Below are 288,358 nucleotides of genomic sequence, written 5' to 3' on the forward strand. Positions count from 1 at the left end.
TGAGGGAGAAAGCAACCTAGATTTGATCATACATTCTCCTATCAAAAGAAACCCACTATTATAGATAGTGTGCTAGGTCATGCAATACTTCTCTCTCAGGCAGTCCTTGTTCACACTCTGACTAGAAGGCCATTCCTGTTAGTCTCAAGATACTGGAATGGTCTTTAGCTTCCACAATGTATTGTACTGGGGTGATGAAGGGTGAAATCCTGGCCCTACTGAAGCAAAATTCCCATTGACTTCGGGGGGGCAAAGTTTTCATCCAGAGTGCCTTTTTTTGGACTAATTTTAAATTACACCTTTATGTTGCTAACATATGTTGCATTCTAACATGCCAAGACCTTAGGGCTTGACCCTGCATCACTCAGTTCAGCGGGAGTTTTACAATTGACTTCAACATGTTAGAATCTGATCTTTGGACCTTCCAACATGTATAGACAGTCAAAAAACAAACCTGATGCAGCCACTGTTTTTACTAGCTTTAAAGTGATTCTTTATTCTGAGTAATATTAGCCTAACATGAAAATCAAGTATCTTTTAAACCAATGCATATTCCAAATTTTGTCTGAAGACTGCTCCAAGGGGTATCACTCACCCCAGCTGAACTCCTTTTATCAGGTCAGAGCATTCTATTCTAGTATGTTTTCTGCTATTCTGACTCCTTCTTTCTGTCTGCATTAGAAAAAGAGTATGCTACAGGTGCAGAAATGCACCTGGTAGCATGAAATTATCTATGAAATTTGGGAGGAAATACTCAGTGCTATAAAAGAGATTATTGGGTAGGATTCATGGCAATCCCGGTACTTCTGTGCATTAAACAACACAGAAGTGATATCTGGACCTTCCTCTACAACCTGGAATTAAAGCAGCACTAATGACAGCTAAAAATATATGAAGACATTGGAACAATGAGACAAATTCCTCTGTTACAGAATGGATATTTCCTCATAAATATGTCATCACCACAAGCATTTAAGAAGGTATCTTACCAACTGGTTGAAGTGGGATCCTGATCTGGTGTCTGTCTGAGAACAGGGGTCAGCTAACTCCTGGATGGCAAGTGGCAAGGTAAGATGCTGTGGGATTGGACAAAGCAAAACCCTGACTGAAGTCTCCCAGAACCTGGCCTCAGATACCAATTATGTGAAAAGACACCTAGTTTTGGCGCAGATTGCAATTCAGCCTCATATCAAAGTTGTGTTAGGATTTGATTTATACTGAGGCCCATTAGATCTCATCAGAGGGGTTCCCCCCCCTGAATTATGTTGACTTTTGATTAAAAAAAATGTAAACCACCAAAAATTGAATTTTTGGCCAGTTGAAGATTCTTGAGTTTCCAGTTACAAGTCAAACTTTATTTAAGGAAAGCATACACTTCAACATTTTTATTTAGTCAAACCCCCAATTTTCTGTCAAAAAAAATTGTTAGAAATTTTCAATCCGCCTCACCCTACACTGATTTTCTGAAAATTTGAGGAAATTAAACCATTTTCAGCCTGTTCAACCCTGAACCAACTATGAAATATGACTGCTATTGTATAGCACTGGTTTAAGGTTCCATTGTTCAACTGAGGGAATGTTTTAGTAGAACATCAAAACAAAGACAAGAATGTGATAGTCAATGAGGTTCTATTTAAAAAAGAGACCCTTTATTAGAAAAACCTATAACAACTTCAATCCATCCATTCAACTGCAAACACACTTTTCTCCCGGTTGGAAAAATAGCTAACTATGGCAAAATAAAAGTGAATTCCTGATTATTTCTTTCAAAACACTAACATCTATAGAAGCCAAAACCAAGACTAAAATGATACCCAGCAACTCTCATCAGTCTTTTAATCATACGGAGTACATCTACTACATGGTATGATCCCCATATCAGATGGCTGTAGAATATAACCTAATTACTTGGGATGAATGGTTCTCTCACTGAGGACCTCTTGTCCAAATGGAACCTCACAAAAGGTACAGAAACGAGCTGATCATGGCATTTCCTGTTGCTTCCAATTAGATGCCTTTGCCTTTTGACGAAGACTCTAACAGAAATTTCCTCCAAGACTTTTATACAAATCTCTAGAAGCTGCATTTCAACTAACATGTTATTGTTATGGGAAGAAGTACAAACTGTTTACCCCATCATGCATTATTTCTATTATTCCTGTCCCACTACTCCCAGAACAATATCTCCTTTCTTCTCACCTTGCACCAATCTAGGGGCTTGGGAATTTGTTTTTGTGTTTTGTTTATATTTGCTCATTTTGTTTTAATGGCCTGCTGCGCCATTGCATGGCTACATTAATTATGGCATGAAAGGATTTTTTTTCCTGCAGATGGATAAAACCACCACGGGAGAAAAAGGAAATAATTTAAAGTAGGCCTGAGGCAGGTGTGTAAAGATTGTAGAAGACAAAGGGCAAGAAGCTGCAGGCAGCTGATGGAAGATCATTGCACTAGGACATAGGGTCCCAGGTAGGACCTAAATCCATTTGTGGTTAAAGGGCCATGAGAAAGAATTTGCAATATGCCTTATAGAAGCAAGACACGTGAGTGTCAATCAAGAGTAACTCCACTGAAGTCAGAGCAGTTATACTGGTACAAATGAGTAAACAAGGCACACCATTTTGCAGCCAAGTAACATCACTTGCCAAAGACCACTTTGTGCTTTGCCTCTCTCTACAAAGCAGATTCTAATATTCTTCCTCATACTGGGTAGTAGCTCTTCTCAAGTAGTCCCACCGAAATCAATGGGCTATTCATGAGGAAGGATACTTCTCAAATCTCAGTGTGAGTAAGGGTATCACATCTGGCCCTAGATGAGCACTTACAAGAGCTGTCTTTGCGTTTCTTTATTATTTGTTTGTTCCAAGGGATACCTGACACTTTTTAGCTGGGGGGCAGGCTGTTCTTTCTTGCTACCCTAATTATTTCTCAAATTACATATTGACTCAGTCATGACGGAATGGAGCTCACCAGTCACCTCCAAACATGTTCTAGAGGAATTCGTTCTCTAGGAACGAATAGGTAAGCTACTCTCTATTCTCACTGATTCATTGGTGTCCTGCTGGGCTTGCCAATAAGGCAGACACTGCCAGCTGGAGCTAATGGGGTGATAGTTTATGTAATAAAAATGCTATTTTAAAAACTGGAATGAGGCCCATCAACTCATTTTACATCAGCCATCAAAACCACACAGCTTTTTTTTATAAGTCTTTGTCCTTCTAGGATCAGATGCTCAGCAGAGCTGAGGAGCGGGGATGAGGGAAAATGGCACTAAGTCACCTTCAACTGCTGAAAATTTAAACAGCCCAGTGTTATTCATAACAGCCTAAGAGGTGCTCTAGATTCTGCTGTTGAAACAATCCCACGGGGACTGTTGTGCTGGCAAAGTATCAGCTATCTAGCTGTGCCCTACCTCTTACCTGCCCCCGACACAGCCCCTATGCCAGAGAGGGTTTGTGTGGTGTAAAACTGACTGCAGCTCTACCTCAGCTGACAATTCCACTCCCTGGGAGAAACCTTCAGCAACGCTGTCAGCACTGATTTAAGGTTCTATTGATCCATTCCAGGGACACACAGGAAACCACAGTAAGGGATGAAGATCAAGCCCCAATTTTGTCATGTTAATGTTCCTGATACTTGGAAACATCAGACTCATTTATTCATGTAAATTGCTCTGGCTCTGACTCACTGCCCATTAGAAAAAAACAACCTGGCTTACTAAATCTTAGTAAACATACCAGGGCTGCTTCTTCTCTGTGCTCATTAAACTCACTTATGGCACAGAATAGTCAGCCCTCAGTGTCCCGTTTTAAATGTGGCTTTTCTCTCACTCCAACGCACATCACATGTTTCAGTCATGCAGAGCACGAATTCTGAATGTCTTAGATAGTTTTCCACTATATTTTAAGCCATTATGCATGGGAGGAGGTGACATCTATCAGTCTCAAGCTTTCACATGACATCTGAAGCGAGCGCAGACTTGTTAAATATGAGGAGCCACCTAACTCTACTAGATGAGTAACTTCATAATAATTATTAGAACAAACACCTATTAAGACCTCGAAGTGCCTTTTTAACGCAGTGCTTCGTAGATATGAGAGAGGCGGCTCATAGCATATGAGCCAAATTAATGCACAATCTTCATCTCCAATAAAGATAGCAATAGTTTGGGCTTTGAACTGTGATTTTACTAATATGCAATGTGAAAAATAAACCTAGTGAGCATGCCCACAAAGCACACTGATTTAGGTCTGTATTTAATGTTGTATAGTTGTTCCTGTCTCTATTCTATTACACTGAGTAATCACTTTATCATCTTAATGCTCCAATCCTGGCCTTAGCATGGCTCTTGAGCTTGTTTTCAACTACATTTTAATTCTCCATAACCAAGTAGATGCCTCCCGATGGATATGTTAGAAAATGGATACCCTAACTTCATCTTTTCATGCAAATTCATTTCTGGGACCGAATATTGCCAAACATTAGCAATCTGATGTCTTTGCCACTGAAAGGAGGAAAAAACCTTTGGAATATAATTGATTTTCTAAAACAAAAGGCTCAAGAGCTTGTTTCATGATGTCTGTTTGCATTATAATGTTTGAGTTTTCATTAAAAGATCATTCATCACATGCTGGCACCTGAAGATTCAAGGTCTGATTTGTACAATTGAATGTACAAGGTGTGTTGTACAGTAGGGAGGAGCTCTCCAAGGGGCAATCTTCCTTCTCTGGAAGAGTTGTTACCCATTGGCCATGGGTACATCCTATTAGATGCCATGCAACTCCTGGGAGCCAAGGTTGCTCAGCACTTCACAGGTCTGGATCCACTTTGAATGGCAGGTATGATAATATGCAATGCATTTGCCCCATATTCACTGAGTCCCCAGCGAAATGGGGCAACTCCAATTAGCAAGATCTACTCAGGCTCTGATCACCACCAATCAGAGGGCACGAGGCCAACTACTTAGCTTTGCCCCAGACTGAACAACAAAGAAAACCCAATATTTTTAACTTTCGATGTAAATATATCCCCTTGGAACTACAAATCCAGGAACCTGGTTGACAGGACACTTCTCAAGGTTGTTGCGATCTTCAGAGTTCAGCTACCTATGTAGCCATGTGTCCAAAAGGCAGTGCTTCTCTGGGATAAAAGCAAGAATCATGACCATCAAAACACAATGAAACAGCATTTGAATCATGTGTTTGTACCAAAGTTACAAGACATGCAAAATGCCAGATTGATGCACCAAATGACAGTAACACAACAGACTCTTGGTAAATTGTTTCAATATTAAATGCTTAGATAGATACTTTTCATTCCAGGATCTCGAAGCATTCTGAAAATCTGGTTAAGTATTTGCATTTCATAGATGAGGACACTAGGCACGGAGGGTGAAATTCTGTGCTGTACCTCCAAGAGATGCAGCACAGAACTCTCAGACCAAGCAGAATGGGGGCTAAGGTGGCTTTAAGCCACATTTACATCTCCTGAATTCTGAGCTACTCAGGAAGCCAGATCAGCCCCTGACATAATTTAAACAACACAGGATGGCCAAGTTACAGCCTCACTAGGTGGGTGTCTGGATGGGAATCAGGAATGCCCTGAAGTGCTATGTACATGTCTTTTACCTGTTCTTTGAGCCCTGCCCTCAGTACACCCCACATCAGAGCTTACAAAGAACCTTCCATACATCCTCTTAGGGTGGCTTTATGCAGTGCTGGGTGAATTCTCTCTCTACAAGGCATGGAAGCTTTTCCAGTGTACAGGCCAAGCAAAGAGAACACACACATACAGATAGTCTAAGAACCATTGCAGCAGCCAGAGTGACCGGGGTGATTACATCACACCAGGCATTGTGCAGTGAAGTTCCGAGATCGGATTCAGTCCTATGAATCCATGAATCTCTGAGGTGGCCCCACAGGCAGTGTCAGGTAGGATCAGGGCATGCACCCCTTCATGCATTAATGGAGAGTGTGAGAACATGGTTTTCTGGGGTGCTTTTGTCCATCCTGCTTTTGGACATAGTGAGCAACTGAAGGGAGGCGACATCTTTGCAAGATTGTGACATTTTGCACAAAGTCAAACCACTTTATGCTCAGGATTTGGTGTTGACTGCGCATGTGCAATGCCTCTAGGTTTTCCAAGTCTGCCTGTAGGAGGGTTCAGGTTTCTGGTCCATATGGCAATTTGATAGATCCTGAACTTTGTCTCAATGCAAAGACATTTTTGCCCATAGGCAAGACCTGGACTTCATGTAGGAAGAGGCAAGACATCTGGTTTGCTATGATTATTTGAACTCTGCTTGCAGCCTAGGTAGATGAACTCATCAACGCTCTTCATGGTACTTGATGCTACCTGCACTGGGGGCTTTGCTGGCCCAGCTCCAAAGCTCTGGATCTTGGTCTTCTGCCATGAGATATTCAAACCCATAGTACAGGAGACCTCTTGGAGACCTTGGAGGGGGGTGGGGGCCTGAAATTCTCTGACTTCCCCATAAGTAAGGTGATATGATCAGCAAACACTTCTTGACCGACCCTGGTTCTGGCATGTGGAGCAGCAAGTACTAATATCCAGTGGATAGCTCAGCAGAACAGTGCCAGGGCAAGAATGCATCCCTACTACACACCCGAGGTTGTGCAGGAATGTGGTGAGGTTGTGCAGAATCCATCCCGGAGACAGGAAATGACTTTTCAAATGTGTCACAGTGAGATAGTGTCAGAGAAAGGAATAGAATCCATGATACCAGCTTCCTAATCCTTTGTTCTAACCACCAGACCATGCTTCCTTAAATGCCTCATTTTCTCTGCTGCCTCCTGTATACTGAAAATCTGTGATCATTAGTGGTGATGAGTAAACAGAAAATGGTTGGGAGCTCAGTTAGATACTTCTCTGAACTTCCCTCTTCTGAAAGACAGCTAAACCTCAAACCTCAGAGAAGAGAAATTCTTCCATGTACAGAACACCCACCAGAAACAGGTTGATCAGCTCAGCCTAAAAGATGCCCAAGCATCATACTCGTAAATAGATGCTTCTTAGAGGAACGGAAACTTGAAGGGCCCTAATTAAAAACTGAATGTGGAGAAATACCCTGTGACTAGCTCAATGAATAGTGCAAGGTCTAACCTCAGTAGCTTGGTCGATGCGACTCAGCATCACTTCTACTCATGGGATAAAGCAGTGTCATGGACTAGAAACTAGCTCAGGGGTCGGCAACCTTTCAGAAGTGCTGTGCTGAGTCTTCATTTAGTCACTCTAATTTAAGGTTTCGCGTGCCAGTAATACATTTTAACATTTTTAAAAGGTCTCTTTCTATAAGTCTATAATATACAACTAAACTATTGTTGTAAGTAAAGTAAATAAGGTTTTTAAAATGTTTAAGAAGCATCATTTAAAATTAAATTAAAATGCAGAGCCCCCCGGACCAGTGGCCAGGACCCAGGCAGTGGGAGTTCCACTGAAAATCAGCTTGCGTGCTGCCTTCGGCACCCATGCCATAGGTTGACTACCCCTGAACTAGCTAAAAGATAGACACTAAACAGTAGGAATAAGTATCCAATTTTCTGCATTGTAAGAGCTCAACTATGGTGCCTTAAGTTTCTGTACCAAGCCCTAGAGTAGGATATGAACTGATAGTCTTCTCAGCTTAGAGGCAGGATTGCTAAGCACCAAGCCTTGCCATACTATCCTTCTATAATGGCTGACTGCAGCATCTATAGCTATGTAACGCTTATGATTTTATTTCATACACTGCAATTTTTATATTACTAGAGGTTAGCTGTTTGGCTGCAGGCAGCTGCCGTTTTGCAATCAGCTCCATGAAGACTGCTGAAGGCACACACACTGCATGTGCTCTCTCAGAGGTCCCCTTCTACCTTGTTTTGCTCTGGTCAGTTTCAAACAGAAATCACGAAGGATGAGAGGTATTGGCTTGCTGTTCGCTTACAGAGTGATGAAGCAAAAAGTGAGTTTCCTGTGACTGGGAGGCCAATCCTATCAAGGGAGTATAAAGCTTGTTTGCCATTACACAATTTACCTCATGGCACCAAAGGAACAAATAATCTTTAAAGCCGACACAGAAGCTGCTATACCTCCGTGGTAGAGAGTTGGCAATATATATTCAAACAGGAGAACATAATGACACAGATAAGGCAGCCAGTTCCTGCCCCTAAAGCGTTGGATTTGTCCCCATATCTGCAATCAGCTAGAAGCAGCTGGTAGAAATGGAATGCCTTCAAAGGCAGCATCTCAGCAATGTGCCTACTGGGTTTATGAAGAGCCAGCCAAGGAGTGCTCTGAGGTGGAGCAGCGAGAGAAAAACAACAGAAGGCCTTGCTTACGCATCAGGGCAAAGAGCGCGCCTTGGGAGCTGAGAAGTAGGGAATGTCCTATTCACTTCCTTTCTGCTCATAATGCACTGCGGGGGAGCTACAGTGTGGCGGCAGAGTGAGGGGCAGCAGTGGATGGGAATAGCAGCGGGCAGGCTGAACTGCTTCACAGCTACTCTTATAAACGTTTTCCCCATTCTACTTCATTCTCCATAGGTTCTTACACCGACCATCTCATGATGGTACCAGAGCACCTTTGTGTTGTGCACTAAGCAATGTGACGAACAGCTGTCACGTGTAGACCTAGTGGTTTGGTGACTGTCCCAAATAATTGCAAAAAGAATTTGGTTTGGGTCAAACTGAATCTGACATTTTTCAGGGACTCAAAAAAGTCTGTGTTGGGTCTATCCTAGAGTGGAGAATTGAACCTCAGTTTGCTTCATCCCAAGTGAGTGCTGTAATCACTGGGGATTATGGGAGGGGAGGAGGAAGCAGCAGCAGCAGCACCACTACCACCTTCTCTTCCTCCTCTTCTGGCCATTTTATGAATGGTCAAAAGTAATCATGTCAATTTCATGAATAGTTTTAGATTGACCCAAGCTGCATTTTTCATCAAATAAGCAATTAGTCCAGCTCTAGTTACATGTGGTTCATTCTCTCTCTCATCCAGGGGGACAGAATCAGAGAGCAAATACCATATGTGAGTGACACTGGCAGGAGAGTCACATGTCAAATTTGGGACCAGTCCTACAAGATACTGAACAATCCCTGAGTGATGGAGGGGGCTTGCCACCTCAGCTCTGCACCTAGGACTTCAGACAGGTTTGTACACGTGGACTAGCCTGTCCCACCACTTATGACACCACAGCTACACCTCTGTTTTTAGCTCCCTAGCTCAACTGGCGCTAGCATGGGTATGGCTGCCTGAGCTGGAAGTTAGACATACCTGCTGAGTATATGCTGCTGCAGCGTGGGGTAGATCATTCCCAAACCCTCTTACTACCCTCCTGGGTATGTGTGTATTGATAAACTTCCCCAATGCCGCAGCTGCATTCGCACCACACCCCATAACTCAATGGGCTGCCAGCCCATCTGTAACCAAAAGAATTCAAGGGCACATCAAGAAATTTAACTTGGGCTTTTGGGATAAAACCTATTTCATTTGCATAAATCCTTAAGGCCTGAGCCTCAGTCACTCTGCTGGCCATGCGGAAGTGATCTTGTTGGAAAATGCAGCGTAAACTGCATAGATCCTTCTCTGAAAATAAGTCCAGAGATAGATAAGGCCAGTGAGGAAGCCCTGGATAGATTATTCTCATTCCACTGAACTCCAGACCTCTCCCAAGGCTGGCAGTACATCCACCCCAAATACTGTTCATCTCAAACATTCCCAGACCCATCTTGCTAAAGCTCCCCCACGCTTCCCACTTTCACAATCCTCTTCTTCAAACTTCCTTCCTCCTGCACCGTCCCCACCATCCTCTCCTGCTCATAGGCTTCCTTCTTTTCCTTACTTGCACGCATGGTGGTCATCTTGACAATCAAGATTCCAAGTTACCAAATGCAAGTCAAGAACTACTTGGAACAGAAAGAGCATTAGGAAGGCAATAGCAGATCTAGCCCCTCATGAAACCCCTGGGGAAAGGGATTAACTGGACGTTATTTTATAAAAATCTGAGAAATTCATACAGTTAAATTGTTAAAGGTATCCTGGGAAATGGAAAACTGAAAAACTGCTCAGGACAAGATGTGAGCTGTGAAAATCCTAATCTATAACCCAAACAGGAGATTTGAAGGTGAGCTCTCTAGGCCTAACTAACTGCGAATAGAGCGGAAAATGTTGGCAACATGGTTTTAAAGCTTCTCTTACTAAAATGATGTATTGAAGCTACACCAGTTGCCACATGTACAGTATCGACATTCTGTCCTTCCCCAAACTCTTTAATTGACTAGATATTTAAACAAGAGAGGAGAAAACAGGTAATTGAAAAGTTCCCCGCTGTGTTCTTGATTATGGCTTTGCCACAAACAAAATGAAACCCACATGCTAAAGAACAGGTTTTACATAAGACTTCATTCAGGCTTGGATTAATACTTTAGTGGTGTTGAGTCAGACTGTGCAGATACCCAGACAGTCGGGATGCAGCCAATAAATCTCTGAATTATTTCACTTATACAATGCCAGGCTCTGTGTGGTCCAGTAAAACTGCTAGGGGAAGTGTTCTGAAAAAATGAAACATTTTGATAACGTCAACAATTTTTCATCCAAAACATTGCTTTGAAAAAAGGCAATTATTTTTGCCAAATAAACAAACAAATAATTTCCTTTGAAACACGTCTACCTGCTCTACTTTTGAAGATCTAACCTTGACTGTGGGTGCTGAGCACTGGAGCTCATTGAAAATCTTACCATATATTTGAAAGCCTTTTGTTTGGCTGAGATTTCAATGGCTCAAGCATTGGGACTTCCACCGTTTCTCTTAGAAGACTACGATGTGGCATTCGCTGTTGAAAGGATAGCAGAATAGCCACTCCTCAGAGTGAACATTGTGCTGATAGAGACAGATGAGCTCATTGAAGTATACTAAAGAGGTTGGAGGTGGAGAAATCAGCAAATGCCAGGGTCCCAGTGAGCTTAGCTAATGGGTTTAAGTGTATACTGGGGAAGAACCAAAGGAGTTGTTTTTAAATTAATAAATAACACCTAGCTCTTTTATAGTCCTTGTTATCCAAACACTCAAAGCACTTGGCAAAGGAAGGAGATATCCTTATCCCCATTTTACAGATGAGGAAACTGAGTCACTGAGCAAGGCACTGACTTACCCAAGGCCATTTAGCAGCAGAGCAAGTAATAGAACCCATATCTCCTGAGTCCCAGACAAGTGGTCTATGCATTAGAACACACTGCCTCCCAAAAATTCTATCCGCAGTCAGGTGAACTATGACTCAAAACCATATTCCTCTAATAAACTTGCCCCTGCATTATTTTGGAGGGGAAGGGTTGAAAATGAGTCTGCCAGCTATGCTGAAAATTTTGCTGATGTGGTTTACAAACATCCCTGCATGCCATTTCCCCTTCATGCAGAGTCAGCTACAGCAAAGCACAGCCCTCTATTTGCAGGGTCCCATTGTGTTGTATGGCTAGATTGCCATGATTATGATGATTAGCACAAAAGAAGGTGTAAGAGAATAGAAGGAAATCTTATAAACGGTAAAAAGAGGATGTTGGTCCTTGATGTTCTCTATAGCAGGGAGCTTCTTAGTCCAACCAACCTGTTTTGGTTTTCCTAAATTAGATGATCACTGGAAATGTTTTTTCTCCACTTATTCTTTTCACAAACATAATCCTTCTGCTGCCAAAGACCACAACCCTGGTAGGGGGCAAAGTTTCTAGGACTACCTCTTGAAAATAAATAAAATGACTTAAGCCCCTACCCAGAGCTGTGCTCCTATTTCTGTCTCTGGGAAATGAAATTACACTTTCCTGGTCCCACTCATAACCCTGAGGTCCTTTGGGACCATGGGACACAAGAAAACTTTTATTTGGGGAAAGAGGGGAACACAGGCAAAGGAAACATGAAAATTCCCTATCTAAATATATATTCATATTCGAACTAGAGCAATCCAAAATTAACACATTAGGAGTTTGATCAATCCTTCCCTGTCAGCAGCAATAAACACTGAGCTGATGGAGAAGCCCGTGTCACCAGAAACCTCACCCACCAAAAACCCCACTCACAGGTCAAGTCAAGGTGAGTGGTCTGCTCTGGCCCTGAAATAACTGCTCAGCCAAGTCTCAGCCACTCTGGGATGCAGCCATCCGTTCCAATGTGCAGTTCAGTAGTTCAACTCTGCTTGCACTAGCTCATGGATCAGGGCACTGTGAAATCAGCGCAAACTCCACCACCGACAGATCGGTTGATCTTCACCAGGGAGTTAGCTCTGCTATTTCATTACTGAGCTAATCCAGTCTATGTGCAGTCATCTCTCCTCCACTGCCAGTCCAGTCAGGCCTCTCCGTGGAGTCATTGCTGCTTTACTGATACTGCTGGTTTGGTCTTGAAGAAAACTGTATCACTACTGGCACCTCCTCCCTCAGATTCCTCCACATAGGAATGATGATCTCCAGATTGAGAACTCCAGGACAAGAATGGGTCTGCAGAACAGAGTACTTTCTGCCTCCCTCTTTCTGCTGGATCCAGGCTTCATTACCCACATAAATGCCATTTCTAATCCACTCATGGTGACCCCTCTCCCAAGGCAAATCCTGCACAGTGCTTGTGCCCTTTCATTAGACAGTGAGAATAATTATTATCTACTTTACACATCAAAACTTAAGCAGATACCAACCAAAACAACCAAACTTAGAAAGTGAAATTGTGGGTAAACAAGATATAAACAAAGCTGGTTGAGCTGGCTTTTTCACTTCTTCCTAACAGCGGGAACAGAGTTCCGTTCTTCATCTCCTCCGGGCATGGGTCTTACAAGAACATGGAAGTGAACTTAGTGATCATGAAAGTGGAAAACAAATAGCTCTACTTGTAGCATAGTCCAAGCTGTGTAAGCATCACACACACAGTTTAGCCTTAATTTTTACCTGCAATGACCCCTCAAGTCCAAGCAGCATAGAGATCCCAAGTTCCTTTTGTGGGTTTTTATCCCTCTCCTGCCGTGTGCTCTGATCTGCAAACTCAGCTGATGGGAGGAATTCACTTGCATGACTCGTCTTCACAGGCAAGTGGCAGGGGACAGCAGAACAAACAAACCCCTTTGTCTTCTTTAACACCCCACAATACTCCATCTGGTGTCAAAAGACCTTTCCTACTGGGAAGGGCATAACATCTTCTGTTGGAGATCAGCCCTTCACACTAATTAATGTCACTCTCCTGTTGGTGATTTACAGTCACAGAAGTTCACAGTATAAATGATCAAATATTACCTTACAATACGGGATATAGATGTTATGATATTAATACATGTGCCACCCACAAGCATTCAAAAAAGTATAAATACTAATACTAATACACAGGTGATCCCGATTGACTCCAGCACTGTATTTATCAAAGTTCAAATGACACATGGGGACCTAGGCATGAGCTGGCACCTGGTCTGCCAGTATCACAGTGGCATGTTTGTCCAGAAAATCAGCTGAAGCAAGCCCAGAAATTCAATCAAGAGGGTGTTGGTAATAAATCACTTGTGGTTTTCAATGCAGCAGAACATAAGGAAGGAGTTATGCTCTTTATTGTAAATGGCCCGTTTGGTGCAACAGAAATAACACTTTCTTCACAGGACTGCAGAATGGGAAACTTGCTGCTTTACTTAACTGCATCATAGAAACTGAATGGGGGAAAACTCACCCTAACAAAACAGCAAGTAAGGGAGGGTTAGAACATGGCTCTGTCCGCTAGTACGCTGATAAACCTCTTAACCCCATGATGACCACTTTACCACAGTCTTGAATTATATGAACAGCTGTTTTCAATTACATGGTTGCTTAGAGGGGAGAAAGGATGATTGTGCTTAAGACACATGACGGGGGGCCAGGGGTTGCCTAATTATTCCTGGCTTGGACTGTCCATGTAAGTCACTTAGGCCAAGATTTAGAAAGTTGGGTGCCTAAATTTAAGCATCCAAATTCCTGTTTAGATACCTCATTAAATGGTCTGATTTAATAGGAGCCAGATGCTCAGAACCTCAGAAGATGAGGGTAATAATATTTTCCAACCATTCAAGGGCATAGTGAGCTCTAACTCATAAATGTTTGCAAAGAACTTAAAGAGCCATATTTGGATGGCTGAATAGAAAAGCAAAGCATTGCTATATTTTCTTCAGTTTAGAATACTACATATTGTGTATTGTCATCATGACATGAATGTTGGCTATAAATATTGAATAATCATAATTATATAGAGATGTGCTCCTGCTGGTCTCCACTCTGTCACTGCATTACCTCTCTGGTTTAGAAGAAATTTTGTAACTGCCCTGCCTCAGTTTCCCTATCTGTAAAATAGGGTTAATAATTAACCCTAGTTAATTGGATTAATTAACATTGGTACAGCACTTCATTGATAAAAAGAGTTGTGAGAGAATTGTGATTACTCCATTTATTCAACACACTTATTAGATCCATAATGGATAGAAATGAAACACATTTACAAGAAGCCTCTGGAAAATATGTGCCTACTAAGTTAGAGGACATGTTGAATAGGAGTTAATGCTGAACTCTGCACCATTCTTCTAGTCCACTCCGGAGCCACGTGCAGCAATTCAGAAGTTAATATGCGGTTCCTTGTATAGGCATCGACTCTGGGGCTAGAGTGACAGACGTCAATTTTCCAATGTGCTGGGGGGTGTTCACTGTTCAATCCCTGGCTCTGCCACAGGTTCTGCCCCCACTCCACCCCTTCCCACCCCCTCTCTTGAGCCTGCCATGCCCTCGCTCCTCCCCCCTTCAAGCCTCCTGCATGCCACAAAACAGCTGATTGGAAGGTGCCGGGAGGGAGCGGAAGGTGCTGGGATCTGCCAGCGTGTGGGAGGCACTCGGAGTGGGGGTAGTTGATGGGGGGGCTACTGACGTATTACTGTGGCTCTTTGGCAATGTACATTGGTAAATTCTGGCTCCTTCTGAGGCTCAGGTTGGCCACCCCTGCTCTAGTCCTACAGGCCATGAGAGGCAGGTTCTAAATCAACCAGACAGGCTTCACATGCTGCAAACCTCAGGTAATGTGGCTAGATGCAGAAATCTAATAAAACCTGCAGAAGAAAAGGAGCCGTTCTGTGGCAAGACACGTTCAGGGGTGGTGGGTTTGCCGTTGCGGAGGCATTCTTAGTAACTACCTGCAGAAATCTTCATTTTGAAGTGTAAACCCAAGGTCAAAAAATACAAACTGGCCTCTTTACAGCTCTCTTCTTTCTTCCTTCTGTAGAGCCAAATCCCTACGCCAGTACATACAGTGAGTAACCAGGCTGTGAGCAGAGGAGTTTTATGAGGGAAAGCAATCCTACACCTTGCTTGTAGAGCTACTCTGGGCCTCTACTTAGAAGATTTCATCCTGCAACTCAGTACCACGCCTCCCATCATGGCAGATAGCCACCCTGCTCCTGCACTGGATTCACCCATCTCCCTTGATAACGCAACCAGTGGTCATGCCCTGCCCCTAAAATCCCCCACCCTACTAGAGGGGTGGAAGCAGGGGAAAGAAAAAGAGAGAGAATGCAGATCCCCTAAATACGCTCCCTAAAACCTTTCACTTTGCACAGAGCAAAACGTGTTGCACCTGCAGTCGCAGAAGTTGAAGGAACTGAAGTTTTCTATCCCTGAGTTATCTATCCCTGCTGCTGCTGTTTTGCTTTGCACAGCACAGAGCAGGAAAGCAAAGTCATTAGCCATTTGTTCCAAAATGCTGATTTCTTTTGATACAGTCTCTTACTAGATGAAAGCAAAGGTGCCAGGCAGTTTCTTGCAGCTAAGAGTCTGAACATCTGCTGGGCAATGCTGTCAACAGCATCCCCTAAGCCAAAGATAGAAGCTTCACGCCGTGCAGAAGTCCCAGCATGTCACTCATGCTGAGGTTCAGAGTGATAAAGCTGCTGTGAGAAGGCCCAATTAATTAACACTTCGTCATCAAAGGAATTCTCTGCCCAGGACAAGATGGTTCTCAAGATTAGAAGAGTCAAGGGGAAAGTCAAGGATGGAGTTATTTTGCTGCTCCAAATGAGGAATACAGAGAAATTTAGTGTCATTATGAGAGTTAAAGACAGAAGGTGAGATACCCAGCAACCCCGCTGTTCTATCCTCCAATCCCGCAATGTTCTGAAGTAACGAATCCCACCCCAGGCCAATAGAAGCTTTTCATTTATTTAGTAAATAACAATCACTGTAAAGGGAAAGAGGAAGGTGGCTTTATCATTGCTAAGATTATAAATTCCTATAGGATATGTGCTGCCATGTCAACATGAACAAATACATGGAAAACAGATACCAAAGTGAGGCACTTTAACTGGTGGAACTGAGGAATGCTTAGGATGTAATCCACTGTTCTATTATTATTGATTATTTTATTCATGTTACCTTCCTTTGCTCTTCCCCACCAGTGTTCTGGATTTTCTAATAGCCATCAGTCACCACATGGGTGGATGAGAAGTTGTGATAACCTTAGAAATGCTGCTATAGTAAGAGTCAGGAAAGAATCTCAAGGTTCGTCACTATCTGTCCATACATATGCAGAAGAAACATGTCACCTTTAATCTTGATAATATAATTCACCTGAGACTAGACCAATCCACACAGGCGGTCCATTTCCTAGACACTACTGTGCTAATAAGCGATGATCACATAAACACCGCCCTATACCGGAAACCCACTGACCGCTATACTTACCTACATGCCTCCAGCTTCCATCCAGGATACACCACATGATCCATTGTCTACAGCCAAGCTCTAAGATACAACCGCATTTGCTCCAATCCCTCAGAGATAAACACTTACAAGATATCTATCAAGCATTCTTAAAACTACAATACCCACCTGCTGAAGTGAAAAAACAGATTGACAGAGCCAGAAGAGTACCTAGAAGCCACCTACTACAGGACAGGCCCAACAAAGAAAATAACAGAATGCCACTAGCCAACACCTACAGCCCCCAACTAAAACCTCTCCAGAGCATCATCAAAGATCTACAACCTATCCTGAAAGACGATCCCTCACTCCTTGCTTATAGACAGCCTTCCAACCTGAAGCAAATAGTCACCAGCAACCGCACACCATACAACATAAACACTAACCCAGGAACCTATCCTTGCAACAAAGCCTGATGCCAGCTCTTCCACATATCTATTCAAGTCACACCATCATAGGACCTAATCACATCAGCCACACCATCAGGGGCTCGTTCACCTGCACATCTACCAATGTGATATATGCCATCATGTGCCAGCAATGCCCCTCTGCCATGTACATTGGCCAAACCGGACAGTGTCTATGCAAAAGAATAAATGCACACAAATCTGACATCAGGAATCATAACATTCAAAAACCAGTGGGAGAACACTTCAACCTCTCTAACCACTCAGTGACAGACTTGAAGGTGGCAATTTTGCAACAAAAAAACTTCAAAAACAGACTCCAAATAGAGACTGCTGAACTCGAATTAATATGCAAATTAGATATAATTAACTTAGGTTCAAACAGAGACTGGGAATAGTTGGGTCATAACAAAGGGAAATAGATTCAATTAGTGTAAAGTTCTCCTCACCCCTTCTATAGCCATCTCAATTATCACTTCAAAGGTTTTTTTTGCTCCTGCTGATGATAGCTCATCTCAATTGATTGGCCTCTTCCAGTTGGTATGCATACTTCCACCTTTTCATGTTCTCTGTATGTATAAATATCTCCTGTCTGTGTGTTCCATTCTATGCATCCAAAGAAGTGAGCTGTAGCCCACGAAAGCTTATGCTGAAATAAATTTGTTAGTCTCTAAGGTGCCACAAGTACTCCTGTTCTAAGTGAATATATTTTCCAACAAGGTTTCCCTGATTCCACTTGAAGTAGGGTGACCAGATGTCCCGATTTTATAGGAACAGTCCTGATTTTGGGGTCTTTTTTCCTAAGCCCCTATAGCCCCCCACCCTCTGTCCTGATTTTTCACACTTGCTATCTGGTCACCCTAACTTGAAGTGACCTGACTCTACATAAATAATTTTTTGGGTCATGTTGACAGATTAGTCTGTAGTACAACCACCTTTGATGCAAAGAAATTTGGGCTGATTTGCTTATGCACATGTATCTTCAGTACAGGACCGCTTGTTTTTTTAAATAGATCTACTCCCAAAAGACAATCTCCAGACCCGTTTTTATTTAAACTATATAGAACTTCTACAGCTAATCTCTGATTACCATTTTTACAGCACTTTGCAAATATAAAAAGTTATATCTGTGCTAGGCAATTCATACCCACACAACACAAGGCATTTGGGTTGCTTTTCTCTGTACTTTTGCAGCCTTCTTCCAACGGTAGTGAGAATTCTACTAATTCAAATAAGTAGATAAAGCAACTGCGTGGGGATCATTAGGATCCACTTTGTTACTGTGATTTTTTTTTTCTACAGTGACTTGGATCCTGCCAGTCCTTACCAAATGTACGCCAGGAAGTGCAAGGCTGTTGCACTGCATTGCAGTTTTGAGCAGGATCTATGTATCAGTGCAAGAAAGGATAAGGGTCTTAGCACCGGGCTGTACTAAGTCTGACACCTCTTGCATGTTCACTCCCCTACTCTCAAAAGCTCAAGGTAAAAATTAATCAGGTTGGGGGTGGCAAATGAAGACCCATTGACTTACATGCTATCCTCAACGTGCAGATGAACTGCTTGGCTATATGCTCCCTTCCTTGAGCTTATTGCTGTTATTAGGCAGACATACATTAATCACCCAGTCTCAGCTCTTATTAAGGCAGGATGGGATTCCCTGTGGTCCTTGCTCTCTTCTCAGTACTTTTTGCTTATGTGAGCCACACTCCGTGTCTGCACTGTGTGGGATAAAGCCCAGTGAACGTACTGTATCACTACAGAAAATTTATTTCTGCCCTGCTCATTTCAGAAGTTCACTTTGTCCTCTGTTCTTAAGCAGAAAGTGCTTGCTTACAAAGTAGTGCTATATAGGGTGCATCGTGTCAAACAGCATTGCCATGATCCATGGCTATGTGGAAGCAATTAAAGTGTGGGAGGGGGGCTGGTCCTGAGTCCCTACTAGCTATTTCTAAGCACATTGACTCTACCAAGTATTTGTAAAAGAGCCCAGTTGTAATTCCGAACACTCTTTGCCTAAGCAAAGGAGAAGAGAGGCAAGAAATCAGCTTGCCATAAAGATCCCTGAAGGTCTAAGTGGAGTTATCTGTTGTGGATGGAGAGAATGAAAATGTAGCTGCCTCCCCAAGGAGTGAGTTACTCTCAAGAGAAGCAGTCCAGCTGCTGTTCAAACGAATGATGTCAGGTTGCAATATCTCAGACACGCTGAGAGCACATCATAGAATATGTCAACACAAGGGGGTGGGACGGAAGGGGAGGAAAGTGTGTTCTTAACTCAGGTTAGCTCTGCCACATTAGCTAACGTGGGTTAAAATAGCAGTGAAGGCCAGCAAGTCAGCTTTTAATCTGGGTTAGCAGCTTCACTTAAAGCCCACAGAGGAGCCTGGGGTTGAACTCAAGCAGCTAACCTGCATGAAAAGCTGAGTTGCTGCATCTTCACAGCTATTTTAACTCTGTTCGCAAACAGCTGTTAGCCAACCCGAATTGATAACACACTTCTCTTTGCAGTGGGTTTACCCCTCACACAATGAAAGCTCAGGAGAGAAAACTGGCAATAAGAATTGGAATTATGAGCAAGCCCTTTGCCAACAGAGATCGTCCAAACAATCTTTTTGCTGCATTTAATGATAGACTTGTCAGTATTTATCTGAAAGAAGGTGAAGTTAGGAAGGCCCAGCTTAGAGATCTGTCTGCAGCATCACTCCAAGTTACAGCAGCAAAGCTGTCTTTCTGCTAGCAAGAAACTATTAAATCTCGATTTATCCCATGGTAGAGTCCCTGGTTTTAAAAACACAGCAATGACTCACAGGGCTGATTTTAGAAGGATTGAATCAAATACAAGCTTGGATGGGAATATCCAAACTGGGGAAAAGGTTACACACATAATGGGACCCCAACTGTCCTATTCTCCAGCTCCTACAGATGAATTGAGACATGCAGAGGGTTTAGCTATCTAATATTCTCTTTCCACTAGTCTCTCTGTTTCCTTCTAATCAGTCTCTTTCCTGCCACATTTTTTCATCTCGTTTCCTCCCCATCTGCCCACCTTTGGTTCTTTTCAAGTCTGGCTTAATCTGCTGATATAAGCACAGAGCCAAAAACTGCAGGGTTCATCCGGGCTCTGACATTCACTCCTTTTAGTAACTTTGGCCAAGTCACTGAACTCTCTGTTTCATTCTATAAAATATTTTTATAGTGTCTCACAAGGCACTCAGCTACCTTGAAGACACTCAGCTACCATAGTGATCAACATGATGCGAGAAGCTGCATGGAACAGAACAGACAGGTATATTGAAAGATAAGTGGTTACAAGATACTTCTGGTTTTTAAAGTGCTATATGCAGTTAGTGCGCCATACTATTATTAGCAATAACCAATAATGAGGGCTAAATAGTGTCTCTAGCCCAAACAAAATGAAGTCAAGGAGGATGGCCAAATGCAATGATTATAGCTGGTCTAGATATCATCAATATTTATCACTGCCACAGAATTATCATCTCCTACAAACCTTGGTTAGGGTTATACCAAATTGCAAGGCAACTAAGAATACAGATTTCACTGATTTGAGAATTGTACTAATGAAGATGCTCCATGTAGCATAGAGTAACACTTTGAGACAGGAGGAGGTCACATGGCCCCTCTAGGTTCATCCATCTACCATACCATCTAAGAAAACTTTAAAACAGTTTATTCAACAACATGCAAAACTGTAATGATGTAGCTGCTGTAATTCTGGGTTACAGATGCTCCACTGGAACCACTTCTACCTCTGATTAGCAGATGAGCCTGACAACTGAAGTGCTCTCTGCATCAAAAGGCTGTAGAGTTTAATTAAATTTGACTTGAATTTTGAGCCAGTTCCCATAGCACATTCCAATGGCAATGGAGGATTAAATAATTTATAGTCTGAAGAATCGAACCAAAGAGCAATCTCCCCTTATCTACTGATTACTTCAGATATTAAAGATGATCTCATGGATGGGTACAACATGTCTCTAGCATCTTAGCCAACTCATTTCTTACTTTTAATACCAGTACAAGCTCTCTGATAACACTAGTCTTTACATGGGATCTCCACGGGAAGTATGCAGGTATTCAGACCTGTATTCAAAATGTTGTTCAGCCAGAAGGTGCGAGTTGCCTACTTAACAATAGTGCACAGATAAGTAAATTTAGCCTTTTAGGAAACACTCCTATCATAATACAATGAAATAAAGTTTCACTTTTGGTAACTATGTGCTTAGACCCAACACGTTGCTGTGAGATAACTGTGTTTGTTTAGACTAGTGCAGGTCCGAACTCACACTACATAAATCCTCCACATTTTATAAGGGCTACTTTGACTAGGGATTTAGGAACAACATACATCACAGTCTTCTACTAGAGATTGTAAAGTGATCCTCAAATTGATTTTGATTATAACTAGCAAATGATGACTATTTTCCTTTCTGGGAACCAAAGTTGCCCCAAATGTTGGTAGTTAAAGGGGACTCAAGAAGAGAGTAAAGAAAAAAGAACTGATGTATTTAGCAAGGATGATGAAACTTGGGAGTTTCACAAGAAACATGGCAAAGAAAAGAGCATACAAGATTCCTTCTCTGGCCATGACAATAGGGACATGGAAACAATTTCTAACCATTGCTAACATGGGTTCACCCCCACTGCTTTTAGGAGTGTTGGGATCCCTAGTGGAGAGGCTATGCCATGGACTGCCAGCAAACGATCTCTACTCCCCGCGTTGCTGACACCAGTAGAGCCAAACTGGTTTTAGTACAGTGGAAAAATTTTCCCTAGTGCAGATAAAGTTTCTGAGGTTGAGTATCTAGAATATTCTACATAGCCCATACTGACCACAATTCTTCTAGAACATAAAGAAAAATAAAGTTACACCAGTCTTAGGAAGCTGTGGCATAGGAATAATTACAGCCCCTTTGATGTTTTCCTATTATAATTTTTTTGATATAAATGCCTAGGCAAGATCAGATTCCAAGAGGCTGATCAGGATTCAAAAGGCTAGATTAGACTACATATGTAGCCAAAATAAACTGCTGCCATATCAAATTAACAGCTGTTTAAGTATCCCCAAACCACTAGGTTTAACGCCTTTCCCTAATCAAACACAAAACAAAAAAACAAATCTTTAAACATTCATTGTTCCCCTGCTGGCAGGTAAGGTTTTCAGGGGATAAAAGTCACAATTAGTGCCTGGAGAATTTAAGTGCCCTAATATACCTTAGTCTATAATTGGCTTTTTCTAACCGCTTAAGGGAGATAAGGTTGATGCCCAATGCATATTGAAATCCACTAATTGCAAGGTTGAATGATTTTCATGCTTAATTCAGAGGTAACAAGCCCGTGTTTACATATTCATCTTAATGACAGGTTTGCAGAGAGCTTTAATGGTCACACCATCATTGTCAATACTTATCTCCCAGGGCTATGTAGAAAAGAAATGGAATTCACTGACTTTTAATGAGGTACTTAAGTATTTACATAGGAAGATTCACCTTGAGTCCTAGCAGTTCTCTTCTCATTCGCGTGCAGGGTTATGCTGCAATGGAAAAAATAATCATAGAAGGGATTTTCCTATTCACAAGCTTTATGATGTTTCATTTAGCACCGTATATGAAGCTCCTACCTGTCACCTGGGCAAAGGAACAAGATAGGAGCTTATATAAGAACAAAGTGAAAAATACAGAGCAGAACAGAAGTGCGAGAGAACACAACTCTGCATTAATGAATATGTTGCTGCATTCACACCAAATTACTCCTTGCCCTGTAGCAGCGGTAAGGTCAAAGACAGATGCTAATAGCTAGGTGTTTCTTCTGCACACTGAGGAGCACACTTCAACCCACAGGAACTCAGACAGGCCTATTCACAACTTTTGTTTTTTTAACCTGAAGCTCTTAAGAGTAAAAGAGTGGACCTGCAACAAGCTTCAGAATTATTGCTGCCCAGCGTGAAGGACTACACCTAGCACTCAGCACTACCTGCACCAGGCACACGTACACCATTGTGCATGCTCCAGAGAACTGCAGGATGCAGGCCATTGTCCAAGGCAACATGGTGCAGTACATAAATCCCTGGATTTTGTCCTAGCATTCCTTCCCAGTTCTGGACCTTAGCGTCCAAAATATGGGTACTAGCATGAGTTTCCCTAAGCTTAATTGCCAGCTTAGGTCTGATATACTGCCACCAATCAGGAATTTTCCAGGGCCTGATGCCCTCTGGTCCTCCCAAAACCTTCCCTGGGGACCCCAAGAACCCAGATCCCTTGGTTTCTTAAAACAAGGAGAAATAAGCCTTTCTCCCACCTCTCCCCCTCCCAGAATTTCCCTCCCTGGGCTATTCTGAGAGATACTGATCCAGCCTCTTAAATAACCATACAGAGAAGCATCTCCCTTCTCTCTCACAAAGAGGCAAACAGATTCAAGGAAAACAGAGAGAGATTCTATCTCTCCCTCCTCCCGTCTCCCCCACCAGTCCTGTTATCCCAATCCCCTGGGATAAAACAAGGGAAACAAGAAAAAAATCAATCAGGTTCTCTAAAAAGAAATCTTTTAATAAAAGAAAGAAAAAGTAAAGAATTATCTCTGTAACTTCAAGATGTAAATATACAGGGTCCTATAGCTTACAGACACCAGAGAGAGACTTTCCCCCTAGTACCAATACAAATCAATATATTCCCAGCAACTACACATATAAAAGTTAACCAGCCAGATCCACAAATGCAAATAGAATAAATCAATTAAAAAGCCTAAACCACCTGGTTTTTACCTTCTATTTGAAAAGAAACCTAGAGAGCCTGTAGTAATGTCTGGTCTCTCTCAGACCCCCCGAGAGAAGAACAAAGAAGTCACACCCAAACTTCCCTCCACCCAAATTTAAAAGTATCTTGTCTTCGGATTGGTCTTCTGGTCAGGTGTCCAGTTTCCTGCTTGTAACCCTTTACAGGTAGAAGAGACATTAACCCTTAACACTCTGTTTATGACAACTCAGCACTACCTACACCAGGCACCCATACACCATTGTGCATGCCCCAGAGAACTGCAGGATGCAGGCCATTGTCCAAGGCAACATGGTGCAGTACATAAATCCCAGGATTTATGCATTAGGTGATCTGGGATTCATCCCCAATAACCCACTGTTTGCTCTTGGACAAGTTGCTTATTTCCTCAGTTCTTTAGATGTCCCATCTAGAAAAATGAGTTAATGATATTTATCGACCTTTTGGAAGTACATTGAGAGCCATCGATGAAAAGTATCACTCTGGTCAGACTAAACACAGAGCTGCTTATCAGAGTCTAAAATGTCCTCTATCTTTTTTTCCCTTTGGAAGAGGGGAGGGGAGCGGAGAGGAGCGGCACTTTCTAGCCAAAAAAATCAGAATGGAAAAAGAGAGAACTCAAGGGCAAGGAACCAAAATGAATTGGTCAGGAACTTCACAATGGCAGACCAGCTCTAACAAGCTATTTCTGTCTTGCTGGGAGCCCCACAGACAAATTTGATGACGTATCCTGAGGCCACAGTCTTACCAAATGAAAGCTAATGATGAATGATGACCGCTGGCCAAGCAGCTGATATTTTCCCCCAGCCACTATATTTCATCACACAGTGTTTAATATCCCAGTATCCTGCTAACACAGATGTTGACATTTTCCTTAGGTGCAATTAAATTCTCCTGGAAAGAGCAAATCTACCACGCAGACAGCAATTTGAACTGGAGCTTTGAGCTTGTGCAGGTGAAACATTTTCCTTTAATGGCAAAATTGGTTGCTTTAAGCTTCTTCACTTTTGCATCAAAAAACAGTAGCCCTCCCATACGTACACACACACACACACACACAGAGCTTTACTGTGTGACATGACATGCCAAATACAGTTCCTGTTTTTAACTTAAAGTCATGCATTTTATTTATCCTTTACCCTTTCATTTGAATAAATAAGAATTTAGGCACCCAACCAGATTTTGGACTTTTATAATACAAAAGTGAAGGGAAAGGACTAGTAGAGATCAAGATGGAACCTGCATAAGGGCCAGATTATCCCACATCTGCATACTTTGGGGTCCTATATCTTTTTTGTGAAGCATCCAGGATGCTGGCCACTATCAGAGGCAGGTGACTTGACTAGCTGGACCTTGGGACTGATCTAATATAACCATTTTTATGCTCCTTTGGAGGCAGTGGGTGTATGAAGCCGATTTAATACAAAGAGAATAAAAGTACCATTTCCCTAATATATCACAGCAAGTCTACTAGTTATTGTGAGTGAAGAGCTAAATCAGGCACAGTTCAGAATTAGGAACTGGGAATCAAAGCAACGCCTTCTGAGCACAACACTGCGTCTGTATTTAGAGCCATATAAGCCACCCGGAACCCAATGGGACCTAATAACAAGTGTCAAGTTCGGGTCAGGTCTGAAAACAACCCAAGCGCTCAGGCTTGGGTCAGGTTTGGTTGGCTCTGATCACCGCCTCCTGCCCACAGGGTCGCAGCACCTCTTGCCCCGCAGCACTCAGTGCAGCGGCCAGCAGGAGCGGGACATGCAGCTGTTGCCATGCCAGCAGGAAGTGGCCAGAGATGGATCCCGGGCACAGGATGTGGGAAGGCCCCCGCCAGGCCAAACCCCAACCAAAAGGCAGTAGTGCTGACACAGGTTCAGGGGAAGGTGTCAGGTTTGGGTTGGGTCTGAAAACGACGCAGCACTCTTATAGATTCATAGACTCTAGGACTGGAAGGGACCTCGAGAGGTCATCGAGTCCAGTCCCCTGCCCTCATGGTAGGACCAAATACTGTCTAGACCATCCCTGATAGACATTTATCTAACCTACTCTTAAATATCTCCAGAGATGGAGATTCCACAACCTCCCTAGGCAATTTATTCCAGTGTTTAACTACCCTGACAGTTAGGAACTTTTTCTTAATGTCCAACCTAAATCTCCCTTGCTGCAGTTTAAGCCCATTGCTTCTTGTTCTATCCTTAGAGGCTAAGATGAACAAGTTTTCTCTCTCCTCCTGATGACACCCTTTTAGATACCTGAAAACTGCTATCATGTTGTCATAAACAGATAGCTAAGGGTTAATGTCTCTTTCACCTGAAGCACCTGACCAGAGGACCAATCAGGAAACCGGATTTTTTCAACTTTGGGTGGAGGGAACTGAGTGTTTTTGTCTTTGTTTTCTGGCTGCCTGCCTGCTCTGAGCTTTGGAGAAGTAGTTCTACTTTCTAGTCTTCTGTTTCTAAGTGTAAGGACAAAGAGATCAGATAGTAAGTTCTATGGTTTCTTTTCTTTGGTATTTGCATGAATATAAGTGCTGGAGTGCTTTGATTTGTATTCTTTTGGAATAAGGCTGTTTATTCAATATTCTTTTAAGAAATTGCCCTGTATTGTGTCATCTTAATACAGAGAGACTATTTGTATTTTTTCTTTCTTTTTTATATAAAGCTTTCTTTTAAGACCTGTTGGAGTTTTTCTTTACTGCAGGGAAATTGAGTCTGTACTCACCAGGGAATTGGTGGGAGGAAGAAATCAGGGGAGATCTGTGTGTGTTAAAGTGGCTAGCCTGATTTTGCATTCCCTCTGGGTGAAGAGGAAAGTACTTTTTGTTTCCAGGATTGGGAACAGAGAGGGAGATTCACTCTGTGTAGTTTCACAGAGCTTGTGTCTGTGTATCTCTCCAGGAGCATCTGGAGGGGGGAAGGGAAAAAGGATTATTTCCCTTTGTTGTGAGACTCAAGGGATTTGGGTCTTGGGGTCCCCAGGGAAGGTTTTTCAGAGGGACCAGAGTGCCCCAAAACACTCTAATTTTTTGGGTGGTGGCAGCAGGTACCAGGTCCAAGCTGGTAACTAAGCTTGGAGGTTTTCATGCTAACCCCCATATTTTGGACGCTAAGGTCCAAATCTGGGACTAAGGTTATTACACATGTCCCCTCTCAGTCTTCTCTTTTCCAAACTAAACAAACACAATTCCTTCAGCCTTCCTTCATAGGTCATGTTCTCAAGACCTTTAATCATTCTTGTTGCTCTTCTCTGGACCCTCTCCAATTTCTCCACATCTTTCTTGAAATGCGGTGCCCAGAACTGGACACAATACTCCAGTTGAGGCCTGACCAGCGCAGAGTAGAGCGGAAGCATGACTTCTCGTGTCTTGTTTACAACACACCTGTTAATGCTTCCCAGAATCACGTTTGCTTTTTTTGCAACGGTGTCACACTATTGACTCATATTTAGCTTGTGGTCCACTATGACCCCTAGATCTCTTTCTGCCATACTCCTTCCTAGACAGTGTCTTCCCATTCTGTATGTGTGAAACCGATTGTTCCTTCCTAAGTGGAGCACTTTGCATTTGTCTTTATTGAACTTCATCCGGTTTACCTCAGACCATTTCTCCAATTTGTCCAGATCATTTTGAATTTTGACCCTGTCCTCCAAAGCAGTTGCAATCCCTCCCAGTTTGGTATCATCTGCAAACTTAATAAGCGTACTTTCTATGCCAACATCTAAGTCGTTGAGATGAAGATATTGAACAGAGCCTGTCCCAAAACGGACCCCTGCGGAATCCCACTTGTTATACCTTTCCAGCAGGATTGGGAGCCATTAATAACTACTCTGAGTACGGTTATCCAGCCAGTTATGCACCCACCTTATAGTAGCCCCATCTAAATTGTATTTGCCTAGTTTATCGATAAGGATATCATGCGAGACCGTATCAAATGCCTTACTAAAGTCTAGGTATACCACATCCACTGCTTCTCCCTTATCCACAAGGCACGTTATCCTATCAAAGAAAGCTATCAGATTGGTTTGACAGGATTTGTTCTTTACAATTCTATTATCTATCACCTTACCACCTTCCAAGTGTTTGCAGATGATTTCTTTAATTACTTGCTCCATTATCTTCTCTGGCACAGAAGTTAAACTAACTGGTCTGTAGTTTCCTGGGTTGTTTTTATTTCTCTTTTTATAGATGGGCACTATATTTGCCCTTTTCCAGTCTTCTGGAATCTCTCCCGTCTCCCATGACTTTCCAAAGATAATAGCTCGAGGCTCAGATACCTCCTCTATTAACTCCTTGAGTATTCTAGGATGCATTTCATCAGGCCCTGGTGACTTGCAGGCATCTAGCTTTTCTAAGTGATTTTTAACTTGCTCTTTTTTTATTTTATCTTCTAAACCTACCCCCTTCCCATAAGCATTCACTACGTTAGACATTCCTTCAGACTTCTCAGTGAAGATCGAAACAAAGAAGTCATTAAGCATCTCTGCCATTTCCAAGTTTCCCGTTACTGTTTCTCCCTCCTCGCTGAGCAGTGGGCCTACCCTGCCCTTGGTCTTCCTCTTGCTTCTAATGTATTGATAAAAAGTCTTCTTGTTCCCCTTTATTCCCATAGCTAGTTTGAGCTCATTTTGTGCCTTTGCCTTTCTAATCTTGCCCCTGCATTCCTGTGTTATTTGCCTATATTCATCCTTTGTAATCTGACCTAGTTTCCATTTTTTATATGACTCCTTTTTATTTTGTAGGTCATGCAATATCTTGTGGTTAAGCCAAGGTGGTCTTTTGCCACATTTTCTATCTTTCCTACCCATTGGAATAGCTTGCTTTTGGGCCCTTAATACTGTCCCTTTGAAAAACTGCCAATTCTCCTCAGTTGTTTTTCCCCTCAGTCTTGATTCCCATGGGACCTTACGTATCAGCTCTCTGAGCTTACCAAAACCAGCCTTCCTGAAATCCATTGTCTCTATTTTGCTGTACTCCCTTCTACCCTTCCTTAGAATTGCAAACTCTATGATTTCATGATCACTTTCACCCAAGCTTCCTTCTACTTTCAAATTCTCAACGAGTTCCTCCCTATTAGTTAAAATCAAGTCTAGAACAGCTTCCCCTCTAGTAGCTTTTTCAACCTTCTGAAATAAAAAGTTGTCTGCTATGCAGTCCAGGAACTTATTGGATAGTCTGTGCCCCGCGGTGTTATTTTCCCAACATATATCTGGATAGTTGAAGTCCCCCATCACCACCAAATCTTGGGCTTTGGATGATTTTGTTAGTTGTTTAAAAAAAGCCTCATCCACCTCTTCCACCTGGTTAGGTGGCCTGTAGTAGACTCCTAGCACAACATCACCCTTGTTTTTTACCGCTTTTATCCTAACCCAGAGACTCTCAACTCTTCCATCTCCTATGTCCATCTCCATCTCAGTCCAAGTGTGTACATTTTTAATATATAAGGCAACACCTCCTCCCTTTTTCCCCTGTCTATCCTTTCTTAGCAAACTATACCCATTCACACCAACATTCCAATTATGTGTATTATCCCACCAAGTTTCAGAGATGCCAACAATGTCATAGTTGCATTTATTTATTAGCACTTCCAGTTCTTCCTGCTTATTACCTATACTTCTTGCATTTGTATATAGGCATCTAAGATACTGGTTTGATCTTGGGTCAGTTCATGTCTGGGTCCAGCTTTAAAATTAGACCCGAGCAGACCTCTGCCTGTGAGCATGTGCAATGCTCGGAGGAGGCTGACACAGACGGCACACTTTCCAGGAAGCTGATCTTTACAGACGGAATCGCAGCGCAAAGCATGACATCGGCAGTAAGCCATCTCCTCAGAGCAGCCTCTCCAGCGACAACCAGCCCTTTGACGTGGAGGGAACTGTAAAAAGGGCCATGTCATGCTGATAAACTTTGTTCCAACAAAAGATCTGACTGTTGAAAGACATGAGTTGCAATAACCACGTTACCTACGTTTGTAAAACATACAGCTGCACCAATAGCAGGTGTTTTGTGCATTCCTGCTTCACTCCCATTCCTCACCAGCCATGACTTGAGGTCAAAGTTCATCACTCTGCAATAAGAGTCCGATGAACCAAAGACCCTCTCTAGGCAGTGCAAAACTGCTGCTATGGCACTACAAGTCACTGGAAGCAGAGGTGGGTACATCGTGGTCTCTGACTGCTGCGTCTTCCTCTTTACATTGGAGTAGCACTTTTTAGCCCAGAGTGGTAGGTGCTGTACAATGCCACAGTGAGAGACAGGCGCCATTGCAAACAGACTCTAAACAGACAAAACAGTCAAAGAATGGGAGGATAAACAGGTTGAGAGAGGCAAAGTGAGTTGTCCAGGGTCACACATCAGGTCAGTGGCAGAGACAGGAGACACCTGACTATAGCTAAGCAATTTAATTAATTAATTTATTTTTCAAAACCTCTTTTCACTGAAAAATGCAGGATTTGTGCTGATCAAAACATTTTGCAAATTTGGCTCAATTGCCACTAATTGTTTTGCTTGGGGGGAAAAATGGAAATATCAAAATGGTTCATTCTGGTATTTAAGACTGAATATTTTGACATTTCCTTTTGGAAAAATGTTTCATTTCAGAATTTCCCCTTCATTTTATCACCTCAAACTCTAAATGAAGCATTTTGTTTCAGGGCCACCAAAATTGTACCAGTGAACCTGAACTGAAACTTTTTGGGGGGGTTCACCAAAATTTTAAAAATATTTTCATTTTGGATTGACACCAAACTATTTTCATTTATTTCATTTTATTTTGGACATGCCCAGGAACCAAAGATGCAGTTATTTGCATTGCCCTACTCCTGACGTGACCGGTGCCCTCCTGGCTGGAGCACTTCATTTCAAATTCAGGCCTGCTACCTTGCCAGAACGCTACAGAGGAGGAAAGCAAGGGATAGACGGGGCCAAGGAGAAGAGGCAGATATCAACATTTCTTTAATCTACTTTGCAGTAGTCTAGATGGCTCTTTTCCAGACCAGACAAGGAAGTCAGGACTCAGGGCACTGGAGTGTTATACAAACCCTAAAATACACTGCTAACAAGTGTCTTGATTTGTTATTTTGAAAATATGATCATGCTGGGGCGAAGGGGTAAATTCTGCCTTAGAACGTGAACACCTTCTCAGTCTGTGGCTCAGCTGCCTGGTCAGTGTTGAAAAAAAATTGGCAGAGGGCACTAGAGGAAAGCTTGCATTTACCATAGCTCTTGTATGCAGACTCCACAGCAAGCACTTCTGATTACTGCAGAGGGGGGGAAGAAATCAGAACAAATATCAACTTTATGACTTAGTTCTGCAGGCTGCTGAGTCCCTCCCAGGAGATCCATGGGAGCTGAGAGCACTCGCAGAAATGCTCAGAACCTTGCAGGATCAGGTTCACAAGGTACAATACTTAGGGCCTGAGATAAAAAATGTTTGGTCCATTTTATGAGCTGATTCCCACGCTAATCCTTCTGTTTGTCTCTTCAGAGCCAAGATGCCAACCACTTCCCAGACCAGAATAGCAAGCCAAAGGCCTAATGAGTCTCTGCTATATGTGTTCAAGTCAAGTTTTGTTTGTTTATTCTAACTGAAATGTAACACAAGATGGAGAATACGTCTGAAAACCAAACTTCCTGGGGCTTTGGTTATGTTCACTCACAATGCATTAAAAATTGAAAAGAGCGGCTGCCCAGGGGCTCTTGTACTCTTTGCAGCCCTGTGTAGGTAACTGAAAAGTGGATATAGAAGAAGTGGTTATGTACTGTTCATACAAACATGCAAAGCTGGAGTTGCACAGAAATGCCTGAAGAAAGGACTGCAACATACAAGAACTGTTTTTAAAATGTCCCTATCTCCTCTTATCCCACATGTGCAAGAAACTTAGAATTCCACAGCTCTCCTTTTCGGGGATGTGGGCATACAGTTTTTGTATGATGTTCACTATATCAGTTTAGAAACCTAACCTACGTAAATAGATTGACCTTGGGTCTCATGTGTAAAGAAATAATTAACCTATTTAAGGAACCCTGATCTTCACCTGGCGATAATCAACAGAGTCCCATTGAAGTCACCAGAGCGACACTGACACCAGCTGAGGAACTGCTCCATTGTCTTTTGAAAGCACACCTCCTGCAAGGTGAGTCTTCACAGCCCTGGGTGACACTTAAAATTGACGTTGGCCTGGCTACATCAGTTAGGGATGTGAAAAATTTTGTGCCCTGAGCGCCATAGTTATGTCATCCTAATTCTTCCTTCAGCCTGGCTGCCACCTCTTGGAAAGGTGGATTAACCAGATCAACAGAACAAACCCATCTGTCGACATAGGAAGTGTATATGCTTCAGCAGCACAGCGGCAACACTGTAGCTGTGCCACTGTCATGTAGGCCTGGCCTCAGCTGTCTTTAGTTCTCAGACTGAGTTTCTTCCTGGCTTTTCAGGCCTTTCAGTTTTAGTCAACTTTCACTTGTCCATTTATTTGTTTTTTCTCCCAGCTTCATTTTGCTTCACTTCATTTGTCCCATTTGAATGTATAGTCTCACATGTCCTGTCTTTTCAGACACTTCTGTTCTTGCTTTTGGATGTTTACACTACATTCCCTATTGTTTCCTTTTGCCGTGTTAGTTGTCTGTATTTCTGGATGAGACGTAAAACGGGGTTCTGACACATAGGTGCTGACTTCCCCTCTTTCCCCTGGGTGCTTGACCCACCACTGTCCCTGGTCCCGCCCCATTCCACACCTTCCATGAGGCCACACCTCTGCCCTACCCCTTCTCACCCTTCCCCAAAGCTCCGCCCCCTCCCTGCCCCTATTCCAACTCCTTCCCCAAATTCGCGCCCCGGCCCCACCTCTTCCCTACCTCCTCCCCTGAGCACACCACATTCCCACTCCCCCACCATCCCTCCGGGAGCTTGCTAACGCCGCGGCTGGGTGGGAAGCGCTGGGAAGTAGGCGGAGAAGCGGGAATGCGGCGAGCTCAGGGGGGAGGAGGTGGGGTGGTAGGGATGGGAGACTGGCTGCCAGTGAGTGCAGAGCACTCCATCCCCGGAGCACCCACAGAGTTAACGCCTATGTTCTGACCTATTGCAGTTATCACTGAAGTTCCCGCAGCACTTCATGCAAGAGTTAACCCTGGTGTCCTTGCCAAATTCCAGCTTGGCTAATTGCAGTCTGCCAAACTAAATTCCATTTGTAGTTTCAACTGTATAGGGTTCAACTTCACTTCCCATCAAACTGTAACATAGCAATGATGCAAGCTATTGAATAACTGCCAATTTGCACCCAAGAAGTGGCTGCATTTCATTTGCAGGTAGAAGGGCTGAAGTCAAAATGAGTTGTACTTCTTGTGCAAGAGCTGAACTTGACCCAAGATTTGTAAAGCCCTGTGAGGAAAGGTTACTTATAGAGCCAAGATTATGACTAAATCACTTTTTATTTTCCATTTCTTTGCATTTTTTCAGGAGACAGCAGACTGTCTCCAGGGCAAACACCTCATACCTGCTGTGAGGATTTCTAGTCTATGTCTGTAGACATCCTGCAGCAGTAAAAGTTTAATTTTTATAACACCTGAACTAAATTTGACTTGACAGTGTCCCTTTCATATATAGTAATACTTATTACCAGTTATTATTTTATAATCCCCAAAAGTGTGATAGACCTATGATATTAAATATCTCAAGAGGCATTTTTCAAGCAGAAATGGCATGTTTAGACTGTTAAGCCTGTCAAAGCCATTCAAAGCAAGCTCTGGTCTGCATAAAATGAGAGCTTCCAAACAACAATTAAAAACCAAAAACAGTCACTTTTTTCAAAACAGACTAACTGTTGATGGACCTGTAACAGGGCGCACTCACTGCACGCCAGGACCCCCTGGTCTTGTCCATACCTGCAGTTTTTTTCCTCTCACAGTGCCCCCTCTTGGCTCCTGTGTTTGTCGGGTGGGTCTTTGATGACTCAGTCCTCCAGCCGAGTTATACACAGTCCATGTGAGAAACAAAACAAACCCCTTCCAGAGTATATAGCCCAACCAGGCCTATCTCAAAGCTCTCAGTATCATCCTGCAGCTCTCCTCAGGTTCAATCCTTTACTAGTCCAACAGGGCCCATCACAGTCCCCTTCAGCGTTGCTGCAGCCCACCCTGGGCTCAGTCCTCAGCCAGTATGTCCATCAGGGCACATCATGGTACCCTCAGTTGGAGTCTGGCTAGTTTGCAAAGGTTCCTGCTCTGTGGAGAAGCACCCCCTGGGTTTCTTCCCTGGTGACTCTTTGCCTTCCCTGGAGTCCTCAGGGACCCCAACTCTCCAGCTGAGCCACTCCTCTTGAACTCAGTTCATGGTCCCCAGCTCACCTGCTGAGTCAGTCTCATTTCAGCCCCCTTCCCGGGTGTATCAAAGTCCAACAGTCAGCCCCTTCCCTGGGCCTGTTTCAGTGCCCTTTCTCAGGGCTTGGCCTCTTCCCCAGTGACTAAGGGGGGACCTGGGCTTGCCCACTACTCTGGGCCACAACCCAGGGACCCTCTAAGTAGCAGCCACATGCCACATTCATCTAACTAACTTAATTTCCCTGGGCCACTTCCCTGCAGTCCTTACCTCTTTCAAGTCCCAGCAGCACAGCCAGGAGCCCCTTCCTTGCTCCCCCAGTCCTTGCCAGAAAACTGAATTTTTTCTGGCCCTGCAGCTCCCTTTATTCATGCCTGCTGGGCCCTGTTTAAATGCTTTCCATGCAGTCTCTTTCCGATTGGTTGTATCCCACGCAGTTGCTCTAGGCAGGTTGGAGGAGTCTTCTCTTCTGCTCTTTCTGGGATGGGGCATGGTAGGACCACAAGGCTTTCAGCAGGAAGCCTCGGGGCTTCATATACCCCATCACAGAGTCCCAAAAACTTCCCTTTAAAAAAAACAGAATATTTATTACTGGGGGTGGGATAAGGTAAGGGAATATCACATTTCATATTTATTTTTCTATTTAATAGATTATCATCATCTGCAGTGGGGGTGGCACTATGACATGGAAACATTTATTCTGAGAAAGATCATTGATTTCTTTATTACTCCAATTCCCCTCCTCAATCAATAAACTTCCTGGCTTTTTTCCAAAGTTAAATTAGTGCAGATGTGGCTACTGAACCAACCATTCATTTAAATCATATTTAGAACAGATCACTAGCTGGTGTAAATCAGCATAGCTCCACTGATGTCAATCGAGTTACTTTAGATCAAACAAGAATCTTGCAGCTAACGTCCATCAGTTTTATAATGTTTATCAATATCATATCCAACAATCCACCACTAGGCTTTCAGGTGATTTTGTCAAAGTCACTGCCTAGGCAGCCATCTCAGTGGGCTAGAACAGACGAAGTCAGAGACAGAGCAGGAGTTTAGCAAAAGGGATTAAAACGGCAGTAAACAACTTAATGACAATGTTATGAGTTCTTGATTGCCCATCTCTAGCATCAAACAGTAATGAGCCACCACTACCACCCGGTGGTTAGATACCAAAAATAGAAATAAGAGCAATTTGTAACTGTCATTTATTTATCAAAAGGTTTGGAATAAGCTATTTCAAATTTACCAAATGTCTACCATAAAGATCAAGGGCTTGATGCAGCTCTCATAGAAATAAATGGGAATTTTGCTACTGATTTCAGCTGGAATAAAACCAGGGCCTCTCATGGTGACAAACTGGTGGTTGTGCTTTTAGGGCAAGGTTTCTCAAACAGGGGTCCCCGCTTCTGTAGGGAAAGCCCCTGGCGGGCCGGGCCGGTGTGTTACCTTCCCCGTCCTAAGGTCTGGCCGATCGCGACTCCCACTGGCCGCGGATTGCTGACCCAGGCCAATGGGGGCTGCTGGAAGCCGCGGTCAGGACGTCTCTAGACCTGTGCCACTTCCAGCAGCTCCCATTGGCCCGGATTACAGCGGTAAGATACCACTGTAATCAATCAGGCCTTTGATGAAGTGTTACCCAACTCTCAATTATGTTGAAGGAAAATTCATGAGTTATCAATGAGAAAAATAGACTTTGTGCGCAATAGTTCTAATTTTCCACTGCACCTTGGGTAGCCATTAGGCTACACAGTGAGCACAAAATGGACATAAAATGCAACCATATGATTTTATAACAATTTACCCCCATTTTGCCCGGGTGCAAGGCAAAAGAGAACCAGGCCCAGTATGATTACATCCCTCACATTCATGGACAAATCCAGATGGTTTCCTCCATGTTTAAATAACCTGATTCTCACGGCACACAACTATTCTTGAAAACTTGAATGTCACCAACTGGGAGAGATGGTGGGTTCCCTGATGTCAGACAGTGAGGGATTGTGCTTTTAAAATTTTAATGCATCTTGATTAACATTTCAGATAATAGCTTCATTTATACACATACAGTTATGGCATTTTCTTTAATGAGAATCAGATTTAGTGGGTCTTAGCCCAATTCTCAATGGACAGCTGTTCACATCACAAACACCCCCACAACTGATGTTAATTGGCATACTCAGAGGTTAAAAGCCTACTGTTAATATTTAAGCTTCCATGACTCAGTCCCCACTTATTTGCAGCGTTTGGCTTGTGTATATACCTCCGTGCCTAGCTGAACTTCGTGCAGGCTCAGCACAAGGTCTATGTATCTAAAAATGTACCCTGGATGCCCTCAAAATAAGGCCTGAGTGGGTTATCCATGGTGCACCTTCTCCTGCACAGGAATGAAAGCAGCACTGCCAGTTCCCTTGGTTATTTCAAATACTGATTTACTGCAAAATGCTTTTATCCTCATTATATTTTTCTTTCTGTAGAGCTGTTCTGTTATCAGCTAGTAGATGCACCACTATGCTGCTGGTGTGAACATTGCAAAAGTCCTTAGATACATGTTAAAGGTGTTATACAAAATAAGTCAAGGGAAATTCATCAGAATTCCAATAGGCGTTGCTAAACCAAAGAACGTACCAAGTTCTGCACATGCTTTCTGGTCATCACAAAAGAAGATATAAAATGCCTTATTAAAGAAATATCACTGGCACCAAGACAACAGTGCCATTTTGCTAATGCAGAGACAAAGCGAAATGGGGCATTTTTAAAGCAATGGACAGAGTTCCTCTGCCAACCGTCTCTTCCACTGATGTTTTCATTATGCAGAATGTCTGGTACTTAATGAAATCATTTTGTGCCATGAATGCTGGTAGAGTGCAACAGCTCCCCCATTATAATTCTTATTTATATTACCATAGCATGTAGCAGCCCTAGTGATGGATCAGGACCTCATTGTCCTTTTGCTCTAACTATAAGAAAAGTCACAACAAATGAGCACAGACAGGCAGGAGAGTACAAAGAAACAAGAAGAAAATATTGGTCTGCATGACAGCAGTCTGTCAAGTTTCACGTGGGCTTCACTGCAAAGCAGGGATTTGAAGGGGGAAAATGTACAGGGAGCTTCTCCCAAGTGTGATGGACAGCATGGGAGAAAGCATAAAAGTGCTTGCTTGAAAATGTAACAAGTGCGTGATGGAGGTTGGCATCATGGGCCAGTTGGAAGTGGGAGTTGACCTCTCAATAGCGAATGAGAGATGAGAGGTAGGCTGGGGATTGGCTGTGAAAGGCCTTGAAGACAAGTAGCTTATGTCTGATGTGCTAAAGAAAGGGAAGGCAGTGGAGGGATGCAAAGAGAGGAGTGACACAGTCAGAGCGACAGGTCAGAAAAATTACTGCTAGAGCAGCATTCTGAATAGGTAAGAGTGGTGCAAGACTGCATTCGTCAAGGCCAGAAAGAAGATGTTGTTATAATTGGAATGAGGCAATCCAAGAGAGACTAGACTTATTGGGCCAGTTTCAGGAAAGCTGTAAAGTTCACCTTCCCCCCTTAGCAAAGCCCTTTCCTCATGAGAAGAGTTCCAGCTTTTGTCTTGTCATGGAAGGGGAGGCAGCTTTAATATCTGCCAGTGCCCTCTAGAAACTCAGCTGGAGGGAGCTCTAAAATGAGGTGGTGGCAGAGCACACTTTCCATCTGCAAATCCTGTAGTCCTTACTCACAGAAACCTTCATTAAAGTCAATAAGCCAAATCCCAAGAGGTGCTGAGCGCTTGCAACTCAATTAACTTCAGGGTGAGTTGCAAGCCCTCAGCACCTCTCTGGATTTGGCTGATTGACTTGATTGAAGGCTTCTGTGAGAACAGACTGAAGGATTTGGAATATGGATGGAACACTAACATAGGTGCTGAGTAGTTTCAACCCCCAATGGTTTATAATAGCACCCTCTGAGGACTGGGTCCATTGACAATAATCATCAAAATACTACTCTCAAGGGTTCCAGAATCTGAATCAAAGAGTCTTTAATGAAAGTTACTCTTGCTCTTTTTCTCAGATAACCAAGGAAATAAAAAACATTGGTAATCAACGGCCTGGAGCTCAAGTTCTCCCCAGAGCTCAGGGAAAATCAGACCTCAAATATTTGTGGCAAGATCTTCAGCTGGGATGAATCAGAACAGCTCCATTGAAGCCAATGGTGCTACATCAATTTATGCCAGCTGGAGATCTGGCCTATCAAGTTGTATTCCAAAGCTAGAACCTATGTTTTCTGAATAAATTCTAACTTTAGGCCCATGCTCCCTTTCCTAGTTAGGCTCACAAAATTGTACAACCCTTCCTAAATGTGGCAGAGTTATTGTGTTTGCTTTAGTTCTAAATATGAAATCAATGTGTGGTGATAAACCCAGCCAAGAATTCTTTATGCCATAATTTCTAAAATGAGTCATAGCAACAAATTAATATCACAGCAGAAAAGACGGTTACTCACCTTTGTAACTGTTGTTCTTCGAGATGTGTTGCTCACATCCATTCCAGTTAGGTGTGCGCGCCGCGCGTGCACGCTCGTCGGAAACTTTTTACCCTAGCAACTCCAGTGGGCCGGCAGGTCGCCCCCTGGAGTGGCGCCGCCATGGCGCCCAATATATATCCCTGCCGGCCCACCCGCTCCTCGGTTCCTTCTTGCCGGCTACTCCGACAGTGGGGAAGGAGGGCGGGTGTGGAATGGATGTGAGCAACACATCTCGAAGAACAACAGTTACAAAGGTGAGTAACCGTCTTTTCTTCTTCGAGTGATTGCTCACATCCATTCCAGTTAGGTGAATCCCAAGCCATACCTAGGCGGTGGGGTCGGAGCGAGAAGTCGCGGCATGGAGCACTGCAGATCCGAAGGCCGCATCCTCTCTTGACTGCTGGACCAGGGCGTAGTGGGAAGCAAAGGTGTGGACCGATGACCAGGTCGCTGCCCGACAGATTTCCTGGATGGGCACACGGGCGAGGAAAGCCAGCGACGACGCCTGCGCCCTGGTAGAATGCGCAGTCACACGGCCCGTAGGGACATGGGCCAAGTCATAGCAGGTCCTGATGCAGGACGTTACCCAAGAGGACAACCTCTGGGAGGAGATAGGAAGCCCTTTCATGCGGTCCGCTACTGCCACGAAAAGCTGGGGGGATTTGCGGAAGGGCTTGGTCCTCTCCACGTAGAATGCGAGAGCCCTACGGACATCAAGCGAGTGGAGCTGCTGCTCCCTGCCTGAGGAGTGAGGTTTCGGGAAAAAAAACCGGGAGGAATATCTCTTGGTTGACGTGGAAGGCTGAGACCACCTTGGGGAGAAAAGCAGGGTGTGGTCTCAGCTGCACCTTGTCCTTGTGGAAGACCGTATATGGGGGGTCTACCACAAGAGCCCGGAGTTCCGACACCCGTCTAGCTGAGGTGATAGCTACTAGAAAGGCCGTCTTCCAAGAGAGGTAAAGCAGGGAGCAAGTAGCTAACGGCTCAAAGGGGGGCCCCATGAGCCAGGACAACACGAGGTTAAGATCCCAGGTTGGAGCAGGGGGACGGACGTTAGGGTATAAACGTTCCAGCCCCTTAAGGAATCTAGACACCGTCGGGTGAGAAAAAACAGAGCGACCATCCGCACCCGGGTGAAAGGTGGAGATAGCTGCTAGGTGGACTCGCAACGACGATATGGCCAGACCTTGCCCTTTGAGGGACCAAATGTAGTCTAAGATGTCGGCTACCGAAACTCCAATAGGGCGGAGATTTCTCTCCACGCACCAACAGGAGAAGCGCTTCCATTTGGCCAAATATGTCGCTCTTGTGGACGGCTTCCTGCTGCCCAAGAGCACCTCCCTCACCGGCGTGGAACAGCGCAGCTCAGAGCCAGTCAGCCACGCAGGAGCCACGCTGCTAGGTGCAGCGACTGCAGGTCCGGGTGACAGAGGGTCCCGTGCTCCTGGGTAATCAGGTCCGGATGAAGGGGCAGGGGAACTGGGTCGGCTATGGTCAGGTCCAGCAGCATGGAGTACCAGTGCTGTCTGGGCCATGCCGGGGCTACCATGATCACGTGAGCCCTGTCCCTGCGCACCTTCAGAAGGACCCTGTGGACCAAAGGGAATGGGGGAAACGCATAGTACAGGTGGGTCGACCACTGGATGAGGAAGGCATCCGCTATCGACCCGGGCTCCCTGCCCTGAAAGGAGCAGAACGCTTGGCACTTCCTGTTTCCCTTGGACGCGAAGAGGTCCACACGGGGATAACCCCACCTCCGGAAGATGGAGAGGGCGACGTCTGGGCGAAGGGACCACTCGTGTGACAGGAAGGATCTGCTCAATCGATCCGCCAGCGTGTTCCGTACTCCGGGGAGGAAGGAAGCCATGAGGTGAATGGAGTGGGCTACACAAAAGTCCCAGAGTCGTATCGCCTCATGGCACAGGGAGGAGGATCTGGTGCCGCCCTGCTTGTTGATATAATACATGGTCGTCGTGTTGTCGGTGAACACCGCGACACAGCGACCCTGAAGCTGATGACAGAACGTTTGACAAGCAAGACGGACCGCTCTCAACTCCCGCATGTTGATGTGTAGCCCCACCTCCTCCTGGGACCATAGGCCCTGCGTCCTCAGGGTCCCTAGGTGGGCCCCCCAGCCGAGATCTGAGGCATCCGTTGTTAGGGACACCGAGGGCTGAGATGGGTGGAAGGGGAGACCCGCACATAACACTGCCTGGTCTAGCCACCAGCCGAGAGAATCTAAGACCCTCTGGGGGATTGTGATTAACATATCTAGCGGCTGTCTTGTCGGCCTGTAATGACTGATGAGCCACAACTGGAGAGGCCTCATGCGGAGCCGAGCGTAATCGGTCACAAAAGTACAAGCCGCCATGTGGCCTAACAGGGTTAGACATGTCCTCACTGACGTTAAGGGGGCTGTCCGCAGCCGTTGCACGATCGCCGACAAGGCCTGGAACCGCTGCAATGGCAGCAAGGCCCTGCCTACAGTGGCATCCAGGACGGCCCCGATGAATTCCACCCTTTGTGTGGGAACCAGGGTGGACTTGTCTGTGTTTACCAAGAGGCCCAGAGTGGCGAACATGTCGGTGATCACGCGGACATGGCTGCAGACTTGTTGTTCCGACGTGCCCCGAATCAACCAATCGTCCAGATACGGAAACACGTGGATACGACTGCGCCGAAGCTGCGCCACCACAACTGCCATGCATTTCGTAAACACCCTCGGGGCCGTGGACAAGCCAAATGGGAGGACTGCAAATTGATAATGAAGAGACCCCACAACGAAGCGAAGGAAACGTCTGTGACGTGGCCAGATGGCAATGTGAAAATACGCGTCCTGCATGTCGAGGGCGGCGTACCAGTCTCCCGGATCCAGGGATGGGATAATGGTCCCCAAGGATACCATGCGGAACTTCAACTTCACCAGGTACTTGTTGAGCTCTCGCAGGTCGAGGATAGGCCTGAGGCCCCCCTTGGCCTTGGGGATCAGGAATTAGCGGGAATAAAACCCCTTGCCTTTCTCGTTCTCCGGCACCGCCTCTATAGCTCCTTTGCCGAGGAGCGTCTGCACCTCCTGCCGAAGGAATTGCTCGTGAGAGGGGTCCCTGAAGAGGGACGAGGAAGGGGGGCGGGGAGGAGGAAATGAAACAAACTGCAGGCGGTATCCCGACTGCACCGTGCGTAAGACCCAGCGGTCTGATGTTATTAGGGACCACGCTGGGAGGAAAAACGAAAGGCGGTTGGAAAACGGGGGGGAAGGATCCATTGGGGAAACTGTTACTGCGCCCTCGGGCGCACCTTCAAAATGAAGGCTTAGGTCCAGGCGGGGGCTTAGAGGAGCCTTGGTTCTGCCCCCCTTGGTTCCCCGAGTACCTGCGCCTTCCGTTCCTGCCGCGGCGCCTGTTAAGGTCCTGCCGCTGGCGGAACTGGGAATACGGCCTGCGCTGTTGTTGTTGTTGTTGCGGCCGGAAGGGTCTGCGTTGCGTCACTGGTGTGTGCATCCCGAGTGACCGCATGATAACTCGGTTGTCTTTCAGACTCTTGAGTCTGGGGTCTGTCTTGTCCGAGAATAAGCCTTGGCCTTCGAAAGGAAGGTCCTGTATAGTGTGCTGGAGCTCCGGCGGAAGGCCAGAAACCTGCAGCCAGGAGAGGCGACGCATTGTTACCCCCGACGCGAGGGTACGGGCAGCCGAGTCCGCAGCGTCCAAAGAGGCTTGCAAGGACGTGCGCGCGACCTTCTTGCCTTCCTCCAAGATGGCCGTAAACTCTTGGCGAGCATCTTGTGGCAGCAGCTCCTTGAATTTATCTGCTGCCACCCAGGAGTTGAAGGCGTATCTGCTCAGCAGGGCCTGCTGGTTGGAGACCCTGAGCTGCAGCGCCCCAGCCGAGTACACCTTACGGCCGAGGAGGTCCATCCGCCTGGCCTCCCTGGATTTGGGGGCTGGAGCCTCCTGGCCGTGACGCTCTTTATCGTTTACTGATTGGACCACCAGGGAACACGGAGTCGGGTGCACGTGGAGGTACTCGTAGCCCTTAGAAGGAGCCATGTACTTCCTCTCGACGCCCTTCGCAGTGGGAGGAATGGAGGCCGGAGACTGCCAGATGGTGTTGGCGTTGGCCTGGATGGTTCGTACGAACGGCAGGGCGACTCTGGTGGGAGCGTCTGCCGAGAGGATGGTCACAATTGGATCCTCTATCTCCGAGACCTCCTCGGCTTGCAGACTCAGATTTTGAGCTACTCGCCTGAGGAGGTCCTGGTGCGCCCTGAGGTCCAGCGGGGGGGGGCTGTTGGAGGAGGTCCCAGCCACCGCTTCATCCGGGGAGGAGGATGAGGAGACCCCCGGCAAGAGAGTGTCTAACGGCGGGTCTCCTTCGGCCCTCGCCTCTACCTCAGGAGCCAAAGCGGAGTCTTGATGCTTGGACCCTTCCTCCCCATCCGGGGAGGGAGGGGGGCGAGACAACGAGGCTTCAGGTGCCCTGCGCTCCGCAGTCGCCGGCCTAGCAGGGAGCTGTTGGGGGCCCTGGGCCTGATGATATGCCCAGGGTGTCCAGAATCCCCATTGTTGCGGGCCTTGGTCCTGCTGTGGCGGATCGCTGAACAGCGCCGCCTGCCGGTCGGTGCCCAGCGCATACCCACTGTCCGTTAGCGAAGATACGGACGGCTGTCTAGAGGGCCATGGCGGGGCGGACCCTGGATGGTAAGGGTCTGCGCGGGCCGGCACGGACGATCTTCTCGGTGCCGGGGACCGGTGCCGGGAGTCATATCGGTGCCGGGACCGGGACCGGGACCGGGTTCTGTCATGGTGCCGGGATCTGGACCGGTACCGGGCGCCGCTTCGGTGCCGGGATCGGGACCTGCCACCAGCTCGGTGCCGGGAGGTCGACCGGGACTGGGACCTGCCACCAGCTCGGTGCCGGGAGGTCGACCGGTGCGGCGAATGATGTCTGGATCGGCTCCTGGAATCGCGGTGCCGGTATCGGCGGCTGGAGACCGACCGCGATCGTCTTGATGTCGACCGGCGCCGCGAGTGCGACCGGTACCGCTGAGGGGAGCGGTGCCGGGACTGCGAGCGGCGGCGGGATCTGGAGCGACCGTGGCGTCGGGACCTGGATCGAGAACGTGAGTCCCGAGACGGTGCCGACATCATAGGCTTGCCTCTGGACACGACCCGCACCGGAGGTACCGGGGGTGGCAGCTGAGTGGGCTCAGTCATGGCTATGAGGTCCCGTGCTGAGGCGAAGGTCTCTGGTGTGGATGGCACCACTATCTCAACCCCAGATGTCATGGGGGAGCTTGGCGGCACCGGACTCGACGGACCCGCCGGGCCCGGAGTCGACGGTGCCGGCGGCGCCGCGGCCGATGTTGTGGCCGGGCGCTCCAGTCGGGTCTGCCTGGCCGGAGTAATAGACTTCGACGGCCTAGGCTCTGTCCCCGGTGCCGGAGAAGGTCGGTGCCGGGGAGTCTTCTCGGTGCCGGTGCGATCCGGTGCCGGCGCCGAGATCACGGCCTGCGAAGCCGCCGGGTCAAGTGCCGCCTCCATAAGGAGAGTCCGGAGCCTTTGATCCCTCTCCTTCTTTGTCCTTGGCTTAAAAGCCTTGCAGATGCGGCACTTGTCGGATCTGTGCGATTCCCCCAGGCACTTCAGGCACGCGTCATGGGGATCGCTGGTAGGCATGGGCTTCTTGCAGGCCGCACACTTCTTGAAGCCCGGCGAACCAGGCATGAGCCTGGTGCCGGGTGCCGGGAAGGGCTAAGCCCCCGGCGAAGAACTATTTACAAACTACTTAACTACTACTATCTACACTTAACAATCTAATTAACAACTACAATAGTGCTAGAGATAACGATAGAGAACAAGGAGAGCTAGGGACGTGGAGGACAGCTATGCCGCGCTCCACAGTTCCAACGACCGACACGGCGGTAAGAAGGAACTGAGGAGCGGGTGGGCCGGCAGGGATATATATTGGGCGCCATGGCGGCGCCACTCCAGGGGGCGACCTGCCGGCCCACTGGAGTTGCTAGGGTAAAAAGTTTCCGACGAGCGCGCACACCTAACTGGAATGGATGTGAGCAATCACTCGAAGAAGAACCAGAGCAGTCACAGTGAATGTGAGTTGGCTGGCGTGACTAGTGACTGAAGCAATGCTAAGAAGGAGGAAGGGAGCAAAAGGATGTTTCATCACTTGAAGTCCTTAAAAATGCATGAAAGAGTAGGGGTAGAGTTAAGGTTCTTGCCAAGATCCAGACTTTGGAATCTGTGCTAGTCATGCTTCATGCAAAGCACTGTTCCTCATATGCATCAGGGGGGACATCCTCAGCTCTTGTAGAGTATGTACAAACAGCCTGTTCCTTTGCAGAGTACCTGCAAGCAACATTCACCAGGCTCATAGCCCTAAACTCAGATCCTACCAGAGAAACTAAGGAACAACTAACTTTCAAATACTTTGTTTTAATTTATCTGCAGATAATTTTAGTCTACCCATCTATTTGGTAGTGCCACATGAAACTCAGTTTCAATTTGCAAGGATGTATTCTAATTGGACATACTAGGTATATTTAGAAGAATTAGCAGGTGCTTTTAGCCTGAGTGTACAGCAGCTCAACAGATGCAACACATACCTGGAGAATGTTTTCACCAAGGGTTTTCTACCTGCTGGACCTGAAACGTTTGCAGCAGAGCACGTGCGTTCTATCCGATGGGAGTATCTGGAACATTCAGCATCAGTCATGTAGGGGGAATGGATCACAAGCTTTGGTTCCTGGGATATAAATGCAATGGAAAATTAAAGAGGAGAAAGGTCTGTACAATACCCTGTGCACTGAAAACCAGTGCAAACAAACACTAAAAAAAATTAGCACGTACCATTTCCAATGCCCAAAACTTTCCAGAGTTTTGCTGGTTACCTCTCTGTGTATCATAGAAAGGAAGCCAGACCGTCCACGGGGAAACCCAGTGTGACAGGAAATGCAATGTCAACATTTAAAATACAACACATTGAGATCCAATGTCTCTTTGTATATTGCATTAGGAAGGGATGTGTTCATTACACTTTGTATTGTTTGCAAGCATATACTGGGTCTGGTCAATCGGAGTCTACTGTGAATTCTCAGTCATACAGTCTTGTAGCTTGCTGCGGCATATAGCAGTGATATCTGCTCCACCCCCTCCTTAATGCCCTAGACAAATCTTTTCAATATGTAGAATCAAGTGCCAAGAATATTCTTTGATATTATCTTCATTTAAGAGGTTTTGGTGGTTGGTTGGTTTTTCAATATGGGCAGAAGCATATTTTGTCCAAGATTCCTTCTTTGAGGCTCATTTTCAATCTTCTCCAAAACCTAGTTATCAGAGAAGTAACATATTTCAGAAGTTGGCTTTGGGTAGTAACATGCTGAGTTTAATCTATGACTGAAGCTCAAGTAGATGAAAATGCAAACCGGACAGTTCTTTATCCATTAAAAGAATCTCAGCAATTATCATCTGCTCTGCAAAACAAGACACTAGTGTGACAGTGGACTCCACAAAAGGTATCTCTTTATGACTGCCATTGCCATTACAAGACTCAGGGTCATTATAGACCCTATTCTCTCATTCCTTAGACCATCTTTGGGAGATGCTTTCCTGCAGGAGAGAAGGACTTTACTGCTGTCTAGCATTGTCCTCAGCTGTAGAAGGAGCACTGAAGCTTCGGATGAGACCAGGGCTGCTTCTAGCAGCCAGAGCACTAGGGAATAGTATACAGTCACATCTTGAGAGGGAGCTAGAAGGTGGCCTAAAATTAAAAAGATGTTGAAAAGCCTCTTGTTCCCCACCCATCCCAGTTCATCCAGCCTGCATCACTGGTTCCCAGGTGCAGTACAGCGAGGAAGAACCTACACTTTGAGCACACAAGCTCCCACAGCAAAGTAAATAAATCAGAAGCACAGAAACAATGGGCCCTGAGAGCTGCCCAGTGCCATCATTTTCTATTGCCAGCAGTGGAAGCTGAGGATGTTCACCACTTCCAGAACTGGGCCCAACTGTTGCCAGTTTTTATTGAGTTCCAGCACAACCGAGGTTACAAACCCCTGGGTCCTGCACTGTGGTGGCAGTGGCACATAGGACAAAATCCCAAAGGTGGGATCATTTGACACTGAATCCCAGTTTTGAAAGACTGGTTTTTAAAGCTGTTGTTATTACACCAACATAAACAACTGCTGTTTACGACAACTTTGCTTATCATCTTGGGAGACAAGGAGGCTGCTTGCCTTGAAGCAGTGTTGCCTTCACAGGCACTAAAGAAAATGAGAAATCGGAGAGGGTGGGGATGATATTTAGCAGGGAAAAGTAATAAAAACATCTGCCAATTCCACACAAAACTTCCTTTGGACCCATGTGTTCATCCCAGCTGAAGGAACCAAAATGGTTTATGAAAATTTAAACAGCTCATTTTTCCTAGCTCAGAAGTGCAACGCTAGCAACAGTGCGCGGTGCATGGGACAGCAGATAATCTAGGGGGTGAAAAGCACATTGCAAAACAAGAAAAGAGTCTCAGAACTTTTTGTTATCCAGATTTATCTGAGTATTCATATGGCCTTCATCAAAGCAGTACCTGTGGGCCAGTGCAGTTTCACCTGCCATTTCTTTGCACGTTGTACTGTTGTGAAACTAAGTATGGCCAGGGGATTAACAACTACCCCAAAAACTGCAGCAGCAATAGATTCTAAGGGCCTAAGGCTCAGAGATATTAAGCATCTGTCACCCTATTAACTTCAGCTGGAACCACGTGTGCTCAATCCATTTCTGAAATCAGGCCCCAGGGACCTGAACCAAAGCCTATTGAATTCAACAGAAAGACTCCCACTGATTTCATTGAGTTTTGAATCAAGCCCCAAAGCAGGTTGTTGGAGTATTAAATACCTGTTCTCAGTGATTAATCAAACAAATGGAACTTAAGTGGGGGAAAGTTTCTGAAAAAAAATCCAGCTTTTAGGCAAACAAAGTGGGAAATTCTTCCTTCCCCATGGCTAATCCACAGCTGTGCCATACCCTTCACTCTGTTCCGAGGGCACAATGCATCCTAGCCCCAAAGCACTGGGTGGATCTGTACACAGTTCAGGGGCACGGGGTCCTTCTCTTCTGCCACCCGATCCTAATTGAGGGAGAGAAATATCCCAGCCTTGGCTACTGCAATGTGCCTGCCAGACCAGAGAGATGTTGCCTCCTGCCCCCAAAAGTCAGGCCAACGGTTCTACCTAAGGCCTAGCCCGTGCAAGACCTAGTTCTGCCACAATGACAGATTTTTCTCTCTATAAAAACATCATCAGTACAAAGTCTGACACTTCATGACCCTGCAGTTTGAGGAATCAGCCAATTATACCCTTGGAGAAGGAAGATTCCCAGCGTGACCCAACCCTTGAGTCTAATTCTGGAATCCTGAGAAAGGAGACTTTAAAGCCATGACATTTTGAAGAGCTATTTCAGGTGATTTTAGAGGAGGGGTGGGCAAACTTTTTGGCCCGAGGGCCACATGAGGTTTCCAAAATTGTATGGAGAGCTGGTTAGCGGAGGCTGTGCCTCCCCAAACAGCTAGGCATGGCCTGGCCCCTATCTAACTCCCTGATGCCCCCCCAGGACTCCTGCTCCATCCAATCCCCCCATTCCCTGTCCCCTGACAGCCCCTGGAACCCCTGCTCCTGACTGCCCCCTGCCACCCCATTCAATCCCTCCTCTCATTCCCGACTGACCCTCCCCCAGGACTCCTGCCCCATCCAACCACCCCCTTCTCCTTGACACCTCCAAACCCCTTCCCCTGACTGCCCCCCACCACCCCATCCAACCCCTCCTCTCATTCCTGACTGCCCCCCCAGGACCCTTGCCCCCATTCAAATCCCTGTTCTCCATCCTCTGACCACCCTGATCCCTAACCACACCCCTGGCCCCTGACCACCACCCCTTCTCTGCCCTCTATCCAACCTCCCTTGCTCCCTGCCCCCTTACTGCACTGCCTGGAGCACCAGTGGCTGGCAGCGCTACAGCCAAACCACCCGGATGGAGCCAGCTCTTTCGTCGCCACCGCGCATCACAGAGCACTGGGTCAGGCCGGGCTCTGCAGCCTGAGCTGCCCCAAGAGCTCACAGCCTTGCCACCCAGAGCACTGCACTGGTGGCGGAGCGAGCTGAGGCTGTGGAGGAGGGGCCGGGGGCTAGTCTCCCAGGGCAGGTGCTCAGGGGCTGGGCAGGAGGGTCTCTCAGGCTGTAGTTTGCCCACCTCTGTTTTAGAGGTTTTAATGTTTCCCTCTGAGTTCTGTACTTTTGGACTTAGGGCAACTAAGATTCTGGCTATACAGTTGGAAGGATATAAAATGGACCTAGTAGGATTTCTATTCCAATAGTATATAAAGCTACCCTTCATGATTCACACTATGATCAAGCACTCATTTGGGATGATTTGCAAAACTCCCTGTTCCACCCAGGAGCCAAACGCACGTCAATAAAGCTTTACCTCACGTCCCCACACCATCACGTACGCTCTTGCATATTTATACGTGCACACACACACTATATGAATGCTCAGCATATTTGTTAGCTTTCCCCTGGATTTGTAAAGCAATCCCGCAGCTCCCACCCTGCAATTTGATGGGTGAGTTTAAATCTTCCCTTCAGATCACTCTCTGCAATCTTGTGGTATTGCTTTAGGCCAACCGCTAGCAAATTTTATGTTGTTTCGACATCAGCCCTGCTGCTAGTATCTCATATTACTTTGTTTATCCACTAAAAGGGTTTATCTTCTTTCAACTATGCAAGCTTATTCTTATTTGCAGATACTGTACTTCTTCCACTCTAAAATGGACATTTCCTGGAAGATTCTGAATCTCTTCATGGATCTGGTTTTTTAGATGTGTTAGAACTCAAGGAACTTTATATTATAGTTAGTATGTAAAGCTAGACAGATGGATGTTGATGAAAGGAAGGAAGAAACAAATCCTGTCCAGATGCCAGCACCACAAGAGCCAGACCTGCAGCTACTCAGCCACAAGATCAAGCAGCCCACCCCGTGGCCCCCTGAAGAGCTCTGCTCTGCATGGCTGGCATTTAGTTCTAAAGGGGAAAGATGCCAATTCAGCCCTAGCTTTGTGGCCATTTCACTTTGTTTTAATTTCCTACAGTGGCAGCCTATCCATTGAAGATTGACAGAAAGCAGTAAAAGTTAACTGAACGTAGCAAGACTTTTAATCTTCTAGCTACCCATACAGATTTGGGAATTAGAAGAGCTTGCTGCAGAGAGCTTGGAAGAAATGTTCATGCAAGTGGGCCTCTGGTCTATTATCCAATCTCTTAAAAAAACAACAACACTACTACAGGAGCACACATATACCCTGGCAGATAGAAGATGAGTGAATTCATCCATTTAAATCTTCCATCTATGTACACAGGAGCAGATTTAACTCAGGGAAAGTTATGCTTTGATGGATGCATAAAATCCATAACATCTACTGCAGTGGCAAAAAATGAATAATTCTGTGTACATATGCAGTCTTGACTTTGGAGATAACAAAATGCAGCCCACTTCTCCGATCACAAAATAATGTAATCTCGGCCCAAGCTGCAAACCTGAAAGGATCCAGATAAATAGCTTTTTCTGATCTCACAGAGATGGAAACTCTTGTACCCACGGAGTTAATCAGGAATAGCTGTTCCAGAAGAGCTCCCTGTTAGACATGCCCTTCGCACTTCTGTAGAGCGTTTTCATCCCTATGTCTCACAACTTCTTATAAAGAAGTTAAGTATCAGTATCCGCATTTTACAGAGAGGTGAAAGGACTTGCCCAGGGTCACAAACAACAGGCCCATGGGAGAGCCCAGAACAGAACTAAGGTCTCCTGAGTCCTGGTCCAGTGTTCCATCCACTGAGTTGCCCAGTGCAGTACCAGATCAGATCTCACACTGCAGTGCAACAATGATGAACTGACATATGAAGCATGGCCAGGCTGTCTCGCTTCTATCTACAGTCAAGTCCACAAAGAGCTCAAAGACCTTCTGCTGGTAAAACACTTCATGCAGTTTATTTATAGTGGTCTTTTCCACCACCTTTACAGGCTGTGCACCCTCATCTCAACCATACCAGGGAGCCCTCAGCTCCAGAGCCAAGGAGGAAGGGCTCTCTCGTGGTTCTGCCTCACTCTCTCTTCCCCTCTTTTGGGCTTCCTTCCTGTGCCTTCTGTACCATCTGGACTAATTAGTTAATTAGCCTTGTCACTCTCTCCAGCACAGCCCAATCTATCAAGCGGGCACTGGTCCCATAGTAAGGTGTGCTCTGGGGCAACTCACTGGAGTTGCAGTGATCAGAGGGCTAGCTCAGTTGCCACTGCCTAGCCCTCAGTCACTGCAACATAAGAATCAGGTCCATTGTATGATTGATGAGCACTTGCAGCTCCCATCGAGCAGAGGACCAGAGCATTATTTTATATTTGATATCATTAAATAAAATTAATAATATAGAAAAAGCTTTCTCCTGGGATCAGAGCAGTTCTTACTGATAAACCTTTAGCTCCACATGCAAGGTCTGTAGCAGATGATTTCTGCCATTATTCTCTGTTGTACTGCAGTGAATAGGAACTGCTGAATATGCTTTAATGGGAAAGAGATCTTTCTTTATGAAAAAAAATACACAGGTCCAGATCTTTCTAATTTGCCCATATAATTACCATAATGGCACATGTTATCATGCCAGCTTCCAGCACATTTTTGTGCCCACAGGCCCCGATCCTAGAAAGACATATGTACCTTTATAACAATTGTAAATAGTCCCATTGACTTCAAAAGGGACTGCTCACAGAGCATTAAGTTAAGCATGTGCACAAGTCTTTGCAAGATTGGGCCCATGTTCAGCAAAACGCAGGTCATAGTCTAATACTTTGATAATTTCACAATGTGGGATCTAAAATCTTGTAAATGTTTATGCAAAACATTTACTGGGTTTTATATCCACAATAATAATCTCACAAAGCATTAGAGTAAAATATCCATCAGTTCCACATGCGGCAGCTCAGTATACAACTGGGCATACTTCTCACCCAGTAGAAGGATATATTTGGCCTAAAAATAATTAATTCTAAGAGATGATTCCAAGAGCTGTTTTCATTTCACTGCAGGAAGACTCACTAGGATCCTTTGAACTTTCAAAAAATTATGGTATTATAACTAGGTGCTGTTCAACATCTTGAAGTTGTCACATTTCACCAAACAGAATATAAAACAGCATCAGAAATGTTTCCAGCTCCAGCTTTTTTTGATGCTACTCCTCAGACATTTGAAAGGGACTCTTTGAATAGTCATTTTGGTGATGGACAAACTTGAAAAGGTGCCATTCAGATAAACATCCAGAAATTTGGCTGTTGTTTCCAAAAGCCTTTGGTTTTAAGCATTCATGAATAGCATCTCTCTGTCTCTGTCTAGATTTCTAGGGACTCCTGCTTTGAGCCAAGTCTGAAATAGACTAAGCCTCTTTCATGAGCTACAGGTATTTTATTTACTGCAATAGCCTACACCAGGAAGTGCAAGAGAACATTTAAAAGAAATTAATATAACTGGATTGTTTTGGGATTCCCAAACTGAATTCCAAAATAAAGGCTCTGTGCAAACATTAACATTTTCACTGATGTGGTTCTTCCATTCCCACTATACATATGATATTAACATGTGATGTGTTTGTAACTGAAGATGCTAATAAATTACTAATGCAAAGCAATAGCAGAGTTGAGTTGGGCAAAACCTACAAATCAATTTCTGTTTCCTTTCAGATTCCACTCTCATATTTAATTATATGTACTTGGACTATAAATGTCTTATCATGCTCTTTCTGAGACTCTGCAGGGATCCTGTTTTTCTGACATGATGATATGTTATGCACTATTGTGACTGTTTATGTTGTGAAATAGTGTAAAAATAACATAAAAATTTAAAAATTGAAATGAACATTTCATTTAGAAATGTTTCCAAAATGAAAAAAAAAAGTATTCAGAAAATATTTGTTTTCATGGAAAATTTAGTCAAAATCTATATGATTTTGTAAAAAATCTGTTCTGTCTGAGCAGCCTTTTTTTTTTTAATGGAAAATTGTTCTGACAAAAATTTCCAACCAGCTCTAATTGTGAATTGTTTGCTCGGTTCTAATCAGAAATCATACTGAGTATTGAATAATGCAAGAATACCTTTTGGGGAGTATGTTTTCGGCTACAAATGATCCCAGCAGTTAAAGAACAAGGTGGAAAGCTACTGTAACAGCATGTTCCACTCTACTATCATTTTCGTGGGAACATTATTTTAATGTAGATTTAACTAAATGGAAGGATAAACAAAAATAGATCTGTGACTATGGTTTTTTATTTCAAAAGGGCTAATTTTAAAAAATTAAGGAAATTAGGTAGGGAAGTGGATTGAACTGAAGAACTTGGGGGTCTAAAGGTGGAGGATGCCTGAAATTACTTCGAGTCAAAGTTGTAGAAACTATCAGAAGCCTGCATCCCAAGAAAGGGGAAAAATATTCATAGGGAGGATTTGTAGACTACGCTGGATGAGCAAGCATCTCAGAGAGGTGATTAAGAAAAAGCAGAAAGCCTACAAGGAGTAGGTGGAAGGGATCAGCAAGGAAAGCTACCTTATTGAGATCAGAACATGTAGGGATAAAGTGAGAAAGGCCAAAAGCCATGTAGAGTTGGACCTTGCAAAGGAAATTAAAACCAATAATAAAAGGTTCTATAGCCATATACATAAGAAGAAAACAAAGAAAGAAGTGGGACCACTAAACACCAAGGATGGAGGGGAGCTTTAGGATAATCTAGGCATGGCCCAATATCTAAACAAATACTTTGCCTCAGTCTTTAATGAGGACTTTAAGGATAATGGAAGGATGACAAATGGGAATGAGGATATGGAGTTAGATATTACCACATCCAAGGTAGAAGCCAAACTCAAACAGCTTAATTGGACTAAATCGAGGGGGCCCAGATAATCTTCATCCAGTAATATTGAAGGAACTGGCCCATGAAATTGCAAGCCCATTAGCAAGAATTTTTAATGAATTTTTAAACTCGGGGGTTGTAGCGTATGACTGGAGAATTGCTAACATAGTTCCTATCTTTAAGAAAGCGGAAAAAGGTGATTCGGGCAACTATAGGCCTGTTAGTTTGACATCTGTAGTATGCATGGTCTTGGAAAAAATTTCAAAGGAGAAAGTAGTTAAGGACATTGAGGTTAATGGTAACTGGGACAAATTACAACATGGTTTTACAAAAGGTAGATTGTGCCAAATCAATCTGATCTCCTTCTTTGAGAAGGTAATACATTTTTTTCAGACAAAGGAAATGCAGTGGAGCTAGTTTAACTTGATTTCAGTAAGGCATTTGATATGGTTCCAGATGAGGAATTATTAGCTAAATTGGAAAAGATGGGGATCAATATGAAAATTGAAAGGTGCATAAGGAACTGTTAAAGGGGAGACTACAACGGGTCATACAGAAAGGTGAACTGTCAGGCTGGAAGGAGGTTACTAGTGGAGTTCCTCAGGGATCGGTTTGGGGACCAATCTTATTTAATCTTTTTATTACTGACCTTGGCACAAAAAGTGGGAATGTGCTAATAAAGTTTGTGGATGACACAAAGCTGGGAAGTATTGCCAATACAGAGAAAGACCAGGATATCATACAGGAAGATCTGGATGTATAAAGTGGAATAATAGTAATAGGATGAAGTTCAATAGTGAAAAGTGGAAGGTCCAGCATTTAGGGGATTAATAACAAGAATATAAGATGGGGACACATCAGTTGGAAGTAACAGGGGAGGAGAAGGACCTCAGAGTATTGGTTGATCACAGGACGACTATGAGTCACCAACGTATATGTCTGTGAAAAAAGCTAATGCGGTCTTGGGATGCATCAGGTGAGGCATTTCCAGTAGAGATAAGGAGGTGTTAGTACCATTATACAAGGCAATGGTGAGACCTTATCTGTGCAGTTCTGGTCTCCCATGTTTAAGAAGGATGAATTCAAACTGGAACAGGTACAGAGAAGGGCTACTAGGATGATCCAAGGAATGGAAAACCTGTCTTATGAAAGGAGACTCAAACAGCTTGGCTTATTTAGCCTAACCAAAAGAAGGCTGAGGGAAGATAAGATTGCTCTCTACAAATATATCAGAGGGATAAATACCAGGGAAGGAGAGGAATTATTTACCCTCAGTATCAATGTGTACACAAGAACAAATGGATATAAACTGACCATCAGGAAATTAGACAAAGGTTTCTAACCATCAGAGGAGTGAAGATCTGGAATAGCCTTCAAAGGGGAGTAGTGGGGGCAAAAGACATATCTGGCTTCAAGACTAAGCTTGATAAGTTTATGGAGGGAATGGTATAATGGGATAGCTTAATTTTGGCAATTAATAGGTCTTTGACTATTAGTGGTAAATATGCCCAATGGCTTGTGATGGGATGTTGGATGGGGTGAGATCTGAGTTACTAAAGAGAATTCTTTCCTGGGTGTCTGGCTGGTGAGTCTTGCCCACAATCTCAGGGTTTAGCTGATTGTCATATTGGCACCAGGAAGGAATTTTCCTCCAGGGCAGATTGGCAGAGGCACTGGGGGGGTTTCGCCTTCCTCTACAGTGTGGGGCACGGGTCACTTGCTGGAAGATTCTCTGCATCTTGAAGTCTTTAAACTATGATTTGAGGACTTCAATGGCTCAGTCACAGGTTTGATACAGGAGTGGGTGAGATTCCGTAGCATGCGTTGTGCAGGAGGTCAGACTAGATGATCATAATGGTCCCTTCTGACCTTAAAGTCTATGATTCTATGAACTGTGAAATGACTTCCAAACTGGCACACCAGCCCTGTGGAGCCACTACTGATTATCTCATTGTACTACAAGGAGCTGAGGGTCTTAATGATTCTCAAATGAGCATTCTTGGGATTTCCTGTCGACCTTTACCCAACAAATAGAATATTACACAATTTGTAATCTCCATTTAGAAACAACCCCTCCGTTTATTACAATGGAAAAGGCTCACCAAGTATTAACAATCCTCAACAGTACAGATGGATGACTAGTATGAGTGTTACATACATACGTTCTTACAATAGCACCAGAGAGGCAGCACTTCTGATGGGGGTCAGTACTTCCTCTGGGAGTCAGAACTAGGCTGTTGTTAACGCAGTAGGGCTTTGTCGCCCAGCAGCGAGAGAGGGAGGAAGAGGCACATCAGCCCTAAGACTGTGGGTAGGCTGAGGTCGCATAATACGTAGGCAGACTAGGAGTGAGGGGTACATTCCCCAACTCAGTAAAGTACTTCTAAGTGGAGTACTGCAGTGTAGGGTACTCCATTCCTTGAGGTCTGTCGCCTTTGTGCTCATCCATGCTGTCTAGGCCCTCCCCATATGGGTGGAGGTATGGAGCAGCGCTGCCATGAGGCAATCTGCTCCTGCAGCTCCCAGTGTGCCAGTGGCGGATGCCCACTGAGATCCTCCTTCCTTCCGGGTACACTTCATGGCCTCCAGCCCCATGCAAGGCCTCTTCTGGATAGCACAAGGCATGGTGGAACAATGGTCCTGATTCCTTCCTGCCCCTGTTGATGCGTACCATGAAAGTGAACAGAGGGATAAATCCTTTTTTCACTAAACAAAGGGACTATGACAGGCCTTTGCAATGGCGATGCAAAGGATCAGGGGAGGCTTCTTCCAAAGCCTCTTACACACCCACCTGCAGTCCGGGAGAATCTGGACCTTTGAGAGGCAAAGCATAGACGCAACCACTGCTGGGGATATGTCCCCCCAATCTTTTAATATCCCGCTGATAATCCCGTTTATCAGCAGGTCACTTTCTGGGATCATCTGGCTCTACCAGATTTAATCAATTCCCTACCATAGCAGGGGCCTCAGGCACAGTGGGACCTCAGTCCCTCCTCTCCTCTGCCCATGGCACATACTAGTCCAGGGGTAGGCAACCTATGGCACACGTGCCGATCCGGGGGGGCCTGTGCATTTTAATTTAATTTAATTTTAAATGAAGTTTCTTAAAAATTGTAAAATCCTTATTTACTTTACATACAATAATAATTTAGTTATAAATTATAGACATAGAAAGAGACCTTCTAAAAACATTAAAATGTATTACCGGCACGCAAAAACTTAAATTAGAGTAAATAAATGAAGACTCAGCACACCACTTCTGAAAGTTTGCCGACCCCTGTACTAGTCTATTCTCCTGTGGGCTGCAGTACTTAGGTTTAATTTCAGTTGTTGGCTATTGTGTGTTAGGGATGGATAGGAAGTCAGATTAGCTGATTAGGTGATTCCTTCTGGCCTTAAACACTAGGACTCTAAGGAAGTTACACGTCTTGGCCATTTTCACTCCAGCTTTATTCACGTGGTTGAACCTCTGAGGCAAAGTCCTAATTCTCATTTCTGCAAACCCTCTGCTAATGTGGGGAAACCCTCAGTAACTGGGAAAATGCTGTCACCATGAAACAAATTAGGGAGCAGTCAAAAATTAGCAAACAAGTGCAGGATTTCTAAATGCATCTGTTTTATGAATTTTCCTGCCTCCTACAACGTAGCCACCTTTAATTCTAACCGGTCTGAGGCCACATCAGCTATTTGGAGTCACCTACACCATTTCACAGCTGAGGACACAGAACTGCTCTTCTGTAATATGATACTCTACAGCCTGCAATAGAATTCATGTGGGAAGAGACAGATGACAATATCCAGAAATCCTGAGTCATCTTATATTGTATCCTTTTAGATAAGGATGTTAAATTCATACCTGATATCGCTCGATTGACTGCAGTGGACTTGCACCAACCTGGCCTCATATGATCGATCAAGACCCACTTTCATAAATTCAGGAAAGACAAAACCAGCATTAATGTATTTTCCAAAGACATGACCAGCTCCCTTGAATCTGTTTCCATGACTTACTTCCATTTCTGACTTTGGCAATATTTACTGCCATATCTCCATAATGATTTCAGTGTTGAAATGCTCAGAGCCCCCACCTCAGCTCCAGCCTTTGATTCTTTATGCTGAATTAGTCACAATTTCAGATGGAGAAACTTGTTAGTGGAAGTCTGCTGCATTGCTAATGCATGTAGAGCACTCAGGAGATGGTTTGGCAACTGAGAGGGAGAGAAAAGAAATAAAGAGAAAGACAGCAGGGTCACCACACACAGGCCATGTCTACATCTAAAATTTTGCAGCGCTGGTTGTTACAGCTGTATTAGTACAGCTGTATAGGGCCAGCGCTGCAGAGTGGCCACACTTACAGCAACCAGCGCTGCAAGTGGTGTTAGATGTGGCCACACTGCAGCGCTGTTGGGCAGCTTCAAGGGGGGTTCGGGGAACGCGAGAGCAAACCGGGAAAGGAGACCAGCTTCGCCGCGGTTTGCTCTCGCGTTCCCCGAACCACCCTGCAAACCGCAGGGAAGACCTGCTTGCTCGGGGTTCGGGGAACGTGAGAGCAAACCGGGGAAGGAGACCAGCTTCGCCGCGGTTTGCTCTCGCGTTCCCCGAACCACCCTGCAAACCGCAGGGAAGGAGACCTGCTTGCTTGGGGGTTCGGGGAACGCGAGAGCAAACCGCGGCGAAGCTGGTCTCCTTTCCCGGTTTGCTCTCGCGTTCCCCGAACCACCCTGCAAACCGCAGGGAAGACCTGCTTGCTCGGGGTTCGGGGAACGCGAGAGCAAACCGGGGAAGGAGACCAGCTTCGCCACGGTTTGCTCTCGCGTTCCCCGAACCACCCAGCAAACCTCAGGGAAGGAGACCTGCTTGCTCGGGGTTCGGGGAACGCGAGAGCAAGCCGGGGAAGGAGACCAGCTTGATTACCAGAGGCTTCCTCAGGTATGCTGGGATACCTGCTTATTCCACGGAGGTCAAGAAAAGCGCTGGTAAGTGTCTATACTTGATTACCAGCGCTGGATCACCAGCGCTGGATCCTCTACACCCGAGACAAAACGGGAGTACGGCCAGCGCTGCAAACAGGGAGTTGCAGCGCTGGTGGTGCCCTGCAGATGTGTACACCTCCTAAGTTGCAGCGCTGTAACTCCCTCACCAGCGCTGCAACTTTCTGATGTAGACAAGCCCATAGAAAAAAAACAATTATTCAGCTGTCAGCCAAGAAACATCTTGGAACAATCACATGGAAATATCCTGAGAGATGACAGGCATAGAAGGCTTTTAATTTTTATGACTTATTATAGAGTATGTAGTAATCTACCTGGTTTAAAAAGAGTGGGAATTTCACAAGTGTTGGTCTAACGAAATTAATAGGAATTTTATCTTTGACTTCAGTGGAAGTAGCGTTAACTTGACACCAACAAATTACTTTCCTTTTAAGCCTCCCACATAGTCTATTAGGGTTTTTGTAAACCTATTTTTTCCTTGTTAAAGTAGCTGATCTTTCCTCAGAGCTTCTACCACAAAGAAAGTGTCTGGGACCACTTGCATTAAATAAGAGATTTTTTTTTCAGATGTTGCTCAACATATAGCCAGTCCATCACTACTACAAAAATGAAGTACGAGAAAAACAGGATCCGCCACATGATAATGAAAATTACTTTAACAAAAAGAAAATTGTTAAACTAAATTAATCCCTGATTCAGTTCCATTGAGTCACACCAATGATGAATTTTGGCCCAACTCAATCATCATGTATAATAGAAACAGTTCAAATGTCTTAGCAAGACTCTGTGGGAATGCATCTGCCCTTCATGTGAATTACACATCCTCTCAGTACACTTGGATCACTCCAAATCCATGCAGTGGGTATAGTTTTCAGTGGTGTCCATTCGTATATATGTGGGAGTATCAGTAAGAATACAATTAGGAATGTCTCTAAACCCCTGCTGTATTCGTTTTGATGGAATAAATAGGCCCAAAGACACAAAGGCGTTAACATGACCCTGTCACTACCCAACATTAATGAGTTTTAAGCAAGGTTCAGGATTTGGTATACATGGACCTTAGTACTATGGCAAACACCCCATTAAAAAACTTTTTAACGTTTTATTAACGATACAGAAAAGAAGGAAAAACAATTAAAGCATCTGACATGTAAAGTGCTTTTATTATGTTCCTTTTCTCCTTAGCTGCAGAGAGTTTTTAGAAGGAAACCTCCCCTATTTGGCAATGTTTTAGATGGCAAAAACTGGCCTTTCCAGGGAAAAGAAAAAGTAGTTGAGATGAGCTGGAGCTGTTGTATGGGGAGATTTTGGCAAACCAGTAAAGTGTCTAAAACCACTATTGCTTATTGCTAAAAGTAGCAATACTATTGCTAGTAGTTAAATTAGCAAGCTGTACTGAACCACTCTTGCTTATTGCTAAAAGTAGCCAAGTCAGCAGGCCATAAATTGGTCATGCTGTGGCCTCAGCGTAACCAAGGCAGGAGGGGAGAGGGTTTTGGGTGCTAGAAGCAGGGCAGCTTGACCTTTCTGCTAAGAATGTTGAAATTGCTGATCCATGTATTTTAGAAAAACAGGAAGTGTGTCTATATGTGCCCCCAGGAAGGTTTGTCAAGGTCCCAAGACATGGACACTCGGGGGGGTAGGAACATATCTGGTAAATTGATGACCATAAGGAAATCTCTGGCTTGATCTTTAAAAAGTGCTTGCTTAGCAAGTTTTCTATCATAATGTTACTAATGTATAAATAAGGGGGAGAAGTTTGAGGTAACTGGACTTCTCAGAAGGGGCTCTTCAGGGACGCTTCCTCTGGATACATCTTGGGGTCCCCACTGGCAGATGGAAGTTTGACCAGCAGAAGCCTGTCCCGGTGCCACTCAAAGGCCACACTCAGCTCCAGTAATTATCGAGAGTTGGGGGTGTTTTACTAACCTGTTGCAGACGTGTGTAAGTGCTTGAGACTAAATAAAGTTTAGCTTTAAGTGAAAGCACTTTTGTGTTGTCCTGTTTGTGCCAGCCATCTATCGGTCGGACGGTCGTGTCTCTCCTGATTTATTCCCTGACACCACCTCGCACAGAGTAAAAGTTACCAAGAGCCCTGGGTTGAAAGAACCCTGGGTAACACTGTCTTTGCTACTACTGTTGTTAAAGACCGGTCCCATTTCCTAAAAGACAAAACAAAGCAAACACATAGGAGGGGAGAGAAAAGAACAGCAAAGGAAGAAATTGTAGCTTCTGTCTCTGGTGTTGACACTCACTTCTGGAAAACCACACAGGCACAGCATACAGTAATATCAGCCACTCCAAGACCTGGCAAACTTGAGCATCAAGCTGTTTAGAGCACTGCTTTTAGCTGCCTCTTTCGGATCACAGGCTTACAGCAGTGGTGCTAAACCACACTCTTTTTAAACAGAAGGCAAAGGGAAAGGAACTGGAAAGGGAAAATATAAGCTGGGGAAGGAAAATGAAAGACGGGAAGAAAAGAGTGACAAAGTCTCACATCCCACTCAGAGGGTATTTGGGATTTAGCCAAACCCGGTGATGGTGATGATGTCTCTGGCCTCTCACGACATCTTTTGGGTTCAGGACAAGGGTGGCCCAGTGATATCAGAATGCATCCTGAGGTCCCAGGAGATGGTGTGGGTGGTGCTCATGATGATGAAGCTTGCTTCTTCCTATTCTCCCATCTTTCAAGCAGACAGCATTTTTGGTTGGTTGTTTTTGTGTCTACCTCAAAAAAGTATTTTGTTTAAGGACTCCAAAAGGTGAGTGATGGGTGGAATAGCCCATCCCCTCATTATTTTGCCCACCAATTAGACCTAATTTTCAACACATCAGTTTTGGTCCACTGATTTCCAGTCCCACACTTCTCTTGTTTATCAGGCATGTTTTTAACACAGCCCTTGATTTATATCAAGAGGCCTTTTTTGTTTGGATTCAGTCAGTCTGTCTGCCTTTTGCACCTTTTCCCATTAACATTTGTAGTTATAGGTTATTGTGACATTTTATGAACTTTCACTCACTTCTTAAAATTGAGCTCACATTTAGGGTAAATTTGCAGGCCTGGTTATTGCAACTGTCCCTAGCCCATAAAGTATGACTTTAGAATATCATTAGATGATGCTCATAATTAGTTGGTAAATTGTAGAGTAAGTCAAAGACACAATCTGGTATGCTCCAAGGACACACAACATGACATTCTATTACCATAAGACTGTGAATCAGTTAATTAGAATGGTTTCAAAAATTGTCCTAGTACCTGTTAATGTCACATATTCCCATGCATCAGAAGAGTTAGCACCATCTGTCATCTATCTAGGTACTTACATGGCTCTCATTTTCAGTAATGTGTCGAGGCACATGTGTATTAGTCAGCCTTGAGAACTTTTCAGAATTGCCTTAAATAGTTAAATAAATTTATCTCGGTACTGTTGTACTTCCCAACACTTGATAAATTGGAATATCTAGGGGATACTGCAACTGCTGGCAGGCAGCCTTCTCTAGCTATCTAATTTAAAACCAGAATGATTTTAAAGCTAAGCACTAGAGCCGACCACACTATTTTCAACAAAATGTATATTCGTCAAAATATCCTGCTTTGTGGAGATGTATCACTTTCAACGGGAAAGTTTCTGAGGCTCAGAGTCAACTCTGTGGTAACTTTGCACTCGAGAGAGATGGAACCAAATCGAAAACCTGACCTTTTTGACCTGAAAACAGATGTTTCACCACAATTCCGTTTCATGAAAAAGTCTGAAGGGTTGTTTGTGAGATTTTTTTCCCATTCCCATCCAGAACAAAAACAAATTTCTAATGGTCAAAAGTTATGAAATGGAATAGTCCTCCTCTGGCCAGCTCTAGGAAGTACTGGGCAAACGGAGGCCCTGATTTGGCAATGCAATCCTGCTAGCACTGCAGCCTACAGATTTCTACAGAATCCTGCAGATTTCAAGGGCACTTTTACAAATGTTCTCAAATAAATAGGTCTTTATGGTTTCTAAGGAAATTTCAAAGCACACATTATGACTCCACACCTCTGAGGAAGGTCAATAGTACTATTTAAGCCTGTCTCTGGTAGCAGAAACTGAAATAATGAAAAGTTTAGTGACTTATCCAACCTCATGTAGCTAGGAATGGTTGAAAATGTTCTTTTGAAACTATTTTCCTACTTAAATTGTGTTTTGGACTAAACTAAAATTTTCATTTAAAGAGGACTTTTTTCACCAAAAATTTTGATTATTCATCAAAAAACTGAATGCTTGAACACTGAAATATTTCGATACTGAAAATGTGCCACAGTGGTTCTTGGGTGTTGTAGTTCAGGTGCCTCCTGTTTCCATTTTCTCTCTGTGGGCCAGATTCCACAGCTGGACTTCATCTCCCAGGATGAATTGTGGCCATGTGATTTCCACAATGAACAGACTCCCCTCTACAAGAGGCGAAACAACAGAGGTGAATGATGAAAGAGTTAGTACGACTAGGGAGCCCAACCTACAGAGGATCAGGGAAGCATGAAGCATCCTAACTACAATGCCCATGAAGCATCTGGTGGCATTTCAGAATCAAACAGCTATGGTTTTGGGGTGAAGTTTTGGATTTTGATTTTTTACTGAAAACTTGACATTTCCCCATCTTTTGATGAGCTGTAGACAGCAGATCACTGACAGAGCTAAAAATAAAACAGGCATTCTAACTCCCAGTTCCTTGCAATTACTACTTTAAAAAGCACTCTGTTGGCTGGTGTCAAGGTATTTTTCCCACTTCGAACTTTAGCGTCCAAAAAGTGGGGACCTGCATGTACCCTTCTAAGCTTAATTCCTAGCTTAGATCTGATAGTGCTGCCACCAACCAGAAATTCCAGTGTCTGGTACACTACCCGTTCCCCAAAACCTTCCCTGGGGGACCCAGGACCCAAACCCCTTGGGTCTTAAAACAAAGAGAAATAAACCATTCCCCCTCCTTCCCCCTCCAAGACTTTCCCCTCCCTGGGTTACCCTGAGAGGCTACACTGATCCAAACTCCTTGGATCTTAAAACAGAGAGAAATTAACCTTCCCCCCACCTCCTTTCCCCCCACCAATCCCCTGGTGAGTTTAGACCCAATCCCCTTGGGTCTTAAACAAGGGAAAAAAATCAATCAGGTTCTTAAAAAAGAAAGCTTTTAATTAAAGAAAGAAAAAGTAAAAATTATCTCTGTAAAACCGGGATGGAAAATGTTTACAGGGTCTTCAGCTTATATAGACTAGAGGGACTCCCTCCCCCTTAGCCTAAGATACAAGTTACAGCAAACAGAGGTAAAAATTCTTCCAGCAAAATACACATTCACAAGTTAAGAAAACAACCATAAGACTAATCTGCTTTTTCTAGCTAGTACTTACTATTTTGAACATGAGAGACTGTTTCAGAAAGATTGGAGAAAGACCTGGTTGCACGTCTGGCCCCTCTTAGCCCCAAGAGGGGACAACCAACAAAAAAAACAGCACAAACAAAGACTTCCCTCCACCGAGATTTGAAAGTATTTTGTCCCCCGATTGGTCCTCTGGTCAGGTGTCAGCCAGGTTCACTGAGCTTCTTAACCCTTTACAGGTAAAAGAGACATTAACCCTTAACTATTTGTTTATGACAGTTGGTAATAGGATTTATTAACCAATGCACAAGCATGATATATGAATGATATAAGGATGATACGACAGAGATTTTGAAAAGCAGCATTTGCACAGAGTTGCTTCACTTGGAGTCCAACATTTCTAGCAACTACTGAAACTGATCCAGCTATTCTGCTGTCTGCTCCTTGCAAACACTAAAAACCTGCTTATTTACATTTTTAAGTGCTCTGACCAACATTCTCCCAGTGCAAGCACAACATATTAAAATAGTGATTAAAGTAAAAAATCCACAGAATTTGCTCATTTGCAACTAGGCATTTTCCCAAGGAGCCCTAATCATGCTGACACTCCTTGAAAAATATAGCAAGTTAGGAAAGAATTTGATGACACTTTTAATTTTAGATCAGCTCTGGGAACTGCTGATTGTACACAGGGTGCCTAGAAGAACGTTAGGGACTGCAAAATGCTTTGCCCCATAAAATGCAGGGAATATGTGATGTAAATTTATTCGAAGAGACTGCAGAGTTGCATACCTTTGAGGCTTGCATTTCATGATAATTGAAATAAATATGAATTACTCTTTACACTGTTCCATTTAAAGCAATATTTTGACCATATTTCCTTTTAAAAACTCGCTCATTTCCTGTTTCACAACCTAAACCATCTCAATCAGAAATAAACTCCCTGGATTAGCAAAAGAGAACAAAAGAAAACTTTTGAAGCATCTTTTAAGTGCATTTTAGGGGTCTACACAGATCAAGTGTGGTCCATTATCAGGGCCTGCTGGGATAACACTTGTCAAACAAAGTAATTCAAATTAATCTGGACTCTTGAAATATTAGAGCCAAAACAACTAACACAGCTTTCAAGGGAAATGCAATATAATTAAAGAACCATACATGTGAAGCACCCAGGCCTGCTGCCATTGTCCTCAGTTATGGACCAGGACCCCATTGTACTAAGCACTGAATAAAAATATCTTGACCTATATTATCTTAATATGCTTCAGGCCTGATCTGCCTCCATTGGGTTCAGAATTGGGTCCTTAAAATAATTATTTTCCCTTTTCTCTATTTTTCACAGCTCTTTTGTTTTAATTTGCTCTCCCTTTGGACTTCATCCCAAGAAACGCCAAGAAACCTGCAAGTCCCACTGAGTTCAATGCACATTTCTAGGGTGACCAGACATCCCAATAAAATCAGGACTGTCCCAATTTTCAGGAGTTTGTCCTGTGTCCCAACCAGAGTACAGTCAGGATGCCATTTGTCCTGATATTTTATTTCCTGGTCTTCGGCAGCAATTCGGCGGATAGTCCTTCAGTCACGGACGGTCTTCGGCAGTATTTCAGCAGCGGATGCTTCTGTCTTTGGCAGCAAGGTTTATTACCCCCTGCCGAAATACCGTTGAAGACCATCCGTGACTGAAGGGCTCTCCGCTGAATTGCTGCCGAACTTCTGGATGGGTGAGTGTAAAAACAACAACAACAACAAACGCCCCTCCCTGCGGCGGTCCAGATATTTTCCCCTTAATGTCTGGTCACCCTAGATATATCATCTTTTCTTCCTTAAGGGTAGATTTTGTTCTATTTCCCAGAAAATGACACTGACTATATAGCAAGCAGGATCTCCCTTCTCCCTTGTTAAGGAAACATGCTTACCTATGAATGAAAGAAACATTTATCCTACAATGTTTGTGAGTAGCCATATTTTGCTGCTCTTAGGATTATATAAGAACATAAGAACGGCTGTACTGGGTCAGACCAAAGGTCCATCTAGCCCAGTACCTGTCTACCAACAGCAGCCAATGCCAGGTGCCCCAGAGGGAGTGAAGCTAACAGGCAATGATCAAGTGATCTCTCTTCTGCCATCCATCTCCATCCTCTGATGAACAGAGGCTAGGGACACCATTCTTTACCCTTCCTGGCTAATAGCCATTTATGGAGTTAGCCATCATGAATTTATCCAGTTCCCTTTTAAACATTGTTATAGTCCCAGCCTTCACAACCTCCTCAGGTAAGGAGTTCCACAAGTTGGCTGTGCACTGTGTGAAGAACTTCCTTTTGTTTGTTTTAAACCTGCTACCTATTAATTTCACTTTCTCCACATCACTCATGATTTTATATACATCTATCATATCCCCCCTTAGTCTCTTCTTTTCCAAGCTGAAGAGGCCTAGCCTCTTTAATCTTTCCTCGTATGGGACCCTCTCCAAACCCCTAATCATTTTAGTTGCCCTTTTCTGAACCTTTTCTAGTGCTAGAATATCTTTTTTGAGGAGAGGGCACCACATCTGTACACAGTATTCGAGATGTGGGCGTACCATGGATTTATATAAGGGCAATAATATATTCTCAGTCTTATTCTCTATCCCCTTTTTAATAATTCCTTACATCCTGTTTGCTTTTTTGACCACCTCTGCGCACTGCGTGGACATCTTCAGAGAACTATCCACAATGATGCCAAGATCTTTTTCCTGACTCGTCGTAGTCAAATGAGCCCCCATCATATTGTATGTATAGTTGGAGTTATTTTTTCCAATGTGCATTACTTTACATTTATCCACATTAAATTTCATTTGGCATTTTGTTGCCCAATCACTTAGTTTTGTGAGATCTTTTTGAAGTTCTTCACAATCTGCTTTGGTCTTAACTATCTTGAGTAGTTTAGTATCATCTGCAAACTTGGCCGCCTCACTGTTTACCCCTTTCTCCAGATCATTTATGAATAAATTGAATAGGATTGGTCCTAGGACTGACCCTCGGGGAACACCATTAGTTAACCCCTCTCCATTCTGCGAATTTACCATTAATTCCTACCCTTTGTTCCCTGTCTTTTAATCAGTTCTCAGTCCATGAAAGGACCTTCCCTTTCATCCCATGACAGCTTAATTTACGTAAGAGCCTTTGGTGAGGGACCTTGTCAAAAGCTTTCTGGAAATCTACGTACACTATGTCCACTGGATCCCCCTTGTCCACATGTTTGTTGACCCCTTCAAAGAACTTTATTATATTAGTAAGACACGATTTCCCTTTATAGAAACCATGTTGACTATTGCTCAACAGTTTATGTTTTTTTATGTGTCTGATAATTTTATTCTTAACTATTGTTTCGACTAATTTGCCCGGTACTGACATTAGACTTACTGGTCTGTAATTGCTGAGATCATCTCTAGAATCCTTTTTAAATATTGGCATTACATTAGCTAACTTCCAGTCATTGGGTACCGAAGCCGATTTAAAGGACAAGTTACAAACCTTAATTAATAGCTCCGCAATTTCACATTTGAGTTCTTTCAGAACTCGGGTGAATGCCATCTGGTCCCCGTGATCCACTATTGTCTGCACATGTCGCCGGTGGTTAAAATTCAGAAGTAGATATATGAAATAGCAGCACAATGAAAAAGGTCAAATTTCAATATTCACAGAGAATGCTCACATAAGTAGATAGGAGAACCACTCCATATTCATGAAGTACTGATTGATTTTCTATTAAAATAGAAATTTGACTAGCACACAACTCCTCGTTAACATTCAATCTTAGGCGTTATTAAATGAAATTACATCTAAAAATCAAAATTTGAAAAATAGTTACTTCCTTATCTCTGTGATTAACTGCACAAGTGATTCAGTGTTAACTCAGTAAATTCATCAGGTTGTAATAGCCACACGTCCTCAACAGCATATCTGTCCTTAAGATTTATTTCCCATCTGAAATGAATTGTCATGAATGTGCCTCTTTTCATTTTTATAGATGTATTTCTATTGCTCCATGACATTGCTATGGTCTCAGAATTTGTGGTGCAATTATTCCCTTCACTCATATCATCATTATAAAATTCTTTATTATCTGTGTTCTGACTGCCACATTGTGCAGTAGATGGGTCAATATCTCCAGTCAGCTGGACTGTGCTCCTCTTTAGGCTGGTGGAAAGTTTTCGACTGAAACTATTTTTTGGATGTAAAATTGGGAGTTTGCCTAACAAAATTTTTGTGTGTGAAAAGTGTCTGATTGTTCATGAAAAAAGTGGTTTTTCATTAAAAAACCATAAAGCCCAAAAACCAAAATATTTTGTCCAAAGCACAAAATATTTAGATTTAGATGTGCCACTGTGGTGCCTCGTGGGAGTTGTAGTCTGGGTGCCTCATTCTCCTACATTCCTTTAGAGGCTCCACAGGTGGACTTCATCTGCCATGGATGCACTACAGCCATAGGACTCCCATGGTGCACTGCCTCCCCGCATAGAAAGAGAAGATTTGGCACTGAAAATTCTTGTGCACATAGAAAACAAGCCCTATTTTCAACCATCAATTTGGAACAGAAAATTACTTTGGGCCTCCATTTTCATGTGTGATGATTCTAATGATTTAGAAGGGTTTTTTGTTTTGGGGGTTTTTTTTTGTTTTGTTTTGTTTTTGGACTATTTACAGTAAATTGGTCACACCATATTTTAATAATAAAGCTTTAAAGAAAACTCTTCTGGTAGGAGAATTTTGATCATCATCTCACCTTTTCTTTGTCTTCTTTTCCTATAACTTGAAAATTTATATTTATTAAAACCTCTACAACTTACTTTCTGCACTTAAAAAATTTCAGAAGCCTCCACAAAATTTCTTGTAAAGGGTTCATTGAAAAAAATGAGATCAAAATTGTTAGCAGTCTGTAAAAGCAGCAAAGAATCCTGTGGCACCTTATAGATTAACAGACGTTTTGGAGCATGAGCTTTCGTGGGTGAACACCCACTTCATCAGATGCATGTAGTGGAAATTTCCAGGGGCAGGTATATATATGCAGGCAAGCTAGAGATAATGAGGTAGGTTCAATCAGGGAGGATGAGGCCCTGTTCTAGCAGTTGAGGTGTGAAAACCAAGGGAGGAGAAACTGGTTTTGTAGTTGGCAAGCCATTCACAGTCTTTGTTTAATCCTGAGCTGATGGTGTCAAATTTGCAGATGAACTGAAGCTCAGCAGTTTCTCTTTGAAGTCTGGTCCTGAAGTTTTTTTGCTGCAGGATGGCCACCTTAAGGTCTGCTATAGTGTGGCCAGGGAGGTTGAAGTGTTCTCCTACAGGTTTTTGTATATTGCCATTCCTAATATCTGATTTGTGGCCATTTATCCTTTTCTGTAGCGACTGACCAGTTTGGTCGATGTACGTAGCAGAGGGGCATTGCTGGCATATGATAGCATATATTACATTGGTGGACGTGCAGGTGAATGAACCGGTGATGGTATGGCTGATCTGGTTAGGTCCTGTGATGATGTCGCTGGTGTAGATATGTGGGCAGAGTTGGCATCGAGGTTTGTTGCATGGATTGGTTCCTGAGCTAGAGTTACTATGGTGCGGTGTGCAGTTACTGGTGAGAATATGTTTCAGCTTGGCAGGTTGCCTGTGGGCGAGGACTGGCCTGCCACCCAAGGCCTGTGAAAGTGTGGGATCATTGTCCAGGATGGGTTGTAGATCCCTGATGATGCATTGGAGGGGTTTTAGCTGGGGACTGTATGTGATGGCCAGTGGAGTCCTGTTGGTTTCTTTCTTGGGTTTGTCTTGTAGTAGGAGGCTTCTGGATACACGTCTGGCTCTGTTGATCTGTTTCCTTATTTCCTCGTGCGGGTATTGTAGTTTTGAGAATGCTTGGTGGAGATTTTGTAGGTGTTGGTCTCTGTCTGAGGAATTAGAGCAGATGCGACTGTACCTCAGTACTTGGCTGTAGACAATGGATCGTGTGATGTGCCCGGGATGGAAGCTGGAGGCATGAAGGTAGGCATAGCGGTCGGTAGGTTTTCGGTATAGGGTGGTGTTGATGTGACCATCACTTATTTGCACCGTGGTGTCCAGGAAGTGGACCTCCCGTGTAGATTGGTCCAGGCTGAGGCTGATGGTGGGGTGGAAGCTGTTGAAATCGTGGTGGAATTTTTCCAGTCTCCTTCCCATGGGTCCAGATGATGAAGATGTCATCAATGTAGCATAGGTAGAGAAGGGGCATGAGTGGACGAGAGCCGAGGAAGTGTTGTTCCAGGTCGGCCATAAAAATATTGGCATATTGTGGGGCCATGCGGGTGCCCATAGCGGTGCCACTGATCTGGAGATATATATTGCCATCAGATTTGAAATAGTTGTGTGTGAGGATAAAGGCGCAGAGCTCAGCAGCCAGTTGTGCTGTGGCATCATCAGGGATACTGTTCCTGACAGCTTGTATTCCATCTGTGTGTGGGATGTTCGTGTAGAGAGCCTCTACGTCCATGGTGGCTAGGATGGTGTTTTCTGGAAGGTCACCAATGCATTGTAGTTTCCTCAGGAAATCAGTGGTGTCACGGAGATAGCTGGGAGTGCTGATGGCATAGGGTCTGAGTAGAGAGTCCACATATCCAGACAGTCCTTCAGTGAGAGTCCACATATCCAGACAGTCCTTCAGTGAGTGCCACAGGATTCTTTGCTGCTTTTACAGATCCAGACTAACATGACTACCCCTCTGATACTTAGCAGTCTGTGTCATTGATACATTATTATCCGCTCTAGGTTTCAACATTTAATATCTTCAGCAATAGAAGTCTGGCATTTGAATTTTTTTGATGATAAATCTTTGTCATCTGACAATTACATTGATAAATCTTGCCATCACAGAAGTTTAGATGTGAACGCTTTTGCCGGAGAAACATGCTTACAAACATTTAAGTGCTTTCAATAACAAAACTTTTTCTAGGACAATCCATCCCTGTGAATAGATTAGGGTGGAGAATGCTATCCATGTATGCAGGATATGGTTATAAACATCCATCTATTCAGGAGCTTTTATGGCCTTATCCCTGTAGTATCTGAACACTTCTCAGACATTATTAATGAATTTTATCCTCAAACTGCTCCTTCCGGGTAGGCAGGGCCAGCTCCAGGCACCAGCCAAGCAAGCTCGTGCTTGGGGCGGCAGATTCTAAGGGGTGGCATTCCGTCCAATCCTAGGGCAGCATGGCCGCCCTTTTTTTGTTTTTGTTCGCCACTCTGGCTGCCCTGTAGGGGGTGGCAGCGTGAAGAAGGGGAGCGCCTTGCTGGGAGCTGGCTGTGCGCTCCATCTGCCCCAGCCGGTGCTATGTCTGCAGCAAGCCCGGCAGCCCGTGTCCTTTCCTCCACGCTGACCAGAGCAGTGCAGAGCCCTCCTGGCAGGCGGCGCAGTGGGAGGGGCTGAGTGGTGAACACCCTGGCTGAAGGAAGCCCTGGCCGCCCCCCTTCTCTCTCTCTCCTCTGCTCCCGCTTCCTCCCCCTCCCCCCTACTAGCCAGGGTGCACACTCCACTGCCCGGGGCACATCTGCAGCACAGGGAGTCCCGCTAGCCGAAAGTTTGCACCCTGGCTCCAGCTGCCCTGCAGGGTTTTTTTTTGCTTGGGGTGGCAAAAAAGCCAGAGCAGACCCTGCAGATAGGGAGGTGTTATTCCCATTTTACAAATGAGGAACTGAAGCACAGGATAGATTATGAGATTTACTCAAGGTCATATAGGAAGTCTGGGTTGGAATTAATCCCAAATCTCATGAATCCCAGTCCAGATCATCCCTTCCCTACTCCTGCATCATTACCCATCCCACACAGAGCACGTCATGGCATGCTGAGGACATTACAGACTTTTCACAAAAGCTGCAACCATGCTATATATTAAATCTAGAAGTGTCTTGAAAACAACAATCACATCCATTTGGGGTACTTAGTCAACAAAATTCACCATTGCTCAGTGTTGTCAAAAATCAGAAACTCTTCTTGGTAATGTTTTGGGTTCTAGCATCAACTGAAAGATTATATTGTCTATTTTAAACAGATTAAACAAAGAGCTAATGAGAAATACCTGTTCGCAACTCCATAAGCTGTAAGTGGAAACTCTACATGATTCATGGCAGTGAGCTGAAAATCTTTCCTATCAATGAGCAAAGAAGTTCCCAAAAGCTTCTAAATAGGACACTGCATACATATTAGAAAATCAGTTTGTTATGCCAAAAGTGAGCAGAGTTTTGGAAGTTATTTTCTCTTGCCTAAAATGTGCTTTTCATAATGTATGTTTGATGGGAGAGATATGAAGACTTACAACACTGTTGGCAGCAAAAATTAAGAATCCAAAAATCCATCTATCGGTCAAAAACATATTATTTCAAAGATTGCTGTTCCTAATGACAGGAATCTAGAAATTTAGCAGCCTCTATGCAACAGCCAATGGTAAGCCATCATGCTATCCCTAATCTTAGCCATTATTAAATTATGTGAGAGTATTACACATAGATAATATCTCTGATCCTTTACTATTCTCTCCCGAAGACAGCATTGTTTCAGTTCCATTAAGACAGTGTTATATAACTCTGTCCCAGTTTCAGAGTAATATAACTTGTGTTTGTAAATAATTTAATACATAACATTGATGACAATACATCTACACCTGATACATTAGCTAAGTAGCATCTCCATCCTCAAATCCACACGTAATGAGTCAATTACCAAAAATGCACCACAACATTTCTATCTGTGCATTTATTTTATAAGTGCAGCATTTGAAATACTCCAGAGCAAGAGGAATAGGTTTAGACAGCATCAACAGATACACACACAACTGAGACAGTGCTCTTAATGTCATATTTATCATACCGGTGGTTGGAAATACATTGTGCACACAGCTCCAGACAAGCTGGAAGAACTTTCCCACGTAGCATGAGAAGAGATTAATTGTTTTCAGGACATCAGGAATAAAGCCTTTTCCATACTTACCACAAATCCCTCATATATAGATGGTACTGCCAGCATTCCAACACAACACGCAAAGGCAACTTCAATGGAAAGAAGTTAAGATATTCAAACAATACACAGTAGCTTTATCTTTCTAAACCAATTGCTTAGCATTGACAACTACTTATGGTCACCCAACAATGGCATTAAGGCTGTAGGCGTCTCCCGGTGCTGACCACCTAATATGTTTTAAAGGGACCCAACTGACTAAACTAGTTTTCAAAAACACTAGCTAATACATATTGGTGAAAACATGTTAGCTACCATGTTCTTAAACATTAGCTATTTTCCTTGTCTAGACATGACCTTAGTGAAAATCTCTTCATTGTACAGACTATTTAATTATTCATTTCATTTAAGCAGTAATCACTTTTGTGCACAACACTTATAACAGATGTTCTCCCTCTGTACTCTGCAATATTTTCTTTGAATGCTGTAGTATTTAGTCACCAAAAACCACCAGAGTTTTCTCTGACAGGTCATGCTTTGAAAATGTTTTTGAAGAAGGATCTTCTTTCTAACACACTGTGTAGGATCTTCTTCCAAAATACCTTTCAAATTAGCACGAGGGAGGCAGGGCTTCAGGGTTGTTTTAGTAATAATGAAAAATTGTTACAAGGAATTCCAGTGAAAAAGCTACTGGGATTTTTTTTCTAATAGATTAATGAAAAGGTCACCTTTCAATCAGTAAGTCTATGTCTACACTGCAGTTAGACACCCACAGCTGGTCCCTGCCAGCTGACTTGGGCTTGCGCTATGGGGCTGTTTAATTGCAGTGTAGATGTTCAGGCTCTGGCTCTGGGACCCTCCCACCTCGCAGGGTCCTAGAGCCCAGGCTCCAGCCCAAGCCCAAAAGTCTACACTGCAATTAAACAGTCCCTTAGTCCAAGACCCGTGAGCCCCAGTCCACTGGCATGGGCCAGCCGCAGGCTTTTAATTGCAGTGTAGACATACCCTAAGATGTGTAGAAGAATGTGGTCCTAAGCGTTCTAAATCATGCAGCTTTAACTATGCTTTGAAAAACCCACTGCCTGACAGTAGTAGAGGCTTTCTGGGAACCGAACACTACATTCTAACATCTCCCAACGTATGGATTCACCAGTAAATGTACTAACAAATGAGTTTTGCACTCTACCCGTCGATATTTTTTGACCTAGTACCTGTATGACACAGTGCACATTCTACCACAGCAGTAAAAAAAACAAAAAAACAGAAAAACCTAAACTTTGGAAAGTGGCTCTGGCGTCACAATGGTTTACCAATTATTTTAGCATTTTCTTTAAATTATTTTTATACTGCACCAGGATTTATTATGGCAGCATCACTGTAATATTATAGAATGGGTGTAAGAATTTTGCTTAATTTTCTTCCATTTGCTATTGGATATCTTATTGAAGGATCTATTTAGATTGGCATAGTTTCAGTAGGCCTCACTGGATGTTCTCTAGATAACGCAGAGGGTGTGGAGGCAGCTTTTAATATGAATGGAAGGACCACCCAAAAAAGCACGTTGCAAAAGAAAAAGGTGGGTTGTTTCCATAAAAGGATGCTTGACTGTGTATAAAGAGGGAATGTGTCATGTGTGGATCAAGATGGCAATGACTGTGACGTGCTGCTTTTAGTTCTATGGGGGGGGCAAGTGCGTAAATGAAACACTGTGAAAGATGCTACAATCCCAAGCATAGCCAATATGACTAGAGGTACACGCTTCCACCTACACTGCCACAGCAGCGTGCCTCAGCCCTCACATGGAGGAGATAACCTCAGGAATGAAGACATAGTTTCCATGTCCCGTCAATGCTTGACTTCTCTACCTAGATTGTCAACAAGAATATCCATTGGGACGGGCATGAAATTCACATAGATAACCCAAGCCATCAGACAGGAATGATTTTAGGTTTTTAAGAACCTATGCCATATATCCCATTACCAATTCCCAGAGTCAGACAGTCCTTCTAATTCTATTTTCTGGTTACTGTGTCTATGGTAACAGTTCATAGAAAGATAAGGTTATCCCCCAAAAGCCAAAAATTAGCTTAGACTTAACTTTCTAAAAGCCAAGAGTTGCAGCTAGCTTTCATTTCCACATCCACTGAAGGATGTAACTTGCATAGTTTGGATATAAAAAAAAATTGGAAGGTGTTCACCAAGATTAAGCTATTATCAGAGTAAAATTGCAATCTAATGTGCGTTTTATGAGTTTTCGGTATAAAACTAAAAGAAACCGAAAAACAATTTTTAATTGGCCTGGTGCTGTCCTAACCAACACCCTGCAAGATCATATGATGATGGAAAGCCAAACGAGTACCCTAGAAAGATGAGATTATAAACATTAGGTTCATGGGATCTCTGACAATGAGAAAGGAGCAGATCTTATTGCAGCAATTATGAATATACTGGGGAATACATTGAATTCCACCTCATCACATTGGGAAGCAACCTGTCCATCAAATGATCAATCATGCATCAACACTCTATAGGATATATGTAGATTGTATGATTTTTTATTGGTTTGATCTGGGAGGATTCCCATTAATTTCAGTGGGCTTGGGATGAGGTTGGGAAAGGTGAGGATCAATATTAAAATTGAAAGGCGGATAAGGAACTGGTTAAAGGGGAGACTACAACGGGTCATACTGAAAGGTGAACTGTCAGGCTGGAAGGAGGTTACTAGTGGAGTTCCTCAGGGATCAGTTTTCGGACCAATCTTATTTAATCTTTTTATTACTGACCTTGGCACAAAAAGTGGGAATGTGCTAATAAAGTTTGCAGATGACACAAAGCTGGGAGGTATTACCAATACAGAGAAGGACCGGGATATCATACAGGAAAATCTGGATGACCTTGTAAACTGAAGTAATAGTAATAGGATGAAATTTAATCGTGAAAAGTGCAAGGTCATGCATTTAGGGATTAATAACAAGAATTGTTGTTATACGCTGGGGACACATCAGTTGGAAGTAACAGAGGAGAAGGACCTCGGAGTATTGGTGGATCACAGGATGACTGTGGTGTCTCAATGCGGAGCACAGAAAATTCTCACACAACACAGCTGTAAGCAAGTAAAAAAGCTTCTTCTTTATTTTTACTTCTACTTCCTTATATAGTTGATTTCAGTTACATAAGGACTAGCCATGCATACTGACGTTGTACATACTGATCATATAATTGGACAAAAGCATACTATCACGCGCGCAGCATGCACAAAGCAACAATCCTGTAGGCACCATAAAAGGTCCTGTTTACTGTACTATGCAAGGTCAGATAAAACTCAGACAGTCACATGATTATAGCAAGGGTCCCAGTATTTTTCCAGACTGACTTGACAAATTGCGGCCTAAAATACACGATAGTTGCCCACAGATGACAATGAGCTGCCAATGTGATATGACTGTGAAAGGCTAATGCGGTCTTGAGATGCATCAGGTGAGGCATTTCCAGTAGAGGTAAGGAGGTGTTAGTACCGTTATACAAGGCACTGGTGAGACCTCATCTGCGCAGTTCTGGTCTCCCATGTTTAAGAAGGATGAATTCAAACTGGAACAGGTACAGAGAAGGGCGATTAAGATGATCTGATGAATGGAAAACCTGTCTTATGAAAGGAGACTCAAAGAGCTTGGATAGGTTAGCCTAACCAAAAGACGACTGAGGGGAGATATGATTGCTCTTTATAAATATATCAGAGGGATAAATATCAGGGAGGGAGTGGAATTATTTAAGCTTAGTACCGATGTGGACACAAGAACAAATGGATATAAACTGGACACTAGGAAGTTTGGACTTGAAATTAGATCAAGGTTTCTAACCATTAGAGGAGTGAAGTTCTGAAATCGCCTTCCAAAGGGAGTAGTGGAGTCAAAAAACATATCTGGCTTCAAGACTAAGCTTGATAAGTTTATAGAGGGGATGGCATGATGGGATAGCCTAATTCTGGCAATTAATTGATCTTTGATTATTAGCAGGTAAATATGCCCAATGGTCTGTGATGGGATGTTAGATGGGGTGGGATCTGAGTTACTACAGAAAATTCTTTCCTGGTGTCTGGCTGGTGAGTCTTGCCCACATGCTCAGGGTTTAGCTGATTGCCATATTTGGGGTCAGGAAGGAATTTTCCTCCAGGAAAGATTAGCAGAGGCCCTGGAGGTTTTTGGCCTTCCACTGCAGCGTGGGGCATGGGTCACTTGCTGGAGGATTCTCTGCACCTTCAGGTCTTTAAAACACGAATTGAGGACCTCAGTAACTCAGACATAGGTTAGGGGTTTGTTACAGGTGTGGGTGGGTGAGATTCTGTGGCCTGCATTGTGCAGGAGGTCAGACTAGATGATCATAATGTTCCCTTCTGATGTCAAAATCTATGAGGAAAAATGATGGCAAGGAAATTCTAGTCCTGTTTTCAGAGTTAGAAAACTGGAATTGAAATTGAAATTACAGTTAAATTGCCTTTTATTACAGGCAAACGGTAAATTTAATGTTTTCCAGAAAATGTATTAAAATCTTACTGCTCTGTGGCCTGTCCTACCCAGGGACCAATAGAAGTTGGGACCCACCTGATACTCAAGGATTTCCCTGCTCCCATTAGTGAACTATTGTAGCGAATTACAATAATGACCAGAAACACTCCATTGGAAGATGTAGAGTTGGATTTTCAAACGCACAGAATGCAGCTGCCACTAAAGTCAATATTAAAACTTCAGTTGACTTTACTGGCATTAGGCCAAAGCTCAGTGTATTCAGGCAAGAACACAACTAGCATTGCCATAAATGTTATACAACTCAGTGTATTCAGGCAAGAATACAACTAGCATTGCTATAAATGTTATACGACACTACTGATAGTTAAATCATACAGTGATAACTATGTCCACTGGATCCCCCTTGTCCACGTTTGTTGACCCCTTCAAAGAACTCTAATAGATTAGTAAGACACGATTTCCCTTTACAGAAACCATGTTGACTATTGCTCAACAGTTTATGTTTTTTTAATGTGTCTGACAATTTTATTCTTAACTATTGTTTCAACTAATTTGCCCGGTATCGATGTTAGACTTACTGGTCTGTAATTGCCGGGATCACCTCTAGAGCCCTTTTTAAATATTGGCATTACATTAGCTAACTTCCAGTCATTGGGTACCGAAGCCGATTTAAAGGACAGGTTACAAACCTTAGTTAAAAGTTCCGCAACTTCACATTTGAGTTCTTTCAGAACTCTGAATGCTATCTGGTCCCGGTGATTTGTTAATGTTGAGTTTATCAATGAATTCCAAACCACCTCTAGTGACACTTCAGTCTGTGACAGTTCCTCAGATTTGTCACCCACAAAAGCCAGCTCAGGTTTGGGAATCTCCCTAACATCCTCAGCCGTGAAGACTGAAGCAAAGAATCCATTTAGTTTCTCCGCAATGACTTTATCGTCTTTAAGTGCTCCTTTTGTATTTCAATCGTCAAGGGGCCTCACTGGTTGTTTAGCTGGCTTCCTGCTTTTGATGTACTTAAAAAACATTTTGTTATTACCTTTGGAGTTTTTGGCTAGCTGTTCTTCAAACTCCTCTTTGGCTTTTCTTATTACACTCTTGCACTTAAGTTGGCAGTGTTTATGCTGCTTTCTATTTGCCTCACTAGGATTTGACTTCTCCTTTTTAAAGGAAGTCTTTTTATCTCTCACTGCTTCTTTTACATGGGTGTTAAGCCACAGTGGCTCTTTTTTTAGTTCTTTTACTGTGTTTCTTAATTTGGGGTATACATTGAAGTTGGGCCTCTATTACGGTGTCTTTAAAAAGCACCCATGCAGCTTGCAAGGACTTCACTTTAGTCACTGTACCTTTTAACTTTTGTTTAACCAACCCCCTCATTTTTGTATAGTTCCCCCTTTTGAAATTAAATGCCACAGTGTTGGGCTGTTGAGGTGTTCTTCCCATCACAGGGATGTTGAATGCTATTATATTATGGTCATTATTTCCAAGCGGTCCTGCTATAGTTACCTCTTAGACCAGCTCCTGTGCTCCATTCAGGATTAAATCTAGAGTTGCCTCTCCCCTGGTGGGTTCCCATACCAGCTGCTCCATGAAGCAGACATTTAAAGTATCGAGAAATTTTATCTCTGCATTTCGTCCTGAAGTGAAATGTTCCCAGTCAAAATGGGGATAATTGAAATCCCCCACTATTATTGGGTTCTTAATTTTGATAGCCTAATTTCCCTTAGCATTTCACTCTAATTTCCTTTAGCATCCTGGGACCAACACGGCTACAATGCTACTGCAAACACTGCAGCTTTGGTCAGATCTATAACCAAAATGATCTATAGGGGCACGGTAGCAAATAAGATGAGGCCAAGGAGTTAACTTTGTTACATGACTACAGATTCTTGCCTTTATTTAATGCTCAGTGTAATTCTTTCATGATTTCCTAAAAGAATTTAAAACCACCTCTCAATGCCCCATGTGGCTACTTCATGTCTGTCTTTGTCAGTATTTTCTCCAGTATAAAGTCAATAATAATTAAATTAGCGGTGGTCACCAAAATTGCTGCAAATGTACAAAGAGGACAAAATCAAAATGTTAAATGACTAGAGACCTGACAGATGCAGGCAAGAAAGGGAAATTAAGTACCCATAAAGTCTTACAACAGGGAGAGAAGAAATAAATGGGTCTCACAACAGAAGCATTTGTAGATTTTTATTAGAAAGAGACATTAGCAGACAGTATCACAAAATAAAAAAATTAAAACAATTAGCAATGAAAACAAATTGGAAAACATAAAAACACCAACCAGCAGATTTCTTCTTTTAATTATTTTATATATCTTACTATATTGCTTGCAATGACATCACTCTAGTTTAATGATTTCTTATTTTCTACCATGTATGTATAAGACATAAGGCCATTTTGATGCTCAGGGAACAGAGTGTACTGAGAGAGTAGATCTCTGGAGCACAGTCTTCAATCATTCACATGATTTTCCTAGAATATCCTGAATTTTGCCATGTATTTAACTTTCACAAAATATTATGTTTTAAACATTTCACTGTTTCAGGTGACTGCTTTCAAAACTGGCTGCAGAGTACACAGAAATAACCTCATGTACTAGTGATATCCAGAGCACAGGCAGCACACGCCATGAACAGAAAATCGAATAGATCCAACTCCACCAAGATACAGTGGTTTGAATAAAGGGATTTTTTTTTCGTTTACATCCTCTCACGTTTATCTTTGTAAATGCACAACTTTAAAAACAAGTTGGCAATTCTATAATCTTAAACAGTTGCCTTTTGTACCAATGTTAACAAACTAAAGATATTCACTACTTCAGCAGAGCTATAATACTCCTTGACATTGCACCAGATTCAGAGCCTCCTGTTAGCACAATTAGTGGCAGATTAACAAGCAATGCAAAGGCCCAGATGTTGTTGCTCCTCAAAATTTTATTCACACTTGACTCTGCGGTTAAATTCCATGTATGTGCTAGTATTGGTTAAATTTTCCTTGATGCAGTTGTCCATGCCTAGCAGTGAGTAAAATCTTATTGATTTTTTTAAAAGTATCTTACTAACCCCAACATGTTGTAAAAATATGGCTATAAAAAAAACCAAGGACCTGGTCTGCAAACCCACTGAGGACATCCTCAGTCAGTATAAGCTGTCATAGCTCTATTTAAGTCAAGAGATGTGACCGATATAAAAAAATGTTATATCTTTCTCTATATAATTGTGTGGAATTTACATCCTCCTTCTGTTAATTGCCATGAACCACAATACAATGACTTAATAAATGGAGTTAATAGTTACCTTCTCCCAAATGGATTGCTTTAATCGAAAATTTTAACATCCAGTCTCTTATTTCTTCTCTGTGCTATGACAGTTTGCCCTAGCTGAAGATATGCCCATTAGACCAGGTATATTGTTTAATACCACAGGTTGAATGGGAATACCCTGATAGTAAGCAATTTGCCCAGTAGAAGCATGTGTAATCTCAGATCTCAAAACTGTATTTTAAAATATAAATTCACAGAACCCTCCACCTTAACCAGTTTTTGGATTTTGTGTGTCATACAAAACACAAAGACAAGTCATGACCAATGCAGACTTTGCTTTCTAAGACAAAATTTGATCATTTTAAAATTAATGGAGGACGTGTTTCCTCTGTGTTCGTACTATATAAAGGAAAGAGCCCCTTTAATTTTCTCGTATTGCTTTCAACTAGGAAAACTCCTAACTTTATTAAAAGTATGTGCATATATATTTCAATATTTATTTCACAGCTAGAATAATTAAAGTCTGAGAACCATCGAATCTCCAATTTCAACTTAATGGATAAATTGCAATAATGAAAGATTACTAAGGAATAAGAATAACCTTACAAATATACATTCTCACACAACATATTGCTTTGGGACTGAAAGGGTCTGAAATATGAAATATTTCTACCACCTGCAAAATCAAATTATTCCAAAAGCAACCAAATGTACTAATCCCCCTGCTATATCATCCGCCTTATGATTTCAAAAAGGCAAGGATTTTGGTTAAGACCAATGTAAACAGAGCCGAACTGCCACATATATTTAAGATAAAATGATGACAATACAAAAGATCACTGGATTTATATTATTCTTCAGTATGGTTTGTTTCCTGGTGGCATGTTGAACATTTTACAGTAATTCTTACGAAATGTAGACATTTTAAATGCAGGCCTCTGTTGTTTATCTATTTATGCAGTGGTTAAGGGATAGATTCGGAAATCCTTATTCACACTGGTCCCAGCTGTGAGCTGACCTATGCATCCCCTACCACTACAGAGGAGTCAGCCTCAGGCAGCTACATGCTCTCTCCTACACTAGTAGATAGGGAGTCAGTCTTTTGTCGCTGCCCCTCACAGTGCACCAGACAGCCAACTGAGTTAGCAGAGTGGAAGTAAGCAGTGCAAGGAAATGAACTAGCAAAGCCTGCTTCCCCACTTTCAGCAAGGGGAAAGTAGAGATTCAACTGAGACAATCCCAATTTGGCCGGTGCTCTACTCCTGAAGCAGTGCAATAATGCGCTGTCCTTTATAAGGTGCCAGTCTTGTCCATTAAGCAACACCTTGCTCCACAACTAGTCACACTTATCTCAAGAGGGCTACTTGTGGAGCAAACTGCTCTTCAATGTGAGAAAAAGTGTCAAAATTTGGTTCTAAATGATAAAAACCATTTTCCCCACAATACACTACATCTGTCATGCTAAAAATATGGGCAGAAGAGTTAAATGTTTACAGAAAGATACTGACACTTCATGTCCATTCTTAAAGTGAAATGGCCTGTGGTATTGTAAGCAAACTCAATTGATGCAAAGCAGAAAGTAAATCCATTATTCCAAGGCAGTTAAAATGAAATGAATACACATAATTTCAGTGCTTTAAATTCTTAAATGCTCCAAATATGCTGGAAAAAATAAGGAGTCTGTATGGAAACGTCGTACAGCATCCAGTTGACTGCATAGGGTTAGAAGTAAGGTGACCATATTGCTAATTCTTCCGCCGCTTACTCCTGGGAAGTACTTGACCACTTTCTGGTGTTTTAGGGTGATGTGATTTTCGTTTGCTAGCTTTCACACCTGGAAAGCTGCTGTGAAAGAAAATAGAAAAGAAAATGCATTTTGTAATTGGTTCTAAATGTAACTAAAAACTGAATATTTCTATTAAGAATTATAAGCACCTAGCGCACACCATTTCTCTATATTCTTTGGGAGAAAAAAAAACCACAATACTGCTTTAATTCATTTTGTCTGCTTCATTGCCAGTGGTTCATGAAAATAAGGTGGAAAACAGAGCTCTTGGTATCAGGTTCCTCTCTAGAAATAGCATCAGCCAAAAAGAACAGTTGTCAGTACAGAATGTCTCTTCTGCACCTAAGGGGGCAAAGCCAGAGAGTATGAACATTTATTGTTATGGAGTAAAGAGGACATCATAAACTGTTAAAATGTGGAGTGGTTGCTCTTCAAAAACATTTCAGTGAATTGACAGCTTAAGACTTCAGTTCAGTAAGCGACTTTCCAGGATGCCAATATCATGCTTCATGCAAAGTATCAATTCTCTTGGGTACACAGACACAACATAAAAGTGACAGGCTGGATCAAGCAGAATTAATAAAAAGACTAAACTGCAGCCCAATTAATCCTTGAAATAATACTTTCCTGGGTCTCAAACTGTTCTCTAATTAGTAGCACATGGTTCTCTCTTTACCAGTCACAACTTTCACAGAAATAGACATCAAAACTTTGGAATCATGGCTGCTCAATGTGTTAAACCCCACTCCATGAGTCTGAAGCCAGAATGTGACTTTATTATAACATTCCCTATGAGGGCTCAACACTTGCAAAAGAAAAAGAAAATTATCATTTTCATAAAAAGTAGGAATCACGTAGCTCACTAGGGCTCCGACTCAAAAAAAGGCACTAAAGTATATAAGAACCCCACTGAAGTCAGTGGGACAGTTCCTAAACTAGTGTAAATGGGCATAGTCAATTTTCAGCAACTGAGGATCTGGCCCAGTGGTAATATACAAGTGCTTAAAGTTAGGCTTTTAGTTAAATGCCTTACTGCACTGGGGCCAGAGTGCTCAGTACCTTGCAGAATCAAGCCTTTAAATTTGTGAATCGCTTAGCTTTTTTACCTCACTTTTCCTATCAGCAAAATGGGAATAATACTTCATAGGAATGCTGCAAAGATTGATCAGTGCTATTTTGGGTATTTCTAAGGCTCATACCTCTGTAATACCTTGTTTACATGGGGAAATTAGTGTGCAGTAAGCTAAAGTGTGAATAAAAGCACACTAGCTACTTTGCACAACTCCCCACATAAACACTTGTTGCACTTTAGGGGTCCCTTGAGTGGTTTAGCCTAGTACATTTCGAAAGTGCATTCAGCTAATGCGCACAAAGGCACTGTGTGTAGTAAGAGTGTCCACACAGGGAGTTAGTAGGGAGTAGCTGGTGTACACCAGCACCTGCAGACTCTTCCTTGCATAGACAAGCCCTAAATGCTGTTATCCTTACTTAAGTTATTTTTTTCTCTGCAAAGTAGAACTCAAGCTTTGGAGGTTTGTTTGACAGCAAAAGAAATCTTCGATTTAATAACAGAATTCTGAGGCCAGTTTACCGTTTTCTACGTACATTTTATCAGTACCGTATCAAATTATCTCCACCAGTGTTAACTGGTAAAATTTTAAGCATATTATCTATTTTCTTTAAAGCATGAGGACATCAAGATCCAAGTTTATGCCATTTATGTTACACATACTTACACATTTTTTCACAAGCAATCTCCAATTTTTTTTTTTAAATACATTGACAAGATGTCCTAACCTCCTGTGGAGACAGTATGTTACTAAATGAGGCATAAATGCCCAATCTGCCAGCCATTTAAATGATGCACCCCAAAATACTGATGTCTCAGCATGACAGTCTCTGCCACTTTGCCTTCTAGCTTCCGAAGCAACTCATTTTCCTTGTGAAAAAGGGCTACATTATTCTTACTCTAATATTGTAAAATTCCTACCTAATAAAATGACCATGTGCACGTGTGTTTAAATTGGTAACGAAAGACCAATCTACTCAGTTTCTCCCACAATGTGTATTCAGATAGTGTCATGGAGTTGGAACACCGATGCTAAATCTTGTTGCTTCCTGTTGATGTTGATTTCCTTGCTCTAATCCCATTCCTGGTTCATTTTCTCACTGGCTGTAGTCAGTAAAACCAACAAAAATTTGGTTGCTGCCCTGGGTATGCTAGAGGCAGAAGGCTACACAGGCCACATCCACACTACAGAGTAAAATCGAAAATAAAATCGATTTTATAAAACAGGTTTTATAAAATCGATTTTACGCGTCCACACTAGGGCACATTACTTCGGTGGTGTGTGTCCATGGTCCCAGGCTACCATCGATTTCCGGAGCGGTGCACTCTGGGTAGCTCAGTAAAAGAATGGGACCAATAACTTCGATTTCCGTCCACACTAACCCTAAATCGATATAGTAATATCGATTTTAGGGTTACTCCTCTCGTTGAGCAGGAGTACAGAAATCGATTTTAAGACCCCTTAAAATTGATTTTAAGTGCCTTGTAGTGTGGACGGGTACAGCGTTAAAATCGATTTAATGCTGTTTAAATCGATTTAACGCTGTAGTGTGGACCAGGCCACAGAGAGAAAGCTTCTGCTCAAATAAATGTGTAAGTCTCTGAGGCGGCACAAGTACTCCTTTTCTTTTTTTTTTTTAAAAGAGAAAGTGAGTGGCTGTTGTCATGTGAACATGTCCCCCACGCTTTTGGGGGAGAAACTGTCTAGTCACCACCACCTGACCACCTCTCTTTCTCTCCCCCGCCCAAAAAACATCCTGATAAAAGAATGGGTGCACAGTAAGGGGAATATTTTATATTCTGCCTTTTATTAAGTATTTTTTTACAAAAATATATGGATTTGATTTTACAATAAATAACTTCTCATATGCCATGTTTTGATGTTAGCTGCATCATTTTGGGGCTCTAGCCACAGTAAATGCTAAATTCCTTTATTTTAACTACTAGTTAACCTCCCTCCCCAAACCCCCCAAAAAGATCTCTAGCCTGTTGGCATCAGTAAAAATTTCCTATGGCTCACAAATAAAGAAAAAGATTATAGAACTGAGACTGAAGCACTATGTTCATCTTTAATCTGCAGTACAATGCAATTTTGTTAACGATGGAACAAGATATTTGTGTATAGTTTACAAAGGAAAATTCCACTGAAGCAGGATGTCAGCTATGGAGATATGTTTTAGAAAAAAGTTATTTAAAACCATAAACTGGATGGACTCTGTTTTCCAGGTCAGTTAGCTGACATTCTTGCCTTACAAGGCTCTGGCTGCGGCTGGAATTAAATGTTTATTGCTTATTGAAATCACAACCATCAGGCACTTTCTTGGTGTAACAAAATATTGGAAGATTAATACAGTTGCTCCCTTCAGTGTTTCTGAAGAAAAAGAGTAAAATTCTCTTCATTTTTATTTTGAAAGATAACCCTCCAGTATCACGGCTAATGTTGACAAAGCAGTATAGGTAAGTTATTGACAGAGGTCTACTTAAAATGGAACTCTTCTTGGCAATAAAGAGCTTGAGAGAAGTTACAAGTGATATCTGCCATAGCTCCCTGTTAAAAAAGGAACTTTTGGTGAGTTTTCTTGAGACAGACACCATTTGCCAGAGGATCTTCACACTTATGACAATGGATTTTCCATCATCAGAAATCAAAGAAATAGTTTTTTTTCCCCATATTTGCAGAGTTAATTAAAATTGAGTAGAATTTGGGTGCATTTAAATTGCCTCTCTCAGGTCTGGTCTACACTGCGGGTGGGGCGTTGATCTAAGTTACACAACTTCAGCTACGTGAATAACATAGCTGAAGTTGACGTACTTAGATCTACTTACCACAGTGTCTTCATGGTGGTGAGTCGACAGCTGATGCTCCCCATCGACGCCACCTGCGCCTCTCACCCTGGTGGAGTACCGGAGTCGACGGGAGAGCACTCGGCAGTTGATTTATCGCATCCAGGCTAGTCGTGATAAATCGACCCCCGCTGGATCTATCGCTGTCCGTGATCTAGCTGGTAATGTAGAAAAGCCCTCAGACTAACCGCCTGGAATCCCATGTAGTGATGACATGAGTGATATAATGTTCACCAGTCCATAGCTATTACAATACCAAAATTCTCCACAAAAATACAGTCTGATTTTACCATTTGCCAAAATTTGTCCAGGAAAAATAATCCAGCTAAATTGGGACTTTGCAACTGAAAGTAAAAATGGAAAGGTCTGAAGTGCCAAAATTACCACCTCCAACAAGTGGAGTTTGACTGGAGCAACTCGTATTTCAGAGCCCACCCTTGCATTGAAATGAGAGCGGAAGGGTCCCAGCACCTGCATGAAACCCCTGCAAAGTCACTGACTATGTCCCTGAACATTAGGGCGAACACTAGAATGTTCAGGATTTCCAATGCTCCTTTGCTGGGTTTGTGTGACCCTAAGAACCCCTGAATGCCCACAGGAAAATGGATCTCTGTTATGTAACTTGACCTAGGGCTGGCTCCAGGCACCAGCCCAGCAAGCAGGTGCTTGAAACAGCCAGCAGAGAGGGGCGGCATGTCCAGCACTTCAGCGGCAACTCCCTTGGTCCTTCTTGGAGCGAAGGGCCAGCCACTGAATTGCCGCCAAAGACTGAAGTGACGGTGATAGAGCTGATCAGGATCGTGGCTTCTTTTTTCCCCCCTCTCCTTCTTCGGGCGACAAAAACCCTGGAGCCGGCCCTGACAGGACCTGATTCTCAGCTGACCTAAACAAGCTGGTGTGTGCACTGTTTCTTTGGGGACAGTTTCTGAGAATGTCCAGTGGCTAAAGGCTGGACACTGCAGGGGAATGCTTCAAGGGAACTCAGATTGGGGAGCACGTATTGTTAACCTGCAAGATATGGTAAGGGTTAGCATTGCTCAGAGGAGAGTGTTTGCATGGCTAATAGGCTAGTGGTGGAAGCTGACAGCCAGATAAGCACAAGCAAAGCTTCCTCTTGCTGTAGACAGTGGGGACAATAAGGTGACAGAGTCCTGAGCATCTCAAAAAAGTATCACAGCTTGATTAAATCCCACTCGGTTATCCACAGAATGAAGCAAACAACAGAATGTACCTCATGCCATCCAAGCCCTTCCTGGGTCATGAAGCTGCAAATCTAAGAACTCTGAGAATTTGATTTCTGCATGCATGGGGGAAGTGAGGGAATCAAAACAGTGACTACTGTTTCCCTCTTCCAGTCTTGCTCAAAACCCAGTTCTGGCTGCTTTTGATCCCCAGCATGTTAGTGGAAGACAACATATTAGCTTTAATCCAGAAAAAAAAATTGGTACCTTTAAATATTAATGAAATAAAATATTAACTATATATATATATACACACACACACACACACATTACATTACATACACCCATCCCTTTCTCTGCTACAGCTCACAGTCCTGCATCATTTAAATTCAATGCAAGTGGTGTGGTTGTATAGCGTGAAATATCTCATTACTGTAACACATTGCTAAAGGCAATTCCACATTGAACTGAAACACATAAGCCAACTTATGAAAGTATTCGTAACAGATCTAGGTTGCTGCAGCTCTTTTATAAGTTTGCCAAATTCCAAAATGTCATTTTTGAAACATCAGCATCAGAGCTATTTTCCACTTATTCATAAAACAAAATACGCCAGAGTGGTTTCTTTTGGTATCTATTTACCAGATTCTAGCAAATTAACCAGTTTCAGTCATAGAAACATTCAGTTCACATGATATGCGTCCAAAGGAAAGGGATATAAACCTTTGTGCTTTAATGCATTAGTCAACCTCTAATTATATGGACCCTGGATGGTATTCAGAGCACTTGCTGGTGGTCACATGATGCTGGTTTCACATCCTTTTTTCCAGATACTAATTATATTACATACATTAAATACTTTCTTAATGTTACTTTTCCTATAAGCAACTGCAGTAGTTGCCACAGGATGTTATTTGATTGTAAATGAGAGGTGGTGTTTTATGCAATCATGACGGGCAGAGGACATTTTCCAGGAAACACTTTCTATTAGGAGGTGATCTGCATCATAGAAAAGTTTGGGAACAATTGTCCTTCCAATGCAGGATTGTTTCCTGAAGTACATTTATTAGTACTTTGCTGGGTCTAGACTGAAGTGTCATTTCCTCAGCTCAAGCAGATGGATCACGCTGGTGTGAAGTATTTTCTGATATTTACCTCACTATTTCTATCAAAACCCTGCTCTTGCACTACCCAGAATAATCTCTCTCCATTCATAACATTTATATCTTTAAAGTTTTGTAGACATTTAGTCACTGCTTAGCCAGGCAATTATTGTGGCAAATTAATTTCATTAATACTTGCTCTAGTCCCTTGATAATTTTTGTTGCTCCCTTCTGATATCCCTCTGATTTCTTAACATGTAACATCTCTCTAGTAATGAGGACTCCAGAAATCAATTCAATATTCCAGATCATACCAGAACCGATTAGACACTGATTATTGCCTCCCTAATCCATTACAGAATGCCTCTGCCAAGCAGTATGGCAGCACAGATGGCCAAAATAATTTTGCTTTTCAGTATACATACTCTTGTCTGATATACTCTTCACTATCACACCCAAGTCTCTTTCAATTTTACTCGTTCCCAGCTTCCTCCCACTTAATCTTAAATGCATACACAGTATTATTAGTTTTCATTTTCTAGATGAGTCTAACTTTGTTATTATCCGCTCTCTAGGATGCTTTACATACTGAGGCCCAAAAAAGTGTTCCAAAATATGGCCCTCGAAACTGTAACAGTAGCCATTCCATGATGTAGTCAAGAATGCAGTCATCTATTTGCTGAAATGTATAAACAGTTAGGAGGAAGGGGATACACCATGAGAAGTGCAAAAATTAGCTGTTTAGGGATATGCAATAAGCACTAGACTGGGTAGCAAGCTGAGTCATTGGTTTAAGGGAGCACGGTATGTCAGCAAGAAGCAGAAACAGTCCCTAGGACAATTGTAGGCCAAGTGCATCAACCTGTAATGAATTTGCATTCCACAAATGTGGAGAGACTGGCTACCCAAGCACTGCATAAATTCAAAACATACAACTCTCTGCCAGCTCCCTTTTGTTTTGTTTAATAAAAACTTGAGCTTAATTATCTATTTAAATCTGAAGGACATTATAAATTATTCCCCACCAAATATCCCTTCAGTGCATAAAGTAAAACCCTGCTCCCTCTCTAGTGTTTTTTCATCTCTTCCAAAAAATTCATTGGAAAACAATTTGTGTGTACTTGGGTTTCAAGAAGTTTTAGGAATATCAGTTTTATTTCTATATGAATGAACATTTCATATAACGCTGCCTCTATCCCCGTATGTTTAAGACAATTTAAAATTGATTTTTCTAAAATCATCCAAAAAGTAATGTCTTTCATTTAGTGCTAGACTACTTAAAAACAAATTTTGTTTATAAAAAAACCACACTTAAAAATTGACTTAATATTGCTTTGTTGTCAGAAGCAGTATACAATTTATATTTACTTTGCAGAAAGACCCCAACAGAGTATCTTAACAAAACATTTGTAAAATATTAAGCTATGATATAAATGTTCACTATCAGATCAAGTTTTGTTCAAAATGTAGAGTTTATAAAAGAAAAATATTTTAAAAAGATTTTACAAAACCAGAGCCCCAAACAAGCCTCTTTTATTGAAACTGTAATTTCATTTTAGAAGCAAACATCCCTTACAATATTTTCAACTCAAATATAACAGAATTTAATTTATGCATGAGAACCAGTGAAATTCCCTAGAAACAAAAATTAAACCCACTAAGTTTATTTTCTTTGTTCAAAGAAATGTTAAAGTAAACAGCAAAAATAGTGAAAAGTTAGTTTAAAATTTAAAGACCTAAAAAGCTAAGCCTAATTGTGCTGTTCATTTACTTTTTTCTTCATTTTTGAAGCATTATTAATCACATAGTTAAGGAGGTTTACCTTTTAAGATTTTAACTGTATTGTACTTTTAAAATGAAACTTAATTCTGCCAACTACGTGGTGATCATTACAAATGAAAGGCAATCAATTAGCACCGTAATGAAATGCCGATGTAAACAGTAAGACCAAACCAAAGTCCTTCTCTATATATAAAGAAAAAGCAACAGCATGAGGCCTCGATGTAGGAAGTGCACTTAAGCATATGCTTAACTTTACACATATGATCATAGAAAGGGATTAAGCAACATACAATCATAGAATATCAGGGTTGTAAAGGACCTGGAGGTCATCTAGTCCAACCCCCTGCTCAAAGAAAGACCAATCCCCAACTAAATCCCAAAATGGCCCCCTCAAGGATTGAACTCATCACCCTGGGTTTAGCAGGCCCATACTCAAACCACTGAGTTATCAGGTTTCACAGAAGCAAGCCAAGTCCACGCTTAACATGCACAGACACATGACTTTCTGAATAAGTAACACTGAAACTTCATAATCATTACTGAACCAGAATAGATGTGTTACACAAACTTTTCTTCCAGCCAATAGCGATTAAAAACAACCCAAGGGCCCACTCAGCAAACCTTCACTCACATGGTCTTTGTCTTCAGTGGAGCTGTTCACTTGAGCTGGGTTTGCAGGATCAGGACCAAAATGTGGGGCTCTGGTGTCATAGAAGCTTATTTAGAATCAGGCTTGCAATTAGATTACAATCACACAAAAACAGTGGCATCGATCTAATCCCTAGTGGATATTTGTTCATATCAAAAAACCACCATCCCATGGCAAGATGCAGTACTGGAACTGCTGGGAATGTTACAAGTCAGGTATTGAGATGTACAAGCATAGCTGCCTTGGAATTTGCATCACCACTCACATGCTGAACACTTAAGTTCAGTCACTGCAAAACATCTCGATTCATGATCATTAAACATTCATTATATTCATGAAACCTTTCAAAAATCAAATTACTTAAGAACCAAGCATTCAGGAGTAATGTTTTAAGTCAGTCAGGAAACTAAAATTTAAAACCAGTATTTGAGATTTTGTGATCCCACAATATCAAATACCCAGATCAGGCGACAAGCATCTCACTGATTTGTAAACAATGCAAATACACTCGAAATAAAAGGTCACTAATATAAATGTCCTGCCTGTCACAACTCCTATTGCGCGTCCCCCTCCTGACCACTCACCAGATCACTGAGGGAATCCAGCCATTGGATCCTGCGTGTTTTAAGGCTCTGAACTGGGCACTGCCGCTGTCTGAGGGGCTCTGGACACGCTCTCAGGGTGCAGTTCTATCTAGCACCGCCTCCTATGAGTTCCATACATAAAACCCTCTGTCCACCCCCAGAACTAGTGCTGACTCAGCCAGACTTCCCACATTGCTTAAACACACCCTCTCCCAGAACTCAAGCACCAAGTGTGAGCATTCTGGTTTCTCTCTCGAAGGGTGCACATGGTAGCTGTAACATATGAAATGCACAGACACTGTACAGAATTCTATCAACATTGCTCTTTACGAAATACACAGATCAATACAAAAATAAAAAACTTTACATGTATTTCCCTGTTTCAGTTTCCTCATCACTTCAGAGTGTTCTTTGGGTCAGGGTCAAAGTCACCTGGAGCTATTCAAGATCATTATCCTGCAGTACATGACTTGCGTTCTGAAACATGGAACCTTCTCCCTCAGCTGTCATTGACCTTGGCTGGAACATACTTTTCTTTTCTCCTGCCAAAAAACTCCCCTCTCTCTCGAAATTTCCCCTGTGAGTCCATTTTAAAGGCTACCATCACTACCTTGATACCTTCATTCTGCTGCTGGTAATTTTCCACTCTTCAAGCCCCCAGCCCTTGTTGAGGGAAGTTAGAAAAAAATAGTTTCTCCACTCAGGCAACCTCTTCAGCATATGTATTGTCCAATCATTAAATTCTAATGAACATTGTCACGGGTCTGGCAGAGACACAATACAGCCCCCCGCCAGTCCATGGTGGATACCACATTTACACAGAGACATTCAATGATAGAACCATGTTCTCAGTAACAATTTTATAGTATCAACCTGAATTTATAAATTGTATAGACAGATCCCCCAAATCATCATACTGCTTCATTGCCAGAGCAGAAATTGGATAATTTGCCAGTAGCACAGAATTCATTAGGATAGGACATTTATAGTATGCATGCCACAAAATGTGAAACACTAGACTGATGAGCTCTTCAACGTATTAGAAATAAACTCAATATAAACCGTTTACTGTATCTATTACATGGTACACAGTAGTGTTCATGCTGTCTTTAAACTGAAAGCACATGTTGCAGAAACCCAAAAATCTAATTATGATGGCTCTTTTTATAAAGTATTTTTCTATTTTGTTCCTATATTAAAAGTGCTGTTAGCTTCACAAACTCTTTACTGTCTATTAAATGGATAGAGATGGAAACAGCAGATTCTTTAAACTGTGCTTGTGAAGAAATCCATTTATATTCACTTTGAACAAAAAAAGGTAGGAGAAACACACTGAGCTCTTGTAGCATTTCACTATTATCAAACAGCGTTCCGAGACAAAGTTTCAGTATCTAATAAATCTCTTAAAATCAGATTATTTTAATTCTGAATGTCAATATCAGTTTGACAAGGTACATGTCTGCAAAATTCAATTAACTTATTAATTTATGCTCAATTTTTATCCGAGGGCCACTGTAGGTGGCACAGTAGGTTAATGCACTAGCCTCTAACCTCTGTCACCACAGGTTCAAAGAGTTTAGATATAGAAACAATTTCACCAAGTTTGGAAGGGCTCAGGGGACACTTATACTCAGAGACCAGCACACAAATGACAGTTTTTGTGAGATTACAGGCCCCAATTTAGAACAGCATCTCTATTCAGGACAGTACTGACGCACACGTGAATTTGAAGTCAATGGGAGCTAAGCACATCCTTCAGTGCTTTCCTGAAGCACGGCCAGACTTAGGAGTGACAAAGTCCTGCTACTGCACAGACTTAAGCATATCTTAACTTTATGCACTGCGAGTAGTCACATTAAAAATCAACGAAGATATTCACAGTATATAAAGTTACACACATGCAGAAGTATTTGTAGGATCAAAGCCCAAGTCAGTAATGGAGTGCATTGATTTAAAAAGAGTTTACAAGGAAAAATGTTGATATATACCTGTCCCCCACTTTCATGAATACTAAAATTTATCGTTTAAAAAAAGTTAAATCATACTCAATATCACCGAGTAAAAACAGATTTAAACCTAGATAATAGATCTTTTTTGTCAAGCAGGTATTGATTTGATAATGGTACTTTATTATAACAACTCCATTACATCATTTAAATGTAAAACTAGTGATATCTTCAACTCTAATAAACCCATCATTGATTGACTTATCTCCAAAAGACCATTTGCAATGGATCTGCACAGCTTTATCATTAAAAAAAATCTTGTTACATTATTCAAAACAAAGTTTTGACAATAAAGATATAGAAATAAATGTAAGATTGTTATTAATTTAACAACTATTCATCGGAGGTGTTTTATTATTAGCATTTTGCATAAAGCATTCTACAAACCACAAACACATTTTTTCATTTAAAAAACAGTTGCTATGTGTAAGTGAACCATAAGGGTGCTGAGCAAGTTTGTAAGAAGTTGTTCATTCTAAGCATCTATTTTTATTGCACTATGCTTTCCATTTGTGATATGCATGCCAAGGCTTGTAATAGTTATTCTAAGTACACCTCTACCCCAAACCAACGCTGTCCCGGAGAGGCAAAAAAATCTTACTGCGTTATGGGTGAAACTGTGGTATATTAAACTTGCTTTGATCTGCCTGAATGCGCAGCCCCGCCCCCCGGAGCACTGCTTTACCGGGATATATCCGAATTCGTGTTATATTGAGTCAAGTTATATCGGGGTAGAGGTGTATATTAAATTGTTCTATCACTGCCAGCATTAGAAGATACAGTTACTTACCCTACAGTTTACTGCAGTTCTTTGAGATGTATTGTCCACACAGATTCCACTCTTGGTGCCCATGTGCCCTACACATACAAGATTGGATTCTTTTCAATAGCAGTGTCCATTGGGGCTATTCACACATTCTCTGTGCCCTCACACATTCTCATTTCCTGTAGTGGGGGATATAAGGGACAGGGCTTCCTCTATCCATGCTCAGTTCTTTTGCCAATAAAAATCCCAGGTATAGGATTCTGATGAGCATGAATGGAGGATAGGACGTGGAACCTGTGTAGACAACACATCTTGAAGAACTACCATTAGAGTTGGGTAAGTAACAGTATTTCCTTCTTTGAGTGATTGTCCACACAGGTTGTATTCTTTGTGATCACAAGTAGTCCTCTGAAAGCCAGAAGGCGAGTGAGTGAAGGTCTACTTGAAGAGTGACCATAGGCACGCCCCCTGAAGTCTATATCCATCCCCTTTGATTATGGCTGACATGACTTAACACATCTTTATTGAAGTCAAGGCAACCCTTGGGTGTGTAAGTCAATTTCACAGCTCTGTGGGTGATGGATGGAACTTCTTGTCTCAGGCACTATGCAGCTGGGTGCCTAGATTTTATTTTGTAATAAAGCTACTTTCAAATGAAGTTCTAATATCAGCATAACAAATGTTTTATGAAGACCCATGGTCTTGCAAATTTCAGGCTTATCTGAATTTTTAGGCCCCGATCTTATCTCTTACATCAGGGGTGGCCAACCTGAGCCTGAGAAGGAGCCAGAATTTACCAGTGTATATTGCCAAAGAGCCACAGTAATATGTCAGCAGCTCCCTCCGCCCCCATCAGCTCCCCCACCCCACTCCCAGCACCTCCCACCCACCGGCAGCACCGTCGATCAGTACCTCCCCCTCTCTCACCGCACCTCCCAATCAGCTATTTTGTGGCCTGCAGGAGGCTTAGGGGAGAAGAGAGGGAACTGCCAGCTGAGGGGAGGGGGAGGGAAGGGGTGGAGTGGGGGCAGGGCCCATGGCAGAGCCAGGGGCTGAGCAGTGAGCACCCCCCGGCACATTGGAAAGTTGGCACCTATAGCTCCATTCCTGGAGTTGGTGCCTATACAAAGAGCCACATATTAACTTCTGAAAAGCAGCATGTGGCTCCAGAGCCACAGGTTGGACACCTCTGCCTTACATGCACATAGATTTCTGCTTACAATCAGGAACTATTTTTGTATTTGTGAGATTAAAAAAATATACACTCTTTCTATGCTTTAAATGAAGAACTACATCTGCCAGTAAAGCTATGAAAGTTTAAATTTGTACAGACTAGTATGTATCTGTTTAAGAGTTCCATTAATAGCGGCACAGATTTGTGAAAGAATTGTGGGTTTTATGATAAAAGCATGAAATTTGCTAGTCTTAGGGCATAACCTAGAAGATTTTCATGTATGGGCCCATCGCCAATTCATGCCACGCTAGCTGTGGCAGATATTTTAAAATCTGAATGCATTTTCCTGATGTTTTTCTGACAGATTTTCTTTATGACATGAAAACATTCCAGTGGGTTTTCATTTCTGTGTATTTATATTCATGTTGTCTCAGGTGTCCTAAAAATAAAGTAATGAATAGTGATGGCTTGAAATTTTATGAAAATATTAAGAATTAATATGTTCTGTAGCATGTCATCAGGGAGTATTTACTAAAATATTATATAGAAAAATAGTATAGTACATTTATAATTTTCTGTTCATGAACAGAAAGTTACATTTCTCTTTGCTAATAACATTTCAGATTGATGTATGCATAACAGGATATTGCTGTGTCTCAAAAAGATTGAAAAGGCAGCTTATGTAAACACACAGCCTAAAATGAGTTAAGAAACAAAGAAGTCTTTCACAGTCTTCGATATACTGAAATATCAGAGTCCCCACCTTTTTTCAGGGAGAGCTGTAATTTGGTCTTGGAGATCTCCCTTGCAGGAAGTCATCCGAACAAAGAGAGATTATTTCCCTTTATTATTATTTCACTTGACAGGCTCTGTTAATGGCTTGGCTTTGTCCTGTAATCTCTCTGTTACAAATGTGGTGTACTGCTGCTGCCCGATCTTCTTAACCTCCCTAACAGGGATAATCAGGTTCTTTGATGTCTTTGGTGTCCAGTTTAAGCCAACACACTCTTCTGAGAAGGGATTACTCATGTTTTCTGACCTCAACAAATATCTTGACATGTTGTGCAAAAGATGCCAGGACACCTTTCATCTGCACAGGTTGCTTGGTGTTAGACCCATTTCAGGTGGTTCCTTTCTCTGGTATGGCTTCAAATTCTCCTATCAATCTGACCACCTCTGGTCATTCCATCATCCGGTGCCAAAGGACCTATGGACTTTGTGAGAGACCAACAGCTCCACCATCCCCTTTGATTATAGCCTTATTTTGCTCATAAGTTTGGTTAAATGTGATTGCAGAGAAAACATGCTGTATCTTGTGAATGGTGAAGTTCCCCTTTAGAAACTCTCTAGCTGTGTCTGGATGCATGTGTGAAGGCTTACCGTATCTAGGAGGTGAACAGGAATCCAACAAGCATAATTGGTATGAGCTAACACAAAGAACCAGTGTGACATCTTTCCAATGCATTCAATGTAGAGAGCAAAGTTGTGCCTGGTGGACTGACAGCACATAGGTCTATATAAGAAGTTCCAGATGAAGTGTGGGATGCCAGAAGTACAACACTGGACTTCCTAGCTTTTGCTTGTGACACAATTTATCATACCCCATGAAAACCTCAGCTTCCCTGAGAGCTTGAGTATACTGGGTATATGCATTTTGGAGCAAGATGTATAGATTGCTAGTAGTTACTTTGCGAGTATGCCGAGTACATGTAACATGAGACACTTTCAAGGAGAACTCAACCATTCCTGGGGAGGCCACTTTGGCTAGAAGATAGTAGATGGACAGAAGCCCTTGTTCAGGCCAATCTACTTGAGACTTGTCATTTCCAGATGTATACCACCCAGCATAATGAAAAATTTGTCCTCTGCATGCCCAGCAAGCTGGGTTCACTTTATATGTTTGATTATGGTGAAAATGGGCTGATCCACAGTGATCACTGATACTTGGCATGACTTTAGGTAGTGTGCAGAATTCTTTATAACACTCATGACGTGACATATCATTGCTACAGACTTGGAGTCATCTAGAAGGAGGGAAAGAAGCATCATGATAGCTGGGGGTAAGTCTGGCACCGGCTGTCTGCTGGCATGATAAGCTACTTAGGAAATGTCTTCATCTCTGTTGAAGGCATCCAATCTTGATGCCGGCCTTACTTGATCAAGCCACCAGCATTCTTCTTGCAGGGCTTGTGTAACCAGCTGGTAATCATTCTTGATATCAAGGTTTGCATCATGGATAGGAGCATTGGTTTTCTTCAAGATCAATGACGTCTTCTTCACTGATGCTGCAATCTCACAATCTTGGGTGAGAATTCCACAGACAACTCCCCCATCTTGAGTACTGGGATGCTGAAAAAGTGATATCTCAGTTCCGTGGAAGGAGTCTGTTTCTGTGGTTGAGCTAGGATTATTCTCTATGCTGTCTATGGCTGCAGTAGCGAACAGACCACCATGAAGCTATAGAGGACAGACTACATTCTCATCCTTGAAGTGTTGTCATGCACTGTTTGCTATGCTGGTAGAGACGGCCACCACTGTCATAGAAGATGGATAATCCAAGTTTAAAGACAGTATCTATTAGCTTACTTTTTCACATCTGTGCACGAAGCATCAAACCAACATAGATTGGTAAAAGTGTTTCTTGGGTTTTGTTGTGGTACAAACTTTCTATTCCATCATGGAGAGGGACATTGTTATACTGAAACTCAAAAGAAAGGGTAGCCAGATAAATGGAAACTTCTTCTGAGTTTTAATATTTGGATTATCCAATATCCTGGGCATCAGTGCCAATATTGACTCAGGCACAGATTTTGCTTGGCATCCTGTGTCAAATGATCCAGTTATCTTTGTTTTCATTTGAAATGTGACTTTATATAATTTTTGCTGTTTGGGACAGATGAAGTGCTGTCTTCCTCACATATTTTGGAAGGCAGGTCCAATATCCTGACTGAAGGCAAGGAACATATTGTGTCCTTCTCTGTGTGCTTGGAGATCTGGAATGCGTGAAAGGATACAACATTTTAATTCAGTGCTGTGAATGTGCCCAACCAGTGTCACCCCCAGTTGTTCTAGCATAGCAGTAGAGAGCCTTTTGGGGAAGTTTGCATTTCCAGTGCTCACAGCATACCATTTCTGTGGATAAAGATAAACTTTCAGACTGCATGGCTGTCCATCTGGTACCCTTCAATCCCACTCAGGGGCTCCACCCTCACCTGGAAGGTCAAACAGACTGGTACCTTCCACCAGCACTAAATTTCACTTTGTTCTCAAAATTAAAAAGGAGAATAAAAGATGGAGGAATCTCCTATATCAGCAATATATTTATTATAACAATTTTCCTCTGTCCCCCTCCCTGAAAGGATACAATAAAATTATACATAGATTTTTTTCTGCAGCTTCATTAATATCTCAACAAAAAACTGCAACAGTAAATCCAGGTTTCATTCAGAGTTCTAGTGAAATTGAATGGGGAGTCAGGCAGGACAGGATCCATCACTGCTAGGTGAGCTTGCTCTCTAACACCCACCCAGACCCTAAAAACCTGCCCTCCACACTGGGTCAGGAGATAAACGTGTGCCTATGCCAGGACTCAGTGATGGGCATGACAAACCATCTAGAACCTTGCCAGGACCCACTATTTGAGAATCACTGCTTTAAACGGGTCTGAAGACCTAGGAAGGATTCAGATTCATGTCTTGATCCAATATCTTGGGCATAGATGTCCCCATCATAAAGCCATCATCATGAAGATTTCCAGTACAATCAACAGATTTCAGTACTGAGCACCTGCTATAGCTCCTCAATTTTATAAAATTTGGGTGATCTGCACATACATTCCAAATGTCTTTGTTTGCAAGCCTCCTCAGCAAATTTGAATAGGTAAAAGCTTGATTTGTTACTTCTCCAGAGGATGAGAGAAGCAATAAAAAAAAACAAAACAAAAAAACCTTTCTGAAAGGAAAGGGAACATAAAAATTGTGCTTTAATACATTTCAGGAATGAGCCCAAGATTTAGGTTAAAAAAAGTGGCCAAAAGGTCAGTAAAAAGGAATAAGATGTTACTAAGCTGCCCATTTCCACACTTTTCATTAATAACTATTAAGTGCAATAAATAAAACAACTAATATTTGGATTTACTGCTTCAATATTAACTTTTAACTGGTGTATGTTAATGTACACTGATTAGTGCAAATAAAGGGGGACTCCAGAAGATTAATGTAACATCTCTATGGTGCTCATTAAAAGCTTTATGAGACTAGGCAATTTATTAACTGCAGCATATGAACACTAAATTATCCTTTATTAGCTCTACCACTTAAATTAATACGTACAACAAATCATCCTGGTGCAATCAATAAAACTGACAATACTGTCCTGGTTTGGAACTCTTTCACTTTCAAACTGTTGTGTCTGAACAAAGGTATTGCAACTGTAGAAGTTGGTAAGATCAGACCAACTTTAAGTTACTGGAAAATAAAAGGTCTAGAATTCAATTAAAATCCAGAAACTACAGTCTCAATTATGCTCTTTCTTGATCTGCCTAGGGCAAGGAATAACCAGATTAGCTACCTGTGAGCAGAAGTGTATAGATTGCTATCTGGTTTCTGATTGTCTTTCAGAGGACCCTATTCATTTTGAAATTTGTAACATAAGTGTCACCCTCATATTAGGTGTACTGTCAAACACTAAAAACAAAACTATTGCCATCAAATGATCAAAAGAAAGACCCTTTTCTGCCACTCTCCACCTTTTACCCTCAGATACCCTCAAATTCTCTTGCAGCCACTAACCCTGAAAAGAAAAGGATAAGTTACAAGGCATCAGCATCATACTCTAAAGGCTGCCATACTGGTCTGTGGTATATCCTGCCACAAAGTCAAGGACTCCCCATTGAAAGCACTCTGGGTATGGCTACACTTGCAGCTGTACAGCGCTGCTGTGGGAGCGCTCCCACGGCAGTGCTTTGAAGTGTGAGTGTGTCACGGCGACACCGTTGGGAAAGAGCTCTCCCAGCACTGCAGGTACTCCACCTCCCCTTGGGGATTAGCTTGCAGCACTGGGAGCTGCGCACCCAGCGCTGGGGCACTGTTTATACTGGCACTTTACAGCTCTTTACACCCCTGAGTGAGAAAGTTGCAGCTCTGTAAAGCGCCAGTATAGCCAAGGCCTCTGTCATCTGGCTTCAGGAGTTCAACAAAAGAATCCTAGCTGATTGTTCCAGCTCTGAGTGGAGACTGAAAGGAGTGCATTGAAAAAGCGATCTGTGGAGAAGTATCCAAAGCTGATTTCCCATTCATAGAAATACATTCTGCCGCATCACCACCACTCTAGGCAAATTAAATTACTGAGCTATCCTTCTACTACTCAACACAGAGCAGCTAGTTGACATATTCATTGTAATCCATTCAGTCCCAAAGAAAGCCTTAATTCCCAACGGAATAAAAATCATTAGGGTGAAAACATAAAAAACACATTAAACAAAAGGTTAGAGGATTGTTAAATGTTCTGAATCAGACTTGACAGAAAGAATGGTCATTTAGCTGAGGAATAATCATTTCTCTATTAAAGTCAAAAAAATCATCCAGCTATAAAGACCATAACAATGAACGTCAGCTGTCCCTTACAACATAAAATTGTATGGGTAGTAATATTTATTAGCCTCTTCTTCATAGAAAGGAAATGTGGCTTCAGAGTAATAAGTATTTTTAAAAGGTGGTGTTTAAAAGGGGACTGTTAAGTTAAAGCTGCAGGTTTTGTGGTTTTTTGGATAAAAAAATCTTCATTGTACCTATGTTACCAATAAGTAAGGTAGATAAGGTTCCTAGTCAGTTTTACTCTGTAGGTTCTCATGCTCTAGTACAATACTGTAATGTTGGATTTGCAAATACTAAGTGGGTAAACATTGCTGTTTGGATACATATTTTAAAAAATTTCCTCCCATCAAAAAACCTGCATTTTGGGCCTGATCGCAGAAACCTAGAAATGTAGGACTGGAAGGGGCCTTGAGAGGTCATCCAGTCCAGTCACCTGCACTGAGGCAGGACTAACTATTATCTAAACCACCTCTAGTGGGTGTTTATCTAACCTGTTCTCATAAATCTCCAGTGACGGACATTCCACAGCCTCCCTAGGTAATTTGTTCCACTGCTTAACTACCCTTACATTTAGGACATTTTTTCCTAATATGTAACAACCTAAATCTCCCTTGTTGCAATGTAAGCCAATTACTTATCTGCAGTGGTTACGGAAAACAATTTATAACAACTGTTTACATCAGGGGTTGGCAACCTTTCAGAAGTGCTGTGCCAAGTCTTCATTTAGTCACTCTAATTTAAGGTTTCACCTATCAGTAATACATTTTAACATTTTTAGAAGGTCTCTTTCTATAAGTCTATAATATATAACTAAACTATTGTTGTATGTAAAGTAAATAAGGCTTTTAAAATGTTTAAGAAGTTTCATTTGAAATTAATTTAAAATGCAGAGCCCCCCGAACCTGTGGCCAGGACCTGGACAGTGTGAGTGTCACTGAAAAATCAGCTCACGTGCTGCCTTCGGCACCTGTGCCATAGGTTGTCTACCCCTGGTTTACATATATTACTGTGCCGCCCACCCCCCTCCTCCCCATCTTCTCTTCTCCAGATGAAACAAACAGTTTTTTCAGTCTTTCCTTCTAGGTCAACGTTTTCTAGACCTTTTATCATTTTTGTTGCTCTTCTCTGGACGTTCTCCAATTTATCCACATCCTTCCCAAGGTGCGGTGCTCAGAATTGGACATAATATTCCAGTTGAGGCCTTATCAGTGATGAGCAGAGTCGAAGAATTACATCTCATGGCATGCTTACAACACTCCTGCTAATACATACCAAAACGATGTTCACTTTTTTTGCAACAGTATTACATTAGCTTGTGTTCTACTACAACCTCCAGATCCTTTCCTGCAGTACTCCTACTTAGGTAGTCATTTACCATTTTGTATTTGTGTAATTGATTATTTCTTCTTAAGTGTAGTTCTTTGCATTTATTGAATTTCATCCAACATATTTCAGACCATTTCTCCAGATCATTTTGAGTTCTAGTCCTGCCCTCAAAGTGTTTGCAACCCCTTCTAGCTTGATATCATCCACAAACTTTATGAGTGTCCTCTCTATGCCATTATCCAAATATTTTATGAAGATATTAAATAGAGCTGGATCTAGAACAGATCCCTGCAGGATCCGACTCAATATGCCCTTCCACCTTCACTGTGAACCACTGATAACTCTAGTTTTTCCCAGTTGTTCACTCACCTCACAATCGGCTTGTCTAGACTATATTTCTCTAGTTTGTTCATGTACGACAGTATCAAAAGCCTTAGGGCTTTTCTACACCAGCACTTAACAGTGCTGTAACTTTTTTACTCAGGGTCGTGAAAAAACACACCCCTGAGAACTGCAAGTTTCAACACTTTAAAGTGCCAGTGTAGACAGTTCACCAGCGTGTTATTCCCCTTGTGGAGGTGGGTTTTTTTAAGAGCGCTGAGAGAGCTCTCTCTCAGTGCAACACCACGACTACACAAGTCACATTAAAGCTGTCATAAACAGATAGTTAAGGGTTAACAGAACAGGAGTACTTCATGTCTCTTTTGACTGTAAAGAGTTAACAAGTTCAGTGAGCCTGGCTGTCACCTGACCAGAGGACCAATCAGGGGACAGGATACTTTCAAATCTTGAGGGAGGGAAGTTTTTGTGTGTGCTGTTAGGTTTTGGTTGTTGTTCTCTCTGGGTTCTGAGAGTGACCAGACGTGCAACCAGGTTTCTCTCCAATCTCCCTGATACAGGTTCCTACAGATTCAAAATAGTAAGTACTAGGTGATAAGGCGAGTTAGGCTTATGTTTGTTTTCTTTATTTGCAAATGTGTATTTGGCTGGGAGGAGTTCAAATGTGTATTTGGCTGAAAGGATTTTAATTTGTACTTGTATACTTAGGCTGGGAGGGTATTCCCAGTGTCTATAGCTGAAAGACCTGTAACATATTCCATTTTAAATTTACAAAGATAATTTTTACTGTTTTTTCTCTCTTTAATTAAAAGATTGTTTTTTTATTCTGGTGAGACCCCAGGGGACTGGGTCTGGATTCACCAGGGAATTGGTGGGGAGAAAGAAGGGAAGGGGGAGAGAAAGGTTAATTTTCTCTCTGTGTTAGGATTACTTTCTCTCTCAGGGAGTGTCTGGGAGGGGGAGAGAGAAGGAGGGGGGAAAGTGAATTTTCCTCTCTGTTTTAAGCTTCAAGGAGTTTGAATCACAGTAATCTTCCAGGGTAACCCAGAGAGGGGAAACCTGCGAGAGGCAACGGTGAGGGAAAGGGTTTACTTTCCTTGTGTTAAGATCCAGAGGGACTGGGCCTTGGGGGTTCCCGGGCAAGGTTTTGTGGGGACTAGAGTGTACCAGGCACTGGAATTCCTGGTTGGTGGCAGCGCTACAAGTACTGAGCTGGTAATTGAGCTTAGAGGAATTCATGCTGGTACCCCATCTTTTGAACGCTAAGGTTCAGAGTGGGGATTCATACCATGACAAAAGTGTTCCCGTGGCAGTGCTTTAACGTTGCCAGTGAAGATGTGCCCTTAGTAAAGTTGGGATATATCACATCTACTGCTTATGCCCTATCCACAAGGCTTGTTACTCTATCAAAGAAGGATATTAGGTTGGTTTGACATTATTTGTTCTTGATAAATCCATGTTGATTGTTAGTCATCCCTTTATTTTCTTCTAGGTGCTTACAAATTGATTGGTTATTTGGTCCAGTATCTTCCCAGGTACCAAAGACAGGATAACTGGCCTATAATTCCCTGTATTGTCTTTATTCCCCTTTCTATAGACAGGTACTATATGTGCACTTCTCCAACCCTCTGGATCTCTCTCATCCTTTACAAGTTCTCCAAGGTAATTATGAATGGCTCAGAGATCTCTTCAGCTAGCTCCTTAAGTATTCTAGGATGCATTTAGAATCATAGAAAATTAGGATTGGAAGGGACCTCAGAAGGTCATCTAGTCCAATCCCCTGCTCAAAGCAGGACCAATCTCCAGACAGATTTTTACCTCAGTTCCCTAAATGGCCCCCTCATGGATTGAATTCACAATCCTGGGTTTAGCAGGCCAGTGTTCAAACCACTGAGCTATCCCTCCCCCCATAGATTTCTTCAGGCCCTACCATCTTGAAGACATCTAACTTGTTCTTTTCTTGCTTTAGCCTCAGATCCTATCCCATTTATACTGATGTTCACTATGTTAGTTATCCAATCACTGCTAACTTTATAGGTTGAAAATTGAAACAAAAAAGGCATTTAACACTTTGGCCAATGCTGTGTTTTCTGTGATCGTCCTTCCTTCATTGAGTAATGGGCCTACTAATCCTTGATCTTCCTCTGGCTTCTCATCTGTATTTGTAAAATGTTTCCTTGTTATCCTTTATGTCCCTAGCTAGATTAATCTTATTTTTTGCCTTGGCCATACAATTTTGTCCCTACATGCTTGTGGGTGGGGGGGAGGTTTATATTCATTCTCCAGAATTTGACCTAGTTTCCACTTTTTATATTACTCTTTTTTGAGTTTTAGGTTGTTGAAGATCTCCTGGTTAAGCCAGGGTGGTCTCTTACCATACTTCCTATCCTATGCATTGGGATAGTTTGCTCTTGTGCCCTTAATAACCTTTCTTTGAAAAAACACCAACTCTCCTGAACCCTTTTTCCCCTTCAGACTTGCTTCCCATGGAATCTTACCTACCAATTCTATGAGTTTGCCTTCTTGAAGTCCACTGTCCTTATTCTGCTGTTTTCCCTACCATTCCTTCGAATCATGAACTCTATTATTTCATGATCACTTTCTCCGACAGTGCCTTTCACCTACAAATTCTCAACCAGTTCCTCCAGAACTAGACTGTCAGAATCAAATCTAGAATCACCTCTCCCCTAGTTGATTTCTCCATCTTCATTCCAAAAACTTATTGGATAATCTATGCCCTGTTGTATTATTTTCCCAAAACATGTCTGGGTAGTTGGAATCCCCTATCGCCACTAAGTCCTGTGTTTTGGATGATTTTGTCAGTTGTTCAAAAACAGCCTCATCCACCTCTCCTTTCTGTTTAGGTGGTGTATGGTAGACATCTACCAAGACATCACCCTGTTTTTTTTTTTACCTCTTTTATCCAGAGACTTTCAACAGGTCTGCCTCCCACTTCTACTTCAATCAGTGCAAGCGTATGCATCTTTGATATACAAGGCAATACCTCCTCCCCTTTTCCCCCTGCTTATCCTTCCTGAACAAACTGTACACTTGTATACAAATATTCCAGTCACATGAATTATCCCACCAAGTTTCTGTGATGCCCATTATATCATAATTATGATTATTCACCAATGTTTTAGTTGTATATTCCCCATATTTCTTGCATTAGTAAACAGACATCTAAGATGTTCATTAGGTTTCCCCTCTATATTCCCTCTAGTCTCTCCTTTGTCCCTGCTGTGACTGCCTGTTTCCCCCCCCCCCCCCCGATTCCAAAGTTTCACCCAGATCTCTCTGTTTTGTACTTACCTGTGGGCTTTTGTCTCATACATTAAACCTAGTTTAAAGCCCACCTCAGTGGGCTAGCCCATTTATATCCAAAGATACCTTCAAGAAAGCAGAAGAGTATCACTTTAACCATTCTTTACCTTTCAAAGTTGATCTAAGTGCTGGAAAAAAAGGCAAAATTTATATAAAAGTTCAGTATTAACTTTTATTTTTGTACTATATGTTGAAAAGCCTTCTTCCTATACTTATTAGATTTTTCTGTTTAGTACACTCTAGATACAAGATGACAATATATTTCTCAAATGTTGGCTTTTAAAAAGAGTGACTAAACTATAGCATAGTATATGGCTAAGAAACACTGATCAAAACTATCTGCTGCGCCAGTTGTATCATGATACAAAGTGCAGCTGCCAGTTGGATCTATTTTTGTCTTAGCAGTTTATGACTATCCTTGTAAGAACAGATTACTCAAGTCACAGAATAAACTTGAAATCTCATTCTATGCAGATATTATACATTTTACTATTCTAGCTTTACTGCTTAACTTCTTCCAAAGTAGGAGACTATTCACCACTATGACAGACTGTACCCTTTATGACGGATTCCCCCTGGGGTGCCACCTGGAACTGGGGTACCAATGAGCCCCTTGACTCACCAGTCAGGCCTCCCTCTCACACTGTACTGCTGTGATAAGCTACAGAGCCCTCCAGCCTGCACTTTCACAAACATGCATATAGGTAGGGACATATTCAGCTACAGTTATAAGCAGGCTCTTTGACCAGACCCTGCATGGAAAAGCTACTCCCAGCTCCCCAGGTATGCACCCCCTCTGGAGTATAAACCCAAAATTATACTGTCTTGCACTGCACAGGGAACTGTACAGCATAAGCTCATAAAATTTGCCCCTTTCCTCAATGTGTAGAGGAATATGCAACAGCCTACTGCCCCTGAGTTATGATTCCTACACACCTCAGCCCAACTCACTGGCTTAGATAAAGCAAAAACAAGTCTATTAATTATGAAAGATACATTTTAAGTGATAGCAAACAGATCAAAGCAGATTACCTAGCAAATAAACAAAAACCGCAAACTAAACTTAATACACTAGATAGGATGAGAATCTGCTCTTCCTAGCCAAACTAAGAGATGATACAAGCAGGCTGCAGATTCTTAAGGGACAAACTGCACTTGCTTTACAGCTTGGAATCCCCAGGTGTTTCATTCACAGGCTAAAAATCCCTTTAGCTTGGGTCCAGCACTTTCCCCAGTTCAGTCTTTGTTCTTCAGGTGTTTCCAGAAGTCTCTTTGTAGGAGTGGCGAAGAACCCCAGATAATGTTACTCCCCCTCCCTTATATAGATTTTGCATATGACAGAAACCCTTTATTCCCAAAGCTAGGTACCCAGACCAGTCTGTGGAAAAATACTGACATCCCAAGATGGAGTCTAGAGACATGTGGTCTCATCACATGTCCTTGTAAAGTCATAGCAGCCATAACTCACAGGATGTTTGCAGCATTCACAGGAGGAAGATAAGCTTCCTCTAAGCCCTACTGGTTTGTTTTTTTTTACTGGCCCATTGCCCATCCACTATCTAGACCCATCTTGTCTAGTGGGCGTTACCCAGGTGTAACTACATTTGAAAAACAGATACACAGTCAATATTCATAACTTCAGATACAAAAATGGCATATGCATACAAATAGGATAATCATACTCAGCTAATAACTTTTCCAATGACACCTCACATGACCTATCTTGCATAAAATACATTATAATTATGACATAATTATATCAGAATAATATCACTGTGAAGAATATGGGGAGCAGTGTCACACCTCTATATTCACAACTTTTACAAGACTGATAAATATTGTACAAAATCTGCTTTGTGAGGTATCATTTGAAAAGTCATAATTTGCTGATCATTATTGTCCTGATAAAATACTGTGGCAACATTGCATGTAAATACTCTACGGTCTGATGTTACTACAGCATATTCCAAATCTGGAGAAGCAGCCCAAACCAGTTCCTCAGAGACAAAAGACAGACACCTCAACCAGGTGTCAACAAAATCAAACAGACTATCACCTGGGTAAGTAGACATTTTTTGGCAGGAAAAAGGGTGTGAGCAACAAATTTACATTTTGGCAATAGAGCAGTTGAAGGTTACCGTGTAAACAGACTGGCAGCTGCCTGAACCGCAGCTGGAGATGATTCTCAAAGAGAAGAAAAAGATACAAAAATGAGGAGCAGAAGACACAAACCACCTCTCTCCCCTTATCGCTACTCACAGCGTCAACAATGTTTGAAAGACAAAGGAAGCATCATTTAACTTGGGAAGTGGTCCCAGCTGAAGGAATCCAGACAGACTGCTGCGAGCGTATGGGGAGAGAAAACTTTTGCTTTAAATTCAGTTAGCTTGTTAAGTTAGATATTAGCTTGCATTTTACCTTTTATTTCTTTGTAACCAGTTCTGACTTTTATGTCTCATTACTTGAAATCATCTTAAATCTATCTTTCTGTACTTAATAAACTTGTTTCATTTCATCTAAACCAGTGTGTGTTTGGATTGAAGAGTTTTGAAACCCCATTTGAGATAACAGGGTTTGTGAAGATCATTTTCTATTAATGAAATGACAGACTATGAGCTTGACTCTGCACAGAATGAAAGAGCTAGGATGTATAAGACGTATATTTCTAGGAAAAAGTCTGGGACTGGGTATTTGTTGGTGTCAACTCAGAACAACTCAGGAGTGTCTGGCTAGAACTACTCATATAACTCAGCTGGGAGTAATTTACATGCTAGAGGAAGTGTGAGAGCAAGGCCAGTGGATGCTCTCACAGTGAAGCAGTGTAATAGGCATCCCAGATTGGAGAATTGAGTTCAGCAGTCCAGACTGTACTCTGGGAATGTTACTAATGTCTTCTTCACTAATATATCTATATATAGATATATTAAGTGAAGTTATAAAACATACAGCCAAAATCCATGGCCCATCCATCTACATTTGACATAGTATCCCCCTCTTAAAAATATTTATAGAAAAGTATGTGATAACAATGGTCTTATCTTGCTTGACTAATTTTAAATAAACTCAGTTCCACACACGCCAGTCTGACTGTTCCACAATGTACCTGTCTGTGACTTTACATAATAAACTCTTCAGGCTAAGGCTCTTGTTTGATACAGTTTACCTATTGTACAGCTCAGTGTCCACTTACTAAAGTGTAATGTTCTATAATTAACCTGAAGAACATGAAGCATAATCAAAGTTGTAGTTTACTTTCTGCTCTAGATTCTTGTGCACAAATCAACCTGTCCACATCTTATTACAGTTTGGCTTAAACAAACCAAATGTTTGACTAGATTCTCTGGTTTAGAAAATTACCAAGGGCAAGAAATGATTTTTCTATGAACAAGTCATCTTGCTAATATTAATTTCCCACACTGCTGTGCAGAAATATTCTGCATAGGAGAATAGAAACTCTAAGTTTCAACTCTCTCTTCCACTACAGAACATGGTCTGCAAACCCACAAAGGAGCTAATGGTTCCACTCCCTTAACCTCTGGAAATCTGCTCAAACCGAATCATTGGCACTCTCTGGATCACAGTTTCAGTGGCACAAAAGGGAGCATAGGATTTTTATTCTGAAGTCACTGGGAAAACTAGCTGCATGTCATTGCCTGGTAGTTTAAAAATGGTGGGCTTCCATCTATGACTCAGAGGATGATGATGATGTCGGGAAAATAAGAGTCCCTCCACTGGGGAGAGATTTTTAGCTGCCCCATTAACCTTTGCATGACATTCTCAAAATACATGGCAATGATAGACTGGATAATACTAAATAATCAAGAATGGTGTAAGAAAGAAAAATAATCAATGCATTGTTTTCACTAAGAAAATTATTTCCAACCGCCAAAATATTTAAACAATGGGTTCTAAATGTGGAACCAGATAGAAAAAAATGTTACGATAGGATCCATAAATAAGCTGCAACTTTGGCAAGTTATGGACAAATAAAAAAATTCCCAGAATGTACACTGAAATATCCTCACATGGAAAGCATGGATCAAATACTAGTACTTCACTCAACAAAAAACAGGGCTGCAATTAAGTCTTAGAATAAAATACTGAAAATAAATATACTGTATTCTGTGATATAAGGTGCTACTATTAAGCCACAAGCTTAAAAAAAAATGGAAAAAAGGAAGATATCCATCTACCTGATGAGAAGTGATAAAAATATTGTGTAAAGGAAAGAAAGATATATACAGTGCTGCAGTTTGCTTTATTCATGCATATGGCCACGTTACTCCACATGATCACTGTGGAAGACTCCAGCAGTGGTCTGAGAAGCAAGAAACCAGTCTATCCTTCTTGGGAGCATATAATGAGACCCCTACTATACAGGACCAAATCCTGTCTGAATCTTGCAGCCCTCAGCAAGCGGGCTGTGCTCTGGGCAGATTCTGGGCATCTAAGGGAGAAGGATTCCTTCTCCTCCTCCAAGCAGTAGGACCTCTCTGCAGCTGCTGATACAGTAGATCCCTCTAGCAACTGGGCTCCCCCTTTTCTTTGATCCTGCTCCCATTTCAAGCCAATGGAAATTTTGCCACTCATTTCAATGACAGCAACATCCAGTTCCATTGTGTCAGAAACTGTTAGCTGACGTTGTTTCTTTAATATTATGGGATGTTATGGATTAAGCAAATTGAAAAAGATGCATTTTCTAAAATCTGGAAACTACATTTGAACTGAATACATCTAGCTTATAACAAGCTCCCAGTTCATTATGGATAATGTGTGAAGAAATGCAAATATATACCCTGATGTGCTTTTTTGGTATGCTTTTATAAATTTCATCTAGTTTGTAATATGCTTTCAGTGGACATAAAATATATCTATGATGATTTCTCTTAAAAATTGTAACCCAACAGGAAATATTCCGAGCAGCGAAGGTCAAATGTCATGCTTCAAACATAATAATTTAGGACAAATCTAAAGATCTTTTCAATTTCCTTCTTTCATCTGATATTGTCAGATGATTATTACATTTGTCATCTGCAATAACCTCTCTGCTAATTCATATTTGAAACCATGCACTCTAGTCATTTTTTGACTCAGCAAGTTTCAGTCAATAAGAAATCCCTTTTATATGGTGCACCAAAATGCAATGTGCTGATCTGGATGTATCATTTTCTAGAAACATTTACAAGAGTACAGATCTGTTCTGCAAAGGTGCATCATGGTGGTGCGGGGGAGGGGAAGGAGTTCTCGCCACATTTGCCCTTCCTCCTCCTTCTCCTTAAAAAAAAAAAAGAGCAAATATGTAAACATGTACCCTGATTTATATGCTGATCAAAAATGGGAGACAAAAGAGAGATATAGGTTGCTTCCTAACTACCCATCTCTCTCCCCTCGTTAACCAGAAGAACTGCAAAGAAACAAATAAAGTTCTCATTTTTGTAGCTTCTTAGCAGTACAAATCTGTTCCTTAGCCACTTTTATTTGTTACTTTTTCAGCCTAATAGTTGCCTTTGAAACCAGTTATTAGTATCTGGAAGGAAACAAACCCAGCAACACTTCTTCAGTACCTTGCGGCAATGTTACCTGAATTGAACCAAGAAAGTGACATTTTCAGGGAAGTGACTAAATGTCCCAGATAAGTCTTTATGGACATTCCAATTGTCTAAAGAATAGATGCAAGATAAATATATATACATTTCTGCTGGGTTTGGGAAAAATAATACATACAATATTTCATATTTTAGCCTTGAGTTATTTTCATCCCATTTTCAACTTCACTTGACAGAATAAAAAGGTACAATCTATCCTATCCCCTTACAAGCAGAATCCTAAAATAAACTGCTGCCCCAATAAACTTCAAGAACAGGATCTCTTAGATTTACGTTCAAATAACATTCAAAATAGATAAGCAAAGGGGACCAGTAACCAACTCTGTGTCATTTCACGATCGATAGTATGTTATGATCCAAGTGTTATAACTCATTTGAAGCAGTTTGCATCCCTTATTAGGTTGCTAACACCTGACTACCGATCATACAATGATACTCGCATGTGTCTTTTCAGGAAGAGGATGTTTGAGGAAGGAGTCAAACGTTCATGCATGAGCATACCCTAACTATTAGGAATTCTAACTCCTACCCGCTGCAAAGGCTTCTGGGCTAATGTTCTAGACCAGCGGTTCTCAAACTTTCGCAACCCGAGGACCGCCGTTTTGATTTTGAAATTTTCATGGACCCCCAAGCTGACCTCTCAGCCACAGGCCCTGCCCCTATTCCACCTCTTCCCCCAAGGCTCCACTCCTGACCCATCTCTTCCCCACCTCTTTCCGCCACCTACCCCAAGCGCGCCCTGTCCATGCTCTTCCTCCTCCCTGCATGCAGGAGGCACTGGGAGGTAGGGTGAGGTGTTAATCAGCAGGGCCAGTGGCCCCAGGCATGATTCTGTCCTCTCCCCCAAACGCACCCCATCTCCGTTCCTCCCACTCCCTTCCAGAGCCTCTGGCACACTGCTGAACAACTGTTCCCTGGCATGCATGACGCCCTGGGAGGAAAGAGGAGGAGTTGATCAACAGGGCCAGCGTACCCCTTGGAGTACCCTCCATGGACTCCAGTTTGAGAAACACTGTTCTAGACAACGGAAACAGCAGCAGAGGAAAATCATGAGGAAAATGTTACAATGCAGACTACAGCACTGGAAAATATGTACAACTGAATATTTTATGCTAGTCTCAGTAAATCACTTTTAGGTGCTGCCAGAAATTATGCTTATGAACATTCTTCTTCTAAACATCGCCCATTTCTCTTCTAACCATGGGCTGTTCTACACTAAACTTCTAATGACTACTTATTTGATACGTTTCTACTGATTAACATTCCCATTGATTTCTGGCACCATCATCATCAAGGCCTTGTCAGTGTTTCCATTATAAACTGTTATTATCCAGTATAGCACCATACTTTAATGAGTAAATAATAGACACACTATTAAGAGCTCCAAATTTCATTTCAGTTATGGACTATGAGGTTTATGAAGAGCTGTATCAATTTACTGAACAGACATGTTCTTGGGATAATTTCCCCAATAAACTATTCTAAGGACTTCCTTAAAAAAATTACTTCACAATTAAGTCAGATATGATTCCTCTAATATCACCCTCTTATGCCCAACTACTGCAGCTGGTCTGATATTCAAGCAGGGATTCCAGCACCAGCAGAGGGACCTTACATGCAAAATTAGTTCAGTCCTCTGGGCATATTGGATTTTTCAGAAATACTAACTAGTCCAATCGTATGACTTAAAAAAAATGTCAGTCTCACATGACAAACTGCAGTATTGTTGCAGAATCCTTCCAAATCTTGATTTCTGTTTCCTCTTTTGACAATTTTAGAAATTTACTGGGGACAGGGCACAGGACTGGGACTCTGAACACCTCAGTTCTATTTCTAGCTCTGCCACTGTTGTATGATCTTGGACAAAACCATCTATCACTCTGTGACTCTATTTCTCCTTCCACCCTTTGTGTGTCCTGATCAATTTACACTGTAAGCTTTTGGGGCATGGGCTGTTTCTCACTATATATTTATCCAATGCCTAGTGCAATTAAGCCTGATCTCAGATGGGACCACTAGACACTACTGTAACGCAAATAATTAAAAAGTTATTTTCTGTTCTAAAACACGGTGAGTTTTTAAATGCAGAAGAGTGGGGACTTCTCCTTCCACACAAAAGAAATCCAAAATGAATACTTGAAATGAAGTGTGCTTGATTTGTAAAATTTGTGATGCATGATCTTCCAACATTTCTAACTTCATCATGGCAGCCTTAACTACAAGTTTTCTGTTTCGTGTTTATTTAAACCAAGCCTTTTTATTTATGCAGAGGAAACAATTAAATGGCCTACAATAGTCTCAACCAATTACCTCATTCATCCATGTACTGTACTCACTTATCCGATGACTCTGAAACCATCTCAACTTCTTGCAGATCTCTCAAAATATCTGAACTGGAGCTGAAAGGATAATATAAAATATAAAAAAACCTTTTAGACCAGAACTGGACTTTCAATAATAAATTCATTCTCATGGAATTTCTCATAGCTCCCCGATTCTCAGGGTGATTCTTAGCTGATCGAGGTTCCAGCATAGGTTAGTGAGGCTAAAGGACCACACACCAGCTGAGCATAGCCAGAATGCAGTATGTTCTGGCCACTTCCCCTTCCCACTTCCTGAACAGAGCTCAGAGTGCGTGCAGGGAGAAAAAATCAGTCATGGTGGTGGAATTCTCAGCTGGCCAGATACAACTGCTTTCCCTCCTCTTTGCACTAATCACGTAGTCCAAGGGGGAGGTATCATAGTATAATTCCCAATTCTGGACTTTAGTGTCCAAAATATGGGTACTAGCATGAATTCCTCTAAGCTTAATTACCAGCTTAGATCTGATAGGCTGCCACCAATCAGGACTTAGAGTAGAGCGCCCGATAGACTCTGGTCTCCCCAAAAAACCTTCTCTGGGGGTCCCAAGACCCAAATTCCTTGAGTCTCACAACAAAGGGAAATAAACCATTCCCTTCCCCCTCTCTTCTCCCTCCCAGCTCCTTCCCGCCCTGGGAACACTAGGAGATCGCCTGATTCAACTTCTTGAATCACCACACTGAGAGGAGTGTTACCTTCCCCCTCCCTTCTTCCCCCTCACCCAGAGGCCATACAGATTCAAGCTGCGTCAATCTAACACAAAGAGAAAAGTTATCCTTCCCTTCTCCACACCAATTTCCTGGTGAATACAGACACAATTCCCTTGAACCTTAACTAGGAGAAAAAAATCAAACAGGTCTTAAAAAGCAAAACTTTTAATAAAAAAGAAAGAAAAAGTAAAAGGTTTATCTCTGCACTTTAGATGGTAAAAAGTTACAGGGTCTTTCAACTTATAAACAATAGAAAGAAACTTTCTCCAGCAGAAACACAATTTAAGCTACTTCCAGCAAGTACACATATGTAAATAAAAAAAAAAAAAACAAATTAAAAGACTATGACCGCCTTTTCTTTCTTACAGTTCTGAATAGATAAGAGACTGTAGCAGGGAGATTGGCAGAAACCTGGTTGCACTTCTAGTCCCATCCAGGACCCAGAGAGAACAAAGCCAAACCCAAAACCCACAAACAAAGGCTTCCCTCCCATGAGACTTGAAAGTATCTTGTCTTCTGATTGGTCCTCTGGTCAGGTGTTTGGGATCCCTGTTTGTTAACCCTTTACAGGTAAGAGTAACCCTTAACTATCTGTTTATGACAGGAAGGGTGCATATTAGCATAGAGAAACTGGCCCTTTAGTTGCCGTTTAGGTTAGCATCAATGAAATAAAGACTCAAATGTATTATGTGAGCACCACCATGGAAGCAGCTAAACATGACAGCCACAAGATTAATGCGTCTGAAGGAGGTGAGAATAGTAATCCTTGTCTGTTTACAGTGTCCATCATGCATGAACAGTTTGACTAGGCAGATTTTAATATAAAGAGATTGTGTCAAGTTTCTTTTCAACGATATTTTCCTGTCAATTTTTCTGTCACACCTTTGATAGCAGAACAGCAGAATGTCAATTTCTTTAAAAAATATATCACCTCTGTTGAAGAACGACAAATTAAGTGTAAAAATCCTAATCATATTGAATTTCCAGTTTCAAAACAATAAACCAATGTACTGTCATTTTGGCTTAACTCCACCCCTTGTCCACCTCGCACAATCATTTCATAGGATTTTTTCAACTATAGGGAACCTGTTCATGTTATGGTGAACAAACTCTCCAAGCACTAAAATCATGTAACGTCATTAAAGAGAAAAGCTTTTTTTTAAAAAATAATTTTAAATATATTGGATCAAAAACATGAAAAGGTATGAATAATTTAAGCACAAATAAGAGAAAAAATGAAAAAAAAATCCCTGTTCAAACTAACAGATGACAAATGTCAGAGTTTCTTATGAACAATTTAATCACATCATGGTCACTGGTGGAGTAAAAACATGCTGCTTTTGTGGAGCATCACAAATTTTACCACCTAATGACTCCCATCTGAACCTCGTCTTTCCAATCTCCAACTGATTCCTTCATTCCCAACATTCATATTGCTACTGCATCAGCTCCTTCTGGACAAATACTCTACCTTCTATTTCCTCCTTCCTGCCAACTGTTGTTCCAACACCTCCTCTTGCTCAGTTTCCCACCCTCTCCAAGTTTCCCAGTGCACCTAATCTAAGTCAGCTCTCCCACTACCTTCTACAACTTCTTACACTCCACAGAGCACCAGGATGGAATCTTAATGAGAAAGAGTGCCATATTTTTTAAAAAAAACTAAGAATGACTGTGTCAGTGTGCTGTCTGTATATGTGGCTGGGAATCGGTGTCAGAAGTTCCTAAATCCCAGTGCAATGCTTAATATACTAGGCAACACTGTACCAGTCAGTGCTTGAATCAAACGTATATCATTTTCCAACTTTCCTTTTAAAAATTACAATTAAAGGCAAGAGACGTGTACATAAAATTAGGATCTGTTTATCCATTACCGGTTCTCTTCTTCTTGCTTCTTATTACCCAGATGAACATACAATCCTTGATTGCAAAGATGACAATTAGTTGCCGTAGAGATAATTGTGAAATCACTAAAAGGATTAGGATTTCAGAGGAGAAATAAACTACCAAAATCAGATTAAATGCTATAGAACAGTGAGACTTTTTATGCAAATGTGCCTGCAGTGTTATTGTAGAAAGCTTAGGATATTATCTCACACATTTTGTGTCTCTGTGCAAATGTGCTCAGTCATAATGATGAAAAGAGAAGATAAAAAGCAGAACAAATGAAGGTATATAGACAAAATGATTTCAAAGCAGAATGGGTTTTCAAAGTTTCCTGCAAAGCATTAGAGTTTTTCCAATGACTCCTTTGGAGCATTTATGAACCACTGAATAAAGCATCAGTAATTAACAAATATTTTAAAACATATAGACTACCATAATCTGAAATTAAGAGCAGTGATTGTGTTTATGGGGTAAATATCTTTCTGGTGCACCAATTCTAGGTCGTAGGGCTTGGCACAAGAGGGCCTCACAGGGGCCAACGAGAAGGAATTCTGTTTCCCTCCTCACAGGATGCAGAATAGAAGACCTGCTCCATGACTGCCTGGGATCTCCACTTGAGTTGCATCTGGCTTACGAACGGACATCTGCCTGGTGGGCTCAGTAACTCTCAGGATCAAGCTTCAGCATTCTAAACAAGCTCCAAAGGCGGTTGTGTGTGCACAAATGTATACAATCATTAATATGGCTACATAAACATAAACCAAGCAGTTGATAGCAGTGAAAGAAAGACTCTTCCCTTCCCAAAACAAACAAATGGCTGACACCCCTCCAATTCCATCCTTCCCACAAGCGGGAAAGTTAAGAGGAGAGGAATGATTTAACGTGACCTATGTAGAAGTCACTTGTGTTACTCACATTCAGCAAAGCACTTAAGCACATGCTTACAGTTAAGCATGAGCAATCCCATGAATTCTAAATGTGGCTACTCGTGCTTAAACACTCTGCTGAATCAGGTATTGAAACATCAGCCCTGTCAGAGAGCACCAGCATACTGTACCAGCTATGAGCTGCAGAAACAAAGGGACTGTGATTTTATCGTTAATTCAACTCTCAGGGGCTGGAGAGGAAATAATTGGTTTGTTACTGTGCAATAATTCAACTAATCTGAGAAAGTTAACTGAAGTACATAGTCACTTCACTATGCATAGGTAATTTAAGGATCTCAGATCACTCTGGGTATGTGGAATCTTAAATGTCGTAAATGTCCAGACACAACAGAGCACATTATGAATGGAGTAGCAGGCCTGCCTAGTGGTCTAATGAGAGTGAATTCTGTTGTCACGGAAGGGACCACCGTCTGAGTGCATACCCTGGAAAAAAATATCCCATGTTACTCTTGAGATGCCTCTTCTGACCAAGGCAGAAGCAGCCCTGGCAGGCTGCAGCAACCAATAATTAAGAAAGCACTTAGTTGGAATGGATTTGATACACAGTACACTCCCATTTATCTGAATGGCCTTGTGGACACCCAAAACTTTTGGATAATTGGATGTTCAGATAAACCCACTAATAACACCTTAAGTAGCCTCTTTGCACCTGTTAGAATTCAATGTTTTTTTAAGTTGATTAGCACTTAGCAGATAATTAGCTGGTGATTAATACAGGGGCACATGACGGACACACTGAAACTGGATAATTAGGATTTTCGGACAAAGGCAATTCAGATAAACAGGATAATACTATATACACACTAATCTTAAAACAATGCTACACTGTGACTTCAGTAGAGCTACTGCAGCTGTGCACTGGTTTAAGTGATAACCAGCCCACATCCTATATGGGTGAGCTGAAGCGTAATAAGATGCAGACATAATTAAAGAAAAAGAAAAAAAGAAAGAAAACCTAAAGTCATTCTTGTGGCACCTTAGAGTAGGGTGACCAGATGACAAAAATGAAATATCAGGTCACTGGGGAAGGAAGAAAAAAAAAAAAAAAGCCGGAGCACCACACACACACACACCCTGCGCCAGATGGCAGTAGCACAGCCCCGCTTCCACCCAACTCTCAGCTCTGACCCCCAATACACCCCAAGCTCTCCCCATCCCTTCACTGTGCAGCCAAGCCACATTCTGGGCCCTTCCTGCAGATCCTGGCCCAGCTGCTCCCAGGCTCCGTCGCACCGGGCCCCCAGTAGAGGCTGCTCCGCTCCACCTCGCAGCCCCAGGCAGCCCATTCTGGCGGTGGGGAGCTTGGGGACCCACCTGGGCAGGGGGCGAACCAGGCAGCTGGGCCGGCCCCTCCCAGCAGGAGCATGTCCTTCCCTTGCTTGTCTCCGCTCCCCGCCTGGGCCCTGACTACTCTGCACTGCCCTGGACCCATCACGTTGCCCTGGGGGCTGCAGGGTTGGAGCAGCCTCCACGCTGCGCTCCCGGCCCCAGCCCATGTGCAAACGTGGGAGGAAGGAGGAATGCCTTGTGGTTGGGGAAGAGGTGGGGCCAGGGCTGGGATTTGGGGAGGGATCCAATGGGGGAAGGAGGGGGCGGAGTTGGAGTGGGGGGGGGATGAGAGCCCTTCCGGGCTCCGCCTGTGAGCTGGAGCGGAAGGGAAAATTGCTTGTTTGTCCAGTGTCCGCACCAAACATCGGTCGGGACATGGAACAAACAAGCAAATATTGGGACAGGCCCGATAAAATCGGGACATCTGGTCACCCTACCTTAGAGACTAACAAATGTATTTGGTCATAAGTGTTTGTGGGCTAAAACTCACTTCATCAGATGGATGGAGAGAAAAATACAGTAGGCAGCTATATATATTGCATCACTTGAAAAGACGAGAGTTGCCTTACCAAGTGGGATGTCAATGCTAACGAGGCCAATTCAATCAGGGTGGATGTTGCCCATTCCCAACAGTTGGCAAGAAGGTATGAGTATCAACAGATGGAAAATTACTTTTTGTAGTGACCCAGCCACTCCCAGTCTTTATTCAGGCCTAATTTGATGGAGTCAAGTTTGCAAATTAATTCCAGTTCTGCAGTTTCTCGCTGAAGTCCGTTTTTGAAGTTTTGCTGTTGAAGAATGGCCACTTTTAAGTCTGTTATTGAGTGTCAAGGGAGACTGAAGGGCTCTCCTACTGGTTTTTTAATGTTACAATTCTTAATGTCTGATGTGTACATTTATTCTTTTGCATAGAGACTGTCTGGTTTGGCCAATGTACATGGCAGAGGGTCATTGTTGGCACATGATGGCATATATCACATTAGCCCCACCATCAGTAATACATGTTCACCTGCACATCTACCACATCTACCGGACAGTAGGCTACCCCTCTGAAACCAGACATAATGAATGCTCACAGATTTTGGGTGCACAGTGAGGCACACGGCCAAACAATAGGTTTCTACGTATCTAGTATTATTGATGTTGTGAAGTGCATTATTGCTTTAAACAAAGGTTATGCCATGATAGAAAATCAACAGCTGATTAAAAAGAGAACATTTTTAATATAAAGGACAGAAAAATTGTTCTTATTTCAAAATAACATTAATTTTCACTGATAGAAAGTTTATTTCCAGGAAAACAGAACAGCAGCAGACGTGGCTGGACTGTTGTGTATTTCACATGTTGAGACTGAAGGCTAAAAATTCTTTACTTCCAACATACTCTTCAAATCTCTATCATGTTGCCTTCTAATCACATTACCACTACATTACCATCTAGCTGATCACTTCTGAACATAACCCCACTATGATTTCAACAAAAGAAAATGGAAATAAGGTTGTGGAACAAATATTGGCTACCAACACATTGTTCATGCCCCTATCTTTAGTCTGTCTTGTCTATTTAGATGGTAAGATCTGAGTGTCTCTAATTCTACAAAACCATCAAGGAGTCCGGTGGCACCTTAAAGACTAATAGATTTATTTGGGCATAAGCTTTCATGGGTAAAAAATCTCACTTTCTTCAGATGCATCTTTTTTCTCATCTGAAGAAGTGACATTTTTTACTCACAAAAGCTTATGCCCAAATAAATCTGTTAGTCTTTAAGGTGACACCAGATTCCTTGTTGGTTTTGTGGATACAGACTAACAAGGCTACTCCCGATACTCTCTAATTCTAGTATATAGCACAAAAGGATCCTGCACCTGGCTGGCCCATTGGCACTGCCATAATGAACATGATTAATAAGAGCAATTTTTAAATGGTAAATAGAGTCCAAAATATGGAGTAGGGATTATCCCTATGTTTTTCCTTCTTTAATTGGCAAAGTAAATTGCCCACTAATTAACAGCTACATAAGTGCTAAGTATTTATTATTAATTAGGCACAAGCTTTGCACCAATATTAAATACTCACACGGCACACATTTTGCCAACTAAATGCCTTCTTTTATCATGCCTGTTTTTAAAAATGACAAACCTAGTGCACTGTCATTATAACACAAGGATAGTAAAATATTTTTGACAGCTGGAAGACTGAGAACTTCTAGAATACATTTGGGAGCAGATACAGAACTCAGTGGTTTATGCCTCAGGTCAGTTAAAAGTTAATTATTCTACAAATGAAACATGATTGACCTCTGAGGAAAGATATAAACTTGATTTATAGAGCAGATACACAATTGGTTTCACATAGCTGTACTGTCATCATCTCACTGCGATCCACTCTCCCAATGACGTTTCAACACAGAACAGTATGTGGAAGAGGAACATAAAAATCTGTCAAGGGTTTACAGCAAAAGAGATAAAAGCTGTTAAATCTGTCTGATTATCTTTCCTACTGATTAACTATCAACTCAAAGATGACAAAAGTCATGGTCCAGATTCAACTGAGAAGTACTGCAACTACTCCAGGTGCATCCATCGATGATGTACCATTCAAGCTCACTGGCAAATTTTGTTACCTACACAGTTTTGTTTCACATAATGCAATGACTGATGACAACATTATGAAATGCACTGGGACAGCCAGAGGTGCCTTCAGAAAACTTCAGCATTGTGTTTTGAAACAAACACGGTGTAGAACTGCAAACAAAAATTGATGTTACCATGTTGTCGTCATACCACACTCCTCTATGGCCGAGATACATGGACTATTTATCAATGTCACATAAAATACTTGGACTAATTGAACGTACAATATCTACGGTAGTTAATGGGTATTAAATAGCAAGATTTGATTCCAAACACTGAGGTTCTTGAGTGCCAAAACATCATAAGCGGTGACACTTTTACAGTGAGAGCACAGCTGAGATGGTGCGCTGATGCGGTCTGCATGTCCAACAATAAAATACCAAAGGTTGCCTTCTATGGAGAATTGCACACTGGAACTTATTTTAGGAGCAGGCCAAGAAATCAATACAAAGACATTTTTCTGAAGGTAAACCTTTAATCTTCCAATGTTGACCTCAACACCTGGGAGCTCCCAGTTCATAACAAGGCCTCTGTATTTTGGACTGGAAGACTTCGAGAGTGCATAGACTGCTGCAATCAAGGAGAGATGTGCAAGGCATAAAAGATAAAAGCAATGTACATTCATCTACAATTCTTTACACCTGTGGCACTTGTGGACAGGGTTGCAGGTCCAAAATTGGTCCTTGATCTCATCACAGGATCTACAATAAGTGACTGTAGCTCATCTGTGCAATTCAGCAAGAGACTCGATCGTATCTTTTTTTTTTTTTTTTAAACCGAGTGTCCCTTTGACCAGACATTTTGTTTAGACGTTAGCAGAACTGTTGGTATCTGGTAAACATCATGTTTTCTAAATGAAAAGGGGCCTCCTACACTCCCTATATCCGCTTCTTAAGTTGGCAGACAAAAGCCCCAGTTCAGCAAAGTACTTCAGCACATGCTTAAGTGCTTTGCTAAATCTGTACATTGGAGGCTCATCTAAAGCACAAAAAGTTAATGCCAAGACTCCAGCTGACTTTAATAGGATTTGAATGAGGCCTTAATACCAGGGATCAGAAGCTCAGAACTTTAAATTGGTCCAGCTACACTGACTCCAATGAAGCTGCATTGATTTATACATTGGTTTTCAACTTTTTTTCCATTTGTGGACCCCTAAAAAATTTCAAATGGAGGTGCGGACCCCTTTTTTTAAATTTTAGCTATAGTCTGTGGACACCAGGGGTTTGCGGACCAGAGGTTGAAAACCACTGATTTATATGAACTGAAGATCTGTCTAAAAGTCTATTCACTCTCTTCAGTGAGAATTTCAAATTAAGTTGTCATATTTCATTACACACCTTAATAGCTTAGCCTATTGGTTAGCCACTCCAGAAAACATTAGATACAGAAGTACCTGATATTCCATTAACACACAAGTGCAACTGCTGTCACCATTAATGGGTGCCTCCCTCACATGGAGAGATTTTATAGAGTAGCTTTTTGTTTGTAAGCTCCTGCTTTCTGCCTTGGAGCTGCTCCCGGGAGCCTCCTGCTCACTGTGCAAGGGGGGGAGGGGGAAGAGTGGTGCTAATGTCAGGGTATCCACCTCCCCCCACTCCTGCTCCCCGTTCCTGAAACCCATCTCCACAGAGCAAAGCGGACACAGAACAGGGCTCAGGACAGAAGGAGCCTCCTGGCAGAAGCTGTTGTCTCAGCTCGTTCAACTTGTATTTAGAGTGGGGTCAGCGTAAAGGGGCAAAATGCATCTGTCTCTCTCTCTCCCTCTCACACAGGTGCATCTCTCTCTCTCTCACACACACACACACACACACACACACAGTGTCTCTCAGCCATCCTGTCTCCCCTCCCTCCATTCCTGCTCTCTTGTGCGAGTGTGAGGCTACATTAACGTGTTAACCCTTGAGGGCTCAGCCAAGTGCTAGTTCATCATTTAGCAGTAAGGCATTCTCTGGAAAATATCCCATTCTCTTCCACCCTCTGACTCCATCACCTCAAAAAATATAGTCTTATCAGGCGAAAAAAATTTCCCTGGAACCTAACCCCCTCATTTACATTAATTCTTATGGGGAAATTGGATTCGCTTAACATTGTTTCGCTTCAAGTAGCATTTTTCAGGAACGTAAATACAACACTAAGCGAGGAATTACTGTACCATACCTACTTATACAGAACACAGCAGTTCATGAAAGCTATATACATGACTTCATTTAATGCTGTTGGAAAAATTATCCTTTAAAACTCATGCATTTTTGTAGTTTTGTTCTTTTGGCATTTTAGTAATTGATGAAAAGAGACTGAACATGTTTGGATTTCTGTCATACTCCATAGTTACATATTTTATTAAAAATCTTTGGACATATATCAAGTGCCCTTTACTCTCATTTCCTCAGTTAAAAACATGAGTATATATATCTAGTATATCAGCAGATCAGTTCTAGTTAAACTAATAATGTACCAATTTCTATCACTGATACACCATGGTAGTATTAAAAGAAAAAAATTCAAGGACTAGTATTAAACATTTAGTTAAAAATACATTTTTATGAACTAACAATATAGGGGTAATTAAATTACCTGGAGTACAGTGCTTCATTACAAAAAAAAGATAGAAACCATACATTCTTTTAAACTTTAAGGGTCTTTTGCTCAAAAATCCTTCTCTCTCTATTACTCTCCTATAAATGTTTAACATGCAGGTTTGGACTTTGAAATGTACTCCATTGACTATCGCTAGATGATATCCTGATATAAAAAAAAAATGCAATACTCACAAAAATCATGGTCTTGCACAAAATATGCAATGATATTTAAATCAAAGAGCTAAATTATTCTTTTTTCTTAAAGACCTACTCCATTTATTCTTATCTGATTATACACCTCTACCTCGATATAACACTGTCCTCAGGAGTCAAAAAATCTTACCGCTTTATAGGTGAAACTGCGTTATATCAAACTTGATTTGATCCACCAGAGTGCGTAGCCCTGCCCCTCCTGGAGCGCTGCTTTACCGTGTTATATCGAGGTAGGAGGTGTATATTAACCCTATAGTTTCAAGAATGAGATGGGATACTTTAATTTTATGCTAACTACATTACCATACTATTACATTCCACCATACATTACCACCACCTTACACCGAAGGACATGGGGGTATAAAGAATCTTGCCTTGCATCTTCCTTCAAATGTGATTAAGAGTTGTGTTTTAATTCATATGAAGCATGAATAAACAGTAGCAAGAGGTATAAATCATGGTCTAGCACAGTTTTCCTAACACTGTACCTCCCTAAACCCTGGGTATCAAACAGAAAATGCTACACCATGTTGAATTTAATGCAATGCACGTATTCTGGTAAATAAGACTTTGAATGTCAATAGCCTTTTTGACTTTAAAAATATACCTTTGGGGCAGCCAGTTAAGCTGACAGAATATACAGTAAATACAGAGGTGACTATTCAAAAAAAAGCCTGTTTTCCTTAAAATGAATCCAGGTGCTCCTTCCCAATATTTACTATAGGAAATACCTTGAGTACTACAACACTGAAGCTGCCCAAATGTAAATATTTATTTAGGGCTAGATCAGGGATGGGCAAACTACGGCTCACAGGCTGTGTCTGGCCCATCAGATGTTTTAATTCGGCCCTCAAGCTCCAGTTGTGGAGCAGGGTCAGGGGCTTGCCTGTTCCATGCATGTTGTGGCTCCGTATGGCTCCCGGAAGCAGTGGCATGTCCCTTCCCCTTCCACCCCCCCGGCTCCTACATGTAGGGGCAGCCAGAGGGCTCCGCACACTGCCTCCATCCCCAAGCGCTGCCCTTACAACTTCCATTGGCCAGGCCCAGAGCCGCCTGGCCAGTGCCATGCAGGAGCCAGAGGGGGGGGGACATGCCACTGCTTCTGGGAACTGCTTAAGGTAAGCACCACCCAGAGCCTGCACCCCAGCCCCCCTCCTGTGCCCAACTCCCTGCCCCAGCCCTGATCCCCCTCCCGCCCTCTGAACCCCTTGGTCCCAGCCCAGAGCACCTTCCTGCACCCCAAACTCCTCATCCCCAGCCCCACCCCAGAGCCCGCACTCACAGCTGGGGCCCTCACCACCCCCAACACCCTGCCCCAGCAAAGAGCCCCTCCCACACCTTTAAATCCTCATTTCTGGCCCCACCCCAGAGCCTGCACCCCAGACAGAGCCCTCACCCCCTCCCGCACCCCAACCCCCAATTTTGCAAGCATTGGTGGCCTGCCATACAATTACCATACCCAGATGTGGCCCTTGGGCCAAAATGTTTGCCCACCCCTGGGCTAGACCATCCTTAGCCTGGACGCAACTGAGCAGGAGGAGTGTCCATACTCTTCCCCCGCACAGCTGGATGAGAGCTGAATGTATTGCTGTTCTGGATGTAGGGAAGAGAGTAATCCAAAGTTCCTCATTGCTAGCAGGTAGTCAGGGCAAACCACAAGTGTGGGCAGCATGCCTCACCCCAAAAAGGAAGCAAGAGAGGAACAGTGACAATTCCTTATTGATGCTCCTCCTGGGGTGATACTGCTAGGTGCTAACTCATAATCAGGCTTGAGTCTAAATTTCAAATTAGCCCCCATTTACTTAAGGTCCACCACTGTAAGGAGCAAGCAAAAGGCAGCAAAGCAAATTGAGAAACTGCTCCAGACACTGACCTAAGAAAGATTGGCACAAAAAGCAGTCTTCTGAGGTGCAAGAACTCTGTAGGTTCAGGCCTAAAACCAAGGGTAGGCTGAAAACACAGTTGCAGCATTAGACTCCTCAAGGGGCAAAAAGAACAGACAGGCTTGGATTTAGTACTAGCATTTCTGTTTTAGATTATCTCTCAGAGTGACTGAGAGGAAGAGCAAGGGCGAAGGGAGCCCAAGTGAGATAGCAGCTTTTTGCATCTTTGGCTGCGATATTTTCCTAACAGTCTCCACTTGCTAAGTCAGGGGAGATGGGAGGGAGGGAGTTGTTTTAAAATAACCAAAATTTATGATGTGTGTTTTCTTGCAAGGGAAAGTGGTGGTCTGTACAATCTTTGTGGCTTTCTCAGAAAAACATATTTGGTAGCTATTTAAAGTGCAGTTTGGAGACAGGAATGTACTGCTGGCAATGGCAGTTGTCTTGCACGTATCTGCAGCCATTTATGCACTTCATTTAAACCTTTTTTTGTTAGTATCAGTCTTGCTCCAGGTCTGCTGAAAAGACAAAGAAATTACAATGTGTGGTACTCAAGGGTACTCCAGACACTGTCTAGTTGCCTGAATGTGTGTATATTGCTTTAACATACAACTTGGCCAAATTTTTTAAGATCGTTTTGAACCACTGCAATACCCGATTGTTCAGGTTCATGATCTTAAATAGCACAATAACCTGCATTAAAAAACAAACAAGAAATATCCCCAAAGCAGGAAAGATGAGGAAAAGCAGAAAATATTTCTGAAAAATACAGTTCTTTGGAAACTCTAGTTACTCTGAGACAATTCAACATGGAGCTGGATCAAAGAGTAAATCACTGGCAACTACTAAATATTTATTTTTATAAAGAAGGTCCAGATAATTACAATGGATACCTCCTGCTGTTCACATCTGTGAGATTATGGGTACAGTTCAAGAATTTACGGGTATTTTTTATTGTGTTTTTGCACTTGAGAGTAAATTTAGTTCCCATAAAAGGGAGGGACAAAAACCACTCTCTTTGGCTAGGCATAATGCATCCATATACTCCTCCAGATTGGGACTGTAAAGTACATTTAGATTATTAGTAACAGCAACACTAATATCATTTACAAGACTTTCTTACAGCAAGTACTGAAGTTTATACATTTAAAACTTCAAATATACAACTTCAAATGTGCTGAGCAGCTCTGCAGAAGAACTTCAGAAAAACTGGAGGAATCATCTCTTACACCTCACATATTCCAGAAGGGACCATCTGAAACAAAAAATCATCACATACTCCCACCCACAGGAAACTGCTTTTACCAAACAAACAAGGACATTCCACCAGTGAAGTAGATCGCATCATGGAACGGGCTACCCAAATACCCCAAGGAAACCTGCTTCAATACAGAAAAAAGCCTTCTGACTACACTACCCTAGTTGTTACCTACAGCCCCATGCTAGAACCCATTCGGGGCATCATTAAACAACTACAACTCATACTCAACAGGGACCACACCGCAAAAGAAATATTTTCAGAACCTCCTCTTCTGGCATTCAAACAACACACCTCAGCCTCATCACGCTCATCATCAGAAGCAAACTCCCCACACACCAGGGCCCAACAACTCAAAGCAGCACCAGACCCTGTCAGAAAAACAAATGCAAAACCTGCTAACATATGTCCACTGTTACAATGACAAATACTCCCCACAACACAACTTTCAAGATACAGGGTCCTATACATGCCTATCACAACATGTGGTGCACCTCATCCAGCACACTAAATGCCTCAACAACAATCTGCATGATACTAGACCAGGGGTCGGCAACCTTTCAGAAGTAGTGTGCCGAATCTTCATTTATTCACTCTAATTTAAGGTTTCAGGTGCCAGTAATACATTTAACATTTTTAGAAGGTCTCTTTCTATAAGTCTATAATATATAACTCTATTGTTGTATATAAATTAAATAAGTTTTTTTAAATGTTTAAGAAGCTTCATTTAAAATTAAATTAAAATGCAGAGCCGCCTCAACTGGTGGCCATGACCCATGCAGTGTGAGTGTTGCTGAAAATCAGCTTGCGTGCCACCTTCGGCACGCGTGCCATAGGTTGCCTACCCCTGTACTAGGCCATCATTATACTTTTGAATGACCTCACACAGAAAAAAAGTACAAACACACCATACCACCTGTGGGAAAACACTTTTCACAAAACGATCACTCCATATCTGACCTCTCAGTCCTCGTTCTCAAAGGAAATCTGCACAACACCGCAAAGGATGAGCCTGGAAGCTGCAAATTCATAACTTTATAAGACACTAAAAATCAAGGTCTTAATAAAGACACTATTTATGGTTTATTACAACAATCTGTAACCTGCTAATGTCCCCTTTTTTGTCCTGTGATTGCAGGGGTGTTAATATGCAACTTAACCTTAGAATATGTTGACTACTTATGCTAAACAATTTGTTCCATCTTTAGTGTAATGCTTAGAATACATTTCCCAGAGCTGAAGAAGTTGGTCCAATAAAAGATATTACCTCACTCACCCTGCCTCTCTATTTAAAACTTAATGCAGAAAGAGGAATACAGAAAATGGCTTGGCAGGAGAGAAAACAAAGGAGGCGTTGAAATATCAGGTACTCACAAAAACAACGAGGAGTCCGGTGACACCTTAAAGACTAACAGATTTATTTGGGCATAAGCTTTTGTGGGTAAAAAACCCACCTCCATGCATCCGATGAAGCGGGTGTTTATCCACAAAAGCTCATGCTCCAATACATCTGTTAGTCTATAAGATGCCACAGGACTCTCTGCTCCACTTCGTCAGATACTCTTTGTTGTTTTTGTGGATCCTACTAACACAGCTACCCTCTGATACTTGACATCAGGCACTCAACCATTCTGTGCCAATTTAAATTTAATACACTTTTCCTATCAACCCTGTAAATTTGGGAAATGCTCAATGTTTGAGGAACAAATAAACAAACAGAAGGACAAAGCAATTTTGCAAAGCACTTTCTGAAAAGTGTGAAAAGTCAAAACAACGTAGACAATATTCCAGCTTAAATACTTACGCTGAAATGCTTGTACAGTATATTTTATTTTTGAATACAGTTTGTCTATTATAAAAAATAGCACAATAAAAGTAGATTAAATTTGTCTTCGCTACACAGTGACTTTAACAGAAGGTACTACTCTATAAAACAGACCATTTTAATAAATCTGTCTGTAAATGGATTTACATACAGTAACTAGTGCATTTTTTAAAAAAAGTTGTCTGTAATTCGGCAGTCTCATTATTAAATACTGTTGAGCGTGCAAGTACAGTAAAGCAATTAAACACATGCCCAGTTTACATTAAACTATTTTCAACATTAATATACATAGAAAGTGGGATTAAACAAACTTTCATGGCAGCCATTTAAACTGGTGTTTTCACTATTTTGATTATCTTCAACCATTGTTACTATATGTGGAATGTTATATACTCCAAAGAGGTTTTGGTTTTGAACTAGCTACTTATCTGCAAATCATCTCTATGATCTTAGAAGGCATGAAAAGATCCAACAAGGATAATCATCAGAATGGACAATAGGAAATAAGAAGAACTGATAAACTAAATGAGATTAAAAATGACAGTAATCAACATTATTCTGATTTTTAATAGGTCTATGTTGTTAATATCTCCTCTATTAATCTGCAAATATTAAAATTTCTTGGATTAAGAAACATAGCTTCATTTTTCCATTAACCTGTCAAGCTACATAAGCTAAAGTATAATTCCAGTTTGGATTTTTAAAAGTAAAAAAGTAAAATAAAATGTACTTTTCTTGACAAGAACATTTGAATATATGTAGGTTCAGTTATCCAAACAAAGGCAGGTCAGTTGACTAAATTATTTCCCTAAACATAGGTTAACAGAAATTCTAAGAGTGAACAGAAGGCAGCACATCTCATTTGAGAGGCAAGAATGATTGCAATCTATTCATTCCCAGCCATTTGTTTACAGAAAACTTGCTTGGTTTTTAAGTGTAGGCATAAAGAATTATCTTACAGTTCTCCAGAGAAGGCTTCATACTTTACTCTGAGCTACAGTGATCTTACTAATCAGCAATACAAATCACACCTGCATAAATTATTGACAAAAACAGTTTTACATAAGCATCATTCCTAGGGATTAACAATCTTCTAAAGACAGTGAACGAAACATCTGTTCCTCAACTATTCCGCAAATTTACATTGAAAAAAGTTTTCAAGAATACCAAATTCCTCCCCCAACCCCCTCCAAATCTTCTACATATTTCACAGTCTCATGTGTTTTTATTTATAGTGATTTTTACTGTGTCTCTCCAAAAATCAAACCAGCAAAAGAAGTGAAGGTCACAAACAAAGCTTGAATGAAAGTGCTGACTACATATATGTATGTGAGGATAAAAGCTATGGACTAAGATCATCTGCATATAGTTTATGCTAAACTAATTAAAAATATGAAAGATATGCTGTCATAGCTGGGCTGGCCCTTTAAGAGTGGTTGGTCTTAGCTCAGCCTGTGATAGCTCAGCTACCACCTCACTTCCCTACAAGCTGATCAATGCAACCATTACATTCATCTGGGGAAGAGCAGAGTGAGTTCCATGAAAGGGCTGGGATAGCTCAGTTTAGGAGGGTATCTGCAGCAGAGAGCTTAACTCTGTGATTGACCCAGAAGGGGGCTCTTGTGCCAAGCCCTGGAAAAGACTAAACCCCAGGAAGACAGCCTGGAGATGACCAGACTGAGGGGAAAGGACTTCAGAGAAGAAGCCCTGCAGGGTCAGCACTCTGAGACAGCAGGGCAGACCAGGATGGGCAGAAGACCTTTTTGTTTCATGCTTTTTGGACTTCACTAGACACTGCTACCTGACAGGTCCTCCCTGAGAGGACTCAGGTCTGTTGCAGAATTATTGTTGGGACTAAAGTGGGAAACAGAGACAGAGCCACTGCCACAGGGGACACAAGGGGGTGCAGAGTGGGCATACTGCCCAATATGCAAATAAAATTGTAAAGGCCTCTTCCAGCAAATCGTGCAATACTTCGCCAGCTCAGATTTTTGTGCATGCACGCACGGTCAGATCAGCTACTCCATTCACATTTCAAGTACAGATGGCAATTTTACTGGCTATTCGACAATGCATGGTTACCTACATGCCAGCCTATCAACATGAGCTACTTTTAATAGTGCTTCATTTGTGGGTAGCCTCAATGACTAGAGAGGGACTACTTGTGGAGTAAGGTATTACTCAGCATGAGTAAGGGTGACAAACGGGAACCTATGCAATTAGAGGAGATAGCAGAACAGACTTATAAATTGAACTTATAATAATCACTACTTCAGCTTGGCAGGTGGGCCAACACTTTCTAAAACAGGGGTGGGCAAACTACAGCCTGTGGCCCTCTAGACCATGCACCACTCCCAGAAGCAGCCAGCACCACATCTCTGCGGCTCCTGGTGGAAGGGGGTGGGCAGAGGGCTCCATGCTCTGCCCTTGCCTGTGGGTACCTCCCTCGAAGCTCCCATTGGCCGGGAACAGGGAATTGCGGCTAATGGGAGCTTCAGGGGAGGCACTCACAGGCAAGGGCAGCGTGCACAGCCCTCTGCTCCTCCTCCCCCAGAAACTGCAGGGACATGGTGTGGGAGTGGCGCAGCACAGGGCCAGGGCAGCCTGCCCTTGCCCCAGCGCGTGACACTGCCACCTCAGAGCCACTTCAGGTCAGCGGTGCCAGGCCGAAACCCAAACCCTTCCTGCATCCCACACCCCAACCCCCTGCCCTGAGCCCCCTGCCACACCCTGCACCGCAACCCCCTGCCCTGAGCTCCTTGCCACACCTCGTACCCCTCCTCTGCCCCAACCCCTTACCCTGAGTCCCTTCCTGCACAACGCACCCTCTCCCACACCCCGCACCCCAACCCCCTGCCCCAACTCTGCATGTAATTTCCCCCCCAATGTGGCCCTCGGGCCAAAAAGTTTGCCCATCCTTGTTCTTAAAGGTTTAGCTACCTGATATAGCTAGACCGTATCATGGTCAGAATTCACCCAAAAAGCATACTGCATATAGGGAGTCTCCGATATACGTCTCCCCCTTATCTGTCATTTCGTATGTCCGTCGATCATCAATAGGGGAACGTGTCCCGTTTCCCGTCGGTCCCAATCCACAAATCCATCACTTCACCTTTTGTGTGGCTTTTCTTTGGGTGCTTCCTTCGACGGCTAGGAAACTCTAGGACAGAGGTGGAGGAGTGGAGATGGGGCGCACTCAGAGGAGTGGGCAGAACTGGGTGGAAAGAGGCGGGGGGGCAGGAAGATGCAGGATGGGCCATTATTTCTGATGCGGAAAAATTCCCCGGTATCCACCATTTCAGTATCCATCGCCCTTTTCAGGAACACAACCCTGACGTATACCAAGGACCCGCTGTAACAGCCCACTACACATGAACAAAAGACAAACACAACAAACTGTTGTCCAACCCTACAGTTTTTGCTACTACACATTCTACAATTCCTTATTTTCAATATTTTCTTTAATTAAATAAAGAAGAACTGAAATTTAATTTTTGATTATTGTTTGCTGCTGAATTTTCAGTACTTTTAAGCAATGAACAAGAACAACGCAGCGTGTTTCCAGTTAAGGTGTGAAAGCACACGTAAAACGTAAACAGGAGAGTAACTTCACTGAAGGCAAGATCCTAAAATTCCTACATGAAGTAAAGTCCACACTGACATAAAAGGCTGCAGTAGAGGGCCCTAAGGTCTAAGGCATATCTTAACATCAAACTTGCAATAAAACAGAAATGTATGGTAAAGAAAATTAATGAGCCATTACATGCTATTCCTGCCTCTCAAGAAAAGCCTTTTCATTCTAAAAAGATTAAAATTCCAGATTTGCTGGGGCTGTTAATGCCAAACAGTTAGCCTGAAATCAAGAAAATAAAATGAGTAAAACAGATGAGAATTAGGCACTATTTTTTCCATTCATTAGTCTGATTTCCCTCCTATCTACTTTGTAGAATTAAAACAATAAGTCCTGGGGCAGTTATAGTAGCAGTAACGTTAAGGGAAAGGGATCCCCCTTTGAGATGTGTGCTTGTAAAACCTGACCCTCAACATGAACTTCTTAGAACCGAACCATCACCAACCCTTGTGAACAGACTTCCAATTTGTAAACTGTACAGAAACTGAACCTATGGGGTTCATGCTGCAACACATTTACCCAAAACCCTTTGTCAACTACAGCTCAGTGATGTCCCCCAGGGCTTCAGGTTTGAAACACAAGGCTTCAGGAAAGAAGGAGACAGATGAAGCCAAAACAAATAACACACAAAAATGCCAGTAAAGCAGGGCTGACTCCAGCAGCAAAGGCGAGAGAAAAAGCTGGTAAGAGGAAAAACAGTGGAGCTGGATCATTTGTAGGTCATAGAAGTAAGAGGTTCCCACTAGCAGATGGAAGGGGAGGGACTACCCCTCAGCCAGGGCCAGTGGCAACAAAACCTCTGATGACTAGGAGAAGAAACAGAAGACAAATGGTACAATTAAAAGTCATGCTCATTATTTACCCAAAGCAAGGCTTTTGCTGAGAATGTAAAAAATGTAAAAGAAAGGTCAAAGCTTGATCCTCCCTTAGGTATGCATCACTGTATAACTTACAAAATAGGCTACTGATCCTGTGCATGCAAGTACAAAAGCTAATTTAAAAGCTACGTGGCAATGTGCAACAGCTTATCCGAAGGCAAAAATGAATCCTTTCAATTCATCTCAGTTGTCTTTAGTCAGCAAGTGGTGAGGGAAAGAAAGTATTCTCTTCAGTGAGTTTGCATAATGTCAGATCCAGCTAAACTATTGTACAAATTGTTTAGCTCATAGAAAGTCAAAAGATATAATTAGTCATTGTCTCATACGTATCGCTGATAAAAAATTAAAGCAACATGTAACAGCATACTTAGCAAGATATGAAAATGACCCTTTTACTCTCACTAGCATCTCCAGATAAACAAATTGTGAATACAAGTCTCCAGCATTCATGATTCATTTTAACAAAGCTCTGAAAATGCTTAATGGGTTTCTTTCAATAAAGTAATCAAGAAAAATAAGTTTAAAGCAACAGCTTCAAGATGCTCCTAGACCATATTAAGCTACAGGTTTATAGGAATGTTCCTTATAACATCAGAACTTCATAACTATCTGGGGGGAGCTTCAGAGAAGGCCACTTTATATAATTGTTTTAATTGCAATTTTTTCATATAAAGATGTACTGAGAGCCACACAGAGGTAATGAGCCATTTTTTTAAATTACTTTCATTCACAAGGGAAACCCACAATTCAGACGCTCTGCTCAGTGATTTACAATTCATTCTTATTGTTCTAGAACATATCTGTCTATCAGGTGTGTTGGTCCCAGGACGTTAGAGAGACACAAGGAGACTGAGATAATATATTTTATTGGACCAACTTCTGTTAGTGAGAGAAACAAGCTTAAGCTTACTATAAAAATAGTAAATGAAACAATGAATTCACACTACTGTGGCTCTTTAGGGTAATGCTGATCACTGATTTGTCTCCTGAATCACTGAGGTCTGAATATCACTGCCCTGGAGCCTTTTCATATGGATCCCATCTGACTAGTCATTTAACAAATACCACAATTTTTTTTTAAATCACTTTTTATGGAAGGAACTCTATTTCCCCCAATATTTCTTCCTCCTCTTCTGGGAAACATGTTCTGTTGCTAGCATCTATCCCATATTCTTCTTTTTACACAGTAAGGCAAAGAATTTAATTCCCCTTGCATGAATTAAAATGTTTGACTTCAATTTTCTTTTCCATCATTAAATTGCTTGTCATCCCTTGGAAAACCTACTGTGTCCATATCCCTCACTACATTGTTCCTTAAGTGAGCGAATGTCTCATTGCCTAAAAGGGTAAGACAAACAATCTTACTTTTATTCTCCATGTTTGTGTTGAGGGTTTCTGTTTTTAGTCACAATTCATGTCATTCTGTAAATTTGCTAATTCTCCATTGTACCAGATATTTTATATCACTGAATTAGTTTTTTAAAAACCTCTATTGTCCATACACAGTTGTGTTACTTCTAGATGGCAGTAATATGGGAAAGCAGCATGGTCTTGTGAGGGTTAGGAGCTGTGTGGCCTAATTCTCAGCTTCGATTGACTTCAAGAGAACTTGAGAATGCACAGCACCTTTGAAAGCCATGCCAACTGAATTTTTTACCAATGTTTCCACAGACTACTTCTTGAGCAACCATGGGCAAGCCACTTAAAGGAACAATAAGGCTCAGAGTTTATCTGTAAAACAGATATATTTCCCTACTTAACATGGAGGGAAAATTGTTTGCATGGTACTTTGAGAAACCTCAGATAAAAGGTGAGATAAAAAGGAGCATTTAAAATGTCTGCTATACATTAAAATTAAATTGCCAGTATAACTATTTCCTTTGAAAGCATGTCTTCACTTACAAAAGCAACCTGGCCAGACAGTATATTGAACTTTATAAATGATTACTTAACAGACACCCCCAGATAGTTCTATAAGATCATAGAGACATCAAAAACTAAACTAGAAAGACACACAAACTAAACTAGAAAGACACACAACTCTGACATAGGAATGGATGGCATATTAATTCTTAGACAGAAAACATCCTAAACAGGCACTCAACATCAAATAATGGAAAGGACTTGTCAGAAAATCTGGTTTCACGTTAGCAAAGTAATTCATTGTCAATAAAAAAAAATGAGTCTTCTCAGAAATATATAACTATTTGAAAATGCACAAGTTTGTTACATTACTTGTAATTAATTGATCCCCCAATTTAAAGATACAAAAAGGGACTCATTGCCAAGAAGCTGAAATAAAAACACAGAGAAAGGCAGCATTTTGCTGCTATCACAAGTCTTCCCATCTTTGTTGTCAGGGCTATCATGAGATACATAAGGAAGAAAAGATCAATATAAATCGGTATGCCACTAACCTCCTTGCTGATCCTGATGACTCTGAGAATGGAGGAGAAAGAGATTCTGAGCCCTCAGCCAAATTATAGGATTTGCTTGTGTCAGAATCAGGTATTTCGGCTTTAGGTAACTGATCTGTTACAAAGGTCTGGTCAGTGCAATATTTTTTAATATTCTGTTCTCCTAGCAGAAATAATACAAGACAGAGATTAATACCTGGTAGAGTGTTTAGTTTCCTTTTTATGTCTTTTTCTGTTTGTTATTCTCTAGCTTGGAAAAACTCCAAAAAAATTTAAATCATATTTCAAACGTATTTCCTCCCCTCCTTTGACTACCTATGCCAGACTTCTATCACTGTTTCAATAAACTGCATAATTCTTCCTCACCATAGTAAACACCCACCATGAACCAGAGATAACAGCAACATTTGTCCAATATCTATTTTAAGCGAGGGTAAGAGAAATTGCCAGGGCTGTGTATGTGCAGTTGTCTCCAATCACAGGAACTGACACTATATTTTAAAAATTAGCAAATACTCAAAATGTGGCAGCTTTGTTTTCTGGTGTCCAGTATAAATTCACTTTATATCATTACAGGCCACAGTTTTATAACTTAGAAGTTTGACAGCTCAAGGTAATAAGGTGGCTGTAAATAAAACTAAGCTAATGATTTGCCAATGCCCCTGGAAAGACAGAAAAGTCAACATACTGACTTTTTTGGTTTTTTTTAAGTTAAGGAAGCATGTCTAGGAAATACTATTCTAAACCCATTCTATTATTTTATATTTGACAAATATTTTTATCAGTAGTTACCCCCAAGTGATTCCCTTTGCCATTCCAGAGGGACAGAGATATCCATTATTCCCTAGAAAATATTATAAAGAAACTAAATTGTTTTTATACCTTTTCTACACTCATTTTCCAACGTAGTTATGCCCATATTAAAACCATGCTTAGAAACAATACTCAAAACCTACTAAGCATTAGTCCCTACTATGGTAATTTGCAATAACAAGTGTCCTGCAAATACAGGAGATGTAAACCATGATCACTTAGAAGAAAAAATTTCAAGAATGACTGTCAACTATGACTTTGCCTAGCACTGCAGAACTGATCTTGACAAAATGCCAAATACTTTTGTAGCTACAGTGTGGATAAAGGCTTTGAGGCATTTCGTTTTAGGCAGTTTCCCTCGCCTTAAAATAAAATAACAAGAGGATTCGTCTTGTCAGTTGCGAATGCACTGCAGAATTCAGTGAGTTAGATGGTCAGTTAGCATAAATCAGCATAACTCAATTGAAATTAATGGATTAAAAAGGGAAAGATCTATTAGGTCTGTATATAATCCCCCAAAAGGCGACATATCCAAAATTAAAACTCTTTTTATACATGGCCTTAGTCAAAAACCGAATCAAATAAATATTTTAAAGAATACAAAAATATTATGAAGATGAGAAATTTAAGACACAAAGCCAGTCAAGAGCAAGTGAGATAGTTTTGATCATCTTTCCTCAGATGCAGTAAGAGAACAACGATTCGAGCATCATCAAAAACATGGTAGGAATTTGGAAGATTTGCAAAGTTCATTAAATAGAACCTGCCCACTGACAGATATTGCATCCACATGCAGAATTTTTGGGGACCACTGTACTAACTTTATAAATACTATATATATCATTGTAGGCATTGTATTCTGCTCCATGGAAAGGGGGTAGAGGGGAAAGGGCACGTTAACCACAGCTCCTCTACAAACTTTAGGGAGAAAGGGGTAATTACTGCAGTCTCTAGAATTGTAAACAGCTTCAGAGAAGTACCATCCCCTCGAGTGGTTTTCAGAACCACATTGGTTCATGTTAAGTTCGAGTGACGCAAGAGACAAAGAAAGAACCTGGGGTATAAAGTGTCAGCTAGAATTGACAAAGAGAGCTTGATTTTGATTCAATAAATGGACATGACCATTTGTCTGGAGGAGGCCACACTAAACCCTGAGGAAGGGCTGGAAGAACTGAAACCTGCTATCATCTACGTAGAACTAATGGGGGACTTCTGGCATGTTTTGTGTGCGTTTAGACCTTTTGTTGTTTTGTATGATTTCTTTGTATGGTTCTGTGCTTAAATAAATGTACTCTGCCTGGAAAGAGCTGTTTGATTACTCGTATTCAGTGGTGTACACTGGTCACAGCCCTTGGAGAGAAAGCAATGTGCAAGAACTGGATTCTTACTCAGTTACTGGGATAAACACAGTAAATTACAGGGAAGCTGTAACCTAAACCCATGGCCATGAGGGAGAGCAAGACAGGTCCCTGCCCAGAGAGAGGTGATAACTACACACCTGAGAGGACATTCCTTGAGCAGACCATGGATAGGGTTAGAAGTGTAGCTACCGTGATATACTGACAATCACTAAAAAGTAGAAGTCAATGGGAGTACTAAATGAAGAGCCAACAAAGTACATACCAATACATATTCACTTTTGTGAAGAACTAGAAAAAAAATGTACAATTCACATGAATGTTTCTATTCTCATTAGTGAATCTTTCACATAGCAGTTCACTAGTGCACTGTTCTTTTCTCTCTCATCTATTAAAATTTGCAGGTTGACACAGAGAAAATTACCTTTAATTGAAGACACTGAGAAACACGTTTTTTTTTTGTTTGTTTGTTTGTTTTTTTTTTTAAAAGAGTTGCCAAGCAAACACAAGATTTATGGATGAAAGAACACTCAGATGCAGCTAAGATCTGGCAGAAAAAAAAATACAAACAAACATTCATTGAAATTTCAAAGACTATGGAACGTTCTGAGCATATGAAGTATAATGAATATTTTGCACGTGTCTTTTGTGATCACTTGCACCAAACAAAATCGAAGAACACCAAATGATGCAAACTTTCTGGGATAAGCATATGAGGCAATGATGCAAGTACAATACAGCAGAATCCTCTGTGTTGTGGGTTGAAGATTTAATACACTAACATAGCTGAAAATATGATGGGAGTATTTTTTTAAGTGGATATGAGCAAACTTTAGGAAAAACTATGTATGACTTATTTTAGTTTAGCTTGTCAATAAAGCCCACAATTGAAAAAATACAAATACAAAGGCTGAATGAAAGATATATACAATCCTTATACATCATGATGAGACCTAGGTTTAGAACAGAGCATAGCTAGAAATTAATATTTCAGAGTCTGGGATCCCTTCATCTAATAAGATTCAGAGGGAGAGGCAAAATATAAGAGATACCATTTGTGGAACAAGTTGAAAAAGAAACTTTGCCCCCAAGATTTCTAAAATTGTAATAGTTCAAATAAAGATTATTATTTACTGCATCAAGCTCTGTATGAAATAAGCATAAAGTTCAGGTGTTAAAATGGTATTTCCATTTATTTTTATTCATGAAAGCTCTGTCAGAGGAGATAGGTCACGAGCCATTGACAGGCCAAAGCACCTATGCTGTTACCGTGAGAAAAGCAGGGATTTAAATGGCTGATAAAGTAAATTGACAAGTTTCCTGAGGTAGCAGCCAACAACACGTATCCAACTTTGGTCAGTGGAACTATTTAGTTGAAATTCTGTAAGCTTCACATGTTTAAATTCCACAAGGCTCAGACTTATAAGTACCCTCCAAGATCATCCCTAAAACATGACCACATTGCCACAACAAGCAATATCATAAAACAAATGAGACTGAACAATCTTATAGTGAGAGAACTAACAGGTATTTTTTTGGGTATTTTTTTGTCACTGCAGGTAGTAAAGACAGAATATCTATGCTGGATGTCGTTCCCACAGGCTGGACTACTCACATGCTTAACCTTAAGCATGTAAATATTTACCTTGTTAAATCACGACCTACATGACCACTGGGTAGTTGACTCTGTTTAATTGGTGGCTTTGGGGTATGCGTGCATCATCATGTCTTAGGGAAACCTAAGAATTATTTTTATTTTCAGATGTATTAAACATTACTCACCTGTGTCCATAGTCTGTTCTTCAGCAGTGGGTGCCTCTCTCTCTTGTAAGCTCTCAATTTTCCTTTTACCAGTTTTCTTCCATCGGTTATTTACCTGATCCACTAAAAGCTGAAATTCACCTTTATGTTTATTCCCTGCAAAAACAAAATTACACTCCTCTATGAAAAAGAAATTGCTCAGAGAACAGGCAGCACCATGAGTGTGCCAGGGGAGAGTGAAAAGGACATGAACAGAAACACAAATGCATAATAATGAAAACATCTCTCCATTTACAAAAAATCACCAACTGACTCACTGTTGCAACATTTTCAGTGTTCTATTTAAGAGCTCAATTATGAAAAGTGCTCACTGAAGTCAGTGGGAGTTTTACCACTAATTTCAGAGGAACAAAGATGTCAGTATCTCTCTAGTTAATTTGTTAGGTTTTTTTTTTTAATCAACTTGGTTAAAACCTCTGGAACCACATATCTTTCTGTATTCAAAAATAATTTCCACCAGTTATTCTGGTTACTTTAGACAGTTATTTTACATCATCAACTACTAGGCATACAATTATGTGAAAGATTTTTTTTTTTAAAAAAAAGGTCAAAAAACTAAATAAGAGACTCAGGATTTTTCCTCCACTTTAAGAAAATGGAAAGTTGGGTTTTTTTTTTTTATTATTATTATTTTTTTTTTAACGTTTACAAAAATGTTGTCCATAAAACAGAATCACACATGCAAGGTAGATCAAGAGAACATGCAAGAAGAAATGTTACTAGTCTATTTGCATTTTGCTAAAATTCATTTTAAACTTTTTTTTAAAGCAAGATGTGCTATAGAACAAAAACATCTGTTCGTTCAAAAGCCAGGTTAAGTGTGCAAGCACATTAGAATTAAATAGTATTTCTTTTTCCCTAATACCATCATCTGCCGATTTCAAAAAAATCTGCTAAATAATTTAGTTATTCTTGCCATAATATTAGATAATGCTGTTGAAGAATTCTAGTTTCCTTGGGATTTGCTGGAGTACTGGTTGCTCATTAGGGTCCAGATGGCTCAGTGAATTGATCAGTAAGGGGATAGCAAGCTTTCCATCTCTGTCACTTGTCCTAATTCACAGTGGGACAATAGTTAATGAGAATAATCACAAATGATCTATTCAGAGGCCTATGCAGAAGGTGCTAGAGATATCAGTCCATTACATGGTGGAAAGCTATCTACATTCCAAACCATCACTGTGACATTGTGCAGTCTATATGGTTTTATAAAAATTTAATAATAAATGAATATAATGTAACTGAGATATTCTTCATGCAAAAGGTCTCTTGTAAAGTATCACGAAAAAGTTTATAATCTACTGAGTGTGATCATCCTATTTGTATAAATGTACCACTCTTGTATCTGAAACCAGAAATATGAAATATAACTCTGAGGGCCTAGTGTAAAGTGTGGACCATTAATGGTGGTTTGGAATCTTGATGACTCCCATTAACTAGGACCACTGTCTATAAATGGCTGTGTTTTACCCGTAAGTCTTCCTGTATACGTGTGTGCTGGCAAGTGGGTAATGAAGTCTTGCAGCAACATGTGATCACGTCACCTGAACTGGAATCCATCTTTAACCTAGTGTCTTTCCATTGAGAAGGAGGAGGAGGTGAGAACTCAAAGAGGGACAAAAGGATTCCCACCTTATACAAGAGATACATAAAGGAGTGGAAAAGAAGAAAGGGAGGGAAGAGCCAACATGAAGAATCCCCTTGCTACCACCTAAGCTGGGACAAGAGCTGTACCAGGGAAAAGAATTGTGCCCAGGCCTGGAAGGTGTCCAGTCTGAGAAAAAATTTACTGAAACATCTCTGAGGGAGAGATTACACTGGTCTACAATTTTTGAGAAGTCGTCTACTTCAGAGATAAAATGTGATATTTATTATGTATTTTGATGTGCTGAATTCAAATATGACAACTGATTGGCTACTGTTTCTAAGATATTTAAGTTTTTACATTTTATGTCTATGTATATTGTGTAGATAGCAGAGTTTTAATCATAAATTGTCAACCTAGGTCTTTTCATGTGTTCATGGTTGCTTTACATGATAATATTTCACCTGTCCTGTTTATGTAACACTTTAAAAATCAGCAAAAGAGTTCTATAAATAAAATTTATTATGAAACAAAAAGGCAAAAAACTATTATGGACATAGTTTAGTCCTATTCAGTGTCTACTCCGTGCTTCTTGGCTTGTCTCTTGTATTCATTAAATGGAGCATCTCTTGTCACTGTCCAGCAATAGTCTGCAAGCATTGATAGGCTCCATTTGCCCTGATAGCCTGCCAGGAGATTCCACTGCTGTAGTCTGGAGCCCAATAGCTCTGCCTTACTCTTGGGTAGTTCCAAATTCCTGACAAGGTCATTCAGTTCACCTTGTGTTATGAGGTGTGGTTCAGAGGAGGAGGATGGGAGAAAAATGTGGGTCCTGTGACATTGATGGTTCAGGACCAGAAGCTTCATCCTCTTCCTCTTCCTCATCTGACTCAAGTGAGAATGATTCTGGTGCATCAGAAACCATCAGTCCTTCTCCGTGGGGTACTGGGCGTATAGCTGATGGAATGTTTGGATAATGCACAGTCCACTTTTTCTTCTTTGACACACCTTTCCCAACTGGAGGCACCATGCAGAAGTAACAATTGCTGGTATGATCTGTTGGCTCTCTCCAAATCATTGGCACTGCAAAAGGCATAGATTTCCTTTTCCTGTTCAACCACTGGTGAGGATTTGTTGCACAAGTGTTGCAGTATATGTGTGGGGCCCACCTCTTGTCCTGATCTCAAATTTTGCAGCCAAAATAAAGGTGATAGGCTTTCTTAACCATAGTGCTTAGACTGCGCTTTTGTGATGCAAAAGTCACTTCACCACAAACATAGCAGAAGTTATCTGCACTGTTCACACAAGTACGAGGCATCTCTGCTCACTTTGGCTAAACAGAAATGTGTCCCTTTGCAAAATCAAACACTGACAAATAAGAGAGCACGAAACTGTATGATTTCTAGAGCTGACATAGGGCAATCTGTTCAGCAGAGTGATATAAGCTTTGTTATGATTGCATCATCCATGACTTCTAGGAATAACATGATGCAATTCATATCATGTATGACGCAATACCAGCTTCAGATTGCATCATTCATTGTTTTGCCTAAAGCAAGTACTGTCCAAACCCAGTCATAGATTTATTCATAGATCCAGTCAAAGATGTATTTTAGTCATTTCTGGTTTAAATTGAGATCCCTTCCCTTTATAACTCACTTATCCTCCGCCATTCCCAAGTCAAAGGTCGTATATACTGACTCAATAGCATATCATGAAAACTAGAGCTAATCAACAATTTTAAGCATCATTTTCGTTCTCAGTGACCCAGAATTAGTAAAGTTGGACTACATTTACTTCAGAAGCATTTTGGCTGTGAAGCAGTGTTATCTGTATTCAGTTTGATTAGACATAGATTTGTGTGTTTTATTTTATTTTGCTTGGTGACTTACTTTGTTCTGTCTGTTACTACTTGGAACCCCAATTATCCTACTTTCTGTATTTAATAAAATCACTTTTTACTTATTAATTGACCCAGAGTATGTATTAATACCTGGGGGGAGCAAACAGCCGTGCATATCTCTGTCAGTGTTATGGAGGGAGAACAATTTATAAGTTTACCCTGCATAAGCTTTATACAGGGTAAACAAATTTATTTGGGTTTAGACCCCAATTGGGAGTTGGGCATCTGAGTGCTAAAGACAAACACACTTCTGTGAGCTGTTTTCAGGTAAACCTGTAGCTTTGGGGCAGATAATTCAGACCCTGGGTCTGTGCTGAAGCAGACGGAAGTGTCTGGCTCAGCAAAACAGGGTGCTGGAGACTTGAGCTAGCAGGGAAAACAGGAGCAGAGGTAGTTTTGGCACATCAGTTGGCAGCTCCCAGGAGGGTTTCTGTGATCCAACCCGTCACAACCACCACGGCTGGCACTACCCAACAGAGAGTAAAGAATGGTCATGGAGACTGGACTGCCTCTTTTACTCCTAGCAACGGTTCCCTCTACTTCCAGAGGAAAGAGATAGATCACTGTGTAGGAAAAATTTGCACTGCTGCTGCTCCGCCCTGTTCCATGCATAGAGTATTCAGTCCTTAGGACAATCAACATAACTCAGACACTCTTATATTATATATTACAGGGGGCCTTTCAAAACTTAGAGAGAAATGCCAGACAACTCACTGAACCACTGCTGATCCAGACCACAATTTGGAAATCTGTTTTTCTTGTAAGAAAAGAAATAAAAAACAAATGTTAAGGCATTTTGTGCCACTAGGAAAGGCTAAAAACACCCTAAAGGGGAACTTAAGGCCACACATCACTGATGTTCTCTCTTCGCTGCAGATGTGCACAGAGCTTGCAGAACTGCCTTTTCTGCACACGCACACATAAAGACACACAGAGACAAAACCATGGCTTCCAGGTAACCGAAATAATGAGAAAGCTCCACTAATCATCTTAGAATTTTGTATTTGCTAATTTCACTTCTCACCTCACCTCCCCCAATCTAACACAGGTGAGGACTGCCACTATAAATTACACCAGAATTACATCAATATTTCTGTAAAATAAAGACTAGCTTTGAATAGTCAACTACTACCTTTTTCTGAATGAAAATGTGAATTCAGAAAGACAGTCATAAGTGTCACAAAGAGCAGATGCTTAGTTTTTTAAAAACTGCACCAACACTAACATTATTACAGTTGCAAAATCAAGTATTCAAAAGTTATGAAATGCCAGAATGCCTATGCAGCCTTAAATAATTAATTCAGCTCCCCTGAAAACATAGCCTTCACGTTGTATAAAAGGAAGCACTGATTGCTTAGAGAAGGATTGTTCTAGGCTGGCTATCTTCAACTTTTTCAATACCAAGACACCCTACCCATCTCTGTCTTATCTGGGTGCCATTGTTGTCAACCTTCCAGCATTCCACTTCAGTTTCTAGACTCAAAGGAAACAGAAAGATTTAACAAAGAAAAGTTCAGACTTTCCATAATTTTCCTTACCTCCCCTATATTAATGTCTCTGGAAAAGGACAGTGAAACAGATATCTGCACATTGTTTTAGGCAAAATCATGGTCAACAGGCTATAGATACATTCTATAAATTAATGTTAAAAATGCTATGCATAGAATCAGGACCAGCGCTAGGGGTTTGAGCGCCCTAGGCGGATGGCAATTTCGCCGCCCTGCGCGCTGGTCCCGTGGCTCCAGTGGAGCTGCCGCAGTGGTGCCTGCAGAGGGTCCGGTGCTCCGCAGCTCCGGTGGAGCTGCCGCAGTCATGCCTGCGGGCGGTTGACCAGAGCCACGCGAGGAGCCGACTGTCCGCAGGCACAACTGCGGCAGCTCCACCAGAGCCGCGGACCAGCAGACCCTCCACAGACACCACTGCAGCAGCTCCACCAGAGCCGCCTGCCGCCCCCTCCGGCAAAATGCCGCCCACCAATTATTCTGGTGCCCTAGGCGATTGCCTAGGCTGCCTAAATGGTAGCGACGGCCCTGCATAGAATAGTAAACTTCATTCTGCACTAATGTAACTTCCAGTTGTAATTCAAAATCCATGCACACTGTTTTTTGAGCAACTTTGCCCAATGGATTTTATAGGCAATAGATCTTTTGTTCAATAGTATCACAATTTAATAAATATTACTACAGAGTGTTAACGTTTATGACTACATCTGTTATTTCATATTTGAAGGAAAAAGTCTCTCTGTTCCAAGATGGTGACAATTTTTTCAGTAAAGGAAATTTTAATACAGAGCTGTGTGTTTTATTTATGATACCTCAGTGATTCAGAACATTCCTAATCACAATTCAATGCTACCCTTTAGTTATGTACTCATTGCGTTTTTGATGATTTAGTATGTTTATGATCAGCTTCTGGTAGTCAGACAAAGCAATGCTTATTATCTGGATACTCAAAATTCTCTTACTAAAAGGCTGGCAAAATGGGAAGTTTGCTCAGACAGAAGATTATGTAAATTACATGCTACCTATAGGGTGAAAACATACCCACTTATTTTTTTTAAAATGACTTTTACAAAAGGTTATTTGACTGTAATTACAGTAGTAAGGAAAGCCATGAAAATGTATTCATGCCTGTAGTTAGTTTTAGATTAATTGCAATATAAGGGCAGAGTTAGGCTACACATTTCTTTTCACTGAAAAATCCCAAAATCTAGAGTTGTCTTGAAAAATAGATTACTCTTTTTTGGCCTTTCAGAATAACTAATATTTGGAACATCTAACCTGGTGGAGGAAGCAGCCATTCATTTTCCATTGTTTTGTTTTGAATTAAATAAGCCCTGATTCCAATATATTTCTGAAAATTTTCATACAATAATGAAGATCTGTTTTTACTGACACACACAAAAAAAAAAATCTCAACATTCTCCAGGACTCCACATAAATATACCCAAAGAGCCAGTCCACAGAGATTTCAGACAGCCAAATCACCTAGAAAATAAAATACGAACAGATGTACGAGTTAAATGACTATCCCAAAATCAAAGAAACTGAAATATTTTCCAATACTTCATTTACCAGAGGGGATTCTGAGAAACAATAAACGTTTCTCTTCTGTCACTATTTATTATAACAGAAGTCTGTTGGTAACATAGGTGTATGATCTGTAAGCAAACCATTACTCAGAATAGTAGTATATATGAGGTACTGTACAGATATACATTATACAGCTACTGAATATTGGTGCAATGAAACAATTCCTCCTATATCCAGATTAATATTTATGCTTTATGGTAGACTAGAACAGTGTTTAACACCGCTTCTTTGTAAAAGCCATTCACATGCTGCCCTGAATGCACGTATTGTGGAGACGACTGAGGAGGCAGATCCTATCCTAACCACATAGCCGGAAAATCTAATTTGAACCCTCAGAAGAAATAAATGGCACCTAAGGGTCAGCTCCTCAGCTGGGGTAAATCAGCATAGCTCCATTGGCTTACCTCTGGACCTATTTCCACTGCAAAACGTAATAAACTAACAAGCAGTTTGGACTTGTCCACCCAACAAAGTCGATGGTAGTAGACTGGGAATCTAATATACATTTCATATTCAGTCCTATATCATCAGTGCTTAGGAAAGCCAATTTCTGGTATTGAAACCAAGGTGCTATGAATTCTGCAATTGTGAATTCAAACTTTTGGCCCAGTTGACACAGAAGTACTACTCTTCCAAGTCCTGATTTTTTCCCCTCTAGAAATTCAGCCTCCATCTCTCTGTTTACTCTAAAATCTCTTGCGCGCACACTGTGAAAAAGAAGAATAGCAGCACTTCCCTCCATCACCCCATGCCCCACCTTCACCTACCCCTCCATCCACCCTGTAAGATATTGGAAGAGGCCCCTCTTGGTGTTTCTGGTCCCAGCTCCCTTCTACTCCCACTCCTCTCCTCTGTGTCACTGCCAAATGCCCAGTCTCCCTTTCCATTCTCACTCACTGCTCTCCTTCTTCATACTCTTTCTCCTCCTCAAGAACTTAGTCCCACTCTCATTCTCTTTCCCTTCCAGTCACCCTTTCCTCTCCTATTCACTCATCAGTTATCATAGTCTTTCAGCCATCATAAAGAGGAAATAGAGCTCCGTAGCTCTTCACAGCAGCCAGGAGGAGTACATTCTCCTGACCTCCAAAGTTCCAGCTTTTTCTGGCATGCAAATACTGAATCAGGTAGAAAAAGGGAAGTTAGAAGATGCATAGAAACTGAATTAATAAAACAGATTTTTATGAAATGATCAAAATCAATAGATATAACTCAACAAAAAGTCTCATCTGAATATCCCTCTATGAATATCCCTCTGATAAAGAATTATCAGCACACTGTGACCTGTTCACAGAAACCAGAGGTGCCTTGGCAAAGATATTAGGTTCAATAAACAAATAAAACCTATGGAAGTTTGATTCATTTTTCTTTTCCCATCTAGAGAGAAATATTATTGGAAGTGCCTCCTATGATCCACACAAGAAGCTCCTTCCACCTCACTTCTTCTGCCAACCCTTTCAACATTACTCTTCTTACCAAGGATGCCTCTACGTCATCTTCCATCAGAACTTGTCCTATGCATGAGATCTGAGATAGTCACATACCATAGTGGTGGACAGAGTTGACTCATTTAGATAGAAATTAAACTCCTCAATGCAAGGATGCTGTCTATTAAGTGCTCTGTAAAGAGCCATGCACATTTAAAAAATAATTATTTAACTATGAATTCAAGTTCTGTGATATTGATTTGACCTAGCTTATCCTCCCACTGAAGGGAAAAAAGATTTTAAAATGGTGTATTTCCTTATCTTGTACATTTGACACCCTTCCTTTTGCTGCAGATGGCAGAAAATACATACACCATGAACAATTCTTTTCAATCAAAAAGTTAGCATATAAAATGCCTGTATTAAAGCAATACATATTGGTTAACATACTTTTCTGGCTCTTTACATGTTTTCCACATCTGTCAGTATTCTTTTAGTTTGTGGTGCAGCTACATAGCATTTAAATCACACAAGCGATGTCCTGGAAAACAAGCCACATCTAGCATACAATATAAACCACTGCTGCGCAATGTCTAAAATTATACCAGGCACATGTTTTTAAGAATTGTGGGCATTTTGATAATACAACTGCAAATGCAATTACAAACATTTAAAAAAAAACACGACATCAATCACTAAACCTCTCTCTGAATCACAAGGCAAACAAAAAGATTAAGAAAACATTACAGTAGAAAATGAATTTTTTTGTACAAATGAAAGAAAATCTACAAAAAAAACAGGATCTGGATCCTGCAAAGAGCTGAGCTCAGCTCCAAATTCAATAAAAAAAGGCCCTATCCTTCTGTCATTGAATTCAAGGGGAACAGAAGGAGGACATGTGTTATTAAAGAAAGGAAAGAATGGTTACCTACCTTCTAGTAATTCAAGATGTTGTAGTGACTGTGGATCTTGCTATAGGTGCACATTAATATCATGCCCATGAGCCAGGACTCTCTTGAATGGTAGAGTCCGGTGGGGACACAGCTTGCCCTATGTCTCCTCACGCTCTTCTGCAAGGACATAAACTGCAGAGCAAGCACAACTCTCATTGAGTTCTTTCGAGACTTGAAGTTCAGTTAGCTGAGGACTCCTAAAGTGGGAACGGAAGATGAGCCACAGAACTCACACTGACAACAACATCTTGAAGAACCACTGTGACTGTACAATTGGCAACTGTTTTCTCTTCTTTGAGAATGGGTCAGTGTGGATTCTATTTTGACTGGCAAGCAGTATCCTCTTCAAGATAATGGGGAAGAGGAATATCAGCTGTATCAGTCAATTAGAAAGGACTACCACTCTTCCAATTCTGGCACCAGTCAAGTCCAGGGCATAATGTTTGACAAATATGAGCAGAGTGCTCCATGTAGCAGCTTTGTAAACTTCAGATATTGGCACGTTATAGAGACAGGCCAAGGATGCTGAGTGAAACTTGATAGTCAGTGGGGGCAGCACATCTGGCAGCGGAAAACACAGTGAGGTACACTGAATTATCCATTAGATAGTTTATGAAGAAACAGCCTGGCATTTGGACTGACCAGCTGTAGTCACAAATAGAGGCGGTGACAGTCTGAAAAAGATTTAATCCTGTCGGTGTAACATTGGAGAGCTCTGGAAACATCCAGGGTGTGTTGCTTCTTCTCTTTATGCAAGGAATGCAGTTTTGGTAAGACCTCAGGACAAGGCAATAGACTGGTTTATGTGGAACTGAGAAAGCACCTTAAGAATACCTTTCACATCACCTTGTCTTTATGGCACACAGTATGCCATAAAGATATTATGAATGCCTTAAGCTCATTTACTCTTATGGCCATGGTGATGGCCACAAGAAAGACCATTCCACGGGTAAAATGATGAATGGAGCTCTCCAAGAGGGGCTCAAAGGAAGGCTTCATAAAAACTTAAGCAGGACAATGCTGAAATCCCATGCCAGAGTGGATTTGGCAACCAATGGATATGTACACATTAGGCCCTTATGACACTTGGATATCATTGGATGAAAGAAGACAAACAACAACTGTGTCAAAAGATGATATGCCAATATTACCACTAGACAGACTATGATTGAACTAAGAATACAGGTGCTTCAACAACAAATCCAGAATCTTCGGTATTAGCAACTTCCATCTAGAGGAAGATGCTTTTTTTGTGGATAGCTCCCTGCCTTCTATTACAAAGGAACAAAGAGCAGTCTCTTCTAATAGTACTCAGTCAGCCAGCATCCAGATTAGCAACTATAGCATCACTGGGTCTAGATGTAACACTTGACCATGATCTTGCAATAGCAGGTGCCGACAGTTCAACAGCCTGATCCGGGGGGTTTCAAGAATATTCTGAGCAGGTCCATCAGCTAGAACATCTTGGCCCATAGGGAGATATAAGAATGCACTTGGCCTGGTCTCTGGGTTTGGCAATCACCTTGGATATCAGTAGGATTGGTGGGAAAGTATAAAAACTTCCTTGATTCTAGTGCAAAAGGAAGGTTTATGCCCCCTCTGGATCAGAGGTTGAGACATTTGGTGCTCCCCCCAGAAGTGATCAGGTTATCATCAGATTTCCTCCATTGGTGGAATATCAACTGGACAGACTTCAGTAGTGACCGCTTCTAGTTGGCAGCAGTTTCTCTGCTTAGAGAAATCTGCCAAGTTGTTGCTTGATCCCAGAAGATGCAGGGCTATCGTGGCTATACCGTGTAGGCAGTAGCAATTCTATAGCTCAATCGCCTCTTCACTGGGCAAGGGAAGGAGGGCTGGCCCCATTCTTGTTTATGTGGGACATCACTAGTGTGTGATCTGACAGTATTTGTCAGGGCCTTAAGACTGGGAGGAACACCATACACACCAGTATAATGGATATCAGTTCCAGGGCATTTATATATAATCTCTTGTCTTCTAGGGACCACGTCCCTTGTGCCTGCAGTAGGGCACCCAGGCAGACCAAACTCCCTCCCTTACCCCTCAGCCTGCTCCAGGCACATCCATAAGCAAAGCTCTAAGACGGCATGGGGTATTGAGTGGTACTTTTTCTTGGACACTGTTGAGGTGTAGCCACCAGGTCAGTGCCTTGAGGACAAAAGCCAGAATTATTACTCTCTTGCTCAGCCTATGCCTGGTGAGAGAGTAGATGGACCTGAGTCAAAGTTGTAGAGGCCTCAAGTGAAGTCTGTCAAGTGCTGTCACAGATGTACCCACTGATACGCAGCCTAATAATGTAATCAGGTCCATAACATCATAAGACATGCTATCAATCTGTTTAATAATGACCTTAGTGAGATAAACCTGTCCTGAGGTAAGTACACTCTCATTGTTTTGAACTCTACCCTGGCTCCTATGAATTCTGTCATCACGAATGGAAAGAAAGACAATTCCTCATAGTTCACCAGGAGGCCCAGTTGGGTAAACAGAGAAAGACTATTGCCACAATTTCAGAGTTAACAGCACCTCTGACACCCCACACACTCTCCTGGTCTTCCTTGAGAGTACTCACTTAAGGTTTTAGGCTTCCTAGATGCCATCTCTCTTGGAGCAGAGACCCTTCAGACTGTGGATTTAGGCTTGCAGTCTCTCTGCACTTGACTGTTTTTCCACCAGTTCTAATAGGGTCCAGTACCTGTGGTTAACACTTTCTCCAGGATCTACAAACAGCACACACCAGTTACCAACCAGCCTTCATAAAGCAAGGGGCATTTAATTCTTAATGCAAAAGCATTAAGGAGAAAACAAAAATAATAATCTACATGCATAGTAAAAGCTTACTAAAGGTCACCCTTAACTCCAACCCCAGTATTTCAGACCCCAGAAATGGGATTTTTCCTCCCCTTGGTTACAAGCTCATGTCAGTTTTTAGGTCAAGTACCAGACCCCAACTGGAAAGTTCAGTTGATTCTTTATATAGCTAGGACCTTTAAAATCCAGTGTCCGGGAACAAGTAATCACCAGTATCCACAAGGTGCAGGTTCAAAAAGCTAGGTTTTTTAATAACCAGGGTTTGGGAATTTGCATTAGCTATGCCCCAGAAAACCCGTTTAACACATTGTCCCAAATGTCCATGCCTATCTGGTACTTTAAATACAGTCCTTTTAACTCCTTACACTTCCAAGATCTCATATCTGTCACAGGTGTAATTTAGATTTGCCAGAGTTTTGTGATCAGATTTGCCTCTGATCGATCAGTCAACTAAATACAGATAGGTGTGGAGGCCTCTCCTCCTTAGGGGTGTTGCCACCATAGCAAGGCACTTTGTGAAGTTGCTTGATGAGGTAGAGAATCCAAAAAGCAGTACCACATGCTGGTAAGGATTCTGTCCCACTGTAAATCTAAGGTACTTCCTGTAGGCTGGGTGGATGGTGATGTGGAAGTACGTATCCTGAAAGTCGGCAGTCACTAACCAGTCATGAGTCTGAGGAGCTGGAATGATGAGGCAAATGTTACCATTCTGAAGCAGAGGCAGCATATGTATGTATTCAGTCTCCTCAGGTCTAGGATAGGACAAAGACCTCTCCCCCTTTCTTCTTCAGAATGTGGAACTATCAGGAGTAGAAATATCTGCGCTTGTAATCCCACAATTTTTTTTCTATGGCTCCTAGACAGAGCAATGAGGCTACTTTATTTCATTTTTATTTTATTTTTTTGCAACTGACTCTTGTGAGGAGATTCTCCAAAGAGAGAGAGGGAAGACAGCAGGTAGAGAGTAAAGAGAATTGGATAGGGCAGCCATAAGTAACTATGTCTATCATCCATTTGTCAGCTGTGATCCCTGACCAATGGAAGGTGATGAGGCAATTTCTGAAGATTGGCTATAGGACCTTGGTTTCAGCGTGGCTCGCAATCATTTCTTCAAACCTGCTGCCTCTGGGAATCAGGCTGAAGTGCAATGTTCTCGCTACTAGTTTCTCTTCTTTGATGGGATCTTTGAGTTCCCATCGGCAGTCTTGTGGGAGCCTCAACAGGAAGAGTCACCCATTCCAATGTCAGGAAGCTCTATTTTTCAAAACAGAGCTTGATAATGAGCAGTTCTAACTTGCAGAGAGGCCAAGTAGGTCTTATTTCCATCTCAAAAGATCCAGCTTCTTGAGACCCTTATTCTTTGGGGTCCTTTTAGTTGATCTTTGTTTTGTTTTCTCCCCTGAATCACTGAAAGGACTGCAAGTCCTGGTGTGGGATGTGAGAAGAACTGTTCAAAGCCCTTCGGTGCGACTTGGTAATGTTTCTGCACTTGCTTCTAAGTCAGAAGAAGTGAGGCCAGCATGTGCCAGTGATCCTTTGCAGTCTCCAACTTGCCCTTGCTAACCGGCAGGGCAATCTTTGTAGGCACTGAGGAGCTCAAGATGTTGAACATCTAGTATATATTCTCTTGAATTACTGTCATCTCAATTTCCAAGGTGTCTGCTGTCTTGTTAGAAGCTCCTGGAATGCTCTAAAGTCTTCCAGAGATGGGTTAGTGTTGGTACAACTGCCTCACTAGGAGAAAAAGATGAGTCTTCGCATGGAGAGGGCAGCTGGGCTTGCTTTGCACCTGCTCATGGCAGGGCAAGAAGTGAAGCTTGAGCCTCATGTCCCTCAGTTTCTGGTGTGCGAGGAGGAGTGGCAAACGGAGAAATTGCTAAGAATGTGCAACCCTGATAGACACAGCTATTCAAAAGATTCTGAGGTTGTGTACATAAGACACAGTCACATTTACAGTGGGATCCACTCTGACACACACTCAAAGAATCACCTTTAACATTTTTATTTTTAAAGGTACAGATTCTCACAGCAGCTCAAGTGGCCTCCAGCAGCAGGCATACAAACACCCGTTCAGATTACTGAGCCAAAAAATATTCATTTGTTATTCTAAAACACTTCAAACACACCTGAAGAGGGAATTGCGTACTTCACCGTCTGCCAAAAGTATGGTAAACTGTACTCAACAGAAGAAAACGGGTCTTGCTTCTGGCTACTTTGAGCCTTTTAAAGAGGTTATTGAAGGAAATATCACCTCGTTGCAAGTTTCATACTGAAGAATACAACAAAAGAAATGATACGGCATATGGAATATTTTAGCATGTTATGGAACTCATGCCAGCAGAAAGCCAAAGAATGAACATGAATTCAACTATGAATTTTGCACCTTTGGAGGCAAATGTGCTAAATTAAAAGGATGAAAGTGTTCCATGCTATATATTAAAACCCTGAAGCCCCTCCATATTACAGACACAACATACCTAGTGAAAGTCTTTTAAATTCTGAAATGTCCTCTAACTTTGCAGGATTGGAGTCTAAGTCTGAATACATTTTGAGACTTGTCCTCAGCAGCCCATGATCCTTTGTTCAAACACATGACTTAAATGGATTTTGGATCAGTCCCTTAAAGAGCTACTAGACACTGGTCAGAATTAAGAAAGCATGCCTTTTAGAGACTATTAAGCTTAATCAGAATTTCTGCATTTCTGTTCCCCTGAATTGTATTAGTAGAGATTTTTGCATGGAAGCAGAACTATTATTAATGAATTGCTTTGACTTAAATGAAACTGCTTAAGATCTAAAACCAACAATAACATGTATACAGAGATATAAATAAATATATCTGAAATAAAACTGTTAAAAGTAAAATAGTAGAAGGTTTGCCTACCATTCAAGCCCGAATTCAGGCTTGGCATAAGTGGTTGCAACCTTACAAATGTCATCAGAATAGTATCCAGTAAATGCAGAGTTGTATTACTCTAGGGATTAGTTTGGCCCTAAGGCATTGGAGGAAAAATACGTAGAAACAGGAAATATGACCACGTTACAGTTTTAAATGGATCCTTAAATATAACCAGGACAAATTATCCCTTCATTTCACTGCTACTGCATGCTTAAAATGGGAGACATTAAAATGTAATGCTCCTGTAAAATGTTGAAAATTGTATCAGTGGGATATGGCTCACTGTTGAGATAGCTTGAGTTTCCGAGCAGACTGTCAATGAAGTGAAATGACTGGGGTAGATAGGAGAAACGAAAAATCCAAGAACAAAATTAAAATTCAAGAGCTAAGGATCATGAATGTTCTATTTATAGACATATAACCCAGCAAATACACGAGAAACAGGGAAATCAACATACTGAATGCAATTTCTGCAGCAAGTTATTGGAAAAAGGATGCAGGTTCGGCAATCTGAATGCAAGAATGCTACCCAGTCAATAAGGGTGCATCCCAAGTGGTACCAAGAGCTCCTAATTCCCTCTCTTAGGAGATGCTAGGAATTTTGCAGGATCAGATCATAAAAGGAATAAAATGCACACTATATAATACATTTTTAAATAGCAAGAAAACCCATCCTCTTGCTTGGAAAATCTATTGTGTAATTGGTCTTATTAATGGAATTGAACATTTCCCTTCTGGGAGGACAGATTCATAGATTCCCAGGCCAGAAGGGACCATTATGATGATCTAGTCTGACCTCCTGTGTAATACAGGCCATAAAAACTTCCCCAAAAAAATTCCTTGAACATCTCTTAGAAAAAACATTCACTCAATCTTGATTTTAAAATGGCCAGTGAAGGAGAATCCACCAGGACCCTTGGTAAATTGTTTCAGTGGTTAGTTACCCTCACTGCTAAAAACTTACTCTTTATTTAGGTGCCAGAGTCTCAAAAAAAATTTTTTTCAACATACCAACTTGCTCAACACACCAACTGCTCCTGAGGACAAACTGTAATTACTGCATACTGAATCTTCCCTTTTTGAAGTAGGCTATTGGGAATTTAGTACTGAAACAACTGTAATGGAATCCTTCAACTTCAAGAATTCTTGAGCCCTGTCAGCTTGGGTTTAGGCCTGTAGATGGGTCCAGAAACTGTACTGGATGCATTAGTTAATTATCTTCTTCGGTGAGGGAGGAAGATCATGCTCCGCCTAAGATATATAGCCTCCACCTAAACTATCTGAGTGCTTCACAATATCGATTGTATATTAATGCCTCACAACACCATGTAAAGACAGAAATGTTATGGTCCTCATTTTTCTTAAACAGATGGGGGGACGGAGGCAGAGAGAGGCTATTTTTATATTTGCACGTATGCCTACAGCAAAGAATAGGAGTTTTTAAAACACAAAATGCGAAAGTTGTATTACTTACGATAATCGGTGTGAATCTCATCTATTTCCTTTTCTGTCTGGTCCTTTGTAAATGTCATGCTCTGCAAAGTGATACAAAATGTTCATTTGAAGAAAATGAAGATATAGAGCACATTTTAGAAACACAAGCTTTAACGTCAGAATGTGAAGGAAACTTACCTTTGAACCAGAGGAAATATTCTTTTTCACCTCCACTCTTTAGACACTATGTCAACTCTACGGTGGAGGAGATCATTTGTCCAGATCTTTCCCACCATCTCTGATCAGCACTACCGTTAACATTTAATATATACCTGGGCTCTTTATAAAGTGCCCCTTCGCTCTACTTTCACAAGAGCAACAGGAGACTGCCAAGCTGGTAAGGAGACTAAACAGAACAAAAATAGACCTTCCTTAAGGCCTCCCTCCAGTCTTCTGATTGGTTCAAGGCCAGGTCAGTATCTTTATCTCACTTTATAAAAACCACTCGGTATTTTTATTGCAATCATAAAATGCTCAAGGTAGGTGGTTCGACCACAGAAGCATCAGTACCATGACATTTTAACTAAGTTGTTTTACACTAGTTATTTAAAATACACCCACAGAAATATCTTGAATATGCTACTAATGGCTGTAGCGTCTTGGCACCATGCGCTCTGCTCCCCCTTTCCCTCCCCCAAGCCATCCCGCCATGTACCAACAACAGCGCTCTCCTGTTAGAAGTACCACCATCACCATGATTCCCTCTCCCTGCTCTGAAGGACTGAGTTGGGTAGGATTTAGCCCAGGATATAAATGGTTTTCCAGTTGAATATTTTAGCACACTGAAAGGAACCAGCAATTCCTTTAAATAAGTAATATGTAAAAATGCTTCATGTCCCATTCCATAACTCTTTTGGTACAGAGATGACAAACTTACATTTTCACCAGCTTTACTAAATTCAAGTTGAGTCCGAGTTTTCTCGTTGTTTTCAAGCTCTTTCACTATTTCTGCAACTGTTAATATCAACAAGCATTATAAATGGCAGAACCACAAAATGGCTGCTAAGATAAAGAATAAAACAGCATTGAAAAGAACTGTCCTAGAGCTAAATGACATTCAGGGCTACCTGCATTAATCTTTCACCTCAGGACACTGTCTGAAATTCAGATTTGAGTCACAAATGAAAACAAAATAGAATAGGCTTATCCCAGTAGGCTAGTGGACATTTGTTAACACTGCAAAACCATAATTTGCAATAGTTCAGTAGTATTGGTAGTCCATACGCAAGACTCAGGAACAGAACACAAAGTCAAGAGCTATGGGCCCTGGCAGAGCTGCCTTGAGGAAGGTTACACAGTGCTTGCTTTCAGATGGCTCCTAGCCAGTCCCAGGCCATTAATCTCTTACTTTCTCCCAGTATGAAATTCATTTCCATTCTCTCTCTCTCTCTCTCCCCCATATATAAGATTTTCATTGGATGTTGTACCAACATATTAGATTTTCTATGATATATATAGATATATTTGTACCAAGTCTCCATTTTATAGCATATATTTAAATGAAAGAGATTAAATTATGAAATATGCTGTTATATTCTTTTTTAGTTCCAAGGACTACATCCCAAATGCAAAACAAAACTGCCTGTGGCTGTCATTCCAAAACCCATAGTCCAAAGAAAGATCACATATTACCATAAGAATTAAACCAGGCACATCTAAAGATTACAATTAGGCACAAGTGGGCGCATTAACACTCTAGACATAACTAGAGCTATGCAGTACTGTGTGTAATTTATTGTGCTATTTAAATTACTAATTCATCTCTATGCCTAAATATATCTGCAGAGCCACCAGAAAACTATGTGCATTTATAAAAACAAATACTTTCATGAGACAATTAAGTGTTCAGGGTTTGGACAGAGAATAAAAAAATCTTAAATTATATAGTAATAAAAATCGGAAAGAACCTGGTTTACGCCAAAATCCAGGAATACCCTTTCAGCAATTCAGCTATCCTTATTTCACAATGGCCCCAGCAGCTTTGCTATAGGTGAGGATGAATTAATACTTCTTGGGATTTAATATTCCAGCTTTGTAAGAAGCACATTGAGTCAAAACTTGTTAAAGGTAGCACTGCATCATTTATGGGTTGCTACTTAAAGTACGCTGTAGAAGTATTCATTACTACTATGGGAATCTATATGTGAAAAAAATCACCCTTAGAATAGAGTAATGCCCAGAATCCTGGAACTGTAATACAGAACTGTGTGTACTGCAGCACCTACGTTTAGTGGGTCTTGTGTAAACATACTACTGAAGCCTCATCAGAACTGGTTTCTTTTTATGTTGTTCTTGCCAAACAAACCCTACACCAGTAAAAACCCCACTTCCGTGAACGCTTCCCTCCACTCCTGTGCTCCTGCTTGTCCTCTCTGAACTGTCTAAACCTTACATAACTGCATCCTTCTTACACCTGCCACCATTTTCTGTCAATTCAAGGAGGGAAATTTTTAATGTTTCTTTAAAAAAAAAGTTAGTAAAAACTATTATAGTAAATACAATTGTCCTCTGAAGAGTTATGTTAAAACTGGAGACTAAAATTCAATAATGAAATTGTCAACTGGGAGTTTTAATCCTAATGTAAAGGCAAATCTCACACACCTTAAAGATGGAGTCACTACAGAGCCTCCATAATGAAGGAAGCTTGCTGTATTCAAACTCAGTTTTAAAGTTAAGATGACGTTTACAAGTCCCATTTTTAAAATGGATTTAGCAATTTATATGCTTATATTTAATTGAAAGCCAGTGGGACTTCAGCTTCTAAATCATTTACATGCTTTAAAATAAGTTTACTCTTAGTCAATAATTTGGTAAAATAAGGAACAAAACGAAAAACCACCAGAAGTGTTGGATGTCAAACTAAGTTCTCTCAATTACTGTTCTGTAAAAAGCCCTATCTGTACTTGTTTCTGTGAGGTACCCATACATTTTGGTGTACACATCAAATACTAAATTATATAATCCTGAGAATGTATTATTAACTGGGAAGTAAGGTCAAGATTTTCAAAATCAGGAGTCGAAAGTTACACTTCAAATTTCTTACAGACACCCAAATAAGTGACCTAATTTTGAAAAGCACAGTTTCAACCTGGATGCCTAACTTTAGACTCCTGTTTATGAAAATACTGGCCTAAAACTAGGCTTGGAAGGATTAGATTTTTAATAGAAAAATGTCAGAAAATATCAATTTCACCATATGCACACAAACCAATGAAAAAATATTTCCATAGATGATATTCAAACTTTACAGATAGGCAAAGAAAAGAAACGCTGCCTGAAAATTTATCAGAGTCAAAATCCAGCTATTTTTTACTTGGATTTTGAATTAGGCTTGTTACAAATGGACTAGTGAATGAATATTAAAAACAGGTCTGATTTGTTGATTAAATAATTTTTACTTTGTATATTTTGACATAGGTTGACACTGTATGTTTTAAAACCTTAACTTTTTCAATTTCAAGATCTTCTGTCATTAAATAATTTTGACCCACTTCATAGTTTCCTGAAACTGTAAACATTTAAATAGAAAAAATGCTTAAAACCCATAATTTTGTGCAATTGTGAAAAATATTGATTAAAAAAATCTTTTAAAAAGACGCTTAAACATATATATTGATATTATCCATCAAAATTATTGAAATGTTGAATTCTGCCAAGCCTACCTAGAACCTTTCACTGTTTAACATTATTCAGACACAAGAGTATATTTTTTACACTACACACTGAATAAAAATTACCATGTTTATTACAATACTGGTAATTATATTCTCAAATACAGTATAGTCTAGTGGTTACAGAAGAGTCAGGGCTTCAGGATTCTGTTTTCATTTCTGCCTCATTGTGTGATCTTCTGCAAGTGACATAACTTCTCCAAGTCAAAGGACTTGTCTAAACTACAAAATCAGGTCAACTTAATTTAGGTCCCTCTACGGCTGCCGCAGTAATTCAATCAGCTGTTTTTTTCCACACTACCCTCCTTCTGCTGGTGAAGCCTGTCCTCACTAGAAGCGCTGAAATCGACTGAAGTGGGGCATTGTGGGGCACTGACAGCTGCACAAGGCTCACATTTGGAGCCTGGCAGATCTCAAGCATGGACGTGCTTAGTGTGGGGCAATCTGTGTATGGGGGGTTGAGGGGGGGGTCCAGGTGCGGAGAGGAGAACTGGATGCACAGGAGCTCGTTGGGAGGGTTCCAGGTGCAGGGCAATGGGACTCTGCAGGGGGGTCCAGGAAAGGTGGTAAGGGCTAGCGAGGGGGAGGGGGTCTGGATGTGGAGAGATAGGGTTCATTGGGGGGGGGTCTGGGTGTGGGAGGGGTCCAGGTACATAGGGGGTAGGAGTCATCGGGGTAGGGGTTTGAGTGTGTGGGCCTCTGTGGGGAGGGTCTGGGGGCATCTGGATGCACAGAGCTTGGGCAGACGGTGGAGCAGCTCCCCATATAGTTACCCCTCTTCCCCATGGCTGAGGGGCAAGAAGCGGGGGAGGTTTCTGGGGTCGCTCTGGCCGGCCCTGGCAACTCCATGCAGGAGAACTGCACTCCTCCTCCACCCCCAGCCCAGTCAGGACTAGCAGGTGAGTCCAGCACAGGGTAGGAGGGGGTTTCTGGTAGCAGTGGGTGATGCACAGGGTCCAGATGCATGGGGATTGGGCGAGGGAGGTGTCTGACCCAGCACCGGGCTGGCGCCCCCAACACCGCCACAGTGATTTACCTCTCCACAGGCCACTCTGGGTGCCTGAAACCACACACCTGTGCTGCTGGGGAGGGGCACATGACCACTCTTATGGCTTCCCATTGCTTCCACATCAGAAAGTCATTTTTTGGTGGGAAAGAAAAGAAATCTGTGAATTCTGTACACCTACAGTAACGCAGAATTCCCCCAGGAATAGAAATTGAGCCCTGTGCCAGGCTCACAGCTCGGCTCACAGCTCAGGCTGTAACCCAGGAGTATGAGGGTGGAGGGAGGGTTCCTGCTGTGAGCCCCATCCTAGGCTGACAGCTGGGATGAGCGGGGCCAGCTGTGAGCCTCACACAAAGTTCAATTTCACTGCAGGGAACCTACTGGAAATAGACATTCTTGTCAATTTCACAACTCCAGCTGTGAGCCCTGTTGCTGACAGTGACAATAAACAGCTGATGTAAGTAATGCAATGTCTACAGGGACACTGCATCACCATAGCTACACCAACATAAGCACTATGCTTCTCATAGAGAAAGAATTACGATGTCTGTGTAGCAGGCCACTTATGTCAGCAGAAGCAGAATTCTAGAGTAGACGCTGACATAATTAGGTCAACTTAAGATGCCTTATGTTGACATAACTGTAGCGTAGACCAAACCTAAGGGCTCATCTACACGGGCACTTTACAATGCTGCAATTTTCTCACTCAGGGGTGTGAAAAAACACCCCACTGAGCGCAGCAAGTTTCAGCGCTGCAAAGCACCAGTGCACACAGTGCACCAGTGCTGAGAGCCGTGCTTCCAGTGCTGCTAGCTAAGCCCTTCGTGGAGGTGGGTTTTTCAAAGTGCTGAGAGAGCTCTCCCCCAGCCACGGCAGTGCTTTAACGTTGCCAGTGTAGACTAGCCCTCAGTTTGCCTACTTTTAAAACAAACTATAACACTAGCAGTTTACCACATAAGCATACTGTACAACAAGTGAAAGCACTCACATGGTAAGACACTTGAAAGTTTAGTGTACTTCCTTTTGTAAACAAGTTATAAGAAAGCATCTATATTTCTTTAATTGAACAAATCTACCTTTGAAAATTTGTTTAGTTAATTGAAGCATGAGCATAATTGCAAACCATAAAATAACTATTGCATGTGTTTTATACAATATTTTAAAACATGCATGCACAAAACCATGAGGTGCATACACAAAACACACACACACAACATGATCCTGTTTGAAAATACTGGTGAACATATGTGAAATTTAAGGAGAAAATGAATATTTCCAGCACATGGGTTTCCCAACATGCTCACCTCCCTCTCTCTCAGGAGCTCATACTTCGCTTTTCCTGTTCTTCCTCCCCTAGAAACCAACACAGACCTGCCCTCTAAGATGATAAATAGGACTCACAAAGGGGGAAATTTAAAAGCCTTACTTCACAGTTTAAAAGAAGGCCATAACCTTCTGCACTTACATCTGTTCCCAACATTCTGTTCAGCCTAGATCCTTCAAGGAAACTTGCAGAATTGTTTCGCTCATGACCTACTCTCTAAAAGCCCTAATGCTAATCCAGCCCCCATACAGAGTCTCATCTACTTTAATAGGCAGGATCTTCCCTTAATTCCATAGATCTCTGTTCAGGCATATCAAAACATGTTGGTGGATCCCTTTGCAGGACTAAAAACTGAATATGGAAAAAAATCAGTAGTATGCAAAGGATTTCCCGGTCACCAATGAGGTTCTACTGGGGTATGGTGTGTGTTTGTTTTCATTTTACAGACTGAAATTACATTTGTTACATGTTTCAGAGTAGCAGCCGTGTTAGTCTGTATCCAGAAAAAGAACAGGAGTACTTGTGGCACCTTAGAGACTAACAAATTTATTTGTGCATAAACTTTCGTGGGCCAAATAAATGTTAGTCTCTAAGGTGCCACAAGTACTCCTTTTCATTACATGGGGTTCTAAACACAAATGCTAACCCATTATCATATCTAACGTTATTGTAAGCATTACATCTAAAAAGATTATACATATAAAAGATTTTCCTCTGTGATTAATAGCATAAGGAAGAGAGCGCTTTAAAATATGAATAATATATAGAAAACTCAAGTACAAATGTTCTTAAGTAACACACATTTTGTAAACTATTCAGGGCATGTATAGTATCACACAATGCCTTACTACACAGGTGTGCCAATTCTGCTTTGGGCCTCTAGGCAATTATGGCAATATAAATATTAAACAATAACTACTGCTCCCAAACCTAACCAGTGTATTCCTTCTTTACCAGCAACCAGCATTTTGTAGAATTAAAGATCACCATTCATTTGTTGCTACCAGCAACATATGGCTTATATATATACACGTTATTATATATTACTATTATATATAAGCCATATGTTGCTGGTAGCAACAAAGGAATGGTGATCTTTAATTCTAAAAAATATATATAAGCCACCGAGAGAGAGAGAGAGATAGTGATAGTTACCCTCACTAGGTGACCAAGATTAAAAAATTAGTGACTACACACAAAAGATAGAAACCGGCTATGGCTCATGATTTCCTGATAAACATGTGAGTAACCTAGTATAGCTGTTCAGGAGGAAAAATCATATGCTTTTTAATAGGCTATTTTGTACTAGAGTACATATCAGTGACTAGGAATTATTATGTGTATATGTATATTTATCTACTTTCCCTTAAAAACTGTTTGCATTTTGGTATGTATACATAACAGGAATCTTAAACTGAAGACAAAGCTGTCTCTTAATATGTAAAATATGGTATATGTGGCTCAGGAATATACAAACTCACTTTCTTCTTTCGAGTAAGAGGTATTACGTTTTCTTTGTACAATATTATATTCCTAGAAAGTTATTTCACAGTCCCTTAAAATAATTATTCAGAAGCAATTCAAAATTGCCTTTTCTAAAACTTTGCTTGCTGGAAGTACATTACACAAAAAATAATATATATGCCACAGTTAAATAAACAGCCATAATTCTGTTGTGGATTTATGGAAGACAGATAAAGGATCTTCACCTTCACATTTGTTTTGTAAACAAATCAATTCATAATCTCTTCACCACCATAGTCTGCTCCTCTCTCCTAAGCACATGACTGTCTACTGACAATCTGTTCCCACACAGCAAAGACTTTTCCTTCCTGTTTTTCACTTCCATTTTTGTTTATGTATTTGAAATGAAAGCTGACTGTCTTCCATTCTTCTTGTCCACCCAAACAACTAGTCTTCAGCAAGCTGGGGTCTAAAAAAAACACACACACACACACCCCTACCTGCTGCTAACTGTCCCTGTGGACCCTGCTGAGTGCATTAACGGTTAGTTAATTTCAAAGAGGACTAGATCAAAGTGCATTAACCAACTGTTAATGCACCTCAGCAGGGTCCACAAGAACACTTAGTCTGCAGCAGACTAGTAGTGTACATCTTTGTCCTGAGTATTTAAATTCTGCTCCCAGCATACGCAGTAATGGAAAACAAATTACATGAAAGGTGCTGATAGTCTGAAAAAACAGCATTGTGGGATTCCAAGATATTAGCTTGCTCAATTTATTATTTTTTTCCTTAAACTATCTGCAGCCCTGCAGACTTATCCTGGGATTTAAAGCCAAGCTGTTTTTTTCCCTGGCGCACACACCTTCACCAGTAAAACATTCTGCTACAGGAACTTAAAGATTCTCTTTCATGGTGCTCAAGCCAGACTGCAATCCAGTTCACTCTCCAATATCTTTATAGGCTACGCTGTGCTAGCAGAAGTAAAAAGTTGGCGGAATTCATTTTTGTCGGAAAAGCAAGCAGATGTGACTTGAAATATACACAGGAAGCAGACCTGTTAATTAAGAAGGTACTATGTATCTGAGAAAAAGTCTTCTGACCATAATCAATCACACTTTTAACATTTTCCAGTAGGTTTAACATTTTTAGTTACAAAAGGATTCTTTGAATTTTATTTGTGGGAAGGGATGGAGGGGAAATGTTTTTGAAAGAAGGCAGAGAGAATACAATTCTCATATAATAACGTATTTACAAATTTCCTAGATCCCCCTACAGTCACCCACAATTGCTAACCCCTGTATTTTACAAGACAAAGGTAAACTGTACTGATTCTCCTCTTTCTTACACCAGGACCAGGGTACAATCAGAGTAACTCCACTGCTAACCCAGTACTGAGGAGAATCAGATCCTACTTGTTCTATAATCATTGATGCATTTTCTGTCTTTAGTCTGAATTTAAAGAATGCATGAAAATAGGAAGTTTTGCTATATGTTATGTTGCCCTGAACTGACAGTCAGCAAGACAAGATAGTAGGCCAAATTCAGTATTGCTGTGAGAGGCCACAACTTACCATGACTTCAGAGAGAGTTGTAACCCACTACCACCATTGCTAAATTTGGTCATTAAATTAAAGCTGGTTTAAACTACACTGATAGCCATTATAAATCAATTCTAAAACGTAGCATCTCTTCCATTTAAGCTACTACAGTGATTAAACAGCTGTCAACATCATTCATCTCTAACCATATCAACCTGTCTCCAAATCACTGTACTGGCTTCCCTTTTTAATTCCACATGTTCAAGCTTCTCCTCACTTTCACGTTTCAGAGTGGTAGTCGTGTTAGTCTGCATCAGCAAAAACAACAGGGAGTCCTTGTGGCACCTTAGAGACTAACAAAAAGCCCAAATAAATCTGTTAGTCTCTAAGGTGCCACAAGGATTCCTTGTTGTTTTTCCTCATTTTCAGAAATTTTAACTTCAACCCCATGTCCATCTCTGCCTACTCCCTACCCCACCTAAGTTATTCCCGGATCTCCTTTATCTTTCCCATCCATGCCGTCCTTCTTTCAGGCAGCCCATTCGTCTTAGAACAGTCTTCCTATTGTGTGCAAACTTTCCCTGTCCTACTAAGAGCATCTGAAAATCCATCAGAATCACGCAACACCATCACTGTATCCCCAATCATGTTGTTTCAAATCACTATGTTGTATCTATTGCTATTTTCAGAGTGCAAGCAAGTTCTTCAAGGCTTACATTTCATTCTTTGCATTTTGTTATACTCACTTAGCTACTGGAAACTGCCACGCACATTTATGGAGATATGTAAAAGTCATATCAGATAAATTAAGTTGTATTCTTTGATATAATATTTTGTTTTCCCATGCTCAATAGTGCTCATAACCATGTTTCCACAATGAAACAGAACAAGGCATAATGGTTTTACCACTATTTGTTTTATTTTTAAAAAATGTAAAAATTATTTCTGGTTTTCTGACTGTCCCACTGTCAGAATATTCCAACTCTGCAATCTGGGCTCATTCACAAATGTAACAAACATATTGCTGCATAGAGTTTTACATCTGTTTTCATTCTGGTGCACATTATATCTCTGCACGAGAACTCAGGTTGGAGTTCAACATTTTTTCCAGGTATTTAGGTGGTAAGGTATACAGGTATTCAGTGTTTAAAAGGCAGATATTTCTAATAGATAAGATTATAAATTAGCCATCAGTCATTTCTGCACTACAGATTTGGGATAATCCTAAAGGATTAGCATAAAACAAGCTTTAATTCAATTAAGGAAATGATTCTTGGCCTTTACCATCCCTATCAGAACCAGGCAGGATACACTAAAACAATATGGGAAAGTCTTGATGGTCATGATCCCCGACCCCCGCACTCCCCCGATTCTCATTCACAGCTCCACATGCTGAAAACCCACACTTTAGGATAACGTCATTCTTCTCTATAGGAAAAGTATACCAATAGTTTTTTGCTTCCTCACTTTCTATATATGGGGCAAGTAACTGTGTTTTCATTTTCAAAGGAAGGATGGATGATCTGGTAATTAACGCACAGATCAGTCATGGAATATGGGCCCCATTCCTGGCTCTGCCACAGAATACCTGTGTGATTTTGGGCAAACTGAAAAGTAAATTGATCAAAAAATGCTTTTTTCAGGGCATTGAAATTATTCATGAATATGACACAAATTAGATTAATAGTTTCAGGTAAAAACATTTTCAGGACTGAGAAGCCAGTCACAAAACAGCTGGGGGCAGGGGTGCCACTGCCCCCCTTATAAACTTTAGATTATGAGCTGTTTGGGGCAGGAACTATCTTTTTGTTCTGTCTTTGTACAGCACACAACACATTGGACCCTAGGCACTACAGTAACACAAATAATAATATATAATTAAGTAGATTCGATTGTACAAGTATAATAATAAAAACAGAAATTAAATGTGTGACAGCAGTCAGTCAGTCTTGGAAAAAGACATAAGAAGTAACTTTTTATAAATTATATCAAGAGTTTTTTTTTGAGTTATCTTTGGGGCTTGAACTACACTAAATTCTTTCTATACCATTGTGCCAATTGTTTTGTATATGTAACAGATACAGTTGCTTCCCTCTAACTCTCATGCACTACTCAAACGACAAAGGTCATGTTGCCTATAAAGCCAGAAGAAATCCAAGAGAGCCAACGTGCCCTTATAGAGATTGGAAGGCTTGGCTGCATTTCATTCATGTCCCACAGATGGCACTAGCTAAGGAGAATGCAACCCACACCAGACAAATAGTGGTTTATAGCTTAAAGAATATTTACCCTGTAATTTCATTAGATGTTAGAACGAGTTCCATTTCCCAACAAAGCAAAGGAAACTGTTTAAAGAGATCTATGGTTACAGTTAGTTAATTATACTACAGCAAAGCCACATTTCTATATTGATTGGAGGGGGAGAGGAAATCTCCATAGCAATGCACTTTCTTGCTCATTAATTTCACACACTCCACATCATCTCCTCTTTATAAGACTAAATTGAAGATAAACCCAACTATACATACAGAATGCCCAACTGAACAAGATAAAGAGAAATTCAACACAGAAATTCCCCTGGCATTCTTAAAATCCTCTGATATTTCTTAGCTTGATACTGATGACCCAAGAATTTAAACTGGAGACACCCCAACATCATTATTGACATACAGTATCAGTGGCACCACAAAACATTTTGGAATTCATTGAGCAAACCAGGAAGTGTCAGAGGATTTTATCACAGTAGAAAAGATGAGGGTTTTATTTTTAATAAAGTTAAGTTACAAACTGTTTGTGCTGGATGCTCTCCCAGTATATGTGTGTCAACTAATTTTGCCATTTTAGCTTCATAGGTCACATGTTATATGATTAATGCAAATTCTCTTGATCTCCATGTTCTCCCACAAGTCCCCAAACTGTCTTGCTCCTATTCTGAGAGCTAATTCAGTTTCTCACAGGATAGAAAAAGAGAGAGAGAATTTCATAAGATGTATTAGGAACTCTAGGAGAAAACATTATAGCTTTGCCATCCTACCTGATTTGGGATTTAAAGAATCACATTGAGCATTATGCATATGCACAAATTCTTGATGTCTTTTAATGAGCTGTTGCCTGGTTCCTTGGATAGACAGCCCATGTTCCTTTAGCTTCCTCTTCAAATCACGGTCAGAAAGTAAGTTGTAAACGACTTTAGGCAGGGACTTCCTTTTGTGACCAGAACTGCAGGAGAAAAACTAAATCAATGAAAAACCAAGAAATTCTGTCTTGTATAGCAGGAAACCAAGCAATAACTTATAATTCTATAGCGTTTTTCATCCAGAAGGATCTCAAAGCACTTTACATGTAATGCTTATAAGAATCATATGAGCCACCATTGAAATGTTGCTACCTCTAAGGTGCAATGCAGTACCTACAGTAACATTCCTATGAAGTGAGAACACCTTACCCATCTAAAGCTAGGAGGGAATTTTAAATATACAGAATGCAATTACTCTAGCATAAATTGGCTCAGGAATTTGGGGTGAACATCTCCATCTCTTGTAACAAGCACCATGGGGTCTTTAATAGCTATAATGGGTGAAGATTTCAAGTTCATATCAGCTGCTACCCTGAAGCCTAGGTTCAGCATGCACTTAGAGGGAATTCAGCTCCTAGATTTTCCATCCAAATACTGGCTGTGCCATAATTACATAGTTATTGAGATTTTAAAGGTCACAACGTAGATTTGTGTTAGAAAACTTTCCAGTTTCCTCAAAGATATACCCCAAGGAAAAAAATTTCAAATAACTATCCTAAAAGCAAATTTGTAGATGCCACCTAATAAATTGTATTAAGAAAATGAATAGTGCTCTCACAATTAATTACCTCCTACAAAGAACTCCACTTCCTAACATTGCTTAGTGTGAAATAAGAATGTGAAGACATCCATTCTGCTGTAGCACAGGGGAAATAGCTTAATTACAGGAAATAATAGAAAACAGAAGGCTCAGTGTAACATTTACATTTTTGAATGAGCATAATATTAACTCTACTCAATCTTGGAGACAGAGAATGCATAAAACTGCAAATGTATGGTTACCTTAATTGTGAAATTTGTATCTGAGTTGATTAGATTTGGCTAGTGACCCATATTAATTCCTAGCTAATCTTCAATTTAAATAAATAATTGTGTGCTAGTGATACAAGAAGATAACAGTTACAGATGTTTTTCTTTTCTGAAGCAGAACACAACAATCCCCTTGCAGAAATTTTACGATGGCTCTCTACATTATACATTATGTAACAGCTTTCTACCTCTATAGTAAAAGATAGTTTACTTTTCATTTGAAAAAAGTGCATTTTCCAAGCAATTTTAGCTCATAATACTGAAAATAAATTTAAAATTACTACAAAACAGGTTTTCATGACAACCCTAATTACTTTACTTTAATCTCTTGTAATCACTGGAGCACATCTCGCAAAAAGATGCATTTCCTCCCAATTGCTTTCAAGAAAAGAAATGTTTAAGATTCTATTGGGGAACAAACTTTTTGTTGAATTAAACTTTTGCAGAACTTTGAAAAGATTTAACACCTATTGTAATGAACAGGCTGCACGACCTAGTGGACTGAGAATGGGGTGAAGAGGAGAGCAAAGGGCTGCATGATAATGCCAGCTATTCCATCAGAATGTTGGATCTCTACGGATGTTTTGTTTAAAAAAAATTCTAAATTTCTAAAGTCATGCTTACCTATAATTATCGATATCCTGTGTGCAATTTGGAACTAAATAACTAGCCTCACTGAAATACAGTGTTCAATATGACCTTAATTTATGACAAAGCAGAAACTGAGCAAATTCCTCAGAAAGGAACTAAAAACATACCAAGTGCTACAGAAATATAAAGTGTTATTGCAAAAAATAAAAATATTTCCAAGGTCACACTTAATTCCACACTAAGTAATCCCGCATGACTAATACCTTCTTGGATACTCTTTTAAACTCTGAGAAGTCTAGATGAAAATAAATCATATTATACAAAAAAGTTTAAATTCTTTTTATTCTAAAGGGAAAGTGTGTTTCAATCATGCACGTGCCATGAGCACTTAACAATTGCAACTAAAAGAATTAACTAAAAGGTCAACAACCTGTCAAAATAGTAAGATTAGCACCTGTTTGGAGCTGCACAGTACATTCCTGGGGCAATAAGACTGGTTACGATTGTCTGTCATTGTCTTCTGGATGGCAACAGACACACTAAAACACACAATTTGCTGTTCTCTTGAAAACCACAAGAGTTCTGTATTTAAAATCTTGGATCTAAGCAAACAAAATGAAAATTTAGCCCATTTTCTCATTTGTCAAAGAAGGCACGAGAAAACAGTGATAACAATCTCACTGAGCAGCAGAATAGAGCACAAAGTCTTTCAACTCAATTCCAACATTTTGATGCCATTATTCACTTGCAAACACTTCAACTTGTGGATTTTGTTGTAGTAAGCATGAGAATGCAGAACACAGGTTTAAACCTGCACTGAATAAAGCAGACATAAAATCACTTTCAGTGCTGGCACAACAGCATGTGTCAGAGATCCAGGGTTCGATCCTGGAACAGCAAGGTCTAGAAATAGTGCTCAGAAATTGGAAGAGGAGGAAGCACTTGTATTGTCCTCTGGCAAAAACAAGGCACTGTTTGAAAATGTCTCTGGAGGGAGCCATACCTAGCATTCTATGGTTGGAAAATTGTCACAGCACTGGACTCAGCAAGAGGGAGAGTGGAGACAGGTCAGAGGACTCTGGAAATACAATTAGAATGTGAAGGATGCATACAGCGAAATTTCTCCATGGCTCAATGATCTGTAGCAGTGGAAGATAATATTCCTGCTCAATTTAGATAATTGACAACAATGAGGAAGAAGACTCCACATCACTGATGTGAATAGGGCAGAAATGGGACATCATTAGGAGAGTACCTGTAACAGAATACTGGCCCTGGGATACGTACATAAAGTAAAGCATGTGCACAAGTCTTTGCGGTATCAGGGCCTTAAAGAGCAAGCTGTGCCCAATCCAACTGAGACTCCTCCCTTAAAAGCGGGAGATTGTACATTTTACTTTTTAACTTGAGAGCTTGGGAACACCTGCTTTTTGGCTCAATATCAGAGCTTTAAAGAGGAAAATTTGAAGCAAGGGCCCCTTCCTATCACTGAAAAAACGAAGACAAAACCCATCTAGATAGAATTTCGATGAACAGAATTACAGACACACTAACATACAAGACTATACTCACGATAAAACCTATAAAATTTAACCAAATTTCCTACCATTATAAAACTTTGACTCAATTACAAGAAAAGAAATAAGGTTGGCACCGAATGTATCATGCTGAGAGAAGAAAATCATCACCGTCGTTATTTACATAGCAACTTCGACGTCCATAGCACGTAACAGAGAAGCAAGACAGTTCACTATTATAACAGTAGCAGCAACTGGTCAAATTCACATACAAGTTCTTAAATTTAAGTTTCTTACCTTCTGAGACTGTCTTTCTTCTCATCTCTCGTCAAACAACTATCTAGGTGTCTGTTTATATACTGCTCTGGAATAGCAACCCCACACACAGGACAATCCACTGACAATAAAATAAAGGGCAAGTTGATGGATTTTTAAAAGCTTATTTATTAATTACTTACAGCAAAGCCAAATATTTTCATATGAAAAATACAATAGTTATTTACGGAGAGTCAAACACAGAACTCTATTTTTCTCTTTAGAAATTTGGTACATACACCCAGACAAATACTAAAAGGTAATCATTTCCATTTCTAAAACATTGATTCCTACCTTTTTCAGTATTTTGAGCAGCATCTTCTACCCTGTCACAGCTTAAATGTTTCATATGTTTGCTATGAACACTGCAAATATAGGGGTAACAATATTTGGGCTTCTATGCCACTGTAATTGTGCATTACTGAGTTTATGTAGTTTGAATTATTTCAACTCCCACTAAGGAAACTGTTCTTCAATTCTGATGAATAATAAGATATGCCAATATTTCATACTCATGTAGCATTTCCTTAATCCAAGGATTTCAAAAGGACTACTTTCATATATTCATTAATTAAACTGTGCCTTACAGGAGCCCTGCAACAAAGACAAGTATTAACCTCATTTTTTGTATGGGTAACTGAGGTAGAGAGAGGTTATGTGACTTAGCCATGGTTTTACAGCATAACCGAGAACTGACCCAAAATCTCCTGCTCTGCAGGTAACACATGCTCCCTCCTCCACCTACAGCAGAGATCATCTTAAATGAACTCTTCATGTATTTATGTTCCCCTAAGCATGTATTTGTAAAAAAGAACATTGAGATCTGCAAAGATGTTGCTAAAACCTTTTATTCTTTTAATATGCTTGCCCTTATGTGGTCAATCACTATGTATAAAACCCCTCTACTCAGTAATTTTTAAGGCATAATTTGAGACTGAGATTCTTCAATCATCATCACCACTGTGCTAATATAAAAAGGGTCAGTTTTAAAACAAGAAAATTAATTCGTGATGTCCCTGTAATACTGTTTCTTGTAAAGAAATTTGACGCTGAGACTTCGACTAACACTTCTACAAAAACCTTGTGAAACTCAAAGATAATTGTATGATCACACTTTTGTAGTACCCACTGGCTCCTGAATCAGTATTTCAAATCAGAAATACCTTAGCCAAGACAGAAGTACGACAAACAAACAACTCTACACAGCCTATTATTGTATCTGAGATTTATGGTTCAACTCCCAACATGGCATCAGAAATAATATTCTCCTTTGTAATAACTTTAGACTCAGCAGGTGCTGACAAGAGAATCTTTCTAGTATTGTTTGGCTAACTAGATCAGATTTGTTGGAATAGTTTATGTAATGAATGCTGGTTTAGCTGTTAATCATAAAAATGGTAGCCCTGAAATCTTCATTTACTAAAGAACAAATGAGGAGTATACTATACAGAAAGACCTTACAGTTGGTTTCAGTGAGAAAATATGATGCACAATGCCAAGTAGCAGATCATCTGGATATGTGGATAATATTTTTATATAGCCACTTTTCTGACCATAACGGCATATTTAAGTGGTGTTTAGCAAGCTGATGAATAGGTACAGACTTGTGAGTGCTAATCTAGTAGTAACTAAGTATGCAAGTCTTTCACGGAGGTCCTGGAAGTCACGAATTCCTTGACTGGAGGAGCGCTGGCAGCAGCGGCAGGGCACTGGGCCACTCCCCAGCCCCAAAGAGCAGCAGCAACTGCCAGTGCACCCCCACAAGGCAGCAGCAGCCCCCTCTCTCCCAGCACCTATAATTTAGTTCAGGGTGTTTTTAATAAAAGTCATGGACAGGTCACTGGCTGTGATTTTTCGTTTATTGCTCATGACCTGTCCATGACTTTTACTAAAATTACTCGAGACTAAATTGTAGCCTAATAAATTGTCAAATAGAGATTTAAAAGAAGAAATAAAGATGCGATAATAGTCACATTTTTACACTTGCACAATATATTTATTTCCATTTTGTTCTTTAATCAGGACAATAAGGTACCACAAGGATGTCAAAATTAAGAAGATTCCACTGTTTTATTTTAGCAAATTTTGTTTATTCTGAATATTGAAAATACTAATTTGTGCTTTTCTTAGCACTACAGAGGACACAGACCTACAGCAGGCTGAAGTATCTTTTTCTGGACAGCATATCAACAGAATTGTTAACTAAAATGCAACAGCAAATAAACAATGTACCTATGTGTGTCTCTCTCAACTCCATTATAACTACACCTTTAATACACTTCACTTGGGTCAGGATGAGCAAGGATGCAAGAGCCAGAAAGAACATAGTGATTAGACAGCAAACATCTTAAGAAAAACAATCATCTGTAACTGAGGAAGTTTGCTATGTAATCCTAAAGTGTCTTAAAAAAACCTTTGTTTTTACTAATACCTTTCTTAGAGCTGAATTACATTTTAATCATTTGGTGCTGGCCTAAGTGCCCCCATGAAGTATATTTTTAATGCAACATCATCCTGATTAAGCAGCGGCCGCCAATACCGTTTCAGTACCCTCAAAGGGTATGTCTACACTTCAGATAGACACCGCAGCTGTCCTGTGCCAGCTGCCTTGGGTTCATGAGGCTCAGATTAACTGGGTTGTTTAACTGTGGTATAAATATTTGGGCTCTGGCTGCAGCCTGAGCTCTGAGGCCCTCCCACCTCAAGAGGTCCTAGAGTCAGACTCCTGTCCAAGCCTGAACAACTAGACTGAAATTAAGCAGCCCCTTAGCCCAAGCCACACAAGCCCAAGTCAGCTGGCACGGGCCAGCCATGGGTTTTTACTTGCAGTATAGACAAACCCAAAGATGTCCCAATGATGCAGCCCTCTGGATGAAGCACATCCCAGTTAATCATAGCAGAATGTAAGTATTTGTACCTTTCATCTCAAAGTAATATAGAAAGATTAATTAAGCATTTTAATTAATTAATAAAAAATAATTAAGGCAGGCAGTGTATATCTGATATTGGCAACAAAAGGGTAGAAGACTTTGGTGAATACAGCAAACTGAAGCATGGAATGAGAAAGACAACATAGGCAACTCACCTTTTGTAACTGCTTTCATTACAGATGTAGAGGGTTTCTCAGGATTTCTCATGTCTTCGGGACTTGTGGCTGCCATCCCTCCACTGACTACATCGTGAGTCTCTGCAGAACTACACCAGACATTATCTGTTTCTTGCTCATTGTTGCAACCTTTATATTCCACCTCAACTGCTACAGATGTCCTTTTAGGGGTCTGAGTGTTTTCCTTTATCAAGAAATGGTCTATAAGTTGTTTGTCTTGTTTTAAAGCTGAACCAACCATGGAACCCACAGCATGACCTTTGCCAGTAGAATATTTGGTATAGTTTGTTGAAGGTGAAACTGGTGGTGAATCCAAGACAAACTTGAACAGTTGCTGCCTAGAAATATCCAAAAGGTAAACATATAATTAGATAAACATAATATTATTATTGTGTCCCTCCGATAGCCTTCCCTCTACCCTTCTTTGGTAAAAAAGCAGGGAGTAAAGAGAGTAAAAAAAAATAATAATAATGGAGATACACCTATCTCCCAGAACTGGAAGGGACCCTGAAAGGTCACTGAGTTCAGCCCCCTGTCTTCACTAGCAGGACCAAGTACTGATTTTGCCCCAGATCCCTAAGTGGCCCCCTCAACAGTTGAATTCACAACCCTGGGTTCTGCAGGTCAATGCTCAAACCACTCCCTTCCCCCCTAGGAAGTAGGGAAGCTTCCTAAGCTCTAGTTCCAATTCTTTGTCATTCCCCTAGCTGTTAACAAGGCACAGCTTGAGAAATCCACCTCCTCATGTAAAATAGGAAGCACTCTCATTCAAGGGTTCAGAAGAATCAAAGAATTTATTACAAAGAAGAAGCATCCAGCTCTTCCAGCAAAGAGAACTTACTAAACATTAATCAAGTGTAACCACAGTGCTACCTTCCTAAATCTACAGACAGAGCTAGTGCCTCTGTGGCAACTCAGAACTCTGTGAAACTAAAGCACAGCAAAAACACTTAAGTGAAAACTGCTAAAGAACCCTGGGAAAGACCCTCCTTGCTACTATAGGCCTTTCGTGCAGCTGAAGAAAATTAAGATGTTCATTAGCGTTCCAGAGTTGGCCTTGGGAAACTTCTTCCTGACACAGGTTTGCACAAGGAGCTTATATTGCCCAATGAGGCCATCGCACTTCAATCCCCAGCACAGGGGGCTGAGGGACATGTTACAGGGTGTGTCCACAACACACAGTACTGCTGAAATTCTGGGTGGCACTCTGACCATAGGAAGTTGTGAACAGGCTACGGTAGTCCACAGGGTTGTCTTACGTTATATGAAGGGTCTCATTGGCCCCTACCACCACCTCAGAGCTGCTTGTTTTTGAGCTGCACTTCTTAGAGAGAGGCAATACAAATATTACATCCCCTAAAGGCAACAGTGAAACTAACAAGAATCAGGTGAATTTCATTCTGTTTAAGATTGGGAAAGCTTTGAATAGTAGCAGAGGCAGCCACTGGTGCTACTTGTAGACAATAACTCATCAACTGAGGCTAAAGAAATATAGAGTAGTGGACAAAAGTATCTATTTTGCCACTACCTGAAAAACTGAAGGAAGGCCACAGGAAGCCACAAAGGGTAACACACTTAATTAGGAAAACTGCACAGATGTGCACACTGCACTCAGAGGGGTGGCCACAGGTGGGCCTGGAAGATCGCAGTGGGATGAGGTGGGGAATAGGTGGGGCCAGTGGGTCAAGGTGAGGGGTGGTGATAGCGGAGTTTGGGGCATGCAGGGCTACTGCGGGGCGAGGCGCCTCTCCCTCGGCCCCAGCCCCAGGGCTGCTGCAGCACGGCAAGGCACCTCTCCCCCAACCCCAGGTGCTGCTGCAGGGAGAGAAAAAACAGTGAATGCAACAGATATTTTTAGGGTGCCATAGAAAAGAATAAAATAAAATATAATGGAATAAGTAGAGAATATGAGGTAGGAAAGAAAGAAAAAAGGATAAAAGGAGAAGAATGTCACTAGACACAACACAAATGCACCATAATTTATTATAAAAATAAAGGGGGAGAAATGGTGTTAAGCCTGGAAGGGAAAAGATTGTTTGGGTTGGGTTTTTTGCAAAAACAAGAGAAAGGCAAGCAAGTTACATTTTTAAATGTATCAAACTGGCTGGCAATATGTTACATTATATCAAAGTAAACAGCATACAACTGTTCCAATCCTTTAAATGGAAGGGAACAGAGGTATCAGGTTTTGGTTTTTTTTATTCTTACTTGAAGTTGCAGGATTAGTATTTTCAAGTGACAGATATAAGCCTATGAGTACTGGCACTCTGCATCAGTAACTCAAGAAACTGTGAATGTAATCACACCATTTGTACTAGCACAGTCTCCTCTCTATATTTATCCTCTGCATTACCTGAGGATTTCTCCTCCTTGGTAAAGATTATGACTGTCCACTCAACAGAAAGTTCCCATTAAAGAAAGAACAAGTAACAATGTCCAATTCAAAACATTCTTATACTAAACCAACTAGTTAGACTATTTTTATTAGTTGTTTAAGGTGCAGTAACTGCACAAGATCCTTTGGTTGGCTGTTTTTTTTAAATCCATACTTCTGCCACCAGGTGAATCTGCAATACTACTAGTCAATGGCTCTTACATTAATTTAAGGACCACATTAATTTAAGGATCACAGTTACCACTCACACTGAACCTGTTAGCCCATGTACCATTGGTATAATTGCAACAACTATTTAAGAAACATACAGAGAACCGAGAGCTCTCATTCTGATTTTTATGCACTACAAAATTCAACCTTACACTGGCAAACTCACATTTACAATAGTCCCAAGGCATGGTGAACTTCAAAAGCACAAAACAAGAGTCAAGAGCAATTAACTGTGGCAACAACAAATGTTTTGCTGTCTGCTCTCAAACAGATGTGGTCTGTAAGTTTCTATGGGTGAAAGGATTGTTATTCCATGACAGACATGCAAGAACAGAAAACTCTAGCTACTGTTGTCACAGGACTAAATTCAGGAAAAAAGAACTAGCTGGTTCTGAATATAAAGAGTGAAATTCACCTTGTGCAGTGTCTTTATGATTCACTTTATACTCCTTGTTAGAAGCTTACATGGGGGGTTAATTTCATCCTAAAAGATCAGAAAACTATGAGATAGTATATCCATTTAAAGCCTTAGGCACCAATAAAAAAAATTATAATTCATATATGGGAGAACAGGACAAGACAGGTGCAGATCACCATACAGCAATCTTCAAATTAAGAGTAATATGCTGAAATTTTAGAAATTTGTCATATGGTGGACTGCTACATCCTACATCAAAGATGATGAGAAATTAGACACCTATTATCCATAAATATTTAGGCACAATACACTCCATCAGTGTGTCTTGCCAACGGCACAGTTTTCGGGGAAGAGGTGAGCAGAATGGGGGGGCAAGAAAAGAAGGTCAGGGCAAGGTGTTTGTCTTACTGTCACATAACATGCACATTTCTTCAAAATCGACCATAAACATGTAATTACAGCAAACAGTCTTTTCAAATTGTTCTTTTCTACAAAAGTCGAGCAGGTACCATTCCCTCCACTGCAGCAAACTAAACTACGTGCAGTTCAGATAACAAAAAACAGATCAGAAAAGATATTCATTTGGCTTTGTAACACAGATCAGCTCTCGCATGTTATTGCGGATGATAAAAAACTTCTAATATGTTCTTATTTGTGAAATATCTAAAAGATTACCTAGTGGCCCATAACTCAGTTTTCTTACACGATAGAGCTGAATCTATTTCTCCTATCTTTTCAGCTCATTGTTTCATATCATAGATGTCACATTCCCTCAACAAAACAATGTACAGTGGCTAGAACAATAGGTCAATGATCCTACATAAATACAACTAAGAGATACTAATGTACAGACAGCTATCTTGTATGCAGTTTTTGTTAACTCCAGCTCCCATTCTAAAAATGTGTTCTGGCATAAAGTAGGCATCAATGCAAGGGACAATGATTGGGGTTAGGGGAAGAACACAAATTGCTTCTAAAAAATAAATACAAAAACCTAGTTTCTCTATCAATAAAATGGGCTAAAATTCTATATTAACTATAAAATCTGTCTAAGAGAAACACATATTTTCTTAAGGAAGACAGAAAAAGAAGCTTGTATAAACTCTTTTGTTCTACTGAAATACTAACACCACTTCATAAATCGTACTGGATTAAAAAAAATTATTCTTCAAAATTAACTTGCAAGATTCTCACAAAATTACATCAATTACCCAAACTGAACTGTTAACAACAATCAATTACATTCTCAGAGTTCTCTCTCATGTTGCGTTAGATAATGAAGACTGAAAACAGACTTTTTAAAGACATCGGTAACCAAACTTTGGACTACACACAATAGAAAGAACTTTACACTTTTACAATTCAGACATCCATGCTATGACTACTATATTTTAACTTGTCTACCAAAACACAAATGGATCATGTCAGTCTACACTTATTTTGTGGGAGAATCAAAATACTGTTACCAAATTCCAGAAAGACGACAAAAGTCACACAACGGGATTTTCTGAGTCAAATGTTTTTTTGACAACATATCACAGCTACATTTAGCTGTGTGGTGACATCTAGTGGCTATAGTTTGTGTGTGATGAACCAAACAACATACCGAACACAATGCCAAAATCTAATGAAAAGTCACTAGTATGTTTGGTTGTAAATACAAAATAGCCCCATTTACCTGAACCAACACTACCGTACTTGAAACTTACTTTATTATTAACTGCCACCACCTTCTCTTCCCGTCTATTGAATCCCAGTTATCCCAATTTCAAATTATCCCTAGTGGTTCTGACAAGAGTTGCTCCAAGTGGTTTTGACAACTAGGTTTATACTGCAGTTTCATTTGTCCCTCCAAAGCAGGGATGAGGAAACTTTTTGGCCCAAGGGTCACATCTGGGTGGGGAAATTGCATGCAGGGCCATGAATGTAGGGCTGGGGCAGAGGGTTGGAATGCAGGAGGAAGTGCGGGGTGTGGTATGCAGAAAGGGGCACAGGGCAAGGGGTGGGGCAGAGGAGGGGTGCAGGGTGTACGAGGGAGCTAAGGGCAGGGGTTGGGGTGACGGAGGGGGTGCGGAGTGCAGGAGGGGGCTCAGGGCAGGGTGTTGAAGTGGAGGAGGGGAGCAGTCGGGGGTTGGAGTGCAGGAGGAGTGCGGCAGAGGGTTCAGGACAGAGGGGAAGGCTGCAGGAGAGGTTCAAGGTGCAGCAGGGGGCTCAGGGCAGGGGGTTGAGGTGCAGGAGGGGTTACGAGTGCAGGCTCCGGTCCAGCGTCACTTACCTTGAGCAGCTCCACGGTGGCAGCAGCACACAGCAGGGCTAAAGCAGGCTCCCTGCCTGTCCTGACACCACGCCACTCCCAGAAGTGGCCAGCACGTCTCTGCAGCCCCTGGGGGGAGGGGAGGGCAGAGGGCTCCATGTGCTGCCTTCATCTGAGGGTACATCCCCCAAAGCTCTCATTTCCGGGAATGGGGTACCATGGGCAACGGGAGCTGTGGTGATTGGTGCCCACAAGCGAGGGCAGCGCATGGAGCCCTCTGCCCACACACACACACACACACACACACACACACACACACACCCTGTTCCCCGGGGATGTGGTGCCGGCTGCTTTCAAGAGCGGCGTGGGGCCCGTGGCACCACGGGGATGGCAATCCCACAGGCCGGATCCAAAGCCCTGATGGGCCGGATCCAGCCTGCCGTTTGCCCACCCTGCTCCAAACCCAGAAGGCAGAAAGGCCAGATACAAGGCTACCATATAACTAATGCCAAGTATCAGAGGGGTAGCCATGTTATCTGCATCCACAAAAGCAGCAAGGTGTCCGGTGGCACCTTAAAGACTAACAGATTTATTTGGGCATAAACGTTCGTGGGTAAAAAACCCCACTCCTTCAAATGCAATTGAAGAAAGCTTACGCCCAAATAAATCTGTTAGTCTTTAAGGTGTCAGCAGACTCCTCACTGTTTTCATATAACTAATGGTAATACTCACTTTGTCACACCCAGATTTGTAAATTTCACCTAGAAACTGATTCAAGTGGTAAGTACTGGTTTGACACAGTAAGACTGCATTTGAAATTGCAAACAATGCAAAGTGTATATAACTACAAATTAAGAACAACTTTTACCCTCAGCTAAATTATCTGATGTTTTATAATTTTAACACAGCAGCATATTACCCTATCTAAAAGGTTACAGCCTCATAACTGGGAAACCTTAGTTTGAGAATGTGTATGGTCTTTAATTTTAAAGGTATAAAGAGGAGTCAACAAGATCTGTAAATAATCAACAACATCTCACAACCTTTCACTGTTTTAACCCTTACGTCTGCATCCCTCCTACTCTTTGTTTACTGCCATCTTCCTATGTTATGTCTAATTTAGATCATAAATTCTTTAGCGCAGAGAATTTCTCTTTTGTCTGTAAATTGGCATATATACCTATGGTTCCATGTAAACAGCTTGCCCTGTCTAGGTGTCCAATGGCAGTAGGCATAGTTTAATGTCATACAATACCTGGGAAAACTTGTACAGAGCACCATCTAAGATGCACAAGGTAGATAAAAGCAAAACCAAACTAAATCATATAAGGAACTTGTGGTGTACTTTTGCTATATCAGGAGATCCTGGATCCCAATGATCATAAGCACATTTCCCTTGCACAAGTGTTTATGAGTGCAATGGGGTATACTTGCCCCACACTGGAGCAGAAGGGGTTAAGGCAGCACTCTGAGCAGCGGCAGCCATGTCCCCTCAACCCTGCTGGGCATGCTCCAACTGCTGCTACAGTATAAAAGGGAACAGCCTAGCTCAGTCTGGGTTGACCGCTGAGGAGGAAGAAGGCACCTTACTGTCTCCAGCCAAGGAGCAGCCAGCACCCCGGACCATGGGAGCAAGAGATTCTGAGACCCAGGCAGGTGCCCTGGTACCTGTGGATGCCTAGGAAGATGCAGTCACCACCCGAGGAGACTCCAAAGACACCCAGACTTCAACTAAAGGAGTCAGGGTAGGAGGTAGCCTAGGGAGGAACTAGAGAGTGTCCCTGCAGCAGTCAGAGTATTGTGGGCAGAATCCATGCTGACTTAGTGGTGAAACCATTCACCCCTACCAGGACCCACTGAAGCAAGGAGGGCCACAGTCCCCCTACCCCAGCCACCCACTTTGGGGGGTGGCCCAGCAAACCCCATCCTACTGACTCTACCCCTTGGGCCGCACTTCCCCGCAGCCCAAGGGAGTCCTACTGACTCTGGTCCTTGGGCCATGCTTCTCTACAGCCCAGGGGGAGTCCTACTGAACACCAGCCATTGAACCATGCAACCCTGAGGCTGAAGGCAGCCATACTGACTTTACCACTGGGCTACCACGCCTTTGCCCCACCCCTAGGGTGATGGAGTGTACTTGCACCGTGACAATGAGATAGCAAATAAAGAGAAGTGGGTGAGAACTCACTGCTTCCAAATAAGAATTTAGGAGAGGAAAACAAGTTAAGCCTCCTAGAGACCAATTACATGGGACCGCTACAAATGTATGGCATGGTATTTATAACCCACACATACAAATTCTTCTGAAAGTGTACATCTACATAAAAAATTACAGCACTTTCAAGTGGCAATTACCAATATGGGAAAGATGGCGGGAGGAGAAAGGAGATTTTATATCCTTTCCTGGATAACAAGTATTCTTGAGTAGAAAACACGACCATCACCACTGGGGTTGGAGAGGGAGTTCTCTCTTTACCACATAAATAAAGAACAATGATCATTTTCAGTTCAGACCAAATAATTTTTCTGTTTATGTGATACGCAAATTTACTGATCACCTTCACCCAGCTGACTGCTATTAGAATAAGGGCTTGTCTTCACTGCCTGCCTAGCTCAATGTATTACTCAAGTTTTGCCCCAACCCAATTCCTATCCAAACACACAAATCTATCGCTCAAGTTAAGTGGTGCCTGAAGTTCAAGCTGACTGGTCTATCAGGAGGCATGGGCTAAAGCTCCAGAGCAGCTTATGCTCTCACTAATAATAAAGTAGAGATGCAGCAGGTTGAATTACAACCACCCACCAACTACTTATCAAATCACTCTGTGACTTGAGTGTTGCTTCTCAGTTGGCTAATCTCTCTTGAGCTAGAAGAGCTCAAGTGAAGTAACTTTCCAGTACTAACTCCAGCTAAATGTTGTAGTGAAGACAAGCTCTAAGGCAGATGGGCTTTTTTTAAACCACATCAACCCAAGTTTATATTTCTGATTAGTTTGGAAACCACTGTTCTTACTGCCAATGACACAGTTCTACACTGTTAACACATAAGGGCAGCATCAACAGCAGTCCATTTTACCCTCCACGATCCACAATTCGTTTTCATGCTTCATTCAAAGAGTGGTAAATTTTGTCCCTAAACCATGGTCCAAATAATCAGGCTGTGAGCTGGTGAAATCCAAGAAGGCTGGGGAAAGGCTGTTCTTTAGCCAAAAAATTATCCTCAAGGCCGCAATTGCCCCCAAAGGGGGGCACTCCATTGTCCCAAAAAACGTCCAGTGAATTGGCATGTAGCCTGCCCCTCCCCCCAAAATTCCCTCCCCTCCAGTCAGTTGCAGGGAGATCATGTGGAACATAGTTCTATAGGATGCAGTCCCCAAAAAGATTCCTCACTCAAAGCAGCTTCTTAGAGCTTATCTACGCTACTGCTTAAGTCAATGTAACTTACGCCTCTCAAGAATGTGAAAAACCACCCCCGTGTGACATAAATTACATTGACTTACACTATGTCAGCGGAGATGCTCTCCTGATAACATAGCTTCCGCATGTTGTTGAGATGGAGTAATTACGTAGCGTGTCTTCACCAGATGCACTGCAGCAGCACTGATATAGTGTGGTAATGAAGATGAGCCCTCAGAATCTCTCTCATACACCTGTGCTATGGAACAATACCAATTCAGAGCCATCTACAACCACCTGGTGGGGCAGGAGTCACAGGACACAGTGGGCAATTGGCAAACATTCATAGGCCCACATTAATCTTATTAGGTCCCCCATCCTGCAAACAACATGGGCTTGAAGTTAAGCACAAACAGAAGAATTTGCAGGATCGGGGCCTAAGACTTATTAGAATTATTATGGTTATTCCTTTCCATGCCCATGCACACTTTGATCTTGGGGCATAAGCTTTTATTCAGCATTTTCCAAAATGTGCTTGCAACACTAGCATTTTCTTTTCCTAAAGGCCTGTTTAAGGGAAATATTTGAATTTTGTGGCACATACAATATTTATTAAAAATGCTGAGCACCTGGGCTCTAACTGAAATCAATATATGTTGCAAGTGCTTGGCACATTTGAAAGTCAGGCACTTGAGAGAGGTTCTCTTTTTTTGAGGGGAGGGTGGAGGAAGAGGAGGAGAGAGTAGGAAAGGGTGTCCTGCACAAGCCACTGCAGGCCATAAACCGGCCCTGTGTATTATAAGCTGGATGAGCACAGCCCACACGCAGGCAATATTCCCTCTGAAGTCACCTTTGGCTGCAGAGGAACTGCCAAGTCAGGCCATAAACGAATGACTACTGCAGATACTTTCGTTTTTACAACTGCAGTCACCTCACAAGCAGTCCCCTAGCTCCTGCATGTGATTTCAAGATCACATAAAACTGATGAAGGGATTACTTACAGAACTGTAAGCCCAGTCTCAAAAATATGTAAACATAAACTGTGTACCCCAGTGATGCATTCATTCTCTTGCATGCCTGAGAATAACATACAGGAGAGACTGGTAGTCTTGAAGCAAACAAGGTGGTTTCTGTTCTTGCACACATCAGCTGAGAGAGCTTTTTTTGGCAAGTATCATACATACCACCGCCACATTAAAATTAAGCAAGACTCCCCACTAACAGAACAGGTTTCTGTCTTGAGGACCACAACTGCTTTGCCATATGCTTCTCATACTTTATTCAGAAGGCCTCCAAGGCACCCATTTTGTTTCCTCTCTGATGAACTGCCCTGTCCACAGCTAGCACTAAACACAATGACACTGCTCTTTATACATCAGGACAGAACCAATCAGTCCCCAGCCCCTTAAAGCTACATGCACATCCCTTTCCACACATCAAGGATGAATAACCATCCTTTCCACACACTAAACCACATGAGGGCGAGAGAAAATCATAGTTCTACACAGTAAGAACACTGTTTTTCACCAGCAATTACAGCCCATCATCATTTCACACAAAGCTCCAATTAGGCTTTTCTGTGGCCTGATCATAGCACTTAGGCTCCTTCAGCAACCTACCCACACATGGAGGCAACTGGGGAAACACTCTCACCCTCTGTTTCCCTACTTCCCTCCAAACTCTCATTGGGTGTCCAAAAATCAACTACCAGTAGTTACTGCAGTGTATCTGAGACCAGTTGTTCCTGTGCTCTCTAGCCATTTTATTTCCACGAAGGGAGGCTACTCTTCTTTTAGCCATTGTCTATCCTAAGCACAGTAAGGGCTCGTCTTCATTGCCAAGTTAACATAGCTCAGCACAACTTGTCAGCTGCTAATATGGTCACTCTGTAGTATAAATACAACCATTTCACTGCTGCTAGTCCTCCAATACCTTTCCACGATACCCCCTTCTACTCTGTGTGCCCAGACAGACAAGTTCTCTCATAATTCACTAAGAAGAGTTCATAGCGCAGTTCAGCTTCCTGAAGCTCTATGAATCATGTGATATATCCCCGGAAGTCTTAGCACCACATGAGTGAGTACAAAATGGGCCTGGCATATTTCCCCACCCTCACTCTTCTTTTCCTCAGTAAACAGCTGAATACTTCTGCACATACTTTCTATATAAGGCTGGAAAACTTCTGCTTAAAAAGGTAAATTGGAAAATTACAAGAGTCTCAAAAGACATCTCAGAAAAAAGCTTAGGAATAGTCAACTATAGCTGTCCTTCTGTGTACACACAACAGAAAGAAGTTAGAGCACAAATTATTCATAAAATTGGAAAAATGGAAAACAATACACTTATTCCTTTAATGAATCTGATGCAGTTCTACTGCAGAGACTTGCAAAGGAAGGTATTACTGAGGAATTGTCTACACAGTGCATTAATCTGCACTGGAGGGGTGTAAATTCTAGCGTACACTAGCATGACACTAATTGGCCCATGTAGACACTGCTGGCTCACATTAAAAGTTCTCTAGCGCACACAGATACAGTCCTGTTTCACACTAGAATCTCTTTGGTATGCACTAATGGACTATGTAAACAAGCCCGTACATAATCTTCCAAATATAACGTTGGCTCAAAATTCAGTACTTGCACTAATACAATGCATTTGAGGTCACCTTTCCAATTTCAATTAAAATATTTTATGATGCATATTCCTATTCTATGCCTCAAGACACTTCCTGCAACCTGACAGTCATCACACAAAAATATTCATAAGTGATTATGGGAATTCACAGTAACCACAAAGGTCAGTAAGGAACAGTATTCAGTATTGATGCACTACAAGTACTCCTTTTCCCCCCCGTGAAATGTTTTTTTCAAGGCTGTTTTACATGCTTCTCAGGTTAGTAGAGGAGACTACTGTTTTAGGTCTACCGATCCAGCTCCATGCTGAGAAATTTCAAGTCACAAGGGCGAAGACTATTAAATCACTGTGAACTGTAAGATTTATATTGATTCATCAAAGCAATCAAAACAAATTAAGGTTTAGGATTCAATATCATAATGGATCCAAGTCAGCACTGCTTGTTCCCTGAAAAGTTAAATCCTAATTAAAAAAAATCCATTTGTCACTAGAGAGAAAGTGCAAGCTCAACTATTGGAATGGTGCAATTTAAAAATTTTTTAAAAATTCAATTAAATCTAATTGCATCCATGGACCTTCCTCAGGAGACAGACACAAAATGAACAATATATCCTGCCATCATTTATGAATCCAAACTTCTCATTGACTTTCAAGCCGGGGTCAGCTTTAAAAAAAAAAAAGAAAAAACCAATAGCCCATAGCCATATTTGTTTCCCATAACTAAACATAATTAAAAAGTGGAGCAAAGAACAAAAACAATCACTTGCTATCTTACTCTTTTTATGAGTCTCTTCATTACCCTTTGGTTAGCACAAGAAATCTCACACAGACAAATGCATCAACTCTGTGGTAAATTCTACACCAACTTGTGCTTCTTTTGCTGTTCCCATTGTTCAGTGCTACAAAATAAATCCCTAAGGTGAACCAAGAGCAAAACAGGAAATAAGGAAGACAACATCCAAGTGAAAGCATAATATTCCAACAAATCTATTAACTAAGTAGAAAAATTCAGATTTTAGTCTCCTTAGACAACTTTACATTTATTCTGCCTCTTAAATTCATGTGAGAATTATCTTCTGCATGAATAATCATTAGACCTGGTCAAAAAAAATTTTGTCAAAACATGTTTTCAACTAAAAAGAAGGTTTTGCTGAAAATGTTCATTGTTGACATTTTCTATTTTGTTTCCTATGAAAACCCTGAAACCAAAAATAAGCTTTGATTTCAGTAAAAATTTGTTTTTCAGTGTGTCATAAAAGAAATTTTTATGGGGAATTTGGGGAAACTTTTTTAAATTTCTCACACAAAACTAGTACTTTTCTACGAGCCTTTTTAAATCAAAAATCTGCAGCCGAATTGAAATTAATTCCCTTTTTCTGTTTAAAAAAAAAAATTTCACCCAGACAAGTATTGTTTATTTTTAATCCATGGCTAAAAAGTATTGTTCAAATACTTTTCTTTAAATTATGGGTATTTGTAATACAATACTGTCGCAAAGGTGTATTTTCTCTTTTCCCACCCTCACCATGTCAAAATAATCTCACTAACTCTAGGAGTAGACCTTCCAATTCGTCTCTGGACCACAAATTCTCCCACAAGAATGAGTGAAAGAAATAAAACTTAAATACAGTGAGGTTATGTGCCCTTCACTGGCATCCCTAATGCAAGTATGTAAAGCAGCTGCTGCCATAGGATGTGGCAATGTAGGTCTTCTCAGTCCATCTCCTTCTCTTGGCATGGTAGACCTTTCTATCCTCCCATTATTGTCTCAGGCATCTAACAAATAGCTCTCTCGCGGTTTCCATTATATCATCTCTGTTTCAGAAGGCTTCTGTTTCTGTTCAAAAACACATCTGCTTCCACAGAATATCCGCAATATCACTGAAGTCTTCTCCAAACATTTTTTACAGTTGCTTTTCACCTATGAAAGGAACTTTTCTAAGCTGGTTCCAGGTTTTAGTATTTTCTAGACTGGAGTACAAGCCCTTTTGAATGTGTATCACTGCAACCTTTTCTCCATTCTGTGGTTCACCTGTGTTTCCTCGTTTCTTTAAGAAACACAGCAATGATGTAAGTCTCCATGGTCAAAATTAACTCCTTACATTTAAGAAACGCATTACTATTATAGAGAAAACCCATCAGAGTACTGCCCTGTACGAATCTCAGTATTCAATCTCTTTCCCCAGTGCAATTGCTCTTATCTTAAAAGAATATGAGTATATATATATTAGCCTATTAATAAAGTTAACCTGTTTTGTTGAGGTTAAAAAAAGTAACCAGAGGTTTAAGGCCTCATATATGAGAGTTCGTAATGTATTTCAAAGAACAGTTTACACTGTACAGAGAGATCAGAAGTTCAGTTCACTAAAGAAATTACATTTAGGAACTGGAAGACAAGCACATCAATGCTAACACAGTTCATTCTCACAACTGGCAAAGAAGTTGTCCAACTTTCCTCAGCACCTTTTATTAAAAGAGTCACTATAATCCTAAAATGGATTTGGCAACATCTCTTTCACAGAGGTAGTACCTTGTGCACTCTGACACTGCTTTTCTTATGGGAAATCAATAGCAATAGGAGCTTAAAGGCTTTCCAAGGTGGCAGAGTACCTTGGTTGGCAACAGCAGCAGGACTAGTGAGTTACAGGAAATTTTCCAGAACCTGCTCTGCCTCACTGCCACGTTCTCTATTACATTTTCTTTGTTAATGGCTGGTTGTGAGGAATCTCAGTGTTGCATGGTTATTTATGGCTTTGGCTTTCTCCTCTTTCATTTAGCAGATCACTAGCTGTTAGGAGAAGTCTGAGGTTCAACTGCATTATAAATCATGAGAAGGATTAACTCATTTATTAAAGGTTCCAAAAGAGTCTGAAATAGTATTCTGTTTATTCCACTGAACTTACCTTAGTGGTTAAAGACTAGTACAGCATCCAACAGGAAAATGGACTTCACTCTCAGCTTTTCATAGGCTTGTCATGTTTACAATTTTCTAGATAATTATCATTTTAGAATCACAGTAACAAACTTTATACTGTAACTAGCACACAACATATCTATTTTAGTATTTCTGCTGCAGTTATGACTTTCTTACAATCATTTTCCGCTAAAGACCATTCATTTACATAAACAGAGGAGCTTTTCTAGTATAGTATATGCTACAGAATATGTCTGTTTGCAGATCTTACTATTTAATTGAAATTCCAGGCATACCCAACACTCAATTTGTTATTGTCCAATGCAATATGTGGAGGATACAATTATCAGTTTTGACTTCCAGTAATTACAGTACTGCTATCAGCTTCAAGCAAACCTGACTAGCATGGAGGTTACAGGTCAGAGTAGGGTGACCAGATGTCCCGTTTTCAAAGGAACAGTCATGTTTTTGGGGACATTTTCTTATATAGGCGCTTATTACCCCCCACCCCCATTCCGTTTTTTTCACAGTTGCTATCTGGTAACCCTAGGTCAAAGTAAACCTGAGCATAAAATTAATTACAAACATCTTTGAAGCACCATAAAGCAGCTGTAATACTGCTACCAACTATCTTACCTATTTGTATAGAGAGCACTACTACAAAGTGTGAAGGGCCAGGTTCAAAGCCTACTGAAATCCACGCAAAGGCTCCCACAGGTTTCAGTAGATATCAGATCAGGCAAGTGCAAAGAATCCAAGTACGAAAAAGTAGAAGTAAATGTATCTTTATTTGTATTTGTGCTGGCACACGCAACGTAAACCGAATCACATTGCAGCACCTAGTATCTTTCTCAAAGATTATCACACAGCCCAAGAGTAATTTTTCCAGTATTTCTTGGTAAACTGTGAACAAGTTCTCAAAATGGTCACTGCCTCAAGTCAGAATGGTAGTCTATTTGGTTGAACAGAATGAAACTACATAATTTGAAAAAATGGAAAAGCTAAACACCTCTCCCCCCAACCCTTTTTTAAGACCAGATTATGTGTACAGCTATCACAATGATGGGTTCCTTATAAAAACCTGTAATAATAAACCATTAGAGACATCTTCTGCCCATATAAGATTCCATTGACTTCATCTATAACTAAGTATGCAAAATGCACCTTACAATCAGGCCCTTTTTCCCTAAATTAGTCAATCCTTGTGGCATTTAGGTTACAAATTAAACGTTAATCTCCCTACATACACCCATTAATCGATTAATCTACTATATGAGATACAGATGTGAAAATTTTCAGTAGTTTATTCTCTTTGGTTGCATTATGACACAAGGCCTGGGTTTTTAACTCAAAACACACACACACACACACACACTATGGCATGCAGGCTTAGCTAAAGGAGTCAAGTGATGTCTATATTTCTAACCATGGAAACATACGTAATATTTGAAAAATTCTGTTGTACCTTGCAGAATTAAAGTTTTTTACCAGCTCATCTAATATCCGGTTATTTTTCAGGTCAGGTTCCGTGACCGCCTACAAAAGAACAGAAGTAAACAGACAGTGTTCAAGCAAGCATAATTTACTTCTCAGATGTGTGTTTCGGACACCACCCATACAACCCCCACCCCTCAAAATTATTAATTCAACAAAGTTGCATAAAAATGAAGTTCAAATATCTTCTACTGAAAACCATCTAAGACCCTGAAATAAGTGAGTCTCGAAAATGTTAGGTAATACCCAGAAGTATAGCTAGAACAAAGTATTGTTTTTAAGACCAATCCCATTAATACTAGTCTCCAACAGTGCTTTATTGTACCCAAGCTCCAATCATTGTGGAAGACAAAAGTAGGCTCCTAAGGATGAGATGCGAACATTAAGCAAGAAGGAGTAAACAAAGGAAAATGTCAGTTTGAATAACGATGGAATAAAAGATACAGATTACGGGGTAGTTTTCTGAATACATATTCTTTTAAAAGAACCGTCCTCTCTATTTTAATTCTTCTCCTGTGTTACCATTCCAGAGCTTCCTTTGCTCTTATATCAATCAATGGGATTTTTAAGAAGGTAGAAGGATGGATATAAAATGTGCAGTTCAGAAATATATACTGAAAAGTCTGCACTTTTTTAAACGTCAAAAAACCGACAATATATTACAAATAGACCTTTCTGAATTCTTGCCTTGAACAGACTCATGCTTTAGGAATACGTAATGAAAAATTACCTATATTTTGCCAGTACTTTTGAATCATTGTTTGTTGTGTTTAAGCAGCCTACCATTTAAAAACATCCAGCGAAACCCAACAGGCTTAAAGGCAAATCCTATCTTAAAGTCTAAGACAGGGGTCGGCAGCCTTTCAGAAGTGGTGTGCCGAGTCTTCATTTATTCACTCTAATTTAAGATTTCACGTGCCGGTAATACATTTTAACGTTTTTAGAAGGTCTCTTTCTATAAGTCTATATTATATAACTAAACTATTGTTGTATGTAAAGGAAACAAGGTTTTCAAAATTTTTAAGAAGCTTCATTTAAAATTAAATTAAAATGTTGATCTTACGCCACCAGCCTGCTCAGCTCGCTGCCAGCCTGGGGTTCAGTTCACCTAGGCTGGCAGCGGGCTGAGTAGGGCCTGCGGCCAGGACCCCAGACCTGGGGAGGGGAGGGGTTCAGGGGTCAGGGCAGAGGTCTGGGTGTGTGGAGGAGTTCAGGGGTGAGGGCAGAGACCTGGGGGGTGTGGAGGGTGTAGGGCAGAAGACTGGGTGTGGGGGGGGGGCTTCAGGTGTCAGAGCAGAGGGCTAGGAGATGTGGGAGGTCAAGGCAGAGGGCTAGGGTGCTCGGCTCGTAGCGGTGCTCCCAGACCTCAGCGGCTCATGGCAGGGGGCTGGTAGGGATGTGCTCTGTTCCACTCCCTTCCCCAAGGCCCCATCCCTACTGCTCTCTGCCTCCTCTATGGAGCTGCCTGCACACTGTTGCTCTTCCTCCTCCCCCTGGCAAGGGCCATCAGCTGATCAGTGCAGGGAAGGAGAGGAGGAAGGGCAGGAAAGCAGCATGCTGGGGGAAGAAGCAGGGGAGAGGAGGAAGCTTGGCTGCCACAGAACCAAGCTTCTGCCTCCTGCCCCAGCAGGGGAAAGCAGTGGGTGGGTGGGCTGAGTGGGGCTGGGACCGCAGCAGCGTGCCACTCAAAATCGGCTTGTGTGCCGTGTTTAGCACGTGTGCCGTAGGTTGCCAATGCCTGGTCTAAGACAAATGGTCTTCCCATGCCCTTTATTAAGTGAAAGTCTTTCAGATAAGATCTTAATAAGAAAGTTCTGCCTGTACTGCACGGCATGGGTATTGTTGGTCCTCACAGTGTTTTTCAGAAGAGAAGGGATTTACCCCAGTATCCATGGCCAACATCTACCACGCCTCTGTTCTATAGTATACTGCCATTTTCTACCCCAGAAGTGGCTGCACTACACAACTGATGTGTTGGATGGAATTCATTTTACAATATGAGCAGGAAATATATTAAACTACTTATTCTACACAATAGATACATAGGAATACACTTAATCTCCACAATGCAAAGTGTCCCAGCAGCATCAACAAGACTTTAATTAATGAGAACTAGAACATTAGAAAATGCTCATTGGAGGGGGAGCGGGGGGAAAAAAATCAGAAAAATTACTTCTGAGTTTACTCAGTCTAAACATTCCATCACCAGCCACCCCAAAATAACATGTACTCCTCAATTTAAAATATGGGGGCGGGGGGAGGGAAAATCAATCAAAAGCCATTTCTATCGGCTATAGGTTCTGTAAAAGTCTATTTTTACTAATCCTAAATTCTGGATCAAATTCAACCTAGCAGTGTCTCTTTAAAAGACCAGTAATGTGAACCATGCAATGATTAAAGATTGATGAAAATTAATTGTCCCTTTGGGGAATAAATGCAACATTTTCAAACTCAGGTGCCTACAAGTAAGTGCCTAAATCTGTATCAGACCACTTATTTAGGTGCCAAAGATTGCAATGACTTCAATGAATATTCAGGACCTCTGAAAAAAATCATGACACTTAGCTGCCTAGATATGGATTTTAGGTGCTCAATTTGAGACTCTCTCATTTGAAAATACCAGCAGAGGTGAACAATATAAGAAGCAGTTCTATATATCTTACAATAACATACCTGATTAGACCAAAGAAGAAGAAAAAAAAAAAAAGAGTCTTAATACTAAAGATTTACCCAAAACAATATATAAGAAAAACAAAACAAAAACACTTACCACACAACATGTTGGACACTGAGTTTTATACGACAGAAATTTGCGTATACAAAGGGAACAATCTGAAAAAAACAAATTACATACCATATAATCAGAGTGTACTAAGCTAAGATGAACACACATTGTAGACAAGTTTCAGAGGGGCAGCAGCTGTGTGAGTCTGAATCAGCAAAAAAACAAGGAGTCCTTGTGTCACCTTCGAAACTAACACACTTATTTGGGCATAAGCTTTCATGGGCTAGAACCCACTTCACCAGATGCATGAAGAGAAAAATACAGGAGCAGGTATAAATACCCCTCTGCCATGTACATTGGCAAAACCGGACAGTCTCTATGCAGAAGAATAAATGGACACAAATCTGACATCAGGAATCATAACAGTCAAAAACAAACACTTCAGTCTCTCTAGTCACTCAGTAACAGACCTAAAAGTGGCAATTCTTCAACAAAAAATACTTCAAAAAACAGACTCCAATGTGAAGCTGCAGAACTGGAATTAATGTGCAAACTGGATACCATCAGATTAGGCCTGAATAAAGATTGGGAGTGGTTGGGTCATTACAAAACCTAAACCGAATTTCCTCAATACTAATTTCTCCCTACTGTTACTCATGCTTTCTTGTCAACTGTCTGTATGGGCCACTCTCTTACCACTTCAAAAGTTACACTTGGTATCCTGCTTTTAACTGATTTATCTTATTAGACTGACCTCACACTTGGTAAAGCAACCCCCATCCTTTCATGTATTTATAATTGCTTCTGTATTTTTCATTTCATGCATCTGATGAAATGGGTTCTAGCCCAAAGCTTATGGCCAAAAAAATGTTAGTCTCTAATGTGCCACAAGGACTGCTAGTTTGTTTTTTAAACACATAGTTGAGTAACTATATATATTTTTTTTAATCTAGCAAAATGTGAACTAAAGTAATTATAGTCATATGTAAAAACCGAAACATTCAATAAAGAACACTATTCTATTTTAATGGAACCTTTACCAGCATATTTCAGCATTTGATCTCAGTCTGTGTGTCCATTTAAAAAAAATATTTAGCAAATATACCACAAAGCACATCAACTTTTATTGTTAAAATATCATGGTTTACTGAGCTAACCTTCAAGTTTGAAATAACTACACTTTCTAGAACCACAAAATTCAAATCTCATCCAGTATATGGAGTAAAATCAGGGGGAAGATTTAACACAGGTTCCATGCTCCTATCTTTTAGGGCCTTTTCCAAAGCTCACTGAAGTCAATTCACTAACTCCCATTAACTTCAGAGAGCCTTCCATTAGCCATTATTTTTATCCTCCTGCTAAGAAATGATTAAACGGGGTAAGAGTTTAATTCTGCAATGTACTGAGCACCCCCAACCGAAGTTGAAAGTTTATTTCAGTGGGAGTTGAGGATGCTTAGCGTTTTCCAGAATTGAGCCTTCCAGAAGGGCTTCTTTGGACGAAAGGCGTATGAAGGGCCTAGGAATTCCTGAGCTCCAGTCCCAGCTCTGACAATGACTCAGTACGTGGATATGGGAAAGGCACTTCGCTTCTCTGCCTCAATTTCTCCATTCAGTAAAATGGAGATAAGAACTCCCTCACAGGAGTGTTTTTAAGTGCTTTGAGAATGTAAAGCTCCATAAGCATATGAGTGCTCTGGGTTACTGTTATGTAAATTAATAGATCTGATTAAGTTCTCTGCTGATAGGTTTTTATTCCCTACTCATCTACTGTCAAGTAAATGTTCCGTCCTAGTTTTAACCGTAGACATGGCTTTCATTACACCTAAGTAGAGCTGATTAAACTTTCCAATAATATTGTAATTGCATTTCTTCTTGAAACAAATATATTTTTAAGGAAAAATCTGTCAGAAGCATCACACTCTGCATCCCAAGTTATTCACAGATTGCTTTGGGCATGCAGCTGTCTAATAACAGCTGGAAGAACACATCAAGCAATAAAACAATCATTAAAGATAATTTTAACATGTACTTTCTTATTGTTCCAGTTAAATTTCCTGCACCTCTCTGCCTGCAATAATCACAAGAACACCAATGTGAAACTGCTTCTGCAATATACCTTCCTAAGGGCTAGTCTACACTGAAGCTGTAAGTCAACCTAAGTTATGCTACTTCAGTTACGCAAGTTAAGTAACTGAAGTCGAAGTAACTTACGTCGACTTAGAGCACTACTGTCATAACATTTCTTCCCAGATCTGGACCTTAGCATCCAAAATATGGGTGTTAGCATGAAAACCTCCAAGCTTAGTTACCAGCTTGGATCTGGTACCGCTGCCACCAGCTAAGAATTATACAGTGCCTAGCTCACTGTGGTCTCCCCAAAACCTTCCCTGGGGGCCCCCAGACTCAGATGCCTTGAGTCCTACAACAAAGGGAAATAACCCCCTCCCCTTGTTTCCTGGTTACTTCCTCCCAGGCTCCCATCCCTGGACGACCCTAGGAGATTCCCTGCTTCCAGTCCTGGAAACACAAGTACCGAGAGATCTAATCTCTCGCCCTCACCCAGAGGGTATGCAAAGTCAGGCTTAGTAAATCTAACACAAAGAGATTTTCCCTTTGACTTCTTCCTCCCACCAATTCCCTGGTGAGCTGCAGACTCAGTTCCCTGGAGTCCCCACTAAAGAAAAACTCCAGCTGGTCTTAAAAAGAAAGCTTTATATAAGAAAGAAAGAAAAAAGGACATTAAAAATAGGCTCTGTATCAAGTTGACAATATACAGGGTCAATTGCTTAAAAGAAAAATGAATAAACAGCCTTATCCAAAAAGAATACAATTTAAAACATTCCAGCAACTACACACATGTAAATACAAAAGAAAACAATATAAACCTATTGTCTTACTATCCTTGTACTTACAACTTGGAAACAGAAGATTAGAAAGGCAGGAGATAGAAAGATCACTCTCAGAGCCGAGAGGGTCAGACCCAAGACAAAGAACTCACACCCAAAACTTCCCTCTACCCAGATTTGAAAAAGTCTTGTTTCCTGATTGGTCCTCTGGTCAGGTGTTTCAGGTTACTCCTTTCCAGGTGAAAGAGACATTAACCCTTAGCTATCTGTTTATGACAACTACCTACACCACACTATTTTGATGGGAGACACTCTCCTGCCAACTTACTTCCAGTCTCTCGGAGAGAGGGAGTATAGATATCAGGAGAGCGCTCTGCCATTGACTTAGCTTGTCTTCACTACACCCACTAAATCGACATTGCTAAATCAATCGCAGCAGTGCCAATTTAGTCATAAGTATAGAGAAGCCCTAACACAATGTGAAAAGAACATTAGGGTTACAAAACCAAGCACTCAAAAATTGGGAAATGCCAGAATTAAGGATGCCTGCACAAACTTAACTCAGCCTCACTGTGCATACGTTAGCACAGAGATCAGCAATCTTTGGCACATGGCCCATCAAGGAAATCTGATGGGGAGCCAGGACGGTTTGTTTACCTGCAGTGTCCGCAGATTCAGCCAATTCAGGGCTGCAGGAAGTGGCATGGGCCAAGGGATCTGCTGGCCGCCACTTCCCACAGCCCCCATTGGCCTGGAATGGCAAACCATGGCCAGTGGGAGCTGCAATCGGCCGAACCTGCAGGCGCTGCAGGTAAACAAACCGTTCAGGCCCACCAGCAGATTTTCCTGCTGGGCCACATGCCAAAAGGTTGCTGATCCCTGTGTAGCATATCAATACCAGCAGCACTGACATCACTGAAGAGTCTCCCTGGTGCCTAGCGCCAGACCAACCCACAGCACCCAGGAACGGCAATTGTAGGGAAAGTCCTGCTTGGCCCCTGCAACCCTAGGGTATGCTCAGTAGAGATGTAATCTTCCAAGAATTTAGCTGCCAAACTCCACCAAGTTTCTACAGACTACATGCAAATAGATTTTCAGAGGTATCTGAATTTGCTCAACATGTACATTTTTTGGCACAACCAGCAAAAGGCACCACCAGGGCAACACCCTTGTCAAATTTCAAGCCCTTGCGCCAAAGCATTTAAGCTACATAGCTTCTCAACAAACTGTAAATTTTTTTAAAACATGTATTTTTTCCTAATCTCACGCACTTTTTTGCTGAAACTTGCCAGCAAATTCAGCCTGAGGCTGACACCCAGCATGGAAAATTTCAGCCAAGACAGTTAATATTTGGCAAAATCATAATCAACTGAAAACAGGATCGTATAATGGGAGATGACAGGTAATCTTAACAAGAGGCAGCACTACCAGCTCCACCTATAATCCCATCTACAAGACAGCTTTGAGCCCTACTCCTGACTCTGGGTTCTGCTAATGTATTATTCTGAAAGACACTTCAGCAGTGAGTTGACAGATATACTCTTTGTAACAAAAACAATGGCATTTAAATGCACTAGTCCCTACAACAGACATCTGCATTCTCAAAAAAACAGTAGTTGTTTCCCAACAAACCTCTCAAAAAATGACTGCCCAATTTACAACCTGCATTTATGAAAGTGTGGGCTAGGATGTATAGATGAAAGATGGTGGTCTTTGCTCACTAAAGACAGTGGTTACCACTGAACCATCTAGTACGAGGCACCATCTGCAAATTCTGATTTAGAAGCAAGGACACTAGAATTTTGCTGCGAGGGGGCAAGTTGGCTGCCAAACTGCCCCAAATGTGAGTGGCATTGCAACCTGGCACATGGAGTCACAACATCACTCAAATCTGACCTGGCCTCCCCTCTGCTATGCCAGCAGAGTAGGGACTCCGCTGTTATGCCACCCAGCTGTGGTCAAAGGTTGGGGGAGGGAATCTGGGCCACCCCTCCTTGCACCCATTTAAAAGGGCTATACATTTTTTTTTTAAATCCCATCAAGAATTTATAAGCTCTACACTGCACTCTAGTAAATAATAAATGACCAGATCATAACTTTCCATATGAAACACCACCAGAGAGGAATTTTTATGAGGAAACCTCTGCACCAACTCTCTACAGCATGCCATGAGAACAGGGTGCAGGAAGGGGCTAGCTCCCTGCAGGGGCTCATGGCAGGGAGTTGGGGTGTGGGGTGCATGAGGGGTGCGGCAGGAGGTCAAGGAAGGGGATGAGGTGCAGGATGCGGCAGGGAGCTCAGGGCAGTGGGTTGGGATACAGGAGGGGTGTGGCAAGGGGTCCGGTTCAGGATGCGGCAGGCGTCTCAGGGAAGGGGGTTAGGGTGCAGGAGGGGTGCGGGGTGCAGCAGGGGGCTCAGGGCAGGGGGTCAGAGTGCAGGGTACAGCAGGGGGCTCAGGGCAGTGGGTTGGGGTGCAGAAGGGATGTGGCAGGGGGTCACGGCAGGGAGTTCGACTGCAGGAGGGGTTCAGGGGGGTGGGTTCTGGCCCAGCGCACACCGGGGGCAGGGCAGGCTCCCTGCCTGCCTGCCCTGTTCCCGTGCCACTCCAAGAAGCGGCTGGAATGTGGGGGAGCAGGGGCACGGGCTGTGTGTGTTGCTGTTGCTTCAGGCACTGCCCCCAGTATCTCCCATTGGCTAGGAACGGGGAACCGCGGTCAATGGGAGCTGCTGGAGGCGGTGCCTGAAGCAACATCAACACACACCACTGTGCCTCTCCTCCTCGTCCGCTTCCCAGAGCGGCATGGGGACAGGGCAGTCAGGCAGGGAGCTTGCCCTGCCCCCAGTGCGGGTCCAGCCGGAGACACTCTAGGTAAACACTGGAAGAGGGCGGGGGGCCGCGAGGAGCTCACAGGCCACAGAAAATAACCTTGCGGGCTGCATGCGGCCTGCGTGTTTGAGGCCTCTGACATAGAGTGTAGGTTTCAGAAGAAAACACACATACACACACACACACCCCCCAGCCTGGCTACTGTCAGCTGTGGAGCAATGAAGTGCATCCCCTGGCCTTGGATGCAGCGTGCTCCAGCACCCCCCTCCTCACCCTGGGAATCCCTTATCCCTGCCTCTGCCACATTGCTGCAGGCAGGGATAAGGGATCCCCGGGAGACTGTGGTGAAGTTTTGGGACTGGCTCCCATTCACCGCCCTCAGCGCATGCTGCCCAGGCATCTCTGCACACACAGCCCCAGGAAGGGCAGAGGAGCCCCAGAAGCAAAGGACAGAGGGCAGAGTGGGACCAAGAGGCTGCCCTGTAGGTAGGCAGAGTGGTAGAGCTCTTGGATCAGCACAAACAGGGGAGAGAGAACCCCCAATATCCTGGCATCTGGAAGCCACCTCCTGCCTATCAGCTTTGCTCCCTGCTCTGGGCAAGCTCTGAGCAGCAGCAAGGAGGACCCAGAGTCCCTGCCACAGGAGGCTGCAGGACAGTTTTGGGGCTGGCTCCCCTCGCTAAAGCCCTGCACAGATACAAAATCTGTATCTGTATCAGATCCGCAAACATGGGCCATGGATATCTGCAGCTTTGAACATAAAGCAGATATGCAGGGTTCTACCACTTGCCGCCCTGACAGTGCATGCTGCCCAGACGCCCCTGCACATACAGCCCCAGGGAGGGCAGGAGTGGATCAGAGAGTAGAGTGGGAACCAAACAGCTGCCCACCAAGAAGGGGGCATTGCCAAGGTGTTGTGGAGGGGGTCATCCCTTCACACAGCCAAGCTGAGCCAGGAGCTCTGGTGCTCCCTCTTCCTGCAGGGCTAACCATGAAGCAGCTCTCTTTGCAAAAAGCTTCTTCTGATCAGTCTCCATTGAAAACCCTGCAGGCTCTCTGACAGTGTGCTTGCAGACCAGTGTTCAGGAAACAACAGGTTAACGCTGATTTGAGCTGCTGCCCTTTGCAAAGGGAAGTGTGGCATCCATTTGCAATACAGTGCAATAGACTGCACCACGGACTGTCCACATAGAGAAGACTAAGGAAGTTGCCCCAATGAACTCTGGGATAGGTCCCAGAAGTCCTCTGGCTGTAAGTCAAACCAGGGCCACATGTACTCAGAAAAGCAATAGGGCTCAGACCCTAGAATCATAGGACCAGAAGGGACCTCGAGAGGTCTTCTAGTCCAGCCCCCTACACTCAAAGCAGGACTAGGTATTATCTACACCATTCCTGACAGATGTTTGTCTAACCTGACCTTAGAAATCTCCAGTGACAGTGATTCTACAACTTCCATAGGCAATTTATTCCAGTGCTTAACCAACCTGACAGTTAGGAAGTTTTTCCTAAGGTCCAACTAAACCGCCCTTGCTGCAATTTAAGACCATTGCTTCTTGTTCTATCCTCAAAGATTAAAGACAACAATTTACCTCCCCCCTCCTTGTAACAACCTCTTATGTACCTGAAAACTGTTATCATATCACCCCTCAGTTTCTCTTCTCCAGACTAAATTAACGCAATTTTTTTCCCTCATAGGTCATTTTTCCAGACCATTATCATTTTTTTGTTCATCTCTGGACTTTCTCCAATTTGTCCACATCTTTCCTGAAACATGGTGCCCAGAACTGGATACAATACATCAGCTGAGGCCTAATCAGCACGGAGCAGAGTGGAAGAATTACTTCTTATGTCTTGCTTACAACACTCCTGCTAATACATCCGAAAATGATATTTGCTTTTTTTGCAACAGTATTATGCTGTTGACTCACATTTAGCTTGTGATCCACTATGACCCCCAGATCCCTTTCCACAGTATTCCTTTCTAGGCAGTCATTTCCCATTTTGTATGTGTCCAATTGATGGTTTCCTTCCTAAGTGGTGTACTTTTCATTAGCCCTTATTGAATTTCATCCTATTTTCTTCAGGCCATTTCTCCAGCTTGTCCAGATCATTTTGCATTTTAATCTTATCCTCAAAAGCACTTCCAACCCCTCCCAAGCTTGTCATCAGCCGCAAACTTTATAAGTGTACTCTCTATACCATTATCTAGGTGTCAGCTTAACAAGGGCCTTGAACCTCAGGCCCTGCAGGATGCTGAGACCATAGGTTCAAGCCCTAGGTTAATGTAATTGGTGGTGTGGACGCCAGGGGGGTTAAGCTCGAGCCTGGGCTTACGCTGCTGTGTTGACGTACCCTAACATCTAACAGAAGAGATGGCAGGATGGAATGAAAATCAGGCTCTAGTAAGGGATACATACACACACCCACAAAAATACTCCTGTACTTACAGTTATGTGAACACTGTGGTATGATCATTGCAATATTAAAGTAATCAAAGCATATCCCACAACGCAACAAATCATCCACTGCCTGAAATGGGAAACAAAGTTAAGGTCATTCGAAGGTATCCTTCAAAAACTCTTCATCTATGTATGATATAAGAAATATCTACATGCTTGCACTCTCAGAAATTCTTGTCCACCAGTTTCCTAAACCCCATAGATGAAAAACAAAAATCCCTCATGTCTCTTGGGGACAAGTTTAACAGTTGTTTTATGTCAAGAGCTGTTACACTAAATGGCAACACAAATGCAAACTGTCACATTGCTCTTTGGTAGCAGCTTGAACACAAATTCAATAAACAAATTGAACTGAGAACAGCTTCTAAAATCAGTTCCAGTGTGTATATTTAATCTTTGGCACCTCTGCTAGAGCTCAAGAGTGAAAAGGGGGAAGGGAATGGCAGTTCTTGCAGAAGACCTTTCCCAAATGGGAACGCTGCTAGTAATTCAGTATTATCTGACACTCCTCCTGACAAACTCTCCCCATCCAGCTTCCTCCCTAGCAAAAATGGGGCATGGGTCTTGTTCAAAGCAAAGAGCCTGTTCTGCCACCCAGAAGTTTTAGGGAGGGTGGGGAAGGTAAATCCGCTCCCCCTGAGAGACTCTCCCCCAGGTCCTGCCCCCCCGCCGCTCCCACTGGGCCGGTACCCCCCGTTGTCATGGGGAGGCTCGGTACAAGCCCCAGCGCAGCGCCGGGACTGAAGCCCCGAGGAGCCTCCCTCGCACTTACTTTCAGCAGGGAGAGGTTCTCCGGCCAGCGCGGCTCGCCCAGCGCCATGGTGCCCGCCACAGGCAGGCCCAGCTCCCGGCCCGCGCGCAGCCGGCCCCAAATCACCCGCGCTCAGCTCCCGGCACAGCAACCGGCGCGCGCATACTTCCGGCCCCGCCCCGGAGGTTGCTGGGAGATGTAGTTTTTGCGGCGGATGCGCCCTGCTCCCCTGCCAGGGCTGTGGCTGGGCCTGGCCAGGGTGGGGCGGGGCCAGGCCAGTCATTGAGGGCGAAGGCGCGTCCCTCTAGCAGAAGGCAGATTGTTTATTTGCTACCGTGTGTCCGTCTCCCTCTCACAGAGACGCTCCCAGGGCTGTTTAAAATACAGGGGCCAGCAGGCGCAATGGGACCCTCCCCTCAGGGATTTCCCTAGACCCACCCCGAATTTCACCAACACCCTCGAGTTTTGTGAACTAGGTGCATGCATTATTGTCAATTTAGTGATTGTTTGGACATTGAAATTGAAACATTAATATGCACGTTAAAAGCATATAAAGTGTATGATAAAATACATGCATCTGAAAAAGTATAATAGATTTGAAAAGTATGAACATAGACTAGCTTCCTTGGACAGCTGTTGGTTTTTATGGCCATGGCAGTGTATTCATTTTGGTGATGTTGGCCAACCTAATAATTTCAAATTATGATTTGTAAGCAAAGTCTAAATGAGCTCTGACAGCTGCTGGGGGCTGGGGTGAAAGGGTTCAGGACCAGATTGTATTTGCATTCACACCTAATCTACATAGGTATCCAGCAAACAGAGCTGTATTGCCCAAGTAATAGATTTTGGCTGGGATTGGGTTATAAATCCCTTGAATGAGGGGGGTAATGAAATGTTATTGTATGAGTAAAGGGCCGTAGACTGTACTGATTGAGGGTATCAAGAGAGAGGATGGGGACAGGTGTTTTGCTTGATAGTCTGCCTGAGTCACAAATACTATTACAAGTACTCCACTGTTTAAAGACAGAGCTGATTAGGCTCTACAAATAGCCTTTTGGTTTGTTAAGTGACCACTACAGCTGAAATCACTGATAATTAGGTCTAAATGCTTAGACCTGCTGTGGGACAGTGTTTCTGTGGAAAAGATGACCCAGTCTGCACTAGCAGTGAGGTTTCCGCACTGAGAGCTCAGTGAAATCACAGAGGGCTGGGTGAAACCTCAAGAGACCAACTCTCAGAGGTCACAGTGGCAGCAGAAAGTGATGGTACAGGGCCATTGGCAACAGAGCAATGGAGTGAATAGTGGCACAATGAACAACAGTGGCCAGAGGGAAAAGTAAGCAGCTGGAGGAACAAGCAAGGTGCCTTCTTGCCCATCATCTGGGAGGTGAACTCATGTGAAAGCACCTTTGAACTCTGAGTCTCCACTGACCAAGAACAACACCAGTGAGAGTGTTAATGGGGCTGTTAAGAATCCTGGCCACATAACACAATTCATGCAAACAAACAGGGCTGCGGCATCATACTTTCTATTTAAGCATGAGATACAACATGCTACAAACTGGAGGCCAATGTTCATCCTGAAGTTGAACACTGACCAGCAAATGTTCACTGTCTTTCTGCAAGAAATTCAGCTGACTGGCTAGAAGCATGTGGTGCAACAGTGAAAGACTCAACAGTTGAAAAAGTGAAGAACTCTCTCCCCACATTCAAAAAACTTGCATTCGTGGCTGATGAATGCACCAATGCCAATGGATATCAAGTATTAAGTCATTGTGTACGTTATCTTGATGTCAGTGGTAGGCCAGTAGATGCATTTCTAAATGTTCAAATTATAGAATACACATCAGCTGCATCTGTGACAACCCAGTCTTAGAAGAGTTAAATGCTTGTCAAGTGGACCCCAAACAGATGGCTGTTTGTGCATTTGATGGAGCTGCAAACTTCTCTGGAAGACATAGTGGAGTACAAGCTTTGCTCAGAGAAAAGTGTAACCCTAATCTCTTCTATACACACTACAGAAGCCATCTACTCCAACGAGTGCTAGTATGAGCTGCAGACTCTTCAAAAGAAATTTAAAAAGCTATAAATGTAATGTCTTCATCATTCTTTTTTCCGCAAAAGTCCAAAAAGACTGAATAACTTGGAAAATATAGAAGACACTTGGACTGAAGTTCAAATTAGTCCAACCTGGGAAAACCCTCTGGCTTTCTCATGAACAATCATTGGCTGTTCTCTTAAAATTACTCCAGCCGTTATTATTGGCTTTGGAAAGTATCTACCAAAATGGGATGGATCTAAGTAGTGAGGCTGCTGGATTACTTTTGCTACTACATTCAGAGAAGACTATTGCCATCCTCTCTCTTGTAAGTCTACTGTTGAAAATACTTGGGTCATAAAACAATGGCATCCAGTCATCTGCTACAACAGTAGTAGATCTTTGTTCAGCAATAGAAGCTACATTTGGATCAATCAGAAAGCTATCCATTGAAAAAATACTGCAAGAAGCAAAGACTTCAGCCCAGAAGTTGACTAATGAAGGCATTTATAGTGAATCCTTAAGTGAAGAGGACAAGAAGTGTTTGATAAGACAACTGAAAAAGTACACAGACTTGATTCTTAAAAATCTACAACAGCAACTTCTAGATTCTACTCAACCTCTACATAGCTTTTACAGATCCCTGTCCTATAAAACGCTGACAGTTGAGTGGAGTGAGTAAGGCACTACCAACTGCCATGTGCCATGTCCCCATGTGCTCAAGACAGAATAGCGAATTTGAACACAGAGTGGAATATCATACGATGAATGAATGAAGATTTGACTTCAACTTCTTTATCATCACTATGGCTTGACCCGATCTTTATGCTATGTTTCCTGGGATGAAAGAAGTAGGAATTCATCTCTTGCTACTCCCAGTCACAACAGCTACAGCTGAGCGTTCTCTCTTTTTCATCGAGTAGAATTTTGTGTTCGGAAAGAAATAGCCTTCTGCCTGATCACGTGAATGAACTAATGAGCATATCAGCTGAAGGAATGGAAGTACCAGACACATGAGAAGCCACCAAAGATGAACGCATTGCATTCAAAAAGTTCACTAACAAAGTTGTGCAAAATTATAACAAGAAACCAAGAAGGATGTAGATGAAGTGCTTCATAGAAGGCTTGAGTAGCCAACTTTAATTAGTGTGATGATTTTAAAACATGAGTTAAAGCTAATAAAATGATCATGAAACATTTTTCAGTTTTTACTGAGGTGCTATATAGCCCACCTTCACCCTCATGGTCTGACCCCTCATTGTCCCTGACACACACATACCTGCATAAATTCGAACACCCCCGCTAATTTCAATTCTTGGGGAAAACACTGCCTCCCCTTGTGTCCACAGGGACATATCCTGGGATCCCGCTGCTGGCCCTCCAGTGAATTCAACATCACACTCCACTATTGTCATACCAAGCACTCAGAAATCATGCCAGACACCATCCTGCCCCCTCCATATCATGAGATTAGTATAACTATTGTAGTAGGAAGAGAGCCTGAAACATAAGCCCTTGTATCAGAAGCCTTGTATGAGGCCTGAGGCCTGAACTAAAGTGATCAAAACTTTGTTGATATAAAGCAAAGTCAGGTTGTGAGCAAGAGGCAGGCCCTGTTCACAGAATTTGACATGCATAGGGGTGATATTGCAAAAACATATTTTCCTAAGAGGTGCGAGGCACAAAACAAGCAAGCATATTGCAGAAGGGTGGTACCAGAACGCTCCAATAAACACATTCCCCAGCGATAAGAATACACTGACCCATTTTAAGGATAAGGTCAGGATGATGAATAGAGATGTTTTGATCGAACCTACAGATACAAGGCAATGGGTGGCACCCTGATATGTCAGAGGGCAATAAGTAACTTGTTTGGATTGGTGTATAAAGATGTATCTCCGAGGGAGTGTCTTTGTCCAGCCGAGAGGGCAGTGTAAAGGTCTGCCCCTGACTGAGCTGCATCCATTTGCTAGTGTAACTGTAGACATTTATCCAGGGAGCTAGGACCATGCTTTGCTACAATAAAACTGGCCAGGTGCCTTCGCACCTTAACAGATTTTGTGGTCATTGGGCAGTTCGCTCAAGATATGCTGTGGCAGTTATCTGCGTGGAGCTCGGACAGCACACAAGGAACACACATGCAGCCGAACATCTGATGACAACTATCACAAGATTTTATTTAAAAAAATAAGTTTGGTCAGCTTTTTATTTGCCTCTAAGGTTCACATTTTCAATCTTTTCTTCACAACCACAAGGGGCAGAAACTTGCTTAAAAAAAAAAGTGGCAATCTACACATAATCCGATGATTCCAGGAGCAGAGGCTTCAAGAAAAATGTGAAATATTGCAAGACTAGCAATACAATAGTAAGCATGAGCAACAGTGTAGTCTTCAGAACATGCTGCAAGGCCATTAGTTCAATGGTTCTCAAACTGGGGCTGCCACTTGTGTAGGGAAAGCCCCTGGCAGGCTGGGACGGTTTGTTTACCTGCCGAGTCCGCAGGTTCGGCCGATCACAGTTCCCACTGGCCGTGGTTCATCGCTCCAGGCCAATGGGGGCTACAGGAAGCAGCGCGGGACAAGGGATTTGCTGGCCACCCCCATTGGCCTGGAGCAGCGAACTGCAGCTAGTGGGAGCTGCAGTCAGCCGAACCTGCGGACCTGGCAGGTAAACAAACCAGACTGGCCCGCCAGGGGTTCTCTCTACACAAGCAGCGGCCCCAGTTTGAGAATCACTGCACTAGTTTGTCCATAATTTTGCCTGAGGAGAAGAAGCTGGAAATCACTGATGACTTTTAGAGTCACAGAATTTAAGTCTAGAAGGGACCACCAGATCATCTAATCTGACCTGGCTACCACCACCACTCCCGCATTAAACTGAAATTATACAAAGTATTATAGGAGACTAGACTATATGTGCTACAGCCAGAGAATAGGAGGGACCACGGTGCACCAGGGCCAAATGCAAGTGCAATGGCAGGGAAATGATCCACACCCACACGCTGCAGAGGAAAGCAAAAATCCCCCAAGGTCACTGCCAGATTGACCTGGGGGGAAATTCCTTCTTCACCCATACATGGCAATCAGTGAGACCCTGAGCACATGAGCAAGAACCAAGCAGCCAAGCACTAGAGAGACAGAATGCTTGGCATCACCTCAGAGCCCTGGTCCTCCCCATCCAATGTCCCATCTCCAGCCCTGGCCATCCCTGATGCTTCAGAGAAAGGAGATGAAAACCAAACCAGAATAAAGTGGGAGCTCAGACACTACAGTGATGAGAGCTATATAAATACCTAGATAGATTTGGGTGTGAGGATTTATTGATCCCGGGGGTTTTCAGTTGGATCCTTCTATAAACTTGGGTCTAATTTGTTATTTAATTAACCTACTAGGGGATATGCTGCAAAACGGTTTTAAGGCAATAGGTAACTCTTATTGCAAAAAGGGATTTTATCTAATATGAAAGTGTAAAGCCTGAGGTTGCGTCTTTGTGTTTATTTTTTATGTAAGTTGTAAGGTTTGCTTTTCTTTACTATTTCATCTTTGAATCTATGTTTTTTTTCTATTAACCAAACTTTTTGTTTATTTTCACTGCAAGGGGGCTGGGTTCATGCTCTCAGGTGTGATGAACCAGAGGGGAAAGGTCAGCATGTCTGATAGTTCAGGAGGAATATTTGGGGAAACTCAGGACTAGAAGGGCTGTTGGTGTCACCCTGCATTTGGCTGGTGATACCCAGGGTAAGACCTTATGCTTGTGGGCTGGCGACTGATGTCAGAAATCTGAACCATAGCTGCACAGCACCAAGCTACCCAAAAGTTACTGAGCAAGTGGTGGCAACCACTCACTGGTGTGGGTGGACCCCAAAAAGTCATAACAGAGTAACGAGCTTTTGCCCTAGATTGACAATAAAAGATTATTCTTTTTCTGTCCTCCAAAGAGCAATTTTGGCTGTAACTTTACTTATAGCCGATGTTCTCAAACCAAAACAAGTTAGGTCCTGTGTAATTTTGATAAATTAGAACAAGAATGTGAAAAATAGATGCTCTGATTCAATTTAAACTATGAGTCAATGGCACTTTTCCTTCCTGGTTTCTGTTCCTTCTATTCACCTTTTTAATTTGTTTAAATTCCACCACCACCCCATTTGTAAAATCCTCTCTCTCTGAATTATCCTCTGTTCACGGGAGTGAGTATGTCAAGAGATCAGAGCAAGGACTTAGGACACAAGATGCTTGGGGGCTATTGTCTGTTCTGCCACCAACTTGAGTAAGTCACAATCTCTTTGCGCCTCATTTTACCCATCTGAAAAAAAGGAAGTGAATTACTTGTTAGAGGTGATATAGAGCTTAATGTACTAATAATGTTTGTAAAAACAATAAGGAGTCTGGTGGCACCTTAAAGACTAACATTTATTTCAGCATAAGCTTTCGTGGGTAAAAAACCTGGTCTCCATGCATCTGAAGAAGTGGGGTTTTTACCCATGAAAGCTTATGCTCAAATAAATCTGTTAGTCTCTAAGGTGCCACCGGACTCCTCGTTGTTTTTGTGGATACAGATTATCATGGCTACCCCTCTAACGTTTGTAAAGTACTTTGAGAGTAGCAGGTAGAAGATGCCACCTATATAATGTGCAATCATTATTAGTCATTCTGTTCTTCTGCATAACAAATTATTATCCATGTCCTACATACTTTAATACAATAATTATAAGTTTAACAATTTTAAAATCTTTTTATCTCTCTCTATTTCCGGTACCATTTTCACTCCACATGACGTGGAGTAAAATGAATGTAATCTATAAGAGAAAGTTGTGACTAGATGTCAGGCACTTATGAGTTCTAATATTTCATCTAAGTTACTGAATCTCATTTTTGGCCTTGAGCAAGTCATTGAACCTGTCCTTAGTTGTAAAACTGTGATGATAATACTTACCTACCTCTTCCTCAAGGGTGTCGTCAGGATTAATTAGTTAATGGTTGGATAGTGTTTAAAGCCTTATAAAGTGCTATTAAGTTATTTCTGATTATAATCAGAATGTATTATTCAATTTTCATTTTCTAATTCAGTCTAATTAAATACTAACATAGGAACTTTAAAAATCTTATACAATAATTTTTGCTCAAATAGTTGTTCAAACCCAAAATTTCAACACCTGCAGTTCATGAGCAATATTAAAAAAATGTATAGTTCTACAAGTTTTGGAGTTATGTCTAACAATGTGTAAACCTACTCCCAAAACACCATTTTAAATGGACTTTGTTTATCATTTCCAGTTTAATTTTATTTCCATAGTGACTAATATTTTTAGCAGCTGTCACACTGAATGTGGAAACAGAATCTAAGCCAATGAAACTGTTTGTATAAAGCTATTGTTCATTTTCTCTGCATGGCATTTCTTCAACTTTAAGCACTCAGGCTGTTTGCGTGGAGTAAGTCAGGGCCAAGTGAATCTTGGCATAAGCAGGTGCAAAATCCCCAAAAGTCTCAGGACCTAGATCACCAGTGACATAAATGACCATGTAAAATACACATTAGGGCTCAATCTTCTCTGGGACTTTAATCTCCTCTTACTTACACAAGGAAATGCTTACACAAGAGTGAAGTCAGCGGAGTTACTCCAGATTTACACCAATGTACATGAGTACAGAATTTGGCCCCAGACGTAAATTGTTCAGAAAACAGGTAAGTGTATGTAAGTGGCACCGAGTTGGCATTCAGATATGCAAAATTAGTGTAATTTTCATGCCTATAATTTTAGATCAAAACCAGAGCCTGCTTACCTCTTTATCTCCCATCCCCTATGATCATGACCCTTTATGATCATCACTTTCTCATCTAACACTCACTACTAATTTTTTGTTTCTTCATCTTCCTTTCCCTCTTAAAGACATTTTCCCCCCTCCAAATTCATTACTTTCCTTTCTTGCCCTTTCCTCAGTGCCTTGTTATCAGGATTCAATTGGCATGACAACTTGCAGATTTATTTGTTAATTTATTTTGGCTTTTGGTGTTTACAGGTCTCATGTTATAAATGCAGTAATATGGGTCCTTCAGCAACATATACTTTGCTATTGCAATATTTGCATTAGTATTGTTACTAATAAGTTTAAGAATAAGTTTAAAATTTACAGATAAGATGGTGGGATATTACACTGGCATTTCGATCAAAGTTTATGACACGTGGACAAATGCCTTCTTCCCTGCTGCTTTAGGCCTAGCACAGGAGATAAAGCCATTTGTCTCTTTGTTTGATAATATCTTAATAAATAAATCCAGTGTTTGCTGGATTCAGCAGGGTAACTGGAGAGGACATAGTGACCAGGTTATTGCACCAACTGAAATTAGGAATAATTCCATGAATCAGTGGAGTTATATCAATGCTAAACCAGAATCAGGCCTACAAATATTCAGTGGGCCAAACAACTTCAACAGGTGAGACTGAGAAGAATCCAACCCAGAACACCCAAGGATTAAAGGACTCTTCTGGGAGGTGAGAGACCTGCAGTTAAATCCCTGTTCTGAATCAGATAGACTGGGGCTTGAACCTGCACTTCCTACATCCTAAGAGTATTCTAACCTGTGAGACATAGGATACAAGAGGACCACTTCATTTTTGCAAGAAAGAGATGACCTGGCTTATGCACCTAACTTCAGGAGATGGTCCACAGCCCAGAATTGGATGCTTAATTCCTCTTGGCGTTTTCTACTGTCTACCTTAGGCAGCTCCCTGATCAGCTTGCTGGCTTCTGTGAATCTTTTTCTTAGGCACCTAATTCTTCCCGTGCATTGTGAAGGGAGCCTGGGCACCTAACGTGGGCCTGAGAATTCCATTGGGTAGAAGGGCGCCTGAATTTAGGTGTCGCAATGCTAAGCCTAAGTCTCCTTTGCAGGTCTAGCCCAAGGTAATTCCAAGTAACACAACATACATTCCAGCCACAGCACTTCTCCTGGGAGGGAACTAGACTACTGTTCCTTCCTGAGAACTTCACAGCCCCAGATTCTAACTCCTCCTGATCAGAAGGCTACTCTCTCCTCCCGACTCCTCACCAGGGTGGAGGCAACAAGCTACACTTCGCAACAGTGAGTCAGCATGGCTCAGTTAGCATCTTCCTACAGGTTCTGACACCTGTTGAGAGTATGGTGCTACACTGTTACACCACCCAATGCCATTTTCTTTAGCTCCTCCTTTTTCTTATTTATTATCTGGAATAAGGAAATGCTTTGCAGCCCCAGTCATGGATCAGACCTCATTGGAGTAGATACTGTGCAAATACATCATAAAGAGATGGTAGAGAATCTTGCAGCAGCATTCAGGATGGATGGAAATGGAGCAAGATGGGCTTTGTCAAGGTTGGAGAGGAAAAGAAGTTGCAATTGTCGAGGCATAAGATGAGGATGACCTCAATGGGAGTTTAATTGTCAGACAAAAGGCCAGATTTTATAGATGTCATTTAGGAAAAGGTGGAAAGATGTAGATATGTCCTGGATGTGAGGCTCTAGAGAGAGGGCCAGACCAAAGTCAAGATCCAGATTATGGCTTTGAGTTACAGGGGGATGGCAGCGTTGTTCACAATGACTAAGAAAGGAGAGAGTGGGAATTCTTGCCTTTGCTGTGTCTTACCTTTCCTTCTCCACAGCAATTCGATCTAATATACGGGCCATTTGGAGGAAAGACTTAACTAGCTAGATCTTGCCAGTAGCTGGATTCACTGTTTTGTACAGACACTATCTGTTGACTAGGGTCCTAGTTTGAGTCTCAGATATGTCAAGGAGCTCAGAAAACAGATTGGGCATTCCCCCAGCTGGTTAAATCCAGTTTAGTGTATAGTCGTCGTCCCCAGCCCACCTCCCCAGCTGACTAAAACAGAAAACCAAATCCATACTTGGTCTAACTCAAATTATTTTAATGGCATGGAACCAAGGATACATTTGCCACAGCAACTCCCATTAAAACACTGAATTGACCTGACAGAAGTTGGGTTCTATCACACTGAAACTTATAGAATCTCCACTATAGTATGTTTAAAAATAATCTATACAAGGTAAAACCTAGTGCTGCACCAGTAAAGTCAATAAAACCATAAATCCTAACAGTGAATTAATTGCTTTATTAATTATTATTAATAATATTTTTTATTAGCACACACTCTGATATGATGAGTGTGGTACAAATACTGTGGCTAGACATGATAGAAAGAGATAGATAGGAGGCTGGAGAGAGAGATAAGAAAGATGTCAGCACTAAACCAGTGAGTGGCATTATTGTACACTCATTCTGCTCATGGAAATATTATAGCAGTCTATAGGTAATCCAGTCTCAGAATGAACAGAGCTATACTTTATATTGAGGTTATGAACTTCCATTCACTACATGCAATACTAGTTCTGATACTAACTAGTTTACATTAGCAATGGATGATCAGAAGCCAATGTTTGTATAATCGCTCTCAGTGGGTGTAAGAGACTCCACCTGCATTTTCAGAGATATGTTCATTTAAAAATGTTTCAACACTCTGTGTCCACAAGGTCTGGAAGGATGGTCTCCCTCTTGACTTTTGCAATTAGCTTACTGCCTCTCATCCCAGTAAGTTCTATTTTCTATTTAAAATTTCTCTGGAGGAGCATACAGCAGTCCTGTGCAATGGAAACAACCTCCTGTGTCTACATGCATGTTACTGTGATGAGTTGCCAGGGCTATGTGCATTACACCCACAACTGCTATCACATAAGGTGGCTCAGGTCTGTCTTTCTGATTGCCAGAAGGGGGTGGGGTGGGAGGGTGTTACAAAACCCATTATAGATATCCAGCTCCTTTGGCCGGAAGTAAGCATCTCAGATGGCAGCAGATCATGCCTGAGTGCCTCTGAAGTGAGTCAAGAGGTTCCAGTGGATTTTCTGATGTTCTTGGGGGAAAGCTCAATTGTTAGATACTGGCTGAGTAATATAGGGTAAAATTTTCAAAAGTATCTAAGTGACTTAGGAGGTTGAGTCCCATGGGTGCTTAGACACTTGAGTATATCACTCCCAGAGTGCACATTAAAAAGTTAGTATTTGACAATAGGAACCACACACAGACAGCTAACATTTTGCAGTTAGAATTCTATTTTATATAGTTCTTACACTACCTTCCTTACCATAGCAGTTGGACCCCTTCCAGAAGTGCAATACAGTGATGCGAGTTACATCTGTTTGTGAGATTACAAGTGTGACTGATAAAGGTAATAGAGAGGATGTAATATACTTGACTTCTGTAAGGCATTTGACTTGGTAATGTATGACATTTTGATTAAAATGTAAACTGATACAAAATTAACACAGTGCACATTCAGTGGATTAAAAACTGGCTAACTGATAGGATTCAAAATATAATAGTAAGCAGAGAATCATCGAGTATGTTTCTACTGGGGTCTTGCAGGGATCGGTTCTTGGCCCTATGCTATTTAACATTTTTATCAGTAACCTGGATGAGAACATAAAATCATTGCCTGCGGATGAACATGAGCTCCCAGTGTGATGCTGTGGCCAAAAGGGGCTAATGCAATGCTTGGATGCATAAACAGGGGAATCTTGAGTGGGAGCAGAGAGGATATTGACCTCTGTATTTGGCACTGATGTGACCACTGCTGGAATACTGTGTCCAGTTCTGTGATGTCCACAATTCAGAAGGGGTGTTGATAAATTGGGGAAGGTTCAGAGAAGAGCCACAAGAATGATTAAAGGATTAGAAAAAGACGGTGAATCCCAAGCCATACCTAGGCGGTGGGGTCGGAGTGAGAAGTCGCGGCATGGAGCACTGCAGATCCGAAGGCCGCGTCCTCTCTTGACTGCTGGACCAGGGCGTAGTGGGAAGCAAAGGTGTGGACCGATGACCAGGTCGCTGCCCGACAGATTTCCTGGATGGGCACACGGGCGAGGAAAGCCAGCGACGACGCCTGCGCCCTGGTAGAATGCGCAGTCACACGGCCCGTAGGGACGTGGGCCAAGTCATAGCAGGTCCTGATACAGGACGTTACCCACGAGGATAACCTCTGCGAAGAAATGGGAAGCCCCTTCATGCGGTCCGCTACTGCCACGAAAAGCTGGGGGGATTTGCGGAACAGTTTGGTCCTCTCCACATAAAACGCGAGAGCCCTACGGACATCAAGCGAGTGGAGCTGTTGCTCCCTGCCTGAAGAGTGAGGTTTCGGGAAAAAAAATGGGAGGAATATCTCTTGGTTGACGTGGAAGGCTGAGACCACCTTGGGGAGAAAGGCAGGGTGTGGCCTCAGCTGCACCTTATCTTTATGGAAGATTGTATACGGGGGGTCTACCGTGAGAGCCCGGAGTTCCGACACCCGTCTAGCTGAGGTGATAGCTACTAGAAAGGCAGTCTTCCAAGAGAGATAGAGTAGGGAGCAAGTAGCTAACGGCTCGAAGGGGGGCCCCCATGAGCCGAGACAACACCAGGTTAAGATCCCAGGTTGGGGCAGGGAGTCGGACGTTAGGGTACAAACGTTCCAGCCCCTTCAGGAATCTAGTCACCGTCGGGTGAGAAAAAACGGAGCGGCCATCCCCACCCGGGTGAAAGGTGGAGATAGCCGCCAGGTGGACCCGCAAGGACGATATCGCCAGGCCCTGTTGTTTGAGGGACCAAATATAGTCTAAAATATTGGCCACTGAAGCTTCCATCGGGCGGAGACCTTTCTCCACGCACCAACAGGAGAAACGCTTCCACTTGGCCGAGTATGTCGCTCTAGTGGAAGGCTTCCTGCTGCCCAAGAGTACCTCCCGTACCGGGGTGGAGCAGCGCAGTTCAGAACTGGTTAGCCACGCAGGAGCCACGCCGCTAGGTGCAGCGACTGCAGGTCCGGGTGACAGAGAGTCCCGTGTTCCTGGGTGATCAGGTCCGGGTGAAGGGGCAGGGGAACTGGGTCGGCTATGGCCAGGTCCAGCAACATGGGGTACCAATGCTGCCTGGGCCACGCCAGGGCTACCATGATCACGCGGGCCCTGTCCCTGCGCACCTTCAGAAGGACCCTGTGGACCAGCGGGAACGGGGGAAAACGCGTAGAACAAGTGGGTCGTCCACGGAATAAGGAAGGCATCCGCTATAGACCCGGGTTCCCTGCCCTGAAAAGAGCAGAACGCCTGGCATTTCCTGTTCCCCCCGGACACGAAGAGGTCCACACGGGGACAACCCCACCTCTGGAAGATCGAGAGGGTGACGTCCGGGCGAAGGGACCACTCGTGTGAGAGGAAGGATCTGCTCAGGCGGTCCGCCAGCGTGTTCCGTACTCCGGGGGGAAAGGAAGCCGTGAGATGAATGGAGTGGGCTACACAAAAGTCCCAGAGTTGCATCGCCTCTTGACATAGGGGAGAGGATCTGGTGCTGCCCTGCTTGTTGATATAGTACATGGTCGTCGTGTTGTCGGTAAACACCGCGACACAACGACCCCGAAGCTGGTGACAGAACGTTTGACAAGCAAGGTGGACCGCTCTCAACTCCCGCATGTTGATGTGCAGCTTCACTTCCTGCGGGGACCACAGGCCCTGTGTTCTCAGGGATCCCAGGTGGGCCCCCCAGCCAAGATCTGAGGCATCCGTCGTTAGGGACACCGAGGGCTGGGGTGGGTGGAATGGGAGCCCCGCACACACTACGGACTGGTCTAGCCACCAGCTGAGAGAATCCAACACCCCCTGGGGAATTGTGATCAGCATGTCTAGTGGTTGCCTTGCCGGCCAGTAATGTGCGATGAGCCACGACTGGAGGGGCCTCATGCGGAGCCAAGCGTAACCGGTCACAAATGTGCATGCTGCCATGTGGCCTAACAGGGTTAGACATGTCCGTATTGATGTTAAGGGGGCTGCCCGCAATCGCTGAACGATCGCCGACAACGCCTGGAACCTTGGCAACGGCAGAAGGGCCCTGGCCACTGTGGAGTCCAGGACGGCCCCGATGAACTCCACCCTCTGCGTGGGGAGCAGGGTGGACTTGTCTACGTTGATCATGAGGCCCAAGGTAGCAAACAGGCCGGTGATCCTGCGGACGTGGCTGCAAACCTGTAGCTCCGACGTGCCCCGAATTAACCAATCGTCTAGGTAAGGGAACACGTGGATACGACTGCGCCGAAGATGTGCCACAACGACGGCCATGCATTTTGTGAATACCCTCGGAGCCGTAGAAAGGCCAAATGGGAGGACTGCAAATTGGTAGTGAAGGCGGCCCACCACGAATCGAAGGAAACGTCTGTGGTGTGGCCAAATGGTAATGTGAAAATAAGCGTCCTGCATGTCGAGGGCGGCATACCAGTCTCCCGGATCCAGGGATGGGATAATGGTCCCCAGGGATACCATGCGGAACTTCAACTTCACTAGGTACTTGTTGAGCTCTCGCATGTCGAGGATAGGCCTGAGGCCTCCCTTGGCCTTGGGGATCAGAAAGTAGCGGGAATAAAACCCCTTGCCTTTCTCGTTTTCCGGAACCGCCTCTATAGCTCCTTTGTTGAGGAGCGTCTGTACCTCCTGCCAAAGGAATTGCTCGTGAGAGGGGTCCCTGAAGAGGGACGAGGAAGGGGGGTGGGAGGGAGGAAATGATATAAACTGCAGGCGGTATCCCGTCTGCACCGTGCGTAAGACCCAGCGGTCCGATGTTATTTGGGTCCATGCCGGGAGGAAAAACGAAAGGCGGTTGGAAAACGGGGGGGAAGGATCCGTGGGGGAAACTGTTATTGCGCCCTCGGGCGCACCTTCAAAACGAAGGCTTGGGCCCAGGCGGGGGCTTGGAGGAGCTTTGATTCTGCCCCCCTTGGTTCCCCGAATGTCTACGCCTTCCATTTCTGCCGCGGCGCCTATTAAGGTCCTGCCGCTGGCGGAACTGGGGGTATGGCCTACGCTGCTGTTGCTGCTGTGGCCGGAAGGGTCTGCGCTGCGTTCCTGGCGTGTGCATCCCGAGGGAGCGCATAATGACCCGATTGTCTTTAAGACTTTTCAGTCTGGGGTCTGTCTTTTCTGAAAACAGGCCCTGGCCTTCGAACGGGAGGTCCTGGATGGTGTATTGGAGCTCCGGTGGAAGGCCAGAAACCTGAAGCCAGGAGATGCGGCGCATCGTTACCCCCGAGGCGAGGGTGCGGGCAGCCGAGTCTGCAGCGTCCAAAGAGACCTGTAACGAGGTTCGTGCAACCTTCTTGCCCTCGTCAAGAATGGCCGCAAATTCTTGACGGGCCTCTTGTGGCAGCAGCTCTTTAAACTTGTCCGCTGCCACCCATGAGTTAAAAGCATATCTGCTAAGAAGGGCTTGCTGATTTGAAACCCTGAGCTGAAGGGACCCAGCCGAATAGACCTTGCGGCCGAGGAGGTCCATACGCCTGGCCTCCTTGGATTTGGGGGCTGGGGCTTCCTGTCCGTGGCGCTCCCTCTCGTTCACCGACTGCACCACCAGGGAACACGGTGTCGGGTGAATGTGGAGGTACTCGTAGCCCTTGGAGGGGGCCATGTACTTCCTCTCGACGCCCCTCGCCGTAGGGGGGGATGGAGGCCGGTGACTGCCAGATTGTATTGGCGTTGGCCTGGATCGTCCTAATGAAGGGTAGGGCGACCCTGGTGTGAGCATCGGATGAGAGGATGCTGATGACGGGGTCCTCGATCTCAGAGACCTCCTCGGCTTGCGAGCTCAGATTCTGTGCTACTCGCCTAAGGAGGTCTTGGTGTGCCCTGAGATCTAGCGGAAGAGGGCTACTGGAGGAAGTGCCAGCCACCGCTTCATCTGGAGAGGAGGATGAGGAGACCCCTGGCAAGAAAGTGTCCAGTGGGGGGTCCCCCTCAGCCCTCGCCTCTGTCTCAGGAGCAAGACCAGGGTCTTGCTGCTTCGATCCTTCCTCTCCATCAGGGGAGGGAGGGGGGCGAGACAACGAAGCCTCTGGCACCCTGTGCTCCGCCGTTGCAGGCCTAGCAGGAAGCTGTTGGGGGCCCTGGGCTTGATGGTACGCCCAGGGTGTCCAAAACCCCCACTGCTGCGGACCCTGGTCCTGTTGCGGAGGGTCCTGGAATAATGCCGCCTGTCTGTCGGTGCCCAGCGCATATACGCTGTCCGCTTGAGATGACACCGACGGCTGTCTGGAAGGCCATGGCGGGTCCGACCGCGGCTGATAAGAGTCTGCGCGGTTCGGCACCGAAGATGTTCTCGGTGCCGGGGATCGGTACCGGGAGTCATACCGGCGCCGGGATCGGGACCGGGTTCTGTCTCGGTGCCGGGATCTGGACCGGTACCAGCCGCTGCTTCGGTGCCGGGATCGGGACCGGGACCTGCCACCGACGTGGTGCCGGGAGGTCGACCGGGACCGGGACCTGCCACCAGCTCGGTGCCAGGAGGTCGACCGGCGCAGTGAATGACGGCGAGACTGGCTCCTAGAGTCACGGTGCCGGTATCGACGGCTGGAGTCAGACCGTGACCGTCTGGAGGTCGATCGGCGCCGCGAGTGCGACCGGTACCGCCGAGGGGAGCGGTGCCGGGACTGCAAGCGGCGGCGGGATCTCGAGCGACCGTGGCGTCGGGACCTCGATTGCTCACATCCATTCCACACCCGCCCTCCTTCCCCACTGTCGGAGTAGCCGGCAAGAAGGAACTGAGGAGCGGGTGGGCCGGCAGGGGTATATATCGAGCGCCATGGCGGCGCCACTCTAGGGGGCGACCTGCCGGCCCACTGGAGTTGCTAGGGTAAAAAGTTTCCGACGAGCGTGCACGCACGGCGCGCACACCTAACTGGAATGGATGTGAGCAACACATCTTGAAGAACAACAGTTACAAAGCGTGAGTCCCGAGACGGTGCCGTCATCATGGGCTTGCCCCTAGATGCTACCCGCACCGGAGGTACCGGGGGTGGCGGCTGAGTTGACTCAGTCAGGGCGATAAGGTCCCGTGCCGAGGCGAAGGTCTCCGGAGTGGATGGGACCAATAGCTCAACCCCAGATCTTATGGGGGAGCTTGGCGGTACCGGACTCGACGGACCCACCGGGCCCGGAGTCAATGGTGCCGGTAGCGCCGCGGCCAATGTCGATGCCGGGCGCTCCATTCGAGTCTGCCTGGCTGGAGTAGCAGACGTTGATGGTCTCGTTTCTGCACCCGGTGCCGGGGAAGGTCGGTGCCGGGGAGTCTTTCTGGTGCCGGTGCGATCCGGTGCCGGCGTCGAGATCACGGCCTGCGAAGCTGCTGGGTCAAGTGCCGCTTCCATTAGGAGAGTCCTGAGTCTCTGGTCTCTCTCCTTCTTTGTTCTGGGCTTAAAAGCCTTGCAAATGTGGCACTTGTCCGACCTGTGCGATTCCCCCAGGCACTTTAGACACGCGTCGTGAGGGTCGCTGGTTGGCATAGGCTTTTTACAGGCCGCACATTGCTTAAAGCCCGGAGAACCAGGCATGAGCCCAGTGCCGGGTGCCGGGAAGGGCTACAGCCCAGACCGGCGAACAACTATATACAAATACTATTTACACTACAAACTAATTAACTAACTATACTTAACCACTAACTAACAACTGTAGTAACAACGGTAGTAACAAGGAGAGCTAGGGACGTGGAGGACAGCAATGCCGCACTCCACAGTTCCAACGACCGACACGGCGGTAAGAAGGAACTGAGGAGCGGGTGGGCCGGCAGGGGTATATATCGAGCGCCATGGCGGCGCCACTCTAGGGGGCGACCTGCCGGCCCACTGGAGTTGCTAGGGTAAAAAGTTTCCGACGAGTGCGCACACCTAACTGGAATGGATGTGAGCAATCACTCGAAGAAGAAACAGGCCTTATCGAGAGACTCAAGGAGCTCAGTTTGCTCAATGAAGAGAAGGTTAGGGATGGCTTGATCATAGTCTGCATTATAAGTAACTATGTGGGGAACACTGGAAGTCTTTTTAAAACATATGCTCTAGTTAAAAATAAATTATTTGGGGGGGGGGAGTTCTATGGCCTTTGTTATACAGGAGTCAAACTAGTTGATCACAGTGGCCCTTGAGATCTATGAAACAGGAAATAATTATGGTTAAGGCTAAGTTTTTGTCATGGATATTTTTAGTAAAAGTCATGCACAGGTCATGGGCAATAAACAAAATTAAGGGAAGCCCATGACCTCTCCCTGACTTCCACTAAATATATCCCCTACAAAATGGTGAGGTGGGTTTGCTGCTGGGGCTCTGGGGGCTCCTGCCAATGCAGCAAGTAGGAGCTCCAGGATTCCCCCCCCCGCCCCCACACAGGGGCTGAGCAGTTCTAGGGGTGCACTGCCACTCATGGCAGCAGGAAGCTCCAGGGGATTCCCCACCACCTGCAGTGAATGGGAGCTCCAGGGTCCCCACTGCCCAAGGCTGCTGGGAGCTTGGGCGGTCCCTTCCCCACCACGGCTAAGCAGCTGCAAGGGGTTCCCCTGCTGCCTGCATGGCTAGGCAGCTGCAGGGGGTCCACCTGCCACAGCTGGGCAGCGGCAGGGTTCCCCCCAGGAGGGCAGGTACTGGGAGCTGTGGAGGGAGGCCCCCCAGCTGGGAACTCCAGCCCAGGGCAGAAAATGTCAAGGAGATCAATGGAAGTCACTGATTCTGTGACTTCCATGACCTCCGAAACATAAATGTAACCTTCATTATGGTATCTGTTGGTAAGCGATAATTATGTCAAAATAGAACAGCTCATCAAATAGAAAACTTCTTTACCAGCTCTGACTACACTTGCTGAGGCTCATGCTGTCACCAGCCAGATTCCTGCAGTTTAGTAAACTAACGACCTTGGAAACACATTGTCCTTTTGGATAGCAGCTACAGGATCGGAATGTACTACTCCCTAGGACAGAGCAAGACTTCACAGTACTCAGAATGCAATGTCTAAGCTGTCTTGTAAAACCCCACACGATGAAAGGACTGCCTGCTGGACCTCCCTCCTCCAGCTGCCTTAGATGAACATTAATACAAGACAAAAGTTTGACACGATGAATATTCACCTGCTTGTGCCTGTGGCAATGTAACTCCTCAATGCTTTTCCTGGTTTCTCTTTTTCTGAATGGTAAGGAAGCTGTTATCACCATTTTGGAGCAACCCAAATTTGCCTCTCAAAAACATATCTAATCCAGTGTCCTATACCAAGATCACACTAGCTTTCACCCAAACTTAGGGTGACCAGATGCCCTGATAATATAGGGCCAGTCCTGATATTTGGGGCTTTTTCTTATATAGGCTCCTATTACTCCCCATCCCTGTCCCAATTTTTCATACTTGCTGTCTGGTCATCCTACTCAAACATCATCGTAAATCATTGTATACTTACTGGCGATCCACAGAAGGCAGCTCCTTTGCAGTTGCTCCTGCACAATACCCTGTAATGGCATCACAAAGGTGAAAATTTTGCTAAGTGTGCCATCAGTCTGACCTTGCAGCCCGATGGGCAAAATGTTCTTTATGTGCTTCATTGCAATAATTGTTACAGACCTTTTGACTCCAAACAGCTGCCTGGTCTTAATCATCGCGCTATTAAACCTACAAGCATCAACACTGTTGTTAGGCTTTTAAAATAGTTTACTATAATTCAATTTGTACTAGAGCTGTTCATTGCTCACACAGATGTAATTTATTTGCATTGTATTTAGTCTGAAATAAAACAGTGTCCCACTATTTGACTAGTCAAGCCCATAGCTTTAAAGCAGTGTACGTTAGTTGTTCAGAGTTCAGCAGCTGCTCTCCACTTAAACTGGTTATGCTTTTAGCTGAAAACTGGGCAGATTCCTATAATTCTCTTCCTCACACAAGCCTTACAATAGCGTAACTTCAGGTGATTGTGTCCCTGGTACACAGTGGGGTGATTTTGGGTAAATGAAAAAGCCAAGCTCTATGGACTGATATTCAAATAATTATTTAAGAAAATTTGTGACCTATGTTACGTAGGAAGTCAGATTAGATTATCATAATGGTCCCTTCTGGCCTTAAAATGTATGACTCTATGAATTTATATATCTGAGAAGAAACTAATTACTTGCAGAGACTCACTGATCTGTAGTGAGAGCTTACAGGATAATTTTAACCGCAGTCTAACTGCCTGCTATTAATATTTCCTCCAGTTAATGTTTTCACTTTCTTCTTCAGCTCTGACAAATTCATCTCAATTTCCTATGGTTTGTTTTTTAAACTTTCTGTCCTTTGGCTCTCCCTCCCACATTGTGACTATCTTCCTCCAAGTTCATACACCATATGACATAAGCCATTGATTTGTAATTAAATGATACCACCCAAGAATGACACAATGGTTCCATTTCCATGGGAACACATCTGCAGCTCTTTTTGGTATGCTAATCAACATCAAAGGGCAGATGGTATATTCCAAATTCTTGTTGAGACTCCTGGAGCTGTTGCCATATAAGACTGAATCCCGAATATTTCCATGTTCAAAGCACCCAGCCAAGCAACCGAGAAGCTGCTTTCTTCTGCAACTGTGTTAATCATATCAAAACAATCTCTTCATAGCAGATTCCAAAGAGCATCCATCTTCCTAGGCAGTCTGGCCAAATTATCCCCATAACCCTTATAATGTAATATCATTACCGGGGCTGATTCTATTCTTCACCTTGACCCCAGTATGTTGCTCAGGCAGTGTAAAGGGGCCGTCAGTGCAACGCATCTGGCTTGTGGGAGGTGCGGATTCCCCTGAGACCAGCCCAGCATACAGCTGACTTATTTACCTATCTTTCAAACTCCAGTGTAGAGGGTGTATCAGGAGCAGGGCTGGGAGTATGAGGGTTGTGCCAGGGGCAATAGGGGTTGGGTCCACAGCACATGGCACTACCGGAATTTGGGGTTGCAATGAGTTTTAATCTCCTTTGTTGGCTTCCTTACATTTTTATAAGTGTTGATGGGAGAGATGGGTCCAAATCAAAACTGAGATCCAAACACCCTGAACTTTGAGGAAGCTGAATCTGTACCTAAACTTTACAGCTCAAGTCTATTTAATAAAAAGATAGACTCCTGCTGGCATAGGGTGTGGTTTGCCCTGGATAGTTTTTTTTCTACCCATTAGATGCCCATATTTGTATGTTAAAATTTGGACATAATTAGCAAGCAGGCACTCTTAGGGTCAACAGTTAAAATCCCTGGAGATCATCTTACCAAAATGCAGTGTGTATAAGTTACAGGGGTTAGCATGTGGTTTATAGATAAAGAGTCCCATAAAACTGCCTATAACTCCCTGCTTCATAGTCAGGTTTCTTGTCTTTCTTAATTTCCCCTATAAGGGTGTAGAAAGCATACCACAATGGCTCACCTGGGCCACTGGATAGGTAGACCCCACCCCAACACTGGGTGGCCAGGCCACCCATGAATTGGTGCTTCCCACCACAGATTGGTGGAGTGATGAGCAGTCAGTGCGGCCACCAGGATGGTGAAACACATGCAGCCGAGGGGTAGGAGGCCACAGGGTGAGCAGGGAGACCACTACTGTGGGATGGGGCTGTTGGGCATGGGAGGAATTCACCTTTGCGAGTCGGGAGTGCACCAGGAAGCTTGGGTGTTATCAGCCATGGAGCAGATGCCACTGAGCAGGTGCCACTGAGCAAGTGTAGATTGGCCACTGTGCAGTATTCCCCTGGGGTTTAGAACCCATCCACACTTGGGCCCATCCACACCTAGAGCCAAACATGCTTGTACCCTGTGTTGTGTCCCAGAAACCATGTTTTGGATCCTTGCTACAGAGCAGTAGGGGCACTATTATCCAAGTGCTTAACAAATAAACTCATCGGACAGGAAACTGTGCCGGAGATATGTCTCTTCCCTGGGAAGAGACTAGCAGCAGATTTGGGCCTGGGTTTGGCTGGCACTGCATAGACACCGATGGGATTCTCTGGGTTTGTTCCCCTTATTTCCCTGTAACATCCCTCCTTCTGCCCCATCCTTGCCCATAGAATCAAATTGTCCTTAACTTCACCCACTTCTCCTTACATCACACTGACTAATCCCCCTTCCTCTCCTTGCTGTTTACACCCTTCTGGTGTCCATAGTTAGTTCTCACATCCCATCGCTGTCATTCCATTGCTGGGCTGAACTTTCCCCCTAAATTAATCCCTTCAGCCCCCTGGTCATTCCTGCTGCTTTGCCTGGAGCTGGCAGTACCCCCAAAGGAGGGCAGGCCTTGAGTGGCACCATAGTCCCCCTTACCAAGGTTCCCAACTGCTTTAAGTTCCATCTTGAGCTCTGTAGAAGCTTTGCTGTCGCAGGTTCCCTGAATCAGAACATCCTCTAGCTGGCCTCATCCTGGAGCCCTCACACCTCCAGGCAGACTCCACCTTGTGACCTCGGGACCGCTCAGGGCCAACTGATAGAAGAAACAGGAGTGCATAAGAGTTACACGGATCCCCTAGGTATCTACATACTGGTTCACCAAAGAGCATCCAGACAGGTATCTACTGAAAGCCCATGTCACACTGCTCATCATAATCACTGTGAAATGTATGCACAGATAACATGTATGGAGTTAGGTATCTCTTCTGAAAATCATGCTCTGAAGATCTGTCATGTGAGGCTGGTCACCAAAAGGTGTTAAACAAGTTTTCTTCAGTCAGGAGACACTTCTCTACCTGTCTGTCTATATGTAGATGGAGTATTGTATACTTCGCAATGAAAGCCCATTTACAGTCTGAGCAAAATGCAAATCAAGAGATTGAAAAGTCTCCAGCAGGTAAAAACCAGCAGCAGGGTTTACCTTTTTTCACAAGTGAAGACAATGAATGGCTGGAACAATATCTGGGTGTGAAGAATACACTCACTTATCCGTCACTGAGAGGACAAGCAGCCAGCTGGCTTGGATTATGAAAGAAGGATCACAGCTGGTCTAGCAGTTTGGCAGTGATAGAGAAATTTGGAGTGAGCTAACTTTTATGAGACAGGAAAATGTCTTGCTAGTTACATTTAGGATCTAGAAAGCATGTTATGATCTTATCTTGTATGTAACTATTTTTTCCCATTAATTCTACCTGCTTGTTCTCAAATCTCTGCTCTGTGTTAAATAATTGTCCTGGTTTTGCTGTAAACATGGCTAAGCGCTGTGTGTTGAGTGGAGCGGTGATCCTGAAGTGGAACCGGTAAGCTAGTGTGTGCTACTTTTTGGGAGTGGCAGATCTGTTAGTTCTGTCTGTGTCCAGTGGACACGCCGATCATTAACCTGTACCAAGAGAGCAGGGCCTGCAGAGGCCTCGAAGGCAGTGCTTGTGTTGCCAGAGGCTGGTAGTGTTGAGTTGCTGACCCACAGCAGGGACATAAAAGACTTCCTCATGCTAAGGGCAGGTGGTAGTAGGGTGCCACACAACCCTGGGTACCCCCAGGGAGCCTCACACACCACTACTGGGAGCCCCTGCAGCCCAGGCTCCGCTAAGAGAACCCAGGTGAATCTGGCCCATAGTCTGGTCCCAGCCCATCTCCCCTTTCCCTCTTTCTCTATGTTTTCTGTTCTGGCAGTTGCAGACAATAGTGCTGCCCTCAGATGCAGAAGAATTTCACAACTTTATCCTGGTGCAGGGGAATCTGATTAGTGATTGGAGGATCTGAGTCTGGTCCCCTCTGCAGCCAGCTGCCTGTGCAAAGTGCTTCTGCACCTGAGCATGGCTCTATCCTGTTGCCAATGCTAGTTTTCTCAGTAACTAAGTCTTCCATAAAGTGGCAAGTTACTGAGTGACAGCGAGGAGAGTGCGCTTATGCATGGTGGGAAGCCAGGAGTTATTGTTAAGCATACGAGTGTTACTATTTACAATGTATAGTGCCTACCCCCAGAGCAGATACATGGGCAAAGGTACACCCCCATACATAAGTGTTTTGGGAGAAACCCTGCAAGGTCACTGGAGGTGAGGCAGGTGAGGTACTGCAGTAATGGATCACTCCAGTAGATAGGATATGTGGGGATGGGTGACACATCTATAGCTGCTCCTTGAGTTGTAGGGAGAAGGAGAGGAAAGAAAAGCAAGCAAGGCCCTGCATGATCGCCAAGCAAAACTCTAAGAAGATCGTCTGCAGTCCACTGAGAGCAGAGATGGGCATCTCCAGTCCATCAAGGGGCTGCTCCATGAGAACCTGCAGGCATCTGTAATCCACTGAGGCCTGCTGCATGAGAACTTGGGGCAATGTGAAGTCTTCAGCCTACTGAAGGCTACTCCCCGAGAGGCTGGCTGGGCACTTAGATCCTCATGCCTGAGCCTCAGGTTTTGTGGCTTGGAGTGCTGGATGTTCTGTCAACATGACATTTTTGGTAATAATGTGATTTTAAGCACTGAATTGTTCACATGCTGGGCTCTGATAAGAAGAACATCAAGTGATGTGAATCACACCTTCAACAAGTCTAATAGATAGTTAGAAATGAGTCACTTGTAATCCCACAAACATGAATAAAAGTGTTTAAACTTGTTTATCTTCACTGCATTCCACTCAACCTCTCACTGAAAGGCACGCAATCACATCCATTGTACTATTTTAGAACAACACCTTGCTAGATTTCCTGCTCGAAGAGGAGCGGACTCACCTCCCGCGGTGCCTCTTGCTGGAATTAGCTCTTCCAACTCTGGAGCACCCTCTGTAGGCTGGTGATCCACCTGTCCTCTGGCTCCCATGTCCCTCCCTGGACCCCAATGCCCTTTTTCCTGGGGTGCTCCCCCCTGGCAGTAACCCCTCAGTCTTAGGGTCTCCCCTCCCCAGGAAACCCCCACCCTCTATCCCCACCTCACCTCAGTATATGGCTACTGCCAGTCATTGTCTAGCCCCACACCCTGGGTCAGACTGCAGTATCAGCCTACTCATTGCTGGCAAGGTTGGCTTTGGACCTGCTGCCTTTGCCTACCCCTGGGCTGCCCTCTGCAACCCCCAGTACCCCTTGGCCTTCTGCTAGGCCAAGCCTAGGGCTCCCCAGCCTTTCCCCAGCCCTGCTCCACTCAGGTACCCTGTCTCTAGCTCCCTGCAGCCAGGCCCATCTCCCTCTACAGACAGAGACTGATTCCCTGGGCTCCTGGCTCAGTGCCTCTTATAGGGGCCAGCTGGGCCTGATTGGGGCATGGCCCCAGCTGAACCTGCTTTCCCTCAGTCAGCCCAGGCTTTTCAAGCTGCAGCCCTCTCCAGGGCTGCTTTTTAAACCCCTCAGGGCAAGATCGGGTAACCACCTGCTACACGAGCCATCTCATTCTCTGTATAGCTTTAAGTCTTTTACTGTGCTCAGACTTGGGACAAGGGTGGTAACAGTGTGTTGACATCCCAGACTTATCCTTTCTGGGGACAGGAGAACTCAAGTAGTTGCTTGTGATTAAGGATGGTCCTGAAATTTGTCTGTTTCCTTGTTATGTTCCACTGCAAGCAGGGACAGGTTGAAGCCAGATAATACAGGCAATCTGACATCCTTACTGCCCCTGTGTTTCATGAGGAACAGCCTTTTGGGAAGCCTAACGCCATGGACTCATTACTTGGCAAGTACAGTTCACTCCACTTACAGGTGGTGCTAGTGGCAATGCCTGTAATTAGTTTCCTAAAACTTTACATTATAACAAACTGTCTTCAGTCACTGATAAGTTTGCCAAACTAACTGTTTTCCATGCCAGGGGCCTGCCTCAGGCTGAATTTTTTTGGACAGTTTTAGCAAAAATGGGTCAGCCATTTCCATGACCAGAAAAATAGTTTGTTTCCCATGTTAATTCTTTTAAACAATCATCCAACCACAATCGGACCCATAGTGCTTGGTACTTACAAAGGCACTTTGCATCTTCTGGTATAATCTTCCTAATCATTTCTGATTTTGAATTTTCAAACCTTTGCAACAAACTATTGTTTTCTTATGTCTGTTTTGGATGGATGGATGGATACTATAGAGAGAACAAGAGCTGACCATGCACTTACCCCTTGGAGTGGTTGTTGTACACCGGGATTGAGGTGGGGAAGCTTGTGCTGTCACTGCCCAGACTAGAGTCTGACCCCTGTTACACAGAGATAGATCAGACATAGCTGATCTAGCGATAGAGGACTTTAAGATCCTGCAATGTCAGTACAGCTCTTATTAGAAGTGCTACATTTACACAAATAAAAACAACATTTTGAAAAAAAAAAAGTTAGGCATCATGGGAGATGCAAAACAATAAAAGATGTGGTGTAGGTGACCTTTTCAAAGGTGCTCTTGCAGTGAAAATAGATCCACCAATAAACCAAGCAATTCACCTAGTTTCTTTATGAATTAAATGATTCTTACTTCAGAATTGTGTGTCATTTTGAGAGACTGTAAATTAGAATAATTTATATGAACAGAGTCTGCAGAAAGGCTAATATCTAGTGTGGCAAATTACCTGCTTCTTCTGAGCAGGCTCAGTCCTTTTTAGCCTTGGAGACACAGGCTTGGGCAAAGCAAATCCCTCCAGGTAGCACAGGGTCTGGCTGATCCTTTCCTCAGTCAGTCTCTTGTGCTGGTTTTCTCTGCTTCTGGGGACGGCATGCAGCCTTCCTTGCTGGAAAGGTTCAGAGCCTTTCTATACTTAACTTGCTGGTTGCTTCTCTCCTCTGCTTCCCCACCAGGCAGGGTTTAAAAAGGTCTCCGGCAGTTGGGGCCAGCTGAACCTTATTAGTTCCCTGGTCACTCCTTTTCCAGCTGAACCTTATTTCCCCATGGCTCTCTCTCCTCAGTGGATAGGAAGAGGCCTTTTAACCCCCTGGGACTTATTACTAGTCCTCCCTTTGTAGCCATTTGTCCTGGGTTTGCTACACTAGAAACATCAAAAAAAATCCCCAAATTCTACTATTCTGAATTAAATTAACTAAGTAAAGGTTTTTCTTTGCATTGTTAATAGTGCTCCTCCCACATTAAAACCATGTGTACAGAACAGATGATTGCAATAGAGGTTCTCCCAGTTGAGTTATCTACTGGTAGTTCATTCAATACCCTCCTCTAGTGATCAATCTCATCTATATTCTACACTGTCATCTCTTCCCCAAACTTTAATAATATTCTGTCATGAAAGATGTGTTCATGCAGGAGGTGGAAAGAAGGCAGGTTAAATGAATGTAGGGGGAGGTAATGCTCCATAAATCAGTTTCAGTTACTGGAGTCTGGCACAGAAAGTATACATTGTGTTATCATAGATAACAGGTAAAATTTTCAAGTTCTACTTTCAAAAATGTCTAAGACTTAAACACTTTTGAAAATTTTACACCAGAGCTGAGATTTTCAAAGGAGCCTAAGTGAACAAGATGTAACTTTGTTGGTCCAAATGCCCTCAAAGAGATTTTACCTGTGCAAGGTTTTCAAAAATATCTGAAAATGGTATTTACCTTTAAAAAGCTGGGAGTAATTATTGCACAACTGTGTCATGCCTTTCAGCCCAAAGCACCAGGCTAGGGCAGTGGGGACTCTCTCTCCCAGAATATGGAACACAGGGGTGCTGGAACAATTTGTAGTGGGGGTGCCGAGAGCCATTGAACCAAACTGTAAATCCTGGATATGATGGAACCACTTCAAGCCAGGGGGTGCAGCAGCACCCCTTAGTTCCAGCACCTGTGATGGAACAGAAATGAAGTCACTTCATAGCCACCACATCAGCCAGAGGAATGATGGAAGCTGTGCCCATTGCTGCTCCCCTAGCTCTGTCCCAGAATTACCTTCCACACTTGGATGCAGGGAGCAACTATGGTGCTCTGCTCCCTGTCATGAATGAGAATGCCCTTGTGCATAACATCCCTGTGACAATTAGTGCAACTATTTACATGGAAAAGCAATACTGAGAATATATTTTCCACCATCTTTCACTGTGATTTAGCAGCTGGAAACAAGGAGGAGGAGTTAAGACCTTGTGACCAACCAGCTCTCTGTAGTCCATATGTCATAGCTTGAGAACCACTGCTTTCTATAATGAGATAAATTGGTGTTTTATATGCATTGCATCTGTTGAATGAGTGAAAATACAGGAGCAGAAGCATAAAAAGTTAGGGAAGAGTATGAAAACCAGAGTGACGTCTGAATTCCATGCCAGGGCTTTGTGAGTCCCTAAAAGCTCCTTGTGCTGTCTCAGCATCTCTAAAGTAATCTATCACTTTCTTCATTGTGACTGAACAGTGGCTAATGATTTTGTTCTAAGCGATTAATTTGTGTGTTGCATTTGGGAGTGGAAATCCTGCAGAAATCTACTGTCACAGATAGCTACACAGAAGAGAAACAGAAAGAGGAAGAAATAAATCCATCACCCTGCTTATGAATTGCCTCCAGTGATAGATATATCCCTGTTATGCACAAACCTAGACAAGGGATACTGTATGATTTGCCTGACTATAGCTTTGTACCCCTGAGGGGTTTACCTGACAGATTGATTTGTTATTTAGGACCAAACAAGAGATTGTAGTTTACTCAGAGTCCAGTCCAAAACAGCCTTAGAAATATTGTCTTTTAAAATATAGAGCATGTTTTTCACCATTAGTTTCTCAAGCTCAATGCTGTACGTCTCCCTGTGCAGCGCTCCCCTTGTGACCCATGAGAGTTCTATGCACTGAGCTCTTGTAGGATAAGGACCCACGGAGCAATTCTCATCTCTCCATGACCTGTGTAAGAGGGTCACCAGAGTCCGACAACTGTGGATAACCCAGAACCATGGCCAATAAGTAAATATAATCAGATAACTGATTTTCTAGACAAAGAAAATGCAGTAGGTCTATATCTATCTGGATTTCAGTAAACCATTTGATGCAGTGCCACATGGGAAATTATTAGTTAAACTGGAGGAGATGGGGATGAATACAAGAACTGAAAGGTGAGTAAGGAACTAGTTAAAGGGGAGATTACAATGGGTCATGCTGAAAGGTGAACTCTCAGGCTGGAGAGAGGTTACTAGTGGAGTTTCTTAATATTTTCATTAATGACCTTGGCACAAAAAGTTGGAGTGTGCTAATAAAATTTGCAGATGACACATAGTTGGGAGGTATTGCCAATACAGAGGAGGACCAGAATATCATACAAGAGAATTTGGATGACCTTGGAAACTAGAGTAATAAAAATGGGATGAAATTTATGATGATTTATGATGGGATGATTTGCACTTTGGGACTAACAACAAGAATTTTTGCTATAAGCTGGGGACATATCAGTTGGAAGTGACCATGGTCAATCACAGGTTGATTATGAGCTGCCAATGTGATGTGGCTGTGAAAATGGCTAATACAATTCTAGGATGCATCAGGCAAGATGTTTCCAGTAGAGATAGGGAAGTGTTATTGCCATTATACAAGGCACTGGCAAAACATCATCCGGAATAGTGTGTGCAGTTCTGGTCTCCCATGTTTCAGAAAGATGAATTCAAACTGGAACATGTGCAGAAAAAGGCTACTAGGATTATCAGGAATGGAGAGCCTACATTATAACAGGAGACTTAAGGAGCTTAGCCTAACAAAATGAAGTATGAGGGAAGATGTGATTGCTCTCTATAAATACATCAGAGAGATAAATCCCAGGGAGGGAGAGGAGATATTTATGTTAAGGCTAATGCTGTTGCAAGAACAAATGGCTATAAACTGGCCATCAGTAAGGTTAAGCTTGACATTAGATAAAGGTTTCTAATCATCAGAGGAGTAAAGTTGTGGAACAGCCTCCCAAGGGGAGCAGTGGGGGCAAAAACCTAACTTCTCCATACACTTATCATGCTCAGTCTTAAAAGGAGATATGAAAGTTGCCTACAATGGCATATGGCCAGTGCATGACTGCTATTAGCAAATATCTCCAGTTGCCAGAGATGGGACATTAGATTGAGTGGGCTCTGAGTTACTACAGAGAAGCTTTCCCAGGTGTCTGGCTGGTATATCTCACCCACATGCTCAAGGTCTAACTGATCACCATATTTGGGGTCAGGAAGGATTTTCCCTCCAGGTCAGATTGGCAGAGTCCCTGGGGGAAGGGGAGGGTTCACCTTCTTCTGCAACATGGGGCAGGTGTCATTTGCTGCATTGAACCAGAGTAAATGGTGGATTCTCTATTACTTGTAATCTTCAAATGAAAATTTGAGGACTTCAGTAACTCAATCAGAGGTTATAGGCCTACTGCAGGAGTGGGTGGGTTCTGAGGCCTGCAATGTGCAAGGTCAGACTAGATGATCATGAGGGTCCCCTCAGCCCTTTAAAGTCTATAAATCTATGAGTCCACAGCTATCGAAATATCTCCTTACTATATATAAAAAATAACAAACAGGTTTTGGATAGGAGGTAGCTGTGATTTATATTCCGCATCGTTCCTACTTGCAAAGCTCTGTAAGCAATTGACATTGTAAACTGTAAAAAAAAAATCAATAAATATAACCTGGTTGTCCGTGTCACTCACTGAATCCCAAGAAAACATTGGGTTTGAATACAACTGCTTCATTTCATACCAACTGCTGTAGGTATATGGATGCATTTTAAAACACTGACCAAAATAGTTATCCTGTAGTTCCATACTTCTTCAGTAAAATGTAATCTTATAGAGGCACCTGCAGCATTATCAGCAGCCAATGCCACACTCAAAGAGAAAAGATATTTATTTTACAAGATGAGTCTGACTGCAATGTATTTCTCATGTCATTCAGGTTTTAGAAGGGCAAAGTGGGGAAAGGAAATCATGGCAAAACAATTTCCAGTTCATGGTTAGCAACTTTTTTTTTTTTAGGTTACAAGACAAGAGATTACATTTTAGAAAATTGGGCTGGAATTAGAGATTAAAATTCACTGTGGTATTTGTGAGGATATGTGTTTTGTTTCTTTAAATCTCTACCAGGAAGCCAGACAGGAAGGCTATGGGGAAGATTCTGGACAGAAGTGCTATAATGAAGCAAAAGAGAGACAGAGCAGCTTTAAGTTTCAGACTATTTTTCTCATTCTAATAAATCCTGGTTCAGTGTTGGAAGAAAGTGATGCGTTAGGCTCTATCCTGCCAACCTCACTCAAACTAAGCCAATTCTAAATTAACAGGACTACTTGCAGAGTGAATGGGAATGAACAAAGCACGAATAAAGGCAGCAAAAACAAGTCGTTTGTAATTTTTTACAGATATCACAAGACAGCATTTACTATCCAACATCTTCCATTAGCAACTAAACTGCTTTACAGAGACCCTTTCCATTGCTAACTGCTATGATCCTATGGCACATATAACTGTCTAGTTCTACACCCATTTTCAACAGCTAATTCTTCACAGATAGTTTTGGGGGTCAACAAGGACCTCCACCAGTGTATGTAATTTTTGACACAGAGAGCGTTATAAGAAGCATGAATGTGAAGACTACTTTCATCCTTCATTTCCTTCCCAGACTTACTCTGAGAGATGATCCTAAATGTCTCGTTAGAGAAATAACTGCAGGAGTCAAACCAAATTAACAAAACCTGATTATCCTACAGTTTCCATTCATAGCCTCTGCAGAGAAACAAGACATTGAAAGGTTTTAATGTTTCTGCCTCAAGGAATTTTCACTTCAGTGAAATTATGGCTTTTTGGATACTTGCCTGTCTCTCTTTCACCAGACAGATTTGGTCAGTCACCCTTTAATGCTGAGTGCCAATCAGTTTGTTGCACCTCACAACATCTGGCTGAATTTATGGGGCCATTTTACACCCACACAACCCCAATGAAAGCAGGAGGGTTGCCAGGGAATATATCATGACCCATTCTAGATCCAGGAAATCTGATTTGCCAGATACGGTAAAGAGAGGCTTCACTCCCCACTGAGTGTTCCATTCAATTATTTCATATTTTAGTTGAGCTTGGCATGAAAGAAAGGCATGCTTACATTAGAATAAAAGATCCTGCTAAATAGAAACACTTTTATTAATTAAAAGGCTACAGCAAGTAAGCAAGTGTCACATTTAAAGGAATTTATGCAGCTTAAGCCAAATGTGAGTCTGTTTCAATGAAAATTTGGAGTTCTTTATCCTTCACAAACACAAAATAATTTTATGGAGTGTTTTCCTCCAAAGACAGAATATTGATTTCTAGCACAGCTAGAAACATTTCCTGGGAATTTTAACTTTGTTATTTATCCCTTCATGTGTCTCGATGCTTTTAATAAAGTAGAACTTTTTTTTTAATTAAGTTATAAATGTTAAATATAAATTAGTAAATGAAAATAAGAACTAAAAAGCAGGGGGCAAAACCAGGTTAGTGAGGAGAGACACTGAATTGCATTTTCTTAATAAAGCAACAGCTAAAAGATCTGCAAAAATCAATAGTGATAATATGTATTATATGTATAACAGATTATATTAACATGGTTAATATAACATTATAGCAAATAAAAAGTAAATTATGAGAGGGGTGTGCATTCCTTATAAAACATTCAGTATATACAGTTAAAAGGATTAAAAATTGTAAACAAAACATTCTACCTAATTAAAATCCTATAAAGGCTCCAAAGAGGACCTACAATAATTTGTGTGTTTTCTTTTTCAAATGGCTGTGTGATTTTTAAAGCAAAAACCAACCCAGAACCAAGGGGAAAAAAATTAGTAAATATAAATAGTCAAATCCAACCACCAAAATCCTGTTCAAAAGTTCTGTTTAACTGTAGTGTAAAATAAAAATTACTAAGGGAGTAAAAAACAAAAACTACCTGGCGAAATTTTGTAAATAAAAAAAAATAAAATATCCTAAACTAAAAATAGGTCCAAATAGCTTACAATTAAACCTCATTAAAATATTGTATAAAAATGTTCAATTTATTTATGACAGTGTTGGTACTGACACAACATAATACTATGGTGACCCTTTAACATGTCTAACAGGTTAGCACTGTTTACCTACAACACGCCCCCCAGTTAATAGCTGTTGATTCTGCTAGGAAAGAGTTAAATGGGTTTTACTGATTCACTGAGCTCTCCTCTGAGCAGCCAAGTCTAGGGAGATGGTTTGAGATTAATCTTGTTACTTTATTGTCATTGTGGTTATTAATAAAGCCAAGCCCCCTGGAAGGGGATGAATTTGAACTTAACATAATGTGTGGACTGCCTTTGGGAGCAGGCTGGGAAAGGTACCTGCTCACAGTCACAAGCCAACAATTAAGAGAGGGTAAAATAGAGTTGTGATGGTGCAAATTTATCTGTACATCTCAGGATAGTATCAGCCCCCATTGTGAATAAGCAAGTACTGGACAAGGGCCAGGTAACTCATTCAATCCACAGCATTTCTTTTAGAGTGTTTCATTGCTCAGTAACAAGCTAAAAGGCAGGGGATGCAGCTAACCAAACTCGGGGAGGTCCCATGAGCCAAGGAAAATTTCACAGATCATGGGACACCTCTGGATAACTGGAGTGTTTGCATAATGGCTTGTGTCTGACTCTCACTTCTTTCCTCCACCTGCAAACCAGCACAGTATTTCTGCAGTCTTGCTACCATGGCCTCATCCTCGCCACTGCCCCAAGTCATTACCTAGAGGGATTTCAACATGGTGAGTGGGATTCCACAGAAGGTAGAAGCTCACAGGGTCAGTACATCTTCCAAAGAAATCCCGTCAGCTTTAGGATGTGGAACGTGGCCATTCTCCCTCCCATCACCCATGCCAGACCTTCAGACACAAAATCCCATGGAGCTGGAGTGAAAGGGCTTTGATTGGGGGGCATGATGGGAAGGCTCTTCCATGTTCAGCCTCTCCCTGGACAGTCTTCACCAGCTTTTGCTCCTGTCTACTTACATTAGTGAAGGGAAGCATCTGAGTCTTAATTACTAAACAAACACAGGTACCTGTAACTACGTGAAAAGCACCTTTTGAATGGGGTAGGCCAGGGACACGGATGTACCTGATTTACTGCCCGCATTTAGGATTGGCTATAGATTAGGTCAAAACCCCAGAGACTGACAACGAAGAGGGTCATACTTCACAGCAAGAGAATTTATTTGTAATAAAGTAATGACAAATTTCACAATTTCACACACACCACAAAAATACTAGTCTCCAATTATATAATAGAAAATAAGAGTTCAGTGTTCAAAACCAACCTTTTAACCCTGATAATGACCACCACCAACGTGGCCACTCTCAGAGGGGAAACTTTGTAAAGGCTGCCCCTTCCCTTTTACACCTGAAATTGAACTTCTCAAAGGCACACTCAGAGTTCACTTCACAAGGGCAAAAAACTGAGGACACATTTTGTGGGCACGAGCTGTAGGTTAGGGATTTAGGTTCTACCTGGTTTCATTTTTCAGGGCTTTTCCTTTTTACAAAATGCAAATGTTTTTCACATAGACTCATAGACTCTAGGACTGGAAGGGACCTCGAGAGGTCATCGAGTCCAGTCCCCTGCCCTCATGGCAGGACCAAATACTGTGTAGACCATCCCTAATAGACATTTATCTAACCTACTCTTAAATATCTCCAGAGATGGAGATTCCACAACTTCCCTAGGCAATTTATTCCAGTGTTTAACTACCCTGACAGTTAGGAACTTTTTCCTAATGTCCAACCTAAATCTCCCTTGCTGCAGTTTAAGCCCATCTCAGAACCTCTTTCTGTTCACAGCCAACATTAACCCCCTGCACCAATATTAGCTAGAGGGCTTGTATTGAGATGATATTTCAAACATATTATAGGTTTTGCATTATGAATTGCCATCCCCAGCAACAAGTGATTTAATATTCAGACTATCCCCCTAATCACTGGCTGGGGAAAAGGGATGGCGGATCATGCACCCTGCTCACTGTAGGATAGATGGGGACTGGAAATAGTCTGCTGGGTAAACTGCTATTTATTCTTCAATCAAAATGACACCAGAACTTCTCCTGTCATTGTTCTGATATCAGCTCAATGGCGTAGGCAAGCTGTTGAGTAATGGGTCAGGATGGAAAGTTGAATTTCAATCATGATACTTGTTTGTTTCCTTGCTATGGCTGTCAGCCAATATACATTCCCACATCTTTGCACAGCCAACTGACTGCAAGAAGTCTATTAGGCTTAGTATACTAATGGGTATATATGTGTCAATGACCCCAGGGCACTGCGTTTTGGATGTGGTGCCATTTCCCAGCGGTACCCAGGGTGGTGAGGCACCACGCTCCCACCTCCCTTAGCATGAGGAAGCCTTGTTTGTGCCTGCCAGGGGTCAACTCCCTGACTCCACCAACTTCAGGCAACACCAGCACTGCCCTCTCACCCATCACAGGCTCTGTTTCCCTCTGGAGGTAAGCAATAGGCACACTCCAACCTCTGAGCCTGCTGAGTGTCCCCCTGGAGTCTCCAGCCTCTATTCCACTGGACATTCACTGAATTCCCAGACCTGCTATTCCCTAAGGAAAAGGCACCTCAGCTGACCAGTTACACCTCAGGCTCACCGCTCCGCTCAACTCACAACAGAATTCTTTGTAGTGAAAACGAGTAAAAGTTTAACACAGAACAGAGATTCTAGAACAAGGAAAGAGCATTAATGGGAGGAAATGGTTACATATAAGATAAAATCACAACCCGCTTTCTAGAGCCGAAACTTAACTACTGTCACAGAAAAGTTAGCTCACCTGAAGTTCCTCTATTTGTAAGATAAGCCAGCTGGGAGTTTGTTTCTTAGGTGAAGAATGACTGGGTGTACCTTTGTATACCCAGACATACTTCCAGCCAGCCATTGTCTTCACTTGTAAACAGACTACTCCCTGTGCTTGTTTTTTCCTGTATAGAATCTTCCCTGAGAACTTTGCAATCGCTTGATTAGCATTTTGCTCAGACTGTAAATAGGCATTTATTGTGAAGTTTACATATAGCCAGACAGGTAGATAAGCGTCTCCTGCTTGAAAGAAACCTTATCACCTTTTGGTCACCAGCCCCAACTCATAGATCTTGAGAGCATGATTTTCCAGCATATATATATATATATATAACGCCTTATGTATTATCCATACACACTTCACAAGGATTATGATGATCAGTGTGATACAGGCTTTCAGGAGAGATGTTACATGACACCCTTTGATGGACTCTTTTGTAGGGACCAGACCCAGAGGATTCCTGTAATGCTATGCACCCCTGTGCCCTCTGCCAATGGGCACCAAGCGGTCCCTGAGTCACAGATGCCTCAAGGCAGCACTTGCCATACTGTGCAACTAAGAAGACTGTAAAGTGAGCCCTGGCCATCACTGCTGGCAGAGAATGTTGCCCTGTGCTTATAGCAGCAGACTAGGAGCCAGGAGTTCTGGGTTTCACTAGCGCATCATCTGAATGAGAGAATCGGAGCTGATTTTGACCACAGCAGCCTTTTCATTCTGCCAGAAGACAAACAGGCCTGTTAGAGTAGAATAAAACATGGTGTTGTCATCAAAAGGTTGATATGTCATCATCATTTCCTTGGGGGGTTATAAAATGGACAAATTAGAGTGTGTCATAATGGTTGTAGTCATAAAACTCTTCCTACTGAAATATACTTTATCAATAAGATTGTGTTGCATGGTAGGATGTTTTATGTCCACTTTTACCAAATCCAATTTGAAGTGCAATGTCTCTTTAGAGACACTTTCACAAATCAAGGTATGGCACTTAAAACAGGAGAACGTGAACCTGACATTTGGGACCTTTAAGAAGCTTTGGAACTTCACATCCTTTTAGAATTTCTCCTTAACTGTTTCTCCTGCTGCACCTCCACCTCTGGCTCTTGGCCTCAGACTCTGCACAATGTCCTGGTGGTGGTATCATTCTGAGAGCACTTCTAAGAAGTAACCAGTGCAGGGGGCAGTGCTGGAGGTGCATTTTGCCCCAGTTCGGTACTCCAGCAGCTAAAAGCAGCTTGCCTAATACTTTACGCTTCTAAGTATTATTTCAGTGCATTTTGACAACAAAACTGAAGTATAAATCTGGTGAATGGTGGTCCCATCTGTCACAGTTTCAGGGTAACTACATCTGTATCTTCCCCCCACTCCATAGTCCACTCCAGGAGCTCCGTGTTAGGTCTCAGGTCTCCAGCCATCACTTGTCTCTGGATAGGGACCTACGTCCCACTCCCCTCTGACTGGGAGGTTGTAAAGGTGCACAGCTCCTTTCCTTACAGTGTGATATCCCACACAAGCCAATCTGAAATAAAGGCCAGTGCCTGTATGTTTCTCTCTCTCTCTCCAAGGGCTACAAATAAGGTATTGCCAGTAGTCACAAGTTACCACACAGCTCCTTCTAAGCAAGCACAATTATTCTTAAGGTAAAAGTGTTATGGAGAAAACATAATAAAAATAATAAACCAATTTAAACAAACACTAAACATATCAGGAGTCACCCATCAGTCTTATGCAGTCCTCAGGCCAAAGTCTGTCCAACCCTTCCTCAAGGTTTGGGTCCCCTCGCTTGGACAGAAGGTCCTATCCATTTGCTGTGTCAGCTCAAGCTCATCCTTTTACACCAAAAGCCCTTTCTTTTTCTTCTAGACTTGGGAAAACCCAGCTTGAACTAGTATGTATGAACCAGGAGGATTGTGAAGCTTTATTCATTTATGACTGCAAATAAAAGATGATTTTATTACCTATTAGTTATAATACAATTTTGTGCCCTTTTAGTTATGATTATATATGATGATGTGGCATGCAACCAAGAGCAACAAATGGGGTATGATATTATATTTTATTTATTCCACCTCAATGTGGACTTAACCTGATTTATATTTCCTTCTCTCCAAAAGGAGATGATAATTCTAGGAGAAAGTAGTGAGAAATAATTAGAGAAAATTGTTGAGTAAATATGATTTTAAAGATCAGCTGCTAAGAGAAAAAGCTGTGTAATTTGATCATCATCAATCCATACTGTTAACAGGCCAAACTCCCAAAGAATTCAATCATTTTGCCTGTGTAAGAAATAGGAGCCCAAGCTTTATCAAAGCTTCTTTTAACTACACCATGCCTTTCCTTTGAAAGCCAAAGCAGATTAAATAAAGATGCAATGATAAATTCGCCTACTTTTAGTTTCATTGAACTAGACTGGGCAATGAGTTCTGACTGACCTAATCTAGCTAGCCTCAGGAAATCAAGGGAGGGAAGCAGACATTTGTGATACAATTTTGAAAGAAACATGACATGGACAAATCAATATGTCTACTAAAGGGCCCAATCCTGTTGCCTCTGAAGTTTTTCCAATAACGTCAATGGGAATAGGATCTGCCCATTAGATAAGTAGACTTCTTGGCTACTGTAAATAAAAATATGACCCTTCCTTAAATGAGCTACTCAAAATAAATGTGTTTATGATAAGGTCATTTTCACTGCTGAGAAATACAGTGGTGTGATTTGGATTTATTTTATTTTTTAATGTAGAAAAAAAGAAAATTGAAGCCCTGCTAATGGACAGCCTGAGATAAAGAAACCTCTTAAGTCTGAATTCATTGTAGAGCCACATCAAAAATACAGTGCTGTTCTTTTAATTATTCCATCAGCTCATCTGGATTCCCGCTACCTTCTTTCTCACTGCCTCTTCGATCTAACCTGAACATAAGAATGGCCATACTGGGTCAGAGCAAAGGGTCATCCAGCCCAGCATCCTGTCTGCCGACAGTGGCTAATGCCAGCTGCCCCAGAGAGAGTGAACCTAACAGGTAATGATCAAGTGAGCTCTCTCCTGCCATCCATCTCAACCCACTGACAAACAGAGGCTAGGGACACCATTCCTTACTCATCCTGGCTAATAGCCATTAATGGACTTAAGCTCCATGAATTTATCTAGTTCTCCTTTAAACCCTGTTATAGTTCTAGCCTTCACAACCTCCTCAGGCAAGAAGTTCCACAGGTTGACTGTGCGCTGTTCGAAGAAGAACTTCCTTTTATTTGTTTTAAATCTGCTGCCCATTAATTTCATTTGGTGACCTCTAGTTCTTATCAGGGCCGGTGCTTGCATTTAGGTGGCTTAGGCAATCGCCTAAAGCGCCAGCATTATTAGGGGGCGGCATTTTGCCAGATGGGGCAGCAGGGGGCTCTGGTGGACCTGCCGCAGTCGTGTCTGCGGAGGGTCTGTTGATCCGTGGCTCTGGTGGAGCTGCCACAGGCATGCCTGCGGACGGTCTGCTGGTCCCACGCGGCTCCGGTGGACCTCCTGCAGGCACGGCTACGGCAGCTCCACCGGAGCGGCGGACCAACGGACCTTCCGCAGAAATGGCTGCGGCAGCTCCACCAGAGCCGGGGGAGCGGCACGCGGGGCGGCGAAATGGCCGTGCGCCTAGGGTGCGAGAAACCCTGGCGCCGGTCCTGGTTCTTATATTATGGGAACAAGTAAATAACTTTTCCTTATTCACTTTCTCCACACTGCCCATGATTTTATATACCTCTGTCACAACTGGCACGAGGTGGGCCAGTTTGTTAACCTACCGTGTCAGCAGATTCGGCCGATTGCAGCTCCCACTGGCTGCGGTTCAGTTTGCGGGCCGCAAAAATGGTAGAGCCGGCCCTTGGGGGAACAAAGTGGAGTTGCACTGTTGCACTGTATATAAAGACACAGGGGTGAAGCACTGAAGAAGGCATGAGGACTGTTTATTTAACCAGCCAACACAGGGCACAGGCACAAGAGGGTGGACTCTGACATAAGTATAGCTTTTTTGAGATGAGGAGACCATATCTGTATGCAGTATTCAAGATGTGAGCGTACCATAGATTTATATAAGAGCAATAAGATATGCTCTGTCTTATTCTCTATCCCTTTTTTAATGATTCTTAACATCCTGTTTGCTTTTTTGACTGCTGCTGCACACTCTGTGGACATTTTCAGAGAACTACCCATGATGATGCCAAGATCTCTTTCTTGATTAGTTGTAGCTAAATTAGCCCCCACCATATTGTATGTATAGTTGGGGTTATTTTTTCCAATGTGCATTGCTTTACATTTATCCACATTAAATTTCATTTGCCATTTTGTTGCCCAATCACTTAGTTTTGTGAGATCTTTTTGAAGTTCTTCACAGTCTGCTTTGGTCTTAACTACCCTGAGCCGTTTAGTATCGTCTGCAAACTTTGCCACTTCATTGTTTACCCCTTTCTCCAGATCATTTATGAATAAGTTGAATAGGATTGGTCCTAGGACTGACCCTTGGGGAACACCATTAGTTAACCCTCTCCATTCTGAAAATTTACCATTTATTCCTACCCTTTGTTCCCAGTCTTCAATCCATGAAAGGATCTTCCCTCTTAGAATTATAGAATATCAAAGTTGGAAGGGACCTCAGGAGGTCATCTAGTCCAACCCCCAGACAGATTTTTACCCCAGTTCCCTAAATGGCCCCCTCAAAGGCTGAACTCACAACCCTGGGTTTAGCAGGCCAATGCTCAAACCGCTGAGCTATCCCTCCCCCGCAAAAAAACCCAGCACAATCCCATGACTACTTAATTTACGTAGGAGCCTTTGGTGAGGGACCTTGTCAAAGGCTTTCTGGAAATCTAAGTACACTATGTCCACTGGATCCCTCATCCACATGTTTGTTGACCCCTTCAAAGAACTGTAATAGATTAGTAAGACATGCTTTCCCTTTACAGAAACCATGCTGATTTTTGCCCAACAATTTATGTTCTTCTATGTGTCTGACAATTTTATTCTTTACTATTGTTTCAGCTAATTTTCCCAGTACTGACGTTAGACTTACCGGTCTGTAATTTCCAGGATCACTTCTAGAGCCCTTTTAAAATATTGGCGTTACATTAGCTATCTTCCAAACAAATCTGATCAAGTCATTCATCTCTCCCCTGCTTGAAATATGTCACCTGCCTCTTCGAATCTTACAACTACCTTCCAGTCTTGTACTGCATCAAACTCAGGCTCCTCATCTATCCAAATCTATGTAACCTTGCCTTCATTTTACATTTCTGCTCATACTTCTTGTAATGGAATGCTAAACTATATTATATTGTTCAGCCACTAGGTGGCACTGTGTATAATATACCTTATTTAAACGAATCTCAGCCATACCTGGCGGAGCATTAAAGGATCTTATGATGAATGCATCTGGTGTGTATAAGTAAGCTCTGTGGCCAGTCCATATCTAGCAAAGAATCACAGGACTTCCCGCTGCCTCCTCTGCTGTGCCCATTCCCACTTTCAGCAGTGTACCTCACTCCATCTCCTGTGCTTATAACAATTTCTTTCCTTATCCACCAAGTGTTCTTCTCCTCCCATTCCATTATAAAAGACACATCTTCTGGTAATCCCTCCTCCTCCTCCTCGGTATCCTTAACACCACCCTCAATTCTGTTATTATCTTGTATCTTGCCATAAGCAGATTTTAAGATCTTTAGGGCAGGGAACGTGCTTTAATCTGTATCTGTAAAGCACCATAGATGCTAAAGCCAAAAAGGACCATTATGATCATCTAGTCTGACCTCCCGCACTAGCACAGGCTGTCATAAATTGGCTACCTACATGACCATAATTTAATAATAAGTAAAGCTAAATAATAAAATCATTGTCTGGAGAATGGCAGCAACTGTAGAAATTCAGTCCTCCTCTGGCTACCAAAAGCTTGGATGATTTCTTCCCTTAGAAGTATCAATTTATACTGGGTTTTGTGGTGGGGCCTTTGACAAGAAATGGTGCTTGTTTTACTTTTGGCCTAGAGCAGATTGGTTGTTCCAACTCATTCACTGCTTACAATGTCCAAACACTCCAAGCCTCAACAGAATCTCAGAACAATCCTAGAGTCTCATTAACCAGGAGCTGTGCTTGACATGGTTTTCCTCCCGTGGGACCTTTCCTCATGCTTCTGGAGATACCAGCTATTTGAGGTGCCCTGAAAGATGAGAAATGGAACTGAATTTATTGGTGCATAGAAAGGCCACGCAGCATGGCGAGGAGAGCAACAGTCTGGCAGGTAAATTTATACCATACGAATAGCAGAAAGACACAAGTTACAACAGTCCCTTCCAGACTGTGTCAAAGCTTAGGACTTTATCCAAACCCCATGAAATAAATGGGAGAGTTTCCATTGGCTTCAATGGATTTTAGATAAGACCTTTAATGGATAGAGGGAACATGGACCATGATGCAGAGTAAAGCATCCAAAGAAATGTGAAAGTGCCACAAGATCTTTTATTTCCCCCTTGGAAAGATATCTAGTATAGGGGCTTTAATGTGTCAGGTGAAATTCCTGCTCCAACGATGTCAATGACAAGATTCCCATAGAATTCAGTGGGGCCTGGATTTCCCCTGTGATATTTGTCTCTCCACAGGACAAGACATATGAAAACACATCACCCTTCCCTAATTCTACTGCAGCACCGATTTTAGTTCTGGGTGACCTAAGGATGTGAAAGCTGAACCTAGAAACTCCTTTAGCTGCTGGGAATAAGGACTATCTTCAAGCCGCATTTCTGTACAGCCAGCAATGAAAGCAGCCCCATTTGTTATCCTCACTGCTCTATGGAGAGGGAAAGGCCAGCTACATCCTGTTGCCAGCTCCCCCTTACCTCAAAAATGCAGTTAAATGCAGAGCAACATTTTAGCTGTCCAAGTCCTGGTGCTGCAGCATTTAAATAATGTTGAAGAGTGAGAGGATAATATATAAATCATAAGGAAATCCCAGGACAGATTTTTCAGTAGGAAACACTATTTAATCTGGGCCTTCTTTAAGTAATAGGAGACTTCCACTCCATTTATATCTGACTCCACTGAGCCTAAGTATTGCTGGGACTAACATGGTATGTTTTATACCCATGGTAGGTACAAATGCAATGGATTAAGGGTGAAGTAGAATTGACTCCAGTTCTCCCAGTTTTGGGGGTTAAACCACATCCTTACCATTATCATAACAGTTTTGTAAGTTTTTAAAAAATAATGAATATCTTTACCAAGCTGGCAGACAGATGGACAGAGATGCTTGAGTAAGGTAGCCATGAAATTGGGTACTGACGATAGTGCCTGATGCACTCTGCACTCCTATCATGCTGATGAAGTAAGTCTTCCTCGATATAAGTTTGTCCATTTGTTCAGACGCTGCCTGATAAGACATCATTTTCTCACACACCCTACAGGCATGTTGGAGATTAGGTACATTATTTTCCATCTCAAGACTCCTCATTCTGACAGAGGGAGAAGTTCCCATCTGAGTCGCAGTCCAAAATGATTTGTGACGGCTGAGATATTAAACCTCTGGAAACAGAGTTAAATAATAGGAAAGTCATTTCATCCTTCACAGCAGTGGCACTGCCACCATCCCTGCTGCTCTGGTTCCATTCCCATCACAATGCACTGAGCTGGGAACATTACCACTCTCACTGTTCCACACTGCAGTCTTAGTGCTGATGGAATGCAGCAGCTTCCTCTGAAGTGGGCACATTGGGTGCCGCAACAGCAGTGGAGCTGTGTTTTGCCCACCAGGTACACAAATATCACTCAAGGCCAATATTTTTGAAAGTGGTGAGTGGTTTTGGGAACCCAAAAACCGAAGCACAGAACTTGAGACACCATCAAGGAGCCTGATTTTCAGAAAATGCAAAGTGCCTGTCCTGTGAAAATCAGACCTTTTTAAAATTCCTCAGGCTCAGCACCCAAAAATGAGACACCCAAAATTTATGAAAGTATGGGCCCAAGTGGTTACCTCAGCTCCAGGAGATCCAGCCCAACCCTTCCCCTGCAGGCTGACTAGATTTTCAAAATGAGAAGCTAAGACACAAGTGATGACAGGACCATGGGGGAAGGGTTTTGGTGGGGGTCAAGTGAAGGGGTGGGGAAGTGGGGAGAAATGGGCCACCATTCTCCCTCTTTCAGAATAAAAGAATTGGGACATATTTTAGTAAAAGGGCAGGGTCTGCGGAAGCTATTTATCACCCTGCGATCCTGTCACTGTTTGCTCCTAGACCTTCTCTTCCCAACCCCAGCAATATAGTTTAGCTTCTTATTTCCCCTCTATGAGTTATTCTCACACACCACCAATTCATCCCCTCCCTCACCCCCTTCCACTCATATTCCCACTCAACCCTCCTCATCTAACCCATCTACCTCAACGCTCAGAACTCCTCAGTTCCCCTTATCGCTTCCATTCCAACCCAGCCCACTCCTGCTCAGAAACCTTCTCCCCTCCAGACTCAACCCTCCACCCCTTTTCTATCTCTCAAACTCAGAAAATTTGCTCTGCCTTAACTCAAAACTTCCACCTCCTAGACAAAGAACCTTCCTACCCCACCTCCACACAGCTCTGAACTCTTCCCACTCAACCCTCCCATTAGTTCAAAACCACTCCCAGTTCCACTTGATTCTTCAAACTCTCAAACTCTCCCACCCCAACCCCAGGTTCTGTGTACAAACATAGAGCAAAAAGATGGCCCAGACCCCCCAAAAGCTTACAATCTTAAGACAAAAGACAACAGATGGACACAGACAGGGAAGTACAAGGCAACAATGAGATAATATTGGTCAGCATGATAGCTCTCTGCACACCAACAGTCTATCCATTGTCAAGTTCTTTGTAGACATCACATCAAAAGAGAATTTAACGAGGGAGTGGAAGGAGGACAATGAGATGGCTTTGGGGATGTTTATGAGGTGCTCTCCTCACACATGAAGGGCATCATGGGGAAAGCATAAAGGTACTTGATTAATTTAACAAGTGGGTGATGAAGACTGGCATCACTGGCAGAGTGGAGGCTCCATCCCAACCTCCAGTCTTAAAACTATCCTCACTCCTCACCCTACCCCCCACATTGCTGTATCTGGAAAGCCAGGATCAGAAACAGCAGAGAGTCTATGGCTGCAGTCAGTGGCACTTATATGTAGAGCAACTCATAAATTGTCTGAAGAGTTAATCTACGAGCCTCTCAGAAACCTTTAATGCTTGTTCTCCACCTGCTCCCTTTGCTACATGCATCCCATTTGCTACTGGGATTTCTGATGGGATGGGAGCAGTTTTTAGGCATGCAATTCTGTGACACTATATGATTATGATTAACTAGACAAAGAAAATGAACCTCTTGTATTCTGGAAGATTAGGTCTGCCCCAGGTAGGGCTACACATTGGCTGGCATTTGATCCCACATCCATTTGTGTTATTATCCATTTCTGACCTGGTGGCAGATTGCTACACAAAGCAATGCCACACATATGGGTTGTTCTCCTTGAGGCATAACTGATTATTTAATCATTTTACTAAACAAAACAGATGTTTTCATCTCAAGGGACCTTCCACCAGGTATAAAGTAGCCTGAAACAAGACAGTGCTTTCTACTCCATGTAGCTGAATATCGAGAAATGGGTTGGCACGTTATTAGAAACCACAAAATTAAAACAAATGTGATCCACCAAAAGAGTTGAACTCACAACAGTCTCCAAGTGATAGGAAACAAACAGTCACCCCTCAAAATCCAACGCACAAAAGTATGTTTTCAATTAACACTAGAGTTCATCCCAAAGGATAATCACATTCCCTCTGATAAGGAATATTTTCTGACATCGTTAGTATCATACTCAGGGCCAGTGCAAGGAAGTTTCGCCTAGGGCATGAAACTTCCACCTTGCACCCCCACAGCTAACCCTGCCCCCCCCCCACGGCAGCTAATTCAGCTCCCTACCTGGGGAGCCCCCCCGCAGCAGCTACCCCCCCCACCGTGACAGCTAACCCCTCTCCCCCCCGTCCCCTCATGGCAACTAACCCTGCCTGGGGAGACTTCCCCCCTTCCCCCCATCCTCCCATGGCAGCTAACCCTGCCTGGGGAGACTTCCCCCCGCCCCGGCAGCTAACCCTGCCTGGGGAGACTTCCCCCCTTCCCCCCGCCCCGGCAGCTAACCCTGCCTGGGGAGACTTCCCCCAGCCCCGGCAGCTAACCCTGCCTGGGGAGACTTCCCCCTATCCCGGCAGCTAACCCTGCCTGGGGAGACTTCCCCCTATCCCGGCAGCTAACCCTGCCTGGGGAGACTTCCCCCCTTCCCCCCGCCCCGGCAGCTAACCCTGCCTGGGGAGACTTCCCTCCTCCCCCCCTCCAGCACCTAACCCTGCCTGGGGAGACTTCCCTCCCCCCCCAGCACCTAACCCTGCCTGGGGAGACTTCCCCCCTTCCCACCATGGCAACTAACCCTGCCTGGGGAGACTTCCCCCCTTCCCCCATGGCAACTAACCCTGCCTGGGGAGACTTCCCTCCTCCCCCCCCCAGCACCTAACCCTGCCTGGGGAGACTTCCCCCCTTCCCACCATGGCAACTAACCCTGCCTGGGGAGACTTCCCCGCTTCCCCCATGGCAACTAACCCTGCCTGGGGAGACTTCCCTCCCCCCCCAGCACCTAACCCTGCCTGGGGAGACTTCCCCCCTTCCCACCATGGCAACTAACCCTGCCTGGGGAGACTCCCCACCTTTCCCCCCCCCGGTACCTAACCCTGCCTGGGGAGACTCCCCCGCTTTCCCCTCCCCCGGCAGCTAACCCTGCCTGGGGAGCCCGCCCCAGCTCACCTCGGCTCCGCCTCCTCCGCTCTACTTCTCCTCCCTGCCCAGGCTTGCGGCACTGATTGGAGGAGACTCAGAGCTGGGCTGTGTGCTCAGCAGAGGAGGCAGAGTGGAGGTGAGCTGGGACGGGGAGCTGTTCCCCTGTGTGCCCCCCGTCCCATTACTGCAGGCAGCCCTCCCCGCGCTCCCTCGCATCCAGTTCACCTCCACTCCACCTCCTCGCCTGAGGGGACTTTTAGGCGCCCCCAACCACTAGGTGGCCGCCTAGTTTGCCTAAATGGTTGCACCGGCCCTTATCATACTGTTCTACCCACTATCTCAGGAACCAAAGCCATCGACCAAGCTGTCTTTTCAATATCTAGTTTCTGATCATGACACTTACTAGAAGATTCTATGTTACTAAAATAAGCTTGGGCTTTTGAGGACCTCACTATCCCAAGCAACCTCATAAGGTACCCACATGTCCCCCACTGACAGTGAGACTAAATGAAGAGGAAATTCTCACCACCCAGCCTGATCCTCCTGCCTGCAGTAGGCTCAGACAAGCAGGTAACCCCTCACCTGATCCTTTTCTGCAGCATCTTAGAGGTCTTACAAATAAAGCCAGTCCACTGGAGCACACTGTAAAATTTGCCTGTATTTCATCTGACCGAATCCCTGTCATCTAAAAAAGCAGCAAAGAATCCTGTGGTACCTTATAGACTAACAGACGTTTTGGAGCATGAGCTTTCGTGGGTGAACACTCACTTCCTCAGATGCATGTGGGTATTCACCCACGAAAGCTCATGCTCCAAAACGTCTGTTAGTCTATAAGGTGCCACAGGATTCTTTGCTGCTTTTACAGATCCAGACTAACAAGGCTACCCCTCTGATACCTGTCATCTAAGGAAACTTCAGACTGCTTTAATAGTTAAATCATGCCCTCCGCGATATACTATTAACTTCACTTTAATGAAGAGAGTGAAGCCTGCAGCTGTTTTAGAGCTAAAACAGTGACAATTCAAAGGCAGCAATGCTTTTTATAGCATTCAGGTTAATTTAGATGATGGCACTTAACAGCCATAGAAATGACCTTCCATTTGAAAGAAACTTTCATTAGAAAAATGATACCTTCCCATTCGAAGCCTGGATTTATCTTTTATGTCTTTATTTAAACTACTTTAAGCTACATTAATGCTGCTGTGAACAAAGATACTTTAGACGCAATTGGCAGTGAAAGTGGTATGAAAAATACAGAAGGCCCAAGACTATGGAATGCAAAACTGTGGCAGATCCATAGTCATGCTCTCCCGTATTTGAAAGATGGTCTTGTATTTCGTGGACAAGCTAAGAAGTCAGGAAATCTGGGTTCTGGTTTTGGCTCTATCACTAACTCATAATGTCACCATGGGAAAGACAGCTAGGGCAACATTTTCAAAAGTGCCTACGTGCTTTAGGAGCCTACATCCCACTGACATTCAATGAGACCCAGGCTCCCAAGGCCCTGAGCCTCAAAGGTATTTAGGCACCTAACTCCCATTTAAATCAACACCTTTGGCGATCTGGACTCGACTTTTGAAAATGGGATGTAGGATCCTAAATCACTTAGGAACTTTTGAAAAATTCATCCTTATCCTGTTTGTACCCCAGTTTCTACCTCTATATAGTGAAGATTGTATAATACTTGCCTACTTCTCAGGGTGTTGTGAGGCTTAATTAATTAACTTTTACAAAATGCTTTGAGAGCCGAACATGGAAGGGGCTGTATAAGTGCAAAGCATTATTAAAAGGTGAGGAAAGCTGTATTTAACAGTGTTTTCTTCTAAATGTCATTCTTGTTTGCCAAAAACCTCCGTTATAATGAAAATTCCCTTCCTCTGCTATTATTTTCTTAAGGTGTACCAGGCTGATGTGCAGCAGTGCACCAAGTGTAATACAATCAATTTTCAGGTCCTTAATTTCAACAGGGAAATACTAATACCCTTTCATCTTTAAGAATGTTTACAGCCCCTTGTGCTGAACTATTAGTTCAAACTTTTTTCACTGGAGGTCACCTTGGGATACAGCTGAACACAGAATAATTTATTTTTCAGCTCACTCATTGCTACTATTTCTCTGTGTCAAGGGCTCCTGAAGATCTAGTAATTTCATGAAAAAAATATTGCCTAGAAAATGCAAACAAAATCCCATTTTTAAAAAAATATATACTTCAGTGACTTTAGGCCAATATAAACCAGTGAAAAATCATACTGCTCTACCCAGCAGCATGGAAACTTAGATTGGAAATGGGGTTGGAGTTAGCATCTAAAAGACCTTTCCTGAAACTGCCAGGAACAATATTTAATCTTTCTATGTAACTGCAGCGCATGAGAGAGAGACACAGTAGGGGAAAATGCACACTGTGCATTTCATAACAAAGATTGATCTACATGGATCTGATCAAATATCGGATAGACAGCAGTAGATTAATGCACCACTTTTGTGCCTTGAAAGAGGGGAGTTCAAATCCTAGTCATTTGATCGCATATAAAAATGTCTTTGCTGATCTTGGTCTTGCTCTCTAGTAAGTGTTGTTACGAAACTGTCACTTCAACACAAATGGCAGCTTCCTACAGCCTGGTTCTGATCTCATTAATAACCCCTCGTCAATCACCAGAATTATACTGGGTAAAGCTTGTGCATGATGTGACGCAAAGCACATAGCGAAACCTACAGTTAAGGCTGTAGAATTGTTTCCCTTCTAAGGGAACATTTTCAATTGCTTGTAACTTTGTCCATCTCTTTCCTTTTGGGCCAAAATTTGGAGGGTGTGTTCTTGGCCTGGGAACAATTTATTTATTTTTGCATAGGTTTAACAAAATCAGTTCAGCTGGTTTTGCTAAGGGAAAAAAAAAAGCGTGTTTAGAGAAACAGTCGTGGAATCAACCCCTAAATCACTATCCATACACCAAAGATGACAGGATGATTGTTCATGCCACTAACTTAACTTTGCCATTCCCCGTCTTTTGAGTGCTTCACTTTCCAGTGTTAACTTTGCTTTTATGTCTGTGTATGGAAATTATTATTTGAGGTTTGTTCTGTGGTGGTGCCTAAAGGCCTTGATCCAGACAGAGATCAGTGCTCAGTGCTGAACAAATAAAGAAATGGTCCCCATCTTAAAGAGTTTACAGTCTTAAAAGACAAGTAACATATGAAAGAGGCAATAAAAATAAATGCACGTATGCTTGATTTATTTTCTAGGTACATTTTTCATTATTATATACAGACAAAGTAACAATCAACTTTTCCTATTTGCTTCTCCATCTAGCCATCATTAATTGGCTGATTTCTTATAGAGAGAAGTGACACTGGAGTAAGAGGTTGTAACCAGGTTCTGTGTACTGGAATATCAGGGGATGAGGTGACAAGTCAAGACTGAGGTGCGTTGGCCAAGTTGTGAGAAGTAGTTGAATCTGGTTTAGGTAAGAACCCCCCCATTTTCCAGACCAGAACATTCACTGCTATTTGTCAATACGGAACTCAACCTCACCTGGTTTTTACTTGCACAAGGATATGGCACTACGAAGGTTGGATTAGTCAGCATACAATAACTCTTAAATCTTCACCCAAAACTTAAACTAACCCAGAGTGCAATCTTCTCTCTGGTTTGAACAAGTATATTTTTTCTCCTGTAATTTTCACTTTCACTACATCTCTGCATTTCCTGGTTCTGGCTGGGACAAGAAACACTGAAATACCAACCAAAAAGCTATTCTTCTGGGACTTCTAGCCTGTCACCAAACATTAGTGGCCACATCATCTGCTCTAGAAGTATCCCAGCTTCCTCCAGACACCCCAGCTTCCTCCTAACTGGTCTCTATTCATCTCAAATTAGCCTAGTCTATTAACTTAACCTGAAATGAGTCAATCAGCCCTTAAACTCCAGAGCATTCAGTCTTCATTTCTCTCCCCACCAGGTTCTTAGCAGCAGCTTGGCATGGGGCTATTGCCCCTCTGCTATATCCAGCCTTTCTGCCTCCTCATTGGTCCCAGCTGTGGATGTGTGCCTCCATGTTTGGTGGTTCTGGTAGCTGTGTAGGATGTGGTCAGCCTGATTGCCGATAAGCAGGGAAGACTCTCCTCTCCCTTCTGCCTTTGCTCAGTGTGGGGTTTGTAAATCTCCTGAGAACATGCTAAGATTTTTAGCCCTGTTTGCCAGGCCCAAGAAATGTGGATTAGCTTGTAAATTTTTGGCAACTTCTCCAAACTGAACTGGCCAGACAAACGTTCTGAGGTCTATGCATCATGTTTGTAAGTTCATAATCTTACTTTAATCAGAAGCAATATTAAAAGGAGTAAAACTAACAACATTCCCTTTTCATACCACCAACTTTTGCTTATGGCTAGGTAATCACTACTCTCCTGGATTTCCCCTCACCTCTATCTTATAGCTCAGAGATGGGCAAACTACGGCCTGTGGGTCACATCCAGCCTGTGGGACAGTTCTCCCCAGCCCCTGAGCTCCTGGCCAGGAAGGCTAGCCCCTGGCCCCTCCCTTGCTGTTTCCCGTCCCCCGCAGCCTCAGCTCATTGTGCCGTGGGCGCAATGCTCTGGGTGGCAGGGCTGCGAGCTCCTGGGGCAGTGCAGCTGAAAAGCCTGGCCTGACCCGGTGCTCTGTGCTGCGTGGCCAGCTCCAGCTGGGCGGCACAGCTGCCTGTCATGGTGCAGCCACACTGCCAGCCACTGGTGCTCCAGGCAGCGCGATAAGGAGGCATGGAGCAGGGGAGGGGAGTTGGATAAAGGGCAGGGGAGTTCGGGGGGTGGTCAGGGTCAAGAGTGTGGATGGGGGTTGGGGTGGTCAGAGGGTGGGAAACAGGGGGGTTGAATGGAGGCAGGGGTTCCGCGGGCGGTCAGGGAGAAGGGGTGGTTGGATGAGACAGAGGTCCCAGAGGGGTGCAGTAAGGAATGAGAGGAGGGGCTGGATTGGGCAGCTGGGGGCGGTCAGGGTACAAAGAGAAGGTGCGGTTGGATGGGGCAGGAGTCCTGGGGGGTCAGTCAGGAAGGAGAAGGAGTGTTGGATAGGGCAGTGGGGGGCAGTTAGGGGCAGGGGATCTGGGGGCAGTCAAGGGAAGGGGTGGTTTGATGGGGCAGGGGCCCCGTGGGGGCAGTCAGGAAAGAGGGGGGTTGGATGGGGCGGCAGGGGGCAGTCAGGTGCGGGAGGCCTGGGGGCGGTCAGGGGACAGGGAGCAGTGGGGGGTTGATGGGACAGAGGTCTGGGGGGGCCATCAGGGAACAGGGGAGGTTGGATGAGGCAGGAGTCCTGGGGGGGCAGTCAGGAAAGAGAGGGGGGTTGGATGGGGAGGCAGGGGGCAGTTAGGAGCGGGGGGCCTGGGGCAGTCAGGGGACAGGGAGGGTTGATGGGACAGAGGTCTGGGGGGGCCATCAGGAAACGGGGGGGTTAGATGGGGCAGCAGTCCTGAAGGGCCACCAGGGGCAAGAAGCAGTGGGAGTTGGATAGGGGCCAGGGCCAGGCCACTCCTGGCTGTTCCATTCAATTTCTGAAACCCGATGTGGCCCTCAGGCCAAAAAGTTTGCCCGCCCCTGTTATAGCTAAGGCTTTGCTACCTGTCTGGGTGGTTTTTATACCTCATTCTATGAGAGTCCCCCTATTTCAGCTTTCACCACTGACTACTACATACATAGCAGAACCACTGTGTGCTCTCCTGTCACTGAGCTACATTTGATCAGCTACTCCCAACCCTAGATTACATGCCCCGGTAGTTGCTTATTCTGGCATAAGCTTTGCTGAACCAGAATGTACTTGTGACCTCCAGTTCCAAAAATGGCACTCTGGGTCATTTATCAGGCATGTTGTGATGCTCTATGTCCACCTACAACTGTGAGTGCACGAGCAACAAATAGACTGCGGTGTACAGACAGAGCACACAAAGCATAACATTATCCATCAAGAACTGCTGCACTAAATCACTCTGGTATTAATAAATGCCGTGGCTGACTGATATTTCAGACCTCGGTGGCACATCTAGCCTTTTCTGGCTCCTGGTTTTAATCACTTTGGCACTACTAGATCAGAAATGTACTTTTGCTAAATTAAAGGGAAACCCAAACATACCAACACAACACTGGATTTAGGTACCTTTATTCTAGCCTGGTTGACTGGCTGGCTGTTGCCTCTCTTCTCTCTTTATCCTTTCTAGGGAATTGTACATGTTCCTTTCCTCTTGTCTGAGCCTTTTCTCCCTGCTCAGAACTATTTGAAACAACAGATGCAATTGAAAGGAATTGCTTTACAAGCTCCCTTCAGAGCAGCCCCTGAACTATTATTAGATATATTACCATATCCCCTAGAAAGCCCCAGTAATGAACCAGGACCCTATTGTGTTGGGCACTGTAAAACAGAGAAGAGCAAAGAGTCCCTGCCCCAAAGAGTTTACAATGCAAGTATAAAACGAGAGACAGTGGGTAGGGATGGACAGATGAGGGGAGCATATGGAAACAATACTGATCAGCATGCCAGGCAGCGGTCTCAGCACACCAACTGCCCAGCCATTGTCAAGATATTTTTATAGGACTGATGGCAAAGAAGAGTTTTAAGGAGGGATTTGAAGGAGGACAGAGGTGGCGGAATATTTAGTACGCTGCTCTAACAGACGAATCCCCATTGCTAACCACATTGACACCACTCCTCCAACCCCAATGGATATATTATGTCAAAGAAATAAGGTGGGAGTGGGAATATCTCTTATTGAACCAACTTCTGTTGGTGAGAGAGAGAAGCTTTCAAGCTTACACAAGTCTGGGAAAGGTACTTAGTGTCACAGCTAACTGTAAGTTGGAACAGATTGTTTAGCATATGTAGTTAACATATATTTCAAGGGGCCATTCAAGGGGAAGTGGCCCATTAACACCTCTCCAGTCATAGGGGGGAAAGGAAGGGGAGGCGGGAAGGCAAGAACTTGTGCTAAATAATTGGTTCCACCTTGCATTTAGCTGTGACACTCTTGAGTATGTTCCCAGATCTGACAAAGAGCTTTGGGCAAGCCCGAAAGCTTGTCTCTCTCATAAGAACATACATAAGAACAGCTATACTGGGTCAGACCAAAGGTTCATCCAGCCCAGTATCCTGTCTACCGACAGTGGCCAATGCCAGATGTCCCAGAGGGAGTGAACCTAACAGGTAATGATTAAGTGATCTCTCTCCTGCCATCCATCTCATCTCTCACCAACAGAAGTTGGTCCAATAAAAGATATTACCTCACCCACCTTGTGTCTCTCATATCCTGGGACTGACACGGTTACAGTAACACTGCATACAACATATTATGTCATATGCATTTCTGGGATAGCTAGTAAAATTCAGAAGAAAAGGGACACTGGGGCTGAAATCCTAGACTCATTAACATCAATAGAAAAATTCCCATTGACATCAGTGGGGCCAAAATTTCACCCTGCGTGAGGATTATATATCTGCAATGATTCTGAACAAGGGATATGCTCTTTTAAAAAATTTATTGGACATAATGATCAGAATGCAGTTCAAAATGAAACAGATTGCATGTGGGCCTGGTTTCTTCCCACATTAAGAGCCAGAATAATCCAATTATTTGCTGCTTGTCATCTCTGATGTCCTTGATTTGCCATTTAAAATGCTAATTATTTGGAATCTGTCTCTTTTTATGAAAGATAATATTAGACTCTGCACAGCCTGGCACTATATATATAATTTTATGGGCACTTTCTATTGGAAATGACTTAAGTGATTTTCAGCATTTTAGCATGACAGTTTTGCAAATGAGAGTTAATGCTATTCCCTCTGATGCATACTGAGTATCTCTGTGCTATGGTCCACATTCGTTCCACAGATGGAATCCCCCTGCTTAATTCAAGGACTGCTCCACATAGAATAAAGTACAGAATAGTCAACAGCAGGCTGCCCTGTAAGTCTGGGAGGAGATCTGTGCTCTGTGGGCAATCCCCAGAGATCTGGTTTAGTGACATTTCCATATTCTCCAAATGTAAATGTTGAGGGGTCACAGCCTCAGGTCCCAGCAGTCAGTTGGAGCTTGCTTAAGTAAACACCTCAGGATTTGACCCTATCATGCTAGCTTATGTTTCACCTGGAAACGAACCCATCGCATTTTGTTATAACTGTAGGATAACTGCATTTACCATGGGAATACTCAAAAAGGTCTTGTGACATTTACACCACACACACGTGCGCACACACAGCCCCCTCAGAGGAACACAGGACATGCCATAACAGAGAAGACCCATAGTCCATCTAATCCAGTATCCTGTCCAACAGCAGCCAGTACCAGATGCATCAGAAGAAGATGTAAATATCTCTGTTATAGATAATAATGGACAATCGAACCCACAAGAGAACTTTCTTCCCAAGACTAGAGCTGAGCTGAGCAAAGTAAGAATTTCCATCCTGCTGGACATTCTGATATTTAAACATCTGTTTTCCTCCTGAAATCAGCATGAAAAGTTGAAATATTTAAATATATAAATAAAAATGACTGAACAGTAAGTTGGAAAGTTGCAATTTGTAACTACGTAAACATTTCAATATTTTAAACCTAAAGGAAAGATTTCAGTATTCACAAATCAAAATATTGAATTTTGGCTTGCTCGTCTGGCCAAAAAATGTTTAATTTCAGTCAGTTCAATGTTAAACTTTATCTCCCTATTGTTGCACACTGTCTCATGGGATTCGTGGTTCAGGTGCCTGATATCCCCCATTCTCTGCAGTGGATCAGGCTCCCTGGATGGACTACATCTCCCATGATGCACCCACAGCCATGTGACTCTCATTATGCACCACACCACTAAGACAGAAAGGTGACTTTATTATATTATTGGGATGTACTCCAAACAGGGAGCCCAGCCCCTAGGAAAGAATGAGGGCTACACTCACATGAGATAATGCACCATGACAGGAAAATGAAATTTAATCGATTCAAAATGAAATATTTTGTTTTAGTTTTACCAATAGAAAACTTAAAACATTTCTGCAAAAATCAAAATTTTCCCATGTAACATGTCAATTTTGCAGAAACTGCATTTTCTGTTGCAAGATCATCCTGACAGAAAAATCCTGACTATCCTACATTAGTGGTTGGCTTATGCCCTGAAACAAAAGGTTTTATATCCTATATATTCTATCCTACTGTGGGTGCAAGGAGGAAAGATCTATAAATTCATGGCTGGGAATCATTTGGCCCCAATAGTAAAGGCCTTTTATTAGCTTGAACATAGGACATCTTGAGATGGGGATCCAAAGTGCATTCAACAAGGTTTGATATATGTTCAATGCAAAATGATGGGAAACCTAAGAAGCAGCAAACAAGGGGCACAGAACACTGTCAGCTTGTGGCAACACACTGATGGGGAAGAGATGGCTGCTTTCCCTCCGCCAATTTCAATGAACTTCTGTTCACAATACTAAAAAGGCTAGGAGTCTTCGTCCAGCATTATGGCAAATATTTGCTCAGCACACATCTCATAAATTTTTGGGCAAAAGATCTAGACCAGCTTCTCAGCTGGTGTAAATTAATTTATCTCCATTGACTCCACTGGAGCCATTTATACCAGGCGTCAACATTTTCTATGTTGTTTTTGGGATAAGAGATGCAGTATTGTCTAAGTGTGGGAGTAGGAAACTTGGACCGGGAAGATCCAATTCACAATTCTGCCACTGACTTCCTGAGAGACCTTAGATGAGTTATATCATTTCTGTCCCTCAGTAACCCCATGTGTAAACAGGGAGAAAGCCTAACTGTTCATCTCCTAGAGATTGACAGAAAAAAAAAGGTAAAGTGAAATATTTTTATTTCTTTGAAACTTTGAAATTAAATACATGCTAACCTCTAGTCACAATCATTTCTTCTTGGAGATGAATTGTGGAATTAAGAAGAAGCTTAAGTCATCTGGAAACAATTTTTTCAAAAGGCAACACTTTGAATTTTATCCATCCAGATTATTTGACTACAGCTGCATTTAAACAGCGTGCTTTATTATGGATCAACATGATATGAAACGTTGGTTCTTTTGCCATTTACCCAACTGAGCCAGAAATAAAACGGTTACTCACCTTCTCGTAACTGTTGTTCTTCAAGATGTGTTGCTCATAGCCATTCAGATTAGATGTATGCATGTTGCATGCACAGGTCGGACAGTTTTTCCCCTAGCAGCACAAATTAATGTCCAGAGACCTACCCGATGTCTCTTTGGCCAGAGGTTGCTAGCACGTACCTGCATCGGAGTCTTGTCTATATCACAGATTCAACTGGTTACATAGCCTCAACAGGTGACCACACCAGCAGTGATCTGTCTCTGTCTCCCTGTCACCACGTCTAGCAAAGCATCTCTCTGTGGAGTCTTTGTTTCCCTGTAGGGTTTGCCTCCAGATGGTTCTGTGTCTCTGCATTGTGTGATGATCTCTCTATAGCTGTAGGGTCCCTCCGGGTGTTGTGTCTGCTGCTGCCTCATAAGTAGGATCACTTGTCCCTCTTGTATAGTCACTTCATATGATCTGGTTGCCACTGCAACCCACACAACTTCTTGAGTCCACTCCTTCTGGCGTCTCTAATGGCAGGATCCTCACAGAAGTGCCTCTGTCCAAGGCTGGACCTTGGCTGACCTCTCATATTGTTGGTGCCTGCTTTCTCAGATTGTTGGCCATCTCCTCTCCGTGGGTCTCCACCCTTCTGGCTGAACAAGTCTCCCCTCATTAGCATCTGGGTTTTGGTCCTTTGTCGCATCAGTGCCTGTTGCTGGACTGTTTTGGTCCCTCTTTGATGGGGTATTCCTGGGTGGCAAAACTGCTAACAAGGGTTTTGAACAAGAAGAAAGAGTCTTGTGCAATAATCTTTTAGCTGTTTCCACAGCTAGTCCCACGTTACCATTACTCTGTGGGTATGCTAAAAAGGGGTGGTGGTCAAACTTTAATTTGCATACAAATTGTTTGAATTCTTCCAAAGCAAATTGTGTCAGTTGGCAGTGAATACAGTATCCAGAATGCCCTATCTTGCAATGTGGGCCTTCCGTTTGACAATCACTGACTTGCTTCTTGTATCAGGCAAGGCATCAACTTCTCAAAAAAAAGCCTCCCAGTAGACCATTGTAATCAAGTTCTGCTATTTCTTGAAGGTAAATAATCCACTCCCACCTTTTCCCAGGGGCAGGTTGGCAGCTCGTGTGCTAACAAAGTCTCTTTCTGATGGGATTATCACATGACCAACGCCCGAGACATTCTTCTATCAAGGAGAGGAGTTGTATATTTAGTCCTGGCCAGTAGCCACACCCTCACACTCATCTAAGGCAGCTGTCAATGCCCAGGTGTGGGGCATGTATTTTTTGCAAACCATCCTTGCATAATGTGGTGGGAACAATAGCTTTCACTCACTGAAATATGATTCCATCCTGCACACTCAGATCATCTTACATTTGAAACATGGTTCTGCTCCTACTGGTCCGTGGCTTGTGTCTTCTGGCCACCCTGATCTCTTGACTGCCTGTAGCTGGATGCCCTTTCCCACAGCCTCTTTGATTCCCATCAGCTTCACTGTTGAAACTGGGAGATAGAGCAGCATGTTCATGGGTTCCATGTCCTGATCCTCTGCCCCCACCTCACTGATGCTGCGTATATTTGCCCTGCTCAGTGTGTCAGCTAACACCAGTAATCGTCCTGGACAATATCTGATCTCTACCAGGTAGCACTAGAGGCACATCAACATGTGCTGCAATATCTTTGGAGCATTAAGAAGGGGCTTTGCCATGATTGTGTAGAGGTTTGAGGTCTGACTGCACTATTACTAGGTGGCCATAGGTGTACTGGTGGAATCGTTCCACTCCAAATACCACAGCCAGAGGCTCTTTTTCTATTTGGGTGCACCTCTGTTCAGTCTCTGACAGGGCACTGCTGGCATAAATGACTGTCTGCTCCTGCAGAAGAGCTACTCCTGATTGTTTCTCCAATGCATCACACTGGAGTGTCTGTGGCTCTCCTGGTTGGTGGTAGTTCAAGACAGGAGCAGCCAGTGTGTCAAATGCTTGCGTGTCATCCTGCCTTGTGAGCTGATGTTTGGGTTCCACTACTATAGCCAGGTGTGGACAGAACATAGACAGAAAATGTAGTGAAGTGCTGTACCCCTTTCATATCTACTGGAGCTGGCATATCTCTGACTGACTTGACCATGTTGGGATCTGCTTTCAGTCCCTCTGCCATGAGCAGATGGCCAGCAAACATCACCTCACACTGGCTGAGTCACATATTTTCTGGGATGAGTTTTATGTTCTTGTTCCTACATTGCTGTAGAAAAGCTATTCGTTTTCTGTCACCGTCTCATTTAGTTTCTGAGTCATTGCTCCTTTTTCCTGAAATAAGGATATCACTTGCAGTTACTTTTACCCCAGTGCTTGAGTGTGTATTCTCTGGAACATCTCCAATGGTTAGTTTATGCCCACTGGCATGTGCAGCCACCTGTAGAGACCAAATAGTGTTGCAAAGGTTGTCCACATGCTGGACTCTTTATCCAGGCTTAAGTGCCAAAACCCATTCCTCAAATCACAAACTGTAAAGATTCTGGCTTTGGCGAGTTCTGGCAAGGTGTCATCAATTGTGAGCAATGGATAGTGGCGTCTTTTCAATGCCCAGCTCAGTGCCTTTGGGTCTATGCTATTTGTAATTTGCCTGATGGCCTATTTGCCACCACCAAGCTGCTGACCCAGGCTGTACCGTCCTCCACAGCTGCTATGACACCCCTGTGCCGCAGATTTTAAAGCTTCTTGTGCACTGGATTATGTAGTGCCACTGGAATTTTCCTTTGTGGGAAGCACACAGATTTCACAGCAGGGTCTACTTCCAGTCCCAGCTCTCCTTCAAGGCACTCATCACCTTTGAAAACATCCCAACAGGATTTTAAAATGATCTCCATTGTCCATGGGACTCCCCTTTTTGCTTCTTGCACTTCAGCTATAAAAATCTAATGTTGCACTCTCATTAGATCCGTGGCTTGTATGGCTGAATTTCCCAAGGGAAAGCCAGGGTGCTTAACATCCACCATCACAAACTGCATGTGGCACATTCTATTATTTTCCAGGTTAGTTATGAGGAGATCACATTTTCCTATGGGATGCATTATGCTCCCATTGTATATTATTAGGTTGTGCCTGATCTTTGTAACGGGTGTATTCAAGTCCAAATAACCCAAGAAATCACACAGAGCATTTCTCCATTAATAGGTTTCAGTGGTAGCCGTGTTAGTCTGTATCAGCAAAAACAAAAAAACGAGGAGTCCTTGTGGCACCCTTAGAGACTAACCAATGTGATATATGCCATCATGTGCCAGCAATGCCCCTCTGCCATGTACATTGGCCAAACCAGACAGTCTCTATGCAAAAGAATAAATGGACACAAATCTGACATCAGGAATCATAACATTCAAAAACTAGTGGGAGAACACTTCAATCTCTCAGGTCACTCAACAACAGACCTCAACATGGCAATTCTTCAATAAAAAACTTCAAGAACAGACTCCAATGTGAAGCTGCAGAACTGGAATTAATTTGCAAACTGGATACCATCAGATTAGGCCTGAATAAAGACTGAGAGGCTGGGTCATTACAAAAGCTAAACATAATTTCCCCAATACTAATTTCTCCCTACTGTTACTCACACTTTCTTGTCAACTGTGTGTAACGGGCCACTCTCTTACCACTTCAAAAGTTATTTTTCTTCCCATGGTATCCTGCTGTTAATTGATTTATCTCTTAGAATGACCTAACACTTAGTAAAGCAACCCCCATCCTTTCACGTATTTATACCTGCTCCTGTATTTTTTCACTCCATACATCTGATGAAGTGGGTTCTAAGTCTCTAAGGTGCCACAAGGACGCCTCATTTTTTTTCCCCTATTAACATTGTCTATAGGGAGGTTGGTATTATCCCTTGTTGCTTTCCTGTCCTGACAGCTCGAATCTGGTATGCTCTTCGACTCAGGAAAAGAGTCATGATGTCATCCCTGCTGTCCGATGTGCTATCCCTGCCTTGTCTAACTCTGACTGACGCTTTCTGGGACCTTCTTCTGCTCTTGCACTTTCTGCTAAAATGGTTCAACTTCCACATTCTGTGCAATACTGCCTGAGTGTTGGGCACTCCTCCCACAGCAAATAAAACTCACTGTGGGTATGAAAGCCGGGCTGCCTGCTCTCCTTTGCTGTAGTCTCATTGTAGGTACTTCTGGGGATGTGGTGCCTCCGAGGGCTTTCGTTCTCTCTGTTGAGGCTTCGGCTATACATCCAATGTCTAAGTACCTGTCTACTGTGAATCACCTTCCCAGAACAGCTGCTCCTGCAAGTGGTGATCCTAAGGGTCACAGACTATTCAGTCCTGAATTAGAGAGTCTGTTAAGTACCCAAAATTGCATGTAGCAGATTGGCTGTAACATGGGGGTCTATTCCCTGCCCTTTGGGTTGGTCTCTAGTGAAAAACCTGTATCGCCCAACAGGTCTCCAGGGGCAGCTCCTAGGATGACTGTGTGGATTGAGGCAGTGGTGAGCATCAGCATGCTGTAGACCTCTCTGCCTTGTTCCCCCAAAAGGTAAAGTAACAGTTTTACTTTCCTGCTGTTGTCATCCTCCTGCATGGCCGAGTCTGTGTCCAGCTCAAACTGCCCAATTCACTAGGTCCACTGCTAGACTAGGTTTCTGTTTGCAAAATCCAGGGCTCCTGGGGGCTTCAGTGCAAGTCTCATGGCTCACATCGTCAGCTGCTGGACTGCAGAGAACTCACAGATTCTGCCACCACGTTCCTTTTGCAAGAAATGCAGCTGATGCAGCTAAGCTGAATATGAATCTCTATTAAACCCTGTGAACTGCTCCGTCCATGTGGCTGAGCTGCTTCCTAACTCTTGGCATTCCCTCTTCCACTCACGTCCCAGCAACAACAGTCCCAATAGGGAATATTGATCCTGTGACTCCAGTTCCACCAATCATGATACAGATATTACACATTGTCCTCCTGGCATTGTTGTGAGGCTTATTTCACTATTTATTAAGCACATCTGACTCCTTCCAGGGTGTGGTGCTATACACTTGTAACATATTGCCATGAATTATAAACTATTGTATATCTTGTTCAGAACTCTCTTTACACACAAGCCCAGGTCCTCAGTGAAGGCCAAGAAGTGTGCAGCATAGCTCAAGAGCAGGGACAAAGGTGGTGCTCCCCTAGGCAACAAAGAGCAGCCTGCAGGCTGTTCTAAGTGACACTAGCTGCCAACAGCCAATACAGCACCTGGGGATCACTGAATTATAAGGAAACTTCAGCCACACCCATTTTGCTGGCAGCAGAGAGGGAGAGAGGGGGTTGGCACATAAGTCACTACCCCACCTGGGACTCCCCTTACACAAGGGGGGGATATGGCAGGACAGAACAATATGGAAAGTTTTCCATGAGTCAACATCAGATGTTTACATAAATGACCAGCTGTTGCTTAGTAAATGAAGCCCTGGAACTGTGAAGGTTCCCCCAAAAGGGATGACCATATTTTTTTAATTACAATACAGCTGCAGTTTATTAACATGTACTGTAATATTAACACGGTGTCACAGGTGGGTGCTCCTGGTCCATGCTGTCCATCTGGGAGGAACAGGCTTTAAGACAAAGCTTGATAAGTATATGGAGGGGATGTTATGATAGGATCGTTAATTTGGGCAATTGATCTTGAATTACCACCAGATAGGTCTGCTCAATGGTCTGCGGGGAGATGTTGGATGTGATGGGTACTGAGTTGCTGCAGAGAATTCCTTCTTGGGTGCTAGCTGGTGACTCTTGCCCACATGCTCAGGGTTTAGCTGATTGCCATATTTGGGGTCGGGAAGGAATTTTCCTCCAGGGCGGATTGGCAGGTGCCCTGGAGGTTTTTCGCCTTCCCCTGCAGCGTGGGGCACGGGTCGCTTGCTGGTGGTTTCTCTGCAGCTTGAGGTCTTCAAACCATTTTTGAGGATTTCAATAACTCGGTCCTGGGATGGGGGTTGTTATAAAATTGGATGGGTGGGGTTCTGTGGCCTGCCTTGTGCAGGAGGTCAGACTAGATGATCAGATTGGTCCCTCCTGACCTATGAGTCTATGAGTCTATGAGGTACGAGTCACAGCCCAGGTGGGTGGGGTGGAGAGGATGGATGGATGTAAAAGTGGCTTTGCACTCTGAATGTTAAGATACTGTAAGCACTGCCTCAGTGGCCATTCTGGGAGAGTGTTAGAGAAGTTCCGGGGGTACTAACTTACAGCAGCCCATTCTGGGTTGTATTGCAATCCTCCCCTGATCTGCCCTACTCCCTTCCTTCCATCCATCCACTTGCTATGCCAGACCTTGCAAGGAGATCAACATAGGGTCACTCAGGCAGCCCTTGGAAGTTTCTGCATTGGAGTAATTGTCTCCCGGACGACTGTCATCTATTAATGATCCCTGTACATCTCACTTGAGTGGCATATAGAAGCTAGAGAAGGGGGGACAGAATCGGTCTGCTGGAGTATTTTGATCATAATCTCTAAAGTCTATGCTGTTTGGTTTGTTCTCTTTTACTCATTTACATTGGCATGTTAATGGTTCCCTTGCCATTTTCTTTCATTCACTTTTTCTGCTTATTGTAATCTGAAGAGAATGTCGACCTTAAAGGACAAAAATCAACATATATGCAGCCTTCACGCTTAGTAAACTTTTAGCATAATGTACTCCAGTTTGTGGATGGATGGATGGATGGGTGGATGGATATCTCCTAGCAATCTGCCACTCTGTTTTTGGAATTTTTATAAAAATAGCACGTTAAATAGCTTTCTTGTCTCTACTAGTTTATCTTTTAATCTTCTTGTGAGCTACTAAGTGAAAGCTGCTTTTTATTACGTGCTATCCAGACAACTTTAAATGCTGAAAATCAAGCTGCATTTGGATCCAAGACACAGGATTTCCAGATTGGAGAATGGCATAAGGACCTATGTAAAAAGAACATATATATTAGTCACTTAAAACCTTCCTAATGATCATGAAATAAGAAAAACATCACCTATTAGCTAAGGGAAATTTTATCATTTGCAGATGAATGGTTAAATGCACATTCCCTCTCCTGACTATTAGAGTTTGAAGGCTGTGTCATCTCTCACTAGAAAGGTAATTTCCCCTGCATTTGCCATAAACTCTCAGATTTGATCTATTGTTTTAATGTTGGATTCAAGCAGAGGTTGCTGGAAAAGGTCCTTAAGTATTAATGATTTCCACATTGCTGTTTGGATTTGCTAGAATTTTATATAAGACCACATCCTGGAGGAGATGAAGGTCCAAGGAAGGCACAGATACCGTATGCACTTGAGCAGTAGGGGGGATACAGTGATAATTTGTTCAAGTACAGCTGTGTCACTCCAGTGAAAATAACGATAACAACGTGGTAGCCATGCACCTGAGGTTAGGATCCAGGATCCAGAGACCCCCACCCTATTCCTGGAGTCATGTGAATACATGGGAATTTCAGCTTTCATTTGAAAAAACTAGAAGTGAGTTTCTAACTTTTCTGGTTCCAGAGGAAAGATTATAAATGCCACTTTTAGGCAACCTCTAAAGGCTCAAACACCAGCAGGCAAATAAATATATAAAATTGGGGAGTTCTTTTTAATCTCATGACTTTTAAGCCAATCTCCTGATTCCTGAAGGCTTGGGCTTGGCAATAGTGGAACTACTATAGAATCTACTGGAACCTTCTCCCACTCCATGTACAGCAGTAGTCAAAAAAGCTAACAGAATGTTAGGAACCAGTAGGAACATGATAGATAATAAGACAGTAAAGATCATAATGCCACAGTATAAATCCACACCTTGAATACTGTGTGCAGTGCTGGTCACCCCATTTCAAAGAAGATATATTAGAATTGGAAAAGATACCAAGAAGGAAAACAAAAATGATTAGGGGTACGGAACAGATTCCATAGAGGGAGAGATTAAAAAGACTGGGACTGCTCAAATTAGAAAAGAGATAACTAAGGGGAGGATATGACAGAGGTCTATAAAATTGTGAATGGTGCAAAGTGAATGAATAGGGAAGTGTTATTTACTCCTTCAAGTAACACAAGAACTAAGGGTCACCCAATGAAATTAATAGGCAGAAGATTTAAAACAAACATAAGGAAGTAGTGCTTTATGCAACGCACAATGAACCTGTAGAACTCGTTGCCATGGGATGTTATGAAGGCCAAAAGTATAACTGGGTTCAAAAAAGAATTAGGTAATTTAATGGAGGATAGGTCCATCAATGGCTATTAGCCAAAACAGTTAGGGATGCAACCCCATGCTCCAGGTGTCCCTAAACCTCCAATTGCCAGAAGCTGGGACTGGACAACAAGGAAGGGATCACACACAATTGTCCTGTTTTGTTCATTCCCTCTGAAGAATATGGCACTGTCCACTGTCAGAAGATAGGACACTGGGCTACATGGTCCACTGGTCTGACCCAATATAGCTGTTCTTGTGTACGTTCGGAGTCCCATCTCCAAAGTTCCAAACGACTCAGTTTCACAGGTTTTTAGCTGGCGCTGTGAAGCTGCCTGCCCTTAATAGCAGCTCTTTTACCAACTTCAGACCATAGCTTGGCATCCTCCCTATTATTTACCTCCTGATGCTTAATGCTTGGCCAAACCTATCACCAGTAAAAATCTCCATTAATGATCAGGAAGAGAAACCAGGCTTACAACTTTTGCGAAAAGTCAGAGAAAGAAGACAAAGCATAAGATAGAAGGTGAGGGTAAGTGGGTAGGAGGAGTTCACCTGTGGTTTAGAGGAAAGGCCCTGTAAACACCATCAGCCCAGGAGCACTCCATTATTATGGTGATGAGAGACATATAAACTAACAAGATATGTAGCTAGATTCGATAACCTTTTCTAGGTTAAAGTTCATGAAAGGCAAAGCACATAAAGTCACCTGGATCTGGAGAGGGTTCTGGGTGAGCTATTTTATTTTGCAGATTGGTGGGGGCAGCCAGTGAGCAGTTAAACTTACTGAAGGACTAGATAAGTCATCACCTTTCTTCTAATTCCACTTATGCACCAGACACACGTAGGACTTATGAAATATATAGTAATATAAACCATAGGTAGGGCCCTACCAAATTCACAGCCACGAAAAATGCCCTCTCCCATACAGATTTCATGGGCGAGATCAACGTTTCTCAAATTGGGGGTTCTGACTCAAAAAGGAGTTGCAGGGGGGTCGCAAGGCTATTTTAGGGGGCTGCGGTATTGCCACCCTTATTTCTGCACTGCCCTTAGAGTTGGGTGGCCCGAGAGCAGAGGCTGGTGGCTGGAGAGTGGTGGCTGGTGGCCAGGTGCCCAGCTCCGAAGGCGGCGCCCCACCAGCAGCAGCATAGAAGGGTGGCAGTACAGTCTCCAATGGAGAAGATTCCCTAGTCCCATGACAGCTTTCCCCTCAAGTAGAGCATTGTTTCATAAGCCTTCTGTTCTCTGTTACGTCTCCACAGTTGACTGCTCCTCCAGATAAACGTCTTTTTTGGCAGGTGCATGGCACCTGAAGCACCTCCTGGTGTTAACTTAATTAAGAACAAAGTGATTTCATCTACAAGACCTTGCAGCTCACTGTGGACTTCCTGTCTGGAGAGCCTTCAGAGCATAATCAGAAGCGTTCATTCATGCTTCCCCTGATTGCCTCCACAGTCCCCTGAGGAACTCTTTCTCCCTGCTTCTCCAGTGAGCCTTCTTGTTATTCAGTTTGTACTCCAGCTTTCACCCACTCCCTTCCCCCTGCCCCTTAGCTGCCATCTGCCTGCATCCTGTCAGGACACTGATGTGTCTCCTACTGCTAATTGAGGCATATTTCAAGGCCCCATGTTCTTTGTTTACCTTATCTTAGAGGAGACTCTCGCCACTCCTGGTGACTAGAAACATGTTTTTGCATATTTTGTCCCATTTTAAAGCATTAACTGCTGTTTTAGCAAGCCATCTAAAACCAAGCGTGTAGGATTGTGATTACAGCAAAGGACAGAGTCAGAAGTCCTGGGTTCCAGTTCTGTCATTAACAGGACCTCTCCAAGTCCTGACTTTCCCATTTGTAAAATAGGGACAGCACCAGTTACTGAAATAATGAGAGGAAGTGAGTTAATTGGGGCCAGAGTAGGGTTAGCCCTTACATAGGTGAAGGGGAAGGGAATTGTGTGTGCAGAGGGGAAATGGAAATAAGCACTTCCCCCTTGCATCCCTCCACAAGAACTAGGGGCAATCATAATCTTTGTACTTTGGGCAACACAGAGACTGGTCCCTTCCTATATCCCCAGAGGTGCAGTCCACTCGAGTGTTGCATGGAGGTTGTCAAGGTTCCTTCCCCACTCTGAACTTTAGGGTACAGATGTGGGGACCTGCATGGACCCTTCTAAGCTTAATTACCAGCTTAGATCTGATATCGCTGCCATCACCCCCAAGTACCCCCTTTTTCCCGGGGTAGTTTTGAGGGACTTCACCAATTCCCTGGCGAACACAGATCCAAACCCCTTGGATCTTAAAACAAGGAGAAATTAACCATCCCCCATCCTTTCTCCCACCAACTCCTGGTGGATCAAGACCCAACCCCCTTGGATCTGAAAAAAAAGGAAAAATAAATCAGGTATTAAGAAAAAGGCTTTTAATTAAAGAAAAGAAAGGTAAAAGAAAACCCTCTGGGAGAGATCAACATACCAGCTACTCTCACAGACAACAGATTTAAAACACAGAGGATGTTCCCCTGGGCACAAATTTAGTTACACAAAACAATACCCAAATACCCAATTATGATAATTCCCTTAATGATACCAAGGCAAGTTACAAAGAAAATAAACATAAATCTATTTATCCCTTTCTAAAACGTACTACTCTGATAAGAGGCTGGTTCCTTGATCTTTTTCACTCTGGCTGAAACTGAGACTCTCAAGAAAGAAAAAACTTCCCTCTTTCCTTTTGAAACATCTTGTTCCCCCATTGGTTCCTCTGGTCAGGTGTTAGCTAGGCTAGGTGAACTTTTTAACCCTTTACAGGTAAAAGAGGCATTAACCCTTAACCATCTGTTTATGACAGAGGTGCAAAGCCTTCTCTGTACCAGTGCATGGTGCTGGCCAGGTGCAGAGACAGAAACGACAGTACACCATCCATTGAGATGATGCAGCACCTACACTCCCTGCAAGGATTGTGCCTTCTGAATCACAATTCTTCCTAGCTGGAGCTCCTGCTCAGGTGGGATAGCTCAGCATGGCCCCCAAAGGGGACCAGTGACTTAATGCCACTGTGTAGCCTTTAATCTGGGCAAATGCACTTAGAGTTCTATCACATTAAATATGCCACATAAGCACAAAGTATTGTAATAAGAAGCTGACAAGCAAGGCTTTCATTATATCCTGGTATTACCCATACACTGTTCTACATGGAAAAAACATCAGGCAGCCTAAAATTCGGCTTTAAATAAAAGAGACTACAGTGCAGATTTGTTTACAAGACTGGGACTTACAATTCAGGACTTCTGCATACTCCCCCCACACTTGGCATTTTGCTATTATTTATTCATACTACTGAGATTCCCACAAAGTGCTAAGTACTGGACACACAGTCAATATCCCACAGAGCCTAAAATTTAACCTACCCAAAATCTGATTCTTCTTATGGATATTCTTTATTCCAGGAGTAACCCATCCATTTTTAAGTGACATTGGCTTAGATGAGAAATCTACATATAGAAAAACTCAAAGCACTTATTGTTGCTCCTGGGGTATATAAAGAAACATATTTGTGTGTGCATTATGCTGAGTAAGCTTCTGCAACTACTGCTGGGCTGAAAACTGTTTTCCGAGCCATAAACACTTGAGAGATGCAACAAAAAATTTTGCCCCAAAATTCCCAACTCTCTATCTGCAACACCTTATATAATTCTCTTCGGCCTTCTTTAATTTGCATTTAAATTATCTTATTATTCACAACAGGTTTGGTAATTTAGGGTGGTACATTTGGTAAATTTCTAAATCAATTACATAATCAAACAAGCACAAGCAAGTATTTTCAGACCCTAAAATATGACCTAGTTTTAAAACAACAAAGTTTTTGTGGATACAGACTAACACGGCTACCTCGATACTTGACACCATGCAAGGCACTAGTTTTAAAGTGATATTAACTGATTCCGGATGTCCTCTGGTTTCTAAAGTGCTGTGTCTGATTTAAAAAAAAATCATCCTGTCTTCAAGAACTTATTAAATTAAATAATTACTGATCATGTATGTCCCTGATGTATTTTTGTTCCAATACAGCAAAGGTAACCCACCAACCAGCAGAAGGAGCACTAGTTAACCATCCACTGCTGTTCCTAGCACAATTCTCACATGCATTTTAGATTAATGGTGGTGCTTCTGAGAGAAAAAAAGCAAGAGATTAATTCCCTTGGTTGCCTGTGCTCCTTAGAAAATAAAAGTGTTTTAAAAAATGACAAACTGTAAGCTCAGAACTGTCAATCTTTTAAGAAAGAATTATAGACAAAAGAGAAGGGGAAAACATTTTTCAGTGTTCCTTTAGAGAGTTGCTGAACATCAGTTAGAATTATTATTATTATTATTTAAAGTAACTTTTTTGTCTGTTTGTTTTTAACTATTTGCATGTGAATTTATGCTTCATGAATGTGAAGAAAGTACTTGAAAAATCAGGATCTGGATTCAGATCCATCTTTAGAAAATGGTTTTATAAGACATTGTGAGACAGGATGTGCACTTGAAGTCAGAGAAGGAGTTAGGCTTTTGGGCATCTTGTCCTGGATAAGTCTCACAGCCTCTCTGCCTCAGTATTCTCATCTGTAAAATGGGGATAACATTTATTAATGTTTAGCTCATAAGTGCCCTGAGATTCTCAGATGAAGTAAACTTTAAAACACAACATTTACGTTTAAATGTAAGCTAATCTTCTCCAACATTACAAAGATTACAAAACATAACAGTCCACTTTCAAAGGGGTTTTAAGGGTTGTTGGAGGGGTCTGGCTTGGTTTTTAAGCTATGAACTGGAAAAAAAACTTTAAGAAAAAACTTCAGAACTGTTCATTAAAACTTGGACTTACATGTGCAATTATTCAATTCTAAAAACCAAGAGTTAGTTCTGAACCGTACGGAAGACAAAGCGTGCACAATGAGGAACACCATTTACCCATTTTGCTTTATGTGCTAAAGGACTAATATGAAAAGGTTTACTCAAGAAAAGTTCAAATAAGAGTTAGATTCTCAGTGCAAATACTGGCAAACATTAAAACACAATTTTAATTAAAATTTTAACTTAGCATGGCCCAGTGGTACTTTAAGAAAACATCCTGTGCCCTTGCCCTGCCTCTTACAGAATTGATCTTTCAGCAAGGTGCTGAGCAGACTCAGCTCCTATTACAGTCAGGCAGCTGACCACCATGGAACCCGTTTGCTTAGGTGTTTGTGGAAAAGAGTCTGTGTTTTCAAGCCTGTGCCTTCCCAAGGCTGAAGGTAGTAGCAGAGGGGCCAGCAATGTTTCAAACGAGGTCAGGAAGTGGTTTTTGTTCCCATGCAAAATTAACAAAAAAGAAAAAATCTTTTTGTTTCTGTCAACATTGTTGTTCGCTTTTCTTTGTGGGTTTTTGGCTGAAAACCCATGAAAGTTTTATCCAAAATTCTTCAGTTTTTGGTTGCTGAAAAGCCAAAACATTTTGGCTTCAAATGTTTTGTTGAAAATGGACACTTCCCACAGAAATTTCAGTTTCGACCAAAAAAAAAAGCCATTTTTTAAAATCAAAAACACATTTTGAATAGTTTTTTGGCTACCTCTAGTTTGTATGCAACTCCCTTGGGGAGTTAACGTAATCCTTTTGGGAATAGACTTATATTTACTCTAAGACAAAACACTCCTCAAGGACTGCCAATGCATCTATGTGTCTGATATGTGTTGTCCAGTAGACTGTATGTTTCTCAGGGCAAGGACTGTGTCTTCATCTGTGTCTCGTACCGAGTACAGTGTTAGCACGCAGATTCATAACACAGATTTATAAACAGATAGAAAACAAGTCCCTACTCCGAGGGGACTCTCAAATCAAACAGAAATCAAATTACAAAAGATCAAGTGCAAGCCATAGAGGAGGCATTATTGAAAAGGAGCCTAGTAGTGGGAAGCTAAGAAAAATAAGTGGGTTTTAGCAGAAGGAGGGTGCCCGGTGCCTGGGAAGGCTGAGACTCTTCCAAGTGCTGGCTTAGAAAAAAGCCTAGTCTAGAAGGGGAAAGGGAACATTGACAAGGGAGCCTAGGGTGGGGCAGCAGCACTTGGGAATCTTGGAGCTGGTCAGCACAGCCCAAACTGTATGGGGAAAGGTCAATACTTCTCCACAGGCCATAGGAGGGGCAAGAACGGTAACACCAGCTGCTCTCCCAAAGGAGGCAAATCCCAACCCTACTCCAGGACAACTACCCCTGACGCCACAGTGAATCTGGCCCATATAGCAGGAAGGGACTTGTACCATTATTCATGACAAAGGGACAGCCTTGGGGAGTCTTGGTTTATTATCGTATTGACTCTGGATCCATGCTGAGGACAGCCTCCTTTTGTCAGACATTTGTTTAAGAAGCGCTCACCACCTACAACTTCCCCCTTGCATAGATCAATCCCATGTTACATTGTAGCATAAACTTCACTGAACACCTTTAGAGTGCCCCAAAGACTCTCAGACGCCCCTGTTCAGCAGAAAATCTCTAAATATTGATACCCCAAAAAAAGAATCCAAAAGCCTAGTAATAGAAAGCATGCAGTTATACGGGGTTTTATCAGTCATTACAATAGTCTTTTACAATGCTGCACTCATTTCACCCTCTTCATAAAACTCAGCTTGAATAAGAAGCTTTTATGGTCTAGTATAAACATAAGAGTTCATTGCTGCTGAACCGTGTGCAATGAGGGTGAAGAACATAGAGAAAACTCTTTAAAAGTCACGGGCAACATCCTCTGCTAGAGTAAATCAACAGAGCTCTATTGAAATCTGCTGGTGGTCTGGCCACATACTTAACAGTGAAAGACCTGAGATTTATTCCTTTTGTTTTCAAGGCTTACAATGAGGGGCTGCATGTTCTGAAGTTGCTGTAAACAGGAGACGAAATTCAATTCTATTCTAACCCCATGGTCTTCTTGGGGTTATGCAAAGGAGAACCTGATCATAACTATAAATGGTTTTAAATAGACACCTTCCTGTTTTTATATAGCTTCTTTTCTTACATGTAAATTAATTCGATCTTTACAGAGACGCATTCTAAAAGGCCTAATATCTCATATTACTGGAGTTAATTGAGAAGAAAATAAGAGTTATATAAATATATATGAAAAGTTCTCCAAGAGAAACTTTATGGATATTTGGGTTACATTTATAATACAGTGATTGTGGTTACACTTTTATAATTACAACCAATTCATGTAACAAGAAGTTTAATGTTACAGAATTACTCACCATTATCCCTTTGGATGCATACTTAATTGGCGTATTTTCAGCATTCTGGTCCATTAACTACCTTGTATTTGCACTGTAAGTACTCTCAGTTATGTAGTTAACCTTCCAATTTTGTCAGTGTAGGATGATTAGAGTTATCAACAAGCATAACTTCAGTGTAATCAGTCACTATATTATAAAGAGTGAGCTACATTTTGTATAGATGAAGGGTGAAATCAAAGCCCTTTGAAGGCAATGGGAGTTTTGACATTGACTTCAGTGGGCCCAGAATTTCATCTCTAGTGTTTATTATCTGTTGGGGCCCAAGATGTAGGGTGAAGTTATTGGTATCTTGCAGCTCACAAGAGGCGCTCAGTGTGGGAAGCAGGACAGGCCTCAGAAGGCTGGGCTGGCTGAAAGGCGGGGAGATATGATGCTGTTATACAGCTACCTATCTATGAGGCTTCAGTCTGTCTCTGGTAGAACTTCCAATGAGAGGAGGGTAAACGGCAGCGGAGACCTGTGAAGCTGCATTGTCTATACAGGAAAACTGAGGGCCCAGTCCAGCAAGGATCTAAGCACTTCCTGAAAGATGTCAAGCACCTTCAAATCTTATTGAGTCAGTGGGAAGGAATGTTGCTCATCACCTTCCAGGATCTGTCTCTGAGCAAGGGAGAATAACCCGTTCCGTCTATTTTAATCTGTCAATTATAGATGCTTTATCCTTCCTCGGTATGATCAGCTTACTGTGCTCTATTTGCACGTATCCTCTCGGGATCCAGACTCGGTTGAGAAATCAAGATTCAAGACTTTCAGATCTATGGAAATCCTTGATCTTCAAAGTCTCTGAGTAAATCAGACCTCTCGCAGGGTGACAGGTGCCCTGAGGCTTCCTTCTTTTGCATGATAGGATGTCTGATGCACAGTTTGTGGCTCTGGGTTCTCATAGATTCACAGACTTAAGGTCAGAAGGGACCATTATGATCATCTAGTCTGACCTCCTAGTTCTTGGACTTTCAAGCAAAGACTAAGATTTCTATTTTGAATGAGCTATAAATGAAACGTTAAAAGACAAAACTCAGTCCCATGTAAACTTATAAAAACTCAGCACCTGTAAACATAAAAAGTGATTTATAGTAACAACATCTGTTCTCCATCCCATCCTATAACTTTAAACAGAACCATCCCAGTCACTAGAGAACACGCTAATGTACTTCTATGACATTAGATACCCCGCAGATACACAAGTGACATCTAGGACTGGAATGTTCTGCTAGTCGAGCATGCTGATCGCTGCTGAATGCCTTATGGGCTTTTGATTACTCACCTGCTGTGCTTTCAGGTTTGTAATTTCTTTAAAATACTGCATCCTCAAGATGGAAAGATGAGAGTAAACAAAATTAGTAAATTACTTTGCACTTACCTGTATGTAGCTCTTTTATAGCTGATCTCCTAGCACTGTGCAAACATCTTTATGGCCACAACACTTCTGTGGTAAGTACTATTAGAGTCATTTTACAGATGGTGGAACTGAGGCACTGGCAGGCTAAGCGATTTGCCCAAGGTTACATAGAAAGTCAGTGGCAGAATTAAGACTAGGCTCTAGGTATTTACTTGCTGAGTGGTTTGGGGTAATTTTCTCTGGGTCTGTTTCTCTATGGGTAAAATATGGTCAATAATATTTTCTGACCTCACAGGAGTATGAGGATGATTAATGTGCTTTAAACGTGTAAAAAAAAAACCACAAGATACCACAAGGACTCTTGGGTTGTTGTTGTTGTTGTTTGGGGGGGGAGGTTGTTTTGCTACTACTGAAACCTGTCACCATTTAAAACTGTCATAGTATTAAAACAGCAGCAGAATCAGGAATAGGATCCAAACATTCAAATATCAGTCCCTTGCATTTATCAGTAGATTTATACTGCCTCTGAGATATAAATAAGTGCCAGAACCATAAGGTTAGTTAGTAGTCCAGTTCCTTCAATGGACATTTAGTCTAAGGAGTTCCATTGTGTAACAATTTATACTTTACACTGTGTAAATATTATTCTTTCAGAGAGTTCTATTCCAGTCACAGAATTTTATTTAGATTACATCAAGCAGAATACAAAAGATGCAACAAAAGAGATGACTGAAATATTGCATATAGTTTTAGCAAACTCACGTGTTAAACATCTCACAATTTTAGGTAACAAAACTTTGGAGGCTCAAAAAGGACATTTTATTTTGTTCTAAACCCGAGTTTTGTGGACCCATTTTCCAATGATTATTTATATTGCAGGAGCACCCAGTGGTCCCAGTCAGGATACAGGCTGAAATTTGCAAAGCCACCCAGAGGATTTAGACTCAACTACAACTAATTTCAATGGGAATTGTGCACCTAAATCCCGTAAGTCACATTGGCAATCTCAGCCCAGAGCCTCACGGTGCTACAAGACACAGAAAGGAAGAGGTTTACGTTTTTCTAAAATTCCCTAATCTTGCCTACCTGCTCTCTCCAAGAGGCGCTAAGTCCCAGTGTCTTCATTAAACCCTCCACCCAATCATGGCCATAAGCCTTCTTTGAGTTCTCCTAGCTAAGAGCCTCTGAATTCTTGATGCAGGATTGGGGTGTATAGAAATGTATTGATCCAGACAGGAAACAGAATCCATGATATGTGACATACATAACTACTTTCAACTGAATGATACAGATCAAATTTTTAATATTAGTAGCGGAAACACAGAGCAAACTGTTAATGACCATAGAGGATTTTTGTTTTGTTTTAGGTTTGTTTTTAATCTACAAAAATTAGTCAAATCAATTCAAATAATGAAAAAATGTGATGAAACTGCACTCTGCTGACCAATACAATGTGAACAGAAAAGAGGCTGACTTGTCAAGCAAAGTTATTTATGGGTTATTGTCTCGTCTCGTCACACACACACACACACACACACACACACACACACACAAACTATACAAAGTTAGAGAATGTAAAAGACTCAGGAGAGTTAGTAGAAATCTTCCATCCATCTACACACATGCTGTAAATCCCAGTTATAAGCAGGGTCGGCTCCAGGCACCAGCGCAGCAAGCAAGTGCTTGGGGCAGCCAAGAGAAAGGGGAGGCACATCCAGCTCTTCAGCGGCGGGTCCCTCAGTCTCTCTCGGAGGGAACAACCTGACGTCAAAGTGCTGTCGATCACTGGTTATTGCTTGCTTGCTTGTTTGTTTTTTGGCCTTTTGGGGCAGCAAAAACGCTGGAGCCGGCCCTGATTATAAGGTATACTCTGAATGATTTAAAACAAACAAACCAACCAACCAACTAACCTGTTTCTTCTAGTTTCTCATATTCTTAGGTTCTAACCAAAGTGAGAAACAAAAGAAAACTCTTGAGGCTTTAATCCTTCAATAATTTAGTCAATGGAGTTGACTAGGCATGAATTTAACTCTTTACCTCAAATTAACCTTGAAAACATTAAGAAAATGGAAATGCATCTTTTGACCTGCTCTGTGATTACTTAACCCTGGTGACAGGTCAGGCTAGCTAGAACCAGTGGTTCTCAACCTATTTACTATTGTTGGCCGCATATATGGCCCACAATGTGGTATATGGGCTGCATATAATACTACCTGTATGGCCTTGAAGATGTCACATGGGCCAGAGCTCTATGCTGACTGGGCCGCAAGCAGCCCACGGGCTGCAGGTGGAGAACAATTGAGCTAGAACAATATATATCTAGATGCCCAGTTAGCAAAGAATATGATCCAATTACATTTAACATTATTGAATGAATATCAGCTAGAAGCCTAAATTAAATGGAAAATGGTAAGGAAATTCAGAGATAAGGCTGCCACTCTGCCTTCGCCTTCCTGTATACTATCAAGCTGACACATACCATAATCTCCATTGCAATGCACAGGCACTATGGGTGAACTCATGACCTCGTTGGAGTCAATAGGAGTTTTACCGTTGGCTTTAATGTGGCCAGGATTTCACCCTGGGTATAAAGTAGATGAGTAAGGGTGTCATAAACAGATAGCTAAGGGTTAATGTTCTTTTACCTGTAAAGGGGTAACACCAGTAACCTGAAACACCTGACCAGAGGACCAATCAGGAAACAAGACTTTTTCAAATCTGGGTGGAGGGAAGTTTGTGTGTGAGTTCTTTGTTCTTGGTCTTGGGTCTGTGCCCTCTCGGCTCTGAGAGTGATTTTTCTATCTCCTGCCTTTCTAATCTTCTGTTTCCAAGTTGTAAGTACAAAGATAGTAAGACAATAGGTTTATATTGTTTTTTTGTATTTACATGTGTGTAGTTGCTGAGTGTTTTGAATTGTATTCTTTTTGGATAAGGCTGTTTATTCACTTTTTTTTCTTAAGCAATTGACCCTATATATTTTCACATTATACAGAGACTATTTTTAATGTATTTTTCTTTCTTTTTATAAAGCTTTCTTTTTAAGACCTGTTGGAGTTTTTCTTTAGTGGGGACTCCAGGGAATTGAGTCTGCAGCTCACCAGGGAATTGGTGGGAGGAAGAAGTCAGGGGGAAAATCTCTTTGTGTTAGATTTATTAAGCCTGACTTTGCATACCCTCTGGGTAAGGGGGAAGAGAGATTAGCTCTCTCAGTACTTGTGTTTCCAGGACTGGAAGCAGGGAATCTCCTAGGGTCGTCCAGGGAGGGGAGCCTGGGAGGAAGTAACTAGGAAACAAGGGGAGGGAGTTATTTCCCTTTGTTGTAGGACTCAAGGCATCTGAGTCTGGGGGTCCCCCAGGGAAGGTTTTGGGGGGACCAGAGGGTATCAGGCCCTAAAAATTCCTGATTGGTGGCAGCGCTATCAGATCTAAGCTGGTAATTAAGCTTAGGGGAATTCATGCTAACACCCATATTTTGGACGCTAAGGTCCAGATCTGGGAAGAAATGTTATGACAAAGGGGAAGAGTTAACATTGAATACTCTGGTTTTCATCTAATGTAGTTTGAATGTGTTTCATTTCATCTGGATATTTTTGATGTTTATAATCTGACATTTAAAATACAGTGAAACCTACAATAATTGCAAGCTCAGTCCTTCCTAGAAATAATAAGTCCCTGCCCACTCAGACATGCCCTTGCATCACTGTTTATTCCATCCACCCTTGGAGGTGCGTATCCCCGCCCTCTGTTCTCCCCATGTCATGTTTAAATATTTACAAATATGACCTTGCAGTGAGAGTTGGGCACCTACCTCCCTTACGCACCTTTGAAAATCCTGCCCTTAAAGTTAGAAAGCAGACTGGGATGCAGTTAATTAAGCCTAGTGTAGTGTATAGAAATGGGGGATGGGGGGCATCCCTTTAAATTGTTTGTGAGATCGTTAGTGAAATTCACTGTGTTCCATGTTTTGGAAGCCAACAAAAACCAGCTAGAGCAGCAGTCTGTATGTAGCAAGGCCTCGTGCATTTGTGTATAATTAGTAAAGACAATTATCGGGATCCAGCTGTGCCCAGGTGGTTGTTTCTTTGTATTATTTTTAATGTGTGAAGAGCAACAGACAGAACATCTTCTACATTGTTGCCCGTAAATTTAGATATCTTAATTAAGGTTTCATTACCACTCCACTATCATACATTTTTACCAATTTATATGCTATTTCAACATCTAGCCTATTACTAAGTTTTGACAAAACCAGTCTAAATGGTCTAAAAACAGTCTCAACTTGAAATGTGCGAAAATTCTATCTAGCAATGTAACAATTCCTGACAAGGCTGACATGCTACTTTAGATGAACTATCTATTTTTATTCATTCGGCCAGTTGTTTCCTACTACTTTGTTCAACTCTAGGCATGTGGAGTCAGATAAGTTCATGCAATGATGTTCGGTAATCACTGAGCATCTGTTTGCAGTTTGATACGCAGCTTTCAATTGTACTGTTAAAATGGGAGGAAGGAGGAAGGGAATTAGTGAATTAAAAACTGAGAAGGCTGTGAAGATTAGCTTGATTTAGAAGGATGTTATCAAATACTCTGCCCACCTTTCAGAAGATTCTAGATTCTAGCAAGTGAATCCCCTCAACAGTTCAAATTTCAAATTACTCAGCCTCTCTTTAGCAATTTATTCCCCAGTCACTAGCCATGCCCCTCTCTCTACTCACCAATGACTCCACCCATTGTCCTCCCCCTCTAGACTTCCAGTTCTGAAGATTTCTTATTGCCTTCTAATCATAAGAATCTTAATATTGTAAATCACTTTCCTTTAGCGTTTTAGAAAAGAGAGTCTGCCCAGTATCAAAAAGCTTGTTTCCCACTCAACCCTGCTACTTGTCTACATAGAAGTATCAATCTGTGTTTTGCCTTTAGCTTCATGAACTTGAACTTTACATTGTTATAACCACGCTATGTGTTAACTCGCTCCATCTAAAAGAAAAATTAGACGATAAATCTTAGTTTTGAAAAGGTCTTAACTGCTTTTAATATTTTGAACAGATTTGTTTCGAACTGTCTCAGAAACATCAGTCCTTATCCCAAGCTGACCTACCTGTGCAAAGCAGGCACACATGACCTACCCACGTAGCCAGGAGCAGCGCCAGGGTTTCTGGCGCCCTAGGCAGAATTCGAGGGCCGGCATTTTGTGCGCTCCCCATGGGGCGCGTGGGAGCTTCCGGTTCCACTCCCATTGTGCCACCGAAGAAGGACCTTCCGCCAAAATGCTGCAGGCGACAGCGGCAGTCATTGAGCTGCTCAATTGCCTGCCTCTGTTTTCTGCGGCACGTTGGCAGAAGGTCCTTCTTCAGCAGCGCGATGGGAGTGGAACCAGAAGCTCCCGTGCGCCCCATGCGGAGAGCACAAAGTGCCGCCCCCTGAATCCTGGCACCCTGGGCGACCACCTAGGGTCGCCTAATGGAAGCGCCGGCCCTGCACATAGCCCATGTTTATATAGATTGAGACAACTGCAAAATCCATATCAAGAAAAGCATGTGTAATTTTGCTCCAGAATGCAAATGAAGGCAACAACTCCCAAGGTTTAATCGGCTGTTCCCTATCCTGAGCCCCATTCTCTGCTTTCAAAGCTTGTAATGTCTTTTCAAGCACTTCCGTTCCCATTGCTCATCCTGTTGCTAAAAGTCTCCTCACTGCCTGTCCACTGTGTACAGACCTTAACGAAGAGAGATGTGTCAGTGAATTTAAATGCATTGCTCCCAACAGGCCTGATTCAAAGCAAGCCACCAGCATCCTATTTCCTATCTTTGCCACTACAACGTTAACACTGGGCTACATTTCATCTTCCTTAGAACTATGCCTTGGAAATGGATTTATGTCACACTTTCTCTTGCCAGATGTGTGTCGAGAACAGAATCAGGTATCAGACTTTTATTGTCCATTAGTTATTTTGAAAACGACTATAAACTATTGAATAGCCTTATACACAAAGAGACATCCCCTCCCTACCCCCTTATGCATCTTCTGGATGCCAGGATGAACAACAGCCTTGGCCCCAACCACTGCTTCTCTAACACTAAATCCCAACTGGCTTTTAAAATGCAGATGGGAACTGGCTAGTCCCAGATGCCCTTCAGGATCATCTGTTTCCTCGCCCAGTCTGGTGCCAGCGTTGTCTGTTACTCGAGCAACCACTTAGCAACAAACATAGTTAGCAATATACCAGTGAAACAATCCAAATCTCAACAGCAGCAAATACCCCTGAGCAGGTGCTTTCCATTAGCTATGAAAGGAGGGCTTACATCCAAAGTTAAAATGACAAGACAGATAGACCTGTTGCATAACCCACTAGAAATCATTTAAAAGGGAAATAAAATAAGCAACATGCTATGTGGTCTCTCCCAGTTTTACACTGTGCCTACAAGTCTGGGACTTTTCACTTGTATTAACATTTTTTGAAGTGATAGGGGCAGCCGTGGATCGGAGACCTTCGCTGAATACTCCTGCTGACTCTACTGTGTGTGAACTTGGGTAAGACTCTTTGTGTTCCAATCATCCTTTCTGTAAAACGGGGATGAAGAATAGTGCTCTCTCACTTCTGAGGAGCACCTTTAAACCGTGAATGAAATCCAATGGATGAGAATGGTGGCATTATGAATAACATAATATCTGGATCTTATATATTGCTTTTCCTCTGTAGAGCTCATAGCACTTTACAAAGGAGGAAACTGAGGCACGAGGCAGCAAAGAGACTTGCCCAAAGGCTCCTAGTAAATCAGCAGCAGAGCAGAATTGAACCTTAGTCTCCTGAGTCACAGGCCAGTGCGCTATTCAGAGTCGACATGCGCTCCCTTTATAGCTCTTTGACATGCTCAGCATTATGGTGGCTTCCCATATGCAGCATTTGCAACTCATGCATTGGTTATACTGAAGGAAGATGCACATAACTCCTATGTTGCAACTAGATGGTAACTTACATTTACATAGTGGCTTTCTTGCCAAATGTGAAGTGCTATATGAACTTTATTTGGGAACCATCCTTCATCCAGCTCTGAAATGCAGCCATCTCCAGGTTGAAACAGAGCAACTGTGTAAACAGCTCTCTCAAGAACTCAACTCTTTACAACAGAAAGTGAAGAAGAGCATCCTGTCTGTTTGAAACAACTACTTTAGAGGACTGGCTAACTAATTTAACCATGGGTTCTACAGTATGCCACGGGCCGTTACAGCCCAAACTCCTCTCCAGCCTCAGCTTCAGTTAGGGTGACCAGATAAATGTGAAAAATCAGGATGAGGTGGGGAGTAATAAGCACTTATATAAGAAAAAGCCCCAAATATCAAGACTGTCCCTATAAAATCGGGACATTTGGTCACCCTAGCTTCAGTAAAACAGAGATATGAATAGAATATTGCAGAACTGTTGAAAAGTTTTGCCCAATATTCTGCATAAATATTTTTTGTGGTTTCACTTTGAACAATGCTGACCCCTCTGATTTAGCTTTTCAATGAAATGGCTATTTGCACTTTGAGAACACATGCAAATTCAAATGCTGAACTCCAGTTTCTGAAGCTAATGGGCTGATTTTTCCCACTGGAAAAAGAGCCAATTTTCAAGCACAAAAATTAAAGCCAAGCAGCAACATTTTGTGGAAAAGGGCCCATTTTTCTGTTCACAACTAAATGTAAAGAAGTCACATTTTGAGCAGCCCAGGTTCTTTCATGGTGGGTAATTTACATGCTTCTACGTATGAATAAATTCTAACTGACTGAAAAATTCATTGTTTATGTGTGGAAAATGGCCAGCCATCCCACAACCTGAGTGGCTGGCACACAACTTCTGCTGTGTGTAACATATGATAGTTAATCAACCACACTACTGGAGCTTGGCTAGTTGTTGTGTGAAGGAACAATATTGATAAGAGAATTATGCTTTTTTATTGGGACCATTAGTCATTATGCTGGATGTCTATTTGAAATGACTGCCTTTTCATTTCACAGACTTCTTGGAAATCAAGTTTCTCTTTCCTAGCAATGCTGATGACATTTTGTTTTCCCCATATAAACACAAAGAAGAGGCAGCATTCTCAATCTTTGGGTTCCATTTCATGAAAAACTTCTTGTCATGGTACAATTCCCCACTCTGAACCTTAGCGTCCACAAGATGGGGTACCAGCATGAATTCCTCTAAGCTCAGTTACCAGCTTAGTACTTGTAGCGCTGCCAACAACCAGGAATTCCAGTGCCTGGTACACTCTGGTCCCCCCAAAAACCTTGCCCAGGGATCCCCAAGACCCAGTCCCTCTGGATCCTACCACAAGGAAAGTAAACACTTTCCCTCACCGTTGCCTCTCCCAGGCTTCCCCTCCCTGGGCTACCCTGGAAGATCACTGTGATTCAAACTCCTTGAATCTCAAAACAGAGAGGAAAATTCACCTTCCCCCCTCCTTCTCTTTCCCCCTCCCAGACTCTTCCTGAGAGAAAGTAATCCTAACACAGAGAGAAATTAGCCTCTCTCTCCCCCTTCCCTCCTTTCTCCCCACCAATTCCCTAGTGGATCCAGACCCAGTCCCCTGGGGTCTCACCAGAATAAAAAAAACAATCAGGTTCTTAAACAAGAAAAGCTGTTAATTAAAGAAAGAAAAAACAGTAAAAATTATCTTTGTAAATTTAAGATGGAATAGGTACAGGGTCTTTCAGCTACAGACACTGGGAATACCCTCCCAGCCCAAGTATACAAGTACAAATTAAAATCCTTTCAGCAAAATACAAATCTGAACTCCTTTCAGCCAAATGCACATTTGCAAATAAAGAAAACAAACATAAGCCTAACTCGCTTTATCTACCTAGTACTCACTATTTTGAACTTATAAGATCCTGTATTGGAGAGATTGGAGAGAAACCTGGTTGCACGTCTGACACCTCTGAGCCCCCAGAGTGACCAACAACCAAAACTAACAGCACAGCACAAAAACTTCCCTCCCTCAAGATTTGAAAGTATCCTGTCCTCTGATTGGTCCTCTGGTCAGGTGACAGCCAGGCTTACTGAACTTGTTAACTCTTTACAGTCTAAGAGATATAAAGTACTTCTGTGCTATTAACTTTTCTTATCTGTTTATGACACTTGTCTATGCAAAGGCATTCCAAAAAGTGTTCAATCTGCTTTTTCTAATGCTTGGATCTACAACCGGCACTAGAGTGCCATAATTTGAACCATGCAGCTAAGTAATAGTAGATGTGTGAAGGTCAGCAGTTAGAGATTAGAAAACTTGAAATGCATGTGTGTCCTGTACTTCAGGGTACTTTAATGAGAACCAGAGAATTGTTCCAAACACCACTACCACTTCCAGAAAACACTTAATTCATTGAGTTTTGTCAGGTTAATACAACGTTATGAGATTTATGGTTTCTTATGAAGTTTCCTTCCATTGTTTCTCTCTACAATTGAAAACATTGTTTATAAATAGGAGTTAGTAATTACAAACAGGACGTACACCATAAAACATATTAATAGTAGCCTACTGCCAAAATGTTGCTGATAATCATATTTTTAGAATGATTGGAATAACTGTCTGTTTTATACTTCTGAAACTTCATTTGAAGCACAGCATTTTCAAAATGTTGTGTTCCTTTTAGCAAAACTCTAGCTGCAGAAAGGAAAATGTAGGATAGAGGATATTAATTGCATCAAATGGAAAAGAATAGATGAAGTTAGCAGTGGAAAAAATTATTTTATTGCAAACAGATTTATGTTTCCATCATGATTTTTCTTGGAGGACAGGACACATTTGATGGGCCCATTTTGTGTCACAAGAGAGGTCTGAGAATTACAAAGCTGTAAATAGACTGATTTTTTATTAGCATGCTATCAGCAAGCCATGTGTTTTCTGTCTGTTTTCATAGCTTTGCTAATTTGAAAAAGAGTTTAGAAAATAATCTTCAGAATTCAGAAAGTAGCAATGCATTTCATCAGCTCAGCCTGATGAGGATTACGTAAAACAAACAGAACAATATGATATTTACCTTATAGATCAGAAAGGATTATCAGTAAAACTGAAAAAATGTACCTCTGTCTCCTGTTTGTTCAATCTCCTTTCTCACAATAATATTTTTGACTAAATCCCATACTCAGTCTGGCTTTCTCATAGCCATATAATAGAAACTGTTGCCCTCTATGGAATGGACTGGCTACTTTCTGCTGATCTAAAGTTCTCTCTTATTCCTTTTTCTCCTTAACACTACCACAGCCTTCTGCACAATGGAGAACTCTATCCTTATGTGGAGAGCTTCCATAGTTATGGATATGTGTCTGTCTTCCTACCTATCAAATACTTCTCTTGCAGAGAGTCCTCCTCTGCACCAACAACCATCTTATCAAGCATGCAGTAGGGTTTAGTTCTTGGTTCCCTGACTCTGCTCTTTCATTCAGATAATACCTCTCCAGCCAAACAGGAAACCCTAATGATGCATAAAAGGTTCATGAGATTAACTGTCTAAGCCCTGGTCTACACTGAGGGGGGTGGAGGGGATCAACCTAAGATACACAACTTCAGCTACGAGAATAGCGTAGCTCAGGGATCGGCAACCTTTGGCAAACACGGCCCCCCAGGATAAGCCCCCTGGTGGGCTGGGCCAGTTTGTTTACCTGCAGCATCCACAGGTTCAGCCGATCATGGCTCCCACTGGCCACGGTTCGCTGCTCTAGGCCAATGGGGGCTGCAAGAAGCTGCGGCCAGCACCTCCCTCAGCCCACGCTGCTTCCTGCAGCCCCCATTGGCCTGGAGCGGCAAACCATAGCCAGTGGGAGCCATGATCGGCCGAACCTGTAGACGCAGCAGGTAAACAAACTGGCCTGGCCCACCAGGGGTCTTACCCTGGAGGGCCATGTGCCAAAGGTTGCTGATTCCTGGCATAGCTGAAGTCAACGTATTTAGGTAGACTTACCGTGGCGTCTTGATGGCGCTGAGTCAACTGCTGCTGCTCCTCCGTAGACTCCGCTTGCGCCTCTCATGGCGGTGGAGTACCGAAGTTGACGCGAGAGCACTAGGGGATCGATTTATAGCATCTAGACTAGACATGATAAATTGACCCCTGATAGATCGATCATTAACCGCCAATCCAGCAGGTAGTGTAGACCTGCCCTAAGACTTGATCTACTCTTAAAAGTTAGGTCAATAGTGTTACCTCAGTCCAGAGTGTGAAAAACCACACCCCACCCGACACAGATATGCTGTCCTAACCTCCGGTGCAGACACAGCTAAATTGATGGAAGAATGCTTCAGTCAATGTAACTAACTTCATCTGGGACTGTGGTTTTCCTATACTAATGGAAAAAACCTTTCCATTGTTGTAGACTGTGTCTACACAATGAGTTTATGCCAGCATTGCCGTGTCAACCTACCTAGGCTAGTAAAGTCTCCATAGTGCAGACACAACCTTAGCTAAAGAAGAAAGCTTCAGAAACCCTGAGAACTCTAGACCATGTCTACAGTATGAGGATAACAGCAACGTAGCTCAGAGCTGTAGCTATGCTGGCAGATGCAGCTGACAGCAACAAAAGGAGTTTTTTCATCCGTGTAGGAATGGCACCTCTCTGAGCAATGATAGCTGGGTCAACAGATGCATTCTTCTGTCAACGTAGCTGAATCTACAACAGAGGTTAACTCAGCAAAGCTACAGCGCTCAGGGGGTGTGGATGTCACACCCCTCCATGCCGTACCTATGGTGACCTAAATTTTAAGTATAGACCAGGCCCCAGACAGCTGATAATTTATAAACAAATATAAAAGTACTGTTTTTCTGCTGTTGATTCAAAGCATCACAAGGGAAAAGCACGTGTTGACTCCTAGGTAAATTCGTAAAAAATATTTCCAGATACCTGTGGTACAATCTTCTCACATAAATTATTGAAATCAAGCAGGAAACTGAAGCAACAATTAATATGCAGCTTCCTGGCTGTTCATTTTCTTTTTTTTTTTTCTGCCAGGATTTTAGTGGGACTGTTTGAGGCATTAGGTGATACTCAGGTTGAGTAGAGTTATTGGAATCTGGCCCTAATTTGAATTTTGGTAACGTTTTTGCCTTTTGAAATAGGCTCTGTATTGTAATTCTAAGATTTTTATCTAGGATATTCAACCTTTCCAGCTCCTTTTGAATGTCCTTACCCAAAAATATTACACATTGTATTGATTTCATGATCCCGCTATTTAGGAATTACTCTGTATCTTTTGCTAAACAACTAGGCTAAGAACTGGATAGAATTTCATTCCACACAACAATTCAAAATAGGTTAAAAGTGCATCTGTGTTTTGGCTATTAATACCACAAAAACAAACAATGCAAGATACGATTAGCCGATAGTCTGGCAACTCAATCTGTCCCCAGGCTCTGGTGCTAACAAGGGAGAATCAATATGAAGAGAAGAAATAAATATGGGGGAAATGTTGGTGCATAGATATGAGGATTTAAGGAACTTAAAGATCTAAAGCCAAAAGAAAGGAAGTACGATCCTGTGGAAAAGACACTGGACTGGGACTCAGGAGATCTTAGTTTCTATTCCTAGCTCTGCCACAAACCGTCTCGTGTGACTTTGC

At 42.5% G+C, this 288,358-nt stretch overlaps 1 protein-coding gene across 16 annotated transcripts; it reads right to left on the reverse strand.

The window, feature by feature from the left end:
- Window positions 1-62,852: 62,852 nt before the first annotated feature.
- Window positions 62,853-221,934, reverse strand: RAD18 (RAD18 E3 ubiquitin protein ligase). 16 transcript variants are annotated; one of them, XR_007774961.1, is made up of 14 exons: window positions 221,868-221,934; window positions 201,796-201,877; window positions 193,719-193,780; window positions 190,920-190,990; window positions 175,213-175,571; window positions 172,110-172,209; window positions 168,634-168,818; window positions 157,474-157,550; window positions 156,577-156,637; window positions 140,379-140,513; window positions 136,426-136,588; window positions 114,214-114,276; window positions 96,452-98,681; window positions 82,500-82,589 (listed from the first exon to the last, which is right to left on the reverse strand). XR_007774961.1 is itself a non-coding variant. In XM_050957459.1 (13 exons), exons 1-13 carry the CDS (start codon window positions 202,625-202,627, stop codon window positions 63,021-63,023), a joined length of 1,461 nt encoding a protein of 486 aa, XP_050813416.1. In that variant the 5' UTR covers window positions 202,628-202,676; the 3' UTR covers window positions 62,853-63,020. The 16 variants fall into 16 exon arrangements, 13 of the variants coding, with proteins under 13 accessions (XP_050813416.1, XP_050813417.1, XP_050813414.1 ...); XR_007774959.1 differs by lacking the exon at window positions 221,868-221,934 and adding an exon at window positions 202,580-202,676; XR_007774960.1 differs by lacking the exon at window positions 221,868-221,934 and adding an exon at window positions 202,580-202,676 and having other exon boundaries at window positions 82,514-82,586.
- Window positions 221,935-288,358: the final 66,424 nt, after the last annotated feature.

Source organism: Gopherus flavomarginatus, chromosome 6, assembly GCF_025201925.1.
Source record: "Gopherus flavomarginatus isolate rGopFla2 chromosome 6, rGopFla2.mat.asm, whole genome shotgun sequence".
NCBI lineage: Eukaryota > Metazoa > Chordata > Testudines > Testudinidae > Gopherus > Gopherus flavomarginatus.

Coding starts and splice junctions, on each gene's coding strand:
- RAD18 (XM_050957456.1), bottom strand. CDS start 202,627: ATGGCGCTGGGCGAGCCGCGCTGGCCGGAGAACCTCTCCCTGCTGAAA. Junction 172,210..175,212: donor AATGAAAGCAGTTACAAAAG/GTGAGTTGCCTA, acceptor TTTTATTGTCAG/TGGATTGTCCTGTGTGTGGG. Junction 82,590..114,213: donor GTTTCAGAGTCATCGGATAA/GTGAGTACAGTA, acceptor TTTCTTTCACAG/CAGCTTTCCAGGTGTGAAAG.